Below are 288,358 nucleotides of genomic sequence, written 5' to 3' on the forward strand. Positions count from 1 at the left end.
TGTTACGAGCTAAAGGGGACCGTGGATGCTCCAAATGGGACTTGAACTGAATAAGTCAGAAATCCAATGCTATAGAGGGGGTATAACAGGGTTAAACCTGTGATGGCTTGCTCTCCCATGGCTGCCGTTAAAAGGTCATCTTCTATGGCTTCTGTTTTTCTCATATTGGTAGTGCCCAGCAGAGCACTAAATGTGTACAAACCAGATTAGAATGAAATTATTGCTGCATTCTGAACATAGGAACGTGGAATTAAGTTAGCTTGTTCAGATCAGCAATGTGTGCCCTGTATGCACCTTTCTGGAATACAGAAATTATTTATCACAGCCGTCCAGATGCAAAATTGTGGGCAGTTATGTAAAAGCCTCACCAATTACAAGCAAAATATACTTTGTTTTAAATGTTATTTTATCTTCGCCCCTTCTCACAAATGAATGCATTGCCGATGTATGTTACACAGAGATTACATAATGTTCCTCTTTTATACTCATAATGAAACAATCGGGCCCCATATTTTAGACTGAAGCCAACGATGGATGCCTGCACATTCCCTAGAAATATCACAACGGGATAATATTTCTAAAATTCGCCTGGCCGGTTATTTTTATCAGCAGGAGGCCATACCTACGTGGGTTTTACTAGAATCATTAAAATGCATCAGGGCGCTTTAGTTGGTCCAGCTGCTACCTTGCTTTAATTCTCGTCTGTGTGAGCCACTTAACGAGAAATACAGGACCACATTTTAATAAAATCTAAGTGAAAACAAAAACACTAATCACAGTTGGTTTTGTTTATTCTCTTCTGAGCCACCAGTTTGTCTGACTGTGTGAATGTTGGGATGCGCTTACTGCCTACAAGCCAGATCTTACCTGCACCACTACAAACACATGGACCCAAGGAATAGTGATCCCAATGGGAGCCTTACCATTACATCCCTTGGGCTCCAGCAGTGATCCCCAACCACAAGCTTGTAAGCAACATGTTGTTCACCAATCCATTGAATTATTGTTGAATGTGGCTCAAGGGTAAACAAGGATGGGGACCCCCGGGGCTACAGCATGCAAGATGCTTTGCTTTTATTAGCAGTTCTGTCCTGACTGGGCAGTAACTGTTAACTACAAATATATCTTATTAGGGCAGGACTGGGCCAGTGAGACATTAGCAAAAAAAAAACAGGTGGGACTTGCCAACCCAGACCCACTCCCAGCTTGACACTATAGGTACTGCTGCATCTGCATGTGGAGGACTACATGGCAGCCCTAGTGGGTCCTGGACCCCCCCAGTCTGACCTTGTATCTAATTGTTTTTCATGGGGCAAGTAGTCTAGTATGGGAATTCTAGTCAATGATTACTTTCAGGTGCTTTGACCACCACATTTTTAGCTGGCCAAAAACTAGGTGCCAAAGCCATTGAAACTGCCCCATGGCTGAGGCTTGTGCTGAAACAAATTAGTTGGTTTAAATGGGCAGCATGGTGTCTCAGTGAGTAGTCCTTCTGTCTACCAGTGCTGAGTTTAATTATCTAAAGGGACTTTGTATGTTTTCTAAGTATCTGGTGGGTTTTATCTGGGATCTCCGGTTTCTCCCACACTCCAAAAACATACAGACAAGTGGCTACTCATAAAACCTACCATTGTGAATGTGATAGGGACCTTTGATTGTAAGCTCCACTGGGACAGGGACTAATGGGAATGATAAACAATCTCTGTAAATAGCAGATAATAGAAAAAAAAATGCTTCTATTCTTCTTTAATGATGAAAGTTTATGTTCTTGGAGTGATATAAAGACCAGGACTGCAGCGTGCTTCCCCAATGTGACTGCACGCTGTATTTCACAGTAAAGTACTGTTATATGTCAGCTTCATTCTGAACCAAATCGCCTTTTGATATATTGTTTGTGACTTTTTCATGGAAAAATCCATAATGTGCTAATTGTTTTACTGCGCAAGTCCTTTGTTTAAACCTGGAAAGACTTAAGTATCCTTCTGTGAACCTAGGTTAAGTGGTTTCTGTGGTTTAACCCTTGCAAACCTCTTGGCCTGGGTGGTTTAAATACCGTTATATGATTTGACAGTCTCCACTGTTTTGAATGAAAAGTGTAAACTGAGAGTTGCAGAGTATCAAAAATATGTGTAATGAATGTCCAGAGGTTTAATTAATTATTAATCTGCATTAATAACTGGGAAATATGCAGCAGAACCAGTGCACTTTAAAGTAAAAACTGGTAGACCCCATGGTGCCAGATGTGTCAATGAAAGCTCTCTGTATGTATGTAACACTATGGATGCAGTAGCATAACTACAAAGGAAGCAGATCCCTGTAGGTCCTGGCCTGGGTGTGCTTCCTCTGTGGGGGGGGCTATAGGTGACCAACCAATTTGCTGGGGGGTGGGCAAAGTCATGTCACTGTGTAAAGGAGCCCATGCACTAAAAGATCTGCTTGTATGGCAAGGTCACCAAATAAGTGGATCTTTCCCTGATGTTCCCACCTTGAGATGGGTAATATTAGATTGATCCAATCATTTGGCCAGAAGGCCAAACAATCGAAGGATGTAGGCTGTCGGGGGAAACAGCCGCATTAACAATCTGAAATGCTCCTCACCCCAATGGGATTTTTTAACCTGCCTGATTACCATTTGGTGGATATTCAGGTAGATATTGGGTGGGTAGGTCTGTCTGAGGACCCCATACACAAGAGATTAGCTGCTGACGTATGTATGTCTATATGTCAGGAAGCGCACCCTCAATTGCATTCATTTGGACACATCTTACACTGGAATTGTGGGTAAAAAACAGAGCGAACTTGCACGAGTGTTCATTAATAAACCCTTATATTTCTTATAAGACTACTAAAATCCTCTTCTGCAGAACAATATCTCAGAACTATCTTCATTGCAAAAATCTGCCTGTTTCCTAAGTCTCCGGAGATCTCCAGCACATTGTCCTCATTCACCTATCCCTTCACAGGTACATGTTGATATATTTTGCAGAAACTATTCATAGCTCCCAGACTCAGCTTATTTTGACCCTTATCTCCTGGAACAAACATTGCTAATAAATCCTATTTACTTGCACCACACAAGCTGCCATTTCTGTGTTGCAATCATTTGTCAGTAACTAGGGAAGCAACAGAAAGAAAACAAGGTATTAATTAGCCATGTGCTAAGCTGCATTCCTAGGTGTATTTGCAGTTAGAAGGCTCAAGCTAATCTGAATTCCTTTTGGGATAACAGAGGCTACATAAATATATAGGTTTAAAAGCAAAGCAGCACAACCTCAGTTATTTGCATTTTGTAACACATTACACTGGCCTGAACCTCTAAACATATTTAGAACAATTTTACCAGGTGACTTTAGCCATTAGTCTATCAAAACTATCCCAAACTTGGCACAACAAATTAAGGATTAACTCTTTGATCTGTACCTTTGCTGTGTTCTAGAATGGACCTCAATGGCTCTCGTTGCAACAACTACAAAATGAAGGGCAGAGACCTGTATTTGCCTGATTAATACATTGCTGCCTGTGTTTAGCAGCACTGTATTCATTAAGGGTGAGAGAGGAAGGAATGTAGCTGTCCCAACTCCCAGCCCTAACTTCCACATCATTTAGGGGCATATTTATTATGCTGTGCAAAAAACGGCGAGAAATTTGCCACACATCGCCAGGCTTCGCCCGTGTAAAAACGGCATAAAACCGGCATAAAATTGGCGTAATTTTTTACACCGGAACTTATGGAAAATAACGGCGTAATATCGTTTCCATTTATTTTACACAGCTTTTTAAATACGCCCCCATGACTCTCACTTTTGAGGTGCAGAGCTAGACCATGGATCCAAGTCATTTCATGGAGTTACTGTAGATCTCAAATACAAGTGCTTCCTAAATGAACACTAAGGGGCATGCTTTTGTCCCCAGTAGTTCACTTGCATTTGTGTTAGGGTGTCTGTAATGGCCCTCAAAATGTACCAATAGGAACACACACACAGGCTACTTAGATCACAACTGCTACATCCCAATATCCTTGGAAAATTAGAGATACTTTATATGATATAAATCTGTTGTTTTCATTCTGGGGATATTGTTTTTCTTTAACTGGCTTGTTTTCATGTCATTTCATGAATTCTGTTTATCATATTTATCATAACGTGTAAAATGTCACACTGTATTGCCACACTGCTGAACAATCTTCCCCCATGCTTCACCACCCCATTTTAGTCCCACCATTGAGCCTATATCATTTGTGTGACAATATATAGTAACATAGCCAGAAACCAAGATGGGGCTTCAGTTTTTGGGGGTTGCTGTTTGACAGAAAGAAAGCAAAGAGCCACGTGACAAGCTAAAGTGATTGCGACTCCACATCTCCACACCTAAGAAGGAAAACTTACTACGGTTTAACCTTTTCAAAATGAAGTGCAAACATTACTCCACATTATTTAAGAGCGCACATTGCTGTCAGGCAGAAATAAAATTTGAATAGATCCTTAACAGCAATAGAAGAAAAAACATGTTCTACATCCCACTCTGCCATTTTGCATGAATCTATTACACTCCCAGTCACTAAGGAAAACTACAAGGGTCTGAGAAGCTGAAAGTGGAGGGATAATATTTTAGAAATGATAATAAAAAAAAATTATTTATTAGACAAGCACAATGGAGAGTGTGGTCATTCAGTAAAATTATCTCGCCACACCGCCAAACAGCACAATAACGCAACATTTTTACACTTTTGCTAATAAGTTAAAATGGAATAACTAACTTAAAGAAGAAAAAAGGTTAAACTATTAAGGGGTGTCTATAGGCTGGGCACCCCCATTGAAGCAAAACCTTGTAGTCTGGGCCATTTTCCATTACAATTGCACTTGCCAGGGTAATTTCTTTTAGCTGCGACACTGCCATATTTATTGCATTTGTCAAAAGTACTAGGGTGGAAAATGGATCAAACATCGTGCCCTTGACACCCCCCCCCCCCCCCCCACTATTTTATCCTTTAGTTCTCTTTCAAGCCAGAACTAGAAAATGTACAATGGTAATGCCTCTCACATTTATAATGCATAGTGCATATTCAACATTGTGGGTATCCACTAGCCTATCATGACATCAGATATAAAAAAGGTACACCCTAAAGAGCTGCTCAAGGCAGTGGCTACCTTGCTTTGTAGACACTCACCAGCACACCCAACCTTTCCAAAAGATAAATCTTGGTGCTTGGTCTGCTGGATAAACAGCCTCCCAATACTGAGATTTAATATAGGCAAGGATCAGCACAATTTATTTAGTGAAAAGCAATTTTTCAGGGGCATATCCCTTTGTCATGCAGGAGTTCTCTCCTCATGAAATTGCTCTGCTGTGCTGATTCTTGCCTATATTGACCAATAAGTGCTGCTCTCTGGCCTTGTACACAGGGAATTTCTGCCCTGAATGAACATTGCTTCTGGCTGCACTTTACCTGCAGTATTTCAAGTTTTTTAATCAGAAACTGAAGGGGCCTTGATATTATGAAATCGGTAGGTGCAAGTGCTTAATGTAAGCTGCTCTAATGGCACACTAAGTACCAAACAGGGCAGTGTAGTGGTGCAATGGTTAGCACTGCTGTCTTGCAACACTGAAAGTGATGTATCTACTGTAGACGCAGACCAGGGGCTGTAGGGGCCCTGGGGGTACAGGGGGCCCGGCATGGTTCTGTTTCTTCATTAGTTTCCTGAAATTTTATGCAGGTAGTTGTGGGTAACCTGTGACAGGAAAAGAACTACAGGTCACCCGTGATCCCCACCCATGCTAAATTGCAGAGGGGGTCCCGGAACTTATTTCTCACAGGGATGCCTGAACCCCCAAAGTTACACTAGAGGTCCTAGAATACTGCAAGGATTATTGTTTGTTTGTATTTTGTCCCCACGCTTCTGTAGATTTCCTCCAGTTTCCTCTTGCACTCCAAAATCATACAGGCAGCTTAGTGGCTCCTGATAAAACTGACCACAGTATGAATGTTATAGGGACCTTAGACGGTAAGCCAAAATGTCCCTAGTTATATTTAGAAGGAAGAATAAAAATAACATAAGTACCTTTTATAAGGACATATTTTTTGTGTGCATTATATATAATTAGTGATGAGCGAATCTGTTCCGTTTCGCCGAAAAATTCGTGAATCTTTCAAAAGATCCGGGAAATGGCGAAAAATTCGTGAAACGGCGAAAATGCGTGACAAAAAAAATTGACACCCGCAACTATTCTTTTGTCGCCTGCGGCTATTTTTTTTCGTGCGGCTATTATTTTGTCGCCCAAGGCTATTCTTTTGTCGCCCGCGGCTATTATTTTGTACCGCGGCTATTATTTCGTTGTGCGGCTATTCTTTTGACGCCCACAACTTTTTTGACGCTCATGACTATTCTTTTTTGATGCCGGCGACAATTTTTGGACGTGCGCCGAATTTTTCCACTGCAAATTTTTTCATCTGTTTCATGAAACAATCCACCAATGGCGAAACGCGGAAATTCGCCGCAAATCCATGCCTGGCGAAACATTTCACCCATCACTATATATAATCTATTTTTATCTCTTTTTTTGTTTTTCTTTCCAAAGGATTTACTCGTTCAGAACAAGAGGGCATTGAAATGCTTTGCCCTATAATGGGTTAATGACTCCAATAGAAAGAATATAAAATATGCATTGGTTCTGTGACTGGCACTGAAATGTGCAATGTGATAATGCTTTGATGCTTTGATGCTTTGCACTATTCTACAATTAAAGGTCAGTATGAGGGGGGACTCTGCTCCCCAGCTACCCAGCAGAAACAAGTGCAGCTCACTAAAATAAAGCAGTTATAAAGAAAATGCTGCTATTAGGGCCCTACAGATATTTATAAAATGCAGGGCTTGAAGAGCTTTTAGGTGCCTACTTCACATGCTCCACATATTCCAGAAGAAGGGACCTTGTAGCACTCACTTGTGTCATTAATCTACTGGAATCCCTGCCAGTGCTGAGATTTAAGGAGCAATTAAAGTCCTTGCACCGTATAATGATATCAGCATGTTTATGTACTTCCAGACATCCAGAATTAATATTTTTTTGCTAATGGGAATAGACTATGTTCTATCCATGTCCGGCATTGTCTTCTGCACTCGATGGATACAGTATGTGCGGTATAGTATTTGTACATGTGTGCTTTATAGAACTAATTAGTATGAAAGTCAGGTCCCCTTTAGGAGGCAGAGGCAGAGGAACTTTGAGATTAGAATGTGCTCAAGTGTGTCAAAGGAGTACAATCTAGTGGTTTCCAGGGGCCTCTTAGCATTCAAGAATCTTTTCAGTTACCTACTCATCTTCTCTCTCCCCTCTTCCCCATCATACTGCTCTCTCTTCTCTGTTTCTTCTTCCTCCCTTTATCCCCATTTCTCTCTAACATTTATTTTAGTTTCCTTCACCTTCTACTCTACACTTCCATTCTTCAACCTTGATATTTCTTTGCCTCTATTTTCCTTTCATCCCCTTCAGTTTTGTTTTGTCATTTCTTGTTTTCTCTCCCTCATCCTCTTACATTCTGTTATTTTTTCACTGTGTCTTTTTCTTTTCCTTTCCCCCATTTCCCCTTTCCATTCTTCTTTCTTACCCACCATTAATCTCTTTGTAATACTTTCTAAAAAAATTCTTTCTATTTCTATCTCCTATTACCCCCTATATTTTCTTCGCAGCTACCATGTTGGCTATATTGCTGCTGAAATTGATGTAGCTTTGGAATACCAAGAATGCTAATACATAAAAATGGAAATCATTAAGTGTCTAGAGGAACATATGGTACAGATGGACATACAGATGGTACATGCACATTTGTGGTGTAGTGTAATTAATGCATGATATGCTGTTAGTTCAGGATACTTTGCACTGTTGAACAGGAATGCTGGGAACCCACCAGGACACCATAGACACCCCTCTTTCACCAATTTTCTCCTATTTTCTTTCAATCCATTCTTCTCTTTCTCCTTCTATCTTCCTCATCACCTTCTATTTCACCTTTTCCATCCGTTTTTGTTCTAATCTGCACTTCACTTTCTCTTTTCAGTTACCCCTATCTCCTTCTCAGAAATGAGTTGCAGTTAAGCTGGGGTGACAGACGGTTGGATGCAGAGTAGAAGGAATTTCAACTTGGTTCAGTTTTATTGTAACTATTTGTCCTCAAGTATAGCCACAATGTAATAATGGCTTATATGTTTGCTTAGGTTCTGTATAATTCTGTCATTTGAATTCCTTATTGTTTCCATTTTAAGTGTGATAGCACACATGGATAGAAAGTTGGTGGGTAACACAATTGGACTATATATCAGCGTAAGGGCTTAGTAATTAAAGCTCAACTGTAGAAACGTGGGGTCCAGGTGCACATGCCCCAAACCTCCAGCCCCAGGAGATAAACCATACTTAGAATATATGGCAGGTACTTACACATCCCTTGGACAGGCATAAGTAAATTGAAAAAGCATATCAGATACAGAAAGCCTTATGACTATGACTAAGTGCACTATAGCAGAAATGCACAAGGCCTTAAACACAATTAGCTCAATCAAACATACAAAATCATCAGTGTACATTTACACCCCACTTTACACATTTGTTAACATCATTTGCTTAATGCATCTCTTTTCCCTTAAAGACTGATTGCAATTTTCCCCCATTGCTTGTCATGGGAACCGCATAAAAAACCAAAGTATCTTTAGATGATGATATTTTCAGGGACATCCCATTGGCAGCACTGGGAAAGGTGGGACTGGGGAAGATATCAGGCATCTTGATTCTATGTTTTGAGCCTAACATGATCACACAGTTTAGACTACACTGCAAACTTGCATTTGAAAGTGCTTATATATCAGTGATTGATTTTAATGTTTAATGGTTTGACTTTAATGTTACCTGTGATACAAAGGACAGACCTCAGCGCTAACTGCAAAGGAGTCACATACAGGTATGGGAACTGTTATCCAGAATATTCAGAATCTGGGGTTTTCCAGATAAGGGGTCTTTTCGTAATATATAAGGATTAAATATATCTTAGTTCGTATCAAGTACAAGGTACTATTTTATTATTACAGAGAAAAATAATTATTTGATTAAAATAGACTCTATGGGAGATGGCCTTCTTGTAATTTGGAGCTTTTGGGGTTTCTGGATAAAGGATCCCATACCTGTACTTGAATAACTGTAACAGGTGTTACTTACCACTCCCCAGTGCTGTATCTACTACATGAGCCTATGCCTGAGGGTGCAGCCCACAAGTACCTATATGCTCAATAGTAAAATATAAATCTCCAAAAAAATCTCTCTTAAAAAAATCTCCTAGCCTGCCATTGAATATTTATTGCTAAATATGATGGCAGACCTGAGGCCGGGGCCCCTGCTTCGCCAGCTATTGCCTCCGATTGGCTGTCTGTGCACAAATTGTGGAAGAAGGGGAAGGCTGAGGACCAGAGTTTAGGTCCGCACTGGATCTATATACAGTCCTGCCCTTACTGCTGCATACAGAGATAGGAACAACTCTTTGTACTCCTGTATTCCAGTAGAGTTTACTTCACAGTGGTCTGTGTGTCCCACAAGGAGCAAAAAGCATGGAGCTTTTCTTGCCCTGCTGTGAAAGATGAGCCCTAAAATAGGGATTAGGGAAAGTAGATAAGGTGCAGACATTTTAAAATAATACTTAAAAAAAATGACCTCACATGTAAAAATATGTTCTTGTTGCTCCAGTGAGTAACCCTAGCAACCAGACAGTGCAGTAAATGCTAGAGAATAGCAGAACTAAAAGGGAAATCATTTACAAACCACAAGAAATAAAAATAATAATTACCCCTGTGTACAACACAGTCAAATGTTATATAAATAGACCGTTTCCAGTTGCGGTTCCTCGCAGCGCAGCTCATATCGCATTAGTGTTGCATCGTTAGACCTAGATTGCACTTGTAAAAACATTGTGCTTCCTACCCTAACTCTGATACGCTGCACAGAAAGACACTGCCGGGTAGCTACGGAGGTTGCCAGGCAGGGCCCCAGGGCTCAATTTTCAAAGATGTTTAAAAAAAACAAAAAAAAAAACAGGTCAAATGTCATTTATGGCTGTCTACACACCAAGGATGAAGGATGATATGCCACAAAATTAAGACCTCAGCGCTCCATAAAAAAACGTTTTTCGGCAGCTAAGGATAGTAATTCATCAAATTTTGATGCGTATAAATCCTTTTCTGTTTTGCGTTACTGGACCTTTAAGAGAAGGTAACTAGGGCTAAAGAGGCGAGCAGCATGCAGGGGGAACCACAGACATATATTGCTTTGTCCCAATATGTAGATAGAGCTAAAATATAGCACACAGGTTTTGATGCACTAGCTTCTCACTGGCCAATGGGCAGATGTTACTGGCTACAATTTGATGTATTATTAAAGTATATAACTCATTTACTAACATTGGGCAAATTAGCCCCAGTGCAGTAACCCATAGGAGAGATCTACTTTCATATTTCTATGTACGTGCAGTAGAGGGGTTGAAGCTGAATATGGCTTCCCTGTCAAAGGCCTGTACTACACTATCCTCTTAATAGGGTTACCACCCTAAATTTGTAATACTGTACCAACAAATCCCTCCCTTCCCTGACCCGCAGTGCTAAAGGATTACTCCTAATAAGTACAGACCCACCTATACCCCCCCCATTTCCCCGCCCTGCAACATCATTGCCCTCCACATGTTACACCCCTGCTTACTCTCCGACCCTAAGGCCAGTATTATAAGAAAAAAAATTGACAACCCTACTTCTTAACAGTGCAATGCAGAATACGGTGCCTGCCTGAATATATTAGAAGAAGAGCAAATGGGCATTTTTCCCAAAATTAAACCTGATCTTAGGCTGAACCCCTGGCCACCACTGCTCCAAGCCTCCCCAAGGACCCAGTCCCATAGTTTGGGAACAGCTGTCATAATGTAACATCATGTGTGACCTGAACCAAGATGGGGGCAGAACAACACGCATGCCTTTGTGCTAGGCATGATCATGACTGAGCCGTGTTCCTTTTCCTATTACTCTTCTGTGAATAGATGATTTCAGCAAAATACTGAGAGGAAAATAATTGAGAATTTCCTCAGCCTTTTCTCGTTCTGACCTTGGTATGTAGAGACTAAAACAGTTGATACGGGGAAATAATCAGAATGATGAATATCTCACGGTGATGGTCGAAGCCAGATGGTGCTCAACTATGTTCTTTGATAGGTCCCAAACAGATCAGGTATTAATCTTAAGGACCCAGAAAGGGCAACAACACATCATTTCGACCTACACACTTGTACTCCAACAGCAATTAACGAAATTCTTGGCTTATGGCTAGTGATTAGCTCAGCTCAGGCCTATTCCAGGCAGCTGGATCCTTATTAACAGGTCCCCCTCTTCCTTTTGTGGTTTCTCTACCTGTCTGTGGCTTCTTGCTGCTGATGTTTCAGCTCTGGCTCCATATTGTGCTACAGTCACGCTTGGAATACATTTAACAGGAGCAGGGAGGTCACCTTAATTATTAAAGTCCTACATAGCCTCCCTGCCCCCCTGGCTCTGCTGCTCTGACAAAACGTTACAAATGGCAAAGCTTACTTCATGGGGTACAAACAGAGGTGGCCACCTGTGCCCCAACTCCTTGGGCCTCACAGCTGCAGCTGAAAGGAAAAGTAAAGTATAGAAAACTTATTGCTCCCCACCGATTCACCTCTTTTGAGTTGTGGCAGAAGGTGTGCAGGTTATGTATAATACTAAGACAAGATTTTTTTATTGGAAAAAAAAATATTGGCGGAGAGATTGTTTTATTTTTGATAAATACACTCCTAAAAATAGAGAGCTGTGAAATTCCCTTCTAACAACCAAAGGCAAACTTTATTATATGCCTCAATCTCCTAATTACTGGACCAAATTTGACTTATTTTTCAGCCTGGCCAGAAAATTGCCTACTCCTCCAGGTCTAATAGATTAATACATAACCTGTGTATTTGTTTTCCCATCCTCAGCTGTGAAGCTATACTGTCAACGTGCAAATGTGAATACTTCTTACACCTCTAATGAATATTTCAGTAGGAACCAACACTCTCCTACTTCTGCTTCTAAATCCCCCCCAGTCGCTTGATTTCTTGAGAAAACAGCTTTTTTTTACCCTTAGTCACATCTTTAAGCAAAAATGTGTTTAACAGTCAACAAAAATGCTATATACCAGGGCAAACACTCTACTTACTGATTTATATTTTCTCCTGATGCTTACAATCACAGGCGCTCCCAGCCTTATAGCCTCATGTATTTCTTATTACAGTGAAAAAAAAAGGAAGCGGACACAGGTCTCATGTTTAAACTCTGGGCAAATTTGCAAATGGGCAGCAATCCATTGCAACAGGGCAGTATTTGTATATAGGTACACGAGGGTCTGTACCTAGGGTGGCAGCCTTAGAGGGGTTGCCCCAGGCCCGGATTTGTGGCGAGGCCACAAAGGCCCGGGCCTAGGGCGGCACAAATTAGGGCGGCATGCCGCCCTGCTGCAACGAAATTTTGACATTTTGCTCCCATACGGAGCAATGGGGATTTCTCCCCACTGCTCTGTATGAGAGTTAAATGTCTGCGCATGCGCGCTTGCGTCGACGCGGCGCAGCACGGGGGGAGGGGGGTTTGTTCGCACATGCGCAGGGGGCGCGAATGGGGGGTGGCCTAGGGGCGGCTGAATTTGAAATCCGGCGCTGTGTGGCCCTCGGGTGCCTATATAATCCACAAAGTTTCAAAAATGGAAAAAATAAAACCCTTCCCAGCCACTGCAAGATCTACCAATGGAAATCCTGCTGCGGAGCTGGGGGCGTGTGGGGTCTTGTATATTTGCCTCCCATGATGTCACTTCTGCCTTCTGGGGGGCATACTTAGGTCCGGTGCCTAGGGTGGTTGAAAGCAAACATTTGGTTGGTTGCCATAGGTTACAGCCCAAGCTTATAAATAAGCCCTAAGGACTGATCTGTGGGCACTAGTTTTCCAGGACACTTATGGGGCCCCAGTACGGGACATGAATGTAAATGATATAAATGTATTGGGCTGGCAGTAACACAATAAGCAAAAACTGAACCTTTTCCTTCAAATCAGTACTAATATTTTTGACAAGTACTAGACAGGAATAGGGGGCACTCCGGGATTTCAGGTATAAAAGATTTTTGCAGAAGTTCACAAAAAATATAGTAAAATCAAAGTATATTTATTTAAAGCTAACACATGTAACAGCAGGCCTGCTGTTACATGTGTTAGCTTTAAATAAATATACTTTGATTTTACTATATTTTTTGTGAACTTCTGCAAAAATCTTTTATACCTGAAATCCCGGAGTGCCTGCCTATTGATGTTTTCGGTGTATCCATGATGATTCCCTCTGGCTGAAGGTCTGGGGCATGAGCACCTGGGCCCAACTGCACTATGGGTGAGATTTGATTCATACCCCCTTTCTTATGAGGCAATAATGTATCCCCCTTTTTTTCGTTACTAGACAGGAATAACTGGTTTAATGATATCAGATATAAGTTTTTACGAGCAGCAGATATACAGAATATTTCGTTGATTTATCTGCTCCACTGAATTAATTTTAAAGAGATACATATTTCTCGCAATCCCTTTGCACTTAGAGCTGTCGGTTTTGAAGTCATTTTCTGCAAATTTTGCAGAGGAGTCCATTCTCACTTATTCCCCCCATAGAGTTCAGACTCGTTACAGAGTCATTATAATGACCAATTATGGATTGAGAAAGCAAGAAATGTTTTGTATGGATTTTCTTGCTGAGTAAAACAAGCTCTTCCCTATGTCAGAGAGATATGTATTGGAAAAAGCAAAACAGCAATCTGCATTTTCCATGTTTAAAGATGACTACTAAGGAATGGCCAATTATTATTAACTTTTCAACTGGTCCTCATTTTTTGTTCTGTATAGAGTTATTTGCCTTCTTGTGACTCTTTCCAACTTTCAGGTGGGGGTCACTGACCCCAGCAGCAAGAAAACCTATTACTATCTAAACCTATTACTTTCTTTCTATGCAGACCATCTCCTATTCATATTCCATTCTCTCATTCAAGCCACTGCTTGATTGCTAGGGTAATTTAGACCCTAGCAACCAGATAGGTGCTGACTTTCCAAACTGGATAGTTGAACAAATAAATAATTTATAAACCACCAGGTAATAAATAATTAAAAATGAAGATCAGTTTGAATGTGTCTCATAATATCACTCTCTACATTATACTAAAAGTTTATTTTGAGGTGAACGACCCTTTAAAGGGCTCATGTATGTCTGAAAGTGCAATTTCAAGCACAATCTTCTGCATAAGTCAGTGACCCCAAAAACCAGATAGAATTTGAAATTGCATGCTGGGGAGAAAGGCAGAATAGTTCAGCGATTCCAAAAAAACAAACAAAAAGAATGTTTTTTTACCCACAATTCTGTGTTTTTCCTATTGCAGTTCAGGAGTCATTATTTCTGGTGCTCTGGTTTAAAATGATGTCTGCACGTGATTCTTTATGCTGGGCTAATAAGCACAAGCTCAAGGGTTCCTCAGTGTCAATAGGCGGGATGGGTGCACCATACAAGGAGCGGCATTAGACAAAAGTACCTTTAATGAATGGCTTCAATTTGTGCAACAACTGCATCAACCTTTGCGCAACTGCCCTATAATAATGTGACCAGATCACCTGAACATTCAGGGACACATCTAATAAATACATGCTGCAGGGCAATAGTGACGGCATTCAAATTAAACTGCAATTAGTTCAGCCCTGCTAGCTGGAGCTTCTATGCATGTCCCTAAATTTTCAAGTGATCTGGTCACTCCACCCTATAATGTTACTTCCAGGTACCTTATTATCTGTGGTTTTATCTTGAATAATTGAAATGGAAGTATGGTCTTAAATGTAACTGTGTACATTAACTCCTACATACCCTGCAGGCCCAGACTGGCAATCTGTGGATTCTAGCAAATGCCAGAGGGGCTGCTATAAGATGCCATAGGCAGTCACTGTTTAGTGAGCTGGTGGGGGCTGTTTAGGCCTCAGCTTTCTTGAAATGCCAGGGTCTATTTTGAATCCCAGTCCAGGACCTGATACCCGGTGACATGTAAGGAGCTATGTGCTCAAGCTGTACATCTGTACATAGTGAGTGCAAGCTATGCTGAATTCCCACATTTATTCTGTGTCTGATTTGTATGTAAAACCTCTTATCAAGGACATGTACTCTTACTAAAGTTTCCAATAAATACTGCACATAAAACTGACTTCTACATTCAGCAAATAAAGTAATTCCACCATGTTTAGAAATGAAAAACCCCACAGAAATGAATGGAATGTTTTCATTTGCTGCCACTCTGACTCTCTCTATTTCTCGCATAATTATTTAATATCCATCCATCTATAGAAAGAGCCTCATACCTGGGTACAAATGCAATGCAGACTTAGAATCTTACCTTTAACAGAGATTTGAGCAGCTATTACAGCATCTTTTCCCCCTCTTTTCATCTCTGTAGAAACAGCTTTGGTGATGGGGTTAGACTATAGGAGGCCAATTGAACACACATTTTAACAAATGCATTCACTTGTTGGTCTTTGATACTTGGGAACCATGTTGCTTAGTGTAGAGTCCTGCAGCGGGTCGGGTGGGTGTGGGTTACACACAAGAAATGCGGGTACCCTACAGGTGGTTGGTGGAATTTTCGGATGCAGGTATAGATGCGGGTGGTCAGGGGGTTGTGGCTAAATCAGTTGCTGTCTTTGTAGTGGGTCCAAGCAGGTAAAAATGCAGGTTGAGGGTCTGGATTGCAGACTGCGGGTTCAGGTTGGGTTTTAAAAATTGGTTTTGCCTGGTAGCTTAGGTAAGCCTCAGTAACTTATTATCATATGAGAATCCAATTTCAAAGGTAGTGCAGAGCACAAGTGCAGTAACTAGTAGCAGCCAGTCAGAAGTTGGCATTAATCAGCCCAGTGTAGTTAGATCAGTAAATGCAAATATCTGACTGGTTGTTTCTAGAGTTACAGAACTGGTCAGAAATGTGAGCCAATAACCTGCTTGCACTGGGCCCCCTAGGGCCCTTTAGAGAACCCTGCATCCAGAACCTACTTTCACAGCAATTAGATGAAGACTGTGCCAAATGGAGGATGTATAGGCTTATGATGAAAATAAGAAAGGGCTGATAGGAATAGTTCAAGACATTGGGATCTTCCAAAATTCCAGCAAAATGGCCTGGACCACCCCTGAGCAAGACAATTATTTATTCACAAAAAAAATTATTGGTAAATACATGTTTACTCATTCTGGCAAGGTGCAAAGTGTCATGTTTTTGCACTTAGTGCCATGTACATGTGGATAGGTGGCACTTGCAAAGGGCAGGGGCTTACCTTGGAATAGCCTCAAATTGTGCATCATTCTGTGCAAGACTGGAGCATCAGTATATGCCCCCCTTCATGCTCAATGACTTGAACCTGCTCAATTGGCAAATGAGGCAGATCGTTACCTTTTCAATTAAAGCCACTAGTCAATGTGGCACAGACACTACTATCTGCAGTAGACAGTGCTGTCTTTAGTGGTGCCGCAGCCTGGGGGTAAAGTAACATCCCTTGATGGCCTTCAGCTATCCATAGTTCCTGGGAATTTCAGCTCAATAACCGGTGGAAACTCAGGGTCAGGGTGTAACTACAGAGGAAGCAGACTCTGCGGTTGCAGAAGGGCTCAGGAGTATAGAGGGCCCAGTAAGGCTCTAGTTAATGAGTAATTTCAATATATCTTAGTAGAATGCTCAATTTGGGCCCAAAATCGAATTTGCTGTTTGACCCAATAACAACGAGTTACACTGTGGTTTAGGATTACACTGTCTCAATACAAAATCTTAGCATCACCATTTTACCATATTAAAAGCACTATCCCACATTTGCCTTTCTGCCCAGAAATGAGATAAATATATGGGACATAACTGATTTTTTTTTTTTTTACTTCTACGCAGATCTACCACACCCCATGGCCTGTGTTGGCTTCTTCTGCTTAGAACTTCCTAAAGACATAACTGGCAGCTGAAATTCTCAGCCCGAGTCCAATAGCTGTCATGGAATATACTCACTAAGAGTTGTGGCAGGAGCATGCAGCAGAGGCAGATGGGTCATAGATAGATAGTGCTGGTGTGAGAGTACAAAGTGAAGCCTGGGCAGAAGTGGGGCAAGCCTAGCATAGGAAGGGCAGAAACCTGAATTCACTTTGGCATCTATCCTTCTCCAATAGGAGCAGGCACAGATCCGCTTGACTGGAACTCTCAGTCAGTAACAAAGCACAGAAAGAGAGAGAGAGAGAGAACAGGAGAGGGAGAGAAACACCTTAAGAGGCAGCAGCAACATCACATGGCAGCTGAGAGCAGCCTGCTCTGGGAATAAGATGGTATTTTTGAACTCTGCAAGCAAAAAGCGCTTTCATAAATTTTATATGGGAGGCGTTTTATGAGAGAGGGGAGGAAGACAGGAGAAAGAGAGAAAGGGAGAGAAAGGGAAGGAGAGAGGCAGAGGAAAAGAGAGTAAAAAGGGAGGATAGAGAGAAGCCAAAGAAGAGCCAGAGTGAAAGAATAGTACATAAAGGGGACGCTAGGTAGGAAGAAACAGTGAGAGAGGTGTAGAGGGAGGAAAAGAGGAGAGGGGGTGGAGAGAGAGAGGGAGGGAGATAGAAGAGAGAAAGAGAGAGCCTGACATCCTCACATTGAGAGAGGCTGGGGAACAGAGAAGAGTCTATTCTTATCTCTGACTGTCTCTGGCAGTCTCTTGGACCTGGCACATCTCCCTGGTGACAAGGGGGGCTCCATGACTCTCCTTAGGCTCCATTCCCCCAGCAGTAGGGGGGTGGAGAGGTGTCAACTGATCTCAGCCAAAAAAGGGGGCGTCTTCCCCCCCTAAATAGCTTGGGGAGCTAGAGACAGAGAGAAGTGGGAGAGGCAGAGAAAGAGAGAGACTGGATACTGAGAGACAGAGCCGGGTCCCTGATTGATGCTCCAGGAGCCGGGGAAGGAGCGCTGGGACCCCCAACCTTCTCATTCCAACAGCACTCATTGGAGGAGAGTGATCCAGAGGAACCGGTACAGCACTGCCCACATTACTGCTGCCGATCCCGGGATTGAGTCTTTCTACGGGACACTTGGGCAGAGGAGAGCGCTGGGTAGGACTCCGGGGTCTATCGCTTCCCTGTCGGATTAATACACTGTAACCCGCGGAGTTGCCCCCAGGACCAACAGTGCCTCCCGGATGCGCACAGGTGGCACCATGCAGCTCTCAGGTAGGACCCAGTGCGGAACCCGGTGCGGAACCCGGTGCGGAACCGCTCACCTGGATGTTGCGCAGGAGTTTAGGAACGCATAACAGAAATACCTAGCCCCTAACCGTAACTTCCAGCTTCGCTAGACTCTCTAGCCGAGCATGCCGGGAAGTGTAGTTTGGCAAGTGCTGAAATTCCAATTTTGCGCTCTATCGCGCTGTGCTGCTCATACTAAATTCTATATAGACATACATAGGAATTCTCATCGATTTTCATAAAAAGCAGGCAAGGATTGTGTGGTCCCTGGGCCATAGGGAAAGGTTATATGGGGATGATTAACCCCCCATGTACCGGCAGCCAAATACGAGCGCACTGACATTCTCTGACTTACTGCCCCCTGCACAGCAGCCAAAGAGTTCATTACTACAGGGTCAGTGTCCTTCCCTTGTCTGGGAGCTTTCTGCCCTAATATTCTCTACTCTGTGGGCACTACGGACACTATTGGCTCTTGGATAGAAAGATAATGGATTGATGGATATTAGGAAGCTATATAATAGGCAGACAGACAGATAATTGCTAGATAGATAGGCATATTGATAAGATGCAGGCAGATCAATAGCAGGTAGATATATAATTGGCAGACAAATACTAGGACAATAAAGCATGTCTGTTTGTGTCCATCTTCTGCTTAGACCTACATTGCATCTAATTGAATTCATCCGTTTAACATGAAGAGGAACCTTGTGGTGCTAAAAATCTCTCATTCTAGATAGGAACATGTATGGACAGAGACAGACAAATAGATGATAGGTAGAGGATAGATCTATAGATAGATAGATTTATTTTGTTATGAGACTTCTCTTTTCGGTGCTTGACAATGTGTAAACATGAATGTGTTAGATACAGCAGAGCTAACACTTCTCTTCTATGTGATATAATGTGGATTGGATCTGTAGCCATCTCTATATAAGGCTCCCTGTGCCATTTATTTTATTTTTGTACTCAATTTTTATTCCCAAGTCACTTTGGTGCTGGGATGGGCAACCTGCAGTACTCCAGGTGTTGTTAAACAGCCCTTAGCACCCCTAGACATGTAGGAAATAGGAGCCACAGCAAGCTCCGAAGGGCCAGAGCTGCTTTAGTGGCTGTTTTAGTGAAACCTGAGCTCCATCTCTCCCAGAACCCCCACCTTGCTGCCCCTGAACCCCTGTCTCTGCCTGTTGCCCTAGCTGTGTTTTTGTTGCCCTATGTTTATTTATAGCGGCCATGCCTTTGCAGTGAGGGAGGGACTGCCAGTAGATAACATCCTGTGTGTAGAACTCTACCTGTTTGTGTGGCATCACCTGGCTGCCTAGCACTGAGCCCCTGCCCGCTGCTGCCGCTTGCTATTCATATGTGTTCCACTCTTGCCTCTCGGCAAACACAAACTGAACATGTCAGCTGTTATTTCTAACTAAAGCCCAAGCAATTTAAGTGCTACTTCTGCGCCGCTAGCACATACTTATTGAAACCCACATACTTTCCATCCACCTCAGCCCATTGCCAGGGAAATAGGTAACAGCCTATGTACAGCTTCTCTCCAAGCAAATATATTATTCCTTTGCTCAACGTGTCATGTGCCTTTAATGTGACTATGTAAGATATTCGTATAATTCGCTTGTTTGCACTGCAGCTGGAATTCATGTATATTTTATGCAGAACAATTCGTATTTCCTAAGCGTTGATACGTTTGCCCTGATCCTGGCTTTCTAATGACTTCTGAATGTGCCAAATAAGCTGGTACCCAGTAAACTTCAGCAGCAAGTTGGTGCCGCCAGGCAGGTTGGGTTTAGTTGGCCCGGATGGGGGGTGAGAGGATTAGGCATAAACACATTATCATTGTAAAGAAAAGTCAAATAGGAGAAAACAGATGGTGATGTAATTCCCTAAGGGAGAGGAAACATTACAGATTAGCATGGATCACATCAGCAGGTTATTAAAGGTGTAAGAAACACACTGCTTCTTTGAAGAAAAGGATCGGGGAGTGGTGAGGAGCAAGCGTCTCCTGAAGACATCCCACTCAGACCTGTCTGTGGCAAAGAGCAGCCAGTTTAACCTTTCCTATTCCAGACACATATGCCTAATCCTCAATGAATGTATTCACAGGGGGTCTACATGAAAAGGGAAGGTTTCTTTTTGGGGGGGTCTGACCTCAGAAATTGCCTGACTATAAAAGTCTTGGTGTTGGTCAGGTCAGAGCTGCTAATGCAGAATAACGCAGGACTTCTTTTGTTTTATGCCATTATAATGATTTAATTCATTATTTACCAGACACATCGATAATAGGCTTATGGGTAGATAATTATTTTAAGGAATTATGCTGAATTGGGGCTTTGCCCCTGTTTGTTAAGGTCCGGAGTAAATCAGTACGTGCCATTATTCCTAACAGTGCCCTTCCTAAAGGAGAATCATGCAGCACCCTGAGAAGTTAGGGGCACAGGCGGGTTTGCTGGTAGGTTTGTGCAGAGCACGACTGCAGGGTGGCTTTGTCTGGGTTGTGTCTCCATGGCTTTCTGTGAGGTGCTGCCTGTACACGCATTCACCGCCCAGGAACAGGTGTTTCCCCTTTGCTCTGGATGAAATTGTTGTGAAGGCAGAACCTTATAATAGGTTGGTGGAAAAAAAGTCTAGAATTCTCTTGGGGAACACAAGGATCCAGCAGCCTAATATAAAGTGCGAAGGAGCGAGATTCTCTCAACATTTGTTATGCAAGGACTTGGGCCCCCATAATGCACATTCTGTATAGTAATCTATACGTTACTTAGAAAGTGCATCAATGTACAGTAAAGGAAGAGTGTGCATTCTCAGCTCCATACTGACATTTTACTTTCCATGCCTACAGCAAGCCTCTACCTCTCACTGATGCTCTCTCTTTTCATTGTCCTTGGAGAGTGTTCAAGGGCGTTAGGCAAATGAACCCTTGAAAGGTTCTATTGATGTGGACTTGGATACTATAATGCAAGTTAACATGTTCTACTCGTGGCCCAGGCAGCAGCTCCCTTTTTTCTAATGCCCCATATGATGAATCTGTGCAGCCAGTGTGTTTTGGTCATGTAACCAATGTCTTTAGTACTCACAACTGCTGTGATTATTGGAATACCTGTCAACTAATCCATGCAGAGCTCCTAGGAGGTTTTAAATGGAGCCCCTTTTTTTCCTTTTGCTGACCAGTTATTGGCTTTTGTACAACACCTATACACATGTTGGGCTGTAGATCTATAACAGCTATTGTCTCCTTTTCTAGGTATGAAGAGGCAGGTGTGTATTGTGCTGAGTGTACAGCAAGTGCAACAAGCCCTCGAGTAGCTGGGAATCAGCTGTGTGTAGTCTGCTCTTGTCATTGTACCCATATTACCCATAAAGCTCCAAACTACAGGAAGGATCTCCCATAGATTCTATTTTAATCAATTACAATTTTTATAAATATGTAATAAAAAAACAGTACCTTGTACTTGACCCTAGTTAAGCTGCATGAATCCATATTGGCAGCAAAACAATCCAATTGGGTTTATTTAATGTTTAAATTATTTTAAGTAGGCTTAAGGTATGGTGATCCAATATATGGAAAGATCCCTTATCAGGAAAACCCAAGCTACCAAGTATTCTTCATAATAATTTCTGTATCTATAAATATCTTTATAATATAGAGTCCTTTCTATCTGATGCTTCCAGAAACACTTATATATCTGCCCCCACTATCTATGATTTGACACACATCTTTAAACTGAGTTACGTATTATTTTTTTAGGGGTTTTTTTTGGGTTCCTTTATTCTCTAGTTACCCAGCAATGACTTTAAGCTTTGGGAGTGGTAAAAAGTCAGAAGTTCCTTTTTAATGAGGGATTTTTTGTACATTTACTGTAAGTTGTTAAATGGCTGAATCAAGCCAAATCACGGCAACGTACAATAATTTCTATGTACCCCATTATAGGAGGTTATATGCATTTGTTCCAAGTATGCAGCAGCAGTAACTGCATTTCTGCATTGGGTGCTGGGAGGCAGTGCTTCCCTATCTGTCCCTTATCATTTATTTTTTAGAGCTGCCTTTTGTCCAAGCTGATGTATTATTGCCTTTATAATAATGTTTTCCTGAGGTACAGCTCGAGAGATGAAGCATAAATAATACTCAGAGAGTGTGGGAGAGCGTGGGAGAAAGTGAACATTTGGCTTTGTAGGAACAAATCTTAATTATTTTCATGTAGTCCAGGGACAGGAATAGAGAATTTGATGTGTGGTTGTTGGGAGCTTCTTAGGAACATCTCACCATTGGCCACAGAGATATCAAAAATTATGTCTCACAGTGGCAGGGGTGCAATTTGGCCACCCTTCACATTGATCTTAGTTCTTTTCCCTTAGCCAAGAGCTTATCACTGATTGGTTGCTATGGGTTAGTGCTCAGGTGCAGATTTTCCCAGTCTTGGACCATGAGCCCTGATTTCTTTAAAATCAGATTCCTAGCTCTTTAGCACCACTCTCACTACCACCTTCCCTACTATACCCACTAATCCACAGCCACAGTCCTTTCCCAGAGGCTATAAACCCCAGTGCTACTATAGGGACCAAAGTCTCGCTACTATACCTGTTATCCCACAGCCACAGTCCCTTCCCAGAGACTATTATCCCCCCCACTGCTACTATAGGCACCATCTCTCCCTACTATACCTGCTATCCCAAAGCCACAGTCCCTTCCCAGAGGCTATTATCCCCCCACTGCTACTATAGGCACCATCTCTCCCTACTATACCTGCTATCCCACAGCCCCAGTCCCTTCCCAGAGGCTATTATCCCCCCACTGCTACTATAGGCACCATCTCTCCCTACTATACCTGCTATCCCACAGCCACAGTCCCTTCCCAGAGGCTATTATCCCCACTACTACTATAGGCACCATCTCTCCCTACTATACCTGCTATCCCACAGCCACAGTCCCTTCCCAGAGGCTATTATCCCCCCCCCCCACTGCTACTATAGGCACCATCTCTCCCTACTATACCTGCTATCCCACAGCCACAGTCCCTTCCCAGAGGCTATTATCCCCCCCCCCCACTGCTACTATAGGCACCATCTCTCCCTACTATACCTGCTATCCCACAGCCACAGTCCCTTCCCAGAGGCTATTATCCCCCCCCCCCCACTGCTACTATAGGCACCATCTCTCCCTACTATACCTGCTATCCCACAGCCAGAGTCCCTTCCCAGAGGCTATTATCCCACTGCTACTATAGGCACAATCTCTCCCTACTATACCTGCTATCCCACAGCCACAGTCCCTTCCCAGAGGCTATTATCCCCCCACTGCTACTATAGGCACCATCTCTCCCTACTATCCCTGCTATCTCACAGCCACAGTCCCTTCCCAGAGGCTATTATCCCCCCACTGCTACTATAGGCACCATCTCTCCCTACTATACCTGCTATCCCACAGACACAGTTCCTTCCCAGAGGCTATCATCCCCCCCTGCTACTATAGGCACCATCTCTCCCTACTATACCTGCTATCCCACAGCCCCAGTCCCTTCCCAGAGGCTATTATCCCACTGCTACTATAGGCACCATCTCTCCCTACTATACCTGCTATCCCACAGCCACAGTCCCTTCCCAGAGGCTATTATCCCCACTGCTACTATAGGCACCATCTCTCCCTACTATATCTGCTATCCCACAGCAACAGTCCCTTCCCAGAGGCTATTATAGCTAGCTAGAAGATTACCACCTTAAGGATCCAAATACAAAAATACCAGTACCTTGTAGCTACACTGGTAGTTTCCATGGAATTGTTGATTGCATGTACAAGCTAATCCAACTGCTTGCATGCATGCCCTACAAATTGCAGCCAATACCACCTACTGAAGTTGGAATGTGATTTATTAGTGTGCATTAGCATCCTATCTGGCCAGTTAGAACAAAATTGTCATATTCTGATCTGATAGATCTAATCAAATGCAACTGCACGTTCACTAATGAAATCTGATAGAAGTCGGTGGACGCAAGGAATCAGATCCGCTTTGCCATTCAAATAGTTGACAGCAATAGCTCTGTTGATGTGAGCTACATTTGTAGAAAAAAAAAAAACTGCAGTCACAGAATACTGGCCATTTATCTGAAAAAACCTGTACTATTTATAGAAATGTATCAGTAAATTTTCCTTATTTGCTTTTAGCTGTAAATCTGGGGATAAACCTGTGCAGCTGCACTATACATCCTGGGGGGCGGACAAAGCAGTCACAGAGCCGTTGTGTGCCTGTAATTGAGTAATTTACATTCCCCCCTAAATCTGTTAAAAAATACACAAAGCCAGAGAGAGTAAATCAATCTGGGCCAGTTTCTAGTAATGCAGTAACTCTCTGTGGTGCCTGCTGGGACCGACTTGCCTCGGGCTGGTTTACCCCTATTGGCCCCTTCCCCAATAGAATTGGGTTAATGAGGATAAGAGATGCTGGGCTGGGATTAGAGAAGGGGGGCACTATCGGTGCAGGAATGGGGAGCCCTTACTATGAACTCTGGCTCTTAAACCTTGGGCTGTCAGGGGATGCTGGAAGTTGTATTTAACATATATAATAGCCAAGGTATCCTTTTAAGGCTGCTTGTTCATTCTTTTCATTCCCTGATAAAGATCCCCTCCTCCTTCTATATACTAAAAATAAAAACAATTTAGTTCTGAGGGTGCGTTGGATACAGAAACTTTGTGAGGCATTAGAGACTTGCATGACAAAAGCCAACGTGAGGCCTCTGGGCAAATTCTAAGTCTTAAAGTTGTATCTAGTTAAGCACTGAGTGCCAGCCGGGCTTTGTTAAGTGGCAGCATTATTAATTATTTAAAATCTTGTAGCTGTCTTTCATTAGGATTTATCTGTACATCAACCACAAAATCAGTCAAACACACTCATTTATAAGTTAATGCAAGCTCTGAATAATTCAGTGAGAGTTAGATCAGGGCTGGGTTGCACTCTCTCTCGCCACACTGTCTCTCCTCAGGGTTTAATGGTTCCCAGTAAATGGTGTGCATGTGAGGAGGGGGAATTCTGCTTGAGATATTGCTGCGGTTCCAGGCTTCGTTGGACCGGGACACTAGTTATGATGCTAGAAATGAGTTGGCAAACAGAGCAGAGTTGAAGCAGCAAAATTCAGAAAACACAAAGTGCAGAGGAGATAGGGCTGGTGCAGAATCCAGGGGGGTAATGAAATAGAGAACAAGAGCAAAAGGAAGGGGATGAATTTGAGAAGTGTGCATATATGAGTGGGGCAAATAAATAAGAAAGCGGACAAGGGTATATTTAGTGGTTTCAGGACCCAAACAAAAACAAAAACATTTCCTTTCCCAGAGGCAATTAACCTACTGTTACTATAATCACCATCTCTCCCTACTATACCTGCTATCCCACAGCCCCAGTCCCTTCCCAGTGGCTATTATCCCCCCACTGCTACTATAGGCACCATCTCTCCCTACTATACCTGCTACCCCACAGCCACAGTCCCTTCCCAGAGGCTATTATCCCACTGCTACTATAGGCACCATCTCTCCCTACTATACCTGCTATCCCACAGCCACAGTCCCTTCCCAGAGGCTATTATCCCACTGCTACTATAAGCACCATCTCTCCCTACTATACCTGCTATCCCACAGCCACAGTCCCTTCCCAGAGGCTATTATCCCACTGCTACTATAAGCACAATCTCTCCCTACTATACCTGCTATCCCACAGCCACAGTCCCTTCCCAGAGGCTATTATCCCACTGCTACTATAGGCACAATCTCTCCCTACTATACCTGCTATCCCACAGCCACAGTCCCTTCCCAGAGGCTATTATCCCACTGCTACTATAAGCACCATCTCTCCCTACTATACCTGCTATCCCACAGCCACAGTCCCTTCCCAGAGGCTATTATCCCCACAGGTACCATCTCTCTCAAACCTACAAACCATTAATTGAAATGGCTTAGTTGGAATCAAACTCCTGTGCTACATGGCAGTAATTAAGCCACTCAGTACTTCAGATCATCTTCCCTGTATGGGGCTTCAGAGTATCTACTTCCAAAATGGTAATGCCATGACATCAGGGCAGAGCTGAGACCATTTCTGAGAACAGAATAGTTTAACAACACCTGCAAACTCTCTTAGCTCTGTACATGAAGTTTTGTTGGAGAGGTAGAGGCAGGAAATTGCTGTTCAGGAACAGTTAGAGAGCAACAGGTTGCGGGTGCCTATGATAAAGAAGAAGGAAGAACCCAGAGAGTAGGAGAGGGACAGGGAAACAGCTGCTTATGAGAATGAGATAGCGAGAGAAACAAATTATAACCCAAGAAAAACTAAAGCGATAAACACTAGAAAAAAACAGAGCCAATCATATAAATAAAATAAAGAGAGAACGAGATAATGAAGAGAAGCAATTGTACAGACAGAGGGAATGAATCAGGCGAGAAATAGGGGAATGACTGAAAATGAAGACTAACGAGATACAGACAATAAACACAAAAACTATAATTGTGAAATATTAACTCATTGTGGCTCTTGCTTACTGATACCTGCAGCCGACAAGCATTTAGCAACCTCGCTGGCACAATGACACGAGTCTAGACTGTTCTATTGTGCAACGGGTCAGTTACATCGAAATATTTTGTAGGGGAAAGCTATCAATGTGCATTACATTTCCTATGAGAAACGGCACAGTATTTACTGTTTAACAGCAAGAGATCAATCTAAATGTTATGGGAAATGAGAGCCTAGCACAAGACCACAGTATTAATAGCGAAGTATTGGCTTTTCTCTGAAAACAAGTAGTTTGTAGGGCTTCCTCTCTTGATGAAGAAAAGGGGTCTGCAATTTCTGGGAAGCATTTCTTTGAAATGTTGCTGCTTTTCAAATATTAGTGGTGACTGTTGCTCAGCGTTATCTAGGGGCAGTGTTGTACTGCTGTCTACAAGCAAGAGGTGAAAAGTGGTACTGCAAGTGGCACAGTGAAAACAACTATACATAGGGTTTAATCTTCTTCTAGATAAGTGATCCCAACCTTTTTTACTCGGAAGCACACTAAGATGTAAAAAGTAGGGGTGAGCCATACAAGCATGGAAACAGTTCTTTGGGGATGCCAAATAAGTTCTGTGATTGGCTGTTTGGTAGCCCCATGTGGACTGCTGGACTGCAGGAGTAAGCAGGAGTACTCCAAGCGCTGCTTGGAGTAAAACTGTCTCTGTGCTTCCAAAACTTGCCTCCAAGCCAGAAATGTAAAAATGGGCACCTACTTTGAGGCCACTGGGAGCAACATCAGGGGGTGGTGAGCAACATCTACAAGCCACTGGTTGGGGATCACTGTTCTTGATAGACTAGGACATAAAAGCAGGGGTGTCACTTTGGATCCCCTTTCCACTTAGGGAGCCGGTTCTTATTGGACTGCTCCCCCTATGGTTATGCTACTGACTACAAAGTTAATTTATCATATATATTGTGATGCTTTATTTTGGGATCTGTTCGCATTAGATGGACCCAGAGAAATCATTGTGAATCAATTTGTTTGCAAAGTGTTAATTTGTTAAATATTGATAAATTAACCCCTATGTAGGAATGATTTTAGACACAAATCTCAACATTTCAGTAATGTGGCCACCGGCCAATGATTGGATCAACCCCAATTAGCCCAGTGTGGGTTAACTCAGTCATTGGCTTGGGGCTCCTATCTCCTACCTAATCTCCCCCGATTACTGAATACTGGGCGTTTTAGTTGTACAACACTAGCTATGTGTCCCCGATCTAAGTTCAAAATGTAGGTTATAATTAGAGAAAGAGAGGGAGACAGTTATATCACTGGTATGAAAATAGCAAATCCAGAACTGATTTCAGCAGTTAGGGAAAAACAAGATGTGAAACTGCAGTGGGCGAATGTAAGCCTGAACTGGGAAATTACAGAATCAGGAGAAAGAAGAGTAAGTGCTTTAGCACAAAGGATTGTTTATGGTCTAATGAATGATCACTTTATCTTGTAAATTACTGTTCATCTAATGATATCTTGAATTAAACTGTCCCTTTCAATTAAGCACACAAGGTGTGTGTTCATGCAAGCTCTCGCCCAGACACTGGAAGGCCGGCTTTCTTGCTTTTTAATTTACCACAAGTTAATTTTGGGCTGTGTATCTATAACAGTGCCAGCCTTAGAAGGCTATATTGTAATGTCCAATAATAGACATTTGTATGATATATGCTAGGGTGGTCTAAATTCTGTTCTTTCCCAGTAGTTTGACTATAAAATAATCAGACAGTCAGTGACTTTTGGGTGGATGCTGGTAGCAAAAGGTCAACTAAAGCTGCAGGTTGGTCAGCACTGATATAAAATGCCTGGCAACCCCCTCCAGTCTCATAGTATGGTTACCCATTGTGTTCTGGACCCTTTCAATCAGTCCTCTAAGCTTTAGTCCAGGCCTGGCCTGGCAATCTATGGATTCTGGCAAATGCCAGAGGGGTTGCTGTAAGATGCCATAGGCAGTCACTATTTATTTGGCTGATGGGGGGCTATGTACCTGAACTGGCAGGGTCTATTGTGAAGCCAAATCCAGACTTTTCCCAGTCCCTTCAGGCAAAGGCAAATTGCCTTCTGACGTGTACCCACTTGGAGAAGTAATTGGTCACTTTTTCTCCATACTGGTGCACTGGAGGTCTTAGTGGTACAGAGTAGATCTGTGTTCTGAGTTGTTGCAGATCATTTTGTGCATGAACATCACTGGGCCCTAGATTAAAAAAAAAACTTGGAAATACTTGGATATAGGAGCTGTGGTTCTGGGCAGCCAAAGACAAAACTGAAGACTGCAATTCCCTGGTTTCTATTACCAGGTCAAAGCATCATGGACACAGCCAAGAAATGATTTTTAGTAGGATAATAATTGTTACTTGCCCTACAAATCCTCTGCCTTCTCTTGATTTTCAGATTGGGAGGCCAGCATCAATAAACCAGTTCTCTGTACTAAAAATATCAGTGCAATAACATACCTAGATATCATTGTCCAAGATAACCCTGGGGTAGAGCAGTCTGTCTCATTATGAACCTGGGTCGGGACTCAAGTTAACAGCATCCTTGTTAGGACTGGGTTACCAAGGGAAAGTGTTACCTTATTGCCAATAAAAGAGATGGCTATGGCCAGATTTAGCTGGGGGTTTTGGGGTCAGTTTGGCTGCTTGTTGTGCTTTGTTTAAAAAAAAAATCCTGTTTCTGATATGAAACTAAAGAGCTGCAAATTGAGACAGAGCTTGGAGAGGGAAATATCTGCCTGTTGCACAGCATTGGGAAAACAGCGTCAGGAAGGGATTTGGAGCTGGTTCAGTTCTCATTAACAAAAGTGATCTTGTTGTTCCACCAAATCCTTGTTGTTCGCTTGGACACCCACACCATGCAGCAACCCACAGGCACAGCAAATGTTGCTACACGTGGCTCAGTACATGGGATACAGCTGACAATCAGCTACACAAGTAATGATAAACAGATTAAAGGCCAGTTTATATCTAAGGGTACATCATCTTAAAGCTGGGAAACCAGCTCTGAAATGCCGAATTACATAGGATTAGGACTCTAACAGGAAGGAAGTGTCTGCATTTCTAACCTTTAGGAGAACTCAGGGGATAGAACATTGGATGTGCTCTTGATTTTAATCAACTGGGGATTTACTTCTCGTGTTTTGTTTTATAGCAGTGTACAATCTCTTGATCGGGAAGTGGGGTGAGTAATGGGAAAAGCTTTCCCCCAACTCTCTGGACAATAGGAGCTACCTTTATCATAATGTCTTTACTAGACTCCTTATAGTTTTGTGTTCTAAATGCACAAATGGTACATTATTTGCTACACACAAGTACAGTCCCTCTTTAAAAATTTCAGACAAAATTAACATGAGTTTAAAGAGAAACTATACCTGCTTTATGTCGGCAGTGATCTTAACAAATGGGCTTTTCACTAATCTCTATAATTAATAACTAGGTCTGGTCAAGGACACCTGCAGTTGGCTTGATATTAATATTTTTTTATGTGGATGTTGAAAATGAAAATCCACCTTTATTCTATGGGCACTGTGCAAATGGTGGCATTTGACAGGGATGATGTCTATGGAGCGGTCAGTCAGTATGGCAGCTTCCTGGGCTACTGTGATAAGGAGAGAAGCCATTTACGCAAGTCAATACAAAATCATTTTTTGTTAGTTTTCAAGATAATAGTTTTTAAATGAATATAATGAAACTGACATAGCGCCATCTGCTGGTCAGTACTGCTGACTGACCTGACTGTCACGGTAAAATGAAGGAAGAAGAGGAAAGTCTTTGTTGCTCTGCTTAAAAAGAAAAAAACATCAAACAGCTCTTCCAAATTCTCTTCCAAGCAGAGCAACATTAGAAGTCTTTGCTCTTTTTCTTCTGAAAGTCTCTCACAACTGTCAGGCTGTGCAGCAGCACTAACCAAAAGATGGCGCTGTTGTGTCAATTTCATCACGTTAGTTTAAAAACTAGTAATATCTTGAAAACTAGAACAAAGATACTTAACATAAATAAGAGCACTATGAGCAGTTTGATGGGACTTTGTTTTGACATTTTATTCGAGTTTTTCTGGACAGGCGCCAGAGAACAGCAACTGCCAAAAATAGCTTTTATTATTGTTATTATTATTATCATCACATATTTATAAAGCACCAACACATTCCACAGAGCTGTACAATGGAAAGATGTGTAAATCAAACACACAAAGCACATAGAGATAAAGAGGGCCTGGTCATTAGAGCTTTTGTTTTTCTTAAAGTGGCCTTACACTGAAAGATCTGCTCATTTGGCAAAGTCACTGTGAGGTGGGTGAGACTGAATTAATCCCGAGGGCCATATGATCGAAACACATTCATGGGATATATTCTGTTCTGGGGTGAGGACTATATCAATGAGCCAATATAATCCTCTTCCTGACAGGATTTTTAAACCTGCCCAATCGGCAAGTGGCCAATCTCCATTTACATATAAGTTTGGGGGGGCTTGTCTGAGGGACCCATACTTGACTTGGTCCGTAGGCAGCTTTCATCAGCCTGTAAATGGCCACCTTTCCACTAAAGAAAACCCAGCTACTTAGTTGGTGAGGCTTGCTACAATGGAAATAGTGAAACCAATATGCCCTGACAAAAAGCAGCAACATATCACAGTAATATTAGGAAATATAAATGCATTTTGTGTAGAAGACGTAGCAGTCTTAACAGTTAGGAAATTTGACCAATTTACAATGTGTGTGGATGTACTGTATATACATATATATAGTCAAGCTGTGTGTCTCCACTCTAAACCAGTTTAACAGATGGGTGCTGAAGTCAAACTATGTAAATACCTATAAACAGGACCAGCACACCTTTCACAGCAATTCTTCTATTTATTCATTCACCGTGCGTTCCAATGTTCCAGGCCCTCCTGGGACCTTTATCAAGGACCCAGGTCCCAGGAGGGACCCGAAACGTTATAATGCATGGTGAATGAATAAATAGAAGAATTGCTGTGAAATGGTGTGCTGGTCCTGTTTATAGGTATATATATATATATATATATATATATAGGCCTGATACATTTTTAAAATGACTTAAGTAAAGAATCTTGATTTTTATTTTTAAAGGTTCCTGGAGTGCACCTTTTTTTTCCTGATTTTTTGGATAACCTTGCATAATCTTGTAGCACCCAAGTCATTCGGTCTGTGCTGAAAGCTTATGGATTGTATGTATATATATATATATATATATATATATATATATACAGTATGTATGTGTGAGTGTATTTGTATGCATTGATAAGTAGAGCCAAATTTAGTTGCACATTTATCCCTTCCATTGGCACGGCCTAGCTCTTAGCAGTGTCACTTGTGAGATGATGATGGATAAGCTGCACCATAGCAGTGGTGAAATGTATACAGTTGAAGGTGGAATCATTCTGTTACACATTACACCATGTTTATTCAATTAAATGGTTATTTTTGTTTATTGTATAGTGTAGCACATATTACTACAATTGTCTGTCATTAATACAGTGTTGGCAAATTTTTACAGCACATTTTTGAGATTGTCCAGTGGAGATTGCAATCTAAAGTCTTTCAGTCTTCACTAGAAGCCAACTAACCTGCCAGTATGTTTTTTAGTGTAAGGTAGATAAACAGTGTAAACAGAGGAACACACACATTCATGGAGAGAACATAAAAATTCCTTGCAGATAATGCCCAATCCCACTTATTATAAAGATTATTTAGGTATAAAAAGTACAGATTTAGAAAGAACATTCCTTGTATATCATATATACTCAGCACGGATATTGAAGTATTTTCCCTTAAGAAAGCATTGGTCTGGAAACCAAAGGTGCAATGGGGCAGAGCCTTGGTCAGGGTTCTATTTAGGTCCAGTGTGATCTGGTGGTGGCTGGAGAGGTTTTATTTATTTATTTTTAATTTACTGAATATATAGGCACTCAAGGGCAGCACCCCGAGCTGCCACCCTAGGCACAGGCCCCCAAGTACCTATATATAAATATGGCCCTGCCCATGGTACAGTCTTTGCCTGGGTATTGGCCTATGGTAGCATAAAGTCACACTGATTCACTGTACTCCAATCATGTTTATCTGCTTCTTTGTATTCCAAAATTTAATTCTCATGCCATTTTTTGACTTTTGTCATATATGTGTCAGTAGCCTTTTGTTTACTCATTTGAGGGATAAAAGCAGGGATATAATGTATAACATGGAACTCCTGATGATGTTACAACTCTGTAATCAATTTGGGATTTATGTACTTTATTTACATGAGGTAACAAGTTAAATGTCAATTAGAATCAGATTGTATGGATATATGCTTCAGAAACAGACAGAGAGATAGAAAGATATTAGATAGACATATGGAAGTAGGGAGATGACATATGGAGAACAGAGCCAAAATTGACATTTGTCCAATTAGATTATAGGAACAAAACTCCCCTCAATAACTAATTGTATATTTTCCATAATCCAAGATTATAAGTTAAAAATGTCTGTCATTATTGTAAATATAGAAAAGTAAAATGTTCTAAATTACCATTCAAGCTCTTGGCTTACAAACACCACTGAGTTAATAATGTAAGTACCTAGGGGCTTCACAGCCGCATACAAGATGGCATCATTAGAAACCTTGAATGATTTTGTGTCAGAAAAACAATGGCAGAAAAAAAACCTGTTCCTGAGGAAGCTCCTGTTAGATTTTACCTGTGTGAGACCTGTCATTGGAAGGAACAGTGACTTGACACCTGTGGAGCTACCATGGGTCATAGTGATGCTGAGTAACTATACAAAGCAAGGCAAAGCTCACAGCACAGGAATGGGGGTTTGGGATTGGGTAGGTAATGATAGGCTACTTTTTCCAGGAAATTCTTAACTATATACGTATAGATGACAGGTGGCCTATTATAGGGAAGGCCGAAACTCCTCATGTCTTCATTATTTCTCCTTGACACTGACAGACTGAGGGGATATTGGACAACATGCTGTCAGCGATGCTGAAGTCACAACACTGTAACATGTGCCTTGACTCTCTGAGTCACAAAGACAGCACTGTGCTATTTTGAACATGTCATATGGGCTGCTTCTTAGTTTGTTGTTGAATTTTCAATTATCTTCCATTGAATCCTGGACTTTTACTATAGATTAGGGGACAGCCGGTAATGAATGGCAAATCCAAGAATGTGGAGGCAATGTAAAAATATATAATGATTTCTGCTGGAACATTTCCTGCTTCCCCTACAGACAGAGAAACACATTAGACGTGAATAAATGTGATTCCCTATCTGTAGGGTTCAGTAAGTCAAACTTCTGACCAATCTGACATCTGCAGTTCCTCTCTGATGAACACCTAGTAGGACAGATTGATTCCCCCCGCCGTCCTCGAAACCCCAGTTAAAAATAGATCTTAGACGCTGGTAAAATGGAGTGTCTCGATGTTCCTGGAGCTCTTTAATATCTGTAGATGACCTGTGACAGGCAGCTCTAATGTAAAGAACAACGAAGAATATCTGGAATACAAAGTAGGTTGACTTATCCAGATTAGAGGGCTGGGAGTATGAAAGAGATGGGAAGCAAATAGAAGGCAGATGAGTCTGTGACTGCTGCTTATTTATGTCCACCCTTTATGGGAATGTGACCTAATTTATCACCGCTAATCATGATTGATCTCCAGTGTCATGTGAGCCTCAACTATGACATTCAGATTGTTTTTAATGGTTAATTTATCTTAGAAGAAAATTGGGAAGGCCCCTCCTTTCATCGCCGCAGGGCCAGTCACAAATCAATACAAAGGCGGACGTGGAAGAGAGAAAAATCACATTTTTATAGTTTCAGTACTGTATCCCTTAACTTGGTCATTGTTTAGTTTGTAGTAATACTGATCTTTGGGTGCAGCTGCTACTCCCTGGTGTAAGGTTGTTAGTACGCAGTTTATTGAAATTCAAGGTACTTTTTATGCCAAATTCTAGAATCCTAATGCGCATTATACAGAGTCACAAACAAGAGTCAATTACACAAGTCACAAACAAGTCAACGTTTTATGATCATTATTTGATCATGTTCACAGTGGACCATATATCCACTTAACATCATGTGACAAACCATTGTACCAGTTTTGTCACCTAACCGCCCCTTTCAGAGCAGCGGATTTCTTATTCTTCCCCCTTTGTCCATAATCCTTGGATTCGAGTGCCCTGGAATGAGCAATCCAGCCAATTTTGTATTGCAAATGAGTTCTATACCGTGAATAATGGCAGCAGAATGCAGTGCTCCTTTTGATACATCTTATTGAACATAGGCCTTTTATTTCCAGAGCACTTTACAGTTCTAACTTCAAAGGCATTAATGCCGCCACCTCTGGGGTAGAACTAACAACTTTTCTTTTTGCCTTTCTCTTTGGTCGGCAAAGGATTTTCTCTTGAACTGAAAGAGTTGGTGGTGTTATCAAGAAGAAATTAAAGATCTCTGAGCTTATGTCGAGCAGAATAAAGTGTTTTTTTTTAGTGCCGAGCAGTATTAGACATAAGATAATGATAAATAAAAGTATTCGAAAGGTAAATTAGAAGCTAAACATTTAAATCGTTACTGAATTTGCAAAGTCTTCACATGAGGCCGGCGTGTGTAAGCATTTTATATTATTGTTTTATTTAGTGCTCATTTATCTAATTATTCTCTAATGAATATGTAGGCAGCCATGTTCTTTTGTCCGCGGCCTCTGTTCCCTTATTCATGTTTATTCAAGTTTCTAATGCAGCACAGCCAGGTATTGATGCCAAGTAACACAGACCCCTAGCATTTAGGAACACAGCCCGTGATGATTCTAATCACAAGTTTGCAAAGTAGGTAATGGCTCTGCGGGGTGGAAATACTGACTCTAAAAACAAGTTTTGGAATTCTAGCCAAAACTGCACCACACCTGTCTGAGGGAATGGTTTTACCAACACAAGTTTGTTTTCTGTACATAGCACAGGAGCTATTTGCTACAATGGTGGAAAAGGGCCCAAGGTAAGTATGCTATGTCACAAAATATGGAACATACTTTTTGATTTAGGGATGTTGTGAGATAACAAAATGTGGAATTCAACCACATAGGAACAAATACTGTATGTTTGTCGCCATATTGTTTCCTGATACATGGAATGGCTTCACATGGTCCACAGGTCTCCTCGAGCCGGTTGTAGATCAGAGGAGGTTGTGTAAGAGCAAGGTTAAAGCTCTCCTCTTTTTGGCAACCAACAGCACACAAGATTTCTGGAATAGAGCAGTTAAAGCAAAAGGTCATCAGATCTTTTGATTTGTTGCTTTAACCGCTTTGCACTATTTGGGTTCTATTGGTTGCTATAGGTTAAAGGGGTTGTCCACTTTTAAATTAACTTCTAATATGATGTAGACAGTGATATTCTGAGGCAGTTTGCAATTGCGCTTCATGTTTTATTTTTTTTTATGATTTTCAAGTTATTTAGCTTTTTGTTCAGTAGCTTTCCAGTTTGTATTTCAGCAGCATTGTAATTGCAGTGGTTTGAATCAGAAACTGGAATAAATATAGGAGGGGGACTGAATAGAAGAATAAGTAATAAAAAGTAACAATAACATTGTAGCCTCACAGACCAATAGTTTTTTGCCTGCTGTAGTCAGTGACCCCCTTTGAAAGATTTTCCATCCTTCAAAGGGGGTCACTGACCACAGCAGGCAAAAAACTAGAAAATGAAGGCAAATAACTCAAAAACTATAAAGAACACATACTGAAAAACAATTGCAAAGTTGCTAGGAATAGGACATTCTATAACATACTAAAAGTTACCTTAAAGGTGAACCAACCCTTTACAGGCATGTTTGTGAATCATGCGTTAGTATTATTTCTATGCGAGAATTAACTCAATGCAAGGTAAATAACGCATTGCGATAGTGTGTTTTTTTGGGCAATGACTCTGATGAATCTGGACTTAATTATCGCATGCTTTTTAATGCAAAAAAGCCTTTGATTATCGACCTTTAGGGAATCAGCCATAGTGTCATGATTTTTATGGTGTACTTTTTCTTTCTAAATTATACTATTTACATAGCAAATCATTCACTCTATCATTTAAAATTTTATTCTTGAACCAACAAATGTATTTTAGCTGTAATATTGGTGTGTAGGCACCATCTCAGTGCATTGTGCCTGAGTCTGAGCTTTCAGAAGGAGCCAGCGCTACACATTAGAACTACTTTCAACCTATTGCTTCTCCTACTCCCATGTAACTGGAGGAGTCCCAAGCCGGACATGGATTTCTTACTATTGAGTGCTATTCTGATACCTACTGGGAGCTGCTATCTTGCTCCCTTCCCATTGTTCTGCTGATTGGCTGCTGGGGGTGAGGGGTGGGGTTAATATCACTACAACTTGCAGCACAGCAGTAAAGTGCGACTGAAAATTATCAGAGCACAAGTCACATGGCTGTGGCACCCTGGGAATTGAAGGACATGGCTAGCCCCATGTGAAATGTCAAAATTAAATATAAAAAAATCTGTTTAAAAAATCGATTTCAATGCAGGATTCTGCTGGAGAAGCTCTAGTAACTGATGCACACAAGTGCAACATATCTAAGTGATCATTCTGTTGCACCATAAGATGGATATTTGTTCAAGTAAGCTACATGGGAATGGGCAAATGTTATCGATCAGCCCTCTGACCAATTGGTAGGATCTGCTGATAGGTAGGCATATGCAGGGTCTCAGTTTCCAGGTTGGACAGTGGCCTTATACCTGTGCCAAATTGGCCAAAGTTTGTACCAGAGGTAAATTAGTCACAGATTTTAGGGCCCAGACATGAATAATGATGCTCATGTTGTTCAGTGCATGAAAGATATTTGCAAGTGCAGCCAACATTCATAAAATGGGACAAACCTGCCCACATTTCTGCTTAAACCTGTTAAATATAACATTCCCGAATCTAAGTGTCAGTCCCAACATGCTTTAGTTCTAAATTCACTTGCTCCTTGCATTTGCTTTATACCCGCAGACAGATAGCTGACTGGAGGGCTGTGCAGTAAAGACCTTTGTTATAGATTATTCAAATGGCACACATGCCAACCAGAGACAAAGCATCTCTAAAAAATCCCTGCAAGGCAAAACAACCTCTTCGTGTCGTCTATTCTAAGAGGGACTGGATAATGAGAGTGTTTGGTGCCACATGCACTGTGACCTGTGGACTCTCATTCTCAGGAGAGCAGAACAATATGGGCTGGTTCTCTCTTATTTGTTTCCTACAACAGTTTTTCCCTTCTATCTGAGCAGCCAGCACATTAGAATTTCAAAGGCCCTTGTGAGAGCAGAGCTGGGACAGCAGCCGTGCAGCTGCCTCACATCTCCTGCGATCTGCTTTTAATAATTGAGAATAATATATATGTGTTTCTAGCTCCTACTTTTTTTTTCCTTGGCCTGTGCTGCTTGTCAGCTCCCAGTGACTGCTCTCTGATCATTCTGCACACACGCTCCGAAGCACATGGAACCTTAAGCCTAAGCTAAGACCATTAGATCCCTGAAAGTAGGTCTCCAAGAGACAGGGTAGGTGTAAGATGGATGGGGGAAGAACAACAGAAATGTTCATTTTAAGAGGAAAAAAAGGACAAAATGACTATATATAAATGAGTATATAGCTATAACTTGCATTGAATTTGTATTTTTCACATTTGTTTGCAGACAGGGGTCCTATACATATAAATATACAGTATATGTATGTGTGTGTATAAATGGCGTTGTTACCTTTCGCATCTGGGTATAGCGGCTGGGGCATAGTTGGGGCAATGTGCAGAGCAATGACATGATTGGGTGGAGCAATGAAGACAGTAGGGTGCATTCTGAGAGATGCAAGAGGTAAAGAATTAGCAGGAATTGGGTCGAATCAGGTACAAGTACATTTTCAGTAAAAATTGGATACTGATATAAATACATACATATATATAGGAGTATAAACTAACAACACCTAGAACTATTAAGGTCCTGACTATTGCATTGTCTCAATAAATGCGTGCATGCATCTCCAAGCTTGTGGGAATTGTGGGCCCCTACAAAGAATCTGCTGTGGGACCCAATAAATTCTGGTTACATCACTCACTACATAAATAAGAACCCAAGATGACAGATTTTATTTTCCAATTATCTAAATGTTGGGCATCCATTTAACTTCCCTTCAGCTTTTGTTAAACTGCAGCTCTCAGAAGCCTTTGGAGCATTAGATGTTTTCAAACTACAACTCACAGCCAAGTGACATCTAAAAGGGCTGCTCATACTAAATTCAGTAGCACGTTTCCCAGTTGGCCGCCAATGACTATTTTAGCGTGTTAATCCCTGCGGTGCTTTGGGGTCGAAGAGTGTAAATGGCATTAGTGTGGCTGGGTATATTGTATGCATGTGACTGTTTGCCCAGTGGCTCTCTGCCCACTAAAAGGACACCCTGAGCTCTATGTAATTAGATCAGCATTGCCAATTCTGCTTCAAATTCTGGCAATCTCCTGGCTTCTGCAGGCAAGGCAAAGTATGAATATTCACTGCTCAAGGCTAAGCAATAATCACAGTTTCAAAACCAGTACATAAGTGGTGGTGAGCCTGCCAGCCACCCTATTTTAATCCAGCACGCAGCAGAGAAGTGCAGGCTTCATTAAAAAAAAAATGCACAGTCGCTGGGCAAAGCAGCCTCATAGAAGCCAGGGACGATCCTCGCATTTGTAATGCAGCTGCCAAGGGGCTTGTGGTTAACCCTTCCAGGGCCACTGCCTGCATTTTGTTCGACAGCCGTTGCTTGTCTCTCTGCAGAATTCCATTTCTGGGACTTTGATCTTTCTAGAAGGCTTCCGTTCTTCTAGATCTCACATGAGACATATTAACTGCTGACTGAGATATTATGCCAGCGTTACGGCGGGGTGGTCAATAACATTTCCAGCTGTGATTTATTTCCACCCTTGCCGTGTCCCATAACGTGGCAATGACCCTCCGAGGGCAGCCGTTGCCTTTTCTTGTTTTTATAGGGGCCCTTTATATCGCTTATAAAAAATATGTTTTTTTGAGCATCAAGCTTGATGGCTTGTGTCCTATGTGTTTATGTACAGCAAAAGAAACAAATGCACGGTGACAATTTGTCACTGAAGCCTCCTGTTATGGAGAATGCCATACCCAGCTCCCACCGGCAGCTGAGACTCAACAGTCTATTAATAGCACGGTTCAGTTTGTATCTTATTTTCTGGCAATCCTGGTTCCTAAATAGATGTGAACAAGTCTTGTGCACGTGCCTCCTTCCAGGCGCTCGCTGAGCTGCTGTGTCCCTGTTTTCCTTATCTCCCTCTACCTGCCCGAATGGTTATGTAAGAGGGACACAAAGGTCTTCATTTAGATTCCAGCTCTTCCTTAAGCTGACCATGTGTCTCTAAAGCACAGAGGCATTGTTCCACAAATCTCCATTCCTCTTTGCAGAGCTAAGCAATAGGCACAGAAGAGAGACGGCAAATTAGAGTAGAAAGCCTTATGTTTTGTGCCTTTTGACTTGGGAAAAAATGGCCTGGCTTCTGATTTGTGAAGAATGTAAAATAAAAAGGGGTTGAGACAGATGTCCTCTTTATAAGAACTTTCCTGCAGATTGTGTTATTGCTTATCTCATAGCTTCACAATGAAAAGGGTCAGGGGCATAACAATAGACAGCGGCTGCTGCAGGGCCCAATGGGGTTTTTGATTAATTCACAATATCACTATATCTTAGTGAAAACTGTTCCAAGGTTTGGAGCGCCCTAGAAAGATCCCTGTAACTTCTAGTTACATAACTGCAAAGGATACATCCACAAATGTGTGACAATATTGGCAATAAACTCACACAGTTATGTCCATTTACTCCCCCTGATCTGCTCACATTCAACAGAAAATCTTGCCCCTTAAGGATTGGCAATTCAGGACTGTTGTGCCTAAATGGGCCATTAGAAAGTATGCATCCAAACAGGGTAGAAGGCAAGACATCTTCTAGCTGGGTTATAAAAAAAATGATTCATTGCCTTCAGTCATATCCAATGTGGACCCTCAAGTTGTTGTTGAGGGTTCCAACACCCAAATACCACCAACAGTCTCAATATCCCTGCTGTAAAGTGCGGGTGCATTAACAAGAATAGAAACTGCTGCAGGTCACTTAAAGCTCAGGTCATAGTATAAAGCTGGACATACTGTACACTTTAAGATCCACTCATTTGGCTGAACCAAATCAGCATGAACTGATCATTTGATCCCTGAGCCTGATTGCCTGACAGTTAGCACCAAGAATATGACTTGTGATGATCAGTAGCAGAAAACCGGGGCTTAAGATACCATTTTATACTTAATGGGAACTGCACCCATGCACAAGAAGCACAAAGCATCAAGGAGCTGCCCCATGGGTTTGATTTTGCCCTGCAACAAAGATTACGAAAGGGCAGTTATAACTCAAAGAGAAAAAAGCTGAATTAAATCACAGTGAACAAAACAAATATGCCAAAAGGATAAGATGGAAAACTGAATCTGTTTGAAGAGACAAGTGATTTGTAGTGACAGCAACTTTCATTAACCAGTCAGGAGTTGATTTTCATAAGAGAGGATTAGAATATTCCGGGAGAAGTTATCCTCGCGTATATGCTACAGTGATACAAAGATGCCAGGCGGTGATAGTCCTGTGAATTGAACATTGCAGAACACCGTGATGGGAATATATCATATAGAGACAGCTCAGTGAACACAATTTGCTGTAGTTTAGACGGGAGGAAAGACAATTTTATTAGAAAAAAATAGGAAACAATGATAAGTTTATATTTCAACAACGTTAACAGAGGGTGATATTTTAGGGGAATACATTTCTGAAAGCAATTTAGTCATTAAAGAGTGCCAACAGGGTAATAAGATACTTTCTACATACTGTATGTGAACAATAGTTCCTGGCAATGAATGTCATCGGCTGTGTTGTGAACATGGATTAGAAAGGCCCTGCTGGGTATTAGAATACTAACATAATTCAACTTTAGTTTTTGCATTGTTCTATTTATATTGCTGCTGTTTTGGATTATTTCATTGAGTAAGATGGAGAACTCCCAAGAGTTCTGTGTTGTGTTGGTATCAACAGGCTGTGTTCTAAAGGAGACCTGTACTTGTATACTTACATGGTATTTAATGAATTATGGGGCAAGCTAAGCCTCCCTAAGACTTTATTACTCTGTGGAGAAAAAGAACCCCAGAAAGCAAAGTCTATTAGACCTAATAAGAAAGATCTTCTAAACAGAATAGAATCAATTCACTACAAGACCAACAACTGCCACCTTAGTGTCATCATAGAATGAATTGTAAATGCAGTTAATAATCTCTCTACATAGTGTAAAGTTCACTGTATAACAGGTTCAGTATACAGAGACAACATGGTTTAGCAGTTATTCCTTCTTCAAGCCTATGAAGCAGAGATACATACATAGCATTTAAGACTTGTGTGGATGTGCCCAGACTGACACAAGGGTTTGCGATAGTGACCAAAGTTAACCTGCATCAATGACACATTCATTCCAATATCATCCACATTTGATACCAAATAAAGAAATGTACAGGTTATTTGGGCTATTAAGGGAAGCTGAATCTTTCATGCCATTTCTGGCCAATACTAAGTGGTGTAATAATAGAGGAATCAGATTTTGCAGTTGCAGGTGGGCCCAGACCTGCTTCCTCTATTGTTACATATAAATCCCCACTCACTGTTGGCTCTTAGGTAGGAGAGAGGATGGGGAATGCGGATTAAGGCTAATGTTAGTCCCACAGATCGTTTTAGTCGCTCGCAATGATCTCTGCTACGACACGTGACTAATCGCTCCGAAATGCCTTTCCACCGGCAACAAAGGCAATCACAGGTGAAAAGGCCAACACATCACTTTGGACTTCTGTAGTTGCGCAAAGTTTTCTCTTGCAGGCAACTTTGCGCAACTTCAGAAAACCGAAGTGACATGTAGGATAGAAAAAATCTAACCTCTGTGTGGGACATCAACCTTATAGGCAAGGGAAAAAGGAAAAAGGGAGCCAGGTAGGGTTTGTTACTCTACATATTACAGTTGGCGTACTTGTCCCAAATGAGCAAAAAACAATAGAAATTTGGACATATAAATGCTAAAATCCAATGGTATTTTCAAGCCAGCCTGATCTATATATAGCAGAGACATGGACAGATCAGTCCGCAGTGCCCATACAGGGACCAATAAGCTGCTGACAATATGAAGCTGTTATGCCCAGCTTAATTATAACCACTGATTTACATATCTCTAAGACAAAATTAAAGGCTTGTTGATCTAAGTAAAATCTATGTAGCTGCCTTTGTAAGGGAACTGTGTAACTATAAGATCAATACTGTGATACTGGTGGGGATGTTTTATATTAATAAAAGACACTGCCCTAAGCAAGCCCCCTCACCTGCCCCCTACACTGCCAATTGGCACATGAGCAATACAGTCTTCCTCCCCTCAGCTCTGCCACCAGAATTTGCATCAGGATTCTGCCAGTGGGCTGGGGTGTGACAAAATTAGAAAATCCCATGGGCAAGCCTTCTGGGGCTGCCGCTCTAGACATGGGCCCTTGGATGCCAATATATAAATTATGACTCTGGGACTTAACATGTTTTGTTGAAAGCCTCACATGGGTTTCCTTTGGGTAATTCAGTTTCCTCCCACTCTTCTGCAACATTAATGCAGTTTGCTGATGGAACTTGTTGGTGAGTCTGTAGGATCCAGTGAGACAAGGACTTAAATGAATGATAAACGATTCCTGTAAAGGCCTGCATAATACTATAAATCGGGCAAATATAAATAAAGGATAGTGATGAGTGAATCTGTTCCGTTTCACTTTGCCTTAAAATTCTCAAATCTTTGAAGAGGTTCGCGGAACAGCGGAAAAACTAAAATCTTGCATGTGAAAAAAAAGCTTCTTTTCAATGCTGGCGACAATTATTTGCGCATTTTCCCGCACGTTTTGTGAAATAATCCACCAATGCCGAAACACAGCAATTCGCCACAAATCCATCCTGCCAAAATATTTCGCCCATCACATAATCTTACATTTTTGCCTTATTTTACATTTTCCTGGATTTCAGAACATTTTTTCTGGTCCCCTGGAAAATGTAAAATGGGGGTTCTACTGTAATGTAAGGGTTAACGGATAATTTTTGACATTTAATGGTTTTCCTTCACCCTTTAATCCAAGGTAAAGGAATAATAAAGCATAATTTATATCCCTTGCTATAATTAAATATATTCAGTCAGCTTTCCTCATAGATTAAAAACCCTCAGTGTTAATCCAAAAGCCCTCTGTACCATTGGCCAGAGTAATATATATATATATATATATATGAGCAGTTGGGCTTTAAAACTGATACAGTGAGGGCCTGCATTTTCTAGGCTATTTTTAGGAATGCCCTAGTGAGTAAAGAGTCTCAGGGAATTGCAATTTATCTCTGTAAACCCTGTCCAACTTAAGGAAAAATTGCTGGCGCGGCAGAATTTCTCTGAATGCAAGCAGGGCTAGTATCCCTGTGGTTTAAGGCTGCCACCACCAGCGTCTCAAGTAAAAGACATTGTTGAAACAGTTTTTATTTTTAACTTGAAGGAGGTCGCTTATTTCTTTAGAAACAGATAAGCTTCGTGGAAGGAGCCCCTGAGCCGTCGGCTTCTTTTGTAAGGGCAATAAGTCATTTGTATTCTGTCACAAACGGTATCGCTACAAAATATGCAGGCTCTTTATTAAATCATAAAAATATATCAGTTCATTGGAACACTGATGTTAATAAAAGTGTAGCAGACACTTATGAAGGCATATTCCTTTATGTGTCTCATTACATATGTATGTGGTCAGTCTGTAAATGCGCAGTAGATTAAAACAGTACTTTAAATGGTTTTTCCGGCCCCAATTAGTTCCATTCACTATTCATGACCGAATAGAAAGCGCTGGAGGAAGACTAGACAAGATATATTGGTTTGTACTAGAAAGCAGTGACTTGGGGGCAGTGCACTCCAGGAGTTCCAATGGCCTTGATCCTATAAGGGAAATCCCTGGCGATCGAAGGGCCACAGTGGTGTTGGGACTTCAAGTGCAACATAATCTAGGCAGTGGCAGATTGACCGTCCTTATAATGTATCATATGATGTTGACTATGGCACAAGGAGAGAGTTTTATATGAGAGTATTTTGCACTCTCTGCACTAAGCTCCCCTGGTTGGCATCTGCCATTGTCATTGGCTCTCCATAATGAATAGGGATTCATTTTAATTGAATTTCCTTACTTTTCTTGATTATAAGTAGTGACTGATGTATGTATGTATAATTCTAATAAATCACCAATGAATATGCAGCTCTATGTAATTTTACAATACAAAAAAGTACAGGAAGGACAAGCAATATAATACATAATAAATAAGTACAAATATGCAGACATTACCCCCCATATGTAATAAAAGGCACTAAATTTGCCCAGGTGCTGTGACCATTAGAAACCAATAAAATGCTTCTAAACAGGTGACCAATACATGCTATCTGCTGTAGCAAACTTTGCACTTTTTATTACATAACCCAAGTGCCATTTGCTAAAAGACACAATAGGAAGGAGGACCCTACCCGATAGACAGGGCCATTTTAATAAATAGGTACAAGGGGCAATTGCCCAGGGCCCACCATGAAACCTTTAAACTGCTATAACTTTTGACTGAACTACTGTAGAAATGGCAGACCCCTGGTTTTAATTAGCTGGAAGAGCTCAACATATCTGTTCACTTTAATTTTCTATTAACAAATGCTCCTTAGGGATTTTTAAAAAAAATATATATTTACAGATATTTGTGATTATGAATTATGTTCCTGCAATGCTGTTGGTTCAGGACAGCGCGCCTGGTCTCATGTCTCCAGCTACTAACTATAGGCTACTTCTTTATTTCCTGCCTTAACAGATTAAAGTTCTCCTGCTTGAGAGTAGTCCTTTTACAAATATATTGGGGTATCTGTGGGGCCACACAAATAGGATCTCTGCCATGGGCCCACTAGTACCTTAATGTGGCCCTGCCCATAGACCTTACAATCTATGCAACATCGGTTGTTATCCCCTGAACTCAAAATTGTAAGCTGTCTGCCTCTTTTTTCTCCCTCAAACAAATTAAGCTGGAGAGCCTCACTATGTGATGTTTGTTGTTAGTCTAAAATGCCAACTAAATGCCAGCACAGTAGAATGGGTAAAGGGCAAATTGCTGCTATTGGGATTGCTTGCTTGCACCCTATTAAATTAAACCTACCCAGACATCAGAAATTGATTCCCAGAAGTTGCCAGTCAGCTAGGGTCATATCCAATAAATAAAGTTGTGTGTGTTTTTCTAGAAGTCTGTCATTCAGGTTTTCATGGAAAGATTTACTGCATAGAATCCTCCCATCTTGGCGATGCAGAGAACATCCATGGAGCCCCCACAAGTTTCAGATAAAAGCAATCACATTCAAGAAGTGATCTTTTTTGATGCTGAGTGCACACTTACCCATGGAACACAGAAAAGAACATCCAATAACAGGAAGAGTACAAAGGAAGGCATACAGAATGTTCATTGCAATAATACCTTTATTAGATGAGACTTATATACTGCACAGGGCTGAAATGGAGAAATAGTTGACTTGTTATTTGGGTGAAGGGGACTCGATGCTATGCTGTAATAATCTTGTAATACTATAACACAGTACAGGTATGGGACCTGTTATCCGGAATGCCTGGGGCCTGCAGTTTTCTGGATAAGGGGTCTTTCCATTACTTGGATCTCCATAGCTTACCGTAAGTCTGTAAATGTAAACATTAAATAAACTCAAAAGGGTTGTTTTTCTTCTAATAAGGATTAATTATATCTTATTTAGGATCAAGTACAATAGAAAAAGGAAAAAAAATGTTTAAATTTAGATTATTTGATCAAAATGGAGTCTAACGGATATGGCCTTCCTGTAATTTGGAACTTTCTGAATAATTGGATCCCATACCCGTATAACCATGCTACATATGATTCTCAGGCTTCATAATGAAGTGTGCTGTCCTCTCCCATTGAAATTACACAGACAGAGCAGGTTGCATAGGCAAAGCATAGAAACAACCTTGACTTTATCCATGGGGCCATTAATGAGAGACCCTCTAGGAGAGATGCCCCTCCCACAGCACTGACGTATGACTGGGAAATCCTGGGAATGCTGCAGTTTCCTCCAGGCTATTTGGGAAGGTAGCTAGTTAAAAGCAATCCCACAATCGCAGTCACCTGTGATCATCTTTTCTCTTGAAAAGTAACCAACACAAAACATTCCAAATAAATCTACAGAAAATACACAGAAAAAAAGTTCTTTCTCACTTCCTATCACACAGAGAGTGTTTCTCTAAACAAGCTGTTCAATAGCCAGCAATAACTTTTCCAATGGACAAAGACTGTATAAGAAAAGCTTCTTGAGATTAAATCCATGATGCCAAGAATCAGCTGAGAGCACAAAAAAGCATGTCCAGAGTTGCAGTCGCAAATGATTTAGTGCGAGCATGGAAAGAAAAGGACCCAGAAAGGACAGTGAGATAGTGGCGTCTATTTATCAAGGAGACTCTATTAAAGCCAAGCAGCGTGTGGGTGATTAACTATCCTGTCCTACTGCGCCTGCGTCCTAACTGAAAGTCCTACTGTCTTGTTAAGCTCTAGGTAAGATGTGGCTGTAGGAGACCTACAGTTTAACCCGAGGAAAGACATTGCAATGTAATGATAGCAACAGATAAAGTGATATACTCATCCTTTATGTACTAGTACTATAGTTCATACTTCTCTAAGGCCCAATCTTTTCCAGAAAGCCAGACACAGAGGAGATAAGCTCTTTGAAAATTGAATGTATTTGTTCCACAGACACAAGGTCTTGCACTCTCTACAATAACAGTCATTTAAAGGTTTTGCCTTCAATACAAGAAGTGTCCAGCCAGTGACCAGAAGCCAGATTATGGGCCTCAGACTGGACACCTTCAGTTTATTGAGTTTTTTAAGCACACAGGGTCGGATTGGGGTGTACAGGGCCCACCAGAGCTTCTGCCTCAGGGACCCCTGCATCCCCCAATGGCCCCGCTGCTTTAACACCCCCCCCCCCGCAGTGGCCCCCACCACCCATCCGACCCCCTCCCCTGAGTGCACATAAGGTAAAATTACCTGCAGTGCATAGGGGGGGGAGACCGGGGATTGGATCTGGCCCATAGGGTTTTTTCCCAGTGCCCCAGGGGTCCGGTCCACCCTGATAGCAGACATTAATGTACTTACAGGTAAAGGATCTGGAAACCTGTTATCCAGAAAGGGCATCTCCTATAGACTGTGTTTTAATTAAATAATTCGAATGATTAAAAATGATTTCCCTTTTCTCTGTAATCAAAAAACAGTACCTTGTACTTAGATATATTTAAAGGTGTGGCTCACCTTTATGTTAACTTTTAGTAAGTTATAGAATGTTCTATTCATAGCAACTTTGCATTTGGCCCTGTTCTATTTATATTTCAGTCAATCATTTAAACCATTGCCTGATTGCTAGGGTAAACAGGACCCTAGCAACCAGATAGCTGCTGAAATTCCAAACTGAAGAACCGATGAACAAAAAGCTAAATAACTAAAAAACCTCAAAAAATTAATTGCAAATTATCTCTGAATATCAGTGTCTACATCATATTAAAAGTTTATTTAAACGTGAACAACCTCTTAAATCCTTATTGGAAACTACACAATCCTATTGGGTTTATTTAATGCTTTAATTACAGAAAGATGCATTAAGCAGAAAACCCCAGGTCCCAAGCGTTCCGGATAACAAGTCCCATAAATGAATGTAGTGTCATCTATAATACAGTTAATTTACATTCTTTTTCCGCTTGCATAGAGGTCCTTGTTATGGAGGTAGATGTGTGATGTGTGCCAGGTTATTTTTTCTCTGCTAAAAATGATAAGTCAGCTAATGCTTTATATCACATTTTTATGGATGTATTGCTGTATTTGCATATCTACACCAGCATGGAGAGATCTGAAGTCTTATGAAGTCTTATGGTGGCCACGTTATGATCTTTCCTGCAACCAGTGGTCACATGGTCATACATAAGTAGCTCTATATAAGTAAAAACATACATACTGTACATACATACATACAAATACGCTGCATGGGCCAAGCAGTGCTTCCTGGTGCAGTCACAACTGTCAGATTTTTAAAGAGCAGCAGAAGTCTTGGCCTGTGGATAAGCCCCCTGTGGCACTAGTTTTAGGGCAATAACACACGGAGAGATTAGTCGATGTTAGTCTCCTTTGGTTTTCTGAATTCTCACAAAATTGCCCCACAAAGAAACTTCAGGTGACTTTGGAAAGCTGAAGTAACACATATGTTTTCCTACTGGCAATTTACATTGTCGCCAGTAGGAAAGCATTCAGAGATTAGTCGCCACTGCTAGAGGAGATTCATCTTTTTGTGTGTCATCGCCCTTATGGTACAGTTATAGTACAGGCAAGGGGGCAAGTACAGTGGGTGCACCTTACAGAGATCCAGAAAAGCAAATCCAGGTCTCAGTGAGTTTATCATCTAAATAGATTATAAATAAAGCAAAAGGGGCATATCTAAGTAAATTCAGCAGATTTTTATAGAGCTGAATGGGGGGGGGGGGCAATGGTACACAAGGTAAACACAAGCAGATGCAGGAGCAAGACCATGAAAACCTGAATATTATTCAGAGTAGCATATAATTGAAACAGAATGCTATGCTGTTACTTAAGGACAACCTTTATGTGCAATTAAGCCTGCAATAAACATGGGGGGATTGTAATTAAAAAACAAATTGCACAAATGAGAATAAAAGTTTGCATTTTATAATGTAATATTCTTTATTAGACTGTTATTGCCAGCTTGGTGGCATGCTGCCCCTAAAGTTCTGCCACCCTAGGCCTTGCCACAAACCCTTGCATCCTACAGTCCTACAGAACAACCAGGTCATACAAGTGCCCGGTATGATTGTAGCATACTTACCTATGGGTTAAAGGGTTGGATACTTATGGGTACCCTGACTGAACATTTTGATGGTGCAATAGAGGTTAAACAAGAAGATGGAGAAAGCGGCTAGAGCAAAGTGATGTCTGAATAGAGAGGGAGGGTGAGGAAGAGGTAGCAGAGGGTGTTTTGGGAGTTCTGTTGCAGAGGAATACTCAGGAGGGAGGAGGAGACGCCCAGGGAGTTTGGGCTAGTACTGCGATAGCAGTTTATATCAGGAGGTGTTTTTATTTCAGTGATGTGATGAGATGCAGCTTTTAATGAAGCAGAGAATGTAAGAGCCTTTAAATAACCCAGTTATGTCAGAGACAGCAACTTTAGCTGGAGTGAGATAAATAATTACAGAGGTCTGTAGGGGTTGGAAGGAGAGGGGGTAGGTCCAACTGCGCACAAACACACACCATACAGTCTGATACATCCACGGTAGGGGAAAACAGCACCGATGGAACACAAAGGCAAAGGCAGTGTTTCCATTCATTCTATAATAGCAGTACAGGTATATGTGTACCACATGCTTTTGATGCATTGATGCTCATCCATGTATGGTGCAGTTTCATTGATTTAGGCTCTTTAGCTTTATTCCTGGCTGTTCTCCTCCTTGCTTTCCCCTCCTGTATCCACGCTAACCCCAAGCTAAAACAGCGCAGCAGTGTACCTGGCCGACATCTTCTTTGCAGCTGAACAGTCTTCGGGTCTCCCTGCCGATAAGGACCCTGCTTGCACATGGGCAGTTTAAACAGCTTTTACTGCTACCTCCAACTGCGCATGTGCAAGCAGGGTCCTTATCCGAAGACTGTTCAGTTGCAAAGAAGATGTCGGCGAGGTACACTGCTGCGCTACTCTGTTTTAGCTTGGGGTTAGTGATAGGGAAAGTGCAATAAGGGAGAGTTTAGGGTAGTCAAGGCAGTGATTAGTTTAAGGGGGCTTTTATAGGCCGGGGGGGGGGGGGATAGTTCTCCTTTAATTCTTCCAAAAAAATATTACAAAATGAAATAAACCCAACAGGATAGTTTTGCAACCAATAAGGTATAATTATATCTTAGTTGGGATCAAGTACAAGGTACTGTTTTATTATTACAGAGAAAAAGTAAAATTCATTATTTGCTTAAAATAGAGTATATGGCCTTCCTGTAATTAAGAGCTTTTTGGATAATGGGTTTCTGGATAATGGATCCCATACCTGCACAAGCCAAAGACACAGGGAGATTAGGGAGTTAGATGCACAGTAGTCTGTTAAAGAGTGCAGTTGGTGGTGTTTTAAAAGATACAGTATTTATCAAAGATTGCAATAATTGGCTTTTGGTCGCTTACGACAACAAGACTGCAGCCAAAAAGAATAGAGGTGAAAATTACGTCTCCCCCAAACGACTGCACAAGCTTTCCTTACTGCCTGCCTATAGTGTATAGTGTATAAGGCAGAGCTTAAGGCCTCGAGTGCATAGGAAATTGCGTAAACGTAACCAGTTTTAGAAACGTGAGTAAGAATTGCTCCTAGGCACACTGGTCTGGCATCTATGATGATCTCTGTAGGTTTCAGAGGATCAATATAAAACATAAAACTGTCAAGTTAGTCTTCAGTGCATCTAAGGAATTTTGATGCTCAGTGGTCCATAACCATAAAACATCTTTTTTGGGTTCTGACACAGTAGCAAGATCAGGTATAAAATACCCACAGTATGCTACAATGCCCAGGAAACTATGGATTTCAGTGATGTTCTGGCTTCATGGCTACTATCTGAGGGTCAGCTGATACTTCATAGTCAGGGTCAGGATATAGCCTTGTAATCTCTAAACTACTTGTTCTAGTTGCATATCGTGTTCCTGTTGAGAGGTACCTCATAAAAGGATATTATCTCTTATACTGAGGGCACCAGGTATCCCAGATAGTTTTTCCTTATTAACATTTTGAAAAATTGTCATAACCGATAAAATGCCAAAATTTTGTGCCTTAAATCTCCAAAATCCCACGTGTGTGCTAAACATTGTCATGTCATATTTTGACTCCATTTAGACATCACTTGTAGGTGTGATGTGTTTTAGTTTGCATGTTGCATATCGATTTTATCAGGCTGTTTTGGCTTAGATTGGTAAGACCTAGTGAGTTGGGTCTTCATCTCATTCGATCAAGTCAAATATTTACAGTATCAACCAGCATGCAAACATTGGTAACGATGGTATCCAGGCCGGACTGGCAATCTGTGGATTCTGGCATATGCCAGAGGGGCTGCTGTAAGATGCCATAGGCAGTCCCTGTTTATTGGGCTGGTGGGGGCTGTTTGGGTCTCTGTGTATTTGAAATGCCAGGGCAATGTGTAATTTCACCAGCAGACCCTTTTTCCAGTGCTTGAATAAGGTTTGGATGTTTATGCACTATGGCAGGAACATGGGATTCATTTAATACTGGTTACTTGTGTCGCAAGATCTAAGGCCACGTCACTGCTGCAGCTGAGAAGCCCATAAATGAATTATCTTTAAATGTCCATTTTAACTGAAATTGGCTACATATAGGCAAGGCATGTAACGAGCCACAAGGAAATCTTTCCAGCTCAACCTGTTGCTTCACCTAAGACTGGTTGTGCAGTGCCCACTCTCTTTCCTGGAGATGCTAAAACAGGTTCAGGTAGATATGTTTGGAGTGAATCTGCATACTCTTGCAAAATGTTTGTGCTTTCCACAATTATGGCAGGTTACCCCTTTTGCTGGTTGCCCCTTTTCAACCAGATCCATGGTGCTGGGCCAGTGTGCATTCACATTGTTGTTGGAGTTTAGGCCTGAGTACTTACATTAAATAGCTTGGGGGTGGTTTATCATGATAGCTTGTCCTTGGTGTTGTATCATATAATTTGCCCCTCTGGAGGCCCAGGCCCCTTAAACAAACCCAGGCCCCTGCCAGCAAGCAATTTCCACCTGTGTGTGTTCCTGTGCAGGTATGGGAAGATGTGTGGGAATGCCAAGCTGCCATTTTTCTTTAAAGCAAGAGTGCTTAGAAGTAGCAGTGTTATTGTTTGCAGAAGATAACCGCTGTACAAGTGGCCCAGTCACCGGCAGTTACTTTATCAGCCTCAAACACATGTTGGCTCACAGTGGATGCCATGAATAACCAGCAGTGTCCCATTTTTATTGTCAGAGCTAGTATTCCACTTATGTCTGCAGTCACTGCTGCAACATTACAGACTTCTCTAGTTATCTGATTCACGCGCTCTGAAAGAAACAAACAATAGATAGAGATCTTTATCCAAGGAACTGGTGACCAGGCTGATAGAAAAATGCTGAAAAAATAAACTAACAAGTATAAAAACAGATGAAGATCATATTAATCTGGATATATGTTCAGCCAGTTTTCCTGAAATACATAACCCCGCCATTTCAGATACACAAAGGGTCATTTGCTTATTTTTCACCTCAGGAAGGGGGTTGATCTCCTAAAGTTTGTTTTTTGTTTCTGGATCCACTTTCCTGGCTTTACATATGTTTATTAGGAAACCCATTGGCCCAGTAATGGTGAACCCAGTCTGCATTTAGGAATCCAATCAGCATACTGCCCTGGTTGTGCCTGAAAACTCAGTAGGTGAGGCTCAGTTTTTAGGGTATTCCATGTAAATGGAAACTTAAGGAGTGATTGTGGGGTTCCTTCCCAGAATTCCTTATGCTTTGCAATAAATGCTGCAGGTGCCTAAAAAGAATTCTATGTGTCTTTTACCTTTTTTCTATGGTCAGTGGATAGAGGAGTTGTGCAAAATGAGCAAAGGTGGTCATAAACAGGCCAATCAAAGTTGCCAACTAGGTCCCTCCAGACTGAGTTGGCAACTTATTGGCCAGTGTATTGGGTTCACTGATGGGCCTGCCCACTAATATCAATTGGACAGGTTTGAATATCCTATTAGATGAGCAAATCAGCATACTAAGGTTCTCCATTGGCCCCACTGAGTTATATGATTGGCATGTGGGTGGACAAATCAGGCCCAGATCCGCTAGTTTGGTGCCATTGTAATAAGTAAGGGGGGCCCAATCCTGGTGGGTCCTGCCATCTGCTCACAAACCAGCCACCCATACTCAACTTTTTTTCTCTTAGAAAATTCTAAACAAAGATGGCCCTGCACTCCGCTGTGGGGAACATGGCCATGTTTAATTTTTTAACCAGAGGTGTGGCCTAATTAAAGTTTATTGATTAGCGGTGTGGTTGAATGTAGTCACAGTCATTTCCTAATCAGATTATTATCCATTCAGTTGCCAGCCGTTCCGTCATCTGCAAATCCCTCTGTACAAACAATGGATGAAAAATAGGTGGGAAGCTCAAAATTACTTTTTACAAATCAGGAGCCAACATTTTCTAAGCAGGCGAAGCTGTTCCCATTCCAAGCATATGTTTGCTGATGGTAGTCTAGATTGATTAGGGCTTGACATTGATGTGTACGCACAGTGATAATGTTCTAAGCTTGCCCTCGAGGCAAAATTAAACATACAAATACCCGGGAAACTGTCCAAAGAACAGCCCTGACACTTGCAAAATCATGTACCTTGAAACACCCTTTATCACACTGCCAGTATTATTATACAAATGCTGCTGTGTCTATTGGAGAGCTTCTCTACAGACTGCAATAACCAAGGCCTGTGTGTTCAGCTTATTACCCGCCATGCTATGATGCTGCAGTGTTTGAAAAACCCCTCAGCTTATGCAAGCAGTGTGGCACCTCCTACCTACATGTATAACTGTAGGTATATAGAAAACAGCCATTTTTGCGCACACTTAGCATGCCTATCTAAGTGAGACAAACAGAATATAATAAAAATATGAAGCCATATACTTTTAAAGAGTAATTCACTTTAAATAAATTTAGTATGATATTTGACAATATGAATTATTGACAGTTAATCAATTGATTATTAAAAATATGCACTTGGTCTTTAACTTTTATTTTTTTATGTACTTTTTAGTTACTTAGCTTTTTGATCAGCAAATCTCCCACCTGGCATTTTTGCAAGTAATCTGGTTGCTAGGGCCTTATTTACTTTAGCAACCAGGCGGCTGGTTTAACGAGATACAAGAATATAAATAGGAGAGGGCCTGCACAGAAAGATATTTAATAAAAAGTCATAGTGGCAGAGCAATATTTTTTTGGCTGCCAGGGTCAGTGACCCCCATTTGAAAGCTGGAAAGAGTCAGAAGAGGAAGGCAAATCATTAGTTTGGTCACACTAAATGCATTCCCTACATCAGTGTATGGATTGAGGATGTGTTCAGTATAGTATAGTATAGACATTCTGTTGTTGTACTGCTACTCCTTGTGTGCTACCGAGAACCAAAGGACTGAGAGAGTTCCACAAAGAGGCTCATTAGAGTAGAATGGTAGCTATTAAAACTATTCCACTTGCTCGTGTTTAATAAGAAGCATCAATACCACCTACTGTGAATTAGAAATGGGAATCTAAGAGGAAGGTATAGTCAGATAGTATAGCTATGGATGTGAATGGTATCCATGTATTGGATAAGTACACAAGGCTGATATATCTGGATATGTCAATCCAGCAGAGGTTTAGACTGTGCACCCCCACCCCCTATGGTCAGGCCCCTGTGATGTATGAAAACATGGGTGCAGTGGTCTTCGAAAACCCAAGATGTGGTTCTAAATTTTACTTCCAGATATACCCCTGATTGTCCTTCATTCTCTGTCCTCTCAATCATTTAGGAGCTGACCTAGAGTCTGTGTAAAAATTCACTTTGGAAAATAAGAGAGAGATGGAGTTACCATAAATATGAATACAATTGATAAAGATACAACTGATACATGTCTTGGGATCCACACAAGAATGGGGGTGCAAAGCCCAGAGAGGCATCCATTTATATATGATTAACCAACTAGCATCAGTATCCTGTTCTATAAATAAAATGGGAAAGGGCATTCATTCTAAAAACATGTGGCTCTCAGGTTTGATAAGAAAGTGGTACCAATATACAGCCCTACTGTGCAAGTCCCATAAGTACACAATATCCGTAGGAATAAAGCAACATCAATATATCTTAGCGTGAGCCTAATGAGGAGAGAAATCCTAATCATTCCCACCATATATATTACAGTATATAATGAGTGTACGTGGTACTTGTATGTGTAGGCAGGCGCGGCACCCATAAAACATGCGACTGAAATGAATCAAAGTGGCGTTAATATCAATAGCAATAATTTAGCTCTAACGTGGTTCATACTCATTCATTTCTGAATATCAATGACAGACATTAATCTAGTGATAACTATCAATTAGTGACCCAAATGGCATTACGTAAAAATTAACTGCCTCAGTTTGGAGCGATGATTCATCTAATTGCGCATACTTGTACTTACATATCTGCTAGAGAGGATTACTTGATTTACGTGAGTTTGAGAATCAAAAGAAAAGATGGAGGCAGAAGGCAAATGTATCTCTCCCCGTGTCACAGGAGCAGGCAGGAGCAGCGAGGATGGCAGAGCCTCTGTCTCCAATGGCTGACTGCTCTATAGTGGCATGACCCCAAGATGCACAGTATTGAATGTTAATGTTGAGTTTTATTCCAGATTTTTACATATTATGGCTAAAAACACATTTAGAAAATATCCAATCTGATTCATTTTTTATTCACAGGGGAAGAAAACACCAAAGTTGACCTCCATTCATATTTCATTTAGGTTGAGAACCGGTGACTTTCCAAAGCTGATTTACTAACATAGATACGAAATTGCACTAATGCACTTGCCAAAACTAGCCGTAGGCATGCACTTCATTCTAATGTAAATTAGAAAATGAAAACAAAGACCTGGTTGGTTGCTATGGGCAACTGAAGATGCAGTTTAGCACCCATGGTAGTAAATTACCCTCAATTAGCACTGCAACTTATTATTAAGTATTAAGTGTATTATTTCACATGCCCTGTATGTAAAGGTTGCCATATACTGGTCCATACTTGTCGCTATGTGAATGACCAGCCCACGGACAGTATGACATATACCATGCGAGTGGCCGTAATGATGCACCCTAAGATGGGCAACATGGCACACAGGCTGGTAAAATTTTTATGCATGGCAAAAAAATTGGTTGGATTTGCCGGGCCAATATTTTGTCGATTTTGCCTGCCCAACATACATGTACCAAAAACCATGCAAAATGTTTTCCTCTCTATATGTATGGCCAGGTAAACAGCAAAGTGCATTATTATTATCAGTTCTGCACTGAACTGTTCAAAGATCTTTAATTTTTTGGTGTTATATTTAAAGCTTTGTGCCTGTAAGGACCCAATGGTTCTCCTGATGCACCCCCTGCAATTACATTCCATGGCCAAAGAGACATATGCTGTAGAATTCTTCTAACCTGATGTTTTGTCCGCCCACCACACTCTCCTGGGATGAGCACTCTTTTATCTCTCTCTCTTTGTATATATAGCTATAACCCAAACATCATGCTACAGCTGCCAGGATTATCCTGGTCTCTAATTTTCCCTGTGCCTCTTTCAGCCCTGGGGAGGCACCTTGCACACAAGTAAACACCTATCTTAGGCCTATTTCTGATAGCAGAGCCTCCAGCCCAGACACAGGTGCAGACACAAGAGTGGTGCCACTGACAGGGTAACAAACATGTTTATTCTGTCTCAGTGTAATCATTCTCAGCTCCAGGCCACAGGGCACAGAAGCAGACTGTATATTAAACACAAAGGGTATATTGGTGTTTACAGAAAGGACTAGGTTTCTCATCAGTGACTCCACTTCTGGGAAAGAATTGCAAAATAGAACCTCCTCCAGTAGGGATCTCTCACATCCTCCTCTCAGGCTATTGCTGAACTCTGTCAGAGAGCTGTCTTTCATTAGTACAAGTCAAATTTTGTGTAATTTCACAGAATCATAAACATTTCCATACCTCATAGTCAATGATGACACTTTATAGATTTTCTGGCCAAGGTTGCTTGGCTCAGGTCATTGGCTGAAGACAATAGTTGGCATAGTTGTAGCCCTGGCAAGTGTCAGTGCAGGCAAAAGGCAAAGAGTAGCCAGCTAAATGGTAACAACTGTGGTCATAAAAGGCAAACTAAGATTGGACAAGGGTTTAACCAGCCAGAGAAGACTCCTATACAAAAGATCAAACCCCAAACCTACCCTACTATCCTTAAGGGTTGCCACCTGGCCTGTATTTGACCTACCCAGTGAATTATCATGTCAGCAACGGTATTGCAAATGTACTAGCATTGTACTTGCCGGTAAATTTGTGATGCCTTATAAATCCCTCTTTTCTCTGTCCCTCTCTGCTACTGATCACCCTATACAACCATGGGCCACCCTCTGTTCAGCCTATAACCCTGTCCATTTCGCACCCATTTCCTGGCCCCATCCACCATTCCAGCACCCAACCTGCCAATTTCCACACCCCTACATCTTAGCCCACCCCAAAATGACAACATAGGCCGCCTCCAACCCAAAGATCAGTATTACTGACTCAAAAAAAAAGTGGCAACCTACTATCCTTGCATTGTATATCTTACATCTGCTACATTGCTTGATGCCCAGCTTTCGGACCTCTGATCTAAATGGCTACTTTGAAAAGAAGGTCAATAAGCACTTTGTAGCTCCCATAATACAAAGAAATGGACGCAGTATGGAGAGCCTGATTTGTGTTCGGCAGAAGAATCCATGCGCATCAGCTATTTATGATGATCTGTTTGGCTTTTGATAACACCATAAATACTGTACTTTAGAAAGCTTGGAAAAAAAAACAATAATCTCACTGTAAATTCCAGTGATACCAATAAAAGGAGGCATTCATAAATCTAAACAGATTTGCTTGCTGTTTTACTGCAAGGATATAGACCTGTTGCATAGACCATAATAGTTGTAATTCTAAATGAAAGCAATTTCGGTAGTAAACAACCAATACAGAATATTTGGAGAAGTTGAAAAAGTACTGAAGGGAAGATACATTAACCTTAGCCCCCCCCCCCGGTGCCTTCCGGTATCCATTCTAAAGGCTGATTCCCAAAGGAGTGATACACACCTGCTTCACAGTGGATATAAGGTTGGGAATCTAACATGAATATTTGGATGCTGTAGAGACCTGAAAGGCTTTATAAATCATCCAAAGGTATCTCAGTCAGTACAAGGGCGACATTTTGGATATTTCCATCCTGCAAAGGATGTAGAAAGAGTTATTTGGAGGCATAAGACACGCTAGATTACCAGCTTTACAGGGGTAAACACAGTGATTAAAACGCCTATCATTGCTGACAGCTGCTCCCATTATTGTGTAATAATGGATATCCATGTTCTTTTCTAGCTTCTATGTACAAAAGGTAGAGTGGTCCCCATCATTATTCCACACGTGTGCAGCCGAAAAGCAGTTCAAAACAGCATGATCACCATTGCTTTCCAGCAAAAAAAGGCAACTCAAAATACCTGTTGTGCTATTGGCTTGTCCACACTACCAATTTTTATTGCACATGCACCAGGGCACAATTATGCCCACAAAGGCTGATTTGCAAGTGCCAGACTATAAAATGGGTGCAGAATTGCACACACTTTAATACTATTTGCACTCAGACACATATTGTACCCCTGCGTGCCATAAATGGTTCAGCCTGCCACACACTAATGGTATTATTGCTACATACACATCAGAAGTGAAGCCATTCTGCTATTAATTAAAAAAGAAAATTTGCAACGTAGTGTCAGCATTATTAAATCATGAACATGTTGTTTTGCTTGCATTGTGGGGAAAAACCATGCCAATTTGTGTGCTCAGAAATAAGCCCAATGGTCAGACTGCCTGGGTGGGTATAGTGCAGTTTGTCTGCCCTGCAATCATACAATACACACCCCTTTGTGTAAAAGTTTGCAAAACCTTGAAATTTCACCAAAAATGAATTCACATTTTTTGCTCTACAATAGCATATACATTACTAGACATTGCTAGTTTTCCAGGTGCCCTCAGCCATGTGACTTGTGCTTTGATATCACTCCCCCCTATTCCCCCCCCACCAGCAGCCTCTCATCAGGACAATGTAAAGGTAAGGGCTCTGGCACACGGGGAGATTACATTGTCGCCGGTGAGATGGCACACACGGCGGCGCGATTTCGGGAAATCGACGAAAAAGCCTCGCGAAGCAACTTCGGCAATTTCCCAAAATCTCGCCGTTGCGTGTGCCATCCCACCGGCGACTTACATTGTCGCCGGTGGGATGGCAACTGCCGGCAACTCGGGGAGATTAGTCGCCCGCGAACAGGGAGTTTTGACGCGGGCGACTAATCTCCCCGTGTGCCAGAGCCCTAACAAGAGAACAGCTCTCTGACACCTGCATTGCTAAAAGTGCTCCCATGTCCCACCTAGTGGTAGATATGAGAATAAAAGTCAATAATAAAAAATACAAGTCTGACCATGACTCCTCCAGTTACAATGAGTAGAAGAAACAATAGCTTATCCGAAAGCAGTTGTATTGTGAAGTGCTGGCTCTTTCTGAAAGCACAGGATCAGGCACAACGACATGTGATGGCTGCCTACACACGATATTAAAATAATACTAAAACAGTATTCATTGGTTCGAAAATACAATTTTAAATGGTATAAAGAATTATTTGCAGCATACAGTGTAATATAGTAGAATAAACGCATGCACACCAGTAAAGCAATACCTATGTATTATAAAGCAGTTCTGTGCACTTATATTTTCTTAGCAGTTCTGAATGCTGGCATGCCATATCAGTTACATCTGGATAGGGCTTATGGTACCACAGTGGGGAGACACATTCATCATGTATATGCTACATTATCAGTTGTCTAGACAAGACCGGTGTTTGCATTTCTATGTAAAACACCCACATATATTATTCCCTTTCTCTCAGCTGTGTACTGTGCACTCACCTCTGCTGATAAATAGGCTTTTAACTGAAAGTCATTAGAAAGCGATTAAAAATAAGCCAAGAATCTCTTTGCCTGGATTGGAAAGTTGGAAAGAATATAAAGACTTGAAAGTTTACTGACTAATCCAGGTTATTTTATTAAAGACTTACTCACAGGCTGTGTGACATGTTTGATTAACCCCCCTCACACCTTTCTGGGAATAAAGTCATCTTTGTTGGCAAACTGAGATAGTTTAGACTTGCTTGTGCCTTTCATGTGATAAATAAAGACATGAAAGATTGATACAGTAGCAGTTAATATGAGCTAGTGTGAATTTCCCCCAGTATATCAAGGCAAACTAGTTAACCATAAGCTCTGAGAGTTTGGTTTGTAGACCATGAGCCTGCAAGGAACACTGAAGAGTTTACCTGCTGGAGCATAGCTGGAGAATAATGAAGGTTTAGGTCCCAAAAAGAGACCAAATGCCATATATACTACAGGTATAGGACCCGTTATCCAGAATGCTCGGGCCAAGGGTATTCTGGATAAGGGGTCTTTCTGTAATTTGGATCTCCATACCTTAAGTCTACTAAAAAATCAATAAACCATTAATTAAACCCAATAAGATTTTTTGCACCCAATAAGAATTACTTATATCTTAGTTGAGATCAATTACAAGGTACTGTCTTATTACTACAAAGAAAAAGGAAATCAGTTTTAAAATTCTGAATTTGATTAAAATGGAGTCTATGGGAGACAGGCTTTCCGTAATTTGGAGCTTTCTGAATAATGGGTTTCTGGATAAGGGATCCCATACCTGTATAAGGATATGCCAAGACAAAAATAAAACATAAGACAAAAGCACAATGAAATAAATATTAAAGTATATGCAAGAAAAAGTAGAACAAAAGATTTGATTTTATATGCACCAACCTTGTTTAAAGTGCAAAGATATATATAGGGACCTGGGGTTTTCCAGATAAGGGGTCTTTCTGTAATTTAGTTCTCTCTACAGGTAAAGGACCTATTATCCAGAATGCTTGGGACCAAGGGTATTCCAGATAAGGGGTATTTCTGTAATTTGGATCTCCATACCTTAAGTCTACTAAAAAATTTATAAAACATTAATTAAACCCAATAGGATTGTTTTGCCTCCAATAAGAATTATTTATATCTTAGTTGGGATCAATTACAAGGTACTGTTTTATGATTACAGAGAAAAAGCAAATTAGTTTTAAAATGGAGTCTATGGGAGACAGGCTTTCCGTAATTCGGAGATTTCTGGATAATGGGTTTCTGGATAAGGGATCCCACACATGTACCATAAGTCTACTATGAAATCATTGAACCATTAAATAAGCCCAATAGCACTGTTTTGCCTCCAATAAGGCTCAATTATATCTTAGTTGGGATCAAGTACAGGTACTGTTTTATTATTACAGAGAAAAGGGAATCATTTAACCATTAAATAAACCCAATAGGGCTGTTCTGCCCCCAATAAGGGGTAATTATATCTTAGTTGGGATCAAGTACAAGGTACTGTTTTATTATTACAGAGAAAAGGGAATCATTTAACCATTAAATAAACCCAATAGGGCTGTTCTGCCCCCAATAAGGGGTAATTATATCTTAGTTGGGATCAAGTACAAGGTACTGTTTTATTATTACAGAGAGAAAAGAAATAATGTTCAAAGTTGGAATTATTTGATAAAAATTGAATCTATGGGAGATGGCCTTCCTGAAAGTTTGAGCTTTCTGCATAATAGGCTTCTGGATAATGGATTCTATACCTGTATATACACTGTTCTATGTACACATTGTACAATAATTTTGCTCTTTTGTAGCTTGGACCTGGGTTGTCTGTTTTAGACATCAATCAGACTTGCTGAGGGGGGAAATGACATTGGCATCTTGGCAGTGCAGAAATCGCTCCTGGTGTGGATTTAGCAAATCAACCCGAGAGCTTAGTCTGTTCATACAGAGTTAAGCACTCCTCCAGGGAGAGTTTGCTTAATATTATATAAACACGTGTTTTTGTCCATAACCCGTCTGTAGAACGCAGCCTGCCCCACTTGTGGCCGAAGAGTAAATAGCACAACTTAATATTTTCTTTATATCTTACACTCATACAAACCATGTCTATTATTGATTATTGAGGGTCAGCCTTCAAGTTAAATATACAGACTTACTCAATGATACACATAGCTGTATGTACAATAAGGATATACTGTATTAGTCTGTCTGGGTTGTTCATTACTCTGCCTGGGTGTTAAAAAAGTGAACCTTACATGTATTTTCATGTCTTTACCTCCTTAAAGGGGGGATTCACCTTTAGGTTAGCTGTATGTATGCTATAGAATGGCCTATGCTTAGCAACTTTTAAATGATTTTTTATTTTTTATAGTTTTTTTTAAATTATTTGTCTTCCTCTTCTGACTTTTTCTGGTTTCCAAATGGGGGTCACTGACCCTGGTTGCCAAAAAACTATTCCACTGTTAGACTACAATTTTATTGTTATTGGTTTTTTTGTTACTTGTCTGTCTGTTTAGGCCCTCCTCTATACATATTCCTGTCTTGCTTTCACGCCACTGTCTGGTTGCTAGATTAAGTTGGACCCTAGCAACCAGATAGCTGCTTAAATTCCAAACTGGAGAGCTGCAAAAAAAAAAGGCTAAATAATTCAAACACCACAAATAATTAAAAAAAAATTTTGCAATTGCAAATTGTCTCAGAATTGTATTTTCTCCATCATGCTAAAAGTTAATTTAAAGGTAGGAGCCCCACTACCCTGCCTATTGTGCTAGCAATTTTTGGATTGGCCATATGGATGTGGATGGATATCAGGATCCATTTGTAATTGGCTTGCTGGATAACTGGTATTTTGCAGAGTAGCCAAGACATACTTAATGCAAGTATGAAGGTGGGGCTAGTGAGGACATATTTGTAGAAAACAGATTTATTTCAATCCAAATATATAAAGGCTTTTCTCTGGCCAGTTTTCTTTCCTAGGATCACTGCTATTTTATCTAAGCGCTGATTAATTCTGGCCCCTGTAACGCTTATTGCATACTATTTCCAAGTCTGCTCTGAATGTAGAAATTCCATATATGTCTATTGGGGACACTTTCTAGGGTGGGTGGACAAGTTGACTACCGGCTCGCTGCAGATTAATGGCTCCCGGGGCGGTAATACTATTAAAGGAACTATGCCCTGGTCCCCATGGAGCCAGTAACAATTTAACTTGACATCATTACTTCTAAATCCTTTGTCAAAACCCTCCCTCGAGGTGGTCTGAACAATGTCTTATGATAACACATATATAGCTGCCCATCTATGTAGATAATCTTCTACAAGATTTGCTGAACTGATACAACAAGCTGGAGGGTGATGAAGAACGGATATTGCCGGTATCTCCCACAAGGTCACATTCATACATGGTAGTCTCTTATTTTTAGAACCTGTCTCATTCGCCAAGATAATAATGTAGCACAATGCTGCCATAAGGCAAATACGTGGGCCTGATTCAAAGAAGCAACAGACAAAATGCTGTCTCCTGTCTCTCACTGAGGTTCCGTCTCTCATTCTGTGATACCAGCGGTCTCTTCTCTGTGCGGTAGGATTAGCTTGCTACAAAAGCAGTCCCCCGAAGCATTAATTGTCTCCCTTACAAAGGACACTTTTGTTCTGCAGACTGTCTGACTCAAATAGGGGCTACTTAGTTATACTTTGTAGAATGGACAGATAAAGTAAAGTGATTTAGGGAGTATTATAAAAATACCTCAAAGTCAAAGGGGCTTTTAATTATTCTCTTTAAACAGAAGTTTGCACCTAGGGGTGGTTATTACAAGGTATAACACACCCCAAATCTGGAAGACTGGGAACTGGAAGTATTGGGAACTATATATCCCAGCATCCTCTGGCCACTTTAATTTATATCTTTCATGAGATTGTAAGAGCTGTGAGTTAGTTGACTTTTCAGAAGGATACAAGTTGCTACTACATAAAAGAGCATTTTGTAATTTACATGCAAATACATTTTGTACAGTTTTAGGTGGTATTTGCTTTTTGATCTTGAAAAAGCAATGCAGTGAGCAACGCAAAGTATCTCCTGGGATTTCAAAATATTTGGGAAACCAACTTCCCGACAAAGGGAGGGAGTGACTGCTTAAAGCCTTGATAGTGATTGGTGGGTGATTTAAAAATGAGATGAGCTTCCCTTTGCAGTATATGTGTGTGTGTGGCCTCTGTTTCATATTCTGATGGATAGTGATGAGTGAATTTGCTGTGAATTTCTGTATTTCGCCATTGGCGATTTTATCATGAAACTGGTGCAAAAATTTGCTGCAACAAATATTCCTGTAGTGAGGAAAAAGGTCACAGTCCCTTGCAAATAAGTCATGGTCATGTCAAAAATGTTGCAGCTGCATCAAAAAAGTTGTGGTCTCGTCAGAAAAAGTCACGCCTGTCAAAAAGTCGTGAAGTAGCTACATTTTGCAAATTATTCGCCATTTTGCGAGTTCAACTAGCACTGTTGCCACAGTGTGAGAGGTGCAGCTATTTTGTGAAAAAAACTTTTTGCTAGGTTTTTATCCCCATATGTAATAAAAGCCACTAAGTTTGCCCAGTAGCAGTAACCCATAGCAACCAATAATACATTTGCTATTAAACAGGTTACTAGTAAATGCTTCCTTCTGATTGGTTGCTATAGTGTGTGAGCAGTGCATGGTCTTTAGATTAGTCTAGCTCTCTGTGGATCTTTTGTGTGGAAGCAATCAGTGGTTAGACTACTATAAAGCTGGCCATACATTGAACAAAAACGAAATCAAAAACCAATCATATGCCCACCTTATGTGGGCTTTATAGGGTTGATCTTAATATATCACTCTCTTGTCTTTAAATTACTATAGCTCTCTTTGGCATGTTCATGGTCCTTAGATCAGCGTTTTTCAACCACTGTTCCGCGGCACACTAGTGTGCCGCGAGATGTTGCCTGGTGTGCCATAGGCAGGGCCGCAATTTTTACTTTAAAAAAAAAATCCGGGCCCTGTCATTGGTTGCGCCCCGTGTGTACGGGTGACGTCAGTACGCACGGGGCGCAACGTTATAAAAGGGCCTGTGTGCGGTCGCGTGTAGGCAGAAGTGCAGAGGCGGCGCGCGTGAGGGGAAGATGCTGCTGAAGCCGCCGAAGAGTAAAATGCTGCTGGGCACCAATGTATTAGGGGGGGCCACGGGGCACACTGACTTATGGGGGCACTGCTGCTGGGCACCAATGTACTAGGGGGGCTGGCTCTTGGCACCAATGTACTGGGGGGCACTGCTGCTGGGCACCAATGTACTAGGGGGGCACTGCTCTTGGCACCAATGTACTAGGGGGCAACTGCTCTTGGCACCAATGTACTAGGGGGGCACTGCTCTTGGCACCAATGTACTAGGGGGGCACTGCTGCTGGGCACCAATGTTACTAGGGGGGCACTGCTCTTGGCACTAATGTACTAGGGGGGCACTGCTGCTGGGCACCAATGTACTAGGGGGGCACTGCTCTTGGCACCAATGTACTAGGGGGGCACTGCTGCTGGGCACCAATGTACTAGGGGGCACTGCTCTTGGCACCAATGTACTAGGGGGGCACTGCTGCTGGGCACCAATGTACTAGGGGGGCACTGCTCTTGGCACCAATGTACTAGGGGGGCACTGCTGCTGGGCACCAGTGTACTAGGGGGGCACTGCTGCTGGGCACAGAGTTAAATTTTTTAACATTTTCTAATGGTGGTGTGCCTCGTGATTTTTTTCATGAAACAAGTGTGCCTTTGCCCAAAAAAGGTTGAAAAACACTGCCTTAGATTACTATAACTCTCTGAATCTTTTAGTGGGGGAGCTGTCCATGGTCCTTAGATTCCTGTAACTCTCTGGTTCTTTTAGTGGGGGAGCTGCCCGTGGTCCTTAGATTCCTATAACTCTCTGGTTCTTTAGTGGGGGAGCTGCCCGTGGTCCTTAGATTCCTATAACTCTCTGGTTCTTTTAGTGGGGAGCTGTCCATGGTCCTTATTCTGGTTCTTTTAGTGGGGGAGCTGCCCATGGTCCTTAGATTCCTATAACTCTCTGGTTCTTTTAGTGGGGGAGCTGTCCATGCTCCTTATTCTGGTTCTTTTAGTGGGGGAGCTGCCCGTGGTCCTTAGATTCCTATAACTCTCTGGTTCTTTTAGTGGGGGAGCTGCCCATGGTCCTTAGATTCCTATAACTCTCTGGTTCTTTTAGTGGGGGAGCTGCCCATGGTCCTTAGATTCCTATAACTCTCTGGTTCTTTTAGTGGGCAGAGCTGTTCACGGTCCTTTTAGTAAACTTATGGTGTGGAGATCCAAATTATGGGACAATTCTTTTTCTGGAAAGCCCCAGGTCCCATGAATTCTGGATAACATGTCCCATACCTGTAATTACTCATATGTGCTGACCATTTGTGCTTCCTGTTTATTCTTATGGAGGTTATCAAAATGGGATATTTTCCTTAGTCCTAAACCCTATTGGATAGTGCTCTATATCACCCCTTTAACTCTAGGCATACTTCAAGGGCCTATTAATGCCAGTCTCCTCACATCATGGTCAGTGCTTTGCATAATTGTACATAACTAGGCAGTATTACAGTAGTGCACTGGGTACATCACACGTAGGACACCACGGTAGGTGCTGTGCAGAAGCCAATGTAATGCAGCCTTCGTAACTGAGCCCTCACATTTCCAAATAATAAACTAAAGCTGTGAAACCAGTCTCTGCAAAGGAGCACAAACAAGTGAGTTCCCAGGGTAGGCTTACATCTGATTTGTATTGTATTTCCTTTTTTAGCATTGTTAAGTTGTCTAATGGCAAACCACTTTTCCCCCTTTAGTTTATCTAATGAGATCTGCTAATTGTGATAAGCTCCTGAGTATAAGCCAGCTTTAATTCATTTACACACCCACAGAATCCCAGCCAGCATGAGCTAATGCAGATGAAATTGAGATAGATTGTGCCTGGAAAAATACACAAATAGGCAAGAAAATGTTTCTCAGCACTTCCTAAGTGATTCAGAACAGCTGAATGAGGGTAGGAGGGCCTATCTAGTTAATAAGCAGGTAAGATATACAGACTACGGATGAGCGAGGACAGGTTTGCGTCCCATGGCGGATCCCCCTCTGAGTTTCTAACAAAGATGTCTGACTTGCCACATTGTCAGAGGTTAGTGTTTGTCAGTGAGAGCTCTCTGTGGGCAGCTCAGCAGTGTGCTCTGAATTTATCTGATCGCAGTGTAACATTTCATAGCCAACAATTCTATTACCATTGATTGTCTGTGAGAGAAGCATTAGACAAACATGAGGTCATCCGGAGCGCAGAGACAAAGTATAACTGGCACTTGAGTGGAAAAAACAAGTCTTACATGAGCCTTGGGCCACGTTTACATGGGTGAGTTATTAGAGCAGATTTTGTTGGACCCAAGCAATAGCAAATTGAGTGGAAAAAATGACATTTTATACTTAATGCAATACTGTTTTTTTCTGTATGCCCAATTCACCTAGTTTGCGAGCTATTAAATTACTTTTTTGTTCATTTTACATTTTTCTTACTATAATCGGTTAAATCTAGTAGGTGGCAATGGATACAACTTAAATAAGCTGAGAAAAGAGAGTGATTGAATTGCTGCACTGCTCACTGGGTAAGGTGGTTATGTACAGCCTGTAGCATTCCTGCAGCTCTTAAACTCCCAGTGCCAGGGAAGCAGCAGGAAGCCTTGAGCCCTTTGGCTGCCCACACACCACAAGCTGTTGCACTTATATTCCTCATCTGGAAGATGTAAAGGTGCCTCTCATAACCCATTCATTCATTTTTATCCTATAGCAGAGCAGCTTACCCATTCATTCATTTTTATCCTATAGCAGAGAAGCTTATTCTATATGGGCATACTTATACCCTACAAAAGAATAACGTACGTCATTGTGCTGCTGTCACTGTTAATGATGGTCGATGTACATGGCCTAGGCCTCAGGGGTTCCACCTGCTCATCTCACAATGTTCTCTTTCCAGGCGACTGTGGAGCTTTCAATAAACTGAGAATTTAGTACATATTCTAGGTACTGAATATTCTAGTTACTGCTGAAACTGTATTTGTTTTTGATGGTTAAGTGGCTTTGCAGAACAGAGGGGCTTCATAATTCACATTTTTGGTGTGCCCCCCATCCCTTGTGTGTCCAAAGACAGATACAGGATGAGAGGAAAATACAGCTAAAACAGAAAACTTTCCATTATATTAATATGCACTTCCCCTTTAAATTCTGGTGTAGAGAAAAATAAAATGAATGTACCGAGCTGCCACCAAAATAGGTAAAGTGATATTTATAAAGTCATGTCTGCTGTCTGCCCTTTATTAAATACTAATGCTAAATCTGTTCTTCTGTGAGCGAAAATGTTGAACATAACTTTACAGAATTTAATCTCTGAGAAATCACATCAAATGATTTCCAGGCAGTTGTCTGAATTTATTTTCTCCGCACACCTCTGTTCTTGCTGTGCCTGCTGGACCTGCTTTAATCCTTTCAGTTTCTGGCGGTTTTGCTGAAGGTGCCCCTCTCCTCACAACATAACGGAAGATTGCATTAAAGGACAAGTGACCACTACTTTTCGTTCTGCTCTTTCCCATGTGATCTCGTGCCATCTCCATAACTTACTGCACTGGCAGAATAAAAATGAAATGCCCTTTGTTTTGCAGTTCTGTTTCAGAGACCAGCACCAGTTTTTATTTTGTTTGGGCTTTGACGGCTAATTATGAGCTTAACCTTGCAATCTGCTCTACATTCCTCTAACTGTGCCATAAAGGGATACAATCTTTTTGGGAAATATTAGACATTTTATGCACCCCAATTAGCTCTGGGCAGTTTGTCCTTGCTATAAGCTGGTTTTATACATATTATACTTGTCTGGAATTGGTTTCTCTGCCTTGCAACATTTCCTTGCTTTAACTATTTCATTACATTTTCCTTTGCAAGCTCAGATTTACTAAATGGATCATTTACATAGTGGAAGGCACACATGTTGGGGCACTTAAACGAGTTACCCCCTCATAGCACCTGTGTCTACCCGTACAATGCAAAGTGCACTCAGTGTTTTATTGTTCTTTAGTTGGAGGAGACGTCAAGGACAGGACTCCTTTTTTATGTAGGCTAAAGGCACCACCTTTTTGTGGGCCTATCTATTTTACAAAAATCAGGGCCGGAACTAGGGGTAGGCAGAAGAGACAGCTGCCTAGGGTGCAACGATTGGGGGGCGCCAGGCAGGAGCCTCTCCCACCTACCCGTAATCTGCGCTCCTTTGTCATTGCCCCTGGCGCTTGTCATTACGCGGTGAGGGCAATGATCCATTGCATCGCACCCCCAAAGTGCACCTTGCCAAAGCAAACGCAAGGGGGCAGACCAGGTTGCCTAGGGTGCACAGTTGGCTTGGCCCGTCTCTGACAAAAATATAAAAAAAAAATTCATATTTCAAGCATCAAATAAACCGTATAGGACTGTTTTGTCAATGATAAGGATTCATGCAGCTTAGCTACCATAAAGTACAAGGTACTTTTTTTATTATTATTACAGAGAAATTTTTTAAAAATGAGAATTATTTGATTCAAATGGAGTCAATGAGAGATGGCCTTCCCATAATATAGAGCTTTCTGGATTATGGGTTTCTGGATAGCAGATCCCATACCTGTATTTCAAATATTTTTCTGTCTATCCCTAATAATGTGATCCAAATACGACAGTAGAAGCTCTTTTTTCTTTCCTGCTGTCCTTTCCTATACGTGTTTTGAACATGGTGGATGGAGTGGACAATACATGGATGAGCATCATGTAAAGTGGATGTTGATTGGTGGGGTGTTTTGTAGGATATGTATGGGGGTTATGTAATAAATGGCACTAAGTTGCCAAGAAGCAGTAACACATAGCAACCAATCAGCAGGTTTACTGGTCACCTGTTGAAAAACAAAAATCTTATTGGTTTTTATGGGTTACTGCTCTTAGGCAAACGTAGTGCCTTTTATTACATGTGGGGGTTATTCTCAACTGTATTTTATACATATAGGCATGTATGTATGTACCCTTTAAATCTAAGGGGTACATTTCACCCCAACTTGGCTTGGGTTTGAATTATGGGTATTAGGGTTCTTTTGATGGAGTCCTACACATAGAAAGAAATATGAGAATAGAAGAATATGAAGAAATATGAAGCAAGGAATCCACCACTGTTACATTTGGATGGTTATTGAGTGCTGTGATGTATTTATCTTTTATGTGAGCCCTAAATTACACTTATTGGTGATCACTAAACCCTAAACTATAACCCCTGTTCATTTTTGACACAAAATACCCATTGGCAAGGTATAAACTGACAATTGATTTCTCCTTGGGCTGGTTCCTACTAATTATTTTAAATAAGAAATCCAACCGCATCCTTCATGATTCCAGGTCCGATTTCCAGAGAAAATAACCGGTAGGCACAGATGCTGATGATAATATGATACTTGCAAGAGACAGACAGTTATGTGAGAGAAGAGGAGGAAGCCATTCCTATTATTCATACACAACTGCCGGCTGTTAGATCTAATGAACTCTACAGCCCCATAATTTTATAATTGATGTGTGACAGTTGTTCGGCCCTGTGGGATATGTTGGCACTTTAAAAATTATTAATAGCAATTATATTCAGGGACGTTAATCCGATCGTATTATTGTTCTAGGATTGTAGCGATCGGTCATTTTGTACTGAATATTTAGCACAAATTAATTTTACGGAATTGGCTGTATATGTATATTTAATCACCGCGGCCTGAGATATACGGCAGGCGAGATTGGATAAAATATAAAATAATTGGTTTAAAAGTATTGGCAGGTACAAGTGCAGGGGATACTAAGCTGCCATACAGGAGAGAGTTAGCCATCTGTGAAGGAAGATCTAATATACAACTGTTGCCTCCTAACAGTGTAACATGTGGATATACCCCAGTATATAAAAAACTGAATTAGTGCAAAAGGGTGGTGAATTAATTCCTATAGTACCATAGCACTATTGCCTGCGGGCTACTGAAAGCAAAGGACCACAGAAGTCTATGGAGCAATAGGAAATAGCCTAAGGTGGCATAATGTCTGGTAGGCAGATCATATGCTTGTATGACTCCCAAGCTTTACAATTGTAATAAAACAGGGTGCTTAAGGACACATTGTGACACAATCTGTTCTTTCCTGTTTGGCCAAATGTATTTAGCCTATTTATACTACACTTGTTTCCATAGTGTGAACTTGCCCTTTTCTTTAAGATGTAGTTCATGTAGAATCCTTATACTGAGGCCCTGTTCCCAATAGATTTCCAACTTAGCTCATAATAGAATGAGTTGCTGCAAGGGTCTTTGGGTAAGCGCTTCCTTCAGTGAGAAAAAGCTGGTGGCAGCAGCGCATACAGTAAGCCATGTTTATACTAGGGATTTAGCATATAATGGTGTTCTTTTAGTTCTTGCAGTCAGTTTGGGTAACTAGAACATGACCCACGCATCCACCTACACTTGCTCACACCTTACTCACCAATAAAAACTGCGTGACGATATCATTGTTGGAAATGATAATGGCCACAGCTTTATTTATAAATACAAACAGTGCAAATAGATTAAATACAAACTTGTAACATATTTAGTCATAACAATACATCAATAATAAGTGCAAAACATTAACGAACCGGAAACACTGACCCCGAGACCCTTGCCAGTCTGCCCTTCCACAACCACCCTGAGCCATGCTATCCTCCAGCCGCCAAATCCCTAGCTCAGAGGATAACCGCCGCCACTCCGGGACCTATCCGGTCCCCTCTCTCAATTAGCCATGTTCAGTACCCACCCAGCGCTTTATAGCGCACCTTTCTTATTCCATCCACCAATGGTCACCCACCTTAGGGGTTAGACCATCCACTCTACCTGATCTGGCATACCAGAACAAGCTTCCCTCCCCGGCAGACTGACAAGGACCCGCCAAAGCTGTGACAACTACCATGACGCCGTTCGTCCGCGTCAGTATCCTGTTTCTCCCCCCCTTTCTAGCTAAAAACTGTGTACCCCTAACCCTCCAGGCCACATGAGTGACAACTAGAAACATTAAGTAACCCAATAGAACCAACCCCCAGCTAAGGGAGGGTGGGTGGGGACCTTTCCTCTGCTGCTATCTTCCAAGATGGTGGATAGCCAGCCCTAACTGCTCTCCTATATACCCTCTCCTCCCCCTTTCTTTCCCCCCCCCTTTTGCCTTGAACTGACCTATCCCCGCTAGTGATGCAGGGCTGGGTCATGCAGCCCCTCCTCCGACTTTGCTGCTCCAGGGCTAACACTCCTTTGATCTGCAAATGAAGGAGCTGGAAGGAGCTATAATTTGAGCAATTTGAGAAGCACAAGCACTATCTCCCAGCTTGGGCTTTAACACCTCAATAACATGGTGTCACATAAGAGACTGGGATCTAGTCTCCTAATTTGGATCTCCTCTTAAGCTGCCCATTGATTTCTGGGTTACTTCACTCTGTAAATAGTAAGATATGATCAACATGTTCATGTGGGTGGAGAAAAAGTGTCCATAAGGGCATTAGATCCCTCAAGGCCATCAGTCTGTAGTATATACTGTATATATAGCAGTATAAACCATAGTGTTAGGTGAGTTCTACCACCAATTATACATAAAGGCACCAGTTAACACAGAGATACACATATGATATGTGGGCTGGGGTGGGTGATGCAGGGATTGGTACAGCTGCTCAGTTCTGAGTTCATTAATATGTGGAAGTAAGATCTGCAGTCATCACAGGCAAAAGACACATCAAAGTAATACTTCCATTTCCAATGCAGCGAGTTACTATAAATGATAGATAGGTGGTGACATCTTGTACATTCTGACTTGGTAAGGGCAGTCACAAAGTCAGACTACTGTACGTACATTATTTTACACTGCTGAAACTACAATGTGCTCCAGTGTCTGAATCCTTGAGGAATGATTAGGCACAGACAGGTAAATATGGCAGTTCCTGCTCAAATACAGATTAATGCAAATACACAGGGAAACATGCACAATATTCTTCTGTTCATTCAGTTCTGTTAAGGCCTCTCCATGTTACAGCACTGTAAATAATAAAATTGCTTTCAGGTGGAGAATCATTGATCCTGCCAGAGTATTGTTTATCAGTGTACTCTGTTTTAATACCTTCCTGGAAGCTCTGCTGTAAATAAGGTTACCAGACCTCCCCCTTAATATTGCTCTTCACACACTGTAGTGCTGTATAATTACTTTTTTTTTTAAATAGATGTCTCACATTAAAGGGAAATGTGGTCCCATTAGTTAGAATTATGGTTGCTAAACCCTTTATTGCCAGACACCTACAACATCATACATAGATATATATGGGATAGTCTAGTACAACATTCTGGGTTTAACCTGTTAATGGACTAAACATACCCTTCTGGGTATATTGGCACAATGGGGGAAATTTATTGAGCATGGCAATATAGTTTTGGCACATATGTACATAATTATAATATATGTATAACATATGCAAGCACCATAATGCATACAATTTCCCATGGGTTATTTCCCTACTGAAGGCTGATAAAAGCTAAACGAGCATTGTTAATGCATTGTTGAATTTATGATAAAATGCACGGCTATTCTGAAATTGGTGTACCACATGCCAGGAAATAGGCAGTATTTGTAAAGGACATAGTTGTGCACTTTCACATCCTTCACTGTGTGAGGTCATTTGGAATGCTATCAAGCGCCCATAGGCACAACACCCAGAGTGATTTCCATGTTTTATGTTTGGTTTAGACGGGTATTCAGTAGATATAGGTTGGCTAGCTGAGGATGCTGGTAGATATAGGTTGGCTGGCTGAGCAAGCTGGTAGATGTAGGTTGGTTGGCTGAGGATGCTGGTAGATGTAGGTTGGCTGGCTGAGGATGCTGGTAGATGTAGGTTGGCTGGCTGAGGATGCTGATAGCTGTAGGTTGGCTGGCTGAGGATGTTGGTAGATGTAGGTTGGCTGGCTGAGGATGCTGGTAGCTGTAGGTTGACTGGCTGCTGATGCTGGTAGCTGAATGTTGGCTGGCTGAGGATGCTGGTAGATATAGGTTGGCTGGCTGAGCATGCTGGTAGATGTAGGTTGGCTGGCTGAGGATGCTGGTAGCTGTAGGTTGGCTGGCTGAGGATGCTGGTAGATGTAGGTTGGCTGGCTGAGGATGCTGGTAGATGTAGGTTGGCTGGCTGAGGATGCTGGTAGATGTAGGTTGGCTGGCTGAGGATGCTGGTAGATGTAGGTTGGCTGGCTGAGGATGCTGGTAGATGTAGGTTGGCTGGCTGAGGATGCTGGTAGATGTAGGTTGGCTGGCTGAGGATGTTGGTAGATTAGACACTTGTGCCCTGCAGCATAAACTCTCCTTATACTGTACACAGTGCTCTTCATAAAACTGGGGGAAGAAGTGAAACTCTGCAGTTATCATGTTCTTATTAGAAGGTTTATCTTGATATGAAATTCCAAGTTAAAACAGCTCCCTGCATAAGCCATGTTACATCTGTATGTGTGAGCATTCTGACGTTAGAATAAAAGAGGCGACTGTATTAAGGTTTTGGTAACATTGTTCTGGCTTCCTCTAGAAGTTGTCCTTTCCTATAGATAAGCTGTGGTTAATGTAGAAAGGCACGACTGCCTCTACAAGTAACATATTAATCATACTCCTCTTAGCATCAACGTATCCAGGTATTTCTTCTATGATAAATAGCAGCTCCGCCATGCAGGCGTCTCCAGCTCTGGGCAAGAGTAGTTGGCACTGTCCTGCCTGGTTCAGCACTTGCAGCACAGGAGGTTGTACAAGAAAATCATCATGAAGGTTATGAACCTTTTTATCTATTATTTATTTATTTTTTGTTTGTAAGTTCATTTTAGTGCAGTTTCCTTTTTTTTTATTTGTTTTTATCGTTAAAAAGCACTTTGCTGTGCCAGGCAGATTATACTTTGCAGACTACTGGGCACTCGTTAAATTGTGGTTCACAAGTTTTTATTAATTGCCTGGGAGTCATTAAGGTAGCGGGGAGTGCGCCAGCGTCTCTCTAAGTGTATGATGTAATATCCAGTGGCATCAACATTACACTACAGAGAGCCATGCAAATAATAATATAAAAGGGACACTGGCGTCAAACAATATCATTTGTGCTGGGAAGTAAGTAGTGTATAATGCAGTAAAAAAAAACCCCTCAAATTTAGCTTCAATAGGTAACTGTATTCATATGGTTAAAGAGTAAGTTCACCTTCACTACAAAAACACTTTTTCATGGCAGTTTGGAAAGTAAGTTGTGAAGAAGAAAAGTAGTTTATAAATGCTGGGCCGGTGCTTCTTTTTGCTAAAAACTGCCTGGGGTATTTCCCCCATCCCTCATCTTCTTTGGACTCTTCTGTCTTCTTTGGACTCTTCTGGCAGGCACATATGCAGTAAAGTGAAAGCCACGGGGGGGGGGGGGGGCCCTGTGTGGAGTTGCAGGAATTTAGTGCCAGGGAGCGGCTCCATAGTGGAAAGGCAATAAATCAGAGATGCAGGGTCCATGCTCTGATGCCCCACTCATGTCCCCTTCTTCCATTCACTACTTTTTAGAAGATGACTTATCATAGTGTTTGCAGAAGCCAAGGAATGGCTGAGAAAAGCGTCATCTTTCTGTGGGAGGTAATTGCTCACAAATTGTAACTGGCTGTATCCTGAGATGTGTCTTGGTCAGCAAATTGCAGCTCAAATGACGCTCTCCTAATGATATTGGCATTTTAAGTTGTTACAAATGGGCAGAGTGTGAGGAAATGAACTGAACAAGGCAATAGGTGGAAGCTGAGTTGTACATAAGGCAGCTGGCAGAATAGCTGCACTGATCACACAATAAGGAGCGGGATAGGAGATATAGACTGGTCGGGCGAGTAGCATGGTGTATTTAATGTGGAGTGGGACAGAGGATAAATAGAAGTGAGGCCCCAAAATTAACATACTGTATTTGAAAAAAAATGTATATCAGGATATCCCACCTGAAGAAGCAGCTTCAGTCCTTATTAGCATTCTCCGTCATAGTAATGAGAGGGTTCACCTGAAAACTGCAGAACCTGTGGGTTTACTCATAGGTTGGACAGGTTGAGGCTAAGAAGGCAAGCCCTGGGTGCAGGTTCACTAAAGTGTAGCGTTGCCACCCGGCTGGTATTTGGCTGGTCCAGCTGATAAATCACCAACTAGGGCTGGGGCCGGAATCATAAATTTACCGGCAATGTAACTGCTGGTAAATTTGTAATACCCTATAAATCCCTCCCTTCCCTGACCCTCTCTACTGCCAGATTCCCTCTTATAAGGATAGTTTCACCTAGGCCCACCTATTCCCTGACCAGTCTACCCAATTCCCCACCCATCACCTCCTACTCCCCCATACAGAGGCCAGTATTACATTACACAAAAGTGGCAATCCTAGTTTAAATAGGGCCTTTGGTGCTGTAGTTCTGACCCTACCCCTATGGTCGAGTTTACATTAAAAAACATCTGACCTGCTCATGACAGGCGCATCGTTGGGACTTGCCCCACCTCTTAACAACTTACCACAAAACAACCGCAACAATCCAATAACTGGCCCAACGCCATTAGCGCTGCCAGCTGCCATCCTAGCCCAAAACAACCTACTCCTCAACAAATTCACTTCCTGATACACCTCCTTACCCCTGAGGTGCCAGGCATGCCAACCACCAATAACCGTGTAACCATTGGTTCCCGGACTCAACCATCCCACCATCAAAACTGCAATACCAACTCACCTGTATAGGGAGGGAGGGTGGGCGTTTTTCTGTATTGCCTAAAATGGAACAGGACGCGGGAAACTCCAATCCACCTATTTATACCCTTTTGCCTGCCACATTCAAAACAGCCAATCCCTTGCTACCTGGGAGTGGCTTAAGCTCTGTCATGCCCCTTGGTTCCCTACACTTCAATAGGGTCACTGGTCACTTGACTACACTGAGCATATTTTGATTAGAAAATGCATGTTTAGAGGGGCAGATTTATCAAAGTGTGAATTAAGAGCTCACCTCAGTAAAATGTCGCCACTCACTATAAAAATCCCATATGAATTAACAGAAAGTGGGTGAATTTTTCAGTGGGTAACGCTAATCTCACACTTTAATAAATCTATTCCCAAGTGTGTAAGGCTCATTTATCAACATTGTGCAAATTTGCTCTTGGGCAGTAACCCTTAGCAACCAATCAGTGCCTTTTTTCAGCCAGTTGCAGCTACGACAATGAATGCAACGGGTTACTTGGTTGCCATGGGTTACTGCCCACAGGCAAATTTGCCCAGTGTTGACAAATGACCCCAAGTTTCTAGGCAATGTTTATATGAGGAACAAGTATCATGAAACATATGTTTTTGAAAAAAAAACTTTAAATCATTGTTGCTTAAATCCTGCAACTGGAGTGTTGGAAATTAGAGTTCTTTTTACGTTGAACTGCCGCTTTAAGAGCTATACTGTATGTGTTACATGCCAGTATCAGTTCATATCCCACAAGCAGTGGCCGGGCTACGACTGGGAAGCAGCAATCTAGCAATGTTTGTGTCTCTGGGGCCCTTCTGCGTCTCTTCCTTCCCAGTCCTGCAGACGCTGCTCATCTCCTGGGCTCACAGGGGGGCACAGGGAAGCTCTGGGATCTTCTGAAATGAAAGATAAAGCTATCAGCTCCTGCAGGGATATTGATTTTTATATTTTTTACATTATCACACAAAGAAATTTATGGCAGACTTTAAATTGTAGCTTTTGACAAAGACATTTCACAGAGTCTGGAAGGATGCTGACATTCCTACAGGCAGCTGCTCGCTGACTGCTGATTGGGTGGGCGCAGCAAATAATTGAGCACAATGATACCTTTGTTGGTCAACTATTGTATCAAAATGGTGGCTTTCAGGGTTTCGTCAGACCCTTTTTCTATTCATGCCCAAAGGTGGAATATTGACAAAAATACCATTTTCTACCCTGTAATTTACCCTTTTCTAACCTGCACAAGTTACAGAGGAGCAAGAAAGAACAATAGAATATCTGTCACAATTGATATATTTATGGTGAGCCAAGTGACAACCATCAAAAACAAACATGATCAGTCAGCTCTGCCCTATACTTCAAGACCACTGTGAAAGGGGGAGGTAAGGGCACTAAGCCAATACCCCTTGCTCTTATAACACAATATACAAATACAGCAATCTGTTGCTTATAATGCCTTGGTGTACCCCATGTCTATCTTGATGGGACTGTTATCCACTGGCCCCACTAGGAGCACATTAGTGTCTGACCTTCGGTGGAATTGACATTGCTGGACCAGTAGGACCAGTGAGTTATTGGGGTTAATCATTTCTGTTTTCTCATGAATGATCATTCCTTGACTAATTCCAGTAGAATAAATGAACAATCTTGGTAATGTCCCATCTGTCATGGCCAGGCCCAGGCTGTTCACCTCTCAAACTACTCCAGAGCCAGACCAGGCCCGGACTGGTAATCTGTGAATTCTGGATGCTGTAAGATGCCATAGAAGTCACTATTTATTGGGCCTGTGGGGGCTGTTTGGGTCTCTGTGTACTGGAAATGCCAGGGCCTACTTTAATTCCAAGTCCAGGCCTGAGACAGACATCTGGGACATATTACATCAAGGACCTGTGGATCTATGGGACTGAGTTCAACAACAGCTGGGTGTCCTTAGCCCCAGGTTCTGAATCTACCATGCTCTCTGGCTATCTCCTGGCTGGAGAGGTTTGTATTTTCTGGGGAAGGAATCCAGTGACATTTCATTTGCAACAATTCTCTGTTGATTACTACAAAATGCGAGTGGCTTATAATGTGGCCGTGCAAGTTGAGAGATGTAATTAAGATACACAGTAAAGGAGACATAAGAAAATGAAAGGGCAGGGGAGGAACTTAGAGTTAACCTGTTCTTGCTATCTGGAGATAGATGTATAGGCATCATGCTTCCCGGTGCATATTAACCAACGCCTTGATGAAAGTTTCAGTGAATGCACGGTGTGTGATCATTACCTATAGGCACGTAGACTAAGTGTAGTTTTAATGCCATATGATGCTTGACTAGATTATTGCTCCGCGTCGTTCTCTGTGTGATTCTTGTTTAATGCACCAGTTGAGGAGCAGGTATTTGCATACCAATTTGAGCTTGCTAAATAGAGCATGCAGTGTGTTTAAATGTATGCACATGTTCCTGTTTATGATGCTTTGTCTATAAATAGCAATATTTCTCTATACTATTCCCGAGCTCTGGGACTTGCTGGTACTTATTGCATATTGCACTATATTGCACACATCTTGGATGTCTAACCTGTGCTCCCCTCCCAGCTGTTGTCAAATTACAGCTCCCAGAATCCCCCAATAGCCTTCAGCTGTTCAGGATTAAAAGAGGATTGAGAATATTTAGTTTGAGGAGGCTAATTACAGGCTGTTGTCTCTGGGAGCTTTTTATTATCTACATATATATATATATAGCAGGTAATTTATTTTTGGAGAACGTTAAAACTGGCACAAATTTACCAGCGGCTACAGGCTACTAAAATTGTAATACTGGCCCTGGCCCAGGCTAACCGTGATGGGAGATGCCAGGGGATAAGGTGGTTGTAGGCCCAGTTTGAGTTTGCACCCAGATAAGACTGCAGATGATCTTAAAGGGGTTGTTTAATTAATATTTAGCATGACATAGACATTGATATTCTGTGACAAATAGCAACTGGCTTTTTATCTTTTGTTTTTTTGGTCATTTAGCTTTTTTGTTCCGCAGTTCTCCAGTTTGGAATTTCAGCAGGTGTCTGGTTGCTAGGGCCTAGCAACCAGGCAGTGGTTGGAAAGAGAGACTGGTATATGACTGGGAGAGGGACTAAATAGGAAGATAAGGAATGAAAACTAACAATAATGATAGAATGGTAGCCTCACAGAGCAATAGTTTTTTGGCTGCTGGGGTCAGTGACCCATATTTGAAAGCTGGAAAAGTGTAGAAGAGAAAGGCAAATAATTAAAAAACTCTAAAAAAATATAATAAAGATCAATTGCAATGTTGCTTGGAATAGGGCATTCTATATCATACTAAAGGTGAACCACCCCTTTTAATTAACTAGCTAAATGATATATTTTTCTATTCAGCAGAGGAAGTTAGAAGTAATGGTCTCCCTGCACATTATTTGCCCCAGTCACTGCAAGGCATAGGAAAAGATGCCTTAAAAGATACTCCATCCTATTTCACACCTTCTCACTCAACACCAATGTATGTGCAGTATTGTGAAGTTAAGAGGTGGCCAAAACTCTGCACTATCATTACCTCGGCATACCAGCTACATGTATGTTCTGATTGTTCTTACTGTGGTAGCCCAGTATAAGCAATGATCAAGGTCACCTTCCCGGACAGTCAGAACAGTTGTCAAGTTCAAACTGCAGTTAGACGATTAATGGATTTAATTGGGTTAGGTTCATGGCCGCCTTCTGAATTTTTTTTCACACCTCCTTGACACTCCATTACAGTGAAGGTACCAGCATGTTGTCTTCCACTGGTACTCCATAAAAGACAGATCCATCTCTAGATCTTTATAGGTGAATGTTGTAGGGTGTGATGCCCTTTCTTCCCTACTGCAGCTTAATGCCTATAGCTTTGATTGACTATGATGGATTATATTGATATTTCAGCACCAACTGCATTTACATCTTGATATTGTACTTTGCCTTCTCTCCATTTAACCTTCTCCAAGCCTCCACAATGCGCAATCTGCTCAGTCATAATTGGCTATGACGTGAGTTCAAAGTTTGTCCTGCTGTTTTGATGTATGCAATCAAAGCCCCTTTGTTCTACAGAAATTTGATTAGTGAATTCACAGATTTATAGAAAAACTTTAGCTGCAATTCAACATGAACAGCAGGAGGTTTTGTCACTTAACTTCGATTGTTTTAGCGTGGTCTTTTAAGGGTATCCCAAACCAACACATACGTAGCTCTACTCCATTTAACACCCCGTGATGAATTCCACTTCTCATATAGCAAGAATTTCCCTACTTCAGGCAAAAGGGCGCAGTTATTTTGATTGATTTACCAGCAAGCCAACAGGGATATTAATAAGCTTAACAATTGGCCTGTTAGGAACACTAGAAGACTAAATACCAGCTATGGGCAAAACCAGGTCTGGACTGGGGTTTAAAATAGGCCCTGGCATTTCAATTACACAAAAACCCACACAGCCCCACTCAGGCCCAATAAATAATGACTGTTTATGACCAACTAGGCAAGGGATACAGCACAATCGCACAGGAGGGGGGTAGATATGTCTATGAGATCTTACAACAGCCCCTCTGGAATTTGGCAGAATTCATAGATTGCCAGTCTGGGTTTGGGCAAAACCAGAGTTGGACAAATGGAGGTTGTAGTGGATAAAGTAGGTCAATAACGTCTGTCAGTCTGCAATTGCCCATAGCCGATATGCACTATACAATTGTGGCTTCTCATTAGAAGAAGCATCCCTTTTGTCCTTTCCCACGCAGATGGAAGAAATATTTTTTTGCAAGAGCATTTGATTCATTATGCTGCACCTCTCACTCTTCCTCTTGCGATATATCTAAAAGCCCAAGCCTGTTGCTTTCTGTCTCGGCAAATAATAAATCATCCCTATACACAGGAGTCGCATTCATTCGGTGACACAGGCTGATGCCACTCTGTAAATGTATTGAATTATCATCCTGTAAATTTGTGAATACAATACCAGCCTGGCTCACACAGATACAAGTGCGGTAAAAGCCCCGAAATGCACGCACACACACATTCCAGCGGAAACATACACAGTCGCTTGTTGAAGAGCCATTAAAATGCAGTGGCAGGGTTCTTAATAGCGGAAAAGGCCAACTATGCTAAACAAAGCAGCATGGTGTTCTCAAGGTTTTTATTTTAAAGGTTATAGAGAGACAAGATACTGTGTAGGTAGGCAGGGAAATATAAATATAACTTGTACTCTGTTTTCTATGAGTTATATTATCAATCCCATACTTGAAATGATCTTAACTATTGCTGGTTCCATGCACAGATTATAACTGCCTGTATCTATCTATCTATCTATCTATCTATCTATCATCTATCTATCTATCATCTATCTATCTATCTATCTATCATCTATCTATCCATCTATCTATCTATCTATCTATCTATCTATCTATCTATCATCTATCCATCTATCCATCTATCCATCTATCTATCTCAGTCTTGCCACGACAATTATTATAGTGTGCCTTATTAGTTTACAGGTTGACTCCACCCTTAGCACTCCAATATAGTGTTTAGCAAAGGGGTGGGTCTCCCTCTTTGGCTGCCTCTGGTGTCCAGGTGGAAGGTCCACTGAGCCTGGGATCAACAGGGCCCCAGTAAAGCCAATCCTACCCTAGAGTACCCATCAATACTCTAGAGAAGTTGGGGGTACAGAGACCCCATGAATGAGGAACAGCTAGACAGTTACACTCCATAGAGCACTTTCTAGGAAAGTAAGGTAGTTAGGAAAAGGAAGCAGGAGCAGTTTCTTGCTCCAACCAGGAGGTTAGCTGGAAGTACCCTTCCATACAGGCACTGTTGCCTTAGCTAAGGGCCACAGTTAAGACACAGGATACAGGCTAGTACCTAAACCCTGATCCATAGCTGATTGGGATCCTAATACAGCTAAGGTATTCATCCTGAGGACTGAGGTATCTATCCAGACTGCCCTCCATAGTGGTGCCGTGCTGACCAGGTGTCTTTACCCTGACCAGGGTCTTTTACCTCGAAAGAGGTGGGATAAACCGGTGGGCATCCTCTCTTGTTGTCCTCAGAGTGTGTTACTGCTAATTCCTTGATGTGAGTATGATCTAACCCTGTGTACTAATTTGTCTTGGATAAATAAACCCAGTTGCATTGTTTCATCAGCAAAAATCAGCACAGTGAGTTGTAGTTGCGCTACACCCCGGGATATTTCCACTTAGCAAAAGCCCATCTGAGGCATTGAGTCTTATGTACTCCATGCTCTAAACCTATTCTAGCTGACGCTGCTGTTTTTACAGCCAAAAAGGGGTTACACTACTAAAGGAAGACAGGAAAAAGAAAGAGACAGGAAAGTGCCAGAGAAGCCTAGAGACTCCCAGTCTGTTTTTTACCACAAGCAGCTGAAAACATAGGAAGAATCTGAGAACACATTTCTTAATTACATCTCTGCCTTTCCGATCCCGAGCTGCTACACAGAACACCATGATTTATTGTGTTTAGCAACTGCTCTGAGGTGCCAGGGCCAGGTATGGGAACAGCTGCCACTCTATCACAACAGCCGGCTGAGCATGCTATCTGACAGCACTGCTGGATTCGACAAGACAGTGAGGCTTAGAGAGTGCCACCGGCATCGCGCTGTGCCGACAGCAAAGTCACACCGAATACTCACTCTGGACCATCTATCTCAAAAAGAGAGGCAACAAATACACATTTTTCTATTAGTTCTTCACAGCTTCAGTCTTCATCAGGGTGCTTCCCGGAGGACGCCGGGCTAAGCTTTTGTATCAGCATTGGCAGGTTTGTAACACAGTGCTCTTCTATTGCGCCCTGTGGGCCGGCACATTTAGGTACCAAGAGGGTAAAAATACTTGCACGCCTGCTCGGCTGTAGTTAATTGCTACTATTTCTGAGCGCACTCACACAGAATAACACATACGCCTTTTCTCCAGGTGGCAGTAGATTGAATTTCTGTTACTTTTCTTGTCTCTTTTTCACACCCACATTAAGAGTTATAATTAATAAATGGTGACTTCATGTTGCATGGATGAACACATTACAGTAGCGAATATGGGAAGGTTTAGAGACACTTCACAATCCTTCAGCTTAAACCAAGGGCCAGAATGTGTGACAGCAGTCACATCAGCTTGAGTCATTTTGGAACTTAGCCCCACAGAATTGCTGTGTTATTTTCTATATTAGTTGGGGGAGATTTTCTCTTGACCGCAAAGCTGCAAATAGGCCCAGATCAGAGTGTATCTAAAGGGGTGCTGGGGTTGTCCTTAGTGACTGTGTTGCCTACAGTCAGTTGATCTTCCTGCAGAACTCCATATATTTAGCACTTGACCCATTTGCAAGAGGATGGCAGCAGGCATGTATACATGTGTTTCCATACAGCTGCTTGTGTCTCATACAGTACGTTACAGCACCCTAGTGTCCTATGTATTATATCACAGCTCCTTATATGTATTATATCACAGTGCCCCTTACAAAACATCACAAATATCAAAGGTCCTACTAGTGTCTAGTGCAATATGTGGATCACAGCCTGGATTACTTGGGTTACCCCCTCTTCAGGCATTAGGTCTCATTTATGTCTGCAAGTGCAGTGGGCAAGTTGCACGTTTTCCTGCTGTGAGTTGCATCTAAAACCACTTTCAAGGTTCTTGCATCAAAATGTGCTCTTTAGCACTTCTGTATAGTTGCGCTTGGCACTGGTCAGTCCTTCCTGTCTTGTGTTCCAATTCGGGCGCTGTTGCACCTATTGACGCAGGAGAATCCTGAAGCTACTGCCTATTCTGGACCAGGGTTAGCTCCAGGGTTCCCTCAATGCCCTCTGTCAGTAGGCTCAGTACACTTACGGCGAAAGGATAGGGCGCATATTTCACTTGCCTGCTGAGAGCAGAAAGGATGCCAGACAGACTTAGAAAATATTCAGAGCAACTGACCCCCAATTTGCGTTGAAGTCAAATGAACGAACGAACTGTGATAGGTGCAGTACAATCTGCGTCAAGATAATTGTCGATTTGTGTCCTCAATTATGCTGGAATTGTGGGAAAAAACTATGTATTGTGGGGAAAAACCATGGAGATTGCGCTCGTAATTGTACTTTGCATACTGCATCTAGGTAAATGAATAGGCCCTATAGTCTCCACATTCTTAAACATCCTTAATCCACTTACTGGAGGGAACAAAACAGAGAAAAAACTCCACAGAACAAGAACAAGCCCAAAGAACTGCATCACTTTGATAGAGACCCTACATTTTATATTGTGATTGGCTGAAGGTTGGTTCCTGATCAGCCCTTGATTACAGAGAGCGGAACAAAGCTGGAAAGCCCTACAATAGATGCCCAAACCTCCAATGAAATGCACTTAAAAATGATAGATTCCTTTCAAACAAAAGGACGATCAATGCACAGTTTCTCTTTTATGTCACCCCTTGTAATAGAATCCTGCTATCCTAGGGTAGGCTTCGAATGAAGGTCCTGCATCTTCAAAGCCCATCTCCCAACCAATAATAATGACTGGATGAAACCGCTGAAGAATAAATGGCACATATTGAGAAATGGCAGGCAGGATATAAGTAAATTGATACTGCTCCAATTCACTTAATAATGTTGGCTGGAAGCCTGCTTTACAGAGAAGAGGGACCAGGCATGGGGGGACCACCTGCACCAGCCTTTTCCCTTTACAACAGGAGGACTCACAGCAGGGGGTGAATGCGAGCGCTTTTGTTCTGAGCTCATAGAGATCCCTCTCAAAGAGAATATTCTGCAACTTGTTATTTATAAAATGAAAAAATGGAATTAATTTGCAAACTGAAAGGTTAATTTAATGCACATATTTAACGTAAGCCATATTGATTGATCTGATGTTGAATCCAGCTGTTGAGTCCCCATGATCTAACTTACATGGATCCACAGATGCCTTAAGTTTTAACAGAGATTTTTGTACCTATGGGGAAAATACAAAGAAAAACACATATAGCAAAGGTCTTTTAGATCAGCTGTTACTGTAAGTCATCAAGTGTAATCGATTATACCTATGTATATTTCATACCCTATTCTGTGCCTGGGCTTGGTCTCCCTTCTGCATTCTATCTCACGTATTCTGTGATTAACAGACCTGTAAAGAAGGACGGTCACAAATATGTGCAAGGCATTATGGGAAGCTGGCATTATGGCTGGAGGAGGGCCAACTACATCTACATTGTTTCAATGGTACATGTAGCCAGGACCAGCAGTTTCAATGCAAAGGACAGACAGATACTGCTTTACTAGCAATAACATAAACTTGTAGCTTTATAAAGCTTCACGAATGGCACCATAATAACATTTGCATCTTCCAACTTTTAATTAGAAATTAAAAAAAAAAGCGATATTGCCAGCTACAATTCCAACCTGGAAACCTTTGCACGTTCTTTATTTTGTATTCCTCAGCACTGGATTGTATTCCCGCCATGAAGACACTTGTTTGGCCTGAGCCTTCCTGGAAGCTTGGTGTGTGTGTGGGCATAAAAACTAATGAAACATATTTTTATTGCATATTACATGTGCATCGTCAATTTAACGTAAAATCCAAAAGGATATAAACGCTAATATTGTTATTACTTCTAAATCACTGCAATAAAGGCTTTGACACAAACAATTTCCCTTTTACGCAGTTTGTTGTTGCCGTCACGCCGCTGCTAGAGAAGCCGCACAGACTCCCTGGTTACATTACTGCTGCCCCTCTGAGCTAGAAATATTAGGACGCACAGCTTACACTCATAGCTGCATTTAGGACTTCCTTCCTTTTCTCTTCATGCTGCTTGCAAGAGACCAAAGGGCTCATTTACAGTACACAACGCAATTCTTCTTGTATCTTACCCGCAATGCAGTGTTTATTCCCATAATTCCAGCTCAAGCCTGGACTGGAAATCTGTGGATTCTGGCAAATGCCTGAGGGGCTGCTGTAAGATGCCATAGACAGTCACTGTTTATTGGGCTGGGGGGGCTGTTTGGGCCTTTGTGTACTTGAAATGCCAGGGGCTATTTTGAATCCCAGTCCAGGGCCAGCTTTATTTTCAAAATCCTTTTGGTGTAATTTCTGTGTTTGGCATCAAATGGCATCAAAATAACATTGTGACCAAATTTTTAGGCACATTTTTGTTGCACATTTTGGTGCAAGTACGCAGTGGGACCCTGGGCTGTCACAGCTCTAGGGTTCCCCTTCAATTGGTGTTCCACATGCGTTTCATTTGAACAGAACTGTGGGCACATTGGTGCCTGGCATCATAACAAGTAATCACAAGGAGCATCTTTTGATGCGAATACCTTTAATAAATTGCATCATTTCACGCAGTTTAAGCAATGCTGCAACTTGTGTTTAGTAACTGAGCCCTAAAGTCTGAGGCCAGTATGTGTGGCTGCTGAGTTGGATAAGTCGCTGGTTAAGGTATTCCGTCTAGACTATGAGGTGGTACCTGAGTTGGACCTTATTAAGAAGGGTGTCTATTTTAGGGGGACAGAAAGCAACCAATGCATACCTACTAATAAGCGCATGTACCCCCCCCCCCCTTCAGTGTTGAGAAGTAACAAACCCCTATCATTATTAAATCTGACTGCTTAGGGCAAGAGCTAAGGGAAGCCTTTGGTTAGAACTAAATTACATAAGACTTAATGTCCCCATACACGGGCCGATTATAGCTGCCGATATCGGTCCCTTGGACCGATTTGGCACCTTATCGGCCCATGTAGGGACAGAACCGAGGGGCCTGGCCGACCGATATCTGGCCTGAAATTAGTCAGATATCGATCAGCCAGGTTAGAAAATCCAGTCGGATCGGGGACCGCATCGGCTCGTTGATGCGGTCCCCGAACCGACTGCCCCATTGCCGTGTGCAGAATTCGATCGTTTGGCCCCAGGGCCAAACGATTGAATTCGCCTACATGCCTCCCCGATATCGCCACCCGTAGGTGGGGATATCGGGTGAAGATCCGCTCGCTTGGCGACATCGTCAAGCGAGCGGATCTGCCCGTGTATGGCCAGCTTTAAATGGGGTATTATCCCTAAAGCTTAGAATTTTGCGTAATGATCGCATTGTATGTCTAAGCAACTTTTCAATATACTACAATTACACATTTTCAATGGCTGCAAATTAAAGCAGTGTCTGTCCCTTTATCTTCTCTGCACTGGTGGTCCTGACTTTTGAAATAGTGTAGCAGAAGCCAACTGACTGACACACCTTTGAAGAATCTGCTGCATTGTTCCAAGGGGAAAGTTGCTTTGAATGAACTTTTCTTTCATTATGTAAAATGTTCTATTTATTACATCCTACTTGTCTTTAGTACATATGGCCACCCTGGCACCAAGGCAGTACATACAATAATTGCAGTCATCCTAAGGGAAGAAATGGCCAGTTGATATCTAACTCATTCTTGCTTTGCAGCTGCTGTTTCCTATGAAAAGGGGCTTGAAATGGAGCTTTCAAGACGAGGGCCGCGTTCCCTGTAAATGAATGCACAGCATGTACAATTGAGAAAGAAAGAGGAACAGATGTCATGTTATCATCCCAAGTGTTCAAAATGTTATATTCTCTAAAAAAACACAAATTGAAAAATCCCAGGGTTCTAGATATCAAAGCTTCCAAGCTACAAACCCCCCTCACAAAACAATTCCCCCCCTTTTATCAAGGGATAAAAACACAAGTCCTGTCGTTCCATTAAGGATTTTATTGTTGGATAAATGTGCGCTGCTTTTCTAACCCCTAATTGTAGCTTTGAAGCCAAGAAGTTTTGATAAATAGGCACTCAGGTCTTCTTTGAGTCATATTTGTAAAAGCTTTTTGCCTAGGTATACTCAAAATATCGACCGCCAATTAACCCCTGCAGTGCGGCCGAACAAGCTGCCATGGCTTAAAAGGGTTAACCTTTTGTGAAAATTGCCTCTCGGACTGGGCCACGCTCCCCGCAATTATGTTTCATTATACTCTGACATTTCCAAACACTTACTGGTTACGGTGTGAAATTATTTCGCTGTATTTTATAGCGGGTGGGGGTGTAAAATATAAATGAGGCTTGTCATGTATTGCCGCTGACGTCCTGCAGAGAGAGCTTGCCGAGAAGAAGCTTATACAAGAGAGAGAACTTGATTATTGCACAAAATTAGTCTGCGAAATGGTTTCTTGTACAATATATTAGCTACATGCCAGCCTGTTGGCTTGTGCCTACTGGTACCGTCAGCGCCAGTTAAGGGATGGCAGTATTGTAAAGTAATAGGAAATCTCCGGAATCTTCTGGGATATGTGATATTGCTGTAGAGATAAAGGGAAAAAAACATTTCCGCAGCAGTTAGTGAATGCAAATGTTAATATTCTCTCCTGCTAGGAAATCTGAATAATTGGCTGTACAGGGCATTTATGACTGCAGCTTAATTATGTTTTTTTTTACATTAGGATTCATAAAGTGTTCTAGAAGACCTTTCAGGTTACTTACCCTTTTGATTTAACCCCAGAGCAGCAGCAAAACAAGCAAAGTCTCACTTGTGGCTATACCATAGGAGCGTTCATTGTACTGGCACAGGGAAGGTTACAGGGAAGCTTTAGATCTGCAAGTGGCAGCAGTGATCAAACAACACGACGGCCAGTAGTCCTTAGGGAGATTCACTGGGCAGTCATTAATAGGACAAGGGGCACAGATGCAAAGGACCTTAGTAAGCCATAGAACTCAGTCAGAGGTGTCATTATTTTAACTGCCCTGGAACTGTAATCGCTAACTACTTGTTATGGGTTGCTGGAACCATGGCACTTTGTCCATGTTACTCTATAACCCCCTCTGTACAGCCTAGTCCAAACCTGTGTACACAGCTGTTTTAAAGGGTTAATTCACATTTAAGTTAACTTTTAACATAATATATATTGCCTAGCAACGTTTCAATTGCTCTTCAACTTTTACAGTTTTTTAATTATTTGCAATTTTTTTCTGACTCTTTCCAGCATTTAAATGGGTGGCACTGACCCTTGCAGTCAAAAAAACTTTTGTTATTGTTGCTTTTTATTACTTATCATTCTATTAAGGCCCTCTCTTATTTATATATTAGTCTCTCATTCAAACTACTGTCTGGTTGCTTGGGAAATTCAGAGCCCAGCAACCAGCAGAAGATCTGAAGATCTAAGGAGGCTCCTTAGCCAAATATTCAGCTAGATCACCTTCAAAATACCCCTCATTTGTTTTGTTTGCAGCTGTTTGTATCCCCCATTGCCCTATGGGCTGCCCTGGAAAGATCTATATTAAGCTGCATGTATTGCTTGGCCCCCATGACCTCTAGCAGCATTGGCAATAGTGGGAGCAGTGCTATATTGTACGAACCCAAGTCCCTCTACAGCAGCACAGGAGGCAGATACATCCTCTACACACAATAAATGTATCTTTGGCCTTTTCCATTCACAAGTTGGGGGGGTTGCCCACTGGCTTAGAGCTGACGGCTCCTGCTTACGCACAAAACAGAAAATACAATCTGACGAGAAACACTGGGCACCAGCCTTTTAGATTATTCTGCTCAGCAGGGCTCTTCTTACAAACTGCACCATGAACTGAATGTTAATGCTGTCATTTTATTTTCTGCATATTGCCATTGCACTGTGGTGTGGAATATATTGACACTATACACCAAAATGATAAAAATGCATTTAATTGCGTGCGTCGTGTCCATTGTCACATACTTCTTCTTTCTTAGCTACCCCATATTCAGCACTGGCCCTGGATGTAATATAAATTAGTATCATTTATTGTTGGATTCATGGAAGCACACTGCCGACAAACACGCAGGAGGGATAATACATACTGTACTATAAGCCAAGATCTTCAGATCTTCTGCGTACAGAGCTCCAGCTGGAATGTTGTGCAGGAAATGTGCCCGTCATTGGCAAACTCCCATCAAAATCTGAGTGAAGAAATAAAAGACATATACAGTATATATTTGCACAGAGAAAGGGAGACAAAGAAAGGGAAAAGAACACATTCTGCATTCACATTTTTGGTATTAAGCGCTACACTAGCGTATAAACCAAATACTCCAAACTATATGAAAATAATATTCATAATGGGTCAATCTGCAGCTAAGGGCCTCATTTGTAAATATCAAGGCAGCTTTGTTGACATAAAATTCATCTAAATGACATAATTTCATGCCAGCCTGTGATATACAAGGTTCTATGTAACTATACTATATGGCAGCAGTTCCCAAACTGTGAGCAGAGGCAAAAGGTTCCGACTGAAGGTCATTTAGGGTAAGATTTGGGGATAATGCCTATTGGCTCCTCTATAAACCCCTGACAGCTCAGCAGCAAAGTTTATCAAGATGAGATTTGGACATTTCAAATCTACTTCCTTAGTATTTATCAATTATTGATAAATAATATGATAATAATGATAATAATGATACAGCATTCTTTCCTATATCTGTAATAAACGAGGGGTTGGTCCTACCCAATGTTCCCTCTAATTTCTTCTTGGCTGTGTGCACAAGAAAACAGTTGTGCGCAGTTAGAAATCATCTTTTGGCTTTGTGCGCACCACAATTTATTGTGTGCATTGGTTTCAAAATTTGTGTGCACGCCCACAAGAGCACAGATTAGAGTGAACATTGGTTCTCCCTTTGCTGCTGTATCAACCGGTTCTCTTCTGGGAAGGCTTTCAGTTAGATGTGTTGGTTGGTTGTTTGTTGGTGGACTTGGTGAGGTTGGGTACTGTTGTTGGGAATCAGGCTGTGCTTACAGTCTGTGGCTAAATTCATCCCACATATGTCCAGTTGGCTTGAGGCTAGTAGGACAAGGCCAAAAAGGCCGGGGCCTAGGGCGGCACAAGTGGAGGCACGCCGCCCAGCCGCACATGAAGTTACTTACACACGGAGCACTGCGGTCTAGGTGCATGTCCCTTGTGCTCCAGGTGTAAGTCAAATGATGCACATGCACACGATCCTAGGGGTGGGCAGGTAAAGGCTGCTGGCCTCTGGGCTCTCGGTGCAGAAATCCTGCCCTGGAGGCTAGGACTTTGTATAAACCAGTCAGGTTCTTCCACTTCCACTCCCATATTAGTCAACCCATTATGTAGGAACCTCACATTTTTCATAGGTGCATTATTGTACAGAAACAGAAATGGGCCTTCCCTAACATTTTGACATAAAGTAGAAAGCATGGAATTGTCAAGAATAGAAGCCCATCAATTGAACCAAAGGACCAAGCCCAGACCATTATTTCTCCTGCACCAAACTTCACTGAGGGCATTATGCATTCAGGCCGGTAGTGTTGTCCTAGCAAACCCAGACCCTACCATCACAATGCCACATGATGAAATGCTATTTATCACGCCACAGAACGTGTTTCGATTGCTCTAACATTAGGCACACGGCGATCACCATAAAACCTCCAAAAAGTTGTTGCACTGATATTGCTTGGTAATCCCATGAAGTGAGTGATCCCAACTGAGAATATGTCAGTTTTAGAAGTGTCCACGTACTTTTGGCCACATAAGGTATTTGTGCAAGGCCCTTGGAATGGAGAATTTCCTTTATACAATAGAGTTTACACTTTCTACATCATCAGTTTTAACAATCTTTAAAGGGGTTGTTCACCTTTGAAGTAACATTTAATATGATGTATCAGACGACCTGAATATAAAAATAAGTAATAAAAGGTAACATAGAGCAATAGTTTTTTTACTGCCAGGGTCAGTGACCCCCATTTGAAGGTTGAATAGAGTCTGAAGAAGACGGCAAATAATTAAAAAAACTATAAAAAATAAATAATGACGACCAATTGAAAAGTTGCTCAGAATAGCCCATTATATATCATTCCTAAAGTTAATCTAAAGGTGAACCACCGTTTAATGGTAAACTTAATGTGCCATTGTGTATGCCATTAAGTATCTAGGAGAACACATAAGGTGGCCAAACACTTAGCAATAATGATCTTTCGTGTGACCATTGATCGCATTAAAGATCGTTTCAACCCTCCCCTGACGTTCAGGGCTGAATCATCAGATATGGAGTTGGAAACAATAGAAATTCTACCTCCACCTGCCGATTCAGTCCTAAACGTAGATTTTGCTCGGGTGCCTTCAATGGTGCCCAATCAAAATCTTTTAACCTGGCCGATTGACAAGACAACCGATATCCACAACCTTTGCAATATCGGTTGCCTCTTTAAGCCACCATACACGCACCGAATATCGTACGATACAAGGTTTCGTACGATAATATTAGTGTGTGTATGGCCGGCTATAGGTATTTCTCCCATATCTTTTACTAACCAGGCCCCACAGCCACTGCTTCAGACCATCCTAGGGTGGGGGGCACTCTTACAGTCTGGAAATCACTGCTCCAGGGTGTCGAACATCATGCTAACCACATATCCACTGCTTTGCCTGACTTTAAGGAGCTCAGGGTTAGTCCCACAGTTTGGCAGCCTTTGCCCTGGATGGTTATTTAGTTCAGGTTTTCTGTTACAAAAACCCCTAAGTGCGATATGCAGGCAAATACACAACAAAATAATGATTTCCAAAAAGCCCCAATAATTGTTGGCCCCGTTTATTCTTCGCTCTGCCAGGTTTTTTAATACCACTTATCACTAATCCAGATGGTAAAAAATACCTTAAAGGGGTCTGGGAAAAAAAGATGTTTTAAATGACAGTCTTAAATTATGGCTAGCTGCTCACAAGCACTGTTTGACACTTCAGAGAATAAATCACTTGCTGTCTCGCTCGCAGACAGGCTTTTTCGGGGGGAAAAAAGTTACAAAAATGTTAAATGTCAATATTTTACTCCATTAGGAAAACCAGAAATGTTAGAGACATGTGTCAAAAAGAAGGGAGGAATGATAAGAAAAACACTGACGGAAGGAAAAAACGAAATGGTATTATTAGCAACATTATGTGTTCTGAAATGCGCTTTTCATTGAACAGGCACCTAGACAGCTACAAGCAGAGAATGATGCCCCGCAGCACTCAGCTCTCGGGGCTGAATGGAACCTGTTTTATGTACCAAGTAAAAAACATTTAGAGATATGTGCTGGAAACAAAAATGTTACGGAAGTGCTGCATTTAAAAATAACAAATATATAGTTGGGGGGACCAGAAGTGTAGGGGATCTGCTATGCTCTAATATCAGGATATAGTTCCTTTTTGCAGCCAAGGTAAATACCCAGTAAACAGAAGCTTTCTGCTGCCCAAGCCCTCTTTCAGCATTACTTAAATTACATACAGTAGGTTTCATGTACTTTCCAGTATTTTATCTTCATTCCTTGCTGTAAATGAAATAATGCAGTTTTTTTCTTTTTGTTTTCAAGATATTAGCATTTGTTTAAAAGAAGTACCCTCTGCTTTTCTGTCTAGGGTTCAGGCTACAGGCTACACAAAACAAAAGTATTTGATGCAGGAAATGTCACTTGCTGCTTCTCTGCTCAAGTCTGTCTTGCAGTCACTTCCTGCACCAGTAAATTAAGCATTTAGGACTTGTTTATACTGCCCCATACAGTGTGCAAAGTCCAAAAAAGGGTGCAATCAGACTTTTTTTTGCACTTTGCACACTGCGTGGGGCATTGGAAAAAAGCACAAAAACCTGCAGTATGTCCCATGGATCAATCACTGATTGTGTTTGCACGCAAGGTGCAAGTACTCTGTAAGTGAGCAGTAAGGGGTGCACCCTTGTGTCCCTTAGCATACCTCACAACTGTCCCGATTTTTGGGGGACAGTCCCTCTTTTGACAGCTCAACCCTCAGTCCCAGATTCTTACTGAAAAGTCCCTCATTTCCCCTGATCTCCTGAACTGAAGCTAAAAAAGATACAAATTTAATTAAATAAGTAGCTTTTGGCAGAGAGTCCAGAAATCTTAACGAGTGTCACCTGCACTTAGATACACTGTTTCTCACATTTAATTAAATAAGTGGGCTTTTGGCAGAGAGCCCAGAAAGGTAAAAATCCCCCCCTACAATTGTAACTAATAAGCTAAACAGGTCTTTTGGGGAAACCGAGACTCGTAGCTTAAAGAGCAACTTCACCTGCATTAGCAAAACTCTAATAACACATAAAACAGGACCCCAAAACCCCCAGAAATGTGTTCAAACTTTAAATAACCTGCCAAATTTAGTCAAATGGGAGTGGTATTTAGGGGGTGTGGTTGAAAAAAAAATGGGCATGGCCAAAAAATTTGACATTTATTTTGTCCCTCTTTCCGTTTTTAAAATGTTGGGAGCTATGCCTTAGTGCTTCTACACTTGTGCCCCCGGGGTAAGTGAATGACCCATTTTGTCTTTAAAGGACATGTAAAGTCTATTTCATTGGGGTGCCCTGATTAGGCACCCACAGTGAAATAGATCCCTAGGTTTGCCATCCCCCAGTGACATAGACTTTACATGTCTTTTAAATCTTACCCTGCTTGAACTGAATAGCACAGGGTGCTCCTGGAACACATGCTTGATATTAGCTAATATTGTGAATTCTAAACTAAACAAATAACTCATTAATGTAAATTTTACAGGAAAGCTCTCTGGTTTTACCTTGTTATGTGCGTGGGTATATGTCCCCTTTACCACTTTTTTCACAGGAGTATTTAGTAAACTACCTTAACCCTCTTTTTCACTGTGGATTAGATATATATGTATCTAACATTCCACAGGTCCAATCTGGGGTTTAAAATAGCCCCTGGCATTTCAAGTACACAGAGGCCCAAACAGCCCCTCACAGGTCCAATAAATAGTGATGTCTATGGCAGTGCTGTCCAACTGGCACCCCTCGACCCCCCTCTATGTGCCCCCCCCCCACCTGTCTGGCTGATTTGATGGCTTACCTTTGTGTAAACTTTAAATGATATCAGTACTGAAATTAACTGGCTCCCTGCATGGTTCACACCTAAAATTCAGGCTGTAATTGTATTCTATTGTTTAAATATGTTGTCCCCTGTACTGTTGAAACCTTTTAATCTCTGCATTGTTCATCCACTGCATTGTTCACACCTCAGGCTCATACTGTAAGCACCCACATTGTTTCCCTCTTCACACCACAAACAGACTGTAGGGCAGACAGAGCATGGCACACACAGGCAGCACAGGGCAAGTAGAATATGGCACAGGCAGGGTAGGTCAGGCAATGTTTGGCACACACAGGCAGCATAGGGCAAACAGAGTACTGACTGTGTGTGCCATACTCTGCCTGCCCTATGCTGCCTGTGTGTGACATACTCTGCCTGCCTTATGCTGCCTGTGGGAGGTGAACCTGGCAGGGTTTTTTCTGGGAGTTTGTTAGCAGTTGGAAATAACAATTAAATAGTCACTAAGGTATGTAATTATGTGCTGGAGGTTGCTGTGCTATCCACAGGGGAGGAGGAGGCATATGGATTTAAGGGTTTGTCTTAATATGACATAATATCATTTTTCCACATATGAATGATGGTTGATATCCCCACAGTGAGCACCAAGCATTTAGGTTATTGCTGCGCTACCACCATTAATGTAGGTGTGGTCTTAAAAGCTCTTGTGATAACATGGGTGTGGTTTGACATGGGTGAGGTTTAAAAAGGTGGAGTGGTAAAAACTGGCTTCCATTAGCGGCCCTCCACTATGAAAGCTATAGAAATTCTGGCCCTCGGCACCATAGAAGTTGGACAGCACTGGTCAATGGTATCTTACAGCAGCCCCTCTGGTATTTGCCAGAATCCAAAGATTGCCAATCCAAGCTTGGGTCCAGAAGTTATTGGAAGAAGCATAGAATTTATTTTATTATAGTTTTGTAACTGGGTTCCCATTTTTTACCCTGGCAACCGACTGACTCATAGTGCCAATCACTGACAAACAGCATGTGTTGAGACAAGAAAAAAATGTTAGGCAGTGGGATTATAATACAGTTGGCTGCACACAGGAAAAAATGTTTAGTTCCTGTTATACAGTAAGAAACTTTAACATGTTACTCTCTATCTGAGCTGGGTGCTTGCAGAATAGTGAGGTTAACAGATACCATATAAGTCTCACGCTTTCAGAGAAAGTTGTATTCTACTCTGAAACCATAAGCACTAAAGTTAATGCTCTGGAGTCACCTAGTACACTAACCCCATACTGTCTCTTCTCGGTGGAGCACCGTGCTGCTACCCTGTTTATTTGGCACTCCTAGAGCATGCTATGGTGCTGATAATAACTACAGGTATCAAATACATTATCCAGAAAGGCCATCTCCCATAGACTCCTTTATAAGCAAATAATTCAAATTTTTAACAATTATTTCCCTTTTCTCTTTAATAATAAAACAGTACCTTGTACTTGATGGTAACTAAGCTGCATGAATCCATATTGGTGGCAAAACAATCCTATTTGGGTTAATTAATGTTTAAATGATTTTTGAGTAGACTTAAGATATGGAGATCCAAATTACGGAAAGATCCCTTATCCAGAAAATCCCAGATCCCAAACATTCTGGATAACAGGGCCCATACCTGTACAAAACTTTGTTTACATGCGTTTCCCTAACTTCCACTAAGGTGCCCGCTATCATTTATGGTCTTGGCTTCTCCTCACTGAGGCCTTCAGTCCCAGGCTCTCCAGCAGTATCCACACTCCGCATCGAGGGTAGTATAAAGAAAAAGAATTATTGGATCCCTCTCTTCTCCTCAAAGTATAACAGTAGTAAAGATGTCTTAATAAGCGGTGGTATGTTGTATGTACCTATAACTTCCTGCTGCTGAGCTCTGATCTCTTTATATTATTACTATATTGTTCGAGTTATAATGTTTTTTCCCATGCTGTAGGCACTTACCTGTCCAAATGAAGTGTCTGTAGCAAAACCATAATGCCCTTCACTCAAAGTTAACTTTTTAGTTCTAAGCACATTTATGCTCAGCTAATGATTTTCGGGCTCTGATCCTCTCATACAACTCCTTCTCGCTTTCTTCTTCAAAGGAAAGCTTTGCAAGCCATTGATGGAGAGCTCCACCTTGCCTCTCATTTCTAACTCATATATTTCCCTTTAAAACATCTCTCTTTACTAAAGCTCGTCCTCAAACCTCTATACAGACATGAAACTGCCATTGCTGTAGAATCAACAATATAAGCATAAATTGCAACTGTAAACTAAGTGAAGTGATGGGGTCTCATTTCCAAAGTAAGCTTACCCTTAAGGGATTCTTTTACAACGGCATATACAAAATGCCTTCAGTTAATAGCACTTCTCAAGCAGAATCTTGCATTGAAATCCGATTTTTAAAAGATTTTTTTTTCATATTTTTGAGATTTGACATGGGGCTAGACATATTCTCAGTTCCCAGGTGCCCTCAGCCATGTGACCTGTGTTCTGATAAACTTCAGTTACACTTTACTGCTGCGCTGCAAGTTAGAGTAATATCACCCCCTCCTTTTCCCCCACCAGCAGCCGATCAGCAGAACAATGGGAAGGGAGCAAGATAGCAGTTCCCAGTAGGTATCAGAATAGCATTCAATAGTAAAAATCCAAGTCCGGCTTGGGACTCCTCCAGTTACATGGGAGTAGGAGAAACAATAGGTTACCTGAAAGCAGTTCTAATGTGTAGCGCTGGCTCCTTCTGAAAGCTCAGACACTGAGATGGTGCCTACACATCAATATTACAATTAATAAAATACGTTTATTGGTTTAAGAATAGGATTTTAAATTGTAGAATATATTGTTTGCTATGGACACGTTATGATTTCCCTAAAGTTTCCCTTTAATTTACCAACACATGGTTGTTCCTCTCACACCAATTCCATATTGATTGAAAAATTGGTGTATATGCTAATGATACTTACATTTTCCTGCCATAAGATCAACCTCTTTGTGTTCTTTACAGTTGACGGGACAGAAAGCACTTTCTCCTGTCAGAGCTTAAGGTCCCCATACACCTTAAAATCCGCTTGCTTGGCGATGTTGCCAAGCGAGCAAATCTTCTCCCGATATCCCCCACCTATGGGTGGGCAATATCGGGAGAATTCAGGCTAATTCGATCGTTTGGCCCTGGGGTCAAAGGTCAAAGGGAATCGGTCTAAGGCACCGATATCGGCAGCTAGAATTGGCCTGTGTATGGGGACCTTTAGTCCCACACATATGCATTGCACAATACACACAGAAAAAACCCCAGAAAATATAGAATAACAAGTCTTAAGCTGGCCACACACATGGCGATTTTCGTTCCAACCCTCCACTGATGTTCAGGGCTGAATCGTCAAATATGAAGGAATCAATAGAATTTCTACCTTCTTCTTCCGATTCAGCCCTGAAGGTGGATTTTGCTCAGGTGCCCGATCGGCAAGTCGGACGATATCCATAGCCTTCTGCGATATCACCTCACCTCACCGCGTTGCCATACACGCACCAAATATTGTACGAAACAAGGTTTTGTACGATATTATCAGTGTGTGTATGGCCAGCTTTAGGTTAGTGTTCTTAAAGTTTTGTACCCCTTTATATATTCCATTCTGGGGTTCTTTGCTAATATTTCTATTACAGTGCAAACTATAAGGAATATTTGGTGACAGCTCCAGAAGTCAGGCAGGGAAGAATAAGACATCTCACACTGGCAGCAAAATCATATTAATTCATGATAATCACACATGATGGGCCATTAGAATACAAGCTCCATTGGTCTGTACGGCACTGTGAAATGTTTTGTATTGAAGGATAACAGCAGTGGAATACCTCTTAAACTTTTTTAAAATACATATTGAGAAATATATATGTAGATATATTCTTAATCTCTGAGCTAAATAAAATGACCTTTTTAGCATCATTTTGTGTATACTTTAAATATAGGGCACTAATATATCCTGAAATGTGCTTATCTTGTTTATTTATCTATAGCAAGATCACTTTGGCGTTGCTGCCAAGCAATATTGGTGCTAGCTTAATTTTCTTTTAAGTACATATTCAAGATGTAGGATGACTAACTCTCCATTTTCCAAATTGCTTGCTTATTCCAGTCCATCAGCGTGCCAATGACTCATGCTAGCCTTTCAGTGTATACTGTATAATATATATTGTAATGTTCAGGGCCCAGATGCTAACAGGCATGCAAGCAAGGGCTCAACAACGTACACATTAATTATATCCTATCCCAAAGATTTGCTATGTATTTGCTTTAAAAGGGCAGAATACCCCCTAGTGCAACGAATAGGGCAATAGGGCTGAACTTACTTTTTGTTATTTATTTTTTTGTTGTTGTTTGTTATTTATTAAACTAACCATGGCAAAAAGGGACACTGAATCTATTCCACATTTGGTTCTTGCAGGGTAGATAATTATATTACAAGAATAAAGCCCTCTCCCATCACCCTTTGTTGTGGCTGTTGTGTTAACAGGAATCCATTATGCAGGGGAATTATCTGTGCACTGGGAATCTAATCATCTAACTTGGAAGGAGCAGCTGCAGTTTCCCTATTTGTCCTGTTTAGCGCTAGAAAAAACAAAAAACATAGATTTTTTATAATTAAAACAGTAGGCTAAATGTATGTTAAGCACAAGCCCTATTCATTGCACTCATGTTGCACAACAGGTATCTAGACCTTGTCTGAGAACTACATGGTGGGCAAGGCAAATACTTCTTCTCTGACCTGCCATAAAACTGGCAATGGAGGGTAGAACTTGAAATTTCAGATTATTGTGTAATAGTTCCTACTTTCACAAGAACGGGGACATGTGCACCTGGGCCTCATATTAAACTTGGTAAGCTTCTACTTTTCATGGCTGTACTATGAGGTACTAGTTGAGGCCATGAGGTACTACAGTAGTTGCTGTCCACTTGGCTATGGTCGGCAAACAGCATATTGATGGACTGTAGCTGAGGCCCTTGTTGTTGTGGTAGCTGTCCACTTGACTATGGAAGTCATGCAGTGTGCCGTGGGAATAGTCCATGACACTATTATGCTTTCTTGTTGTTGCTGTGGTTGCTGCCCATTGCCCTGTGGGTATTAGTGACCCTTAAGCTATGCTTACATTACTGTAGCTGCTCATGGTTCCTGCTTTGCAAAGATTCACAGTGGTGCGTTCCATCATCTGTTATAAAAAGAAGCTGGATGGTTTGGTTAGCAGCAGGAGTATTAGTAATTATCTGTCTTTCAGCTCCAGACACTGAGCAAGAGATCTCTAGGGCATTGTGTTTCTCCTGAGGGGTGACAGATTCGCTGATGTTTACCTGAGCGGAGAGGCTCCTGCAGGGAGGGCCCACATGGAACACCTGTATGTGACAGCTTATATAATGACACCAGGGGAGGGGGAAATGTATGAGGAGAGATACCAGAAGGGAAGACATGAGACTTAAGGAGCCGAGTAGTTATTTGGGTGTGACAGTTATGTAACAAGGACAAAACATAAAAGAGAAAAGGAGAGAGAATGCCAGAGGGGAAACCATAGTGTCATATGGCAGCCTGTGTTATGAGCCTAACTATCCAGGGACATGGAATGTGAGAGGAAATGTTAAGCAAATCTAGATTTATACATTTATCTGTGCCCAGGTCATTATATAGGGATAAAGAGCTACAAAATATAGAAGGAACATTTGGACTGGGCTGTTGTCCTAAGCTTTCTGCTTTTATGGTTTATGGCTTTGTGGGTAAAGGAGGATTTTTCCTATAAAAAGCCTATAAATAGACATTTTCCAAATAAACCCAGGCTGCTGTGTGTTTCAGTCTCAGGATGTCTATAATATTGTTCTAATGATACAGATAGAAAATGCCTCATTGGATAAAAGCAATATGGCAGCTCCATAAAGCTGCGCCTTTCTGTCTTATGCACAGAGGCCTTTCTTTTCATTCATGTTAGGTCAAAATAAAGTAAAAATATAACCAATTTTAAGACAAATAATGACTTAGAACTGAAATTATGTTATATAAAGGAACTGAGTTTTAAAAAGACACACCCATTAAAGTCAACCAATACCTTTTGCCCCATCTGTATTTTTCTACAATTTGCCCAGAAGGGAAAAATCCAAATCCCTTTCTGAGTGCAAAAGACCAATCTCTTATGGACTACAGGCTTCACTAATGCATCTGGCACACACATCACAGCCTCTCACCCACTGAGGCAACTGAGGCATGTGTTGCATGCTCTGTGTGTAAAAATATCACCTTTCACTGCTATGTCATGTCATATTAAGAAAAAAAAAAAAATATTTGAGACGTGTGCACTATGTGTGCCAAATGCATCAATATAATCAGTAAATTAGATGACAATTTATGTCACAGGGAGCAACAGTCAGTGTCATATGTGTAGGAAAATGGATCTATACATCTACATCTACTACATATAAACATGGTTTACAGCAGTATCCATCTACGTTTGGCCTAGTTTGCAGCATCTCTCGGGCCAAGAGGTAAATTTGCTGGCTAACTGGGTGGCTATCCACAGGATCTGTCAAATTTTTATGACACATTTCCCTTCTCCTTATGACTTGCCTGCAGCGGGTCAGTGATCAGTTTTGCCATTAACAAGCTCTCTGTTTCCTTATAAACACATAAAAGGGAAAAAACGCCTAATGAAAAGTGTGCACTAAATAAATTCATTACCATCATGCGTGGGAGCATTTATTAAAACTAATGAGACAATGTGTACACCATGATCCGTGATTTCATTATATTTCGCCTTACATGCTACGTAGAATATATGAGCATCACCGAATCTTATATACATGACTTATTAAGATTATATTCCGTAATGCGCAGTAATTAATGCAATTAATTAAACGTAATGTAGGGAATGTTTTTCCTAGCACTTTGTTTGTATGATTACACAGCGATTGCCTGATTAGTTATTCACAAAGCAGTTTTGCTTTATTGGGGAACTTTTCACACTTATAATAAGTTGTTTTACAAAAAGATTAAATAGTGTATGTGGGGCGCAGAGCTTTTAAAGGGAAAGCGCAAAGGTACAGCAGTCATGGGTTGGTTCCTTTCGGTGCAGTAGAGTGTACAGGCTATAGTGCAGGAAGCATTCTAAACATCACTGCAGTCTCATTTGTTCTGGTGACAGTCACAGGCAGTCTCAAGGTAGTTGGGTCATGTCACATTATTATCACTGCGAAGTGAAGAAATCCAGCATTGTTGCTGTCACAAAGGAACATTGTGCAACCAATGTGTCAATATTAATGCAGTTGCTCACACTTCAGTCTGTTTGACATAATTTCGGTTAGATGGTGCGAGAGTGACTCGTGTGACCAAGTCATTCAACGCAAGTGCCCTGCTCCTATTGACACACAGTGCTGAGGGAACCCTGGAGCTACCGCCTGGTCTAGAGGTGGTAAATGTGCTTGATTCAGAAAGGGAAGCAGAAAGGACTAAGTGGCGCCAACCACAACAATATGGAAGTGCAAAGAGTGCATTTTAATGCAAATACGCATAACTGACTGCAGGGAAATTTGTGCAAATGCAACTGTGGTATTGTGTGGAAATAAGCCCTTTTGTGTGAAATGGTAGGAAAACCTATTGCTGATAAAAGTCAAGCTGGTAGTTAAACAGCACCGATTTCAGTAGATTACCCGTATTTCCTTTATTGCCTTGAGCCTCCCTGTTATATACCTCTTGTCCTGGTTTCTATATATATATATATTTATATATATTCCATATATTTATTCTGTTCTGCCCTATGTTTCTAACATTATACCAATACAGAAGATACACAGATCTGACAGCCATAGTGTGATATCCAATTGTACATTTTCCAGCATTCTAAATGCTGTTGTTCACAAACAAAATGAGCACTAGCAAAGTTTCAGATCCCTTTTTCGGCGATTTCCCGAAATCGCCTCGCCGCGTCTGCCATCCCGCCGGCGACTTACATGTTCGCCGGTGGGATGGCAGAGGGAAGGCAACTCGGGGAGATTAGTCGCCCGCGAGCAGGGAGTTTTGCCGCGGGCGACTAATCTCCCCGTGTACCAGAGCCCTTAAAGCTGTGGTAGCTTTTGACTGTTTCTTAGCCAGTGGTGAGGCAGATCAAAAGAGATCCAAAGGGTATTATCATGATCATGGGCCTTAGGCAGGGTGTATCGCCTTCTGTACCTGGTATCGGTTTTGCTGCTTTCCTTTCATTCTGTAATAACAAGAAAGTGCCTTGTGTTTTATACTTTACCTAGCAGTCATGCTGATGATGAATATTCCATACCTTTACTTGCACGCCTGGCTATTACAATTACTATTATTAATATTATAACTATATATTGGTGGGCAGGAGTCCAACGGAAGCTTAATTAAACTAAACAGACCAAATAAGCACCAACCCAAAGATCATTCTTAAGCCCATTTCAAGATGAAACTGAACTGTATAAAGGCACCTAAATAAACATATTGTTATAAAAAACTCCTTGTCATCTGCCCTCTGGTTTACTCTAGGGGATAAACATGCAGATATCACGTGTAACTAGAATATGCCATTTCTCATTGAAAAATTCCTATTCCCACGTGAGGGGTTAAAGAGACACATCTGAATGCACAAATATGCAGCCTATTCCGTATATCGTGTGGGCTTATATTTAGCATTTCTACTCTTGCCACTTTTCTCTCTCTTTGTGCGCACTGCATTAAGGTCAAGGAAAAAACCATTAAGTATTAAGATGTTTTCAATATGTTTGCTACTAGATGTCGGCAGACATTAGGCAAACACAGGTTGAAAAATATGTAAACCGTCCTCCTGAATTTCCTTAGACCTAATGTGTGGGGCTGTCAGTAAGGGGCCAAGAGGGATTGTGCTGTAAGTGGCACTTTATATAAGCACTGCGCGGTGAAATGTTTCACATTGGGACGTTGTATCATACTCTTTCCTTATGCCTTGGAGGAGGTGGCAAGAATTCCAAGAATAAGCAAACTGATTACTCTTTGGTTCAGCAACAGCAGTTTTGTTTGCCCTTTGGTTCCTAATGTAGTTTTTATTCACAAATCCACTTGCCTCCATCACTTGAGCTCACTTTTGCTTTGCTGCTGTGTTTTACCCTTAGAGTTGCCACCTGCAATTTTACAAATGTTATTATTAGTGAAAAAATTATAAAAATAGGCCAGTATTTTTTTTTTCAAAAAAGGGGGCAACCCTTTTTACCCAAGGAAGATTTTTTGACTTTAATAATATTAGTTTGCTTCAAATTGTATGGCTTAAAACACACTGTAAAGTGTACAGTGTTGGACAGGAGTGTCCTGGGCCCACCAGGGCTGCCACCTTACAGGGCCAACACCCTCAGCCCCTTTGCCAACTCCCTGCCCCCAGCCCACTGCATAACTCCTCTCTTCTCTTGGGCCCACAGATCCTGGCCAACAGGAGGATGTTGGGGCCTACAGACACTGGGCAGAAAGGAGAGAAGTGGCAGTGTATCAATGAGGGCCAGGGCTCCTCCCAGTGCGCTGCAGGCCCAGTCCATCCCTGAAACTGTATATGACAAACAGTGAGAGATGGCCACTGGTGTAGGTGTATTCTTTTCCCTTGAAGCAACCATAGGTACCAAATGTCATTAATTTTGATCACCATAGCTTAGTTGGACAATTATGGTTGGCCAGTCTCTTTCTCGTCTGTCTGAATCTACCAGTCAACTAAAAGCTAAGCAACCGTAGCTGCAATGGCATCATATTCGATTAGTGAAGTCACACACTGTGACATTAGCTCTCAGCTTGAGCTTCTTTTATTTAGACTAATTATAGCCAACAACTAGTAGGAAGTAATGGAACCTACTGTGGACAAATGGAATAACTTGTTTACATGTAGCCCGTGGTAACCTAAGCTTAACAACAACAAGCTTATCAATGTGTTGTCTTATTCGTTTGGTCACATGGAGGTTTCTTTTGTTATTACTCCACATATGCCCTTTACCACCATTGTGATTTCAGTCTTAAAGATAATACTTATACAGGTATTAAAACTGTTATTCAGAATGCTTGGGACATGGAGGTTTTTGGATAAGGGATCTTTCTTTCATTTGGATCTCTACTCCTCAAAAATTATTCAACCAATAATTAAACCCAATAGGTTTGTTTTGCTTCCTATAAAGACATATTATATCTTAGTTGGAATCAAGTACAAGCTTCTGTTTTACTATTACAGAGAAAAAGGAAATCCTTTTTAAAAACTAGAATTTTAGAACTTTTTTTATTAGAATGGAGTCTATGGGAGACAACCTTCCGGTAATCCGTAACTTTCTGGATAACGGGTTTGCGGATAACAGATCCTATACCTGTAATTACGTGTTTAATAAATATATAGTTTGAACTTAAGGGGTTGTGGAATTATCAGATTCCTAACGTCAAGCCTGATGTGCCCCTTTACCCTCCCCCTGATATCGCAATAAAACAACTTAGTTGGGGAGAGAAGGCCACAGTTGTTTATTGTAAATTATTTAATATAAATCAGCAATTATATATATATATATATATATTTATATATATAATTATATAAACAACCATAACTTGTATTAAACTGTTTGTAAATCCAACCATTAAACAGCAGTCAAATTACTTATACCTCCAAAGAGGTCTGACCCTGAGTCCAGGCCCAGAGCCTGGGTCCTGTCTACTATCCAAGTCCCATTCTGTATTATCCATCTTCCCGAGGACCCCGGGGGAGGGGGTTGTCCTCCTAACTTAGTCATACCCTTCTTCACTATCATTTTATTTGGGTCATTGGGCTCCCTTCCACAGTACAAAAACATACAGGTAGGTTTATTGGCTTCTGGTTAGTGAGTAGTGTGGGTGAATGTGATAAAATTGTAAATTTAACATAATATATATTCTTATATCGTTCTGTGTTCAGACAGAATACCTTTCTGTGTATACATTTTACATAAATTTGGAAGATTCTTGTTTTTTTTCTTAAATAAATCCTTCCTTTGTTCCCATTTCATCCTTTCCATGCTGTGCTGAAGCTTTAGAAGTGAATAGAGACATGGATATATGGATAGATACAGACTTTATATACTTATTTCACCTTATTTTTTCACAATTTATACTTTATGCTGCTTGAGTTGAAGTTTTTTCAGTTATATCTATATGTATATCCAGTGATGGCAACTAATCGCCAAGCTGAAAAGTCGCACACACTACATTTCGCACACAGTGACTTGAATATATTTGAACAGAGGTATTGTGATTTTTAGTTGCTGCATTTGCATGTTTTAAAATTTGTTGTGATTAATTGCTCTGCCTGTCTTCCCCCTTAGTGTGATGTAGACAGTGATATTCTGGGACAATTTGCAATTGGTCCTCATGTTTAAATTTTTTTTTGGTTTTACAGGTGTCAAGCTTTTGCTCAGCATTCAGCAGCTGTCTGGTTGCTAGGGTTCTTACTTTACCTAGCAACCAGGCAATGGTTTGAATGAGAGACTGGACTATGAGTAGGAGAAGGAAAAAATTTGTTGATAAGTAAGAAAGGGTAACAGCAACAGAGCAACAGAGCAACAGAGCAACAGAGCAATAGTTTTTTTGGTTAGCCAGGGCCAGTCACCCCCAGTTGAAAGCTGGAAAGAGGCAAAAAAAGTAAGGCAAATAACTCAAAAACCATGAAAAAGAAAACACACTAAAAGGTACCTGAAAGGTCAATCACCCCTTTATTGTGGATTCAGTTTATTAGCTATTAAGGAAGGGCCCAAATCACAGATAAAACCCAGAAAGTCACAGGTCCCAAAGGTTCTGGATAAAAGAGCCTATGCCTGTGGTACAATAACAGCTGGCAACAAGTGCCACCGTGTATTTGGAAGCTTCATTTCCAAAGAACAGGGAAAAACACAGACAGACACACATATGCATGGAACAAATGTCTCAGTAGCAAGACAAGGCTATCCATTTATAAAGCAGCTAGTAGCTAAAGATTTAGCAAAGAAACCTGTCGTTCTTTGGGTGTTATGCTCAATTTGCTCTGCTGGACATGATGATACCTATTTGTTGATGCACTTTGCGTATTTGCTAAAATGCATGGATTTAGAGCTCGTTAGAAGCTGCAAATGAAGCCTAATACATAACCAATATGCTCATACCGAAATCATATTAGTTGGATCAATCCCTTCTGTAGGGAAGACGTGATTTCGGTTCATAGAAGAGAACAAGGGAGCACTGAGTATAGTTCGGGAAAGGGATAGCCAACAATTCCAGACTAAAAATAGGCCCTGGCAATTCAAGTACACAAAAAGTCCCTCATAGGCCCAATAAATAGTGACTGGCTATGGCATCTTGCAGCAGCCCCTCTGGCATTTGCCAGAACCTACAGATTGCCAGTCTGGGCCTGGTAGCCAACCATGGTGGAAGTATAGTTTCCATATTCTCAGCTGGTACAGGGCTGCTGAGGGCTGTAGTGGAAGAGTTGTAGGTCTCCCGGATTCCTGCCCTTGTTATTGGGAGCGTTGAGTATATAAGGCGCCAGTGTGGGAAATGGGGTGAAGAATACAACAGAAGTAGTTCTCCACTTAATTCATCTGAGCCATTAAAATCCTATAAAATAGGTTAGCTACAATAAACATCAATAATATAAACTGATCTAATGCGCAAAGTCACTGACAATTAACCTCATATCGGCTACTTTAACCCGTGGCAGTCCCGAAAACGAGAACGCTTTAGGAGCACGGTGTTTCACATTGGAGCGCTGATCGAACTACAGTACAAAAATAGTTGTACGCCAGTGATTGAATTTAAGAGCACTCAGCACAATCCTATATAGCTGGAGGCAATGCTATTTGTCTACATTTTTTATGTCTCTTATTTGTATCTGCAATGAGAACAAATAGATTTTATTTCTAAAATACACGGCTCATAAAATGCAGTAATTAGTACTACTGGGGTATCAGATTTGCTAAGCCTTTTAATGTCTAGTCTTTTTTTTACCTACAAAAGGAAAATTAACCCTGACATTTCTTGGGCATCTTGCCATTCCAATTTCTAAATGCCCCACTGTAAATAAGACAAGGTTGCCCAAGATGATTGTCATGTACTTTTGAACAGACACTGGTGTTTTTCTCCCCAAATGTATGGCATTTATGGGGTTATGTAATAAAAGGCACTAATTTTGCCCAGGAGCAGTAACCCAGAGTAACCAATATGATGTTTGCTTTTAAACAGGAGACTGGTAAATGCTACTTGCTGATTGGTTGCTATGAGTTACAGCTCCTGGGCAAACTTATTGAGTTTTATTATATATGGTGGTTATTGTTATAAAGATAGAAGTCAAATAACTGTAGTCCTTAGAGAATAGCTTCAATAAATGGGTAAAAGGGACATTTCCCCAGGACCAACTAGCTGGAAAAGCCATATAAATACTAGGCAGTTGCTATTTTACGGTACTTCACTGCACACAGCATGGCACCCACTATATACAGAGCTTGATTCTCCTCCCTTATCTTCTCTGAGCACCGGCAGACCAGGCAGAGTTAATACATTATGAGGCCTATTATTATCCTTTATTTATGTAGCACCAACATAATGTGCTGCAATTTCCAGAGAATGCTTAATCATTCACATCATTTGCTGCCCAAATGGATCTTACATTGCGGTTAATTTACCACAGGCACCAGCACACAAACATCAGGGTCAGTTTCATCATTAGCCAGTTAGCCTAGCAATCTGTTTTTATGAGAACACACTGATTTTAATGGTGTCCCAGGTTTAGTCAAACCAAAGAACAGTGTGATACTAACTGTATCTGCCAGTGGGAATTTCTAGCGCAGAGTCTGATTATATGGAAATCTCCCCAGTTGTTTTTTGTGTATGTATATTAATATATGCACTATAAACATATGTAGTTCTTTGGGCATATAAAACTTAGCATACACCGCACATGCCATTGTTCGGCAAGGTCACAAAATGAGCACAAATTTGGCCAGTTTGGCAACCACCATATTTGGCTAAATTGGGATGATCTGATCATTTGGCTCATGGGTCAACATTAAGCTCATAATACAGAGACACAAACCTGATTGTATTATAAACTAGATGTGTCTTACCCACACCCACATCCTGCCCACAGCCACACGCCAATCTTGCCCAGACCATGCTACCAACCACTGTCCCTGTTTCGACAGGATTTAGGGTTTTTTCAATGGTGGTGGGTAAGTAAAATTAGATTTAAAATTATGACAGCGGGTGACAGGAGTGTTACTGTGGGTTACTGGGTATGAATGAGGAAAATGAGTAGGGCTTGGGTGACTCTACAAACATTAGGATGATTTGATATCTGATAGTGGGGTGCCTAGGGAGACCTCACCCCAGGGAGTGGCTCACACCAATGTAGTCCTTGCCCAATGGGATTTTTGAACCGGTCTGATATCTGTCTAATTTTTGACCAGATATTAATGCAGCAATCCATAAAAATGGTTCCATACATGGGCTAATAAGCTGGTGACTGTTGGCCCATGTATGACTTTATTAAGGGATTAAGGACCGGTGGGGTTTTTGCCCTGGGCTCACCTGTTCCTGAAAGGAGCACTGATCTGTTCCAAACATCTGTCCCTATAGCCTGAAACACATGCCCTGCCAACTCAGACATCCCATGATACTGTGTAATCGAATGAGTGAAGGCAAACTATCACCTGGATGTGAGGAACAGCTCATATGAATGATTCCTTCTATCTCGGCGACAGATTTGGCGTAGCTGTAAATAATATTTTCCTTTGTCTTGGGTAACACAGCTTAATATCTTGGTAAGAGAAGAATCATTATTGCACACTGCACATCTGAACACTAACACATTCAGGCTCCAGTGGCCTGATAGTATGTATACCATCTCAGAGATTTATTTGAGATTTTTGTCAGATACAGTATATTGTGTGTAGCCTTCCCTAGCTCTGATATTGTCAGGCGCGGGACAGCGTATCCGCCATCTCTCAAGATCAAATAATACTGCCTAGGAGATTGCAGTTTACACCCCAGTTGCATCTTTTGTAATAGAAGTAATGGCTTTGGCATTTCCTGCATTATGATATTTCATGATCCTTTAAATGCTACGGAACCAGCATACAAATGTTTTGTGCTTGTGAAAAGATGAAAGTCAGAGCATTATCTCAGGAGATCCCTTTAGTTTCCCCCCTCCAGCCCACCCCGCCAACATCACTGGATTTCTTGGGTTTTCCCAGAAAAAAAAGCTACATAGGCACATTCCTAATAAGCTCAGGGTCACAGCAGCCATTGCTGCCAGGGCCGGCCGCTGATGCTATCATAGATTAATACAGCACAGCCTATAAAAAGGCAAAGCTAATTCATTATTTATAAGAAATATATTCCACTCTTCGTATGAGAACAAGAGGCAGAAAGAAAGAAAACAGAACAACATCAATAACAAGATAATTCCAACTGTGGGGACATAACTAGGCACTCTTTAATATTCTTTATTAAGCCTTCGTTAAGAAATGCCTGATTTATACTCAATTACATATTAATTGTTGGGGAATAGGCGGCAAGGGCTTCGTCATGCAGCGTTTGCTAGATGCAATATGACTGGCCATATAGAAGGAAAATAGAGCAGATGTAGGGATCCAGAGGGAAGGCAAATTGGCATGGGGGCCCAACCCTGGGCTTTTGCAATATGGAAACGAGGATAATGTGAACCAAGCTCTATCTCAGATTAATATATCAGGTTCATCCTTCTTGAAAATATCACATGCTGTATGCAGTCAGGTCCTGCAGTGGGGCGTACACAATGAATCCATGTGACGTGTTAACGCTATCAAAGGCCTAACGCTTTGGCCCATTTATTCGCTGTGCTGTTGCTGAGCAAAATAAAGTAGGCTTAACTCTACTGCACACCATGTAGAAAATGAATATTTCCAACAGCCTAACCTATTGCACCTGTTTTTTATGCATACATGGGACAAATTTCCTTTATAAAAAACAGGCATATCTTCACCATGGAGTTTGAGCATGAATGAGTCCCTTGGGCAAACATTGCTGTGTTATAGTGCACATGTGGATGCAGGAGAGTGCCTCAGCATAGGCAAAATGATATACAGAATTGCTTTGTATAAATCTAGTATCAATACCCTTGGTAGAGAATGCAGGCAGCTTTAGTACACAGGTTTTGGTGGCCATTCCATATTGCAACCTTGACCTCCTGTAGTGCTTTTAATAGCAATTCATAGAGCTATCTTTTGTTAGGGTGACTCCTCCATTAAACAATCCCTTGCTTAATTGTAAACATTACTCAAATATACCTTGCCATGACTGAATAACACCACCTCCCTCAATATTCAAACCTGCCCCTATCTAGGTATTTAACTTGGCTGCTGGGGGTCTTTGTATTCCTTCCTCTCAATCAACTTGGAGAGGATTGTGGAGGCTAAGCTTCGCAATACGTTGGTGATTTATAAATATGTGTTAGTACTAATTAAATTAATAACTAATAATTACAATACATGGGCAGATTTGAGCTGCCAATTCAGCCCCTTTAGACTGGGTCAGCAGCTTATCTGCCCCATGTATAGGGCCCACTGACTGGGTTGCCACCAAAAATAAATCTTACTCGCTGGTGGTTGGGTTGGCATGAAAAGGGGTTAGACTGTCACTTTATAGCGGCAGAAAAATTATGTAAAAGGGGCAGGCCATGATGCATAGACAGAAGGAGGGTTGTTTATGTAGCAGATTGTGGAAGAAAAGGGTAAACTTAAGGGTATTAGAAACTTACTCTCAGATTTTAAATGCTGTCTGTTTTACTGTCAAGTAAAATACCAACCGGGTGGCAAAAATACCAACTGATGAGCCTGCCCAACTGGCTGACAATCCTATGGGATTTTTAGAAGCGTATTTATCAATGGATGAAAGTTAGAATTCACCATTTGATAAATAAGCTTGATGCATCCCTTGTCCGATGGGTCTCTGTAGGCCCCAATGGATCATCAGTGGCTCTAGGGTCAGCAATAAGATCAACCTGATTTAAGCTGGCCATACACACACCGATAATATCATACGAAACCTCGTTTCGTACGATATTCGGTGCGTGTATGGCATGTTGGCGAGTCGACCGATATCGCAGGAAGCTGCTGAAATCGGTCGACTTGCCGATCGGCCAGGTTAGAAAATTTTGATCGCCATAGAAGGCGCCTGACCAAAATCTGCTGTCAGGGCTGAATCGGCAGAAGGAGGTAGAAATCCTATTGTTTCTACCTCCTTATCTGCTGTTTCAGCCCTGAACGGTGTGTGGCGGATCTGACGATGTTTCGTGCGAACGATGGTCGCACAAAACATCATCAGATCGCCACGTGTGTGGCCACCTTTAGCCCAGGATGTGGATGACCAGATCTGGCCATGTTGGAGATTAAAAGACTAGAGGAAGGCAACTGCTTCAAGCATATCCAAAATAGGGGGGACTGGAGGAAGAATTATCTGCATCCTTTTAGTAGCAAGCACTGAGCATTTTGTGGTCTACTGCAGTTACAATAAAAGCCATAATACAATACAGTTGTTAATGATAAAAACAAAGTTCATATTTTTACTATATACCCCCAGTTTGTAATGCATTTCCAATGAAGCATAGGTAGACTTCCCCTTTGTGGATGGAATTCTTTGCCTGCTACTTGACACACTGGGCAGGCCACACGGTCTTTGCGAATCCCACTCCGTGGAACCATTGGGCCGCCTCTATGCTGAGACATAAATATAGCTGCGCGTTCCCACATTTAATGAATCACCCACATAACAATGGCTCTCGGTATTTGCTCAGAGCCTGCTGATTCTACAAATTGCTGTAATTATTACCATTCTTATTTGTTTTTAAGGAGACATAATATCCCAAAGTGCAGTATAAAGGAAATTGAAAGCTTGTAGCACAGCGATAAAATGCTCTGGGCAATAAATATACCAACAAAATTCCATCTGTATTTGCTCACATTTGTCACTTAGGGACAGTGGCAAATGGCAACACCGTAAAAGCTTATAGCAGGTACAGTCACTTTGCACCGGAGCCATTGTGTTAATTTGTTTTCTGCTACCCCTGGGACAGGAGGCAAAATATATAAAAATAAATAAGCGACTTAACAACCACAGTCTTCTTTACGTATATATTAAAAAATATAGGAAGCTCGGCTAGGTATATAGAGATCATGCATTATACATAGCTCCAGGGTAAGTAAATTGCGCTAAATCAAATAAAAGGCAAGAACTGGGTGAAACACACTTAAACCATGCAAGTTGCCACCTTAAAAGGAAGACAGGATATAATTATAGGCAGTGTACTGTATATCTTCTATTTATGAGGAGATTGCAGCAGTAACAGAAAAGTCTCCCTCAACCACAGAACTAGCAGCATCCAGAGTATAGTATAAACTGAGAAGGATCATTTTGTGTGCATTATAATGCCAATGGGATTTTTATGGGCACAAATTGTTTTGAATCTTAAATACTTCAAAGGCCTCATTTACTAATAACAAAATGTACAGGTAGTATTTTTACCCACAATGCTGTGGCCACTATGCAATGATGCTCAGGTTGTGGTGCTGGGGATGCAAATAGCTAAAATGTATGCACGTCGTCAGAAATGCCATTAGCATGTGATCCGTTAGGTACAAGTTAGCGTATAGGCACGGTACTCATAAGGATCCCTGGAAGGATAACCTCCTCAAGGCATGTGTCAATTCCAGGGCTCCTTTGAGTCCATGGGCCCTGTATTTAATACAGATATCGATATATCAAGGCAGGCAGAGCCAGCATAATGATGCAAGGGACAAGTTGCCAGCAGCATGTGTAGATAAATGTACCTTGTTAAATAGTGTTTAAATGCATGCAATTTGTGCATTATACATGCGTTTGTGTTGGTAAATGAGCCCTGTAATCTTTGTCAACCTGAAATGATACAGTGCAAGGCAGGGAAGTCAAAGCAGTGTAAGTCACAAGACATCCCCTGTATTATAGGTGGGGAATAATGGATGTAGATAATATAGTTGGGTGCCAGAGCAGGCAATTCTGGGCGTCTCTCAGGCAGGATCTGTTGTGCAGCAGATAGAGGAATAATGTATGTTTCCCTGCAAGTCTTTCACAGACAGAACAATAGCACACGTGTGAAAGTTTCATTCAATACCATCCAAACATGGTTCAGCGGGTTCCTTCAGATGTGTTGTAGGTGATTAGTTGGGTGAATGGGATGGAAGCCCCAATGGGAGGTGAGCAGAAGTGCACATTGCGCCTGCTACACACTCATTTATTCTTTTCTGCTTTGGTATATGAATTCATCTTGTAGCTGCTATATCTTTCTTTCTTTTTTGATTGTATTACATTTTTCTATGCCATCATCAGCATAGTGTAACAGGGCAAATCTACATCTGTCTTATTTTATTACTGCTTTATTACATTATTATTATTTTATTACCACTTTATTGCTAATCATTTATTACACAATCATTGTGACAGGCGTGCCTGAATGTTTATTTATTTTAACAAAACCTACATTTTTTTCATATGCGCATTCAGTTATTCTACAATAATTTTATTATAAACCACTTGCACCCCCCAATAACTGGAACATATTTGCATGCACGCGTTTGCCTGGCTGTGTAGGGATGTACCAAGTGAAAAGAGACAGGAGTGACTGTGATAATACACTGTAAGGTCAAGCCTTTCAGCGTGTGAGTACATAGCATTGTCCCCATTGTTTGATAATGCCGTAATTAATTCAGCAGCACACTGGATAGATTTCTTGTCACGCTACGTGCAATAGACAACTCACAGTAAATGTGTTCATGAGCCAAACAGTTACGAGAGGTTTGATAAGGGACTAATGACTGCACAAACCTTTTTCTTTAATTAAAGGATTAAGAGGCCAAGTTATGCCCTTTAAATACAGACAAACAAGCAGATATGAGGGACATGAATAAGAGGAGGACTGGGATTATCATATTCTGGATTAATATTCCTGGAGATTCTACCCATAAAACATGTTGCAGACTAAAGCCATTGCCCCAAACACAAGTGATCTGTGCCTAAGGAATTAGGGGAGCAATTTTGTACCCCTTTACAGATGCATCCAATGGAAAATGAGTCTGAATGTTTCTAGCTCTGTAAATTGAAGCATTTATTACCCATCCACTTAGATTGTAAGCTTTATTGGACAGGAAGCTATCATCATGATCTCTAGGTGCTTGGAGTCCGGAAAGGGGTACAGGTAGAACTGCAGGGCAGGTTTCCCCAGCCAAGAATTGGTTTGGTACAAACTTTCATGGCACACTTTGATCTCTAGTCAGCAGACCCCAATCTACTGTGAAATCCACTGCAGGAAAATAAAAATAGTTTCCCCCTGGCAATAAAGACCTAGGCTGGTTAATGTGTCTGTCGGGGATGCTTTCCAGGATTTTGTGCTGCTGGTTCCCCTTTCCTCCCCGGCTGCTCTCAAATGTTCCACATAATGCATGCACTTTGTTTTATTTACCTCTGTCTCAGTGCTCCTACCTGTGTTCTGTGCTTCTCAGGGCAGACGTTCTACTTATCTGCTCATCTAATGCACTTAGGCCTTTATTGATAGACTCGTCTTCTTATTAACCCCTTTAATGGCCAGGAGAAATCAAAAGCCTCTTTCATACGTACACTACAATGTAAAACAGAGATGGCCGAGGATGTTTTAATAAGGAGAGGTAAGCATTTTTTAGTGAAATCCAAATACAGTGTTAAGGCAATCAGAGCCACTCAGGGGATGCAAACGCAATTATCTATTAAGCTTTACATTCAGCCGACCTGGCTTGGCTGTCAGTCAGCAATACGTATAAATACACTTAAAGTCTCTTACATTCAAATATGCTGGAGTGAACAAAATGCCGCCGAATCAGCTAAGAGAAGCAATTTACTTTTTTAAAGGGAAAGTACAGGGAAAACCATTCTGTAGCAGGTGCTATATATATATATATATATATATATAAATGTCTATTTTTATGGACAGTTCTTACATTATGTAGGTTCATCTATGCTTTTTTTTAAAAAAAAAAAATCCATTTGTCAGTGTAATGTCTCTTTGAACCATCCCTATATTTGTCTAGACTTTTGCATTTTGACACTAATTGACTCCCATTAACTGTGATCTAATTAACAAGGTCCAGCAAAAATTCCACCCATGGTTCACCTTCTGTCAAGGGGTCAGCAGGGAAAAGGGGCTGGATTATGAAATAAGGGGTGGGTTGGAGCAGTAAGGGGTGGAGCCATCATGTATTGGGTATGGATGTGCAGGAAATTGGATGAGTAGGCTGGGTTATAGTAGCCTCAGGAGGGGTAGAGGGGGAACAGTGAGATGGTATTGTGGGAGCTAGGGACAGAATTAGGCTGGACTGGCAATCGGTAGATTCTAGCAAATGCCAGAGGGGCTGCTGTAAGGGCAGTGGCACACTGGGAAATTAGTCCCTGTAGTAAGCAAAGCGAAGCCCACTGGGGATCAGCCCAAAAATGACTGCTTTTGCTATTTTGAATCCAGACCTGAACAGAATGCCAAGGGATTATAAATTTAGCAACAAGAATATTACATTGTAATACTTGCCCTGGCCATGGCTGGTATTTTACTGGCTAGGCCAGTGAGAAGTCAGCTAGTTGGTAACCCTATTCATGTCCTTAACACCTCATTTGCTGCACTGGATATGAGCACTCCTGCTTGCTCTACTGTAAGAGACATGGTGGGCGATGTAAAATCAGAGGGACTTCAAGTCTTAGAAAACATCACTTCAACCTTGAATAAGATGAGGGAGGGGTTGACTGACTGCCAGCCTAATGGGGTGCTTAGGCAAATGGTTCCTGGGAATCAGATTCAGATTATCATTGTTACCTTTCATGTGTAAAAAAACATACATACACCATTATTTCTGACTGTTCCAAGTGTTTTTTTGCACCTTTTTTTTACAACAAAAAGAACTCAAAAGGGGGGCGGGATTATTTTCCCCTGTAAATGTGTCATTTCTTTTTTGCCATTAAGACCATTCTTTCTGGAGTTGTGTAAGTCTCGCTCTAAAAAGGTTATTCTTTAACATCACAGGGGATGAAATTTAATGTCGCCTTAAAACATTGGGCATAAGTCTAAGCACAGTAGATAACGGCTACTCAGCAGGAAGTTGTAAGAGCACGAGACATTTTCTACAGCCCCCACATATAAAAAGCTGTATTTATTTAACAGTTTCCTTTGCTGAAAGTCTTTCTTGTTTTTTTCAAACCTTGTCTAGCGCTCAAGCAGTTATAATACTAAAAGCATGCCAGTGGGAAGGAGCCATGGGTAAAGCTGGCCGCACAGCAAACTATTCAAGCATTTTAGTTATTTTCTGATCTGTGGGTGGCGCCACTAACTCTCATGTCATTGTGTGAAATGCGTTTTCTGAAACAGGTCGGTTTAAGGCGACATAAGGACATCTGGGGGAGGATTCATTAACTTAACTGGCAGTAGAGGACTTAAACTTATATGGATTTCTTGTGGCAGGGGCAGAGCGACCATTTATGACCTGAGTAGCAGTGCACTGCAACCCAAGCACTGTAAAAAGTAATTTTACAATTATTTACTGCAAGAAAGGGGCCCAAAAATATTTCTGATCCAAGGCCCCCAGTGTCTTTTTTGGCAATTCTGTACATGGTGTTTACTAGTGCCTTACCGTATTGCTAGCCTTACAGACTGAAAAAGATTCACTTGCCATCTGAATGCTATAGGGCCTTTATACACAGTGGCATAACTTATGGGGTGGGCTGGCGGGGTCCAACCTTCCCACAAAGCCCACAGAGTCCTCCACAAAGAATCTAATAATAATGTGATGAGCTTAGCATTGTAACGTGTAAAGTAGAAAAGGGGCTGTGGGAGGACAGGGGGTTTCAAATTTAGCATCCATGCCCATAGGGACTTAGCTGTGCTACTTCTTAGACATGGGCATTTGTTACTGAATAGCCCTCAAATTAGGGTTGCCACCTGTCTGGTCTACAGAAGTCTGAAAATTGGGCAGACTGATTGAGGCTATATTTGGCTGCCGTGTCATAGCCCTGCCATCAAATGCCATTGTCCCTATATGTCATTGGCCTGGCCCCCAACATTGCCCGATTTTATCTCCATTCAGGGTCCTAGTGTGCTCCCTTTGTTATGGTCCCCAGAGAGAAGACTTGGGCCAGTTAATGTCTGTGTTCACATGTGATAAATGAACAAAATAGCCACAGAACAGGATTGCAGCTAGAAATGCCTGTGTATAAGGGCCCTTAAGGAAATCAGGCTGCATTTTGGGGGATGGATGTGCACCTATGGCAGCCACAAGAAGCAGGGGATGTAAAATAGGAATCTATATACTGGGGTGACTTTTGTATGTGTGTGAATTATGTGTGTGGGTTATGAGTGTGTAGCAGCCTCTGCTGCAAGAACATTTAGCAATAAAATGTCTGATCATTACTAATTCATTTCCCTCTCCTTTCAATACCATGCCGATGTGGATGAGCACACTGCCATCAGCGGATGCAATCTCGTGTTGCACAGACGCCTTATTGAAAAGGGCTTTTGTGTCTCCTTTTTCATTTTCTCTGCCCCCACAAACCCTTTTTCTCACCAGAAGACAATAAAGGGGAGGTTTTGATCTCAGGGTTTAAATCTAAGGTGCTGATTTACCAGAAAGATGTAAGGAAGATTCCCAGGGGAAGTACGGCAGCTCTGTGCGGCTTCTCCTTTTCTACGCTTTTTATTTGAGTGAGGCGCACAAACTGAGTTGGGCTCTCCGCTTCCTACAGGAGTGCTTGGTGCAGTGGCCCTCTGGGATGGGGCCCTGGTCTGGAGTGGAAAACTAACCCCCTTGTGTTTTTTAATGTGTTGATTCTGGGACATTTTCTTTTTATATTCTCTTTATCCGGCACATGTAGAAATACTGCAGTGGATAAATACGGTGTGTTTTCATTGCATCCAAAGCTTGACAAATGCATAGTACAACATAGGGAGAAACTGATTTTAAAAGTTTCTTTATTACTATTGGTCAGGGCAGGAGTTTAGTCCAGAGTTGGCTGTCTGTATCACCTGCTATTGGGCATGACTGATGTTGCTAATGTGGCACCACTAGATACCATCAGGCCTTATATGTAGCTTCGAACCTTGCCACAGAAGTTACTAGTCTGTTGGCCAAAAAAAGTCCCCACTTGCTATAAAATAGTACTGGGCAATTATGTTTGGACACGTGTTCTTTCTGCCTTTTTAATAAAGATGTAGAACAGTGCAGAACAGTAACATTGAAAGTAATTAATACATCCTTGTTTCTTAGCACAATTGTAGAAGGAAGTGAAGGTTGTTATACATATTACCAATCCAAGTTAAACTCCTTCTTTTGTAATGAACCCCTTCTTATCTGTAAGCCTGGTACAGTGGTATAATTTGGACACTTCAACTTGCTACCTGACTAACCTGCACTTGTACCTCTCATAGCATGGGACTAAGTGGGAAAAGCAATGTTGTAATAGATGGCCTTTTTTAATCCAACTGTGGGGTTGACTCCCTCTATAGTAATGCCATTACAAAAAATGGGAAAGGTGGGGCTCATTTATAGAGAGCCTATAATCTCTTTTTAAACAGACTGAGGTATCTAGAGGAAACTCAGGAAGCAGGACAACAGATAGAAATCATGGGGCTCCCTATAGCTAATATATATATCAGTAAATATTGCCCTTTTACATCCTTTCCCTTGATCCACCATTTAGTGATGGGCTGTGTGCTCCCTCAGAGATCACATAACCAGAAATAATGCAGCTCTAACTGGAAGCAGTGTGGAAGCAAAAGACGGAACTCTGTCCATTAATTGGCTGATGGGGCCTAGAATGTATGTGTGTGCACTGTGAATCCTATGATCCCAGGAGGCGGCTCTTAATTCTTAAAATGGCAATTTTCTATTTAGGATTATCCAATAGTACATACTACTAAAAAAAGTACATTTTTATAAAAATGGTTTATTTAGATGAAGCAGGGTTTTACATATGAGCTTGTTTATGCAATATAGTTTTATAGAGACCTACATTGTTTGGGGGTATAGTTTTCCTTTTAAAAGAAGAGGAAAAGCATTGCAAGCCCCCTACAGCAGAGATGGTGACCCTATCAGGAAAAACAAGACTTATATTGTTGTTATAATGCTCATTAAGCACAGGGACAGGCATCCTGCTGCCCTCCAGGTGCTACAGAACTACAACAATCAGGGAAATGTATGAGTTATAGATTAACAACCGGTTTTTACTGTCCTCGGTCATTGTGTTGTACAAGGTATACACATGTGACTGCTACCAGTGCTGATTGGTCCTATTGTCTACTTACTGGATAAACTGTCACATTATTTCCCATTGTGCTGTACAATTGTGCTACCTTAGCGCCACGCAGCAAGCAAGCAATGGTGTAAAAATAGGCCTCTCTATATTCAAAATTGCAATAAATTTCAGGGAGCATAGTTTAGAAAAATACCGATAGATCATATCACAGCCAGTTCTCAGCCATTAGGTTCTTCGAGTGGACAGTTCACTGTGTTTCAGATGATTGAAATTCCATTCACCTGAAGACTTTTTTTCCCCGGTACTGAAAATTGAAAATTAGATTACTGCAATATCCTAACATTCTCAGCGCTGCGTGCCCCAGAAGCACGGCTCACATATAGAACCTGCTGCCCTTTCAACCCGCGTGCGCCTGAGTTCCAGCATGGAGCATTGCTCGGTTCTAGCCATTTTGTGATGTTAAAGGACCACTAAACATTTTCTTGCTGAATTCTACATTCTGTGAGGAAGAAGGTACAGTATGTTTGGATAATCTTACTGTATCTCTCCCTACAGACCAGAAGGAAACCTGTTATGGAGGGTTTTACCGGCTTCCTGGTGTGGCTGCTGACTGCAGCCTCTCTGTGCATTGCTGCACCCTTTTCTGATTCCTAGTTAACATAAAAGGAGGGCTATGGTAGGTGATAATGATGCTTGTGGCTAGCCATCTTTGGAAACACTGACTTCTCAGGCAGGGCTAAAATGACATCTTATTTGTTCTTTTTAAAGGAGTGTATTTTCATTTAAAAGGTAATATATATGAGCCCAATAGCTTATGCTGAAAATCAATTCTGCCCTAGGCCCTAGTGCTCTAGCCTCTGCTGCATATCCCTAGTCCCTGTCTGGCCCCTTATCTCACAGCCTTATAGGCTTGCAGCTAGAGGTAGACAGGGGTTTGTTTATTCAGAGGCCTTCTCGGTGGACTAGCAGTTTGTTTTGCTTGTGCTCATAAGGATCAGGAGGAAGAATGTAATTTTATTTTAAGTTTAGTATTTAGTGTTTAGTGCAGGAAATAAAATAAAACATATATATTTCCTAATTGAAACAACAGGCAAAACTATGTTTAAGAGACATGGGGGTCATTTATCAACACTGGGCAAATTTGCCCATGGGCAGTAACCTATGGCAACCAATCAAATTGTTGCATTCTTTGTTCTACATGCAACTGGCTGAAAAAAAGGCAATCACTGATTGGTTGCTATGGGTTACTGCCCATGGGTAAATTTGCCCAGTGTTAATAAATGAGCCCCATGGTGTTTTGCATCTGGCCGATTGAGGCATCAATTAATGAGATTCCTGTCCTGATTTCCTAATTCAAAAAACCAGGCTGGCATTTTTGACCCCTACAGCCCTTCTTAAAATCAGGCTGTCCAGGTCAGACAGTTGGGAACCCTTTGTTCAACACTAGCCCCTATTTACTGAACTAATGTTGGGGTATACTGCCCCTTTAATGATATCTGAACTTAGTGCCTTAAAAGTAATCAACTGAATGAAGGTGTTTTTACCTTTAACTAATATGTTACATTGTCCTTAGTACCTGTGTACAGCACATAAACATATTAAATGTGTTTGGTTCCGATAGGTATTCTTTAAGTTTAATGCACAGCTGCAAATTGGAATGTTCAACGTTACCTCGTAGGTCTAATCTGTCCTGTGCCTCGGGCATGAGAAGTGGATAGCAAGCTCTTGAGGGAAGTGATTTGACCTGAACAAGAAAATCATTGTATTCTGGAGGCAGTGCCCACTCTTTTTTGAATCAAAGCATGTTTGAGTCTGGGAAAGCTCATACATACATTCACAATGCGTAAATTTATTGATCCAAATGTGCAGCGGAATTTATAGAATTTCTCTTGCTACAGACATTTACGTGTTGAAATGGCGCGTGATTGCCATGGCAATAAGACCCTTCAGTGTCTGTTTAATCAGATCACTGAATTGTAAAAAGACAGGCAAAAGCCGCACCTTTCCCTTTCAGGATCTCCAGGGCTAATTAGGATGAAGAAGGAGGGTGGAGAGGGCTAAGAATATATTGATTTCTGCATGATCCCCCATAAGAAGGGGAGGGATGTGTTGTTTCATTGTACTCACAGAGGCCCTCCGAGACACCTTTATATTTCCTGGAAATTCTCCGAAAAGATTACTCTGTGTGGTACTGAGGCAGTTGCAATTTATAGGGGATGAAAATCTAAAATTTATCAGGCATTAAAGGTCAACTTTCAAAAGGAAAAAAGACACTGTAAAAAAAAAATCACAGCTTAAAGTGCCACCACCTCAATAAATAGATATTGTAGGTTTTGTGCATTCCAAACATAAAATGTTACAACATGAAAGCAAATTCAATTCTAAAGTCAGTCTAGTCAGAACTAGAGGTTTAGGGAATGCAAAGGACAGGCAGATACTGGTTTCAAATGCAATTACCTTCACAAATAGCTTTCAAATCACTGAGCATCTGTATATCTGTATATAGATAGATATAAATAGATAAGTTGCTTAGAACAGAATTTGCCTTCATTTGGCAAAATTTTTAGGTTCTCCTTTACTGAGTAATAAATTCCCTTTTTAATTTAAACACAAGCAAGTTAAATAATCTCAAGCCTCCAGTGTAAGAATGAATAAACACTGAGGGAAATGGGATCTACGTTCCCTATGAAAATACATGACATGGAGTCGGGGGATAGCTACCAAGACAGAAGGACAGGGATCCACTGGAGGTCAGGTAGAGTTTCAATACATGTGAATCTTATATTTTGTAACATTGGAAATCCTATTAAAAATTATGTGGAACCCAGAAACTTCCAGTGTTAGCACAGTATTATCATTATTTCAATGTTAAGTTAACCATACATGGGTCAAAAAAAGTTGCAGACTTGGCCCTTCCAGACCAAGTTGGCAGCTATTGGGTGTGCCTGTGCCCTGTCCAATAGTTATCTGTCCAGAAATTAGCCAGCTATCTATAGGATCAGTTAGAAAAGCCTGTTGTATGAGGACTTCATAGGCCTCTACTAGATCAGCACCATTAGGTGTATTGCATAGGCATGTACCATGACCTAGATCAACAAAGATCAATATATCCACTGCCAGTAGTTATAATCTCTTCATAATGTGGAATGGATCCAGCACTTTTATCTTTCTGTAACATTTAGTTAAATCTGAAAAATCTAAAAATGAAGTTAAGTGAAGTTTACTGCATGGCACTATATGTTTTGGACCACATAGATCTTTTCTCCAGGGGGCCTTATTTCCATACAAAGATGTGCTCTTTTGCCAACATCTCCAATCAAGCAGATCTTCCAGTGTAGGTTCAACTTAAGGCAACAAAGCCACTCGAATATCACTTACTTACTTTTATATTCTTGAACCACCAAATGTATTTTTTGTTAGTTGTAATATTGGTGTGTAGGCGCCATCTCAGTGCATTGTGTCTGAGCTTTCAGAAGGAGCCAATGCTACACATTAGAACTGCTTTCAGATACCCTATTGTTTCTCCTACTCCCATGTAACTGGAGGAGTCCCAAGCCAGACTTGGATTTCTTACTATTGAGTGCTATTCTGATATCTACTGGGAGCTGCTATCTTGCTCCCTTCCCATTGGTCTGCTGATCGGCTGCTGGGAGGAGGGTAATATTACTCCGACTTGCAGCTCAGCAGTAAAGTGTGACTGAAGTTTATCAGAGCACAGGTTGTGGCACCCTGGGAAATAAAGAATATGGCTAGCCCCATGTGAAATTTCAAAATTAAATACAAAAAAATCTGTTTGCTCTTTTGAAAAACAAATCTCAATTCCCGTTTCTGCTGGAGAAGCTCTATTAACTATTAAAATAAACATGTTTTCCCATGATAGTATTCCTTTAATGCTATATTTTGATCTACTGACTTATTTCATGTTGTGGTTCCACAGATGGGTTTCTCATTCTCTAAAAAAATGAGAATCTTCTCTTTGGTGACAGCGCATTCAGTGCCTTCCAGCACTCTGGTTAAGCCATTAATCAGGGGTCCTATATTGCCTTTATACATCACAGACATCCTTCCTGTTATGGTCTACAACATGTTTCAGGGTTTATGATGAAGACGTATGATCTATTTATTAAGCCTGCAAGTCCAGCTTTAGGTTATATTTACAGTCTGCATGTATGAGTGAATGATGGGGACAGCTAGGTGGTTTGTTCTTTGTATTTGATTATGGCACTTAGGGATGCAATAGGTTTATTATATTTTTTTGTGTTAAAACACAAATTCCTATAAACTTATTAACATTAATATGCAACCATTTACAATACATCTAGGCATACATATAGAATTACATGGGCAATTAGATAGTAGTTTGCAACAACTAAGAACATATTGTCGGCCTCATAGTAAGTTGCATTGTGCATGGTAATGTGCATTTCAAGTTGCACAGTAAAACAGTAAAACAGGAGCAGACATATTAATTCTCCCATATAGCACCCAACCCACTAGTGGTCACAATAGAATTCATCTTTCAGTCTCACTAGTGAATAATTGTGTGTTTAATTTTTGTAGTTTGAGGCAAGGGGATTTGTTTTCTTTCCCTAAAGATACTGGAATGGCACAATGAAATAGGCTCCATATAGATTCCAGAAACAAGGAGTGATCAATAGTAATGGCAAATTGTTTTGGCAGGCAGGGATCCACAGCGACTTTTTTGTCTCAGCAACTTTTTTGTCTCTGAGAATTTTGACTTCAATACGTTTTTGGACAGATTGGGACTGATTTGCTCATCACTAGTGATCAATACATTCTCGGACTTATCAATCACTACCCACTGTAATAACTGTACAATGTAGCTAGTACATGATGATCACTAGAAAGTTGAGCGATATTCTGAAATTGCTCCAGATTCTATGCAAGAAATATAACGCAAGCGTGAATATTCAACATATTCACAACAAACACAATTCATTCCGAGAGTGGGGCAGGTAAAGTTCCTGCTTTGGCCAAAAGTTTTGTTTTTGTTTTTGTGGGGAACAGGGTAAAAACAAGAGACAGAGCCAAAAGAATGGTGGAAAGGCCACATCTCTCTGATCTCATTTCAACTACTAAGATTTACTCCCAAATATGCAATTTCATTTTTCATCATCTTCAATAGAAAGATCATACATATATAAAGATAGGGGTTCCCAGAAGCACTCAGCGTTCTTTCACTACAAGCAGTTTGTTAATAAAGGTTCATCCTTAGGAGGACTAACACATAGAATCAGGGATCCCCAACTTTAGTTACTCGTGTGCCACATTCAGATGTAAAAAGTGTTGGTGAGCCACCAAAGCTTGCCTCTAAGCTAGAAATTTAAAAATGACACCTACTCTGAGGCCACTGGGAGCAATATCAAAGGGGGAGGTGAGCAACATGTTTCTCCCTTGCTACTGGTTGGTGATCACTGCATAAAAATGAGCCACTGTTTCCTGCACAATGAGTCTAGTTTGGCAAACTGTACAGCATTTAAAAGAATGGACATAACCCCATATAGCTTTTATAAGCTTGGCTTTTATCTACTCTTCTTGTCAGTAAGTGAAATATCTTTCGTAGCCAAATTGCACATAATGTGAGACTTAAAGCCAATTCCCAACAATGAGATCCATAAAGGAGCTTACAATAGTACTGGCGAAATTAGTATCATATCTCTTATTGGATCAACAGGAAAACTCTGTCCTACTGCTCGTGTTGAATGTTTTTGATCATTTTATGGTGGTCCGTCTATCAGGGTTATTGATTGCAAATTGTGCTAACGCCATGAAGCCTGACAATTATTCAATATTGTCTCTTTTACCGTGCAAATCAAACCTAATAAACTTTCGGCAGCTCTTGGTTCATTTGATACACTGAACAAAGCATCTCAGCGAACAGCTTTGGCGGAAATGCAGAATTTGATAAATATAACGCAGCATGTAGTTCAATAAATGATTGCCATAAACTCCATTTAATACTCACACTGTCCTGTTCAGCAATTCATACAAAATCTATATTTCTCTTTCCTTACAGGAAAATTTGCCATTCATGTATTAGGAAATTCTACAACTATTTTTCTTTCTTGTAAACCTAGAAGTTATTTTTGATGTCCAAAGTAAAAACCAACCAATCAAGGTCGCACTGGGCCACTGGATAAAAAAACGGTGGGCCCCAGCCCTAGTGGGCCGCCGCGGCCCACACCCGATGCCTGTTGCCGCTTCACCGGCTGCCAGTGTCCTCCCCTGATGCGTTTCACTTATGCGCGCTCAGAGGAGGACGTCGGAAGGGGGTTCCTGCCGGGGGGGTTAGGGGGGCGTGCCCGGCAGGGGGCACCTTAGGGGGCGGTAGCCCCGGTGGGCCCTGCACCCCCCACCCCCAGTCCAACCCTGCAACCAATATCAAAATAATAAAAAATTAAGAATTTGCTGTACACTTTGTGATATTTAGCTACAAAATCCCTATCTACTGAAAAAAAAAATAAGCAGAGAGATAAACTGCTGGCAAAGGCTTCTTAATGTAGGCAGCCAGGAGTTAAAGGCAAAGTTATGTAAACTTACATTATTAAATAAGACATTAGCATTTATAGTACAAGTTATCCGGAAAACTCTAATATTTAAATATTTAAAATTGATTTCCTTTTACTCTGTAATAATAAAACAGTGCCATGTAAAATACAATGGTGCGATATAAATAATAATACAGGTATAGGATCTATTATCCAGAATGTTTGGGGCCTGGCATTTTCAGGATCTCCATAAATCTTTTAAAAATCACTTAAACATTAAATAAACCCAATAAGATTGTTTTCCACCAATATGAATTCACACGGCTTAGTTATTATAATGTATAAGCTGCTGGTTTAGTATTACAGGGAAAAAGGAAATCATTCTTAAATACTGGAATTAGTGTTTTATGGATAATGGGTTCTATAAATGATAATGTCTTATTGAATAATGTAAGTTTATGTAACTCTGTCAAAATACAAGAGAACATTCAGGTCTGGATCTTAAATGCCTACCTTATGAAGCCTGGGCTGGCCTTCCTCATACACCAAATCCAAGTCTGGGGACAGTCCAGTTTAGACAGGGCATGATGGAGGGATGACACTTCAGTGAGAATTATACTTGTCTGCTTTGATGTAGCTGATGCCTCCGTGTGGTTCCAGCGTGAGTACATTTGGTCCCTTTTTTGCTTGACTGTTCTCCAGGAAACTGGGAGTAGAAGCAACATATAGGGGCGTATTTATTATACTGTGTAAAACTAATTCGCCGAAAAAACGGAGTAAAAAGCTGTGTAAAATAAATGGAAAAGATCGCCATCTGAACGCCGGATATTACGCCATTATTTTCCATAGGTTCCAGTGGAAGAAAAAACGCGTAAAACAATAACGCCGATTTTACGCTGTTTTTATGCCATTTTTACACGGCGAAGCCTGGCGATGTGTGGCGAATTTTCTTTTTACACAGCATAATAAATATGCCCCATACAGTACATACTGAGGTATCATTGAAGAAGTATTGGGTAAAGCAGTTCAGATGATGGACAGGAAAGGGGTGTCAGCTTGCAGGGAAGTGGAAAGGTGGAAGAGAGCAAGAAATTCTACTGACAGAAGACAATTCATTGTACTATTCTGATAAATGTATGCATAACTATCTATAGGCCTTAAAAAATGGTAACATTATATGCTCCAAAGCTTATTATACCGCCAGCATGCTGAGATACTTATAGATGAGCAGTAGTATGACAGCCCCTTGTGTGCTGATAGTCGCTATCTCCCATTATTTAGCATTCTAGTGGAATAGAATGCTTGTGTTGTGTATGGTAATGACACTTTAAGGACAACTAAATGGTTGATAAACCACTCATCTGTCTATTTTGCCTTTAAACTGTACTATTGTGTACTATTGCTTCTGTGTTTTCTGGTTAGAGATTATACAAGCAAACAAGAGCTAGTGCTTTAATAATTCCCTTTATCCTACAGAATGTGCATTAAGAAGAGTGGTGTGTTTCTTGCTAGTGTTTTAGCTCTTGAGTTCAGAAAGCTTCCATGTGTGGGTGGCTGGGGGGGGGGAGAAGAAAAATAAAGCATCTGTGACTGGTACAATCTAACACTTCAGAGCAGTATCACTCAGCTTGTGGCTGGGGAGACACATGTCGCAGTTAAAGGTGCTAAGGGGTGCACTTTTAATTCGCCAAACATTCAAGACAGCACAGAATGGAACATCTAATCCACTTAAACGATCCTCTTAAAACAAAAGAACATTGGGATGGAGATTTCTCCGGCTCTGATCATCGCCTAAGTGGTTCTCTTTCAGTTACACAGATTAAACAAGATTGCTTTAAAGGACAGAAAATATCAGTCAAGTTGTAGTGAACCTCTCCAGAGGAGCAGTGAACAAATCCAGACAATTAAAACATGACAACGGTGTGACCCCACTTCTCCTTCTATATTAATGCCCAGGCACCGTCCTTGTGTTCACCTAATGCAACCAGTGCAACGGATGAGGGTTTCTAAGTAATATTTTGTTGTTGCTTCAAATCACCTGGAAGCGTATGCATCCGACCTACCTGTAATTATAATTTAGCTGCAGATGAGTAACCAATGATCAGATCTGGAACTGCTGCTTCTCCGTGGAACATTTACACACTGAAGGGGAAATATCCACACATCGTTCATATAGTTCTTTTCCCTTTCTTTATAATATCTGATCAGGGTAACTTAAATGACCCTTAAGTTGCCCCATCTACTTGGACCCATGTTTTTACTCTACTGATTGTAAACTGACATATTCAATAGTAGGGCTAACTGTAAAGTATTGGTCTTACGCCCTAGCTTAATAGCATCAAAAACACTTTTTCCATTGGGTATGCCCTTTATGCCAGTCACTCCTTGAATATTTATCTCCTGGCAGCCCAAATTATAATATCCCCTAATCCTCTGGCAAAGGTGTGACAGTACTTTATGGAGCCCTAGGGTAGACAGGATTAAAATGCTTTTGATGGCCTGAGCAAGTTAATTAAATTAATAAAGAAGGTATAGGATCCCTTATCTGAATACCTGGTATCCAGAAAGATACAAATTATGGAAAGGCGATTTACTCTGGAATCCTTTTTAAAGAAGAACATTAGATAGAGTTACCAAGGGATTCCAAGTGCTTAAACACCTACAGTGATTTTAGTGGCTTACCTTCTAGCCCCAGCAACTGCTCATCTTCTAGGGTAGTGATCCTGTGTTGTCACTTTGTGCTGTTTCTGGACACCCTCAAAACAGGGCATGTGCGCTTACCAAAATAATGTAAGATCTGTACTGCAACTTTACTCACCCAGGGTGGCCCAGGGGGAGCCTGGAACATGGAACAAAATGTTGTGTCAATGTAACACTTGCAGGGAAATTACTCTAGGCTGGTGTATTTTTTAGGAATGGGAGCACTGCCCAACATAAGAGGAAAGCAAATAGAACAGCTTGCTACTATCCAGTATGGAGATCCAAATTATGACAAGACCCCTTATCTGGAAAACCCCAGGTCCCGAACATTCTGGATAACAGGGTCCATACCTGTATTTGGTTTTTTTTTACTCTGTTTTTCATCAGATTTGCAGTCAGGAAAGGTGTTTGCCCGGTTGTTACATCTTTTGCCCGGTTATTGCATCTTTAGCTCAGACAGTACATTAAATTAAATATCAAAGTTACTGAAACCGTTGCTGCACCTACAGTACAAGCTGCACTCACTGATAAAGTCACACAACATTTAGATTTTTGGTACACAGGAGAGGAATTCGTGTTCAGTTTTCATGGTGAATTACACCTAACATTTTATTTGACTTTTTTGTTCTGCTGCTGTCCCCCTTGGCATTCAAGCTGCTACGGCGTTAGTAGGTTCACTGGCCCATTCTCCTATAATGAAGCTGTGGTTTGAGTTTAGCTCTTAAATATAGGTAATAGGCTTGAATTGAATATAAAAAAAAAAAATAATCATAACAGTAGGAATCTATTCTTGCAACTTACCCTAGCAATCAGCATTTTAAATTCAACCATATATTTGTACACCATGTCAGTTCCCCATGAAGGACTTTATTTGTTGTTTGCTGATCCGTGGGTTATAACTCTGTTCTTCCTATACAAATGTAACAAAGACCTGGGATGATGAGACCCATCATTTCACCTGGGACACAGTCAGTGTCAGAATGACTTTTGCAGGTTACCAGAATTAGATTTCTTTAAATAGATTCAGTGTGTATGTGCAACTGGAATAGCCAAGGTGTTTACTCCTTTTCAAATTAAGCATGAAACTCAAATTCCTTCTTTTATTAACAAATCATATATTGCTTTCCCTGCCTCTATGCATTAGGCATAGAGGCAGGGCAGACAATTACTTTCACTTTACATTTAGCACTCACTTTCCCACTCCCTTCTCATCTAATTGTGTAGCCTGTGCATAGTCATTTGTATTAGGTCCCCCATTCTGGGGCATACACAAGATTTTGGGGTAATGCAAAGCTTGCCTTAATAACAGTGCCCATACAATGGTGCCTGTCTGCTTCCTGTGATTGTGTTATTCCAAGACTAAGGGAAACAAGATTTATATAATTTAAAGTGAAGTTTATTTTACTTTGCAATCACAATAGAAAAGAATTTGGAATTATTTCTTAGGGTTACAGGGCCCCTTCAACATTATGATAAGCTGAGCATATCTTCGCTTTAACAATGGCCACTTTTTAAAAAGAATAACTGCCCATGAACTGATTGGATCTCCTTAGCTATACATTAATTTAATTTTTTAAATATTTTTGTTTCCGCTAGGCATATCGGTAAATCATACCGCTAGGCAAACTGTGTTTGTTGATGTCATGTTTCCAATAGAACTGTACCCGCTGATATATATATACTGAATATAAAAACTGAGAACGTACCATGAGAGAAATGAGCATACAAGTAGGAATCCTGCACAGATAGAGGTGTGCAGATAAAGGAATGGTTCTTCTGGCAGAAACACTGACAAAAATTATCTTAAAATATTTTACATGTGTAAGTAAACATTTAAATATTAAAGAAGCTTTAGATGTTCTTTACTGTAGAGGTTTTTGATGCATGGTGAGCAATATAGTGCAGAATCCTACTGTCCATAATTGAAACACATGCATCAATAATGTTATGAGTGGATAGGGCATAGTAACCATGTTAAAAATAGTACATGTAGTATAATACATACAGGATTTGGCCTAGTTGTCACATAAGAATGAGATGAGTTAACACAAGCCATTGGGGATGCTTACACACATTATTCATGGTTCTTGCAGCATACTGCAACCCTTGCCTGAATGTCATAAAAGTCACACATTTCTCATGTTCTTATATAACATTATATTTTTTGTAAGTCATTTTGTTCTGACTGTTTTTAGAATCTGCAAATCATTTTTTTTTATCTTGAAATTGTAGCCGATGTGATGAAGGATTCATTACAGACAAATCAAATATGTGCAAATCTCAGTCTGTCTCAGATACAGGTATGGGACCTGTTATTATGGGACCTGTTATTATGGGACCTCTTATTCAGAATGTTTGGGACCTTCTAGATAAGGCATCGTTCCGTAATGTGGATCTCCATATTAAACTCAATAGGATTATTTTGCTGTCAATAAGGATTAATTATTACTTAGTTGTAATCAAGTACAAGGTACTGTTTTATTATTACAGAGAAAAGGGAATCATTTAACCATTAAATAAACCCAATAGGACTGTTCTGCCCCCAATAAGGGGTAATTATATCTTAGTTGGGATCAAGTACAGGTACTGTTTTATTATTACAGAGAAAAGGGAATCATTTAACCATTAAATAAACCCAATAGGGCTGTTCTGCCCCCAATAAGGGGTAATTATATCTTAGTTGGGATCAAGTACAGGTACTGTTTTATTATTACAGAGAAAAGGGAATCATTTAACCATTAAACAAACCCAATAGGGCTGTTCTGCCCCCAATAAGGATTAATTATATCTTAGTTGTAATCAAGTACAAGGTACTGGGAGATGGCCTTCCCCTTATTCAGAGCTTTTTAGATAAAAGGTTTCCGGATAACAAAAATAAATAAATAAATATATATATATATATATATAACACTTTATTTAGCCTTCATGCCTATTGGGACTATGTGGCACATTACAAAGACTGGTTGCCTGTTTTTGTGAGGAGCATGCTATTAGCACGGTGTTGCTCTGATGTCTTGGGTCACTTTGTGAGGGAAAAATGTTTCCGTGGGACAGCTGGCTTCCACGTGTTTGAGGATTTTATAAGAGAACATACAAGACATTATTTCAGTGCCTAGAGGAAGCCTTCAACAGAGCCCCAAATATGTATTGAAGCTTTTAGATCCAATTAAATATAAAGGCATATTAACCTTAAGCAAAAGATTGCCCTTCAAGTAGAAAAAGCCATGCTTAGGAAAGGTTAAATAATTAATAACAGTGTTTCTTATAAATTCTCTGGTTCTTCTCTAGAGACTGAAGGGAGCAGCTTTGTCTTTTCTGGTTTGTTTTGGGGCTAGACAACCCTTGTTTCCTGGGGCGTTGCAATTAATGTCACTAGACTGTACTTCCTGCGCTTGCAGATCAATCAAAGGTCATGGTGTCTATGGGGAGATTGTCAGCTGTGACAGATACATTTATTGACACGGTTCTCCATGTTCTTTTACAAGCTTGCATTTGATAGGCTGGCAAATTTCAGTAGGACCTGCTGTAACCTGTCGCAGAGTCATTTTAAGATGGTGGTGCTTAAATAGTTGGCACAGAGCTAAGGTGAATAATACATGCACAGCAGGATGGTAATTTAGTTTAAAACTGTGGGAAAAATGTTGCCTCGGAGCAAAAATAAAAATATGGTTGATGGTCTGTAAGAGCGTTTGTAATTATTTAGCTTAATGTAATGTATTAGTAGCAGTAAAAGTATTACCAACATCTTTCTGTATGCAAGATTCATTATGGGGTTCTTCTTCTATACATATACATTCCCACACCAAGTCAAGTTATATATGTACATTTAGTACATTGGTTCTAGTTTTATACATACATTGGCATGCAAGCTGAGTTGCAATAAACCTCATTGCTGAGAACCTAGCTCTATCTCCATGCAACATATTTTAACCAGGCCATGTTAATTAGGGCAATTTTTTGATAATAAAAATAAAAATATAGTTTTTTAGGCATTTTGAAGAATGTTGATACATTTTGCTAGGGTATCCAACTGGCTGTTTTCCAGATATTGCTGAACTACAACTCCTGTTTAACTTTCAGGGGAGGATGGAAGTTGTAGCTCAACAACAGCTGGAGAACTGCAGGTTGGAGATTACTGGCATACACGTCATGTTGACTTGAATGTTTTAAATTTGTGACTAATGTTTCCATCTGCTCTTCTTTTTCAACAGGATGTCACCTGGATCTGTTCTTGGTACTTTTTGGACTCCAGATCCCTTTGATCTCATTATGTCCTGTCAATTGTGTATGTTACCCCACTCCTATGACTGTCAGCTGCCAGGCTCACAACTTTGGAGCCATACCAGAAGGGATTCCAGAAAACAGCGAAAGAATATTTTTGCAAAATAACCAGATAACCATGCTTCACAGAGGGGATTTTGGTCCTTCCTTGGTAACCCTTTGGCTTTATTCTAATAACATCACCTTCATAGACCCTGCCACATTTGAAGGATTTGATAACCTTGAAGAGCTGGATCTGGGAGACAATCGTTACTTAAGGGCTTTAGCAGCAGACACATTCCAAGGTTTGTCTAGACTTCACGCCTTGCACCTGTATAAATGTGGACTCAGCTCTTTGCCTAGTGGAATATTTAGTGGCCTCCACAGCTTGCAGTTCCTTTATTTGCAGGATAACTACATAGAGTTTCTACAAGATGACATATTTATAGATTTGGTTAACCTAAGTTACCTTTTTCTGCATGGCAACAAACTCTGGAGTCTCCATCAAAATACATTCAGGGGCCTTGTTAACCTGGACCGTCTTCTCCTACATCAAAATCAGCTGCAGTGGGTTCACAGGACTGCATTCCATGACCTCAAGCGACTTACCATGCTTTTCCTGTTTAACAATAGCTTAACTGAACTGCAAGGGGAGTGTTTGGCCCACCTATCGGCGTTAGAGTTTCTAAGGCTCAATGGTAACCCTTGGGACTGTGGTTGTAAAGCAAGATCTCTCTGGGAATGGTTACGAGGTTTTCGAGGTTCTAGTTCAAATGTTATTTGTGAATCCCCTGATCATTTGGCAGGCATGGACCTTAAAGTGTTGAAAACAGAAGACTTCATGCATTGTTCAGGCTCAGAATCTCTTCACCAGATTAAGACTCACACATTTAGCACCACACACCGTATAGCACACAAAGGCCATCACTCTCATCATTCCTCCAAAGAGAAGGGGAAGGAACTTGATGTTGGCCTGCACCAAAATGAGCCTGCAGCCCCTCCAGATCCTCGACCAGGTTCTAGAAAGCCAGGGAAAAACTGTACCAGTCACAAGAATAGGAATCGCATTTCAAAACCTGTGTCTGTAAAAAGCATGAATGATCTTCAGGATTATGCTCCTGATTATCATCATAAATTTAACTTCGGCACTTTGCCCACTGCCTCCACTAAGAGGAAGACTAAATGTACAAGGAGGACGCCGGTCAGGATACCAAGTGGAGTACAACAGGCAGCAGGCAATGATAGTGATGGGGTCAGGGTGTCTCTGCTGTTATTCCTCCTTGTGTTGGCTGTCATAGTACGCTGATTTCTTTTTTGTGGGAGGACATGGAGCCACTGCCACCACTTTCCAAAGGACCAGCATTTCTTTTTGTTATTCTTATTTGTTGTAAATGGAAGATCTGACATGGAGAATGAATTGAATGGCTTTTGGTGGTTTCCTGCTTGTATCTGTGGATTATAATCCTGAACTGGGTGCAACAGCAGTTGAGGGAAGCATTGTAATAAGCCTACTACATGCAGCCCCAACTTTGCATGTACTAAGGGCAACAACCTATCATATTTTACAAAAAAACATTCCTGTTAACACATGGACATGCAAAATGGGGCATTCTTACAGATAATGACTACATCAAATATTTTGACTCTGTTTAGAGAGGGAACATACCTACAAAAAAGTAAATATGCTATTACTAATACGGCCTCCTACACACACCTGAGACATTGTGTAAGCGTTCCCACCAGAGATACTCTCCTGGTTCTTCTGACCTATCCAGAAATTGCTGGTCTTTGGGTCAATGCTGCTCAGAAGACAATCTACAATCCCTGAAAAACTCAGGCATATTTATCTTTATATAGCAGGGCTCAGCTGCCTTGCTACCAAAGGAAGGTTGCAAACATACAATAGGACTTGTTCAAATTAAATATGGAAGATTTTCCTACAGGCAGCCTCTTTATTTTGTATCTGTATTCACATAGTTATTTACAGCCACAACCCTTTTTCATTCTCTTCCAACTATTCATAATGGCGTCTTTATTGTTTCTATGGCTATACCTAAAAACCATGACTTTGGAAAGAGAAAACTTGTGCTGTCTATTTTATAGCAAATAGACATTATTGGCTTCAAGCTTTGCAAACTTTGGTACCCTGCTTATTTACTGAGTGATGTAATAATAATATTAATAATGATAATAATACAGTCACAGGAGTAAGACTAGAACAGTCCCATGAACAACCAGGGAGAACTTCAGATCATACACAACTCCACATTTCCAGGAAATATCACTAGCATTTGATAATAGTATACAGGGGCATCAGAGTACAGTACAGGTCAAAGATATAAAGTATGATCAGAATTGTTAGATGTTTGTGATACACAGCCATAGAGCTCGATTATCTATCAGGGAGCAGAGACTGAATGGGAATAGTCTTCACAACTGGGAGCGGAAGAGAATGCTCCCGACAGTGTTAGTGTAGTGCAATCCCTATAGCTGGTCTAAAGGTATTCACATTGTAGGATTAAGCCTCACACAGTGACCATAGGGAGGTAATCCAACAAGTTCTAAGGTTCGTAATCCATGGGTTTCTCCCAAATCAATTATATTATAATTGAAAAATACACTCTCTGGGAAGAAATGATTTATGCCCATTGGGAAATTGAGATATATTTATTTTAACCATAACTGAAAAATATATTATAGAATGTTCTGACAGGAAATGGATTGCTAGAGCGTGTGCTAAATTCATATCCGTTATCTTTTCCAAAATGGAAGGAAGCTTAAGGCAACAACGAATATCTGGGCTGCCTCAGCCGTATGCCCAGTACTGGCAGCCCCGGGGATTGTCAAGGATTTTATCCAGTTTTACATAGACCAAACATTTGTCTTACTCTTACGCTTCTCCCTCAATATAAGAAAAAAAAAATCACCATTTTCCATCAAAACAAGATATATACATAAATATATTTTTGCGTTGGAGCAAAACTGGAGTAAATATCATGACAGGCCTTCCCTGCTGCAGTAAACAGTAGCAGTGTTAATCAGATATAGATAGGAGTTCTGGTAAGTGTTGCACACAATCAAATGTTATTTCCTTGTCGCAGAAATTGTGTGAACAAAAGAGAACACTGAAATAACCTAAAATAAAAAAATAGCCTTGGGTATATAAAAAAATCTCTGCTTGTTTTTTTTTTCTCTGTAACGTGGTAAGACGTGACATAAAATCAGTTTTCCATTCATTTTCTTATATTGTTGTTTAATGTATAGGATCCGTATGCACTCATTGTTCTGTCTTATTACCATATTCTGATATACTGACCAGAGTGTATTACAGTAAGAGGCCTAATAGCCCTTTACAATGATTCCATGATGTGATGTATTGCATCTATTGAGTCTCAGTGTGTCTATTATCCAATCAAAGAGGCAAACAAATGACAGGCAAATTGGATTTTTACTTCTATTTACTGGTGCTCTAAACAGGGAAAAGTTCAAAGCTGAGCTCTGTGTGGAACATACTCCTGCACATTCAGAGCCAGAGATGTTAAACTGATAAGTTCTGTACCTCGCTAATCGGCTACGGCAAAACAATAACCTGCAGGAATCATGTGGAGCAAATTGCTTCTGTGACAATAAACTGTGACAGGTAAGACTTCACCCACACCAAGAGAATAAAACCCAGCTGCTTATTTGTATTTAAGAAAAAGAAACTATTATATACAGATGTCACATACCAAGACTATAGTGTGTTTGTATATTAGGCATGTACCAGATTCATGATTCCATTTGGGATAAATTCAAAACTCAGCACTTTTTGCATGATTGGTATTTAAAGAGATCCTTGTTGTTCAGTTGAACCAAAACAGAAATTATAATGTCATGTGAAGTTTAACTAGAAAAGAGGTTCCAACTGTACATTGGAGGTTGGGTTCACACAACTACACAGTAACATTTAATAGGGATACCAAGGCAATGTGTGATAAACAGTAGGGCTAGATGAACAAAAAAAGAAAAAGTATAAATCATCTATAAATCCATTCTCACAACAGTTTTCTGGTTAATCTAGCAATTAAAAAGCCAAGAATGCTGAAAGAACCTAAGACTTTCCTTCGGCATGGTCATGTGCAGGGTCTCCTGCCAGGCAACTACAAGATGAAAGCTGGTGGCTGGAAGCAATGCCAGTTGGGAAGCAAGTATAAAAGACTGTAAAGTTCACCTAGGTCAGATATATTTACATGTGAGGAGATCAATGATGCCTCAGAGGTATCTGTGGGGTACTAGGGATAACAGTCACTGCTGCTCTAGGCACTGCTGGTCAGTACCTCATACTTATATATCCATTGTATAAAAGAAGGCATTGATTCAAGGAAAAAAAGCATAATTGTGCCTCTTATAGATCAATATTATGATTTGTATATACAGTGCTGGTTTGGATGTCTATAAAAAGGATGTTACTTGACAAGAAATCTACAAATAAATTAGGAGTAGTTATATACCAATGGCAGGAGAGCTTCTCTCTTACAAAAAATAATAAAAGAATAAGAGGCCACCAATTTAGACTGGAGAAAAGGCACTTTCATGTGTTGCCACACAAATAGTTTTTCATGGTGAAGGCGGTGAAGCAGTGGAATGTTGTGTTGTGAATAAGACTTCCTTAATGACTTTCAAAGGGGGGGTATTTTCTTGGCCATGAAAAACATCCAGGGCTACAACAAAATATAAACCAACTCCATAAAGATAGAACTGACCCTGGGATAAAAAGTAATGCCTAGTTCCTGTATCCTCTAATCCAGGGGTGTCCAGACATTTTCCTGTGACGATCAACTTTTGGCTCCTCCCCGCGTACGCATGTGATGCAGTGTACGTACGCCAACCCAATAAATGCGTGGAACCGCCTCGCATTTTCCATCTTCGACGCGGTCCACCAGAAATCTACAGGGGATCGACTGGTGGACCATGATCGACGTTTTAGCCACCCCTGCTCTAATCAGTTCCCCATCCAGGTCTGATTACTTCTCCACCAGGACCTAGGGTAACTCCAGGTGCCCACCCTCTAAATCCATACCCAACTTATGAGTCTAAACACCTCTTGATAACTGTGACACCATCCATCATCTTCATGAAGCCATTATTGAAAGGGAGGAATGGTGCCCAACTGTGCTGGATGCACTGTGAAGGGGACTAACTGCTGATGCAAGCTTCGCTACAATTAGTTAAAAGTTATTTAAACAGTGATGGGGAAAAAAGGTTGTTCCTTGTAACTCTAAAGCCATATTCTCTAAGCTGCCACTATGGGAAACATAACATTCACTATACTTCACTTCTGAATGACTATGTAATGTCACCCATTCTTGCACCGAAACAATGTTCTTGCTGCGCTGAGATAAAAATGAGCACCCCTTTGATTCCACATCTGTTCTGTAAAATCACAGGCCTCTCAGTTCATGCTGATATTTTTCTTAAAGAATAGAATAGTCTTTTATATTGGTTATTTTCATGAACATAAGATGGGTCTGAAGCATCTGCACAAAGAGTAGACTTCTTGCTAGAACAGTAAGCAGTCATTCAACGCCCACCCTGTCTGTCCTTGAGAAAGCTACTTCATCTTTGGGCCATGACTAGTGATGTAACAACTAAAAATTATGAGCACCAGCTATTCACAGCATTTTCATTGTTCAGTACAAAAAGCCTAAACAGCTACAGGTCTACAGAGACACATTGTCTTAGCAGCTGAATGAATGCAATCTATGTGGTGAGTTATTTTTAGTCTCTTTCTGTTAGGTAAATACTTGTAAGTATCTGGCAAAAGTCTGACACAGTAAGTAAAGCAGTAGCACATTTTTTTTTATACCTTTGTATCAAGAAGACATGAAATAACAATTTTAATCAGTTTTTAGAGCAATGGGACCCATCATGACTAGCTAAAATTATAGAGGTTATATACAGAGCATTTTATGGCAGCTCAAAGGGAAGCAAGTAATGGTTGGTCAGTTACATTTCATTAAAGAAGTCATTATCTGAAAAAATATTATCTAACAAATTCACAATATGATTGCAGAATTGGAAAATGTCCAATCAGCTGCTAGCAACCAATGAGAAGAAAGAATATATGTGGACTATTGTTCAGTATATATAGACATTTAAAATTTCCTGCTTCTGCATCTTTACACAGGCAGGTTATAGTCTAGTCCTGGGATCCCTAATCTTTTTAACTCATGAGCCACACTCAGATGTAAAATATGTTGGTGAGCCACATAAACATGAAAACAGTTCTTTGGGGGATACCAAATAAGGGCTGTGATTGGCTATTTGGTAGCCCCATGAGGACTGCTGTCCTGTAGGAGGCTCTGCTTGGAGTAAAACTGTGTCTCTGTGCTTCCAAAACTTGTCTCCAAGCCAGAAATGTAAAAATGGCACCTACTTTGAGGCCCCTGGGGGCAACACCAAAGGGAGTGGCAGCAACATGTTGCTCATGGCTGGGGATAACTGGTCTAGTCTAATAATGGAGCATAGGATCATGTAATATCTCTCAATAACTATTATGGAGACAAAGGAGGAGTCTGATATAAAGTTGTGTTAAAGGCACATAAGGGCCATAGCTTACCCTTTCAGAACCCTGCTGCACTCCATGGCAAGCCATATGCCCAATGCTGCCCCCATCCCATCTCCAAAAAGTCCAATGGATCTATAGCACTGCACTCTACTGTAAACCTGGAGAGAAATCTCCTTCATGTCTGAAGAGTCGGAGATTTCTACAAAGATGGAGAATGGACAATGAAGACATTGCACATAGTGATCAGGTAGTCAAAGCAGTTACAGAGGTTTTCAGAAGCCACGTGCCTTAACTCCTCCAGGCAGTACTGTACTTCCTCCTCAACTGTACTTCCTCCTCAATAGCTTGCCTGGCAACGTATGACAGAAGTACATTGCTCTGACTGGAGAACATCCTTGCTCTGTGACTTTGATGATTGTCATGAGCATTTGTAGCCTTTCCTGGATCATTTATATATTGCTTCAGAGAAGGCAAAGCACTCGGAGCAAAACCTAATCTGTAGAAATGTTCCAGCTCTGATGGAGTAATCATGTGTGGTTTGATGTCTATAAAACAAGGCAAGTGAAAGAAAGACTAATATGCACTTTACTATTGCTAGGTATTAGAGCTTGTTATCCAGAAAACTCTGAATTATGGAAAGGCTATCTCCTATAAAGTCCATTTAAAGCAAATAAGATCTAACATAATACATAAGGTAGTGCCTGTGTCCACAGCACACAGATTTTTAGGAGTACATTTATCTAGGGGGATATTGCCACTAATGCATTTTTATAATTTGTAGGGTTATAAAGGAATAGCAGAATCTAGGGCAGCTTACTGTTGAACAGACGCCACAGGTGAATACTCAGTACAAGGATACCACTGGAAGATGGTTAATGTAAGACCAATACTGATCTATGAATATCACTTGGGCATTGGACTTAAGTGACATGAAACCAGTGTTTCCTTTCTATTCTAATCTGCAATACAGAAAAATGTTCTTGGCCAGGCCCAGCCTGGCAATCTGGAGATTGCGGCAAATGCCTAAAGAGCTGCTGCCATAGGCAGTCTCTATTTATTGGGCTGATGGTGGGATGTTTGGGCCTCTGTGTACTTGAAATGCCAGGGTCTATTTTGAATCTCAGTCCGGACCTGCTCTTGCCCTAAAATACACAGAAATGTAGCTAGTGAAAATGAATGTTTTTCCCTCAACCATCTAAAACATGAAATAAAAACACAGACAAGTGAAAGAAAGACTAATATGTAAAGGAAGACTGGAAAGATCCATAGACAGGCTTGTAATTTACAGTTGGAATATGCTCTATTTGAATCCCCACTCTACTATTGCTCCAGAGCTGTACCCCCATCCCTCTACTTCTCATCCCTAGCAAAATGCATTGATCTGTTACCTTGAAAGCCTCAGAACACATACAAGGTAATACATGATCAGAGCAGATTAGTTCAGCATGACATGATGTATTCTTAATAATGTGCAGTATTTTTGGATAAAATCTCTTAAAATTTCCTATGACCGATGTAAGGCTTTCTGATCTACCAATTCTAGCTGAGAGCTTACATCAGCTTTACTCCATCCAGTCTCTTGGTACAAATAAAAACACTCTGAATGGTGCAGTATAGCCTCAGAACAGGTGGGTGGATGTAACTTGGATTAGGTTGTTTAGTCATCTCATATTTTGTCATGAAGCTGGCATCCATATAACATAAACGATACTCCACGACTGTCTGACCCACTCTCAGTAGAGTTCTTGAAGGCCACATCTATTGCTTAAATGGATGTCACTTAGGTAAGTGGCACTGATTATATCCCATCTGACATGGCATTTCAACAGAAACCTTCTGCTGTTTTCATCAAGTTGCTCCTACCAATGAGAACATTAAAGAGTATCTTGCAGTATCTGAACAACGTTAAAGAAAATAACACATTATAAGTGTGCACTCTCCTTATCTTCATTAGCCCTTCAACATAGTTGATCCAGAGGCGGGCCAAGCCAACCCGGCACCCTAGGCAACCCGGTCGGCCAACTCCGCCCACCTACGCGCCCCCCCCCCGAACGGCACATGCGCGGGGGGGGGGGGGCGGTGCGATTAATGACAAGCGGCGGAGGCAATGACAAAGTAGCACTAGGGGTAGGCAGGAGAGGCTCCTGCCTGGCGCCCCTCAATCGTTGCGCCCTAGGCAGCTGCCTCTTCTGCCTACCCCTAGTTCCGGCCCTGAATTGATCTATTACAGGCCCTATAGTTTTCATAATAAGAGTGGAATGTGCATCTATAAATTTATATCTATAATATGGAGAGGCCGTACAGTATTGGATACAGCAGCACCTGCTGCTAATGTATCTATGTATACATGCAAATATGATAATAATGATGATTATTATTATTAATAATATAGGTATGAGAGCTTGTTATCCAGAAAACTCTGAATTATGATCCAGAGGCATTTATGGGCTTATGAGGGACCCTGTAATAGCAGAATCTAGGGCAGCTTACTGTTGAACAGACGCCACAGGTGAATACTCAGTACAAGGATACCATAGGAAGATGGTTAATGTAAGACCAATACTGATCTATGAATACCATTTGGGCATTGGACTCAAGTGTCATGCAGCTAGTGTTTCCTTGCTATTCTAATCTGCAATACAGAAAAATGCAGCAAAAATGTCACGCGTCGCAAAAAAATTGTCGCCCACGGCTATTCTTTTGTCGCGCAGCTATTCTTTTGTCACCCGCAACTATTCTTTTGTCACCCGTGGCTATTCTTTTGTCACCCACGGCAATTCTTTCATCACCCGCGGCTATTCTTTCGTTGCGCGGATATTCTTTCTTCGCCCCCGGCTATTCTCAATTTTTGGACCTGGGCGAATTTTTCCTGCGGCAAATTTTTCCATCTGTTCGCCGCGAATCCATGCCTGGTGAAACATTTCGCCCATCACTATCATAGCATTCTGGTTTAATAGGCACACATAAGCATTTGCAAGCAGTAAAGCTTTGGAATGCAAGAGAAAAAAAGAAACTATATTTTGCTTGGTTCTAAAAACACACTTTCATTGTAAAATAAAGAATGAAAAACCATGAGTGCTTCTGTGGATAAATAATTTAAGGACAAGATTGTTCTGTTTGTAAACCAGTGTAGAGAAAACATACCAAGGAGGATCAGCAAAAAAGAAAAAAATATCAAGAGAGAATTTGCTTTTATAGAGAGAATACTGTAACACAGGCATAAGTGTTTTTTTGACATGCTGATAAAACTTGACTTTCATTTGCTGTTTCTCACCAAATGGTGAATAAGATTGTCCCCTGCAATATCTACTTCCTATTCAGGTGGATGTGTAGCTAAACATTCAGAAAGTGAGGAGGCTAAATGAGAAAAAAGGCTAAAAAGTCTAAAAAGAGTATATACTATGCTGGCTCAGATATTCTGCAACCCTATATGAGTAGTAATCCAGGCCTTCAACGTTGTCCACAGGAGCTCCCATATTTTAGGAGTCGGTGACTCTGCACATGCTCAGTGTGCTCTAGGCTCCTGTTAAGAATCGTACCTTTGGAATAGTCAGAAAAAAATCAGCATAAAGCTGATTCGACAGGATGGGCTATCAATCAGTTCTGATGCAGAATGCACTGGTTTACATGTTGTTAGATCATCTAAATCTGAATTATTTACTTATCAGCCTTGTGTTTTTATATTTTGTATATACTGTATATTGTGTTGGTTCCTAAACTCAGGTAACAGACAGCAAAAGGAAGATGAGGAGCTACTGTGAGTATGTTCCAGAGGCACAGAGACTGACACTTCACTGCAAAAGGCCTGGGGTGGATTGGGGATGGTACAGAAGCTAAAGATATAAAGCATAGGATTCATTACCTAATTTTACATTTAGATTTAGTTCTCCTTTAAACAAATGCTCCTATTTTGTTCCTGATGCTGTTACACTACCTGTCTGATCCCCCATGTTCTTCTATGAGGGGGCGGCCATATTTGTGCAGCAGTAGGCCGTTAGCATTAGAAACTATAACTGACAGGTTGTAAAGGGACAGTCAGGTTGGCAAAACAGTCAGGTTTAGGAATTTCAAGTAACAATTATGTACAAAAGCAGCCTTTTATCAATGGAAAATAAGCAATGTCAATAATTTAGAAAAGTATTTTTTCATGTCAGTGTCACTTTAAGGAGTTTTTTTACCCATCAATAGTGTATACATTGCCCTACCTTTTAAGAGAAGCTTCCATGTTGCAAATTTCTTCTAAATATGGTGCCTGGAAGGCTTCTTAGAGAGACAAGGAGAGGGCTGGGTTAGGCTTTGATCTGATTGGTTAATGGTAATAGCAAGGGATGCATAATAATAATGTTGCAGTGTTTTTTGCAGCACAAAAACACATGACGATTCAGCCCTACTGGTTAGAAATAGTTATCTTATCATGCAAACATCACACAATGCATGTTATATACAGTGTATACATATCCATCATAGCAAAGAGGGTACTCACCAAAATAGTTATAGCTCAATACAATCATCAGGAAAACACAGCACTCATGAAACTACACTTAAAACTACCCTTAAGAGGGAAAAAATGTCATGTTGGATCAAGGTTTTGGTCTTGATAATGGCTGGGGTGTAGCATGAAACATTGATCCAGCATAAGATTTTTCCCATTCTATAAGTGCTGTATACCTGTACAGGTATATAGGTTTATTCTGTTCTTATTTTGGTTAAAGTTTTTTTCTAATTAAAAATATATATATATATACATGTGTCAGACCTATTTCTGCTTATTAAAAAGGACTGTTATATTTCTTTTGTTAAAAAGTTATTCTGCTGGAAGTTCTGCCGCTCTGCGGGTTCTGGTGCAGCTCTATAGGGAAAAAATCCACTGCCTGAAACTGGTACAATGCGGCACTAAACATGTACTTTCCAATAACTCTTATTATTCAGGAATAGCAGGCAAGTATTTGTTGATAAGAGGTGGTAAAAACCAGGTATTTTTTCCTTTATCCAATGTAAATATATGGAAACTTTGATTTATGTTACAGCATGCCCTTTAACCTCAAAGCAAAGTGTATTTTTTTAGAGTTATTATCTCTAGAAATACAATTTTCCTCTCCCTCCTGCAGTTGCTTATTTCCCTTTGCTTTGCATGTTTTATTCCAACAAATAAATCACAGCCCCGGTTTGATTTCTGGGGTTGAGGTGTCAGTTCTGAAGGATACAGTCTTCCCAGTGAGATCATTTCACTTGCAGATTTAATAAAACGTGAAAACAGCCAGAGGCATCAGAAAAAGAGATGTGACGGAGGAAAAAGAGACCCCATCAGAAAGAAGGAGGGGGGTAAAAAAGCCTCTACCTGTCAGGAAAGGGAGGACTCAGGCTGTGAAGTAAATGAAAATGCTGGTAGCTATTTTTATGGATGCCAACCACTTATTGGTGAGATGCTTTCTGGAGTTGCCAGACCCCAGAGGGTTATAGCAATGTTTATGGCAGGGGCTAGGGTATTATTCTTGTGTTTGTGGATATGCCTCTGTAATCTGTCCACAGCTGTCCCTGTGGCAACAGAACCACCCCAGCCAACTGTTGCTACCCCAGGACAGGAGGAAGGAAGGAGTGATCTTCTGTCCCTTGACCCCCTTCCTTCCTCCCACCCTTACTGCTGACTCCTTCAGTTCTGAACTTTGGAAATATTGCTTGCATTATGGTTTTAGGTCTGGTTATATGTAAAAAAAAATATTTTGGAACTTTTCAAGGGAAATTAATCGAGATTAAACTGTGTGGCTGTGATGTTGATTGGGGGTATGGCAATGTGGGAGTGGCCAAAATGGGCGTGATATATACACATTTTGCATGGGGCGCTGCACGCCGCAGGCCCCTTCCTGTCCCTGGATTTCAATGGAACTGAATATACATGTACTAAAAACCATAATAAATGAATGTGCCCCTTGCCCCACATGCAATTCCTAACGCCTATAGCCAGATTTGTTTGGTAAATTTTTAATCCTTGAATAAAAGATGATTAAGTGATAATAATCTGCTTTACTGTAAATCTGCGTTACTGTGGACCTATGCATAGGGAACTATTTCCAAGTAGGTTGCATGTTCCATTTAGAAAAAGAGAGTGCATAATGCTCCGTTTGTAGATTTTCCAAAGTAAGGGTGCATTAGAGTCAACTTTGTTTATACTAGGAAGGCATGTACCCAATAAACGTACCCAATAAATGATAAATATATTAGGAGACTTCCATTAAGCAGTGCGTAGTGTGTATAATGGCTTATAGTTTTGTTTATGGGTAAGATCTGTCTAACGTTCTAGTGATCTGTGGTTTTAGAAGGTAAAGATCAGAGGTGCATCAAGGATTGAGGATACAGAGACTTCATATCAAACTCAGATACTGAGGTGTGACTGGTTCATAGCTGTCAACCAACACCATGTCATGACGGAGATAATGATTCAGTACTGTGTCTTTGAAGATTCTCAATCATCCAGGTCATCATACACAGAATTAGGCCTAAAACAATTGGTCTTTTCTGCACAGCCTAGAAACACACCAACTTTGCACCATCCTTCCCAGTGTTGCCCTTCTTTTATGTCGAATAAATAAAACAGAGCAGAGGTAATGAGAAACTCTTCCTCAGTTATGTGATGTATAACACTCCTGGGGTCTTTTATCAACACTGGGCAAATTTGCCCATGGGTGGTATGCCAAGGCAACCAATGAACTTGTTGCATTCAATCTTCTTTATGCAGATGGCTGAATCACTGATTGGTTGCCCACAGGCTAATATGCCAAGTGTTGATAAATGAGCCCCAGTGTCTCTTCTCCATCACATATCCAGGCTGGCCCACCTAGTAGATGGGACGTTTACTGTTTGTCTGATGGCTATGATAGAGAATGGCTATTTTTTATTTACATTTTAAGACAATGATGAGGTTTTGGTGCTTTCTGCAGAGAAGGAATCAGTTCCTATTTTAATGCATCACAGCATATCTGCATATAATATTAAATACACATGCTAAGCTATTGTTTGTGCATGTCCTATTTATAAATGGAGTGTATTTTACCTTTATGAAGCATGATAATAAATGTCTGCAAAGCCTTCCTTTCAAATCACCCATCAGTGACAGCAGAGAGCTGCACTGTATAAATTTTAAAAATTGCCTTTTATGTTTGCTACTTTAAAATATACAGATTCCACTTATCCAGAAAACGTGTTGTAAAAGACAATGTAGCATTTTCAACTGCAGAATTTATCAATGCAAATAAAAGGTTTCCCATTAACTGTCTGAAAAAAGATCCTGTTGAAGAACCTGAATACAGCCTTATTAAAACATGCTCAGCCCTATCACGGCTGTTTAAAGGGAAAACTGTGGGGATATTGTAAGTTGGCTCTAGGGGTGCATACTAGAGAGATGTTTGCAGCTATTTGTGCTTTCCAAATATAACCTGGGGTGAACAAAGGCTCTTGAATATTGGAGCACAATAATAAAATTCAGCACCAGTACCAAGGTTGTTAAGTGAACAGAACTGGCATAACGTCCATATAACGTAACAATGTTAAATACAATAGTGGCAATTTAATATAGGTCCATAGTGTTATGCAGAGAGTACTTTTGCTTAGGGCCTGGCTGTGCTTTGCAACTAGGTTGGACTGCACAGGGCAGCATGGGTAGGTACAGGCCAGCCATGTCCTTGCCAATTGCTGTAGGTAGATAGTGTAAGTACAGGGTCCATTGTGGCCTGAATCTGTCACTAATCCATAACTTGGACATCTGAATGAAGAGCAAGCTAGGGGACAAGTAGGTGGTAGATTGTGCCCAGTTTATTTTGCACTTTTAACCAGTGCTGGAACAAGGGGTAGGCAGAAAAGGCACATGCCTAGAGAGCACCCCTTCTGCCTTGCTTCCACCCCTGGGGTGTGGGGTTTGGAGCAGGGGCTTGCGCCCAAGGCAAGTACCGCTTGTCCTGGGTTCAATTTGCAAACCACAGCAGCAAGCCCACTCCCACTTGCACTTTTTGGAACTTAAAGCAAAGCAGGACAGGAGCAGAGTCTATTTAGCAAAATTTGGGGTTTCTTTGCACCCCCTGGCAGCTGCACCATAGGCGGCTGTCTATCCTTCCTTCCCCTAGTTCAAGCCCTGTTGTGGATGATAGCCTTGGACACCCCCAGCCTTGAACCCAGTACTGCTTTGTCCACTGCCTTTCAGATGTAAATGAACCCTAATATCTGCTGCAAAAGGTAATATAAAATTGCTAGCTGCTTGTAATAAATTTGGCATGCAAAAATGTTTGAAAATGTTGCATCAAGTTTAGGCCTTATATTAGTCACAAGAAGACAATAAAATATTTTTTTCAGGTTGCGTCTGTTTATTTTTGGAAACTACATGTTCCTAAATCTGTCTAAGGGATTGAGATGAAGTTACAGTTTGCTCTGACAAAGTAGAAACACGCTATCAAAACACTTGAAGGTTGCTGCCACAAAGAGTTGAAAGGATTTTTATAGATTACACTGGCTTTGTAAGGGTGAACTTGGTCGACCTGGAAAACAGAGTCAACTGCGTGCTGCTAAAGATCTCTAAAATTTTTAGAAGGAAAGCTTCTATTATGGTTGTACCACAGAAGCCATGATCCACAGAACCAAAACCTTTATAACCCAAAATCAGAACAAAGCCTTTCTGTCAGATAGAATGAAAACAATTAGGTGTTAATTAAATGTATTTCAGTTATCCTTTGGGTTTGTGTTGCCTAGAATATGATATCAGTGAAAGGAAGACCCAATCTAATTACTATTACAAATCTGTGGTTGGTTTTGAAAACACAAGGAGACAAATGTATCCTTAAATTAATCTCTTTCATTACTGGAGCTTTAAAACCAATAACTACACTAACTACACACTGTATGACAGCACCTATGTATTAAGTATCAATGACTAGTGATGAGCGAATATGTCCCGTTTTGATTTTGATGAAAAATATGTGAAACTTCTAAAAAATTCACGAGAGGGTGGAAAATTCACAAAAGCGCCCTGAGGAGAAGCCGCGGAGTACCAAGAAGTGGGGAGCCTGAAGACTGGGTAACCCGGAGTGTAACCATAAACCATGGAACTGATGTTAGAGGCCATGATGATCAGAGTGATAAGTGAAAGGAACTTTAATAAACGTAGTGAAGTGAAAACAAGTAACAGTGCACTCTATGGATATACAGACTTGGAAAGCTGAAAACAGCAGGCAGAGACACAATTTAAATCAGACCAAAGGTCAGGGCTGGCAGCAATCAAACGAAGTCGAGGACAGGCCAAGGTCAGAACCGGGGAACCAGAGAACAGGAGAAGGAAGGGCACCGGAGAAAGGAACAGGGCAGAGAGCACAGGAACAGGGAACACAGCGGCAGGGTCACAGGAACAGCTTAATGACCAAGCAAGGGGCAATGGTCAGGGAAAGGCTTATAAAGGGTCATGATTAGAAGAGGGGAAGCACATGAGGATAATGAGGTGGGTGGAGGAAAGGGTGCAGACAGAATACCAGAAGAGAGACAAGAGCATCAGCCCAAAATGCCTCCAGTGGCTCAGGAGGTAAATGCATGTTGCAAGAAACACATCAAGCAGTGTTCAAACCCTGACACACACGCAACATTTTTTTATATGACCGCAAATTTCCTGTGGTGAAATTATGCAGCCAGTTCATGAAAAAAAATTGCCAATGGCAAAATGTGGAATTTAGCTGCTAATCCATGCCTGGCAAAAAAATTTGCTCATCACTATCAATGACCCTTAGGTGGGGCTGAAACTAGTAGGGAGGCTCAAAGCAGTGGGCAGGGGGCTCATTTTACAGGTCAATAAGGGTGAGAATTGGGGGGAATTGGCATTTGCTTTCCTAGATACCCTTGAAAGGCTAGTTTGAATATACGTTGGGTGAATTTTGGGTGAATATGTATTTGCAATGTTTTTGCTCATTTGTACTCATTTTGTAAGCTAAAGGGAACCCTGACCAAGGTTTGGACCTTCCATGGGGACCCTGGCAACAGGTTAGACCTTCAAGAGGGGCTTGAACCAAACAAAAAGTTTGACAACCACTGCTTTACAACAATGAATTTTGCAGTTCTTAGAATTATTTGTATAGCAACATATGGTCAATCCCCAACTCTGTCTCCCACTTTCTCTCTCATACACAACATGGGGGGGGACCTGATACTTTTAAAAATCTTGTCAGTTTAGCTGGAAATATGTCATGTTTTACTCACGTCTCCAAAATAATTAAAAACTTCACCACCCACTTGTATTAAAGTAGCTCCAAAAGGACTTCTCCACATCAGATCTGGTGTGATCCCATTATCTCCTCTGGATGACGAGCGTCTGTGTGGCAAAATGAGATCACTGATTTATTACATAAAGGGAACAATCTGGTCAAAGTCATTCAAATAATGGACAATTTACTACTTACATTAATACTTCAACAATGCTTCACTTCTCTACAATTTTATTGGAAATCAATGAATCAATCAATTTATCTGGAATATTTATTAATACGTTAACATTAAAGGGAAATGACGTGAGGCAACTAGTTAATCAGTACTTAGGCACTCTCTGTCTCTCTATTTTTACATGTTTTGATATAAAATCCATTAAATTAAAGAGCTAAAATCATTAAGCTGACCCCACTTATGTTACAGACATCTGAGCAAATAATAAAAAAAGGAATGCACTCCATTAACCAATGTTCACGTACATCAGTCAGTAATGAAGCTTCCACTCGTATCCTATAAATTGCTATTGTTGATTCTAGACAATGTAAATATACAAACATATACCAGAGAGCTCTGCAGATTGTCCTCACAATCATTTTACATTTAATTTCAGTCCCGCCTCTGCCACTATGCATAATATCCCCAGAAAGGCACGAACCATTAACTAATTTACAATATTTATGAGTAGTACTTTCCTATTCAAATGAACAGATGTTAATGCACCACTATTTCTAGAGCAGTTTTGCCATATTGAAAACCGTTAATATAATTAGATGTTGGTACTCTGAGTAATAGCGATGGGCTGTTGGACAAATCTACATATTACATGCTTATGTACTGTTTAATTGAGCATCTTCTTTCAGGGGATGAGGATCCATATAAGTCCTCAAAACGATAAAAAACAAACAAAAAGAAAGAAAAGGGTCTTCACGGTCATTTGTCTGCTAGAGGAAGCTGGTCTCTCAGAGGAAAGTATGTGAATATTTGTTGTATTCATTTTCAATTGTGAGTCTGTTAAAAGAAAAAAACATTTTTGAACTTATTTTTTTCTCCATATTTATAAAAATCAGTCAGATTTCAGAAAAGCTGGATCCCGTAAAATTGCATGAAAAACTCAATCACAGCAAAAATGGCATTGTTACATTGTTAAAGGAGAAGGAAAGGCTAAGTCACTTGGGGGTGCCAAAATGTTAGGTACCCCCAAGTGACTTAGATCGCTTACCTTTTACCCCGGGCTGGAGCCCCTGTTCGGAGAGAACAGCACCAGCCCGGGGTAGCAGCGAGCGCTTCCTACTTCCTATTAGCTTGCGCGCGCAGTAGAGTGAAAAGCCGAACTTAAAACAAAGTCGGCTTTTTACTCTACTGCGCATGCGCCGGCCGACAGATTTTCGCCGGCAGAAGAGAAAGGAAGGAGGAAGCGCTTCTTACAGGTACCCCGGGCTGGTGCGTTTTTCTCCGAACAGGGGCTCCAGCCCGGGGTACAAGGTAAGCGATCTAAGTCACTTCGGGGTGCCTAACATTTTGGCACCCCAAGTGACTTAGCCTTTCCTTCTCCTTTAAAAACAGCTTGATATAAATCAGGGCCGGAACTAGGGGTAGGCAGAAGAAGCAGCTGCCTAGAGCACAACGATTGGGGGGCGCCAGGCAGTCTCTCCTGCCTACCCCTAGTCCGTGCTCTTTACTTATTGCCCCCGCCGCTTGTCCTTACGCGGTGGGGGCAATGATCCATCAAATCGCAACGCGAACCTCGCCCCCCCGCGTTCAACTGCGCATGCGCGTCGAAGGGGGGGGTGTGAATGAGGAAGGTGCAGGGGCGAGGTGGCCGACTGGGTTGCCTAGGGCGCCTGGACGGCTTGGCCCGCCCCTGATATAAATGTACACTTGACTTCTCCAAGTTTCAGTTTCCAACATTTAGGGACAGATTTATCAAAATGTAAGTTTAGAGCTTAATTCCTAAAATCTCACCCACGTTCTATTCAATCCTATGGGATTTTTAGAAGTGTATTCACTTTAAAAAATCCCATAGGATTAAATACACTTCTAAAAATCCCATAGGGATGAATAGAACGTTGGTAAGATTTTATTCATTAGGTTTTAAATTCACATTTTCATAAATCTGCCCCTTAGCATCTACATTTTTGACAATTTTTTTTCGATTGTTGAATCTCAAAAATTCCAGTTCAGAAAACTCAAATTCAAAAAAATTTGACCTTGTTTTTTTTCCCTGAGATTTTCTGAAATTGCAGAGAAAAAGGAAAGGAATTTTAATAAATTTGCCACTTGACATCCAAAAAGGTTTTTTATTATTAGATGTTATTTTAAGCAGTATAACAGCTCTCTTAGTAAAGTCACATTGCAGTGGGTATAAACCTAAGATTGTTGGAATTACTTGTTTTTTATAAAAATAAACCCAAAGAAACATACAAACATTTGTGCTTTACATTTAGTAATATGAATTTACAATACCAAAGAACTTGCTACTGAAGGCCAGAATGAGAGAGTTATTTTCATATAAACTTTAGGGACTCTACAAACATGCAATCCACATACCTTTGGCAGGAACTGAAACAAAATATAGTCCCCAGCATATTGTGTTATTCTGGAACATTCTGGAATTTTTGATAAACCTGAAATACTGTATCAATCATGTCCAAGGACAATACCATAGCCCCCAGCATTCCTCAAAGAAAGGAAAAACCTCACCTTGAGCGGCAAAAGATGGGATTTAACAGCAAAGTGCCCACAAGGACAGAGGAAATAAACAGATTAGAAAATCACATGTGCTCCCTTGGAGATCGATCCTAGAAGCAGTGGTAGCAATGTGGCCTTGAAATCCTTCCTAAAGTAATGAAGAATCTTTATTTTTGTTTAGAACAAGGGTATTCCATCTGCACCCTTTTAGCTGCTGAAATAAACATCAGAGAACTTGCTGGGAATTACAAATGAAATTTATTGATGAGGGAAGAAGCCCAAAAATTCACAAAACTGTGAAAAATTAGCAAAAGTCAGTGGGTATTTTTTCTCAAGCCAATTGCTCTGAAGTCAGTGCTTTTTTGCTCTCTCCAAATGCAAAACAATAGGAAAATTTGCAGAACAGCGAAAAAATCCACAAAACACAGTTGTTGCAAGCGTCTTTTTTTTGTCACGTCCGTGCCTATTTTTAACGCCACCGTGCCCATTTTAAAGTGACTGCGAATTTCTCCACAGTGGAGATGCTAAATGCTGTAAAGTAAGTGGCCAGGTTTTCTGCACAGTCTAAATTAATTGAAGTGAATAGGCATTTTTCTCGTCACTTTTTTGTCATTTTTTGGGGGCAAAAATGTTCACAGTGATTTTTTACCACTTTTTTTGAAAAAGAATTGCATATAGCAAAGCGTCGAATTTCACCAGGAATCTATGCCTGGCAAAAAATGCATTTATTACTACAAAAAAATAAAAAAAACAAATGTTTACATTTTTTTTCTTGAATTGGCTACTGGGGGCCCAGTTGACACTAACTGATCTGCAGTTTCAGTATGTGTTCATGAAAAATATCTCAAACGTAAATTCTAGCCGCACTATGGAATTGGACCTCCTCCCATAGGCACTGTACAGATCACTGTTGTTTTGAACACAGACACCACACATTGATAGGGATATTGAAAGTTATATGTTGGATTTCACTGCTTTAGATGTTTTATTTTCACAGCAGGTCCCTGCAGAGCTTACAAAATAATCCTTGGGTTATTGCCTAATGTCACAGTCATCTGATAAGAGAATTATCAGCTTCTGGTTCCTTGGTGCTAAGCACAGTGCCCTTATTACATAAGCCTCTTGCTTCCCAAGCAATGTAGGGCTTGCTGCAAACACACATTCACTTAGACAACATATAATATTAAGTGAATTTCTTGCCAGCACTATTAGAAACCTAGGGAGGGCTAAATAAGAATAAAATATGCCTCAGACTAAGCCGTAGTTAAAATAGGGGGAAAATGTATACCCCAAAGCTTCCAGCATTTGGATGACACAGTAGGGAGCTCCCTAGGTACTCACAAGGTGTCTTCTTATACTACACAGCTTTCCTATGCACTTAAAGTAACTTCGTAATCACCCTTGACTAGATTCTCAGTTGGAGAAAGATGGAGCTGTAGCTCCTGGCCCCATAGTTAAAACAGGTCCTCTTTTAGGGCATTTCGAGTGACTAGAAGCTCTTTCCAGATGTCCCATTTCATTTTGTTTCTAGTAATACACTGATATACCATACAGTGCATTACATTCAGCGTGGTGGTACTTTTCAAACAAGTAATGACTTATGGGTGGGTATTAGTGATGAGCAAATCTGTCCCGTTTTGCTTTGCCATAAATTTCACGAAACACCAAGGAAATTCACGAAACGGCGGAAAATTAGTGAAACGCATTTGCTGCATGATTTTTTTTGTCCCCTGCGTCTTTTTTTGTCGCCCGTGCTTTTTACGCGTCCGCGCTCAAATTCGGTGTGCACGGTCCCAAATTCGTTGCGCCCATGCCCAGTTTGACGCGACCTTGACCAATCTGACGCGTGACGAAATTTTTTTTACGTGCAACAAATTTTTCTGCGGCAAATTTTCATGTTTTGCGGAACAATTTGCCAATAGCTAAGTGCTAATACCCTTTTACAAGTGCCTGGTTTATGCATCTCTTTGATCTGATCAGGGCGTGGCCAAACAGAGGGAGAGTGTGGACAGATATTATACAGCATGGATGTGTCTTGTTTGTTCAATCAATTTTTTTAACTGCTCATTGGTTTTCTGTGTCTAGATCTGGGAGTATTCCGACCTGCAATCTCTGTATCTTTGCTCTTAACAACACAATGGCAAGTCCTACCATCTGAGAACCAAGCATGTGGTAGAACTAGACATCTCCAAACCCCCAAATCCCAAGTCCATAACAGATTACTAACAAGTATGCTACCAAAAAATAATTTTCAAATTTGAAATTAGATTTCTAAAAAAGGCAAACATAGGCCAAGTGAACTTTGTACATCCCTTGACTACTGAAGGTCATTGGAAAGAGCAGGTGTTTTACACTATGGCGTTCAACAAAATGATGGGGTTACTCACGGAACTGCAGACATTTTGATGCCTTCTGAGTCTGCAACCTATTCAAAGAGCTACACAAGGCTTTTTAATGTACTAAATAAATGTTGTAAATAGCAGAAGGGTATCACACTCTGCCTGGAACATTGTCCTTCTCAATAAATGCAGGGATGGGAGAATTTCTTTTTTAATAACTTTAAGAGGTACCAGGAAAAATGGTATATTACAGGTAAAGACCCAACATGCACTTGATGGCTGCTTTATGGATTCGTTTAACGGTTTTTCTTTCTAGAGATGATGACCTGATTGGATGCAGTTTGCTTATTCTTTACTGTCCAAATGTGCTAATGCCTACTTTTAAAAGCATTAACAGGAATATGACATTTTCTCTTGTGGCCTGTACTGGCTTTGAATATGATATATATTCTTTTATTCCACTCATTCTCCCTCTTTCATTCTAGCAATACAATAGTGACTGTATGAGGGCATAAGCATGGCATTTAAAGAGAGAAACTGATAGCCCTTTAAGGAAGAATAGAAGTGCTCTTACGCATGTCTGTACTGTCTTCTGATCATGCTACAGCACTCACTGTCTAGAGCTGTGGGAAAGGGGCCATTGTTATTCTTTAATTCAGGGATCCCCAACCTTTTTGACCTGTGAGCCACATTTAAATGTAAATTGAGTTGGGGAGCAACAAAAGCATTTAAAAAGTTCCTGGGGTGCCAAATAAGGGCTGTGATTGGCTATTTGGTAAGCCCTATGTCAACTGGCAGCTTATAGAAGGCTCTGTTTGGCAATACACCGGGTTTATATACAACCAAAACTTGACACCAAGCCCAGAATTAAAAAAACAAGCACCTCCTTTAGGGCCACTGGGAGCAACATCCAAAGGGTTGGTGAGCAACATGTTAGTCCCGAGCCGCTGGTTGGGGATCTCTGCTTTAATTCATATCCCACAGTGATTTACATAGATTATACATCTTTTACATTAGTTCCTGGACTGGGGGGGGTTGAATTTTGGTTGTAAGTTGTAATTATTTTCCGGCATGTCGGTCTGAGTTATGTTAATTCTTTCTTGTAAAGTTTTTAATAAAAACACATAAAAACCCAATGAACCTTACAGTCCAGGGTCCCTGTTGCACAGTGCAACAACACTACACTTGCATTTGTAACTCCCCTCTCTAGATGTTTATAAAGTACATTCTCGGCACTTAAGGATTTCACTTATGTCGAATACAAAATGGTCTGACAGTGCAGTTTTATATTTGTTTGCTATTGTTTATATCATAATGTATTATAGTTTTGAAATATGTCTACCCATTTTGTGTTACCTAAGCCCATCATCCCCTTGAACTCTCCTTGAAGCCTCATTTAGGCCTGGAAATTGTCCCACAGCACTGCACTTAGGGTGACCTCTGTGCCGGCACCAGCTGCCTGCTCCATCACGGTTATATAGAAATATAAAAACACACTTCCTGCTGGCTTCATGAGGAGCTGTTTTCTCCTCGCGTCCTGCGTATGGTGGTTCTAATTTGAAATGTCTTTTTAATCGTAGCAGGAGTCCTAATTAGTGTTTGTGGTAATCTTTCAAGTGAGGCTGTAGCTGTATAGTATTTTTCTACTCAAGGAATTCACAGCCGTTCTAGAGAAGCCTTATAGAGGATGAGATTATGGATGAAGAACAGCAGGCTCAGCCCTTAATGTGTCACAAGCTGCCAAAGAATCACCTACCTCTGTCTCCTGATAATATACAAACAGGTGTTACCTAGATAAGTAGCATTTTTAAAAGCAAATGGTTTGTTTTTTAATGTTAAAGGGAAATTTTGCCCAGAATCCCCAATGAGGAGATGACTTTCTGGAGCTGACTCCCTGCTGCTCTTGATCTCGTAGCTATTAAAAGTCCCTTTGCGATGAAATTCTGACTTCTGCGGGTGTCGTTCTTTCTCTCATCAACCTCAGCTTTATGTGTAAAGAAACATTATTCCATGTTTGTATTGTGAATATTTGATGCAGGGGAGAGTTCACTTGATGCGACCATTAGGTGCTTGTAAATGGGGGTTCCTAGAGGAAGTAAAGTTAAAGTTTTATATTTATGTTTTCCCATGCAGTCAGGAATCTGCATTAAGAAACGCATAAGACAAGGTCAGCCATGTCAACCCACCCTCATGTTTAGACCAGTGGCTCCTGAGCAACTTGTTGATGTTGCTCCCAGTGGCCCTAAAGTAGGTGCCTATTTTTACATTTCTGGCTTGGAGACAAGTTTTGGAAGCACATTTACTCCAAACAAAGCCTCCTGCAGGCTAGCAGTCCACATGGGGCTACCAAATAGCCAATCACAGTCCTTATTCCCCCAAAGAACCTTTTTCATGCTTGTGTGGCTCACCAACACTTTTTACATCTGAGTGTGGCTCATGAGTAAAAAAAGTCAGTGATCCCTGTTTTAGACAGTCCAGCCACCTGGTGTCAGAATTTGTACCCTAATTTTAATTACCCACACTCACTGAAAATCATTGAAACACACCCTAAATCCTCTGGTGCTTGGCTAACCAGCTTTTAGTACAGCCATTTTGGCATCTCTGTTGCCTTTGCTGGTCCTGAATGCAATTCCCATTTTGGCACTGGAGATGCTACAGTCCTTCATTGTATTGGAAAGAGATCCACCAGGAGAGCCAATATAAAAGAAAATCAACCACCGTTGTCCTTTATGACCACATCATTGACCATATTTATTTTTACCCAGAATGCAGCATTTATGCTATAATTCAAGCGTAATTGCAGCCCAGAATTGTTGGAACTAGGATTGTGTCATTTCTAGCACTTGCCATTCATATGATCCTTGTGTGTGATTGAACTTATTGATGCTGCCCACAGCTGAAACCTTGGAATCACTGCCACATTCATGGGTTTCCCTTCACTGATACATATATGTGCATGTGGTTTATCAGAGAAGACTGGGCAAGCATGTTGGCCCTTGGAAATATGCTGAAGTATGAGGAGCGTGTTTGGACACAAGTACTAATGAATAGCATTGATACATTGAATAATTGCAGTCATCTTAGTGCAAATTAGAGATGTAGCGAACTGTTCGCCAGCGAACTAATTCGCGCGAACATCGGGTGTTCGCGAGTTCGCAAACTTTTCGCGTATGTTCGCAATTTGTGTTCGCGTGGCGTTTTTCCGCTGCGTTTTTTCTCGGCCTAAAAATGCCGCACAAGCCACACATGGCGTTTTTCAGCGAATCCCGTTTCCATGGTGCTAATAGTGCGAAATAGCAAAAAATGCAGCGTATTTCCGCTAGGTCTGCCAGCTGCCTTTGCGGTTTTACGCAACGCTGTGTCAGATACATTTTTGCCCTTGATCTCCCTCCTGCATGCCACTGTCCAGGCCGTGGCACCCTTTAAACAACTTTAAAATCAGTTTTCTGGCCAGAAATGGCTTTTTTAGGTTTTAAAGTTCGCCTTTCCATTGAATTCCATGGGGTTCGCGAATATTCGCACTTTTTGGCACTTTTTTTTGAGGTTCGCTACATCCCTAGTGCAAATGAGCCCGTAAATGAGCCCTTAAGATACTGTATATGTACTGTATATGTACTTACAGAAAACAATGTGATCATCTTTTTAGCTTGCTAGGGGTATATGTACAAAAAGGGGGGTCATAACAACCTAATAGCTTGTTTCAATATCTCAATCAGTTAAAAGTAGACCAGATCCTCATCATGAATATGTCTATTGAATGTTGGAGTACATGAGCAGTATGGGTAACCATGAAAGTAAGGAAGCAAGTTGCAATAATATATAACTCGGTGTTGCTGGTCTTTTTTTGGATATTTAAATCATTTACCTTGCACCCGAAGTAAGAGCTGAAGCAGAGTGCCACCATACTATATATATGTATGTATATATATATATATATATATATATATATATATATATATATATATATTGATAATGGGTGAGTGCAGAGGATCTTTTGTCTCTATCTGTATGATTTTTGTGTATGTATGTATTCCAACAGAACACCAGCAGCTTGCTGGAACAATTTAACACAACACACAACTACAAAACAAGTAATTTAACTGTAAATCTGCTATCTTTCACTCCCAGAGGCAACCAGTATTACAGTTACTGACAACAGGGCTACTGATTCACTCTAGAAGCAGGTATGGGATATCTAGATACAAGCTCCATATCTTTTTGAAGCATCTCAGAGAAATACCATAGGCTATTCTGTGACTTCCCAGAATACCTTGTTTCTTTATTTGTAATTCTCTAGCCTGTACACAGCTAGAAGCCTCAAGCCAGAGCCAAAGGCCAAGCAAAGTGGCGCTTGCAGCTTTTACTCACACTAGTAATTGGTAAAAATTCCCACAATGAACGGGTGATACTCAGCTAGGCAATGTGTTAGCTAAAGGACAATGTGACTGTGTAAATGTATTAGCTTGCAAAAGGCAGAACCCCAGCTTTACTGTAGCATCTAGTTTTTAGAAATACAAGATTTTTTACAAATTCACCATATAGCACCAGAGCAGCCCCCATTCAGGTCTTCTCAGTTATATCCCTCCCTTCTAATAATACAAGAACATTTAATCAAATGCAGTGTAAAAGTACACGGAAACTCAATATATTATGTGCAATTTACCATATTTTAGTATCCGTGTCACAGATATGGTTTACACTCCATGCTGCCATCACCTGTGCATCATGGTACCATTTTTAATTATTGATACAATCCAATTATTAAATACAAAAAATAAAAATCCCCCCTCCAACAGAAGGATGCATATGATTACCACAGAGGTGTTAGTATCTTTCAGATCTGTTTTAATAGACATCATTAGTGAATTCCTTTCTATACTAAATGCGGGCTCGGATTTCTAAAGATATAATAGCAGCTCTCTCTCTCTGGTTACAGAATGTCAAGAGGTCTCGAGGGAGGGTTTGAGCCCAGTGTAAACAAATCAGCAGAGAATTTCTATACTGAGGATGTGTGTGTGGCTCCCATGTCACTGCACCTCTATCCCACACTGGTCCAGTCAGAGCTTTATCCATAGGGAACACAGGTATGGCATCCGTTATCTGGAAACCCATTATCCAGAAAGCTCCAAATTACATGAAGGCCATCTCCCACAGAGCCCATTTCAAGCAAATAATTATTTTTTTTTTTCCTCGGTAATAATAAAACAGTAATGCCCAACCAGTGGCTCACATGTTGCTCACCACTCCCTTTGGTGTTGCTCCCAGTGGCCTCAAAGCAGGTGCCCATTTTTACATTTCTGACTTGTAGACAAGTTTTGGAAGCACAGAGACACAGTTTTACTCCAAGCAGAGCCTCCTGCAGGCCAGCAGTCAAATGGAGCTACCAAATAGCCAATCACAGTGCTTATTTGGCATCCTCAAGGATTTTCATGCCTGTGTGGCTCACCAACACTTTTCACATGTGGCTCACAATTAAAAAAGGTTGGGGATCCCTGCTCTAGACAAATGCCGCCAGTAGCCCCCTAGACTTGATGGCTATGTTGACTCTATTTCTGGAAAATGTACACTAATTTTCTACTGCTTCTGTTGCTTATATTTTCTCAGTGAGTCGAGAAACTTAAAAGCTTTGATATTTAACTCCCGAAATCTGCAGGCGCCTTTCTAGCTCTGGGTAAGTCTGTGCCACTAAACGTGTTGTGTGCGCATTCCAGTGAACAATAGAATAAGCCGGCAGTTCTGTACACAGGCGATAAGACACAATGTAAGACACTTCTAATGCTCGGCTAGATTGTATAAATAGGCATTAGGTGTCTAATGCACATCCCTGAGTGGCTTACTTTGCTTATGAAGTGGCTCATCATGGCCTTATTGCTTACATAAATCTTTTCATTTTACATTTTCTTTTATTGCCTAGTTTTGTTTGGTGCTTTTGCAGAATGTGAAATACAGAATGTGGAATATTCAGCTGGAAGCCGGATCCCGTCGTTGAATCCATTAGAATGCACTCCTAATGCACGCTGGAGGACCAATCAAACCAGGGCAAAGTCACTCTACTCCTCATAGAAACAGAAATTCTAATCACTCAAAAGAATGTGACACTGATCAACTAAAATAAAAAGAAGTGAAAGGAAGATAAGAGGCACTTTTTTTGGAGGAATCTGTACATCTCCGGGGAGAAAGAAACAGCAGAGGAGAGGTGATTACAGAGCATGTAAATCAGCTGAGCCATGGAAGTACGGGGCACGGATTTAGCAGACCTCCTGCAGAATCACTAGCGTGTGCTGTATAAATCCAAGGCGTGCTGAGTAGGGCTGCTCCATGTTTAATGTGCCATAATATATACACTAGCAATGGAATCATGGGTGGAAATTAACTAGTAGGGTGAAAGGCAGTGCCCCTCGCTTTTCTTTTTAACAGTTGCTGTAAATACTAGAATTTAGTGGATTCTTTAATATATTGCTTTATTCACACTGACCCTGCTGATTTCCAGCTTGCACTCATCCAGATGTTTGTTTATTTACTACTCACAGTTACTGCATAAAGCAACGAGTTCTGTGCATGACGCCTGCTTTTCACTGCTGAGGTTATTGGCAATCCCAAGTACAAAAGACATTTGGTAAATACTAAGAACTGGCTTTGCATCTCTTTCTTAAATGAGCTACAAAATGTGCCATAACATTGGCAATCCTAAATATTGCTTTTGCTTAGCTTCCCAGTTTTCTGAATTGCAAACAAGGTCAAGATCAGTGAACAAACGTAATAATCCAGCGCTTGGAGGTACAAAGGGATTTATATAGACCCATAATGGCCAGATTATAGACACAGTGTGGGTTCACACTAAGGCAGGAGACAGGGAAAATAGCAGTAGCAGGTGTCTATATGGAAAATTGGAACCAGTGAAACCCAAAAGCCTCCAGTGGCTCAGTAGGATACTACACCTCCTGAATGCCATGTAGACCAGGGTTCCAGACCTGACAAAAAGATCTGCTGATGCATGTGCAGTAGAGTGAAAAAGCTAGCTTTTTTTGTTAAAGTTCGGCTTTTCACTCTACTGCACGTGAGCACCTAGTGTAAATAAGGAAGGACAGGAAGAGCATTGCTTGCTAATATTTGGCACCTCCCAGTGATTGAACTTTCCCTCTGCTTTAAGAAACTGGTGATGATGGTTACTGACATATGTAGGCATGTATCTGCAGTATAGATGGATCCTACATAATGCTTAGTATCAGTACAGTAGGCTCTATGCACTGCCAATTACTATGTCCATATGTTCAGGGAGGGCATGTGTACACTTTCTAGCTTCCTGCATTCTTGTTCCCTACATCTTTCTTGAGGCTAGGTCAGTATCTTGACTCAGGCCACCGCTAAAACTGTTTCAATGCAGACAAAATACAAAGCAAGCACCAAGATATACCAAGATATATACGCTATAACGTGCAACCAGCTATATCATGCTGGGAATGCTTTACCAACAGCATTTGGTTAACCTACTGGAACAATGAGAAACTTGTTGGACTGAGGGTGTTTGAGTTTAGCCTCCAGCAGCATGGTGATATTAAATCACCAATACATTAAATTCAACAGGGAAATAAACCATATTTTCAAAATATGAACATATGAATTTTCAGTACATCCTATGGTTCTGCATTCACCCAATCAACAAGATTTAGGCAGGTGTTTGGTTGAGACTCATATACTTGTATAACCAACTATAGGTGACAGTAGTTAGAGATCCAATATGAAACCTCAAGAAAGCAGTGGTGCACAGATGCAAAGTAGAAGAGGGATAGCCAATGACAACCTTGTATCCACACAAGCAAATACAGGCTTCAGTTCCCTATCAGGTCTGCCTGGTTCCTATTCTACAGTACAGTGCACTAAGTGCTGCCGGCCCCCCGGTCTAGCCTGGGAAAGGAGGCAGCAGGAAGTGGAACAAATGGGCAAGACTTGTAGGGTTTTTTGGTAAATTTCCAATAAATCAGCCTACACTTTCAGCCGAACACTTTCCTTATATTTAGAGGAGTATAATGCATATTCTTGCTTTTTACAAAACCTGTATATTTCCAGGGAATGCTGAAACCATGTGGTTACCTTGCATGCTGCATCCCAAGTTCATTATAGATTCCATTCCAAAAGACTTTGTAAATGGAACAATACTAATGCAATTTATCCTGTACAGCTCCCCCTAAAGGGCAGTGCCCTGCATTTTTATGAGTCGTGGGCAGGGTACAGCTGACCCCACAAACAAGAGTCCTACAGCAAGCATCTAAAGGACATAGATTAATGTATGAAACTGTTATATAAAGAGTCCTGTACACAATATGAAACCACTCTCAGTGCCACCCCTTTCTGCATAGTGGAGTAGGCCCCAGGAACTGAGCTTGATATTGGTAACTACTGCAGTCAGTATTTGATTCCAGTTAGACATTACAGCTTTTGTCTGCATGAAAGTAAATATGGACATATACTATAAATTCATTTTTGGAGCATGGGAAATGCAGAGCTAAAGGTTACAATAAGCATTCATTTTTAAAGCCAACACAGCACGAGTGGGGCTGGACCTGCTGGGCCTCTCAGCCATTGTTAACTGCTTCCCCTGCTGCCCCGATGTTTATTTTCTTATCTGAGCTCCTGTATGTACTGTTAATTACCTTTGTGAAATACGTTAAGCATTTACAGCTCTATATGAATTAATATATACTTAGTATTTGTGCGGCGTGTGACTCTATGGGAATGAATAGTTAATCACTAGGCAGAGTTGTTTTCTGCTAAGTGAAGGCCCCTTTTCCTTTTGTCTCCCTCCAAACCAGTAGACTTTGACCATTTTATCAGTAAGCGTGCAGTTCCTAAAATGCAGAACACAACAATGGTTTGGTTTCTTTGTTCTCTTTAATGGTGTGTCTCATTATTTCTGTTCCAAATTATGTTTCCCTTTTAAACCTTGGCATTTTGTTTCTTTTGTTCTTTTATAGAAATCTTGATGTTGAGTTATATAAATAACTGCTAAGTATGGTGTTCACTGGGTGAAAGTGATTGCTGAAATACTGTATGTGAACGTTTTATAAAGTTTTGTGTAAATTAAAATTGAGGCTGGGTGTGACTCGTTACTTTTCCTCAGTTGTACACATTATAATTGTGACTTACTGTATTTGCCCTGTGGTTTCCTTTTCCTCTTCAAAATTATGCTGTGGCACTAACCTGCTGTATTTGGGTAAGGGCAGGGGAACACAAAGTGAGTTGTCCACCTCGGCCTGTGTTTTCCATCTTCATTTATAGTGTCGGCCTGTGCGTAGCTACACAGAGCAGATTTTAGCACGAAAATGCAGTTTTCTGTGCCGCTGTCTGTTCTGTGTAGCTCCACACAGATGCCACGTGTGCGAATGGAGCTACGAGAAGGAGCACACAACAGCAGATCCGCTTTCCTCTGCCTGGGTAACAAAATGCACCATTGACACCACAGGGTACTAACCCTTACTGGCCCCCTAGTTGGAGCCTCTGACTGCTCAACTAACTACCCTGACCCTGCCTCTCACACCCAGACTGAGCTATTACACAATCTATCCTGGCACTTACTTCACCTACTGGAGCCTACCTCTGTTCCAGGCCCTCTAGCACCATACCATTCCCTACATTAAGTGGGCAGAGCAAAAGAAACCAAGAAACCAATAAAAAAACTTTCCTTTATATAGATTAGAGGAAACCTGAAACCTTCTGGCCAAATACTATACAGCCAATGGACCTGCTCCCCCTCCCAATGTTAACTAACAAAGGTATCTGTCTAAGAACCCTCCTGGGTTGGTAAAGTTGGTAAAACAGCAAATGACTGGCCCAAGATGAGGCACAAACAAAGGGGCCCTACCAACAGTGGTTTACAAGGACCTAGCTAATGCTGACCCTATTACTGTGGCCTGGACTGGCCAAGTGCCACCGGAGTACTGACACCTCTTTCTCTCTCCCTCCTATCTCCCACCAACTACAGGGAGGGGTACAACTATCTTACATTAGCTGGTCTAAGTATATTGTGCTGAGCACCTTGGGCACTTCTTTGAGGGAGAAACCCTCAGGCCCTAGGCATCATTGATTATCCTTGATATTAGCCAAAGAGACTGGGACACACTGCTTTATGTAGACTTCCCAGGGCAAAGCTTTCCCTTCCAATCTACAGTGAGGGACCAACTCATGCCAGAACATTAACCTACACTATAAACAGCATTGTCCTTGTTTCTAACTTTAAATACACATACACACTCAACCACTCTCACAAACACATTCCTTATGCTACTTTCCAACTCTTGGACATTCACTTTCACTGTGATGAACACCCCTCCAAGAAAAACTCAAGTCACTCCTGTTCAGCCCATTTCTTCTATCTTTAGTTGGACTATAACCCCCAATATCCAATTAAAAGCCAAGGACTATTTGGGATCTCGGGTGTTGTTGTTTAATAACAGCTGGGGGGCTGCTGGTTGGATTGTTAATGATGGTGGGCACATTATCTCCCCCTATCAAGAAGGGTATATGGAACAACATGACCCCCCCCTTAAATATTTCTTTATATAGAGCCAATGTAACTAAGCAGAGCAGCTGATGTAATAGGATGAAGGAAAAAAAGCTAAAAAATTAGGATAAAATATGTAAAATATTATGCTGAACTGTATTCCATGATTACTTTAATGACATGGCAAAAAGCACATTAAAATACAGCATGATTGATTCGCTTTAGCACGCCAGCCTGTAGCCCCGGCTCTCAAAGAGAAACCATATCTTTAGCCAAGTTCTGCAAACGCCCTTGCAGCCTGTGTTTTAAAAGCGCACGATTCCCCATGGTGATGATGAAATGAAGCTAATTGATCATTTCTGACCTGCTTTCACCACCCCCAGCTCCTGCAGCCACTGGAAACCAAGTCAAATCACTCCATTAACAAGCTTAGTTATTCACTTTTTATTTATTTTCTTTCATGGCTTCCTTCCAAAGAAATAACTGGTTCCACAAGAACAAAATCTACGTTTTTTTTAATTATACTTTTTTTTTTTTTTGCATTTATTAAAAACTTTAAATAATATAGATAAAATCAGTACAGGGAAATGGGAAATATTAATGCACGCGGTAAATGCCAGCTTTTCCTCCTGTACAGTAAAATGACATCTTAAGGAAAGACAATCATCAGATTAAAATGATTAAGAGACTGTGTATGAGCAAAGTAGTGCCTAATGCGATTGCATGGCTGCAGGATTTCCTGGGTACTTATGTGTATCTACTTCCTTTCAGGTCATACAACACCAGTTAGGGCTTGCTTTATGCCAGGGATTGTCGATACACACTAATGATCAGATGCAAATGCCGTATGTAGCAAAGTAATGTATTCTATAGGTCTCATTTACTAATCCTACAGAGTGTAAGTGCAAGAACCCTATTAACGGTTGTTAAAGGGACAGAATATGCCTAAAAACACTGTTGCTAAAAATAAACACAATAAATAGGACTTGTGTTAGAATTACATTCTGCATATTTTTTGCCATTATAAACACTAATTAAAAACTGGGGCTATTTTCACTATTTTTCCTAAAAAATATTCCTATAAACACTAAACTTAACCCCCCATTTAACTTTGAACAAACAAACCCCTCCCTTCTCTAAGCAGCAGCCTTTGAGCAGCTCTTTATCAGGGGCTTCTCAATGGGCTGGTATTTAGATTTGTCAGCTCCTTTGAAGTTCGTCGGGATCAGGAAGTGACAGGAAATGCAAAAGCAAAACTGGCTCTATAGTCTTGTTTAGTAACCATATATATCTCTTATTTAAAATAATAGGCAAAAAGTATGTTTAGCACAAGCCCTATTCATTCAGCTCATGTTGAGAAGGGGTGTATACTGTCTCTTTAAATAAAGGGCGTACTAGCATCTTGGGCCCTTTAGCACGTCATAGTTTGCACAAATGAATGAGGCTCAAACTAGGGCCCTTCTTACGTGCAACCCTAGATCACACCTCATAAACACATTGCTGGTGAATTAAGGCAACACTGTATTAATTAATGATGAACACATTTTTTCACCAGGCATGGATTCATGGCCAAATGCCACATTTCACCATTGGCTAGTTTTTCGTGAAACTGCAGCAAAAATTTGGTGCAAAAAAAATGTGCCAAGAGAAAATGCCAAATGACTATTTTGGAGAAAAAAGTCATGGGCATTAAAAAAGTTGCGCATGTAAAATCATAAAAAATTGCACATGTGAAAAAAAGTTGCACAAAAGGAGTGAGAAAAAACACACACTGACTTTAAGGGCAGGGGTAGATTAGTCAGGGGAGATTAGTCGCCCAGCCTCTCAAGGCAATTTGAGGCGACTGTGGGACATCACAGCAGAGCGTATGCCATTCCACTGGCGATATACATTCTAGCCGGTGGGATGTCATTGCAGGGAGATTAGTTGTCTGGGACAAAGAAGTTTTGTCACTGACTGACTAATCTCCCCGTGTGTCCCAAGGCTGAAGACACACGGAGCTACTAGTTGCAGCTACTTTTTCAGAGCTACTAAGCGCCAGAAAATACCCTGCCATAGACAATACTGAGAATTGCCTCTGCTAAAAAACACACAGAGACAATTATAAGTAAATTATCAGCATTGTCTACTTTAGTAGCCACAACAAGTCGCTGCTAGTAGTAGCTCCATGTGTCTTCACCCTAATGCATTTGGAGTGAGAAAAAACACCCATTTATTCAGGTTCGGACTGGGCCACCGGGACACCGGGAAAAATCCCGGTAGGCCCCGGCAGCCCAGACCTGACTCTTTCCTGTGCTCCCCCTGCCCGACCGCTCCTCCCCTGACGCGTTAAATTTACACGCTCGGGGGAGGACGTCGTCAGGTGGGGGGCCCTATGAGGAGGGATGGGGGGGCCCTGTAAGGGGGGATGGGGGGGGCCCTGCGGGCGGGGGGGGCGGCGCCTGCAGGGCCCCTGGGGCGGGAGACCCGGTGGGCCCTTCACCCCCCAGTCCGACCCTGCATTTACTTATTTGGAGTATGAAAAAAAGGACGCATTTCACAATTTTTTTTAGCAGTTTTGCCACTATTTTGGCAACGCAAAACAGGACCGATAAGCTCATCACTAGTATTAATAGAAAACGGGTACAGTATTCTGAAGCTCAAAGACCAATGGGTATAGGTCCTCCATGCAGGGCAGGTGAGCAAAGTGCAAGAAACACAATGCTTTGTACTTGGCACCCTCCTCTGTCATTATTAAATGAGCCCTTTTATGCAAAATGCTTGTTTACGCCAACTGATTTCTGCATAAAGAAGTCTGAGTGTGATTTAGCGGTGAGAGGGAAAGAGATATGAAAATACTGTTAAAAAAAGACACATGAATCTAAATCTCTAGAGTGACTGAAAATAACACAGTGCCGGTGAAATAATGCGTGAGAAAAATAAAATGGATTTTTAAAAATGAGGTAAATGCTGTTCTGTATAATAATCACTTTACCCAATTTACCCCCAATTCAGAGCGTGCGTGTTAGTGAGTATTCCCCTGTTTACCGACTGGAATAAAATCTCATTAAAAAAAAAAAAAGAAGAAGAAACCAGAATTCTTATTCTGCAGGAAACAAAGAACTTCAGAGGAAAGTAAACATCTGTAATGCCAGATTAAAAAATAGCCACATATAAAACTTTATGCCTTATCTTTATTATTTATGCCATCCTTGGGCTGTGCCGTAAATACAGAAATACTTTTCTCTCACATATCTAAAAAATATCAAAGTTATGACTGCAGAGTTGCTAAAGTATTTCATTCCGGTGGTGTTTGTACAGAAGGCCTTGGTATGCCGAGAAAATATACACCCCTGCTATCTGGCATTGCAACCATCCATTATATTATATTACTATATCCAACTATATATTTAATGCTTGCTTTATGGGGTTGTGTTTTCCAATCATTAGACACAAATGATAACACCCCCCTTATTATTTGGGTAAATATAAAGAGCACACATTATATGTGTAAATTTAACACTGTAATGACAGGAATTCCTATACATTGATTCCAGTTAATACAAAGAGTAATCATTTGTGTTTTGTTTGTGATTGGACCCTGTCAGGTGTGCATAGACTTCATTGTTGATTGTTTACATCATTATCACTGCAAGGTCCCTACAGCCCAGCGTAGAACAAATAGACAGGGGTTCATTTACTTACCATGAGCGCAGTGTACAAAGTGCAATTTCTGATGCAATTGCCAGGTTTCTTTTACCTACAATGAAGTCTGGATAGTGTCACTACTAGCTAAATGACATGTGCATCCGATGCTTTAGGCTAATGTCCCATGGAAAGATTAGTCTGCAGTTTTTAAAAAGCGAGCTCCAAATACTGTAATATTTGGTGTGGTGCTAGAAATATTCTAGCCATGCCCACAGCCATGTGAATGTGATAAAATTGAGTCTCTCTTTACTGCTGTGCTGCAGGTTGGAGTGATGACAACTAGTGATGAGCGAATTTTTTCACCAGGCATGGATTCGCAGCGAATTTCCGCATTTCGCCATTGGCAAATTGTTTCGCGAAACTTCCATGAAAATTCGCTGCGGAAAAATTTGTTGCGTGTAATTTTTTTTTTTGTCGCGCGTCAAATCGCCCATGGTCGCGTCAAATCGAGCGCGGTTGCATAAATAAAATGCGGGTGACAAAAAAATTGACACGGGTGACAAAAAAATTGCACAACGAATGCGTTTTGCAAATTTTTCGCCGTTTTGCAAATTTTATGGCGAAGTGAAACAGGACAGATTTGCTCATCACTAATGACAACCCCCACCCACTTTTCCCCCATGCACCCTGTCAGCAGAACAATGGGACAGTAACAAGATAACGGCTCCCCAGCTCCTGTGTTGCTACAAATGCTCTCCAGTGGTAGGTATGAGAATAGAACTCAATATTAAAAGACCCAAGTCTGGCCATAACTAGTGATGATCTAATCCAGGGATCCACAACCTTTTATACCATGAGCCACATTTAAATGGAAAAAGTGTTGGGGAGCAACACAAGTATGGAAAAGGTTCCTAGGGGTAGAAATAAGAGCTTTAATTGGCTACTTAATAGTCCCTATGTGGACTGGCAGCCTACAGAAGGCTCTGTTTGGCATTATACTTGGTTTTTATGCAACCAAAACTTGCCTCCTTACCAGAAATTCAAAAATAAGCACCTGCTTTGAGGCCACTGGCAGCAACATCCAAGGGGTTTTTTGGTATCAATATGTTACTCCCGAGCCACTGGTTGGGGAACACTGATCTAATCTGTCCTGTTTTGCTCAACAATTTATTTGGATGTGCGCAACCATTTCATTTGTTTTGGTAGAGTGAATTATTTTCTATATAAACAGTGTAATTGTAACCCATTAAAGTCATGACAGAATCCCTTTAACAACATCATTATTAACCCTCCAGAGGTGATGCTAACCCCGCTCTGATAATGCTAGCTGCAACTTGCACGCAATTCACAAAAATGTGCATTCGAAATAATGAACGGTTTGGCACATCATGTGCAATTGGTGTGGAAGTAACTATACAGGAATTCTAGGTAAAAGTGCTGCATTGTGGGAAAACATACTGATGACACTTTCTATACTGCGCTGTGTGAGTAAATTAGCCATTTTTCTTTTCTGATAACAATATTCCTTTAAATTGATCATGCACATCATAAATAATAATATGCAAATATCACCTTTTTGTATCTATGCTAATAGTTCTATTATGGCAGCCTTGCAGCACCATCATTTTAACTCATGAAGGCTTTTTAATATGATTACGTGATTTACATGAATATGCTGTATAGCTCCCCATTATTGCAATAATCTAGACTTGGTTTGATTTATATGATATGCTGTAGCTCACTTGTGGTACTGTGTGTCTGCAGAAACTGACTTACCCAATCTCCAAAAAGGCCAGAAAATCATAGAAATAAACTTTAACTCAACATCATATTATCCATACTGAATACAGGGAATACAGGGTTATGGGAGATAGCTCTCAGTACAAGTGAGGGAATACAGGGTTATGGGAGATAGCTCTCAGTACAAGTGAGGGAATACAGGGGTAGGGGGGATAGCTCTCAGTACAAGTGAGGGAATACAGGGGTAGGGGAGATAGCTCTCAGTACAAGTGAGGGAATACAGGGGTAGGGGAGATAGCTCTCAGTACAAGTGAGGGAATACAGGGGTAGGGAAGATAGCTCTCAGTACAAGTGAGGGAATACAGGGGTATGGGAGATAGCTCTCAGTACAAGTGAGGGAATACAGGGGTATGGGGGATAGCTCTTAGTACAAATGAGGGAATACAGGGTTATGGGAGATAGCTCTCAGTACAAGTGAGGGAATACAGGGTTATGGGAGATAGCTCTTAGTACAAGTGAGGGAATACAGGGTTATGGGAGATAGCTATTAGTACAAGTGAGGGAATACAGGGTTATGGGAGATAGCTCTCAGTACAAGTGAGGGAATACAGGGTTATGGGAGATAGCTCTTAGTACAAGTGAGGGAATACAGGGTTATGGGAGATAGCTATTAGTACAAGTGAGGGAATACAGGGTTATGGGAGATAGCTCTCAGTACAAGTGAGGGAATACAGGGGTATGGGAGATAGCTCTCAGTACAAGTGAGGGAATACAGGGGTATGGGAGATAGCTCTCAGTACAAGTGAGGGAATACAGGGGTATGGGAGATAGCTCTCAGTACAAGTGAGGGAATACAGGGGTAGGGGGGATAGCTCTCAGTACAAGTGAGGGAATACAGGGTTATGGGAGATAGCTCTCAGTATAAGTGAGGGAATACAGGGTTATGGGAGATAGCTCTCAGTACAAGTGAGGGAATACAGGGTTATGGGAGATAGCTCTTAGACTAGATTTCTGATGGCGGCCCTGCTCTTAGTACAAGTTGATCCAGGGACTGGTCCTATTGCCATCTTGGGTTCAGGAAGGAATTGTTTTCCCCCTTTGAGGCAAATTTGAAAGACTTCAAATTGAGTTTTTTGCCTTCCTCTGGATCAACTAGCAGTTAGGAAGGTTATATATAGGCATTAAGATTGAATGTGATGTAAAGGCAGGTAAAGGCTGGACTTAGTATGTTACGATAAATTGTGTGTTCAGCAGTGCTGTATTCATGGTGGACCCACTGGGAGAGGCACGTAGGCATTTGTTGCCTCCCCTTTTTTCTACCCATCTCCTGACTTGCCTTTCATTTAGACATGAATAGGAGCCCTGCCTTTACTGTCAGTAGGTAAGTACAAGGTTGCCTTGTACCCACCAGCACTTCACTCCAATGTTTAGTCTGGCACAGGTATGCCGTGACTGTAAGTGCTTTCTCTAGATTTACTAAGGGGAACAATTTTGCTCTCTTTTATTGCTTCCAGGACATAAATGAATGGGCCGGTTCTTACTTCAGGCAGCATAAGCTCAAGGCTCTCAAAAAAGCCCTGAACTTGGGAATAACTATAAATGGGGTAAAGTATTGACAGAATTGTGGCTTACTGAATATCATATACAACACATATCCTCTTGACAAAGGCAACAGAAGCTATGGCATGATTATTCCCAAGAGTGCTGAATGAAAAGGACAATAAGCCCGGGTAAAGTGACCCTAGTAAGTTCTGCGGAAGCCTGCTTTAATGAATGCACTTTATACAATACTTTGTAGGTTATGCTGTTCTGAACTGTGTACTAAATCCTTTCCATATACATTATGTTCCCCCAAGAGAAGAGCATACGTTCCTCTGCACACCTGTGCTACCGTACATTTGGAGGTATAAACCAGCTCTACGCAGGCAAAACTTTAATTAGAGTTTAGCTTTAATTAATTTAGCTTTAATTTGTGCTTTATGATATGACCTGAAATTACAGAGAGATTCAGTAACTGGCATTGTATCTCAGGGATCACTGATCCTATTATTTCTATATAGTCATTACAGCTAACTCATATGAGTGGGGGGGCAAAATACCGTAGGGGCATCTAAAATAAGGACAAGCGTTAGTGACTAGATTTAATGCAAGTTTAACAATTCCAAATGTGGAAGACAGACTGAATAGAATTTGCTGCCAGTGACAACCATCCCTGGGAAGGAACCTAGCAGTCATAAATTCACATGACTTAAGGTATGCAAGCAATTCAGTAAAGCACTGGGGAGAGCAGAGAGAATATTAGTTTGCATAGATTAGGGGCTGGAATCAGAGAGAGAACTTCATAAAGACTTTATCAGTGCAGCAGCAGACTCTGCAAAATCCCTTAACTCACAGGGTCCCAAGCCCCATCTGGCAACAGTGTTCCCGGCTATTGGAGGACGTATTAATACAGGCATGGGACCTGTTATCCAGAATGCTCGGTACCTGGGGTTTTTTGGATAAGGGGTCTTTCTATAATTTAGATCCCCATACCGTAAGTCAGCTCAGAATCATTAAAACAATAAATAAACCCAATAGGATTGTTTTGCCATCTATAAGGATTAATTATATCTTAGTTGGGGTTAAGTACAAGGCACTGTTTTACTATTACAGAGAAAAGGGAAATTATTTTTAACCATGAATTATTTAATTAAAATCAACTCTATGGGATAGTGGGTTTCTAGATAAGAAGAAAAAATTTTCTAGATAAGAGAAAAAATAAAAAGATTGCAACTGCAAACATACAATGAAAGACTTCAAGACAATCCTAGAAAGAGTGAAAAGTGAAAAGTGGTGAGATGACAAAAACTGGGACATAAAGTTCAAATAGGAAATATTTTTTAAGAATTTGAGTTGGATCTTTACGAAAAGTTGGGTTTTATACATTAGCTCTGTGTATGGTACTGAATGCATGCGTTGAGAAAATTGCCCTCTGCACCACAAGGCAGTCAGTGTCTGTCACTTAGATGAGAAAATGGAACATTACTATCCTGATGGGTGAAACTAATCAGAAAGGGCCTGGGAAATGCACACTTACAGCCTGTAGTTTGTTCAGCCAGGGAATGGCCTGATTGCCAGATTAGAGTTATTAGTTTTTTTTACTCTTTTGGGGCAAATTGGTAATTGCTCCTGATTTTTTTTCTGTCATGTTGCATTTTGGGTTCTAATGTGAATTTGATTGACTTCTATCTTTTCTCAACAACAGGATCCCAGTTAGTATTTTTCACATAGCATCAACCTATGCTGTAGAGTAATACATTAGGAAACATTTAACCTGTTTGTATGTATTTGAAGTGTGGGAGGAAACTGGAGTATGAGTAGGAAACCTATGCAGCCATAGGGTGAACATACAAACTCAGTAGCACATTCAGCACAGCAGAGGTAATACTATGTGCACACAACTGATAAATGGTACACAAACATAATGGAGCCTCATATGTACAGAAGTCACAAGAGAACTAATAATGCAAACAGTACTTAAAAGTAAAATGAAAGCTGAAGTTGAATTTTATGAGATTTAGCTTTGAATGCATAATGAAAAATGGGCCTGACCCATGTAAGTGTTAGTATTGGCACAATGTAATATAATACTTTGAAATGAAGCACCAGGCTCATAAAGAAGAATCTCTAATGCCCAATTTATGTGTGACCAGCTGTCATCCTACTTTCACCTACCTGCCTGCCTTCGTTTACCTGCCTGCCTACATTTACCTGCCTTCTCACACTCACATCAGGGATGTCAACCAACCCCGTGTCATGAGGGAGATAATGATCCAGTCCTGTTTTTTATGCCTGAATTCCTTTTCACATTTAATGACAACATGAAATAAGGTCTCATAAAGGCCTGGAGTGGATCATTATGTCCCTCCTGACACGTGGTTGGTTGACAGCTCTGTCACATGCTTGCCACTGTAAACTTGACTGCACAGTGCATGATGAAACTTAGGTATGGAATAGATTGTACAGGTATGGGATCCCTTATCCGGAAACCCATTATCCAGAAAGCTCCGAATTACTGAAAGCCCGTCTCCCATAGACCCAATTTAATCAAATAATTCAGAATTTTAAAACTAATTTCCTTTTTCTTTGTAATAATAAAACAGAACCTTGTAATTGATCCCAACTAACATATAAATCATCCTTATTGGATGCAAAACAATCCTATTGGCTTTAATTAATGTTTTATTAATTTTTTAGTGGACTTAAGGTATGGAGTTCCAAATTACGGAAAGACCCCTTATCCGGAATACCCTTGGTCCCGAGCATTCTGGATAATGGGTCCTATACCTGTATTATGAAAGCTGAGAGGTTCCATAAAGATTTAGGTTTATTTAAACACTGATACATAAGGATGAGTTAATCAATAACCTGCATTTTATTACAAAACTCAGCGTTAGTTTTAAGAAGCAAAGAGCTATTCATTTTCACTACAGTATCAAATTGGAGGCAATTCTTTGCCTACAAAGCGCCATATATTATTATAAGACCCATGTGTTCTAAGTAATGCATTTTACACTTACAGAAATAAGCTCATAATTGCTGTGCTGGCTTCCCAGACAGGAGACTTTGATATACAAGCCCTCCATGTGCTAATTAAAACAATACTTTGAATCATCAGAAGCAAATTGCCTAGATCAGTGAAGTGCCAGTGAATGCATGAGTTCTGCCAAATGAACCAGATACCCATCAACTACTGCTAAATGGGATAAAAATGCAGGGTTTCTTACCTGGCAAACAGCTCCAGATCAGCTGCCTGATACTAATCCCTGATGATCTTCCTTCATATATTTTTCTTATGATAGAATACCAGCAGAGAAGCAAATTGGAATGCATTGCCATGTGTTCTTGTACTGGATTGTCATGCATGTGTATATAATATATTCAGTGGCATATGCTCCACAAAACCTTTAGTCAGCTCTAATCCTAATATGTCACTAGCAGACATGATTTTAAGGACATAGCTTATCCTGACAATAGACTAGTCAATGAGTGACTCAGTTTGCATGATCTACATATGTGTTGTTGCTAAAAATGTGCCACTAAATTGATCTATTCAGACAGTGCTGAGCGATAGTGTTGAATGTACAGTTCTATGTCTCTGGGTTTATACTAATAAACAGCAGAAAGCAGAGACAGCAACGGGCTGAGGCAGTGATAGGGTAATGGCCAAATTAGGAACCCTAAGATTTGTAGAAGTTAAAGAAGAAAAAGAAACAGGTCGTGAAAATGAAGCATCCTAAAATGTATTTCTGCATTTCTGTATAATAAAGTTATCCATACATTCAATCAAGCGTATTTTTCAAAGATTTGTATAAACCTTTTGCATCCAAAAGTTTCATTTCTGATCTCCCACCAGTCCTGCCAGCATACTTTGCCACACAAACAGGCATTATGACTTCTGTGCCGGGAGAACTCCCAGTACCACTTTAGAGAAGGGCTGCCACATTAGACAAAATTAAAAGGTATTTTATATTCACAGGGCTTGTGTAAGTTGTATTTTATCTAAAAACGCTATGTACATACAGACAGTGTAGGAGTTACTGTTCATGACTTGGAGTAACACTTAGCTATTCCATCAAAAAACCAGGTAGACACAAGAGCCATTGCCCCCCTAGGTGGAATTAGAAACCTTGGTTGGGGGAACCCAGTTTCAAAGCAAGTTAAGGACTAGTGATGAGCGAATCTGTTCTGTTTCGCTTCGCCGAAAAATTTGCGAATCTTTCAAAAGATCCGCGAAACCGCGAAAAATTCGCGAAACAGCAAAAATGTCGTGCGACAAACCAAAAATTGTCGCCCGCGGCTATTATTTTGTCGCGTGGCTATTGTTTCGTCGCCCGTGGCTATTGTTTTGTCGCCCGCGGCTATTATTTTGTCGCACGGCTATTGTTTCGTCGACCGCGGCTATTATTTTGTCGCGCGGCTATTGTTCCGTCGCCCGCGGCTATTATTTAGTCGCCCGCGGCTATTATTTTGTCGTGCGGCTATTGTTTTGTCGCCCGCGGCTATTATTTTGTCGCGCGGCTATTATTTCGTCACCCGCGGCTATTATTTTGTCGCGCTGCTATTGTTTTGTCGCCCGCGGCTATTATTTTGTCGCGCGGCTATTGTTCCGTCGCCGGCGACAATTTTTGGACGTGCAGCGAATTTTTCCGGGGCTAAATTTTTCATCCGTTTCGCGAAACAATCCGCCAATGGTGAAACGCGGAAATTCGCCGCGAATCCATGCCTGGCGAAACTTTTCGCCCATCACTATTAAGGACATATTTAGCAGATTTAGGAACAAAGTCTATTTCCAGAGCTAAATACTCCTGAAAGCCCATCTTGGAGGTCATTTAGAGCAAGACTAGATGTAAACACTTCTTTGATGCCCCAGAAATATTATGGAGGAATAGCTGGTTCAGCGATATATTAAAATTATTTATAAACTTTTAATGAACAAAAGTGGGCCATGGACTAAACATTTCTCTCTCTCAGAAACTTGTTTAAACAGTGGTAAAATATTGATTCAGACCCTTATCCAGACAACAATATTGCAATCTTCTATAAGCTGGTTGGCTGATCAATCCTTTACAATCATCCACCCCCATGCCTTTGTTAGTTTGCAATACAAAATTCACCATATAGGAATGTTACTTTGCTTTTTATCAATGACTGAGCTGTTGTGATCTAGGGGGAAAAATCAGGAAAACCTCAGACACTGAGACTTCACTTTGTTAAAACTCTACAAGAAGTACATACTCTAGAAGCCCTTTCTAATTGTACAAGTTCTCTGACGCACATGTATTTCCCTCCAGAAAGTGCGGGTAATTGCCATAACTGTAGCTTTCAGCATTCTAGAAGGGGGTCATGATACAATCATTTACTCGTCTGGAGAAAATGTGAAAGGGGTTTGTAAGCAATCAGTGGGTACCTGTGGTCCATAATAGTTCAATACAAATTAAAGCAGTAGCAGCCTAGACAACTGACCATGTAGAGTACACTAATGTTTTGAAGGAAGACATATTTTGTCCCCTGGGAGCTGATTGGATAGTACAGAGAAAGGAGACAGATCACAGCCATAGTTCAACAAAGAGTGTCATCCATATTCCCATATACAAAATCAAGCGATGAATCAAGTCAGGCTCCTGGAGGTCAACTGATAACAGATGTTGATGAGATGAAAATGCATAAAAAAGACATATTTAAAACATTTCTTCCTTGCGTCTTATATTAATCTCCCTTTAGCAAAAATTTAAAAGATGAAATGAGAAAAATATTTTTTTTATTGTCACCAGATTTTGGTACTTTTGAGCTTCTGAGAAAAGGGGCTATACGATCACGTGCCTCCAAAGATGCTGGGAAGTTATACACAAGCCCTGTTGCTCTGGCTGCTGATTTGGGTTCCTTACCATTTGCCAAGCCAAGCATACCCTTGTTACCTAAAAAACTGTTTTTTAGTAAATATCTCTGCATTGTGCTTGTGTTGTCGCTGAGTGTCTAATGCCCTGGTGACTGATATGTTCAGACAAGGGACAGTTCTTATTCAGTCTTGTTAATGATAATCAATATGGATAGGCTTTACGGTTAATTGGAGTTCCTATGGTTACACGAAAAGTCTAATATGCAAGAAAAACAAATCGTCTGTCAAGTTCTTTTAAATGTGATCTGGCAATTTACCTCTAAGAAACTCTGCCTTCAACCATGAAATACCCCAGTTCAGAGCCAATATCCTAGACCCTTGCTAAAAGTCTCAATTCACTGTTAGTGGAATAGAGAGGAAATTCCCTTTTTTCCAAGAATGGAAAAACAAAGAGGATGATAGTGGGCTTCTGCTATAGACAGAATTTATAGATATTTCACTTAGCAGATCATATTTTTCCCAGGAAATAAACATTTCTATTAAGAGAGCTTCAGTTAGCTTTGCATCAATGGAACAAAAATGGTCCTTTTATTGTAAAGGTGAGACCTCTCTCTTATATTACTAAGTGCCAAGGCATCAAGGTTTTCTTTCTAATCAGTTCTAGCTGAGGGTTCATTCTGACTCCTGCCAGTGAGGTATAACAACAGCTCTTCAGAGTGCCGTGTTCTTTAATGGTTTTATAATTAGGTTTAGCATTTTATGAAAGGAAAAAAAAGTCTGAAATATACAGATGGCGGTGTCATTTATTTTTATCTGTGTTTATTTTTACAAGCAGAGAAAGTGCAACAAAAAGCTCAGACGAAACACAAGCATTGGCCATTGCACCTGCCTTCCTGATGCTGTTATGTGCGCCAATTACAGAGGAACGCCAAGGTGTTTAATGAACTCACTTGCTGAATACAACCACAAAAGAGCAATAAAACACTGTCAGGAGATGTATTGCCCCAAAAATGCCAATAAAAATGTTATTGCTTAAATTTAATTTTTTTGCAAATTACATATTTAATTATGCAAAAATGTAAAATGGTGTAAATTTAGTGGAGATATAAATAAAGGGCAACAAAGGGAAAATAAAAGATTAATGAATGCTTTGGAATTCTGATTGTGTCTATGCCTTGTTTCATATACAGAGTCTCCATACATGTTCCTCATTCCCTAGAGCAGGGGTCCCCAAGTGTTTTTACTTGTGAGCCACACTCAGATGTAAAAAGTGTTGGGCACAATGGTACAAAATGGGAGCAACATCAAGTGGCATGGTAAGTAACATGTTGCTCACAAGCCACTGGTTAGGAGCCCTAAAATATTTATAAAATACAAGGTTCCCATGCAGGAGTATTATGCAAGATAATTTAAAAGGAAACAATGCAGGAACTACATACATTTATATGTGTAATATGCAGGGCCGGATTTATAAGCCGGGCGCCCCGAGGCCACCCCCTGTCCGTCGGCGTCCCCGCCCCCCCCGCACGTGCGCATGCACAACCGGCGCACGCACCACCCCTCCCGCGCATGCGCACAGTCGCAATCGCGCAGGCTTTTCAGTCGCATACAGAGCAGTGGGGGAGAGGTCCCAATTGCTCCGTATACGGCAAAAAACTTTAATATTTTGGTGCGGCGGGGTGGCATGCCGCCCCCCAATTTGTGCCGCCCTAGGCCCGGGCCTTTGTGGCCTTTCCACAAATCCGGGCCTGGTAATATGATACTTAGGGGGTGCAGCCACAAGTTAAGTCCTTTAAAAATGGATTCAGTTGAAAGCGCATATCGATACATTTCATAGAGGTTATTGCATCCAAACATACACCTTAACCTCCATAGGGTTACCAAAGCATCCAGTCTGCCTACCCTGATGAATGATGCAACTGCACTTACTGACACTAGGGAACCCTGGAACTGCCATCACCCTGGACCTGGAGTTAACTCAAAGGTTCCTACAGAGAGTGGAGTCAACAGGCAACCAGACTTGATCCCAGTAAACCAGATGCAAACACCATTTTGAACATGAGATTCAGAAGTGATGCAACCACCACTATGAAAACAGGGCGCCTTATTTGCTTCAAAACTAAAGCTTAATTGCATCTTTCTTGAGACTCTGGAAGCCAGGAGTGGGCCAAGCTGACCGGGCAACCCGATTGGCCACCTTGCCGCTGCACCACCCCCCCCACTTCCGTCTTGGTGGGGGGGGGTCAAGGATACATGGACATGGGGTAGGCAGGAGAGGTACCTACCTGGCACCCCCTTATCGTTGTGCCCTAGGCAGGTGCCTCTTCTGCCTACCCTTAGTTCTGACCCTGGAGGAAGCAATAATGCTGGAATTATAGGGGGAAATTCTGTATTATGAGTAAAATACTTTGCAGTTATATTTTTTTATCTAACTATGTGTGCCATATTACACATGTACAGGTATTGGATCCCTTATCCGGAAACCCCTTATCCAGAATGTTCGGAATTACGGAAAGGCCATCTCCCATAGACTCCATTATAAGCAAATCATTCTAATTTTTTAAATTGGTTTCCTTTTTATCTGTAATAATAAAACAGTCCCTTGTACTTGATCCCAACTAAGATATAATTAATCCTTTTTGGAGGCAAATCAAGCTCATTGGGTTTATTCAATACTTAATTTTTAGCAGACTTAAATTGTGAAGATCCAATGGAAAGATCCCTTATCCAGAAAACCCCAGATCCCGAGCATTCTGGATAACAGGTCCCATACCTGTACAGCATGTGTGTTGCTTTGCTGGTTTGTGAATTTAATGGAGATGAAAGGCAACACTTCATAGAAATGAAGAAGCTCATGATGATTAGGACATGACTTACTGTATTGGACAGAAGTGAAAATAACCAGGGAGCTAAATTTGTAGTTATACAGTAACTGATGGCATCTGCCACAGATCTGCCCCCCTAGAACTCTGGATCCCAGACTTATTTGAATTATAGCCCAACAGAGGCAACACCAGTAATCCCAGGAGAATTCCTATGCCTGCAAGCAGAAACCAAGCGAGTTACACACCCCATTGGGAAACAGTATTTTGCACTGCCTGGTCTAACAAGATGAGGCAAAATATTGTTTTCCTATTGTATCCCTAACTCATTGTCAGAAGTGGAATAAAGCAATTGCATTATTAAAGTAAATTTACGAAAATGAAATATGTGATTGTGTGAACAGGCTTTTAGCTTCTATGAACAATCTTTATGTGATTACTTTTATTATACCTACTTAAATGCAACCTTAAGAAATATAGAGGCTTAAATTAACAGTGTATAAAAAAAAATCATCCATATGGGTAAGGAACAAAGCGAAACCTTTTAGTCAGGATGTTAGTTAGACGCCATTCTTTCCGGCCACCCACCATCACAGCTAATACCCTTTTGTATTTGCAGTATTTTTAAATTAGCAACAGAAAATAATTCACCATATGCAAAAAATAAGAAAATGTCAGGTGAATTACCTCTTGTAATGTATGTGATGAAGGGGTTTGCAGCTTGACTGAAAATTGCAAGTGACAGCAGTTGGAAGTGACAGCTGTGCTGTGAAGAAATAAAAAAACACCTCTTAATCTGACATGCTCAGCAATACACTGGCACCACGGAAAGGTGGAAATCTGAGCGATAACTGTTATATTCAGTGTTTATATAATGTAATAAAACAATGTTATATTAGCATGTCACTGATGCTGATTTCACGTGTAACTTGAGATAGCAGAGCACCATTGCCCTACTACTTCCATTGTAAATTCCTCACCATGTCTAACTTAACCTTCACCTATCAACTGGCCCTTATCAAGGTTTCTTGTAAACCAAAGAAGGCCAATTGGGGCCTGCAGATATTGTTGGACTCCTGGGAGGTGCAGCTCAATAACATCTGGCATGCACTTGAATTGTGATGATGCCTTAATATGCTATTACATATAACCTAAGCTAGCAGCGCACACTTACCCTACTCCTTCTGTTGTAAATTCCTCTCCATGTGTAACGTAACCATCATCTATACAACTGGCCTGTATCAATGTTTTTTGTAAACCAAAGATGGCCAGTTGGGGCCTACAGATTGTTGGACTCCTGAGAGGTACAGCTCAATAGCATCTGGCATGCACTTGAATTGTGATGATGCCAGTTTACAAGGTACATAAAGTAACATTGGAACTGTTCCACAATACCTAGAGACAAAGTGCAATTTCAGACTCGAATTGCCATGTTTTTTTTCCCATAATCCAGCATTTTCCCCACAATTACAGCATAATTACAGCCATGCTCCTAGTTGGATCTGCAGCAAACGTATGCAATTGTTCATACATTTTGATGAGATTGGGGTGCAAGTTGTGGGTTGTATCCCTTCCAGAGCATGCATCAAAACTTGCATCTGGTTCACTGGGCACAAGTCTGATCTGCCTGTTGGCACAACAAGGTGGGAGTGCACGAGCAGGTTTGGACACAAACACATAAATGAATTGCAGTAATATGCACTCTACAGTGTGTGTATTGTAGAGCACCGGCAATTGCATGTGCAATTCATTTAATTTGATCAAGTTCAAGATACCAAGTTCTGGAAATGTGCTGCCCTATCAAACCCTGCATGTTTAAAGGAATCAAAACCTGGGGTGGGGTAGATGGAATGCATTGAATGTGTGAGACGCTATAAATGAGCCTTATCCATGTAATAAATTCAACTAAGACACTTTGTCAAGGACAATTCGACCCATCCGTCCTAGCCTCCTCATGACTTGGGCAGGTGATGATGTTGCTGGTGTAGAAAGGGCAGCTTGTTAAATAAAAAATGATGCTTGGCTAATAAAGCTACATGCTCTTCCTGTAACTTGAACCACTTTTCCAGCAGGTGGCTTTTTGCCTGGGACAAGGTTCTCCTTTTACATCATGTCTTCTGCATTGTGTGCAAAGAGCTTGTAATGCCTTTTAATCAAAGGAAAGAAAAATATATTTCAGCTTATCACTGTGCCATTTTTAGTCTGCCCAGTCCTGCATTAAGTTTCATTTAAGTCATTCATATTTCCAAAATGTACTGCTCATTTGTATAGGGCAATGTTCCCCAACCAGTGGCTCAGGGGCAACATGTTGCTCACCAACCCCTTGGATGTTGCTCTCAGTGCCCCCTAACCAGGTAGTTATTTTTGAATTCCTGACTTGGGGGCAAGTTTTGGTTGAATAAAAACAAGATTTACTACCAAATAAAGCCCCCTGTAAGCTGATAGTGTGCATAGAGGCTACCTAATAGCCAATCACAGCCCTTATTTGGCTCCTCCATGAACTTTTATGGTGCTTGTGTTGCTCTCCAAGTCTTTTTACATCTGACTGTGGCTCACAAGTAAGAAAGGTCTGGGACACCTGGACTAGGGAATAGTACTCACCACTACAAATATTATTAAGCTACAGATGGAGCACATTTAAATCAGATGTTTGTTTTTGTTTTTTCCTTATGTCTCACTATGTCACTTCATTTAATTAATTATTAATTAGCACACCTTTTTCATTTATATGAATGCTGTAAAAATGTTTGCTCTTTCTGTATATGTGTTGCAGTATATGTTCCCAAAATATACCTCCTTTTAAGGCAGTGGTTCTCAACCTTCCTAATGCTGCAACCCTTTAATACAGTTTCCCATGTTGTGGTGACCCCCAACCATAAAATTATTCCTAAGACCATTGGAAATGTGTGTTTTCCGATGTTCTTAGGCGACCCCTGTTAAAGGGTCTTTCGACCCCCAAAGGCGTCCCGACCCACAGGCTGAGGACCACTGTTGCAGTTGCATCAGAAAAGCCATGGTCATGTCGAAAAAAGGTTGCAGTTGTGTCAAAAAGTTGTGTGGTAGCTGCAAGACTTTTCTGCAGGGGGGCCCGACGGGACCAAATTACGTCGCTGATAAGGTTGATGAACTTAATGGACATGTCTTTTTTTCAACCTAAATTACTAAGTTATTATGTTTTTATGTTGCAAACAGACAAGAAATTGGTAAAGAAGTTGCATTAATGCCATCAAATAATATAATTAGAAAACTGACATTAAAAAAATATTTTTTATACAAAAGAGTTTTTACATAAAAACGTTTGTAGAAACAGCAGATCTTTTATCTTCGAACATTCCCAGTTTCATTATCCATAGCCTACCAAATCTCTCACACATCCCAGGCCCATTAAACAGATATAATATGAAACCTACCATTGTCAGAATGATATGCAGTTTATTGCAAATATGCGCTGTCCTTCATAATCCAGTTTGATCTTGAAGACTATGGACATATGTTTTGGCTCAAAGACACGCAATAGTAGGAGGATCTTTTATCATCCAGGGCTTCCCATGTTAAGTAATGTTCATCCATGTGTATTTAGGTGGGTATTAAGGACTAAGGGGCAAATTCATCAATGTGTAAAATTAGAGCTCACCACAGAAAAAAACACCCACTCTTTGTTTATTCCTATTCAGTGTTCTCCATTCCTGGCTCTTTCCAAATATGCTCCAGGGCTAAAGCTGTGCATGGGGAATACTATATAAAGGAGGACCCAAAAGAAGTCCAGGTTTAGTGCCCAGAATAGAAAAGTGTCACCAGAGATTATAAAGGATTCTCTGCATTCGGTTACTGTAAAGACTGTCCAGGAAATCTGGTGTTCCTGCTAAGCTCAACCAGGATTTAGGCCTGGACTTCCATCATTATATACTAAGAATTGAAGTGACCAACACCACTGACGAGAGTATTAGTACTGGCTGTGAATGCCATTGAGCCTGAACTTGAGGGCATGTGAGTATGTAGGGGAACTAGCACAATTACCAGCATGTGGCCCCTGCTTTATGGGATTAGCACATAATATTCAAGGAGAGGTATGTTGGGGAAGGTAGATCAACCTGGTGTATAACATTTTTAGGAAGGCATTTTGTGCCAGAACCTGAACTATGCATTTAAATATCCTATTGCAGTCATGTGTGGACTAAGGTTTTGTGTTACGCAACCAGTTAGCCTGTGCCTTTTTAGTTAGACTTCTATGTATCCACTTCTGCAGGTTTTGTTCTGATCATATTTTATTATTTTACCTTTGTGCTTTTATTTATTTCCTAGTTGGACTTTTTTCAATACTGCTGGGGGTTCCCAAGTTTGAAGATCACCAGCCAATTGATGCTTTGTATGTTCTGGAGCCTATTGCCAGCTTATAAAGGTATGCCAGGAATGGCACTATTTCATATGCAATATTGGCAAAGGCTCCCAATGGATGCCAGTACTGTGCAGAAATGCGTAGTCACATATGGGCACCTTGAAGTTAGAAGGCCTTGAACATGGTCTATTTCTGAGCAGCCTCTGCTAAGGGAAAGAGCAGCACCTGGATGTCTGTAAAGTGAAATTACCTGCCAAAGATTTCTTTAGGTCAAATCTGAAGTAGCATGCCCCAGGCAGGCTAAGTCTTATTATACCTTCCCTCTACTTTTTGTTAGATTAGATTCATCTGTGAAAGTATTCTAAATTCCAACAATGAAATACCTTAATGAATCCTTCACCTTAGGGTAATGTCACACCAGGGCCATGTGTAATCATTTGTCACCATGGAAATATAGTAGTAATTAAGCAACATGTATAGCATTAGCCAAACCCTACGTATTATTAAAGAAATCTAACAATGTCACTGGAATTTTTACTGTTCATATAATAGAGAAGTAATGGACATTCAGGACTGGTTTCTAGGGTGAAGAAGAGATCATTCTGGCTGCTGGGGGATTCTTGGAGTCCAACAACATCTGAAGTGGGCTCCAGGTTAACACTGTTGTTTTATATCATTGCTATCCCTCCCCATCATTTCTGCACTGCCAGTGTCACATTTGTCCCTAGCTCCAGCCTTGCTCTTAGAAACAACATTTGTATTATTTCTGCCTAATAGCTTTAAGGGCTAAGCAATCCCCATTCACTTTAGCACTGGAACTTTAGGAATTGAAACAGCAGGATGCTTTTATACCAGAATCATATGGGTGTTGTTCATAGAGTTAATTGTTTATCCTCTGGCTCCTCTCCAGTTATTGAGCTTTGTATCATCTTGTTATGATGCACTCAAAGGGTAATATCTGGAATGGGTCCAAGCACACTGTAGGGCTGCATAAACTCATCACTTATGCCTGGTATCATCTGAGGTTCTGGATGCGAAGGTGGATGAGCAAAATAGAGAGCGCCCACTATCCTCTGGGAAGTCATTTGGCACAGACACAAGTACATTACTCAGGGCTTCATTATCTATGGTAAGATGGGTGGTTTGTAGTGCAGAGCTAAGCAAAAATGGATTTACTTATTTTTCAAAACTGAGATTGTTAATATGTTCATGTAATGAGGGATCTGTTTTCTGCCACTTTGGCTACAAGTTATTGGTATGGCAGCGTGCCCAAGTTACACAATTAATAATACATGATAACTACTGTATAACAAAATGTAGTATTAAAAGGTACATTCCTTAACGCTTAGAGTTTTTTAAAATTACTTTTTTCATTTGGTTTTTCCATAGGTGGTTGTGCGTTTGAGTGTCAAACTCAATTACATAAGGGGGCTGAAATCTAACACACAGGCCAAGTCACAGGCCGACTGTGCCTGACCGTGCAGCACCACTGGGACTGGAATGGCGCTGTCAGGCGATCAGTGCTGCACGTTCAGGCACAGTCACCACCGGACACATAAAACAGCCAGGTGGGCCGGATTTGTGTGGTTAAACAGTGACTCCCTGTTTAGTCTATAATGAAGCATGAAATGTGTAAGGCTATGGAGTTTTTGTCTTAAATACTGTGTTTTTTCTTTTCAGCTCTATTTTTAAGGTAGCTTGTGTGGATCTATGAGTGCCCATCATTTTTTTTTTAACTTTTACAGATTTCCATTCCATTGGCTGGGGCTGGTGCACCTGGGCCACACTTTGTGGATTGTGCATTTCAACATTAAAGGAGAAGGAAAGGTAAAAGCTAAGTAAGCTTTATCAGAAAGGTCTATGTAAATACGGCCATATGCACTCACAGAAAAACTGCACTGAGTCCTCTATCAAAAGAAACACAGGATTTCTTGTCTCCTTTTTTGTAAACATGTTCTTAGGGTATCTGACTTCTCCTCTCTCCCCTCTCCTGCTCCCCCCTCCTATAAGAATTCATAAAACTCACTCCCCCTACCCTTAGGAATGTATGATCTGAGCTATAATTGCTACAGCTGCAGCAGAAAGCTATGAAGATCAAGCTAAAATGGCAGCTGCAATCTTAAACATAAAGAGAAGCTTCTGAGGCTCTTTAGTCAGGTGTTGTAAAGCTTTCTGCAGAATACATATAACGTTCTAGGTGGCACTAATGTGGTGAATCTATTGGCCGTAAAATGCAAAAATGACTTTCCTTCTCCTTCTCCTGCTACTTTGGAAAAAGGCTTAGCATTCAACCTGGTGCCCTCAAAGGTCCCATTTGCAGGATAGAAGATAATAAAACCACACAATGATGTGCAGGACAGATCATTGGAAGAGTTACTGTATAGCACTTGATAGGGCCAACAGTGGATCTAATGCTTCATCATGTGGAGCTATCAAGTGATACTACTCAGACAAATATATCTGTGCCCCAGGCTCAGACTGGCAGTCTGTGGATTCCAGCAAATGCCAGATGCCATAGACAGTTACTATTTATTGGACCTGTTTGGTCTCTGTATTTTTAAAATGCCAGAGCTTATTTTAATCTTAGTCTGGATCTGTGCTTCACTCAAATGTTTTAAGATTCCAGGATCAACCCAGTGCAGCCCCTGGCAATGTTTTGCATTTTCTTCTATGTTGTACATGAACCGTTGACCTACCTGCTTTTCTGGTGATATGAAATGCCTAAACTATCATGTTAAACAAAGAGCAGGGTTGTTTTCTTTTGCAAATTAGCCCTTAAGTCTAGCCACACCAATCCCATCATCTCTATAATATTGCTTCCATAAACGTTCATGTAATTGTATGCCTCTGTATTGCGGCTCTATAAATTGATTGCAATAAAAATAATAATAGCCTACTATAACGGATCAGGACATTGTTATTGATTAGATATTTACAAAATGCAAAGTCACTTGAGAATGTATTGATAAAGGCTTGACATTGTATGTTTTATATTATCTGCACTTATTATATTACAGCAGCACAAAATAAAGCGATTCTTAGCAAGAATCTGGTATTTCACCACAAAATCTAAAATGACAAACCGTTCTTTATTGACCTGAAATGTATTAAGAAAATACTTTGTCTGATAATAACAGTCAAAGTTGTGCTTTGCTGACACCTTAAAATGAGATTCACACAGCTTAGGCTGAGAAACTCATAAAATACTGGCCAATTTAATAACTGCAGTTAAACAGAAGTATGGGCACTGTGTACAGTGCGGTGGAGCGGGCAGCATAGATGAATGTTCTTGGGAAATTCATATATTCTAACCAGTAATGTATGAGCACCCGTAAATAACTCCGCCTCTGAGTCCTGGTGACTTTTTATAAACCAATTGACCTTACTGGTGGTATATAAGTCATCAGAACATTTCAATGTCATCACAGGTCCACTATTTATAGGTGTTCATTCATTATCCTGTGGCACAGCTCCTCAAAAACTTGCTGTGTTTATCATTACAAGGAAGAAATGAAGTCAAAGGAAAACTAGTAATGGCAGTGAAGGACTAAACCCCCTCCGTGGGCCGGTATAAATGTATTAAGTGAAGAAAGAAAATAGTTCAATTATTTGTCTTTGTTCTGTTTAGGTGACCCTAGAAAAGTCATTTACCCCTTTTTAATATAAGGGCTCAGTCTCATAATAAAGTTACGTTCACACTTATTACTGTAAATCTAACAAGTAATAAAATGTGAAGAATAAAAAAAGATTCACTGCATAAGCCATTTCCATGCTGTACTCTGTACTGTAGTCTTTCACCTTGGCTTTTATCTTTGAGAGTAAACTATCTCATTGCATGATCGGCAGTTAAATATAAAGGCTGTATAGTCATATAGTCCAGACTGATTGAAGATAAGTGAAGGTAGAGGCTTAAAATTGGATGTTGTAGGTCACTTTAAATTAACTGTACCCTAGGCACTGCTGTACAGAGAACGTTAAGACCTAAACTTTCCTCCTGGTCTTAAGTTTTAGAGACTCCAAGTTCCAAGTTCATGGTGCTAATTAGAGCTTACCTATCAGCAAATACACTGAATGCCTATGCTGACAAGGCCAAGATCAAGGACAAAGTCAGCTGTACAAAGGTTAAACAAGGAACCCGTGTGGGGTTTCAGTGTAAAAGTATGGATCTTCACTCTCAAAGACAGCTGTACCTTTTGACTGGTACCTCAGTCCTGTAACTAAGATGCATAACATGCATTCTGTAAGCAAATTGTTGCATGAATGAATGTGACTTCCATGCTAAAGGTCCATCTGTGGCATAATTAGACATTACTGCTTGGAGAAGATTACCTGCTAGCATGTCAATCAGGACCTCTGTAACTATGAAGGCAGGAGATGTGTAGTGTGACTTCCTCCACTGTTACCCATGTTAACCAGAAACTACATACATTTACCACTTCACCTTCAGGTTCACCATTGAACTTGTACAATCAGATAGTTGGCTAACAAGCAGAAGACATAGAGAGAGAGAGAGTGAACCAGGGGATTTCATTGTGAAAGGTATCTCTTCTTGAACAAGTAGAATCTATAGGGATGTAATAAATGAGGCTTGACTTGCCCCATGATATTTTCTGCTGTTTTTCATTCCAAATCAGTAAATGAAAGATGGAGGTACAGAGGCATTTTATAGAATTCCACCTAAAAGTAGGAAGTAAACTACATTTGTCAGTTTAAAGCTAAATGCCCTATCCCATTTCCATTCTGTCATCATTTCCGATTCTAAAGGAAAGTGATAAATGATTCTAGATTTCCTCTCTTTAGACCTATCTATATGTTGGGGTAACAGCTGTTTTGGCCATGAAGCTGCTGAATATGTGTACCCTAAGCATATGTTAAAGAACCAATGCCAGCCATTATACATTCTCTTTAATTCTAGCACCAGAGCAACACAATCAGTTAAAAGGATCCAATATATAAAATATCTTCCATTCTTTAAGGGCAAGAAAACATTTTTAAACATTTCAAAGAATAAGGGATGTTCCGAGCGATTCTTTTACCTAGCAGCACATTAGCTACAGCTCCTCTGTTAAGATAAAGAATTGAAATGTGCACAAATACGAAAAAAATATGTATATTGTATCCAGGACTTTAAAAGGTTTTCTCTCTAATATATGTGGAAGCTGTTATATTGTAATGAATAAAATATCTAACCTCTACCCAAAGATCTCCTTATTTAGGACTCTGCATAAAATTCCCCCCTAGGATACAAATATCAGTATAAATATAAAGCTCTTGTTAAAGATAAGAAGGTTCTTTGTATTTTGCTTCCTCTTGTGTGAAAGATACAGTGCAGCCATCATTACCGTATACCAACAAGCACAAGGTGCTTTTCATGTTTTTCTAAATAAATACATTTAACGTGCTAGTTACCCGGCATTGAAGTCAATCAGAAGTGGCAGTTTAATTGACACATGGAAGCCGGGAACATGCAAACAGGTTTGTTTGTTTTTTTATTAGAGAATTATCCGGTTTCCATCCTGTCACTCAAGAGGGGTTTTATGTTATTTATTTATTGTTTAATCCAACACAAATTCTTTTCATGCCATTTAGAAGGCACTTATGACTTTATGGCAAACAATACAAATAAGAGGAGTGTTTCCTTTGTGTAGATGCACTAGTGTTTTTCTCGTAAATCTAATTTCGTTTGTGAAACGCTATTGATTAAACATGTTTTATTCCCCACAGGACTCACGCTGGTGCTCAGTGAGGAGATAACGGTGTCACATTTACAATAAATATTGAACCTTTATTTGAAAGTGTAGAGAAGCAGTGAAACTTGCATGGCTGCCTTCCCTAGCTGCTCCTGTAGATCTATGATCCCTGCGTCTCTAAATCTACTGGTAACCATTAATATAAAAGACAAGTCAACATAAAGACTATAATATACCATGATCAAGGCTGTTTTTCTTGGATTAGGAAGACCTTAGGGATCATTTAATAAAGCTCTTGACACAAGTTCAAGAGCACAAAGGGATGCAAAGTTGCAATCAGACCTGAATTGGGATTCAAAATAGGCTCTGGCATTTTAGGTACATAGAGGCCCATACAGCCCCCATTAGCTCAATAAATAGTGACTGTCTATGGCAGTGATCCCCAACCGGTACCTCGTGAGCAACATGGTGCTCCCCAACCCCTTGGATGTTGCTCCCCTTGGCCTTAAAGCAGGTGCTTGTTTTTTAATTTCTGGTAAGGAGGCAGTTTTGGTTGTATAAAAACCAAGTATAATGCCACACAGAGCCTTTTGTAGGCTGCCAGTCCACATAGGGGCTATGAAGTAGCCAATTATAACTCTTATTGGCACCCCAAAGAACCATTTTCATGCTTGTGTTGCTCCCCAACACTTTTTCCATTTAAATGTGTCTCAGGGGTATAAAAGGTTGGGGATCCCTGGTCTATGGCATCTTATAGCAGCCCCTCAGGCATTTGCCAGATTGCACAGATTGCCAGTGTAAGCCTGGTTGCAGTATAAGTAAAGGGGTGTGTATCAGGCGACAAAGAGATAAAAAGACTCATTTACGACCTTAGCAGGAGTGCAAAAAGGGTGCAAAGTTGTCCTGTATTGCACTTCTGCATAGGGCCAATTTGTCTGTCCTGCCTCTCCTGATAAGTTGTGTGGGTAATTCCAAGGTTCCCACAGTGGGTTGCAACCACTGACGCTGTATTCTTACAAGTATGAGATCTGTTATGTGGAAACCCATTATCCAGAAAGCTCCTAATTATGTAAAGGCAATCTCCCGTAGACTCCATTTTAATCAAATAATTTCAGTATCTAAAAATGATTTCCTTTTTCTCTGTAATAATAAAACAATACCTTGTACTTGTTCTCAACTAAGATATAATGAATCCTTATTGAAGGCAAAACTATCCTATTGGGTTTATTTATTGTTTAAGTGATTTTTCAGTAGATTAAGGTATGGAGATCCATTCATATTGCTGTGGTTCTGCAAAGACACTGGAATTTTTGAAAAAAAAATACTGTACTGTGGAAAGAAAAACTTCATCCAAATTAGAATCTAAATAGAATGTGCTTAAAGTGTCACTGTCACCCCTGTGCCCTACTGCACATACTATCAGCCCATTCTTCCTACATACTGTACAATTGCTGCTCCACCATAAAGGACTGCTCTGATTGCATTCAACGGAAAATGCAATCCATCGCTAATGAATGAAGCTCGGCCACTTGCAATTAATAGACGATTCCCTGAATTTTTAGATAATTTGGTAAAATGCAGGGATATTTTATAATGAGTTAATTACTCTTACTGTCAGGTGATCATGGGACCTCTAGTTACAGATCTGGTGCAGGGCCTCTCCATATAAACATTTGCACTTTGGGAAGATACGACCACAACGTGACCAGTTGTTGCCCAGATACATCAGTACTTGCGGAAATATTTTGCTAGGCGTCTGTACACATTTCACTGGCTCCTAAAAGAGCTTTCATCACTCAATTTAGTAATGGTTGGAAATAGTCATTCCACTGGGTTAGCATGCTCAATTGCATTAGCCACTTCTGACACAAGTGTTCATTTAGGATGAGAAAAGAGGCAGTTACATGAAATGATCTAATTTTAAGCAGAATCAACATGACAAGAAAGTCGACGTGCGGCAGAATACAGCGAGACGTAAAATCATTATCACAGAGGAATAATAAATACGGCGTAACAAGGATCTCCGTTTTGCTGATTAATAGGAATATATCTCTTCAGATCACCCTTTATGTGGACAGTCCCTCACTGGAACTAGCGACAGGTGCATATTTGTAATGTGGCTTTACCATTAGACGGTACAAGTCCTAATTATACATACTTTACTCTGCGCAAATGAGGAATCATAAAAAGTAGATTTTTTTCACCCTTATTATTCTAATTTATCACATTGCATCATAAAGTCTGATGAGTATTACTGTTCCATCTGCTTATAATTATGTTCCATTTTGTGCCTTTTCCAACTGCCATCACTACTTTAATATAAATACAAGCTAATTAGTTCTTCTCTAATGTTATAGACAAGCACTCTAAGAGAAGTGGCACACGGAGTGTCTTGATTGCTGTTATTTGTATGAGTGATCAGAACTCTTGCTGCTGCAGGTTACTTCTCATTGGTTGTTCCAGAACCACACTGGTTACTTCTCATTGGTTGTACCAGACCCACACCGGTACATTTTCTAAAAGCAGCAGGTAAAGAGCTATATGTGAAGCTTCGGACCAATACTTGTTCTGCCTTTTGTTAGTTTAAGTCCAATCCCATTTCAGAGACAGCTGCACAGTGCATCTGGTGCTAAGCCAACAAGTGCTTCGGAATCTCCGCTGCCTCACAGACTCACGTGTAATTTAAGAGGAGTTGTCTGGAGCCTTCACGGTAGCACCATATCGAAAGGCAGACACTCTTGTAGAGTTGTACATGTTGTACAACTGGAAATAAATATTGCTCATTTTGCAAATGTGTTCTGGGCTCTGTACCCACCATCATACGTGATTTAGTTGCCCATGATAGATCTTTGCTAAGGCAGATGACTAATCTCTCTGAAATGCCTTTCCACTGGCAACAAAGGCAGTCACCAGTGGAAAGGCCTCAATGCATTACTTCAGTTTCCCAAAGATGCGTGAATTTTCCTCCCGCAGGCAAATTTGCTCTCCTTTGTTGCCAGTGGAAAGGCATTTCAGAGCAATTAGTCCACCGTGGTACCAGAGATCTATTGCAGGCAGCTCTGTGGGACATTAGCCTTAACCGGAAAAGATTGTTGTTGAGACCTGTTACTCTGACGCATTCATGAAATGCAGTGTGCAAAGTGCAATTTTGGATGCAAGGTGCCATGTTTTTACCCATTATGCAGTGTTCTTCCCATAATTCTGGAATATTTGCAGCCTCCCTGTGAGTTGTGTCTACCACAACAAAACAATCCCAACTGCACTTGTGTTTTGATTCAAACTGGGTGCAATTTACCTCTAACAGGCTCAGAGTGGGGGGTTGCATAGCTTTGGTAGCATCTGTTTGTATCTATTTTGCTGGGAACAAGTCTAGTGTACTTACTGGCACAACACCCAATGGGAATCATGGAGCTACCACTAGGTCTAGGGTAACAGTTTCCCAGTACAGTTGCACATTATTCATCAGAAGAGACAGAATGAACGCATTGGTGAACATGAGGAAAAGCAGGAGTGTGTTTGGATGTAAGTACCTTAATGAAATAAGCCAATTTGTGCTCTCCATTGATTCCATCATAGATCCCTCTTAATTGTAAATACATTCGTAAATGACTCCAGTGTTTTGCTGTTTTATAACAGCATTTTCCTGGCAGCAAGTTGTTTTCTGTGGTCCATAGAACATTCAAATTAGTTGGTCATGGAAGACTGTTGACATTATGAAGAACCATATAAATATAAAAGCAGAAAAATAGTAAAATAATATTATCAGGACTCGGGGTCCTGCATGGGCCCTAGTGCAAAGAGTCTGTATGTTCTTGCCATGCTCGAAAAATTTACAAGTAGTTTCACTGGTCCCTTAGGAAATGGACCTCATGTATATGTGTTGTGTCAGTGTAATACTTACCCTAGATTGTAAGCTTCACTGGAGGAACAATATAAGTGCTACATATATTGGCACTATCTATATAAAAGATAATTAATATCCCTTATCTGCGATCAGACTGGCTACATCTTTGAAATGCACACTGTGTCGGGCAGAATTCATTGTATGACAGAACTGAATTTGCTAGCCGTCTTGTGAATCCTTTCTTTATTTGTTGCCATGTAGCCTCTGTTGCAAGTGTCACAGCATACACATTGCTGGAAAGAAATAAAATGCATATCTGTACCACCGCTTCTGCTCCAAAGGTTTGATCCCACCACAATAAATCAAATCAAAGTCTATGAAATGGAATCGATTAAAATGGTATTCAGGAAAAGTCACATCTATTTTTATCCATAAACCCAGCATTTGTTGAAGGGAAGGTATCGCCAACGATCATGTGTTTTGTGTCAGAACTCTTTCTTACAAGAAAAAATTGCTTTAAAACATCACAGCAATATGGCACAAAAATGCTGCCCTCAATGGTTAACAATGCGACTTTGGATGTGTAGCATCTCCCCTCTGGCTACAGAGCAGTATTAGTCATTATGGTTGTCACCTTTCTCTCTTCTGAACTCAAGGGCAGGGGGCTGGGCAGTGAGGTCATGGGCGGGTGGGTGACATCAGGGGGGCAGGCAAGTAATGTCAGGGGATGCTGCATCATCCAAAGGGAATCTAGATTTCCTAATTTGACTTAGACAGTCCTTGAATTTGACTTAGACATTCCTTGCAAAAACTGAGAATAGCAATTATAAACATTATGAACATGTTTTGCTGCGGCCTGGCAGAAGGTTGCACCAATGTTACAGTGGAAGAATTTTTGCCTACATTTTGTTACCCTGTATATTTTTGCCAGTTGAGGTGCCACTCATTTTCCCAGCTGACTGTGACCAACACTTAACATTTCCTTCCTCTCTCCTGCAAAGCCACCCACCATGTATTTAAATTTGGTGGGATCAGAGAAATGGCTGAGGCCAAATGTATGGCCATAGATAAGCTGGAGATTCCAAGGAGGCCGTTCACAGAAAAAAAATGTGCCCAGTGTAAATGGGAGAGCAAGAGCTAATAGATTCCTCAAACAAACATATTATCTGGACTGTAAAGAAGGAAAGGAAGGAAAGGACATAGATGTTCCCACTGCTCACTGTCAGAATCCACTGTATTACTTGTGGTCCTACACAGCTTGTACAGCATTAATGTGACAATCAGAACACACAGGAAAGCACAGCAGCCTACATAGAATTTGTTCTGAAAGTGTCTTTTTGGAATCTGCAACTCTGGTTGCCGCGATATCTCTATATTCCCTTCAGTACAAACAGTAAAAGTAGTAGGCCATAAAACAGTGCCTTTTAGACTTTATTAAGTTACATTTGAACAATAAATCCAGTGCTCCTGCTGGTGTGCCCTTGGTGTCCCAGTCTGACACTGATGCCACGTTCCCATATCCTACACCCCAAATTTACAAACAGACAAGTGCTGGGGTGGAAAGGTTGCAGCTTTGACTTATTAACACTGTGCAATAGAATAACATAACAAAGATTATCCTAAACCAAAGAAACTGTGTATCTTTATCATTTCAGAATAGCATTATGAACATGTGTACATCTATTAGCCACTGAAAGCTGCATCTAATGACAGTTACAATGGTTTACTGCACCTAACTTTAGCGCCTTGAACACCTACTGTGCCTCCTTGTCTAGGACCAATTCCTCATAAACCCATGTGTACCCTAACATTATTCCCCTTGGTATCAAGTATGGCAGCTGCATCATACCACCATGCTGTAAATGGTTTTCTCCTACACTCTTTACTTTCACTTTTTCCCTCCACTTATAACAGTTGCCAGGAAGCCATGATGCTGCTGGTTCACCCCTCACCTTTGCAGAAGGTAAGAGAATCCATCCCTTCCTTTTCTATTTTCCTACCCAAACTTCAAAACTCACAAACCACATACACTTTTCTGATGGTCCAATACATCACTCACGCCTGCCCCCCTCTGCTCCACCTGTCCCAGGCTTACTTCTTAGCTCCTCTTTCTTGTTGATGAGTGACTGGGATGATGAAGCTCCAATCTGTCAATGCAGTAGTTCTGTATTCAGCACAGAACTCAGTTGTCTCTTGGTAGAAAGCCTAATGATTACTGTCTGAAAAGATATTTGCTGTGTGACATGTGACAGACAAAGATGGCATGGAATTTGGCCTCCCTTTCATGTGTTAACACGTTATATTTTACGGTGGCCACGTGTCTGAGTACTCAAGCATGTCATATAGAACACTGCACAGTGTGCACGGTTATGGACCATCAATGTTTTCATTTTCATACATTTAAAGAGGCACTGTACACCTGTATTATTGTTCAAAAACATGTGCACAATAAATAGGACTTGTTTGAAATATGTATTTGGTTTATTTTAATTAAAAATCCTATTCGTTTGCTATTTCATGTTTTTTTTTTGTTATTCCCTGAACTGCCCTTGATCCCCTGCACTCCTCCTAATCAGGGTAATAATGAGTTCTGTATAAACAAACTTTTCCTTCCCTAAGACAGAGCCATTCATTTTAGAGAGGTCTTATCCTTGGACTGTTATTTGTTTTACTTCCTTTGGCTAAATAAGTAACGTGATATAACCAGGAAGTGGCTTTTTCTTCTCTTCAAACAGGTTTTATTTATTATAGAAACATAATCACAATGGCTGAATTGCAGAGATCCACATATATGCAGTAAAGTCACTTTTGCAAGCAGATGGCAATTATGAGGTAGCTGCTGTCAAACATACCCATGTCTTATCATGTTTCTAACAGCACCCCCTAACCATATATGTCAGTTGCATACATGGCAAGGTAAACCTTATTGGGCCTAACCTGACATGTATAGTATCTCATCACTACAGGTTTCCTGACCAAACATAGGAAAGTCCTTCAAAGGTCACACTTTGGATTAGTTGGTGCCACTTAATTCACTTACCCCAAAGGGTTGAATGTTCTCTCTCAGTAATTGTTCCCCTAGGTTTGATACTTACCCAAGGTTATCTCATACAAGTAAGAAGATATCTGAAATGGCATGGTATGAAATGCTCCACCAGGGAAGTCCAAAAGATAGGAGTGGTGTTTCAGAAAGCAAAATACTAGGATCTTAGTATGGATATAAATATTATTCAAAGATGCCAGTGGAGTCCCTGAGCAGGATATAAACTAATTTGAGATCCAGACCACAGTCCTCCATGTTTTAAGGTGGCCACTGGGTCTATACTGTGTAAGTGTCTCTCTCAGAAACAGCCTAAATAATTCTGAAAAGAATGTTATAAAATTGGTATTATGACTAAGTTGTGCCTAATGTATTGTAAAATGTATAGATTTTTATCTGTGTTTAGCCAGCACTCCAAATGTAACTAAAACAGTACCTTACTGAGGTATGTCTGTAATGTGATGTTGGAATAGAAATCTATGAATGGATCTCTGTGACAATATGCAAGCCTGTTTGTAAGCCACAATATTTTTGTGTATGAAGATGTTTATGCAGATTTACACAAGGCCTTGTAACTTTGCACAATAGATATAGATGTTTATCTTAATCAGAAAGGAAGGGACCAAAGACAGAAATGTGTGTTACTAGATAAAAAAGACCTTGGGCTGATCAGTAAATACGAGAATGAACTTAGAAATCAAGCTATTAAGCAGCGTAAAAACAGGATGTGTTTCACAAGGCTGAAAATAACGATTAGCCTCAGAATGCAGTCTCTGTTATGTACCCGCCTGTAAGCACTGAGAGGCCAAAGCCAAAACATATAAACATGATATAAACTGTGTCCTTATACAAGTCAGCATCAGTGCATGCAATAGATTTCCATTCTTACTGTAAAGATGCTTTAAATAAAAGGTCCCCTGATATTCCATAAAGTAAGCAGATAGATACCTAGATTGATAGATGATAGATAGATAGATAGATAGATATATAGATAGATACCTAGATAGATAGATATATAGATAGATAGATAGATACCTAGATAGATAGATAGATAGATAGATAGATAGATAGATAGATAGATAGATAGATAGATAGATAGATAGATAGATAGATAGATGATAGATACCTAAATAGATAGATGATAGATAGATAGATACCTAGATAGATAGATAGATGACAGATAGATAGATAGATAGATAGATACCTAGATAGATAGATAGATAGATGATAGATAGATAGATAGATAGATAGATAGATAGATAGATAGATACCTAGATAGATAGATAGATGATAGATAGATAGATAGATAGATAGATAGATAGATAGATAGATACCTAGATAGATAGATAGATAGATAGATAGATAGATAGATAGATAGATTGGTACACTGGCGAAAGTACACTTCTCTGCCCCCACCCTGCAAAAAAATATTGAGGGCTCACACAAGAGCCCTTGGGGTGGGGGGATGTCTGTATAGCAAACCAATGGCCAGCCCCCCTTCCTTCTGCAGGGTTTGCTTCCTCTATCGTTACATCAATGGATAGATAGAAGATAGATAGGCAGACAGACAGACAGACAGAAGCAAGATAGGTAGTTGATAAGTAGATAATTATACTTACACAGCATACATATGGCAGATGGCATAGATATCTTTGGCAGGATAACACTGTAAAAACAAATATCTGCTCAGACTCCATATGTACAGCTACTCAAACTAACCTGGTGTTGCTTTAAAAAGCACTGGAGATAAAATAGTTAATCTTCCAAACAAGCTGAAAAATACCTCTATAACAACTTTAAATATTTTAAGTATTTAAAACATCCTACCTGGATCTGATTCCGAGACATGAACTTATCAGTGCAAAATCTTTGCTACGAGCAGACAGTTGGGATCCTAGTTACTAAATTACCCTACAAAGAGTGTTACCTTGGTAATGTAATAAAAGGTGTAACTTTTGTGCACTTAGTAAATAGGTGCACTACCTGCTAATTACCTGTTGGCTTCAGACCTGCTTACTTGGGGAACAGCATTCCTTTATACTTTGCTGCTCACCAGGATTGGATAGAATGAACTAAACTCCTCTGGACTTGATACTGTACGCAGTTGTTCCAGCTCTGAACCTGCCCTCACTGGTAGTCCTTACCAGGCAGTGTCTCCAGATATGAGAGACAGATGATGATGTTTAACCAGTGGATTGTTTTTGTACAGATGTATAGACAGAAGGTTGTACAGGAGCAATAGACAGTCAGGGTACACTCCCTCTTCCTTAAGAGACCCTCTCTCCACGAGATATTAGCAGTACTACACGCCAGATGATTCCCTTTAGGGGTTCCCTCCGGTACTTCTCGCCAGAAGCCCCTCTCTAGGGCACTTCCCGGTACTTCTCGCCAAGCGGACACCCCCTCAGCAGACCTCACCCCGGTACTTCCACTTAGATATCCCTGGATTAGGCAAATCTCCTACACTTAGCACTTTATACCCTGACTCCAGCTATGAATGCTGGTGGATCTTAATCCATTAAACCTCCTGTCGGGGCCACGCTGCCCAACTAGATAACCTGTCTCCCACTCCTAGAGTGGTCTATAACAACTCTCTAACTGTCTAATGCTGACCTGTGGTGTACCTCTTATCCAAGAGGGGTCCCAGGCTGAAAGACCTGCAGGCACATGGCTGCACAGCCTTATATACTGTGTGCACCCTGTGGCCTAACTATTGAACTGCAGGGAAGCTGACTCCCTGTTAACCCTTATAGTGCCAACCACCCAAGGTGTTCCACTACTAAAGTGTTACCCTCCCTGGGGCCTATCCTGGGGGCAACCACCCTAGGGGACCCATTTTCTGGGGAACCCTACACTTTTGCTACTTTTTAGTAACCCATAGCAAGAGTAGGTAGCATTTAATGGCCGCCTGGTTGAAAGCAAACATCTGATTACTCTGTGTTATATTTACTCTTTTATTAGATTATCCTGTTCATAAAGATGATGATGACAAAAAGGGAAAAGCTTCTTCCTACCATAACCTGCAATTAAAGAAATTTATTTAGTTCTGTTCCTCTAATCTAAAGGGGTGACCTCTGGTGCGCTAGTTGTTTTTATGGAAAAAAAAAAACCTCCCCTATCTGCCTATAATCCCCTCTAATGTAATTGTACAGAGTAATCATGTCCCCTCGCAAGCGCCTCTTTTCCAGAGAAAACAACCCCAACCTCGACAGTCTAACCTCATAGTTTAAATCTTCCATCCGCTTTACCAGTTTAGTTGCAGTCTCTGCACTCTCTCCAGCTCATTAATATCCCTCTTAAGGACTGGAGCCCAAAACCGCACTGCATACTCAAGGTGAGGCCTTACCAGGGACCTATAAAGAGGCAAAACTATGTTTTCATCCCTTGACTCAATTCCCTTGTTTATGCAAGACTATATTTGCTTTCCATTCTGCTGCCCAGTTTTCCAAATTAAACAAATCGCTCTGCAAAGCAGCAGCATCCTGCATGGAACTTATAGTTTTGCACAATTTAGTGCCGTCAGCAAAAATAGAAACAGTACTGTCTATGCCCACCTCCAGGTCATTAATAAACAAGATAAAAAGCAAAGGACCAAGGACTGACCCCTGCGGTACTCCACTAACCACACTGGTCCAATTAGAAAATGTTCCATTTACCACCACTCTTTGTACTCTATCCTTCAGCCAGTTCTCTATCCAATTACAAATATTATGTTCCAGGCCAATATTCCTCAATTTTATCATTAACTTTCTGTGGGTCATACAGGGGTGGGGGCCCTGTGGGGAGGTGTGTGAAGGCCGCGGCGGGGGCCATTGGGGGATGCAGGGTCCATTGGGGTTTTTGAGGTAGAAACCCCGATGGACCCCGCACCCCCCAGTCCGACCCTGCACAGTGTCCTTAAGCCTGACTAATAGAAGTGACTTGACTGTGACATTAGCAGGAATTCAGTTTGGCATTATACAGGTATGGTATTTGTTATCTGGAAACATGATATCCAGAAAGTTCCAAATTACAGAAAGGCCATCTCCCATAGACTCTATTATCTTATTTTTTGAGCCCAATAATGAATCCTTATTTAAGGCATAAAAGTCCTATTGAGTTTATGTAATGTTTAAATGATTTTTCAGCAGACAAAGTATGAAGATCTTGGAAAGACCCCTTACCGAGAAAAGCCCAGACCCTATGCATTCTAGATAACAGGTCCCATACCTATATTATAATCTCTGCAAATCCACCAGTGACCCAAACATGCTAGAGGCGGGCATTTTCTTTCTTATCTGGATATGTGAGACAAGCTTAATACACCTGAGGGGAACAACCATCTGTCCTTTCTATTAACATGCTACCTGACTGCCAGTCCCAAATGTAGCTGCCGACATACAGATAATGATTATGACCCATAGAATAGCAGTTTCCCATGACTGATGAGAGCATGAAAGACAGACAATGTAAAATGCTTTTGTTACAATTCATATTATGAGCTTTTTATTACCAGCACTCCAGAGGGGTTTCTGCAACTCATCATAAATTTAAAAAGGATTAATAATAATACTTTTTTTTAACCCCTGTTATGCTTTACACTTCATACTCCTATCACCGGCACCCCCAGGTAACCCCCTCCCACTGCTACTCCGTAGTAGTACCACCCCCTACTCCGCTACCCGCTATAATTGTCTGAGTAGATCGGGCTCCCTTTAATCTATTAAACCGGGTCCTCCGTATTCCGATTGGTTGCGCCCCATGAGTACGCGTGACGTCAGCACGCACGGGGCACAACCTTATAAAAGAGTAGCTGCCAGCCGGGGGACAGACGAAGAGCCGGGGGAGCCGCAGGAAGCAGGGGGACGCTGGAGAGGATGCTGCGGAGGAGCTGAAGAATGTTGGAGGATACTGGGGGGGAGCTGGAGGATGCTGGGAGGGAGCTGGAGGATACTAGGGGGGAGCTGGAGGATGCTGGGAGGGAGCTGGAGGATACTAGGGGGGATCTGGAGGATGCTGGGAGGGAGCTGAGGATGCTGGGGGGTGCTGGAGGACGCTGGGAGGGAGCAATGTTATAGGGGGTCCCTGCCCTGGCACCAATGCAAAATGTAACCTGGCTACCAATGTTTTAGGGGGCCCTGGCTACAAATATTTTAGGGGGCCCTGGCTACCAATGTCTGTGTGTCCTTTGTACTGATGGGAGGGGCCATTGGGGGACAGAGCGTAGGAGGAAGAGGGGGGGTCCAGAAAATTTTGTTGTGAGGGGCCCCGTGATTTCTGATGGCGGCCCTGACAGGGGGGGTGGGAGCTGTTTGAGGTAAAAGAGAATGCCCCTTCACATCCTTCCTCCTTTAACCCCATGTGTCTCCACCCTTTCCTAACAGGCAACCCAACAAACTACAACCCCCATAATTCCTAACTCCCCCAGTACCCTCCTTTCTAGCCCTGCCATTCCCCAGTTCCTGGCTCACTTCCCTAGGGCATTCTTTCCTTTTGCTTGCTATCTAAAAAAAAATAGATACAAATCTCGACATCATTTGAATAAACTGAATTCTAATGCAAGTGAGCCCGAGTAGAAGTAGAAGTCATTTTGGGCTTTAAATCTCACTTTGACAAATGCTAATTTCCGAGCGTGTCCTCAGACATCAATACCCTCCACAAATAATTGTCCTTCCACACCCTGCTGATTTCACTGCTATTGTTTTTATTTTCCCTACGCACTGTGAAATATTAGTGCTGCACTGATTTTTCAAATTACGCATGCTATGGTTTTCACATATGCATATTTAACATTTAAAGCTTGTATAAATTTGATTAATGATTATGTTTCTTTCGCTTGTGCTTCACCGCCTAACATCAGTTATGACATCGGAGCAAACAAATTGAAATTCTAAACCGGCAACAGAATGTGTTTAGATATTCTGCATTCATAGAAACATGTCGAAAGGGCAACCTGGCATCTGTGTAGAGCGGCTACACATGTATGAACTAAATTCATCAGCCTGCGTGTTAAAACAGCAGTGTTGTAATGATGCGCCATACGGGTATATCCTGTTTCTCTTCCGACTTTCTTGCACTGACATCAAAATACTGTTTTTTTGTGCATATTTTTGAAATGGGCTGACCACAAAGTGAAAGAAATATTATTCTTTTAAACTTGAACAACAGAATTGGACTTTTTTGTAACTTTGCTTGGAGGAATCTCCAAAATACTGGGTGTTGTAAACCAGCCAACCAGTTACATTGGAGAAGTATTTTGAAAATATAATATATATTTTTTTTTCCATAGAAAATAATAGGCATTTGCCTTGCCCTTGGCAAAAAGTTACTGTTTGGTTATTGTAGCCCCCAATGCTGTCAAGGTCACCAAATGAGGGGATCTTTCCCTGATATGCCCACCTTGGCTTTGTAAATGTACAGCTCAGTTATAGTCTATTGCTTACTATATGCTGAGGGTTTGCTCTATGGTAATTGTGGATGGAGGGTTTGAAGCCCAAGGGCAGTGACTGACAAGTGTTTATTTCACATAGTGGTTCTAATACTATATTCAGTTTCTTCGAGCATTTAGTTATCAGGTAGCAGTAGTTATGTCGCTTCGATATAAGAGACTTGTATCCATTAAAAAAAGCCTGTATTAAATTGTTTCAAGGCAATTGCTTAATGGTTGCTATGGGTTACTGCACGTGGATAAATTTGCCACTGTAAGTAAAGGTGCACTAGAGTTACTACAAAGCTGCGTGGTGGGCAATGGAGTAACAATATAACATACCCAATCAATAAGTAAATCAATGCAATCGCTCTCCATACAATCAAACTATAACAGCAGTGATCACCAACCAGTGGCTCGTGACATTTTTTACATTTAAATGTTGCTCACGGGTAAAAAATGTTCGGGACCCCTGATTTACAGGGCAGGGGGAACAGTGCAATATATAGGTGCACTCTACCATGTTTTTTTTGCACATTGTGCCTGCATTGTAACCTACTCGGTACAAACAATATAATACTTTTGCAGGAAGAAGAAGACAATAAACCAGTGGAATTGTCACCTGATACCACACTTGATATTAGAAAACCTCACATCATAACCACAGATTGGCCTGCAAACACATATGTATAAATATATAAGGGGATCATATAATAATCTCTCTAATGCTTTATTTACCCGCAGGTCCTTCCAACGGACACAAGGGCATTAGAGATGAGCTAATTTTTTGCCAGGCATGGATCAGCAGCAAAATTTTCAGCATCAGCAAATTTTTCCACAAAACTGCTGCAAATATTTTCTATGAAAAAATTTGCTGAGACAAAAAAATATCCAGGACATTTGGAGTAAGAAAAATGTTGCCCACTTTAAAATTTGTTGCATGCAAAAAAAAGTTACCTATTGATGTCCATGTGTTTCACTAATTTTTTGCCATTTTACAAATTTTTCAACATTTTCGCAAATTTGTCTGCAAAGTGAAACGGGGCATCACTCATCACTAAAGGGCATCCATTCTGATTAGAAGAAAGGAGGTTCCATCTAAATATTTGGAAATGTTTTTTTACAGTGAGAGCTGTGAAGTTGTGGAATTCCCTCCCCGAATCAGTTGTGCTGGCTGATACATTATATAGCTTTAAGAAGGGGCTGGATGGATTCTTAGCAAGTGAGGGAATACAGGGTTATGGGAGATAGCTCTCAGTACAAGTGAGGGAATACAGGGTTATGGGAGATAGCTCTCAGTACAAGTGAGGGAATACAGGGTTATGGGAGATAGCTCTCAGTACAAGTGAGGGAATACAGGGTTATGGGAGATAGCTCTTAGTACTAGTGAGGGAATACAGGGGTATGGGAGATAGCTCTCAGTACAAGTGAGGGAATACAGGGTTATGGGAGATAGCTCTTAGTACTAGTGAGGGAATACAGGGGTATGGGAGATAGCTCTCAGTACAAGTGAGGGAATACAGGGGTATGGGAGATAGCTCTCAGTACAAGTGAGGGAATACAGGGTTATGGGAGATAGCTCTCATTACAAGTGAGGGAATACAGGGGTATGGGAGATAGCTCTCAGTACAAATGAGGGAATACAGGGGTATGGGAGATAGCTCTCAGTACAAGTGAGGGAATACAGGGGTATGGGAGATAGCTCTCAGTACAAATGAGGGAATACAGGGGTATGGGAGATAGCTCTCAGTACAAGTGAGGGAATACAGGGGTAGGGGGGATAGCTCTCAGTACAAGTGAGGGAATACAGGGTTATGGGAGATAGCTCTCAGTACAAGTTGATCCAGGGACTGGTCCGATTGCCATCTTGGAGTCAGGAAGGAATTTTCCCCCCTCTGTGGCAAACTAGGAGTTAGGCAGGTTTTATACAGACATTAAAGTTTAAACTTGATTGACTATGTTACTGTGCTGATACAGTAACTGCATTTTGATTATGCCCATGGACCTGTGAGATAAAGCTTACCAAGGAGGCCTTTGTACAGGTGTCCATAAATCTCTGGATTTAGATGATGGCAATTTTTTGACATTTAGGGGCATTTACAGGGAGATACGACAGCACTCACACCCCTGAGCAGGTCCTTGATTAGTGATGAGCAAATTTTTTCGCCAGGCATGGATTTGCAGCAAATTTCCGCATTTCAACATTTCAATCCACAGCTGAAAAATTTGTCGCGTGACAAATTGGTAGTGGTCGTGTCAAACTGGGCGCAGTCACGGCAAAAAAAAGCGTGGGCGACAAAAAATTAGACGCAGCAACAAAAAATAGATGCGGGCGACAAAAAATAGCCGCGGGCGTTAAAAAAGACACAGGTGACAAAAAAAAGCGCGACAAATGCGTTTCGTGAATTTTTCGCCATTTCGCAGATTTTCTTGCTGTTTTGCGCATTTTATGGCGAAGCGAAACGCGACAGATTCGCTCATCACTAGAGACCATATAAAACTGGTTGAGAGATCTAATTTGTCACCAGATGAGCCACAGTCTTCTAATTCCACCAATACTTTAGTGATTTATATTTTCAATACTCATAATACTTATAATACAGCATTACAATTCTGAGAGAGAGAAAACGAAATAAAAGGGATTCATTCACCCCATGGAAGGAGATAGCCCAGTTTAGTAAAGTCCAGTATCTCCCATTGTCTAGTTATCTCTTTTTTTATTCCACCTGGCTGAAAGCCAACCATGAATTCAGTTGTAATCAAAAAGCAATATCGGGGTGGCTAATCCATATCACTAATGCTGAACACTGATCTTTGACTTGTACAATTATTACTATGAATTCATCAACCTCAGATATCTTTTAATTGCAATTTTACTTATCCCTGCTAATTGCAACATGGTTTTTCTCAATGAAGGTACATAGCAAACTTTGCCTACCCACACATGTTAATACAGATTTATTAAAGTGCATAGCAAGCCAATTTTTAATTAAATGCTTAGCAAACCATTCTGTTGTTTGCTTCACATTTCTTGCATGCCGCTGGGAGCTATAATACAGGTCCACCATTTTTTTTAAAAGGAAACTAACAGCCCATCTGGGCCCCTTATCCTTTTGAACCAGATGCAGGTGAAACACTGGATTTTCTTTTATTAATGTGACAAGAACAAAAACAAACCAGGTTTTAGTTTCAACAAACCACAATGGAGCAATTCTTACCTAATAAAGAAGTGAGGACAGAGGACTCTGCCTGTACCATCTTCCAATGCAGGGGATTCTGCTGGACTGCCCATCTTATGATTTTCTGTTTGAAAATTCAAAATGCATGATTAGTACAAAATACATGCTCAGTTGGCCACATGAAGGATAGATGTTGAATATATTTAATTTAGTTTTTTAATGAAAATGTTCCTTGGTCTTTAAGGTGCGAAAATAGTCAGGGTTCTTAAGGAGTTACAAATCAAATGGAGAGTAGTCATCCATTTATTTATGTGCTTCTAGTCTGCAGCCAAGGATAAATCAGATGTGTCATTACATTAAAAATGAAATTAGTTTAAATTATAATTGTTAAACTGATAAATAAAACACCACATGGTCATAAAATGTAATTGAAATGCGCTGGTAATTTATATTTACATCTCATTGTTTATACCTATTAAGAGAAGCCTAAACCATGAATAGAATTTACAGGAACTGGTAAAGGAAACATTAGAAACAACATTGTAACCCTTTCTTGGCACATTCACTTATATATGGGCTGTATTTTCAGGAGATGTGTGTTCTTCAAAGAATATTGATACTGGGAACTGGGAACAGCGCAGTGCCTCCACCTAGTGGACACTGAGGAACACACCTCTAGGGGATTTCCACTAGGAAATAATCACACACAGCTTTTGCAGAAATGTTAAACTTTATATAACTGTTGGAGTTGGAAGTTAACACTTTATGTATAACTGATTTTCCTGCTCTGAGGAACCCATGTAGTTTATCCACAGCTGGCACCGACAGTCTCTATAGATGCCCAATCCCCACTTGGATCCGGATAAACCACAACCCTTAGGTTAGTTCAGTCCCTTCCCCAAGAGCTCTTTAGTCCCCCCAGGTAGCGCTACCTGCCCCAGAGTACCTTCCCTGTATAAAGGTGGCTGCTCCCACGTTGCAGGCAAACAAGCAATACCTGTTCACAGCAGGGGACACACACAAGAGATACCACAGAGGACTGATTCCTTCCTGGCAGCCCAGCAGACTTTTTCCTTTCAAGTCTAACACACAATATGGCTGCTCACACTGTATCTCTTTCAACAACAGCAGGGGCTCCCTTTATAAGCTGCTGGGCCCGCCCCTAGATTTTTGGCTCCAAAGCTTAGGCACACCTCTCCCAGACGTGCACTGGGGCAGCCAGCCAACCGGATCCCTCCCCAGGCTGTAGCTAGGCTGGATGAGATCACAGACTGAGAAACAGGGGACAGGGTTCTCTGATCCCCTACATTCTCCCCTTGGAAAAACCGGCAACGGCCTCGCTTGCCGTACCTCCTTACACTCAGAAACAGTACAACACTCCACAGGGTTCTCCACAGCGGTCTCCCTTTGACTCAACCCCTCATCTCCTTCAGGGGAGTCACTTTTAGATATGGAAGGCTCATAGTAGGATTTCTGTACTGTTGGGCCTTTGTAAGTCTTACAGTTCCGGGCCTGATGACCCATCACATGGCACTTGTAACATTTCCCTGGAAGTCTCTTACGCCACCGGCGTACTTTACACAGTGCAGACTGGACCTGAACCTCATCAGGAACAGGGCAGTTTGGCTGTATGTGGCCTATCCTGCCACACCGGTAGCACGTTGGAGGTTTCCTCGTCTCAGTTGGGGTTTTGGCTCTCTCAGACAGTTGAGCTTTAAACTCTTCCAACTCTTTGCGAAGTCTCTTATTTTCCTCCAACAGTTTTGTATCAGCAGGGGACTTCTCTGTATGCCCTTGGGTGGAACTCCTCCTCACCCTCACATAGGCATCAGCCTCCTCCCGCCGAACTCTCTCCATCAGAGCAACATAGCCAGGGGTTAGTGTATCCTGGTAGTAAGCTCTAATTGTCACGGCAACAGGGTCACTATTTAAAGTCCCTCTCCTCATTTGGCGAATCCTCAGGGAATCCATTTCAGAGCTTTGGATTACCCCACGACTCACCAGCAGTCTCAGGCCTTGCTCCACCCGCACCAGATAGGCAGACAGGGCTTCCTTCTCCTTCTGGAAGGTAGAGTGGAAGTTGTGGAGCATCTCTGTAGTACTTGCTACAGGGCCAAACGTCACCTCTAGGACTTCTATCAGGTCGCCTGAAGTAGCATCAGGGTGACTAACTAGGTAGGATTTTACCACATCCACAGCAGGGCAGCGAAGGCTCTCAAGGATCTTCCTTCTCATGGTTGCCTCAGGGCCGGTCCAATCTCTCACGGACACCACAGTGGAGTCTCTCCAACTCTCAAATGAGTCCTCACCCGAGGGTACCGGATCTGCACCTGAAAACACTTTAAGTCTTTTAAAATTACCATTCCAGGCCAGCTGAGTCAGTTGGTCAGTCAGTAGTCCCAGCGCACTCACAATATCAGGGGTATCCAGCTGGCCTCCCGAGCTAGGCCGACTCCCCTTGGAGACCACGCTCTCACTGGATGGACATTGCTTTACTTGACTCTGTTCAGCTGGCGAATCAAACAGTCTCTTACTGGGCAGCACACCTCCCGGTGCTGTAACTGCAAACTGGGAAACAAGGGTGTCAACATGGGTAGTTAAATCATCTGCGTCATCAGACAGATCTGGCAGAACAACCTTCCATGGCCCTTCATCTCCCGCATCAATATCAGGGGGAACCCTCTCACGGTCTATCTCTCTGGGGCTGTCTATAAGGACATTCAGCAGAACCCCGGCAGAATCTCGCCGTGACGCAGCCACCCTTGGGCGGAAAAATATGGGCTCCCCATCAAGGATTTCATAAATAGAATCTTCTTTTACTCTTGGCATCATGGGCCCCACAACAGCAACCTTCCGGGGGTTAAGTCCCAAAGCATTGCACCACTGGCGAACAGTTTGTGGGGTTTCATGTGCAGCCATGCTTTCATCCAACATTCCCAGCTTCCCAATAGAATCTCAGCAGTGCCTCCAAAATGTAACCCTTTCTTGGCACATTCACTTATATATGGGCTGTATTTTCAGGAGATGTGTGTTCTTCAAAGAATATTGATACTGGGAACTGGGAACAGCGCAGTGCCTCCACCTAGTGGACACTGAGGAACACACCTCTAGGGGATTTCCACTAGGAAATAATCACACACAGCTTTTGCAGAAATGTTAAACTTTATATAACTGTTGGAGTTGGAAGTTAACACTTTATGTATAACTGATTTTCCTGCTCTGAGGAACCCATGTAGTTTATCCACAGCTGGCACCGACAGTCTCTATAGATGCCCAATCCCCACTTGGATCCGGATAAACCACAACCCTTAGGTTAGTTCAGTCCCTTCCCCAAGAGCTCTTTAGTCCCCCCAGGTAGCGCTACCTGCCCCAGAGTACCTTCCCTGTATAAAGGTGGCTGCTCCCACGTTGCAGGCAAACAAGCAATACCTGTTCACAGCAGGGGACACACACAAGAGATACCACAGAGGACTGATTCCTTCCTGGCAGCCCAGCAGACTTTTTCCTTTCAAGTCTAACACACAATATGGCTGCTCACACTGTATCTCTTTCAACTCTGGCAAACAACAGCAGGGGCTCCCTTTATAAGCTGCTGGGCCCGCCCCTAGATTTTTGGCTCCAAAGCTTAGGCACACCTCTCCCAGACGTGCACTGGGGCAGCCAGCCAACCGGATCCCTCCCCAGGCTGTAGCTAGGCTGGATGAGATCACAGACTGAGAAACAGGGGACAGGGTTCTCTGATCCCCTACAACATGTAACCCTTTGTCAGCACCTAAAGGGGAAGTAAAGCTTAAAAAATAATACGGGCAAAAATGCTCCCTTTTACTTACTCTACCAGCCACTCTTTAACAGTAATGATCCTTACCTGCTAAGTTGTCCACAGCAGAACTCGATGTCTTGATCTTTTTAGGCTGCCTTTAATGTTTTGGGTTGCTATTGCGAAGCAAAGTTTGCGCTGGGAGTCATTAAAACATTTGCAGAGAGAAAAGAAACTATTAAATATAATATATTAATAAATATAAATAAAAAACTATAAACTGTATATTATCTGAGGGTTCTAAGATCAGGGAACTGTTTGCAACTTAAAGTATGTCTTGTACATTAATAGAAAAGAAGATGGGGAGCTACTACTGGAAGTATCTTCAGAGATTCCTGATCTTCACTGGCTTAGGTTGGCACAGGAGCACATAAAGTACACGATTTCTGGCCTAATCTTTCAACTGAGCATTAGTCCTACATCAACGTTAGGGTAGAGTTAAGATTTCTGGCCTCTGTATATGTGGCATGCAGACAGTGGTACAGTTTATTAGAACATGGTGATCCACCCCAGCCCCTCCAGCAAAGTAGGAACTACAACCAAAACAATGCTCCTAAATGATGGAAGCAGTGCGGCAGCCGTAAAATAGCCAGGATCCTGCAGGATTATGGAGAATGCTTCAGTTTCTTAGTGGAACCTATTGTCCTAGATAACTACAGGAATGAATCCCAAGTTAAGGAGCAGAAGCTTTATCCTGAGATACTGCTGGGATAGCTCAGGGCTGCAAACATGCTTATCCACTAATATGATGGACCATCTCCAACTTCTGTGGTACTGAGGGACGGAATTTTTCTGGCCTACATGGTGGAGGGCCAATTATGGAAGTCAGTTTTGACCACTCACATCTTTTTAAACTGCACCTACTTCAAACCACACCCATGTTATCACAAAAAGCAAAACCCTGAAAGGTTTGTGCTCACTGTATGGATATTACTCTTCATTCTTATGTGATGGAATTATATTATGTCATATTAAGTTATACACTAAAATCCATATTGCCTCCTCCTCCTCCCCTGTGTTAGGCACAGCAACCCCCAGCCCATAATTACAGAACTTAGGGACCATATATAATGACTATTTCTAAATGCTAACAAACTCCCAGAACAAACCCCTGCCACAGGGAGCATAGAGCAGGCAGAGTATGGCACACACAGGCAGCATAGGGCAGGCAGAGTATGGCACACACAGGCAGGGTAGGGCAGGGAGAGTACGGCACACAGGCAGCATAAGGCAGGCAGTGCATACAGAAACACAGTGCTGACACTGCTTCTACAGTCTGTCTGAGGTGTGAACAGGTGGACAAAGTGGCCACTTACAGTCTGAGTCTGAGGTGTAAACAGTGCAGTGGTTGAACAGTACAGCGGATTACATGTTTAAACAATACAGACGCCACACAGAGGAGGTATGGCCCACGGGCCACCAGTTGGATGGCACTGCTCCAGGCTATTTGCCTGTTTTTTGGGAGGTGTAGTTCAGCTGTATTTATTCTAGATAAGGCAGATTATGCATTTAAACATTTTGTGAGGTTTCCAGACTTGTTGGCTTACTTCTGTTATTGTTGGGTCAGCTTTTGATATTGATAGTTTTCTTGTGTAGGTGTTGCTTTCAGCTTGCCATATGCTGCCAGATCCTCTCATTTGGTACAGTCACCAAACAAGCAGATCGGAGCCCAAATTGGGCACCCACATACTTTGCTCAAAACCTTAAGCTAGACCCAATGAGCCACGAAACCAATTCCCTGATATAGCCCATTAGATAAATACTTGATTAATGCCGGTAGGTGGCAGGCTGAAAAGTCTTGGTCAATTAATTGGTACCTTAAACCATCAGGGCTCATGATTTAGGTTTACCAGCAAACTATTTCATGTTTTTATAAAGAGTCAAAATACCTAGGGGCCGATTCACTAAAGGTTGATACAACGATCGCTATTTATGTCACTAAAAGGACACGTGTCATAATAAAGACGCAATGTTCTTTGCGTTATTTAACTCACGATGACCGATTTTACGCAATATTTTAACGCATGCACGATAATTTCCGCTGCGTGCGAAAAATCACACGCCATATTATCACAAGCTATTACGCAGGTAGCAGTTACTTTCTGAAAACTACTGTTCTGAAAATAACAGATGGAATCCTGCCCCCAGAAACACATGCTGCAATAGCCAAACTCTTCAACCTAGCCCTGAGTGTCGGCCACTTCCCCCAGGCATGGAACCAAGGCCTCATAACCCCCATCTACAAAAGTGGGGACCAGTACGACCCAGCCAATTGTGGGCAGCACCCTGGGAAAAATTTTCAGCAGTATTCTGAACAGGCAAATCCTCACCTTCCTAACCCAGCACAATGTCCTCAGCCAAAGCCAAGCAGGGTTCCTGCCAAACCACCGCACCACAGACCACATCTACACCCTGCACAGCCTCATCAGAGATCATGTTCACAGTACAAAACAAGAAAAAATATTTGCCTGTTTTGTGGACTTTAAAAAGGCCTTTGACTCAGTATGGCACCCCGGCCTATTCCTGAGACTATTGGAGATTGGGATAGGGGGGAAGACATATGACGTCATAAAGAGCGCATATACTGGGAACCAATGCAGCATCAAGGTGAATGGGAAGAGAAGCGAGTGGTTTCGGCAGGGCCGAGGGGTCAGACTCTCTTTAACATATACAGTATATTAATGAACTGGCAGCAGCTTTAGATTCCTCCCCAGCACCAGGACTGAGCCTACATGACACTGAGTGAAGTTCCTGCTGTATGCCGATGATCTCCTACTGGTGTCTCCAACAGAGAGCAGCCTACAGGCCAAGCTGGCAGTGCTGGAGAAGTACAGTACAACATGGGCACTACCCATCAACCCAAACAAAACAAAAGTCATGGTTTTCCAGAAGAACAGCAAACAAAGCCAAACACCCTCCTTCCTACTAAACAACCGCGCACACTAACAGGTATACGTACCTTGGCCTTGAAATCAGCCAATCAGGAAGCTTTAAATCAGCAGTAGCTGCTCTAAAAGACAAGGCATGCAGAACCTTCTATGCCATCAGGAGACACCTGTACCACCTTAAACCCCCAGTAAGAGTCTGGCTTAAAATGTTCGACAGTGTCATCTCCCCGATCCTTCTCTACGGCAGCTAAGTGTGGGGTCTGATCATCTACCCAGACCAACCCAAATCGGACTCTAGCCCAAAAGAAATATTCCATCTGGAATTCTGCAAGCACCTCCTCCAGGTCCACTGCAGCACCCCAAACAGTGCCTGTCGGGCTGAGCTGGGCAGATTCCCCCTACTGATTGCCATACAGAAGAGGGCGCTCTCATACTGGGCACACCTACACAACAGCAACCCCATGACCTACCATCATAAAGCCTTGTTGCACAATGAGACCCAGGGAAAGCCTTGAGCCCTGAAACAACTCATCAGTACCCTGCCCACCCAAGCCTCCCACCCACAGACAAAAGGGCAAGTAACACAAACAATAAACCAGTCTAAAGAGCAATATGTCTGTGATTGGAGGGAAGAGATAGCAAACTCCCAGAAGCTTACTATCTACCAATCACTAGGGAGGGAATACAGACTGGCCCCATACCTGGAAAGGCTACAGAACCCCAAAAACAGACCATTGGAGAGAGTCAGTTAGAGGAGAGAGCAGTGATAGAGGGAGGCAGGGAGAGAGACTGTTGGAGTGAGACAGAGGAGAAAGCAGTGATAGAGACGCATAGATAGATCATTGGAGAGAGATTGAGGAAAGAGCAGTGATAGAGACTATTAGAGAGAGACAGAAGAGAGAGCAGTTATAGAAGCAGAGAGAGACCATTGGAGAGGGTCAGTTAGAGGAGAGAACACTGATAGAGACATAGAGAATGCAAAAAACTCAAAAATCGATGGAGACTATTATTTTTAAGAAAAGGAAGCTAGAGGAGACTTCAAAAGGAGGAGAGGACAGAAGCACGGACAGCTCTGAATCTTGCAATAAGAAGATAAAATATGAGAGTGAGCAGCAAGTGACCCGTGGCCCTGTTTCTTTAAAAGACCCTTGGAACAGCTTTGTCAACATAGCGGAAGCCCTGCAAATCTTCTGTGAATTTGGAGAAGACGGTTACCAATTTAATAAGGGCAAGGAAGAGAATTATACCCCCGGAAATTTCCTGGAAAAACAACCAGACATCAGTGAGACCTCTTGGAGCGCAGTGACCACCCAGATGATTAATATTCACAGGAAGTATGGATTTGGCTTTGAGCCCCTGTGCCTAAGTATCAACATGCTGCAAAGATTTCTGGATTGCACCCCTATAAAAATTGCTGCCTTAAAGGCAGTTGGCGCTACCTGTCTCTATGTGGCCTGCAAAGTAGTTGAGATGCATCCACCCAAAAAACAAACATTTCTAAAGACATTCAGTAAAACCAGACTAACACCCACATTATTGTATTGTCTAGAGAAATGAATTCTGCAGAAGCTACATTATCGTCTGTGGGCACAACCATCCACTCTTTTCTTGAATATTATTCTCTTCAGAGAATGTCAAGGAAGAAGAATTCACATGCCCACCTCACCAGGGAAGTAAAGACCCTTCTAGCTGCTAAATCAGTCGCTGCATTGAGCATGACCAGCTATGAAGTTTATGCCTACAACCATCCCTTATGGCCCAGAGCTGTATAGAAGCAGCAGACCTACTAATGCAGGAGTGCATAGAGAAGACTGCCCATTTAACGTCTTTAAAAAAGGACTTCTTGTACCAACTGATGCCAGGTGTGTTTAAGAGACTTACCCCGCAGCAAGAAGAAAGGGAGTAGAAGGGGTAAGTATGGTACGTATAGTTAAACAACACACTAGTATACTTCTAACTCTTTAGGGAGCTATTACTAAACACTAGGCGGGACTAGTAGGTCTATAAGGCACCTTTAATGCACTAGGGGGATGTTGCATTCCTTTTTATTCCACACGTCTGACAGCAGATGCCGGGGTCTGCTGTCTGCTCAGGGAAACCATTGGAATAGAGAGGAATTCACCTAGTGGCGTAAAGGCAATCTTGGGGCAGGACTTGATTCAGACGTTACTAACTTTTAGGTTTCATACATATGGGCAACTTTAAAGTAGTAGGTGGATGCTCTGTTTCTGTTTACATCGGTGTGACTGCTGATGCTGGGGTCTGTGGTCTGACCAGAGAGCATTCACCTTCCACCAGCAGTGCCCCCCCTCCATTTAAATATGGTTTTATACACAGGAGCCTTTGAACCACTGGGTAGAGACTGCATTCCTTTTCACTCCATCCCTCAGACTGCAGAAGCCGGGGTCTGTAGACTTCCTGGGGTCGGAATGGAACGGAATGTAGAATTCACCTAGCAGATTATGCTGCCATTTCCCATGCTCTGCTTCCTTTAAATAAATATGGCACATTAATCCTGGTAGTAATTCTGATTGCCGTTAAGGAGTCAGGAAGGAATTTTTCCCTCTAGTGAAGCAGATTGGCCCAAAGCTTCTCAGTGGTTTTTTTTGCCTTCCTCAGGATAAATATGTTCAATAAAGCTCTGTCTTCCACAGATTTAACACAAAACTGATGTATGTGTCTTTATTCTGGCTTTTGAGGCACTGAGATGGTAGAGGACCTTCACACGGTTGGTATAACATATACAGAGAGGCCTAAATATCGGCCTAACCAAGTTTCTTTGGTAATAATGAAGTGTTATAACCATGTAAATATTACTAAGGGCAGGTCAGACTGTAACAGGTCTGCCCAAAAGGTATCTGAACAATCAGAGGTGTGTGTTAGCCACCTCTGTCACCCTGAGATGGGCGAAGTAATGCCATCAGTAGTGCGGAGAGAGCAAATGCATTTTCTGCACTACTATATTTTTATTTTTACTATATTTTTTCTATAATTTATCAGGAACAGCTTTTTCTGCCTCTTCTAACCTGCGGGCACTGCCACCTTAGGCAAGTACTCCACTATCCTCATGGCCAGAGTGCCCCTGATCTTAGGCTGATGGCTATTAGATCCCAACTTTACCTACAGACATTCTAGTGTAACAGTGTTTCCTTCCAAGTAGAGGTAACCCATGTGGTTATCCCTGGTTTCCTTGAACAAATAACATTAAAGGTCACAAAGAATCATCTAATAAGGTGATGATACAAATCATATTAACATTCAGGTTGGTGAATGCGACTGCTCATCAGATGCCATCGCTCAGAAGGCAAAGTCTAACGTGGCTTACTAGAAGAAACCAGTATGAAGGCTTGAGCAATGCTTTATAACATAAGAAATATATATATATCATAGAAATGTGCTGCTGTACACAGTTAATTATACGCAAATGCATAATGATTCCAAAGCAAAGAAACGTGCCAAAAAACTGACAAAATTAAAAAAAAAACAAAAAAGGAAAACACAAATGAATAGTTTTGTTTGAGAACACAGCTTTGGGCATAAATAACATTGTGACTGTTTTATGTAAAATATACCAATTGAAGAGTCCATGTATGTACAAATGGAATAGAAATAGAAGGAATCCAGATGGAGATTATGAACCATGTTATGCCTGGTGGTGCAGTAAATAATCCTATTCACGTTAAAAATTCCTATTCATTGAAAATTGTATACAAAAGCCCAACGGATTGGATAGTCAAGAAGACCCGAATATTGCAATATTTTCCTGACAAACACCAATACACCCCAATTAAACGGAACATTTTAGCTAGCGTTATGGTCAAGGCCGGCGGCAGCTCATCATCTCTCTGCATTTATTCCAATTTCCCAATTTGAATACCTGGAATATTTCAGAACAAACGTGGATGTTACCACTTGTGTAATTATGTCAAGTCTTTGTCTTGTAGACAGGCATTTTCTGTTAAACTATTTGTACTCTTTGTATCACAAGACCAAACATGAATACATTAGCTCACTTTCATTTATATAATACTATCTATGATTGTTTTTACTCATGCATAAAAAACATTTTTATAGCTTTTTCCTTGAAATCAATTGTGATAAAATGTAATTAAAAAAGAAAAAAGTTTCAAATGTCTCCTCTAGGTGGTAGTTTACCTTTAAGTTAATTTTTAGTATGTTATAGAATGGCCAATAGTGATGAGCAAATCTGTCTCATTTTGCTTGTGAAAATTTCTTTTGAAAGATTTGCAAAACGCTAAAAAATGTCCGAACACCGACAAAGTTGCGTGCAAAAAAAAAGTTTGTTGTGCGAAAATTCTTTTGACATGCGAGACAATTCTTTTGATGAGACAATTTTTGCCCATTTCGCAAAAAAATCCACCAATGGTGAAACACGAAAATTCGCTGAGAATCCATGCCTGGTGATTTTTTTAGCCCATTTCTTAGCAACTTTTCAATTGGTCTTCATTTTTTATTTTGTATAGTTGTATATTTGTTTTCATATTTTCATAATACTTCATATTCATAATAATATGCCTTCTTCTGACTCTTGTGAGCTTTTTAAATGGGGGTCACTGACCCCGGCAGCCAAAAAACTATTGCAATTTGTTATTGTTCTTTTTTATAACTTATCTTTCTTTTTAGGCCCTCTTCTATTCATATTCCAATCTCATATTCAAACCTCTGTCTGGTTGCTAGGGTAATATAGACCCTATTAACTAGATAAGTTATTCCAAACAGGAGAGCTAAAAAATTCAAAACCCACAAATTTTAAAAATGAAGACCAATTGCAAATTGTCTCCTAATATCACCTCCCATATCATAGTAATAGTTAATTTTAAGGTGACCAATGGTGATGAGCGAATCTGTCCCATTTCGCTTAGCAGAAAAATTTGTAATGGCGAAAAGATGAGTGAAACGGCAAAAATGTTGTGCATCATAAAAAAATTGCTGTGCATCAATTTTTTTGCCATGGGCGACATTTTTTCAACACAGGCGACAAAATTTGCTGTGAAAAAATGTGCTGTGCAGCAAGAAATTGACGCGCCACATTTTTTGCTGTTTCACTCATTTTTTCCCCAGTTTGAATTTTTTGGGAAAGCAAAATAGGACAGATTCGCTAATTGCTATTGGTCACCTTAAAAACTTTTACTATGCACATTTCGCACAAAAATCTGCCAATGGTGGAAATCCATGCCCGCCAAATTATTTCACCCATCACTAGTGACCAACCCTGTCTTGTCTTGTATAAAAAAAGGGCATTGACTCAAGGGATGAAAACATAATTTTGCCCCTTTATAGGTCCCTGGTAAGGCCTCACCTTGAGTATGCAGTGCAGTTTTGGGCTCCAGTCCTTAAGAAGGATATTAATGAGCTGGAGAGAGTGCAGAGACTGCAACTAAACTGGTAAAAGGGATGGAAGGGTTAAACTATGAGGTGAGACTGTCGAGGTTGGGGTTGTTTTCTCTGGAAAAGAGGCGCTTGCGAGGGGACATGATTACTCTGTACAAGTACATTAGAGGGGATTATAGGCAGATGGGGGGGTTATTTTTTCCCATAAAAACAATCAGCGCACCAGAGGCCCCCCCCTTTAGATTAGAGGAACAGAACTTTCATTTGAAGCAGCGTAGGGGGGTTTCTCACGGTGAGGGCAGTGAGGTTGGGGAATGCCCTTCCTAGTGATGTTGTGAAGGCAGATTCTGTTAATGCCTATAAGAGGGGCCTGGATGAGTTTTTGAACAAGCATAGTATCCAAGGCTATTGTGGGACTAATATCTACAGTTAGTATTGATGTTGGTATATAGGGTTTATGTATGTGAGTGTATAGATTGGTAAGTATAGGTGTGTGTGCTGGGTTTACTTGGAAGGGTTGAACTTGATGGTCTTTTTTCAACCCAATGTATGTAACTATGTAACCCCTTTGAGTGCAATCCAAAATCTGAATTCTTTTCATTCAAATCATCCAATGTATCTTTATGGTGGTACAAGAGTCATATTCTCATCTTGTATGCATAGGTGGTTAGATATTGATTCTGTTTTTGCAGTATCAATAATATATAAACATTTAACAATAGCATTTAGAATATGTATGGGCAAGCAACATTTCTGAACTCTGCCATAGACTTAATTCAGAAAGAGAAAAGATGAAATGTTTCAGCAATGAATTTTTAACTAACCGTGAATCTTTCAGCAAGATCAGATAGGTATCAAGCTATAAAATGAATCACTTGGTGGCTCCGAAACACCTGAATTCACCTGAAAAAGCGCCTATAAATAAAAAACGGGAAACTTAAATCAGTTAAATTCCTGTAATGAATGATTTGGTTGTGTTACAAGACTCCCTGTGAGCTGTTGTTTTACAATCTGTTACAGGTCTGACAGAGTGATAACATATTGTTAAACAGCTTTCTTTTTTTATTCCAGGTATTGTGATAATTAATAGAAAATTAATATTCCAATTATGTATATGTACTAAATTCTCACATTCTGGGCTAAACACCTAAAAAAATATAGTTTGCTTGAAAATTAAATGTTTTAATTATAATTAAACATTATAAAGTTAACGCTGTTATCTAAATAAGACTATGGTCCCATGGTGTAGTGCATGTATTATGATGATTTATATACAGGTAATTCAGTTATCAGTTGAGTGTTTGAAGGTATGATTATATTAACCTTCACACCTACGGCTTTATGTTAATATTCCCCAAATGGCAGTCATGGAAACTGTTAAACATGGGATTTGATTGGTGATATGTAGTGATGATAAGTAGTGATGGGTAAAATAATCAGGCACAGATTTGCGGCAAATTTCCGTGTTTCGCCATTGATGGATTTTCTTTGCGGAAAAAAAATTCACCGCAAAAAATTGGGCGTGCAATAAATAATTGTCTCCCGCGTCAAAAATCTGTCACCCGCATCAAAAAAAAAAAATAGACGCGCACCATTTTCACCGTTTCATGAAATTGACATAAATTGACAGATTCACTCATCACTAGTGATATGCCAGTGGTTGATAATGCATTCTAGGATCTGAGCCATAAAGCATGACACAAATGCTGATCTGTGATACGAAGGCAATAGATAAATCCAGAACTAGCAAGGAAACCATTTGCCCTGCATGCAGAGGAAATACTATATATTGCTTTCAGTTAGAGGAAACTTGGGGGCAGATTTACTAGAACTCTAACATTTCTCATATTTTTCAAAATGTGACTAATCTCATTTCCACGAATGTCTGACATTTACAAAAGAAATCAAAACTAAAAAAGCCCAAGCGGTAAAAATGTTTTCAAATTGTTGCACAAAAACCAGGGTAAAAAAACCTGAAACCTCTCCAGTTTTGAGGCAAAAGAAGGGACGTCTGCCATTGACTTCTACATGATCTCGGCAAGTTTTAGCTGACATATTTTAGCTGTTTGGACACATAGCAAATCTCTAAAAAGTTTCAACTTTTTTCAGCAACTTAAACATCTGAATTTGAAAAAAAATAAAAATAAATCTTATGGTTAGTAAATAGCCCACTTGGAGCCACTGCAGTAAGCAAAGAGACCTGCATTGGCCCCAAAGAATACAGAGCTAACTGCGTGATATACTCCTAGGCATCCCGCTCCTGTCCCCTAGCCCTTGCATCATTCAGATACGCAAGTTAGGAAGCAGCAGAGGCCACTGACCATAATAGATACCTGTTGCAAGTGGTAAGGATAGGGCTGCCCGTGCCCCCTGTGCCCAACTTGGGTCTAATTTCTTTTTATCTGGCACAAGGTTCAAACCACAGCCAGACCAGAGGAAGAACTGCTTGTAGAACAGGCACTAATGGGTGCACTCTTGTGGCCCACAGTACTCTGCACTTCTTTCCCGGGATAATGGTAACTGACCCCCGCTGTCTTTTATCTGTTAAAAAAAACACACACACATACATAAAAAATAATGTATGTATCAATAGAAAACAACCTCGTTTGCATGAAAAACATTCGTCTTTTTGACACATACAAGAACCATTAACATACGGCATGGAAATAAACATAAAAATACTCATGGAAAATTGCATACATATTCAAGTAGTAGGCTCACTAGTTTTAAATTCGCTCCAACATTAGCAATGAGTGAACTCCAGCGTGTATTAGTCCAAAATTATGCGCCCAGGTGGCAAGACTAAATACACAAGAAATAACATTTTGCATATGAAGCCCTCTTTATAACTGAGAATAAGGGGCTATGGGGATTTATGGCTGTCACGTGTATTACGGCTCTGTTAAATCTTAATTCAAGTTGTAGACCTCTATCCAGGAGACTGCTGTAGCAGAGCGATATGCATGCCAGTACAACATTATGGTGTGCTTTTATTCTTTTTTAAGCAAAAACCAGGGAAGTAATGGTCTCTAGATACATCAACTACTGTCCTCTTCAGCTTCCCCATACATTTTGTATCATTTCTGTAAAAAAACTAATAAGTGCTTTTAACAAGAATTAAAGCCTAACAAAGGAGCAGGCTAAAAATACAGCACGTTATGTTTTGGGTGTCTTTTAGTGATGAGCCAAATTTTTCAGCAGGCATTGATTCACGGCAAAATTCCATGTTTTGCCATTTGCAAATTCCTTTCCAAAACGGCAGAAATGCTGCAGTGAAAATGCAAAAACACAGCACAAAAAACACGCAAAAAGCCATCTATTGACTTCAATGTATTTTGTGCAGAAAAAATGCTGGGGAAAAAAGCCCATTAACTTCAATGCATTTTGTGCATGAAAAAAAGTCCTTTGACTCCAACGTGTTTCATAAACTTTTGCCGTTTCACATTTTTCTGTGGTTTCAGAAAGCAAAACAGAAGAGATTTGCTTATCACCAGTGTCTTTACTTTTTCTTTAATTTACTTTTCTTTTTCTTTCTTTCTTTTCTTTCTTTCTGCTGATCCACAGCACAGCTGCTGTCGGGTTACCTAAGCATAGGGACTGACAATATACAATAACAATAAAGGTCACAATACAAGGCCATTTAGTAATTAATTTAGATTCAGGTTTCATGGCAGCTCAGAAACCAGTGCATTTTGCATCACAATTTATGCCCAGAGCATACAGTGTCACTGATGCTCAAAAGATAGCCTAACAAGATCGAAGATAGTGAACCTATGTGGACATCTTGAAAGGTCTTGATCATTATTATAATAATAGGGCTGTTAAACCTTTGCACCGGAAAAAAATGTCAGTTTGCTATATACTGTAAAATACCATATTTCTAGCCATATCCATTTTTAAACTTTAGTTCTTCTTTAAAAATGCTACAGATACTAGGCAAAAAGTCTTCACATCTTGAAATTCAAAGAGGAAATATGCATATAAGACTAATAAATAAAGCTTGCACTCTGCCTATAGTTTTAATAATAAATAAAAAATATTAAAAATGTATTTGCACTAAACAGTGCTGAACACTGGATCTAAAGAATGGTTCCATCTTGTGCTCGATCCTTGCTCTTTGGTTCTTTTAAGCAATGATGGAGGGTGTTTAATCCAAGTGTTAAACCCCTCATATAATAAATTCCTTCTTCTACTTTATAAGCCTGAGTCTTAAGCAGCAATAAAGGGAAATGAGAAGGTTATTATACAGAGCTGTTTATCTATTCATACTTTCCAGGCTGCTGGGGGAGAAGCAGGAGATAGGAAGGGTTAAAACACACAGAACAAGCCACACAAAGATAATTAAACATGCATGTTTCCAATCAAATGAAATGTCTACACGTTTCTACATAATCCCAGGTTTTTTGGATCATGTTATGGAGGAATCACAGTTTCTAAGCGTTAAATATATGGCCGCCTTCCAATATCTCTACCTGTTGCCATTAAACATGTAGCATTTGAGAAAGACAAAATCAGTAGTGCTTTCTGGAACTGCATTAAAACTAACACTAATAAATGTAAAATAAAACTATATTAGTGTAACAACTGAGCAAGACCTGTCATATTTAATTTACACAATGTAAGGAGAAATGAAGACGTACTATGAGATTTTTTGAGATTAGGTCAAGGTGACCGCAAACATTGCTGTATAGGGATCAGTAATGCATATGGTCCATAGCAGCCAAGTTGGCATTAAAGGGGGCACTGAACTGTTGTTGCTGTACGTTTTAGTCCAAGGTTAAGTTCGTCTTTAGACCCAAGGTTTCATGTACAGATGTAAATTAAGCAATTTTACAATTTACCTCAATTTCTTAAAAAGTTTTATTCATTGCTATTATTATATATTACTAAGTAATTGTCTTGGTCTGTCTTGATCTGACACCCTTTTATAACATTCCTCAATCCTAAATTCAAATAAGTGTCCTTCCCCACTTTTAGTTATGATATGCAACTAGTTTCACTCTTACTGGAGTTCATTAGGGCAGAAGTAGAAGTAGACCCATAAGAAATGCATTTTACTGGAGGAGGTACTCTCCTCATATGTATGCAAAGTGGAAGGAATTCTGGGAAGGAAACCCAGGACCACTCCAAAAATGACCAATTACATAGAATACCCTAAAGTCAAAAGCTCACACACTGGGTTTTAAAGCACAGCCATTGAAAGATACTGATTCCCAGATACTCAAGACAAATACAGATTTGGTGGTTTCATATACTCATATTATTTACATAAAGTAGAACTGTCTGACCTGTGGCCCAAAGTTGTTGTTTATCTACAAATCCTATAGTAAAGTCAGGTGATCCCAGTGGAGCCAATAAAAGGGCAACCATTTGGGGGTTTTAACCTCGAAAGCAATTAAGTTGCAGGTAAAGCTCAGTCCCTTTGTTACATGTATATTGAAGCAGTAAAATTCTTAATGAATCAGATAAAAGTGAGTGTAGGACTGGCCAGACCAGGGATGACTCTGATGTAGTTGGTCAGGTTAAAGTATATTGCAATATATGGACAAACAATCCCTGTTTTGCTTAAAGGGGAGGGTATTGCTTAGTAGCTTAATGCACAGAATGTCTTAATGTTCTATATATTGATATATATATATCATATATATATTGTTGCTGTCTATATGAATTTTCTGGTCACAGCTTCATTGCACCCCCACGTAATGGTTTAAAATGTAGTGGGGAGCAGAAATGTTTACATCTAACTATAAATACACTCAAAGAGTAAGTCACTAAGTATTACCCGATTCATTTAGTCCTCTGTGATTTATGATTTAGCCATGTCCATTGTAAAGAGAGGTAGAACCAGCCGTATATCTGTGCTGCTAACGAATGCACAAGTGTAGCTATGTATGCATGCATATTAATTAGTTGATTAAAGGGGATCTGTATTAGCAATGGCTGCCTTCTTAGCGAGCTGTAATGAAGATAAATGTACAAGAAGAAGATATTGCATCTCCCCATTGAGATTACCCATTTATGTTCATGTCAGACCCTTATCAGACCTTAGTATCTCTCTTTTACCCAAGAAGAATATTCATTCCTTGTCATCGTTACACTTTTCCCTTCTTTCACTCTTCCCAGTCATCAGCCTGTGAATGAGCTGCCACCGTATGACACTTACTTTGGTCATTCTGCCCAAGCTGCAAAATAAGTTGACTTTTCCACTGCAAGAATGATGTGTATTGACTAAATATTTGTAGGTCACTTGCATGTCTGGAATCTTTAATCTCAGCACGAAAGGCCTCACTCTTCTGCCACATGGCAAAGGCTTTTTTTAAAATAGGTTTGTCAGCTCTCCCTCACTTGGACTGATTCTCACTAATTGGAAGGTACTGTCAGTCATCTATCTATGTAGTAAAAAAATGATTTCACTGAAGAAGATGCGCTGATTTGTGCTTCTAGTTTTTAGGTCTCTTATTCCCAGTGTTAATGGTGTCAGAGTCTTCAGTGGGGTTTGTCTAATTGCTGTCAGATTTCACTTTCTTGCTAATCTGGGTCTCTGGGACTTGGCAGCTCTTAAGATTCGGGATATTTTAGGGAATAGAAATGCAGGAATTGGTTAATGGAACAGACAATAAAAATACACTGTTCTCATGCAGTACTAACAATCTAATTTGTTGTGCCAGGGGCAGAAGGAAGTGACCTAGCAGACCTCTCAAGGTGACACAAAAGGATTATGAAAATAGAAGAATGAAAATGAATCGGCCGTGTTCCGCATTACACGACAGAACATTTCTTTGTAGATTCTTCTCTAGCGGGAGGTCACCAGAAACTGAACCCGGCACGTGAAGTTAATATGCCTCCCTGCCAGTGTCTGGCTGTAATAATGCAGAAGGGAAATACTAGGCAGTTTCTAAAGAGCCTCTGACCAATCCCATCATTAATAGAAAATAAAAATCATGCTAGCCCATTCATCACTACCTATCCCTTTCCCACACACAGGTGCAGACTTACTTTAGTCCTGCCCTAAGCAAAACAGCCACCTTCTGACAAACCCAAAACATTGTGCAGTGCCAATAAATGGGGCTACCCCGCTATGCTGCTTATAGGAGTCTAAAGAAGTCTATTTCAGTAAAGGGTGCCAAAATGTTAGCCACCCCCAGTGAAATAGATTTAGGAGAAAAATGCACTGGCCCATAAAAAAGCTACCTAAGCACTGTGCCGGCATCTATTATCCTTGGCGCTTGGCGAGGTAAGGTAAATAAAACACCAGCGCAGTGCTTGTACAGGCCAATGCAGTTTTCTCCTAAAAAGAGCACCAACCTGGGAAAAAACAAAGCAATCTATTTCACTTGGGCGGGGGGTGTGTTAATCTTTTGGCATCCCCCCAGTGAAATAAAGTTTACATTCACTGTAAAATGTATAATAAAGCAATAGAAGTATTATTGAATCAGATAAAAGTGAATCAGGACTGGCCAGACCAGGGATGAGTTTGACATAGTTGGCCAGCTTGAATATATTGCAATATATGAACAAATAATCCCTGTTGTGTTTAAGGGAGAGGACATTTCTTGGTAGCTTAATGCACAGAATGTCATTTTGTCTTATATATATTGATAATGGGTAAGTGCAGAGGATCTCTTTTGTTTGTATATATATGTATATCTTTTCAGATTCTGTAAATAGACCAAATAAATACATTTGCTGTTAGCCTGGCATGAACTTCACCTCATTCCAGGGATTCTGATGAGCAGCAAATAGAAGTTAAGATTGTGAAATATTGCTGTGTATTATAAATACATGAGAAGCCACTAACCCGCAATGACAAACCATGCGTCATAACAACAATTTTCACACTATTTTGTCCCAATAAATAGACACTGAGGAAAGCCATTTATCAAAAGCCACTCGCTGCAACACAAGGGCGCTTCTGCGCCAAAAGCTTGCAAGATCAATCAGGAAAATTCCATTGGTTTCAAGGGAACGGATTTTATTTTCTAAAACTAGACTTGATTTTGCAACTGGACTCTTTGACGACTCGCGTCCATACACCGTATGGCCTTGGCAGCTGTGCCGACAAATAACTAAAACTGTGAAAAACATGCAGCCATAGGAACAAAGATCTAACAGGAGCCGCAGAAACAACACTTCCATCACTGATTCATTAGTGTCATTAGCAGAATAGCTGAGCAGGGATCTGGTACAAAAGGAGACATAAACCACCCTAGTTTTGCAAACCTCACAGGCTAATATCTGTCCTCTTTGCTGTTTCACAGACCTCAAGCCTTTGGGATTTAGCAGCGGAGATGTACTGGATATGTCCAGTCACAGAGCTCCCTCCTGGCAATCACTCAAACAGGCTCTGATGATAAAACAATTTTGTTTCTCTGCTCCGATCCCCATTTTCATTAAAATTAAAGCCAAGGAAAATCCTCAAAAGATTCTTGTAATGTGTTTCCAATTCGCAGAGGCAGAGAGAAGTGGAGAGCAGGTGAATGACTTTGAGTAGTGAGCTGGGGGCAGGGGGCGGAAGGCACAAGGCAGGCAGGGTAGGTCACGGTTGTCAAAGAAGAGCGCCAGTGTAAGGAATCTGTATATCATAGGTTGTAAAAAATGGGAGGAAGGTGACAGGAGCAGATAGATTTGAACAACTTCTTCTGCTGCTTTTTCTTTTTTTACTTTTTTTTCATCTTTTAGCTAGTCATAAAAATAAAAAACTAATAAAACAGTCGAGTAGTCCCACAAGAGAGTAAGAGAGCAAAAATATATATATGCAGGCAGATAGGTAAGAGCTAGTGTGTATAAATATAAATAGAGAGAATGTTGAATGAGGAATAAATGCGGAGAGACATCCGCTCCGGAGATACCGAGAAAGATAGAGGGTGAGAGGGGATACATTTCTCTATTATTATGCATGCATGGAGCAGTGATATATATATTTACATGAGTATATTGAGAGGGGCCGAGACAGAGAGAGAGATAGAGAAGGGTGTGCGTATGCATGTAAATAGAAGAGAGAGAGAGAGAAGGCGGCTGTTTCGCCCGCCCCACAAGCAACATTAGAAATGTCCATTCTAGCACTTAATTAACGTGTTTGTCATTGTTACTGTGCTTGTTTTTCATTATCTTCTAGATGGGAGAGACCTTGGATACGAGCCACACTCTGAGCGCTGCTTTGTGCTTGACTCCCAAAGCGTTTTTGCTTGTCTTTGGGAGGACGAGGGAAGAATAGGGTTTTTTGTTTATTTAATTTTTTTCCCTTTGTGAATTTATCTTTGACAAAATTCAAGTGAGTCATGAACACATTCAGCCTGTAACAGAAAAAAAAATCCACACACCGACCTTTATTTAAAGTATCATTGTATTCTGCGTTACGGGGAAACAATAGCTAAAATCCAAGCTATGTGAGCTGAAAAAAATATAAAAAAAGTATTCTGTATATGTGTTTCCATGGCTACTCAGAACTCACGTGGCAATGGTCACTAGTGGGTTAATTACCCTGGCACGCCCAAGATATAAGAAGGCGAATCAACAGAGTCATCCCACCTGACCCTTTTAAGGACCTTGCACAAAGAATAGGAAATGAATGAACCACTCACTATTGGTTTCTTGGTTTCACTGAAACATATGGTTCTGTAGTAGAAAATAAACCCAAGGTTCTAATCATCTCCATTTTGCCATTGTTCCACAGCTGAACCTTTCTAAATGCTTGTGGCTATTGACAGTCAGATTGACAGTTTCACAAACAGAACATGTTTAGATTGATAGATAGATAGATAGATAGATAGATAGATAGATAGATAGATAGATGATGGCTTGATAGATAGGTAGATAGATAGATAATAGATAGATTGATTGATAGATAATAGATAGATAGATAGATGATAGATAGATAGATAGATAGATAGATAGATAGATAGATAGATAATAGATAGATTGATTGATAGATAATAGATAGATTGATAGATAGATAGATAGATGATAGATAGATGATAGATAGATGGATAGATAGATAGATAGATAGATAGATAGATAGATAGATAGATAGATAGGCCACACCATATTGTATGCAACTGCTACCAGCTCCTTTTTCTGTAGAGAGAGCACAGTAACCCTACCATTCCCTTCCCTTTGGTTTCTTTACCTCTGTGCATTCCACCCTAAACTCATAAATCATTTTGCACTATGTAGACCCTTTTTCTGTTTATATCTACTGAAATATATAGAATCAATTAGTTGCATGTTTGCTGATTGTTTTACTGTTAACAAAACCCTGGCTTTAGAAGAATTTGGATACTTGTTTTCACCCACAAAGAATTTCTCTCTGCTACAGCAGATTCTCTCTATCTTAACCTTACCATACATCTGGCCAAGGTATGTTCCTACAGGTCCCTGCAAGTGCATTTAACTAAGGCATTAGCCTTTCTTTGCCAGAATGTTAGAAGATGGAGCTCCATTCACCTCTGATTTGGGCATGCTCTTTAGTGGGTCTACCCTGGTGTCACCAAAGCAATTGCCCACATAGTTACCAAATCTATGTGGGCAATTGCCCTGTAAGTTGATTTTTTTGAATGTCCTTTGCTTGAATGTCTTTTGCCTTGAACTGCCATTGGTTTTCGACTGTCAATGATTTGGTCTCAAGGTGGTACAGTCACAGAGTCCGGATGGAGAAATGTGAAACCTCAATTTAAATCATTAAATATTCAGATTCTTAACACTTCATCTGCAACCCCAACTGTGTTGCACGAAGCACACAGTATGGTAGTAGTAGTGAAAACTACAATGAAAATTAAAGGACACCCTGTTTTAGACCCTAACAGCAGTAAGGACAGGGCTTGTCTGAACCCTCTGATGCAACACTGTGTACCTTGTGTCAGATATTTTATACAGGCAATTGGGCAGTATAAATTATTTAGGCACAAGTCCATTGCCTGTATTTACACAGACCACCATGGGAACAGTGTAGTGTAGTATTGTGTGCAGTAGCTCCAGGATTTACTGCATCAATAAATGTACTTGTCTGGGATTCCCAAGTGGAGATGGAAAGAAGGCGGCAGCACCAAGCAAGTGGTTCCTTTAGATTCAAGTATACTGCATCATTGCAGGCATTGGGAGCAATTCAATTAAAAGCTTGTTTAAACATGGCCCTCTTTATCTTGTATTGGTTGTTTTTCTATGTCATTCTGTATGTTCAGTGAATACACCCATCCATCGTACAGCTATGCAGAATATGTTAGCACTTTATAAATATGTGACAATAACAATAAACATTAATAAATTCAATTTTTCATGCAACAACTGTGATTAACAAAGATGAACAGGCACAGCTTGGGAATAATTGGCACTTCTAAGTGGTGCCAATCTGTCAACACCAACATGTGTCTTAGAAAGAGAATTTTCCATTCCTTACAGACAGAAAGCACTCAAATAACTAAAATCCTAACCAAGGTAAACCTAGATATATATATAGTATTGGTATGGGATCCATTATCTGGGAAAATGTTATCTAGAAAGGTCAAATTACAGAAAGTCCATCTTCCACAGACTCTATTTTAATCAAATACTTTCAAATATTTCTTTGTCTGTAACAATTCCTTGTATTTGATCCCAACGAAGATATAATTAATCTTTATTGGAGGCAAAACAATCCTATTGAATTTAATTAATGTTTAAATGATTTTTAAGTACACTTAAGGCATGCAGATCTAAAATACGGAAAGATCTCGTATCCGGAAAACTCCCAGATTCCAAGCACTATACCTGTACTTGAATTTAAAAATGACTATGTCTGATTTTCGGTTTCAGTAAATACTGTAGCACTAGCGTTTGGCTTTTTTCTTCCTTTTAAACCTATCCTATCTAAAATTATATTATTTGTGGGGACTAAGATGCCAATGCTGATTTTAATACCTAGACATATCCGTAACTCGACAGACTCTGTCAAAGGCATATCTTTTCTCAGACACATCTGCATATTAGACCCGTCCTAGGAGAATCCACAACCTTATATTTCATTAGCTCTGCCAGGATTTACTTATCAGTGGAACATGAATCGAGATTGTCCCTTAGGAACAGATTGTGACTTGAAAATGCAAGAGTCTATAAAGATATGGTCTGTCAGGGATTAGAGGAAATAAGGACGTCTGCCCCATTAATCCTCCTGTTCCGAGGATTTGTTTAAAGAAAAATATGTTTTGCATGGTTTGCAGATGATCTTTTGAGTGAGCTCTGTCTACTCATAACTTATAAACACCAAGACACAAGCAGAGCTGCATTTGCAACACTTTAGAGAGCAGGGAGAATAGAATGGTAGTGATTGTTTATATAGCACATTGTCAAGAGCTCTACAAGTGCACTGCATCTTCTTATGGTTTGTTGCTGTTGACAGCAGCTGCCTCCGGCTCAGACAGAAACAAAGGTGATAAAAGTCATCGGAAAAATAACTTCACCTTCTGGAGGACATATTATTGCAAATTTGTGGCTAGTGGGTGATTTTCTGATGAGCCGCTCAATCAAATGTTGACCAACAGGTATAAAATCTGCACACCCTAAACAGCCAGCCCATAATTCTTATAAGTGGAAACAAAACAAGCGAGGAGCCGCTGTCCATAACAGAATCCGAAAACAAATTATACTCACCATTATACAGAGGGTTTATGTAGCTGTTTTGAACTTGATAAAGTGCACAGGCTGAGGACTTTCTAAATATTATGGTTTATATACCTGAGAAATGTTATTATCCCAGAACCAGAGCCTAAAAGCAGCCTACCTAATACAGCAACTTAGAAAATACAGGCTAGATTTAAGAAATCTTAATGGAAAACTATAGCCCCAACATTTAACCAACAGTAGTATAGTGTATACCATGTTAAATGGTATATTAAAGAATATATATATATATATATATATTACTCTTTTACATCTTTTCCCATGAAACACCATTTTTTGTGCTGTTTGCTCCCTCAGAGATCCCCTGACAGGAAATAATGTCTGTAGCAGGAAGAGGTGTGGGAGTAAAAGACAGAATTCTGTCCATTAATTGACTGATGTGACCTAACAAATGTGATATGAATGTATATGAATGAAATATGGAAGGTTGAGGAGCCAGCCTTCCTAAATTGCCCCAGCCCCTCTTCTATGGCTTACAGATTTGCCCTTTATATACCTCCAATGCATTTCTTGGCACAATACATGTGGTAAATAGCCATGTGAATATTTGTAGTATTACATTTACATTTCAGGATCACATTAAACTTGTCATTTACAACCACCAGCTCAGTATGCATAATACAATTTTAGATTGAATGCCTTATGTTTTTTACCCACAATGCAATGTCGGTCAGCAAATTTTTTGCCGTTTCGCACATTTTCTGGTCATTTGGCAAATTTTCGTCGAAGCGAAAAGGGACAGGTTTGCTCATCACTATTTGTAGTTGTAAAGTCCCTCTTCTCACCCCTTGGGCACAAGTGAGAATAACTAATTTCTAGGATTCTCATAACTATAGTTAGTGACTTACTAGAGAAATAAGTATACAACACTGGCACCTTATGGCACAGACAAAACAAGTTAAAGGTTAAAAACAAGTATAAGTTTAAAAACAAGTACAAATTCACTGTAAAATGGTTGCTGCTCTACAACATGGGCCAATATATAACCGGTGTAGTCAACCTTCCATATTCCATAAGGTAAACCTGGAAGCCTCTAGCCAACATGGAGGGAGTGTACTACTTACTCTTACCCTACGTTCTAGACGTGTTATCAAAGTGTGCTGGAGTCTGTTACACACGGAAGACCATGTGCTTTTACGCCTATTTTCATTTGTACTGCTAAACACATGGGGTGTTTAAGAATAAAGCACAGATTGCTCTATCAGGTTTCATGATGAAGAGTGGCATTTTATTCTTTGAAATTCCTAAAGGTTTCCCAACCATGCTGGACAGTAATAGTTACATATAACTGAGCACATTGATGCACATTTTGTATACCCGTATGCTACATGGTGGCTCCTGGAGGCATGCCAGGGCTGGGTCAGCTTGCTGCCCTTATTTATATGTAGAGTAACTCCTCGCGGCAGTGCTGCCGATAGAAAACAATCTACAGCATCAAAGTGTGAATTAAAACACATGTGCTGATGCATACTCTATATATGATTAGCATTCCTGCCATTGAACAGGCTACAAAGCACTTGCTAAGAATGACAAATTGGACAGCTATTAAGGGCTATCTGTTGGCTAAATCTGCAGTGGTGCATTTTATCACGTATCTTTACTAATTTAACTGACCTGGGGTTAAAGGATTACTCTGATCTGCCCCTAGACACCACCTGATTGTGACTAGTGTCTTTTAAGGAGACAAATGGCATATGTGAAAACCCGGATAATCTTGTTGGCAATAATGAATAATATATTGTGTAGGTTTTACTTTGTCAAAATTACCATCTTTAAATATGGCCCCTATATTGGAGCTCCCTATAAATGTGTTATGATCCCTATCCATGTTTAAAATGAGGGGTGAATGTGTTCTAATGGTCCCTGCCAGAAGCACAGTAGTAGGAAGGTAGATGCCGGCTCCCCTGCACAGCCTGGGAAAGGGGGCAGCATGAAGTGGAATAGATGGGTGAGACTAGTCAGCACTGGATTTAAAAACTAGGATTGCAGACGCCACCCCTGGTCGGCTTCCAAACCACACAACACAGAAACCCCTTATATAACTATCACTGTAATCTTTTTCTTCAAAAACTATGAATAAATACCATTTTATATGCTGAAATTCAGCGGCAAAACAGTTCTTCATTTCTGCATTAGTTGAAATCCTGGGAGGGGAGGAGGTACTAAACATTGATGTTACAAATTGTATCAACTTCCCTACAGCTTACGGACAGCATAGAGGAACTACATGCTTTAATTTGTATCCACATTGGCGAGTCGTTGAACATGGTGTGGTTATTTAGTGGGTTACATAGTTACATAGGGTTGAAAAAAGATGAAGAGTCCATCAAGTTCAACCCATCCAAGTAAACCCATCACACACAACCCACAACTACCAATCTATACACTCACATACATAAACTATATATACAACCACTAATACTAACTGTAGATATTAGTATCACAATAGCCTTGGATACTTTGCTTGTTCAAGAACTCATCCAGGCCCCTCTTATAGGCATTAACAGAATCTGCCATTACCACATCTCTAGGAAGGACATTCCACAACCTCACTGCCCTCACCGTGATAAACCCCCTACGCTGCTTCAAATGGAAGCTCCGTTCCTCTAATCTAAAGGGGTGACCTCTGGTGCGTTGATCGTTTTTATGGGAAAAAAGAACCTCCCCCATCATGTCCCCTCGCAAGCGCCTCTTTTCCAGAGAAAACAACCCCAACTTTGACAGTCTAACCTCATAGTTAAAATCTTACATCCCCTTTACCAGTTTAGTTGCAGTATCTGCACTCTCTCCAGCTCATTAATATCCTTCTTAAGGACTGGAGCCCAAAACTGCACTGCATACTCAAGGTGAGGCCTTACCAGGGACCTATAAAGGGGCAAAATCATGTTCTCATCCCTTGAGTCAATGCCCTTTTTTATACAAGACAGCACTTTATTTGCTTTAGTAGCCACAGAATGACACTGCCTGGCATTAGACAACTTGTTATCTACAAAAACCCCTAGATCCTTCTCTATTAAGGATACCCCCAACACACTACCATTCAGTAGATAGTTCGCGTTTATATTATTTCTACCAAAATGTATAACTTTGCACTTATCAACATTGAACCTCATTTTCCAGTTTGCTGCCCAGTTTTCCAATTTTTTCAAATCGCTCTGCAAAGCGGCAGCATCCTGCATGGAACTTATAGTTTTGCACAATTTAGTGTCATCAGCAAAAATAGAAACAGTACTGTCTATGCCCTCCTCCAGGTCGTTAATAAACAAGTTAAAAAGCAAAGGACCAAGGACTGACCCCTGCGGTACTCCACTAACCACACTGGCCCAATTAGAAAATGTTCCATTTACCACCACTCTTTGTAATCTATCCTTCAGCCAGTTCTCTATCCAATTACAAATATTATGTTCTAGGCCAATATTCCTTAATTTGATCATTAACCTTCTGTGAGGTACTGTATCAAACGCTTTAGCAAAGTCCAAGAAGATGACATCAACTGCCATTCCAGCATCAAGGTTCCTGATCACCTCTTCATAAAAGACGACTAAATTAGTCTGGCAAGATCTGTTACGCATAAAACCATGCTGGTATAAACTTATAGTATTGTGAACTGCAATGTATTCAAGTACCCTATCCCTTATTACCCCTTCCAAAAGTTTTCCTACTACTGATGTCAGACTAACAGGCCTATAGTTTTCAGGATGAAAACGGGATCCTTTTTTAAATAACGGCACCACATTAGCAATCCGCCAGTCTCTCGGCACCATGCCAGACCTCAACGAATCCTGAAAAATTAAGTGAAGAGGTTTGGCAATCACAGCGCTCAGCTCATTTAATACCCTGGGATGAATCCCATCAGGTCCTGCAATGATGCCAGAATGTTCAGAAAACATTTCACTGTGGGTAAACAGCTTGAAGGTTAGCTTCAGTGTCTGCACTTTGTACATTGCTTGAGTTCATAAAAGAGCACATGAATTTCTTATCGACAGGAAACGTTTATAATGCAAGCTTTCAAGACAAACTATTTGTTTTCTTGGAGTGAGAGCTAAAGTATTTAAAACATTTACACAGACAGCTAAAATATGTGTTAGGTTTCATAACCTTCCCTTTCATCTGTGCAATGCATTGTAGCTGTCTGTACAAATGTATAAGATGCATAATAATAATATATAGCTAACATAGCATAAAGAGGAATCAACTAAGTGATCTAGGAAGTATATACTATAAACTTACTTGGTGATCCAACCAAGGATTCACCTTGACCTATAATTATTCCTATTTCTATAGCTAACATGGCAGCACAGTTACTAAAGGAGCAAGTAAATATGCACTGAAATAGCACACATTATACTGTATAGATCAGTGATCCCCAACCTTTCTTTCTCGTGAGCCACAATCAAATGTAAAAATACTTGGAGAGCAACACAAGCATAGTTCTTGGAGGTGCCAAATAAGGGCTAAGATTGGCTATTAGGCAGCCTTTATGCACCCTATCAGCTTACAGGGGGCTTTATTTGGTAGTAAATCTTGTTATTATTCAACCAAAACTTCCCACCAAGTCAGGAATTCAAAAATAACTCCCTGGTTTGGGGGCACTGAGAGCAACACCCAAGGGGTTGGGGAGCAACATGTTGCTCACGAGCCACTGGTTGGGGATCACTGCTATAGATGATATGTTTGTTTTTTAAATTGTCAAGGGGCACCCAATGAAATATTCTGCGGGGGGCAACCGGTCTTGGCCAGTTGGATGGAAACAGGGTCGGACTGGGCCCCTGGGGCACTGGGAAAAAACCCAGTGGGCTCCAGCTCTGGTGGGACCCGATGGCCCAGGTCTGATCCCCATAGGGCACTCCACCGATCCTCTCCCTGAGGCAGAAGCCACAATGGGATCTGCACCCCCAGTCCGACTCTGAATGGAAATAAAAACCAGTAAGAGTAGCATAAAGTGCTCTTTGCGCTTATGGAATCAGAATCTGGTGGCTATTTTGACCACACCCTTCTAAATGTTTTTAGTGTGGTCCTGCTTTTTAAAAAGCATGTTGCCAGGTCCTCAGTAATTGCAACCTATGCTATAGTTAGCAAATTTGAAATCTGGGGATAAATATGGAAGTGTAGTTCCTTGTTGACCACTCCTCCTTTAACTATACCCACTTCCATTAAAAGTCATATGATTTTTCCTATGTCCTGTTTGCCACAAGAAGCTGCAGATAATGGAATTTTATCTCTAATACCGGAAACAAATTAGTAAAACAGCAAACCTATATTCTGTCATCCAATGGTAACTACCCACAACTAAATGTTGTATTGGTGCTCTTTGTGACCCAAATAATATAAATAGCAGTATAAATGCAGCACAAACTTACTTAAAACTAGCAGCATAAAAGCAGTGACTGCTTCATGATAAAAGCCTCGTTATTACAAGACTATAATACTTTAAACTAAAACAGGCATCAAAGAAGGCACTCTAGAGAAATCAATGTTTAAACATAACAAATGTAGTATTCTGACTTACTAGAGTATACATATGAAAATAGCGGAAGCTCCTGGGGCATAACTCGTGACCACTAAGGTAGGGAGTGGGTGGAAAATGTTATCTTTCCCTTCACTTAAAAGATTATAGTGTGTTAATAAGAATATACAAACTTTTGTTTATGAACCTTGGCAGACTACCAACTTACCCAATACTCACCCACTTCTGAGTGCCACCTCCCTCAGCCATCTGTTAAAAATAAGGAGGGATGAAGGGGCCTCATACATCATTGCTGCTGGACAACTTATAAACTGGCAGAGAATGTACATTAATAGGGAGTACAATCACTTGTCCCTGAATAAATTTTAGGAGACCAGTAAAAAAAAGAATTGCTTCTAATAGGAGCAATGGCAAAAGTAAAAAGACTAAAAGATGGAGATGATTGGATGGAGGCAACCAGTAGCATTAAGGTGGCCATACATAGGGCGATTTCAGCTGCCGATATTGGTCCTTTAGACCGATTCAGTTGGGGCAGCTCCCTGACCATCCGGCCTGAAATGGGCAAGATCTCGATTGGGCAGGTTTGATATTTCTGTTGGATTGGGGAACGATTTGGCTTGTTGATGCGGTTCCCAATCCGGCGGCACCTATGCCTGCCATTTTAATTCGATCATTTGCCCCTAGGGTGGGCATATAGGGAGAAGATCCGCTCACTTAGCGACCTCGCCAAACAAGCAGATCTTACGTGGTAGTGAGATAATCCCCAGAATAAATTCCTGGCTCACCCAATTAAGCCCAGTAGCCTATTTTATATATAACATTCATCAAAAATGTTGTCTCATGCATGTGGCATAGCACTTAATGGGAGCCTTTTGGGAGAAGAGTAGTGATGAGTGAAATTTTTCAGCAGACACGGATTCGCCAAAGAAAATTGCCACATGTGCAAAAAAACTGCTGTGCACTTTGCAAGTTTTGTAAATCGTGACATTTTGTGACTTTCTTCAGTTTCGCAAATGGGAAAGATTTGCTCATCACTAGAGAAGAGTTTTTAAATTGATTTTAAAAGAAAAGGGATGACAGCCCTTTTGCTTTTGAATTATTTCTTTTGATGGAAAAACATACATTTTATAGACTAACTTTATTTGCACCTATATGACCTGTCCCAGCACTTTTTAGCTTCAAGTTTGTTCCAAAAAGACCAGCTGCAAATAAAGTTAGTCTATAAAATGTATGTTTTTCCATCAAAAGAAATAATTCAAAAGCAAAAGGGCTGTCATCCCATCATATCTAATTACCTTGTGTCATCATGAAATGAATGTAGATAATCCATGTAATGACTTATTCCATGACATCACAACAGAGTGTAACCAAATTGCAAGAGAACAGCACATTGTATTTCGATTGCCCTAAAATGCATGGTAATAGACAGCTTGGTGTGTAGAAACTGGGGCAAAAACAAATTTAATGCAAGACATGCTGCCCTAGAATAAAATATTAAATACATACACTGTCCTATGCTGGTTAAATACGATGAGAAATTCTTTTTCTTTTAAGTTTTCTTTCGCCTTAAATTAAAAGCAAGTATATTTAGAACAATGCAACAGATATTGTATCTTGTGATAAGTCAGAGGCCAAAGCGTCTTCAACATCCCACTGTAATTATTCTCATATTAACACTTATAAATGAGGTTACATTATAGGGCAAATGTATTTCCCACCTTCCCTAAGTGGTTTGGTTTAATATATCTCTCTGTTCTGTCTTAATAATGTTCTTTAAGCTTAAACTAAAGCTAAAAATCACATAGCGGTGCTATAAAACAGCATGCTAATATATCAGGAGCAACAAAGGCAAACGCCCCCACTTAGAGAAATGGTTACATCTTTTTTTTTTATATATATTGTGAAAAGGAACTTAACAGATCCATCTAGGGATGGGCTTCCAGGTAGCAGTTCTCCAGGCTCCAACAAATTAATCACCAGTCCAACCTGAAAAAATCAAAGTGAACAACTAGCAAAACAGCATGGATTTATTTGGGCAAAGCATTTTACAAAGCAATGGAAGAGATGGGTGTTTAAACATGCATCAGCCTATCATTTCCAACTGCTTGGTTGGCTTATGAACCATTCTGGTATCATTATGATGAGATTGTCCCCTATATTTCTATTAATAATTTCCACCAATGATCTGCTGCCCCATGAAATTTTGAAAATATAGAAAGCTAAAAGCAATATAGACTTCAATCATTAGAACTAGGAGTTTCTCATTTTGGACTTTACATAGAACATAGGGCAGCTATTTATAATAAGTCATTCAATATCAATATGCAAGAAGTTGATTTTTGGAAGATAATATCCAGCTAGTGATAAGTGAATTTTCTCGCCAGACATGGACTTGCTACAACATTCTTCATTTTGCCATTGATGAATTTTTGGCACGAAACTGCAAACATGCAAAAATTAGGCGCAACAAAAATCCGCGGATGTGTAAAAAAGTTGCAGTCACTAGTGATGAGTGAATCTGTCCTATTTCATGTAAATGCCACGCATAAAAAAAAAGAAGTGCGTCATTTTTTGACACAGGCGACAAAAAAATTGCGCAAAATACGATAAAGTCGCGATGGCAACGAAAAAATCACGCAAAAACCGAAAAAGTCGCAAAATTTTCGTTTCCAATCCGATTTTTTCCCATTCGGGATTCGGATTCGTGGATTAGTAAATGTGCCCCTAAGGGTCATGAGCTGCTTATTGAGGGTTCCCAGCTATCAGATTTGAGGCTAAGGAATTTTTCTGCAAAAAACACGCTGCAACCGTATAAAATTGTGTATATGGAAGAATAATCTCCCATTGGCCCAAGTCAAGAAATAACATCAATATTAGTCAGTTATTGTTTTGCACCTGATCGACAACATGAAGAATTTAAGAGCCCATAGGCCAAGAGCCCATAGTCACGTATGTAACTAATAATTATGGCAAATAGTGCTCATAGCATTACCTACTCAATATGGTATAATCTATTATGCACCCCTGCAGCACAATATATGCTTTGCTTCTTTACTAAATAGCTTTTTTGAAGAGACATTTATTTAAGAAGCACACATATTTTCCACTGCAGGGGTACTTTATAGATCCCATCATCAATATTAACAACATTAAAAGAAAATGCACAAATGAATTAGTTCTAATGGCATTGTCTATAAAGACAAGTCCAGTGGATGGAGTCTCACCTACTGAATACAGTAATGGCCATAAGTAAGTTGATATGCATTAGGAGGGAGGGGCTGGAGAACTGGGTCTGTCCCTTTGGTATGGTTGATTTCTTTGTATTTTGAATACATTTGTTATTGTTTTGTGCACCAAATAAACATTTCATGTGTGATACTGCCCACCATCTGTATTATTCAATAGATGATTATCATGCCTGTTTCCACTGAAATGCTGCCATATGTTGTGCCATGTAAACTGTCTGATGAGATTGAGTGAATGAAAATCTCTTCCGCCCATGACGTATATTACTTGGAGTAGGCATATTATATCTATTGTCAGAATTCCAGAAATAGCAGAAGTGCTAATACTTTTCAAAAGTGAGATCCAGGGTAACGTTAAGCAGGTTTTTACCTGTGTTTTATTTATAGTAGGTTATTTTTTAAACCAAGGCACTTTTACATAGAATATGCAACACACAACTTCATTCAACAAAGGCACTTTTACATAGAATATGCAACACACAACTTCATTCAACAAGAACAGTCCAATCCACCGGCAGTCTCTGTATATAGGAATCCTGCTTTTAGATAGTGCCTCAGCCACTGTTAGATAAAATGAATTCAGGAATATTACAGATATTTAACTCACATTGTGTTATCTTTTCTCTTCAGATTTCTTGAAACTGCACAAAATCATCCATCAAATCCTGGTTCCTATTCCTGAACAGAGAGCTTGCTTCTAGGCCAACCCCTTTATTGCAGGAGATGACTAATTAATGTCAGCACCTGCACTGGCCTTGCAGCCTGAGTGAACACAGCCCCTGCTATTATTGACATCTGCTATGCCTCACAGAGAATTCTACAGCTGGCCATATACGCACCGGTATTATCATATGAAACCTCGTTTCGTATGTTATTCGGGGCATGTATGGCAAATCGATGAGGTGACCAATAATAGCAAAGGCTGCGGATGGAACCAAAGATTTTGATCGGGCGCCCAAGCAAAATCTACGTTTAGGGCTGAATTGGCAACTGAAGGTAGAATCCCTATTGTTTCTACCTCAATAAATGACGATTCAGCCCTAGACGTCAATGGGGGAAACGAACAATCTGTCCTGTAACCAATGGTCGCAGAAAAGATCTTAATTGCTATGTGTATGCCCAGCTTTAGAAACATCCTTTCAGGGCCTTTTAATATCTGTATGCCTGTTTAAATAACCACCCATAGGGTTTTTTTCTATTGTTTCTCCAACTTTTTTAAGTAACACAAGAGTTTAATTTTTTAAGATGCCAGCATTTATTCTTAACAAGATTAACACCTTATATAGTTCTCTTATTTACTACAATGTCCTATGGTGAAAAGTAAAGAAATGGGTATAATTCTGTGTCGATGCATTGGGGCAGATTTACTTAAACTCTAACATTTCTCGTTTTGTTAATTTAAAAAATTCTAATAAATTCACTTCCACAAATGTCTTACATTTACTAAAAATTCTGAACCGAAAAAGTCAGCGGGAGAAAAAGTCGCAGAAAAGTGCAACTTTTTCAAATTGTTGCCCTGAAAATTCAACTTTTTTGAATTGGCGCACAAAAAAACCTGAAATCTGAAACCTCAAAAGTTTTAAAGCAAAAGAAGGATCTTGCAGTAAAGGGAAGGGACATCTGCCTTTGACTTCTACATGATCTCAGCAACTTTGACCTGGTGAATAGTTGGATTCAGGTTTTTACTTCTTCTTTAATGCTTAGCTTGAATCTTGCTATACCTGTAGTGTATAAGCCTTAGTGCCAACTATTGCGAATGATAAGCAGACTGCAGCATTACAGGTGCAAGGAAGCTCTGTATGCAACTTGTGTCTATGAACATTCAATGGAGATCTGCTTCATTTTTTTCAAATCCATTTTGGAAAATAAATAGGAGAAAAGAATCAAAATTACATACAGTTTTACACTTTTCCATAAAATGAAGTACCAAATAGAGAGCTCCATTGTTATGCTGCCTTCTATTGGTGACTGTCTGTCCCACAATACATTACTTAGCGTAGACTGTCAGCTCTTTCAGGCATGGATTATCTGCTTGCTTTTCTTTTATGTCTAGGGCTCTTATCCCTGTATTCTACTCTGAATGCTAACACTGCAAAGCTCTACGTGCGTGGGCTGCCCTATCTGTAATTAAATAAATAAGACAATAATTATTCATGCTATAACTGGAATAATGAAATAACTTTATACAAAGTGGAGTCAAGCGCCACTGAGGAATGAAAAGCAAAAATAATATTGAAATTATTTCCCTGACAGAGGAAACATTTTTTTCCAGTTTCATAGACTGAGTTCCATAATGATGATGTAAGCTCATGTGCTAAGAAACGCTGCATGTGTTTGCTTATGGCATATCTTATTTTTAAGGGAATGACAATTAAAAATAATTTATTACAAAAGCAGATACCTCTGTCGATGGCTAGAACCTGCTTGCGCTGGTGGATATCATGAATGCGCCACCGTATCAGTGAGGCCTATAACTCTGAGCAGGATTCAAATGTCCCCAAGGTTTAAACAACCTGGATATAACCCACTTTATAGGGTGTCTCATCAAAATCCTAGGCTGCGAGTGCACCCAGTTGCATCCCTGAAATTAGAGCCTGTTCATCACTTGGGTGACGCTCGCACAAGTGAAATTCCCAGGTGTAAGTTCCCTGTTGTGTCAGTAACCATTCTCACACAGAGCAGCTGGAGAAAAATTACAGTTTACATCTTTTTGGCATAATTTAGTCATCAACCTTGCACATTTCCCCGAACACATAATCCTTATACAGTTATCTCAGCTGCTCACTTGTGAACGAACCAGGCTGAGCGCTTTCTCTTTGAGGGGCATATGGATCCCTGGCTTTTATCAAGTCTTTAATTGTTGGTGAATGCATAGTCTGTATGCCTTGTATTATTGCCTGTTCTTGTCAATTCTACTTAAGGGTAATGGGCGAGCAGAATAAAGGCGCAACCTACTGAATAACGTGCTGATGCATAAACGATCTAACGTGGCCTTCATGTGCTCGGTAACAAGGACGGGAAACAGAAATCACTAAACCATCAATTAGATGGAAGAGGCTGCAAGGAGATGGCCCCTATTTAATGAGCACCATCGAGCATTACAGAAAATCTATCCCCAAAGCGCATCTGTGTGGTTAGGTTAATCTATACAGTACCAATCTAAATATAGACAAATTCCAGACAGGAAATAAAGAGGGATTGACATTTGCTGCTCAGGGGATTTATACAAATGAACTAAGAGGAGGTACCCAGGGAAGTGTTATGATTTACCGAGAATGAATGCAGGTAGCAGTGACCGCAAAGGGATGAGTTTGGGAGATACCAGGTTACAACAGACTATTCTGTTAGAGCTTCATTTCGGAGCACAGGGACCTGCAGCTGCCCTAAGGATTAAAGTGCTGACTGCGTTTTTCAGTCCTATATTCACGAGGGTTGGGAGGTATGTAGGTAACCCGTCCCCTTATTATACATCATTGAGACACACAAGTTAAGCAATGGGAGAGGACACAGATGTATGGACACCTTTTCAAATAAATATTTTCTTTCTTTGTCTTTGTATGATCTACTCCCATGACCCTCCTTCTGCGCTAAAGAAACCAGCACAATGTCCTTTTGATTCTTTTAAATTCATTGCAAATCGGAACTGAATTATAATCCACTGTGGCACTAATATAAATTTAGCATTGCCCAACTTTATAGGGGTCATTTATGACTGGCAGTGCAGTTGTGGTGGTGCAGTATTTGAGTTGTGCATAAATAGCAAAACCTGGTACTTGCACCTCTGTATAGTTGTGATTAGAGGTCACCAGTTCCTGCCTCCCTGTTTAGCGCAGTTGCACTTATTGACTCAGAGGAACCCTGGAGCAACCTCAACCTCTGGCCCATAGGGTATCCAAAGTTCCCTCAGAGCCATACGAGACTTGCGTCCAATTTGCAATGAAGTAAGAGCAATTGGGCTAATAGATAATAGGTTATAGAGAAAAAAAACATGCCAATTGAGCTCAGTTTTACTTTGCTCACTGCACTTGCAGGAAAGCAGGAGTTAACAGAGCCCATTCTTCTCTATGTGACCTTTACCCACCGCATTGTACTTGACTGCCAAATGCAGGTAAGACCATCAAGAAACTTTGGATTGCTTACTAGCTATTGGCTTGGTAGAGTAAAAGAGCAGTAGTGAACACACTGGAACTTTACAGCATCATTAAAAGGATGTTATACTGACTGATTATGGATTCTGAAAATAAAATGAGCTGTTTGGGTGTTCCTGCTGACAAAAAGTGTGAATATACCCATGCCTGATAGATGGTTGGCACAAATGTTATTTCTCGGCAAAGGCAAGCTCAGCACCATTATTCATGATAGCTTAGCCACAGGGGAAACTGTTGCACTGAAGTCTATAAAATATCTCAGTTTTCCTTTTTCAGAGTAACCAGAGCAACTGCAGGAATATCAAAAAGCCATTTGGGCATTTTGATTCTAATTGAATTTTAAGACCCCCAGAATGAGTGATTTTATATGATTATAGCCTAAATATGTGCTTGAACTCATTTCTGGGAGACAATGACATTTACACAAGCAATCTGTGGATTCTGGCAAATGCCAGAGAAGCTCTGTGTAGTTAAAATGCCAAGGTCTATTTTAAATCCCATTCCAGACCTGCATATACATTGCACATGCAGGAGAAGGAAAGGTAAAAACTAAGTAAGCTTTATCAGAAAGGTCTATGTAAATACAGCCATAAGCACTCACAGAAATGCTGCACTGAGTCCTCTATCAAAAGAAACAAAGGATTTCTTGTCTCCTTTTTTGGATACATGTTTTTAGGGTATCAGACTTCTTCTCTTTTAGGGCTCCTTCAGGTTTGGGGAATGAGTCTGCTCAGTTCTCTCCTCTTTCCCTCTTCCCCTCCCTTTTCCCGCTCTCCCCTCCCATAAGAATGCATAAGAACTCACTTCCCCCTCACTTAGGAATGTGTGATCTGAGCTTACAACAGCTAGACTGTAGCAGGAAGCTACCAAGACCAAGGTTCAGTCAGAGGGAGCTTCTAGGGCTCTTTACTCAGCTATAGTAAAGCTTTCTGCTGAATAAATATAGCAATCGAAGTGGCACTAATGTGGCAAATCTATTGGCAGTAAAATGCCAAAATGACTTTCTTTCTCCAAACCTGAAGGAGCCCTAAAAGAGAGGAATTTTGATACCCTAAGAACATGTTCCCAAAAAAGGAGACAAGAAATCCTGTGTTTCTTTTGATAGAGGACTCAGTGCTGCTTTCATGTGAGTGTTTATGGGTATATTTACATGGACCTTTCTGATAAAGCTTACTTAGTTTTTACTTTTTTTTCTCTTTAAAGGTGTTGTTCTCCTTTTAATGAACTTTTGGCATGATATAGTGATATTCTGAGACAATCTGCAGTATGTCTTAATTTTTTATAATTAGTGGTTTTTGAGTTATTTAGCTTTTTATTGAACAGCTCTCCTGTTCAGAATTTTAGCAGCTATCTGGTTGCTCGTGTCCATTACCCTAGCAACCAGACATAGATTTGAAGAATGAGAGGCTGAAATATTAATAGGAGGGGGCCTAAATAGAAAAACAAGTAATAAAAAGTAGCAATAACATTAAAATTGTACCCTTACACAGCATTTGGTTTTTTATATTTTGGGTCAGTAACCCCTATTGGAAATCTGGAAGAAGTCAGAAGTTGAAGGCAAATAATTTAAAACCTATAAAAAAAGAAAGCCCAATTGAAAAATTGCTTACAATAAGCCATTCTAAAACATTCTAAAAGTTATCAACGCCTTTAGGCTGATGCCACACCAGGCGTAGGGCTGATTTTTTCGGCAAGCGGAAAAACGCTTGCCGAAAATTCAGCCCTACGCCTGCTACTTGTGCCTGCACCCGAATGAATGGGATACGCTCAGGTGCAGGCACATGTAGCCGATATACGCATGAAAACGCGAGACTTTGCATTCTCACGCGTTTTCGTGGGTATATCGGCTACATGTGCCTGCACCCGAGCGTATCCCATTCATTCAGGTGCAGGCACAAGTAGCAGGCGTAGGGCTGAATTTTCGGCAAGTGTTTTTCCGCTTGCCGAAAAAATCAGCCCTATGCCTGGTGTGGCATCAGCCTTAAAGTGTACAGAATGGCTCAACTGTGTGTAGCACAGCTTCTACTGATCATAGCAATTATCAGCTGCACAAAAGCAAAGGGTTTTCGCTCATTGTTTTTCCCTGTTATAAGCCTAAAAAACAAGGTCTTTCTGCTTTAATATACTTTAGCCTAGACTGTAATTTCCCATAAAATGCAAGGTAACATTTGTAAAAAAAAAAAAAAACCCTCATTGTGCATTTGTTACATTCAGTCGAATCCAAAGGGATGGAGTGGATGTCACTGTTTGGCTCATCAGTCTGTGTACATTAACTTTCTATTAAGCTCCTGTCAATTTGCTCTCCCCCTACCGTCTCTAGTGAAGTTCATTCAAAGCAACAGAATTACAAGACCTTGGCCATCTTATTAGCCGAACCAGATATAACCAAAACTGATGCCAGTTCCCATTCACCACTTCGGAACCTCTTAACTGCTAAAAAACAAAATGCCATATTCAACTGGCACTCAGCAGCTGTTAATATTGCTGCCAGTTTGTTGTCAACATGATGCTCAAGGGAATGGAAGCATCTGTGTCTTGGTCAGAAGCTATTACATAGACAGGATCTGAAGTGCAGATCTATTTACGGTAACATGCAACCCAACACAGAAAGCTCTGCTGTTATTGTGAATCATTTTTTAGTTTGTGATTCATGAGATGACAAGGGAGAAAATCTCATACAATACAAAGAGAACATGTTCACTCAAGAAGGGAAAGTGAATTACTGCTGTGTATTGGTCTCCGTGAGTCCTATAAATGCTTGTCATTCAGTTCGGAGCTGTTACACTTCCCACACTGACAACTCACTCTTCTGGGTATGGTGCCAGTGAGTCAGTAGACACTAATGTGCCCAGCTTTTTCTATTGTACCACCAACTGCTATAACTAGGGGTTGCAAATGAGACTACAGGCACTAGATAGACTCCCAGAATGCACTAGATCTTTCATTCTGAGATAACCAACCAAAGGTTCATCTTTCAGCACCCTGGAATTTTGTATCTAACCATTCCATTTTTCTAGGAAGTCAGAAAAAAAAATTCATGAAGACCTTTGTGAAAATATCCATACTGTATGTAGTTACTGAGCAGAATGGAATGTAATTATTATTTATGTGTTCTACTAAAGAGTTTCCCCTTCTATTCTGCTTTCTGAATGGCTATAAGTAATTCATACTCAAACAAAGACCAAAGATCTCGGAATTAGAAATGAGCACCTTCATTTTCAGATGTTCACGATACCCCATTATCCAGTGTGGTATAAATGCCAAAAAGAGATTACTGGTTACTAGTTGAGAATACCCAATAATGCTTCATTTACGCCATAAAATAGGTTCATACTATCAGCGTGAATAGTGTGACACTACCAATCAGGAATTCAAAAATTTGCAATAGTGAAATAAATGTACGTAGCAGCACTTGGAATAGCTTAGATTGGGTGAGACTTCAAGTAAATTAAAAAAAAAAGACTTTGGACTGATACATCAAAACTGAAGTTTTTTTCACAATTCGAGAAAAAATGCAGCAAAAAAAAGACAAATGTGAATATACTCGAGAATATTCTTAAGAGCCACAGATAAAAAAAAAAAGTTGGCACAAAAAAACTCGGCAAATGAAAGCTGGTGAGGTACAATAGAAGTTAATAAGAATTATCTCTAGCAACTTTATTTATTTATTTTCCAATTATTAAAGGAAAACTATACCTTCAAACAATGTAGGTGTATGTGAGGGGATAGTGGTGACCATGACCTTCTCTGTCATTTCAAAGACTTGGAAATATTAAGAGGTAAATGTATAATTTTTCTCTTTCACTTTGTTTACTAGCCTCAGTTAAGGTGTTACTCCAATATAACTGCTCAGTCTTCAGTTTGAGTGCAAGCTTGGCTATAGTTAAAATGAAGGCAGGGTATTTTCTATCATAAAAATGGTTGCTCGACATCAGCAATGGGTATTAAAGACGGTCCTTCAAAATGCTCAGAAATCCAAATGCCATGAAAAGAAATGCTGAGAGGTAGCTTGGCAGGTGAATTGTAATGGATTTATCTACAACAGAATTGCAAAACTGAATCAAATGGCCCTAGAAATTAAAGCTAATATCCAGGAGAATATTTGTTTCCTTTTGAAATGTTTCATTTGAGATCAAGGATGGACGCTGTATAATTTGCTGATTTCTTATTTTGCACGGGGTAAATTACAAATAGGATAATAAATGGAGCATCTTAGACATGCAAATCTAAACGAGGCACATCCAGCAACGAGAAACCTCCAGCGTTCTTGCACATGATATACATTAGCCCTAGAATTACATCCAGAGGAGATTGATAAAACGAGACTTTGTCATCTCAAGAGAACCATCAATTGATGCATCTGATGAATACAAAGCAGTTATAGCACAAATGGCACCCTGCTGAGCAATATTAGTCTCATGTGGCACAAAGGGAATCCTGATAGTAAGACTCAGACAAACTGAAGATGTCACTGATACTTTGGGACCAATTATTTATGCAGCAAAAGTGCCCCTATAAACAGAGTTCACGGAAGCCTATTTTTCAAAATCTCCTGCAAACATCCCAGTTGTTAAAAGTAAAAAAAAGAAACAAAAAAGAACCAAATCTATTAAGATTAGAGATCCCTCTGGAATGTCACTGCTAAATTCAGCATTGGATAGACGCATACATTTTGTTTCTGTTACAATTACGGTTCCACTTGGCTCTGCTTATCATTGTGCTGGGAACGTAGTCTCAGGCTCCAGGTTGGTTTTTACCCCACCCACTTTAAAGGGGATCTAAACCCAAAAATCAAATGATGTAAACTTACTTTGCATTCTAAGCACTTTTAGAATTAACATTCTGTTTTTAGCGGTTTCTGAGATAATTGCATTCTTGTACTGATAACACCAGTCTTTGGCTCAACTGAAAGTCAATAACCCAAGGGTTAATTAAACAGAAGAAGTGCATAGAAAGTGTTCCCCAGTAGGATGCGTCAATAGTAGTGATAAGGGAAACTGCCCTACTTGCCCTTGCTAAACGGAAACATTTTGCTGAATGTTTTCTAAATGCATAGGAGTCAATAGGTATTGTTTCTTGCAACAAATGCATTGGAGTCAATTGGAGTTTTTACTTGCAACAAATTAATAGGAGCCAGTGGGTTTTTTCTCTCTCAGTTTTTCTTGCTCCAAATTGAAGTGCTTTTCTTGGACTTAATGTATTAGGGTTAAGGAGCATTTATTTCATGTTTTTGCTTGCACTAAATACAATATTTACATGATTTTCTTTTTCCAGGGAAACAAAGTACATGACAAAAATGTTGCCACAAAAATGCAAATTTTGCTGTGAATCTTTATCAGGCTAAAAAAAATACACTTGTCTCTACTCTAGTCAATGGAAATAGGACATTGCTCTATAAGAATCACAAATTAATGCAATTTTAATGCCTCAGGGGGCAAGTAACACAATCCCTACTCTGAAGGTGAAATTAGAACCCAATTGTGCGGCTACACGTAACGTTTCTTAGGGCATCCCTGACTGCTCCAAGCCACACCTCCCAGCACTACTGATATTACAGTTGGCTAATCACTAGGACTGGTGATGATATTATAGCGGGCAATGAAATTATTGGATATGGTTAGATATTATCTGAGCCATTACACTACTTTTTAGTATAATAAACTGCTGGCTAGCATTGGGTTAATGCTTCTGCTGTGTTAGTTCAGGTGAAGTAGTCAGATACACACTGGAACTTTTGGTATATTTATTAGAACATGGCAGGTAGATCTGGCCTGCTCCATGCTTGCTCTCAGCTTAACAGGAAGCACAAACCAGGAACAGGAATATCATCATCAAGCAATGGCAAAACAGCAAGAATGCCATTAACCAACATGTCTACACAAGCAGTTTACTACATTCCTCCCTTTTTAGCAAAAAGTAGATCTTAACAATATAGATATATCTTATATATATATAATAACCAACAGTTAGAACTCAGTTCTAAACATTTTAAGCGGAAATGTCCAAGTTAACAATAACACAGTGGCATTATAAGTCCAGTCTCTCAGGAGGCTTGCGTGCTCATATCGGATACCTCCGTTCACCCTCAGAGGCTGTAGCACTGGTTGGGTTAGATGGATTGTTGGCATCTGGTAATTCCTGTGAGGGCGCTACAGGTACTTGAAAGTCAGTTGTAGAAAATGAAGGAGGTACGGGTGACACACTCTTATCTGGAACCAGATGCTCCACATAGACATGAATGTGAGGGTTACCAAATTGCACCTCGTACGTCTGGGGACCCCCTTCTATGACAAATGGTCCCTGGAGACCAAAGGCGCCCTGAGTGGCGGAAGTCTCAAACCAAGACTTTATCACCTGGGTAAAAGTCTTTGTTTCTTTGTCTGGAGCTGTTATGTGCTCTGACTTGTTGCTTCTGATGTTTTTCCACTGTATCAGCTAAAGAGGGTTTAAGCAAATCCAACCTGCTTTGGAGGGGCCTCTTTAAAAACAGTTCCGCTGGGGTACTTTCAGTGACTGAATGTGGAGTATTCCTATAATTAAACAGTTTAAGTCTCAACTTTCCTGTAGTGCGAGCGGACTCACTGGCTACTGAGTGTTTCATCCAAGCTTTTTTAAATGTCTGAACAGCCCATGATCCTGAGAACGTCTATATACAATATCATAGTCATATGCAAATAGGAGTAGTGCCCACCGTTGCATTCGAAGTGCTGCCAATGTTGGAATTGGTGAATTTGGCCCAAGAATGGCCAGAAGTGGTTTATGATCAGTGACCAGTGAAAACTTCCTTCCCTAAAGATATTTTTGAAATTTTTTAATACTTAGTGGCTCCCACTCTATTTGAGCATAGTTGCGCTCTGTTTGTGTTAGGGTTCTAGATGCAAAAGCAATTGGATGTTCTTCTCCATTAGGCAGTATATGTGATATAACTGCTCCAACTCCATAGGGTGAGGCATCACATGCTAATCTGAGGGGCTTACTAGGGTCATAGTGTGCTAGCCACTTGCTGTTGGTTAGTCTTTGCTTTGCATCCTGAAATGCTTTTTTCACACTCGGCTGACCAAGCCCACTTGGTATCTTTCTGCAAAAGTTCATGTAAGGGTTGCAATAATGTTGACAGATTTGGAAGGAATCGTCCATAGTAATTTAGCAGTTCTAAGAAGGAGCGTAGTTCAGACACATTTGAAGGTGAAGCTGCATTAACAATAGCAGATAACTCTGTTTCTGTTGGGTGAAGACCTTGTGCATCTATGCGGTATCCTAAGTATTCTACAGACTCCTGGAGAAAGTGACACTTGGACAATTTTACTCTCACCCCAGATGCTTTTAATTTTGATAACACCTTATCTAACAGTGCCAAGTGCTCTTCAACAGATGAACCTGTAATTAAAATGTCATCCAGAAAACAGACCACATGATCGATTCCTTGAAAATTCTGATCCATTGCATGCTGAAAGATTGCTGGTGCTGTAGATACTCCAAATGGTAAGCGCTGTTATTGGAACAACCCCTTGTGTGTGTTAATGGTAAGAAATGGCTTTGAATCCGGGTCCAGCTCTAGCTGTTGATAGGCATTTGATAAATCAATTTTGCTAAAGTATTTACCTCCAGCAAGTGTAGCAAACAAGTCCTCTACATTTGGTAGTGGGTAGGGTTCTGGTTCAATACAGCGATTGACAGTGACCTTGTAGTCACCACAAAGTCTAATAGTTATGTCCTTTTTGGGGACCACTACAATTGGGGCAGCCCAGCTGCTGTATTTGACACGTGACACAATACCATAATGTTCCATTCTTTCTAGTTCTTTCTCCACAGGTTCTTTAAGGGCATAAGGCAAGGGATGTGGCATATGAAAAATGGGCTTTGCATCTGAATTTACAGTGATAGTTGCCTTTAGCCCCTTTATACTGCCAAACTGAGAGAGTCATGTTTACTCAGGACCTGTTCCATATTTTTGTGAAAGGCAGCTTCAGTTTGTTTGATAGTAAATATTTTAGCCCAATTCAGCTTTAGGTGCTTCAACCAATTTCTGCCCAAAAGGGTGGGCCTGTCGCACTTCACAACCACTTAAGGCAATGTAAATGACTTCATATGTGACTGGCACTAGAATCTCTCCAAGTACTGGAATCTTCTCTCCAGCATAAGAAGTGAGATGTAAAAGTGAGTTCTGCAGTGCAATTCCACCTAAACAGTTCTAAACAAACTCTGATATTAGTGATACAGATGCACCTGTGTCAAATAACATTTACTGGATGCCCATCAATTTCCAGCTTAATATGAATGCCATCATTTCCCCCATGCGTAGTACTGACTGTATTCCTGCCTGTCACAATTAGTCACATATTACTCTGATATTAGTGATACAGATGCACCTGTGTCAAGTAACATGTTTACTGAATGCCCATCAATTTCCAGCTTAATATGAATGCCATCATCTCCCCCATGCGTAGTATTGACTGTATTCAAGTCTGTGCAGTCACTTTCCTGGCTGTCACAATTAGTCACATATTGCGCCCTGGGCCTGCCTGGTTTGCTTCTGCAGACACGAGCAATGTGGCCTAACTTTCCAAAATTTCTACAGGTTTCTGATTTATATCTGCAGTTCAGTTGCTGATGCAGGCCCCCACAGCGGTAGCAGGGTTTGACTCTTTGTGTATGAAATGCTTGCTCACCTGTAACTGACACTGTAGGTGGCTGTGGTGAATTTGGTGAAATGGGGATATCTGTAGATACAACTATTTTGCTCTTTGAATTGCTGAGAGTCACTTCTGGTTAATTCTATGGCCAAGGCAATGTTACAAGCAGACTTGAAAGTGAGATCTGTTGCATTTAGCAGCTTATGCAGGTAGAACTCATCATGGAGGCCACATACAAACTTATCTCGCAAAGCCTGATCCAGGAATATACCAAATTCACAGGAGGCAGATAGCTGTTTTAAATCCAAAATATAATAATATATAATATAGTCTGAAAGGCTTTCCCCCATGTTGTGATTTCTCCCATAAAATCTAAAGCGTTCGGCAATGATGATAGACTGGGGTTTATAATGCTGAGAGAGGTTCTCTGTAATTCTCTCATATGACAATTCAGTGGCCTTTGCAGGAGCTATAAGAGTTTTAAGGAAACTGTAGGTTTTTGCTGGCAGTGTAGCTAGTAAAATATATGCTTTCTTTTCCTGACTAACATCATTTGCAGACAGCCATCTCTCAAATCTTTCCAAATAAGACTCAAATTCTTCAGCAGATTCTGGGACTTTCCCAATGGCAGACATTGTAGCAAGTTACTCAGTGTGCAGAGAAGGAATCATGCAGCCTGTGCAGCCTGTTTGCTCTGCAGCTGAGTCTGTTTCTGAGTCCAAATACACAAATCCTTGTCGTCACTGTAATAAACTGCTGGCTAGCAGTGGGTTAATGCTTCTGCTGTGTTAGTTCAGGTGAAGTAGTCAGATACACACTGGAACTTTTAGTATATTTATTAGAACATGGCAGGTAGATCTGGCCTGCTCCATGCTTGCTCTCAGCTTAACAGGAAGCACAAAACAGGAACAGGAATATCATCATCAAGCAATGGCAAAACAGCAAGAATGCCATTAACCAAAATGTCTACACAAGCAGGTTACTACATTTAGGGGCTGATTTACTAAGACACGATTCCGAATTGGAAAAATTCCGATTGGAAACGAACATTTTGCGACTTTTTCGTATTTTTTGCGATTTTTTTCGGCGTCTTTACGATTTTTGCGTAAAAACGCGAGTTTTTCGTAGCCATTACGAAAGTTGCGCAAAGTCGCGATTTTTTCGTAGCGTTAAAACTTGCGCGAAACGTCGCGCCTTTTAAGCTTTAACGCTACGAAAAAGGCGCGACTTTGCGCGCAAGTTTTAACGCTACGAAAAAATCGCGACTTTGCGCAACTTTCGTAATGGCTACGAAAAACTCGCGTTTTTATGCAAAAATCGTAAAGACGCCGAAAAACTCGCGTTTTTACGCAAAATTCGTAAAGACGCCGAAAAAAAACGCAAAATTACCGATCATTACGAAAAAAACGCAATCGGACGCATTCGGCCCGTTCGTGGGTTAGTAAATCTGCCCCTTAGTATAACATATGTAGGGAACTGGTAAATTATGCCTTTTCCCACTCTGTGGTCCCCTAGTTCTCTAGACAGCTATAAGGGTCCTTAATGTAATGGGAAGTAAATTCCTTGTTCCTGGGTCATAGCATGACCCCTTGTGCATTTCCACAGTTTGGCCATAAGGTGGCACTGTGTATATAAAAGGCTGAGCAGCCATGAGGCAAAAAGGCCATTTTGTGGAGCTCTCTCCATGAGAGGAGAGCTCTACTCTGAATAGGTAGCTTTAGAAAGAATAGGCAGTTCCTGTTATAGGTCACACTAGGTGTGATAGATAGGCAGGGCTATTTAGTGAGCCGCATTTGCTCCAACCAGGATTGTAGAGGCATTATAAGCCAGGTATAATACTGCCCAGAGTAGGGTAACAGTGTACAGACCTAGGGCTAGATAGTGATCACCCAGGTTCCACTGGAAGCATATACCTGAAAGCTGGGAGTGCCCTGCAGCTAAAGGATTATTGTGACTATTCCTTGTAAGTACTGCCTATTCTGTGAGTTGCTACTACCTACCTATTCTGTGCTGTAATTACTCCTAAGTGGCTGTGTAAATAAACAGTTCATGGTTTCAATGTTAAGAACCACTGGCGCCCATTTATTGAGAAATACAACACATATCTACCTGGCCTCCATACAAAGCGAGGGCTCACCCCTGAAGGATACAGTCTCACCCTGGGTAAAATATGGTGTAGCTTGTGGTAATAGAAGGGCTAATTTACTATAAGCTTACACATATTTTTGTTGTTTTAGAGTATTCTCATTTGACAAAGCAACATATTGCTGGCTGTGTGAGAAACTTTATTGCAATTCATTGTGCTGTGGGAGTCCTTGAGATAGAAGTATTGCTACAGGAGGGTACTTGTAATTCTTTGAAACTGGTCTATTTAATGACTCAAGTGGAATTTTTGGAATGGAGTCAATTTTATTCAATGAATAGCCAGTAAGGAGTTTGGGCAGGGTAGGAGTTAGTTGGAATATAGTTAGTTTGTATCCTGGAATTGTTATAAATCAAATGTTTTTGATGTCATAATGCCATTATTCAAAAACATGCTTAAAGATAAACATTTGAATACGGTATATTTGTTAACCAAATATATTACAGGTATAGGACCCGTTATCCAGAATGCTCGGGACCAAGGGTATTCCGGATAAGGGGTCTTTCCATAATTTAGATCTCCATACCTTAAGTCTACTAAAAAATCAATAAACCATTAATTAAACCCAATAGGATTGTTTTGCATCCAAAAAGAATTATTTATATCTTAGTTGTGATCAAGTACAAGGTACTATTTTATTATTACAGAGAAAAAGGAAATCAGTTTTAAAATTCAGAATTATTTGATTAAAATGGAGTCTATGGGAGACAGGCTTTCTGTAATTCGGAGCTTTCTGGATAATGGGTTTCCGGATAAGGGATCCTGTACCTGTACTGATAAATACATTCTGTTTGTTGTACCTGAATGGCTGCTGGGAGGTGGGTGATATCAATCCAACTTGCAGCTCAGCAGTGTGACTGAAGTTTATCAGAGCACAGGTCACATGGCTGTGGCGCCCTGGGAAATGAAGAATATGGCTAGCCCCATTGATGTGTATTCCTTTAAAGAATTTACACAGTAAGTGTAAAATGCTACTTAAGGCATACCACCCAACATTTGAAAAATGTAAATAGGGACAAAAAGAAATGCCTCGCTTAGCACAGCGACATTTTTTGACCACTCCCATTTTTGCAACCACACCCCCTAAATACCATTCCTATTTTACAAAATTTGGCAGGTTTTTTAAAGTTTGAACATATTTTGGGGGGTTTTGGGGTTGTTTTATGTGTTATTACAGTTCCCCCAAGAGACCTAGTTAGCTTATTAGTTACACTTGTATTTAAGTGCAGGTGTAGCTTGTTAACATTTCTGGGCTCTCTGCCAAAAGCTACTTTTTTAATTAAGTTTGAGAAACATTGTATTTTTTTTAGAGTTCAGTGCCGGAGATCAAAGGGAAATGAGGGACTTTTCAGAAAAAATCCAGGACCTATGCTTAAGGGCACTGACACACGTGAAGGTTAGTCGTCCACGATAAGTCTTCAGTACCACGGGCTAATGTGAATCGCCGGTGGGATGGCATCCGTGTCGCTTCAGTTTTCCGAAGTTGCCTGAAGTTTCCTTGTTTCCTTGTACCCAAGGTACCAAAGGTTTATCACGGGTGCCATTCCCTTGTGCCAGTGCCCTTAGAACTGTTGGTTGTGTCACTGAACGTGTTTATTATATGTGCATGTCTCCCAGTGTGAGCCATGTCTGATATTTCTATAATCCAAACACTGCAGCTCAGTTGTTGTTTCTCACTTCTAAATAAAAAGCACGCACTGAATATATCAGCTATCTCTCCCTGCTGTTCTCATTAATTATACTAACCATGGTGTATTTTAGCTGCCGATATGTGTAGTGTTGCAATTTGAATATGCATATACCTGAGCACCGTTTGGGATTTGCCTTTCATTTTTGGTAAATTGTTTTTCAGTTTATAAAGTTGCCTGCCTGATTGCCTTTTGCAAATTTATTACAGTCCCTGAAATTATTATGCCTTCCCAAATGCATGATTTCTATTCCACATTACCTCCCCTACCTTTTTATTTAGCCCTAGTGGTGGTGTTTCTTTTACACTTTTTACCCAGGGGGATATTGCAACTAAACAAGTGTTGTTTTTCAATATTATAAACATTAACTGTTTGCCAAATGGGTTTCTGTAGAAAAAGGAGCACAACATGATTCCATAGAATAGGAAGAAGAGTTGTATTCCACCTAGTCCACTATTAACTAATTGGGCAATGGGTTGCTGGGGGGTCTATTGGGATCCCTGGGCAGGAAATCTATAAGGCCCTGGGGATTTGACAGCTGGGACTGACATACGGAACAGCTGTGTGTATTAATAAAATGCTGGCTTTGGGTACTTACAGGTATCAGATCTGTTATCCAGAATGCTTGGGGCCCTTTATGGAATAAGAAAATTATTGGAGTCTATGGGAGATGGGCATCCTTCAATTTGGTGCTTTATAGGTAACAGGTTTCTAGATACAGAATACCATCGGTATACTTGCATTATAATGTGCACCTTGAACTTCTGTATATTTGCACTCACAGCTGCGGCCTTCCTGTTCCGAATCAAACTCTGCTGGTCCTGTAAATGCAGAGGAACCCTGGGTAAGCCAGTAGCTCCAGGGTCCCTGCGGTGCCCTTTTTGCAGGAACAGAGCATTTTAAAAAAATAGGGCCAAGGCTATAATTTGGTTGGGTACCACCCTACGCACCCAACGCACCCAACCTAAATACCCCCATTGGCAGAGGTAATGTCTCGTACAACGTGCGCATTATGTCACTTCTGCATGTGCCCACATAGCCTTCCAACTTGTCACCAATTTTCTAGGTTACTCTCCAGCAATGGCTGGGGGGATTTGATATTAAAAAAAAAAAAAATCTTTTATATAATGATTTATAAATATGTACCTGGATAGGGCACACATTTCACTAGCATGCTGAACGCTAGAAATTACACCAACCAGACTTCAAAACTTTGCTCACTGCATTTGCAGATGCAAATGAATTAGACACATTTAAACTGTCTACTAAACACATTTAAATAGTAAATATACCAAATAGAAACGTTTTTTTTTTTAGTAACCATCACTACTAGTTTATTACAGAAACAAAGGAAACAAAATAATACAAAAAAAAATTACATTTGTTTTATTTGCTTACAAAGGACTATAGGAAATGGGCTTCCCATAATTTAGAGCTTCCTTTATGTTTTCAAACAAGGGATCCCATATCTGTTTTCATTAGGGATTAAATCAGGCCCAGATTGGTGGCGAGGCCACAAAGGCCCAGTTCTAGGGCGGCATAAATTTAGGGGCGTGCCGCCCAAGCCGACCTGAAATTTTGCTCACATGCAGAGCAATGGGGACCTCTCACTATTAATCCATGGAAGCGCGAACACGCATGTGCGGAAGGGGGGGGTGTGAATTGGGACGGCCTCGGAGCTCACTACCAGCAAATCTGGCGCCGCTTAAAATACCTCAGAAGATAAGGAAGCTGTCAGCCCCTACTACCCACCCCCCAAAAAAGAAATAACATAAGAGGAATAAAATGGAAAAAGCAAGATTTAAATTGCCATTTTAACACACCTTAACAAAAATAAACAGCTATTTCAGTCCTCTTTCCTTCCCTATTAATAACACTGGCATCAAGAATCATTTTACTGGCCAGGCCAGTAAAATACCGTCCAGGTGGCGACCATATGCACGGCCTGGAGAACAGGCCTGGGGCGGACTGATCATTCTTTAGATATTTTATGCATTTTAAAGGTGTTGATTAAGAGCATTAAAACTCCATCTGGTGTGATCACTGATAGCAAAAGGCAGCTGGACCGGCACTGAAGCAATTTCTCCAACACTGGAGGGCTGCCAATGACTGGCTGCAATTTTATGATCACTTTGGAAACATATTCAACGTGTAATGGGGATTTAAATATGGTTGGGATCATATAATGAGGTATCCCCCAGGCATCCTCGCGTCTCGTGCTCTTCTCCTGATCACAGGCTCCCAATAAAAATGCTGTTTATCAGCTGCAGGGAGCCTGGCCGAATTGTACCGAATGCAGCCAGCCTATTCTAGCGCGGGGAGACTCCGACACACTAAATTGTCCCTGCTACAAAGGATAGATTATTTATCAAACACGGGAAAAAAGGATGCTAGAAGCTAAAAACATGTAATTAGCTTATTTTTTGCTCACTGTTTATCATGTAATTCACTGATATAATTTCCATATTTTTGCATGTTCTGGTAAATCCAAAATATTCTTTGCTCTTTGCTATGGGCTTTTTTTTATCACTTGTTTCTTTGCAAGGGCAAAGCATAAAGCAGCCTTGTTTCCTTTCATCCATTCAAAGAACTGCAATTTGTCTCTGATAGGCCTTGGAACAAGCTGCAATTTGATTGTGAAAGGGAATATCCTCTCCCAAACATTTGTATGTATAATGCGCCGCTTAGGGACTTTAGAAAATGAACTGGAATCTTGTTTTGGAGGAGGGGGGTAAATTCTTTAACACCACTGCCCTTGTCAGACATCCCATTAGCTTTGCACTGTCAAGGATGCTGGGAGTTATTTTCATACTAGCTGAGGCACTGGCTGGCTAGACACACTGAAGAGGCAATCAACCCTTAATGTTTCCAAATTAGTTAAATGCTGACATGGGTTGTGGTTTTTGGGAGATACCAGAAGTCCCACATTGTTGACCATTTGTAGTGTCAGAAAAATGTTATGAATGTTATGAGCATCGGCAGGTTTCAACAGAGGGTGCATGGGGCAGGCAGGGGATTGTGTAAGGTAACCCACATATTTTGACTTAAACATTAACCCATATGTTTACTTCATTTAAAGTACACTAGAATAGTAAAAGTACTAAGTGGTTGCTATGGGTTACTACTTAGTGCTTTTCATTGACATGTGCTAGTTATTCCTGAGGGTGCTCCATTTCGTCAGACCCACAAAAAACAGTAAGGGAGTAAATGATTTAGAAGATCTGCATGGGCTCACTTAGCTAACACTGGTTTATACATGTACAGGATGAGTGCTGAATGTGTTGAATCATGGCAAAAAAACTATATATGAATAGGGGTGAGTTGATGTATGAAGTGCATGTTCTTCACCACATGAAGAATTAATAAACAGTGGGAAAGCTGAATTCAGTATGGCACCAGGAGATGATAATGGGCAGTAATGAATGTAACTGGATAATATACTTGAACAAATTTTTGAATTGACACTTAAGAACCAAATGAAATGGACAGGCCGATGGAACATGTAGGTGGGCTGATTGTTGGAGGCAGGTGACGGATAAACTAGCATTAAGGGAAAACAAAATGAGATACTTTACAATTACAATTACATTAATTGACTTCTTACAGTCCCCCAATAGCCATTTTGCAGCACATCATAATAAAGGTAGACACACACACACACAACATTTATCACCAAACTGCTGGACTCTGTGGGACTCTTAAGAGGCATCCGTGACAGAGCAGAATGATTAGAATTCAGTCTATCTGATTTTAAATCTGGTTATCCTCCCATCAGCTTGGGTGGGAAGAACATATGAGAAGATATCAGCTAACCCAAAAGTGACAGGGCCTTAACCTTCCAATCCCATTGGATTCAGTATGCTCAGCCCTGAGAAGGCTGATAATCCAAGTGTGTGCAGCAAAATTAAAGTGTTTAAGGGGCCTTGGATACACCATAACGTTACCCTTTATCACTTATTGCCTCTAAATTTTAAACAATTGGAATGCATTCCAGCCATTAGGGGAGGAAAGCCTTTTCAGTCAGTCACCTTGGGTCTAAGGGAGTGTGTATCAAGATTCAGAAACCTCTCTTCTATCTCCCAAGTTTATAAAAGTGCTTCATTGGTTATATGCATTTAGGAAGCCATGGTAACATGCACGAAAGCCAATGCAGTATTTTCAAGGACATTTCATAGGCAAAAAGCTTAGAGCACAGCACCCAGAGAAAATGGCAGATAGGCTATAAATATTTGAGTTCTGTGGGCACATTTTGCCCAGTATGTAAGCTTGGCTGTACACAAACCAGTAGGTTGCTGTGCTTTCTTACTCTTTGGCCCAAGGGAAAAGCAGTCAGACTTTGCCCTCAAGTCCCTCAGTTCTCGATGGGATCTGTGCAAAAGTCCTCAGCTGCAATCCACCTACACATACATATTTATGAAATAGCTACTGAAGACAAGCAACTTCTCAGAGCAAAGCCATTTATCCATTTCTTACATCCCTACATACTGTAGAGAAGGCTGGTATATAGCTTAAAGAACAGTGAAAAAAAAAAGCATGGTAGTGTCCAGTCTTATTTCCATATAATAAGATTCATAGTCTTCTTCCTAAGCTTCTTCTTTAGGTCAGAACCTACCCGTCACTCATGCTGAATATAGAAAATAGATCTGCATAAATATACATTCAATTGTGTGGGTTGTTACTACTTATACATGCCCTGGTTGGCCTTAACATATCTATTTCATTTGAACTGCATTTGAAGCCAAGATGTTTTAATGGTTTGCTTCAAGGTGCAGAATTATATGGGTTATTACTTCCAATGCCATGATAAAGGATCCCTTTTATGTTTTGCCTTTGTGAGGAACTCTTTATTGAACCTTCAGTGAGATAAGGCCAGAAACAGCAAGGAACTTTTATTAGAAGTATTATCCCAAGTCATCACTCAGTATGTAACTTCTGCAGTATAAATGAAACCTAGAACTACAGTGCAATTTATTATGTGAAACAGCATTTTGTTACAGAGATAATAATGTCAGGATGTTCATACATTGAGGGAGCCTACAGCAAATTGCATATGGAGTTTTTCACAGCAGTTGGTGCAATTGTTCTGCACAGTTTACACTTTCTAAATACCTATTGGCAAGTTTGGCCCAGCCTCCTGCACAGAATTCATATACAGTTGGATAAAGCGTATATTGAGCTTTAACTAAATAGTGATATTCATAGTACTACGTTAAACATTGTGACCACTCACCATTGTATTTTTGTCTTGTATAAAAATATTTTATGGATAATGGTTATATAATGCTATTTTGGCCTCCCCTGGCTGCTCTTAGTAGAGTACACATTAAATCTTTGTTTTTTTTGAGGTGGGCATTAGTTACTAGGGTAGGCTTTTTTTTTCGTCATTAGTGGTTCTTAAAGAAATGAATAAATATTTATTTGACTGAGATGTGATCTTACAGATGGCACACAGTTACTGAATCTCTTGTAATACTTCAAGATGACAAATGGCAGACAAAATATTAGATACAGGAAGCAGTTGTATTCAGACAGGGATTACTGTCTGGATTAAAAATGACATAGTCCTCCAATATTATAATATATTTTTATTCTACCCTGAGCTTCTCCAATTGAGTATCTGCATTGATAAATCACGCCTAGTTACCAACCCTTCTGTTTTTCCAGATAGAATGTTAGACAGTTCTGTTCATTATCCTAGTCTATCTTTAGAGTAAACTAAATGAACTGTCTAACCTACCACTGTCTCCCAGCTACTTACTGAGGAAAATCTACGATCTTGTCTCTACTAAGGCCCCCTTTTTTGTCAGGTTCCCATAATTGTCCACTCTACTCCATGAGTGGAGTCCAAAGAAGCAAAACATGGATAGCCCCCTAGATTTAATACTAATAAGGGAACACAACATAACATCCATGTACCAAACACAGGGCTGGGCTACACTAGGTGGGGGACAGCTCCTCCCATCAATACCTGAAACAAGCCCAGCCTACACTCTAGGGACCTATTCCTTGGTCAAAAAACCCTAAACCCTTACATAAATATAGCAAATAAAGATAAGACTGATGCAGTAATGGTCACACAATATTGCTTATTTTGCATCCATTTTTAATCATTTTACAAATCATTTTTTAGCCAAATACTGCTCTTGTTGGATTATTCTGACCAATTGCATTTTGTTTCACAGACCACCTTGGGATCTCACCAGGTAAAAAGGATCAATTTACTGATCATAGGCAGATTTTCTATAAGGCTAGGGGAGACTAAGCCTCCTCACCAGGGAGTTCAGAACCTCACCAACTCTGAACTTTTGCTGTGGATTTCATCCCACTCCCACAGGTACTATACTGTATATGGTCTATAGGCTGAATCACTAGCTGAAATTAAATCATTTTATGCCATCTATAATGTCCCTATCACCCTTGCTCCAGTCCTAAATTAACTCATTTTTGTCATTGTTTTGTTCATTTCTAGATAATTACAGTGGAGCCCTCATGAGACTGCATAGCTGGGAAAAAAACAATGTTGTGTATCAGTGCCAGTGTGAGGGCCTGAATATCTGCCATCAGTACCCACTGCATCTCACTGTATATAATGTGCTGGTTTTCAAAATACAGACTGCATTTGACTGTATATAATGTACCTGGGATGTCAGTACCCACTGCCTGTGTCTCTATAAAACCAACTAAAACACATTTAAGCTAACTGATCACAAACACAAATTGACGAGGAACCCCTCACAGAAGTGCATGTATGAATACTCTTACATTCTAAACATTTTAGGGTGAAAAAAACACTCCCACCCGCACTTTTGCGCAGTATCCCTGGGAGTCAGTGGGAACCGCAGGAGGTAGTTGGGAGGTTCATTTTTCATGCCAGCAGCGAATCCACTAAGTTTTACATTAGCTTTAGGTCAGTCTATGTATGGCCCATCTTTAGCTTTCCCAAACAAAAATGTCACCCTCCACCTATGTTGCTGATGCTCAAATTGTAAGTTGTACTGAGGTTGCTCAGGGAAAGTAAGTTCTTCAGAATTGACTACAGTGTCCCCTATACCTGCAACTACTGAGTAATGGATCTTGCATAAAACACATTATATGAATGAAACCTTAATGAGTGCACAACCACTCGGAGAGACTAAATTTAAATAAGTACTTCCACTTAGCAACAGTGTGAGCTGACTTTACCCTGTTCAAGAACAGCCTTCTAGTCCCCTTCCTTTACATTGAATGAATCAGGCTCCAGTGGCATGCAGCGCATGTAATTTTGTTTGAAAAAAATAACCGGGATGCCATTAGTCAAGTGCTTTTGACAAATGCAGGCAAAATTTCCAGCCTAATTATGTGACTTTTACTTTTAGCTCTATTTCTCACGCTTGATAAATATGCCCCATAGTTACCACCTTCAGAGAGGAGTTTAAATGCTGTCTTTGCTCCTAAAAAGGTCTTTTCAGAAGGCAATGCATCTGAAAAGAACAGTGGGGAATCAATGGGCCATCAGTTCTTTTAGTATTCACCTCTTGCGGCAAAAAGACATTTCTTCTGTACATGGGGTGAAATATAAGTCTTAATCACTTGTAAGCAATGAAATGCAGACTCACGTGTATTAACCCGCAGCAGTTCGGAAAGAGATGCCAGTGTTTCAGCCATCAAATATATTATTCTCCCAACTGAAAACAATCCGCATTCAAGAGAAATAATTCATGTGATGCTTTATCCTTTTATTCTGCAGATCAATCAGAATAGGAACATACAAAACAATGGCTATTTAAAGAATCGTTTATGTATTCACATGATGTTATTTTAATGGGAAGAATCTGTTATCAGGGGGAAAACTGTCTCTCATTATGTTCCTTATATGAAACTATAAGCATTATCCAGAAATCCATAATCCAGAAAGCTCCAAAATATGGTAAGTCACCAATACCATTTCTAAGTGTGTCTATTTTAAATTAATACTTGCTATTCTTCATTTCTGGCTGATTAGCCTTTCATTGTAATATTAAGGCAATGCCTAATACCTTGCATTACCCAACCTAGCATAAATCCAAACTAATTGCAAAAGAATCCTATTGGGATTATTTTTTAAGTTTAAAAGTTCTTCAGGGGGGCATGGCTCTCCATGTTATGAAAAATCCATTTTCATATCTCTCTTTGCTGAAAGCTGTTATGAGAGTGTTTTATTCCAACCCTTTGCTTGGGTCTCTGACTTATGTGTTTTGATCTGAACACAAAAGAGAAAAAAAGGACTGTTTATTTACCCATAAAAGAGATACCCCTCCTTAATAATTACACCCTCTGTTCTTATTCTAATAATTAAGTTAAAGAAAAAAACCTTATTTGCTATACACATTGCAACAGCAGCTTGGGTCTTGGGGCCTCATCACAGGCACAAATACACAGAAGGGCAAAAATATTGTATCATTAAATAGATTCTATTACTTTGAACTATGTTTTCTTTAAGACATTTGAGCTTTCCTCAAGCAGAATCCTGTAAAGAAATCCCTTTTCACAGAAGTAAATAGATTTTTTTATATTAAATATTGACATTTGACATGAGGCAAGCCATTTTATTGCTTTTCCAAGTGCTCTCAGCCATGTGCTCAGTGAGAGGCTGAGGATATTGACACACCAAATTCATTAAACACAGAGAAAGACAATGCGAACAGTGAGAGGCAGTAAGTCGTGACACCCTGCTTTGCTGGCTCCCATGCTCCCACTAGTGGTAGATATGAGAAAAGCACCCAGACAGGAGATGAAGGAACAAAAGCTGAGTCACCGAGGACTGGGAGATAAGGATTGAATAGGTGAGGCAATAGATGTCCGAAAAGCAACTTGCATTGTGCTGTGCTGCCTGTTTCTGAAAGCATAGAGTCAGGCATAATGAGCTGAGATGGCTGCACACACCATTATTAACTCCCCAAAAAAATACATTTATTGGTCGAGAATAACATTTTAAATGGTAGAATGAATTATTTGTAATGTGCAAATGTAGTAATTTAGTATTAATAACTACACCACAAAAAGCATTACAAAACACCAAATAAAGGCATTTAGATACTGAATATATAGGCAGACCCACCATAAGTAATAAGGAGACCCAAACTAAGTAAGCAGTGGGCTCACCCTTGGGGACCTACAAATTATTAGCCCACCAGTTACCTAGGAATTCTGGATGGTAAACCCTGCTACCAAACTGGGCCCCAATGAAAAAAATTGCCCCTTGCATGCATGAATAAAAAAAAAACTCACCAGCACTCCCTGGCTCCTCCAAAATATGTTTCACTTGGTGCACAGTATCATGAGGGATCGGCACCCTCCAGTCCAAGTCAAAATATACAGATGCTGGCACAACAAGGCAATTATAAGCAGGGAGAACCCTGCACGTTTATTTAGTGCAACGCAGTAACGTTTCAGGGTGAACCCCTTCATCAGACCTCTCGTCTGACGAAAGGGTTCACCCCGAAACATTACTGTGTTGCTCTAAATTAACACACAGGGTTATCCCTGATTCTTATTGCCTTGTTGTGCCAGCATAGGTGTATTTTCCCTTCCATGCACGGCCATGCCCCTTATCCATTCAGCCACATCTCAATAATGCTAAAACTCCACCTAGAATGCATCGAGACCTCACACTATATTGCAACCTGCCAATCTCACCTTTCTAGTTTGGGACTTACCTTAACCATTGGGCTTCTGACTGCACAACCCCATGTACAATTCTGATACAGTGTTTGGCAATAGGAAAAGAGGGGCAGTCAGAACTGTGTGGGTTTGAGCACTACTGCATATGCACTCCCTCTCCTTCATTTTATATATACTGTATATATATATACTGTATGCTAATGGCTTCATAGTCCAAGATGGTGCAATGGCCCTAGCAAAGTAAGCCTACAATTATCTCCTGTTTTGCTGCATGCTTTCTGAATACCTAATGTATCCATTCATGTTATTTCACATTTGGTGGCTGCCTGACCTTTTATTTTCCGTTAATAAGAAATTAATTGTCTCTCTGGTTTTCTGAATTCTGCTGTTAGCAAAAGTAAATGACAACAACTCTAATGATACATCTGTTCCTGTCAATGTATTCTTGGGCTGAGGAAGGATTTTATGTAAATGGAACAAAAACACAAATTTACATCTAGTTTTTGGAGCTCTAAAGAACCACCAAAAATTAACATTAGGAGATGTCAGACTTTTTCGACTGATGCAATAGCTGTAAAAAAAGATCCTATTTTCAAGCAATCCTCCCTCAAGGGAACTTCTCCCAAAGGTCTGAAACCATTTCTAGTGGGCTGAATCCCATTTCAAAAATCTTTTTTTAGAGCTTTCTTTCTTAGGGTAAAAGGGTTTATTCCAATTGTCTTGCTACAAGAATGTTAAAGACAACGACCTTTAGAAATTCCATTACAGTTTGTTATAGTGCAAACTGGGAGCGGGAAGCCACTGCACTGACCCAGAGAGAAAAGTGTCTTTTTTTTAAAAAAAAAGAAAAATGGGAGGTCCCCAAATTCAGCCTAAGAAATAATTCTTAGATGGAAAGCCAAGTACATCAGCTGTTGTTATTTAATACTAGTTACATTATACATATTTTGGACACAGTTGGGCAGTTAGCATTAGAACTTGTAGATCACCTTGTCAGATCAACTCCCCCTTGCTCCCACTCGTATTAATGAAGACAAATCTGCAGATAAACAGGGTGTGCTAGTACTGTGCCAGTATCTTTGGCTGAACATCTATAGGAGGATAAATCAAATATACAACAAGGGTGTATTATAGATTTAAATGAATTGCTGCTGTGGTTCTCAGAGAGTCATGTGTCATTTTCAAGAGAATGCCTCAAATAGGAATGGCAGGGAATTTTAGGGACCCCTAACTTTTAGGGAGCCTCTGGACCCTATTCTCAATATTTGTTTTTCTGATAATAAGTTCTTGAAGCTGCTATCATTAACAGTCTTGGCAGCCATTAATATGTATAATAATGCTTAATACAATTCCAGTTATTTGAAACTACTGGTCCTTAATTCTGAGCCCTAGCAGCTTAAATAAATATGTACATTAAAGGAGAAGGAAAGGCAAAAACTAAGTAAGCTTTATCAGAAAGGTCTATGTAAATACAGCCATAAGCACTTAAAGTAATGTTGCACTGAGTCCTCTATCAAAAGAAACACAGGATTTCTTGTCTCTTTTTTTGTAAACATGATGTTCCAGTGTCTGACTTTCTCTCTCACGAACATCCTTAATTCCTGTGGTCAGAGTCTGCGCAGTTCTCTCTCCCCTCTTCTGCTCCCCCTCCCACTAGAATGCTAAGAACTCCCTCCCCCTCCCTTAGAAATGTGTAATCTTAGCTATAACAGCTAGACTGTAGGAAGCTACTTAAAATGGCAACTGCTATCTTCAGGGAGAAAGCTTCTGAAGCGGTTTACTCAGGTATGTTAATGGTTTCTGCAGAATAAATATATTGTTCTAGGTGGCACTAATGTGGCAAATCCATTGACAGTAAAATGCCAAAATGACTTTCCTTCTCCTTAAATACTGATTATAGATATGTCCAGTTATGGTACCATTGTGGCATTCCTTTGTTCCTTTAAAGCTAGGTCAGTAGGGTCAAATCCACTAGTGTCCTTCCAATATACACACAGGATTAAGGAACCATTATACTTACAGTAGTAGAGCTGTCATCCAACCCCATGTCATCAGGAAGATAATGATCCATGCCAAGCCTTTACAAGACTTTATTTCATGTTATCATTTAGTGTTAACAGGAATTCAGGCCTTGAAAGCCAGGACTAGATCATTATTTCCCTTACGACAAGGGGTTGGCTAACAGCTCTGCAGTAGGAAGTGCCATCTCTCATTTCATTAATAAGTATTGCATCTCCTTTGCAATAAAAAAAATGTATAAAAAGTGTTGCTATTTCTACATGGTGAAACTGAAATGTATGCAAATCATTTTGAATGAAATTCTGCAATGTGCACTTTAATGACGTCTGAATTGCTTGGTTTAAAATTTTATACTGAGGAGCAGAGGGGTAAATCAAAGAAAAATGTGTCTTTGTCCCAAACATTGTGGAGGTTACTGTATATAGATGCAGCAGTTCTGCAATCAGAACCTTTCCATTTCCATGTTCCCTGCTATGCTAATGGTTTCATTTCTTGCTTTATTTAAAATTACATGTCTGCTCAGAAATTGATCTTTATTGAGACTATTGATAGGTACACTGAAGGTATGCTGGTCATGTATTCCTTCAGACTTTCAGACTTCTTTACATGTTTGCTTTGAGATACACATAGGTATTTTATCTTTATTCAGTTGTGCCTGTTTGCACAACAGATACAGCCTTATAAACATGGGGCAGATGGGTGCCCATAGAGCAGCTGCAGAAATACACGTAGCAGGTACATTTTCTTCTTGAGCTGATGTACAGAATGGCTGCTGGAACAGTGCTGAATTGGTTAAGTCTCCTGGCTCAGAAGGGCTAGTTCAGTTAATGAGACGCAGCAGTTCTCATTAACTAGCTTTATAATTGGAGCTGCCCTGTGTATGCTGAGTATATTATAGAAGAATATAGGCTGCACTTCTTTCCATAGAAATAATTGTTGTTTTATGTCGTGAGGAGGCAAAGGGCCTAGAGTGTGCAGGGATTTTCTTTGCCATTATTTCTGTGGAATTCGGTGGAATTACCCCCATTCTCTCCAGGGAATAACACATTTCTGTAAGAATTCAACTTGGTTCATATATTTCATAAGAATTTCTCATAGAATGTTGTATGTTATGTGCTAGCTTCAATGGGAAATCTATGTTTTTCTGTGCTGGATTAAACCATCTCAGAAGGATTGTGTGTTGTACCTGCAAGGAATGAAATTAAGTACTCTTCTGCTTTAACCCAAAGCCAGAGTCTTAGCAACTAAGCAGTAGTTTCATATATATTTATTTTGTCGTATAGGGATCTGCAATGCATGTGTGTTTCTTAATGCTGGTTACACAAGGGCAAGTAACTGGGCTGACATCTGTGTCTGTTCTATCTGTAGCCCACTTTATAAATAGATGTGGCACTACCTGCTGATATGTCACTATACTTGGCGCTTTCAGGAGTCCTGAGCCCCGCTTACTTTGGGGAACAGCTATTTCTTTATACTTTGGCGTGCCTCCACCCAGGATAGGGATAGAATGAAATATAACTCCCCTCCTGAGAACTTAATGCTGTACTGCGATGTGGGGACTCCCAGCACTCCTGGTACCTTGCCCCCTCCCTGGGGTAGTTGCTTACCCGGCAGTGTGGATCCTCCGTGTATGCAGAGACAGAACACTGGATGGATGTTTAACCAGTGGAACTTATTTATTGTCACAGATGTATCAGACAGGCAGGTTACACACAGGAGCAATGTTACAGTCAGGGTATACTCCCTCTTCCTTAAGAGACCCTCTCTCCACGAGATATTAGCAGTACTACACGCCAGATGATTCCCTTTAGGGGTTCCCTCCGGTACTTCTCGCCAGAAGCCCCTCTCTAGGGCACTTCCCGGTACTTCTCGCCAAGCGGACACCCCCTACGAGACCTCACCCCGGTACTTCCACTTAGATACCCCTGGGTTAGGCAAATCTCCTACCCTTAGCACTTTACTCCCTGACTCCAGCTATGAGTGCTGGTGGATCTTAATCCAGTAATTCTCCTGTCGGGGCCACGCTGCCCAGCTAGATAACCTGCCTACCACCCCTAGAGCGGTCTAACACAATTACTCACTGTCTAACTCTGACCTGTTGTTAACCTATTCTCCAAGAGGGGTCCCAGGCTGAAAGACCTGCAGGCACATGGCTGCACAGCCTTATATACTGTGTGCACCTTGTGGCCTAACTATTGAACTGCAGGGAAGCTAACTCCCTGTTAACCCTTATAGTGCCAACCACCCAAGGTGTCCCACTACTAAAGTACTACCCTCCCTTGGGGTCTATCCTGGGGCAACCATCCTAGGGGACCCAAATTTTGGGGAACCCTACATATCCAAACAAGATTATTTCCGAATCTGCTAGGAGTTGACTTGATTAGACATTTTGGTAAATGTATTCAATAATTCTGCATAGACATCTATACTTCTATGGTGAAGTATTCATTTGCAACATGGAATTATTTTCCAAATTTAGCAATGGCCAAAGCTGCTGTCCACCTTGCCTCCACCTTGTGCCCACTCAGGCACAATAGAAATTTTGTTGAAATCTTTCCATTTTGAGAACTTTATCAGGGAAGCAAAATGGTTTTCAGTCATCACTAATTGTAAATTTGGCTCAATATGCAGTGTGTTCTGCTTAAAGGTGCTAGGGAACCAGGTACTGTACACGTATCTTTGATCCCACGGTTCCATTGATCCTGCTTTGTGTTTGCAAAATTGCACAGAAGTGATAGATGTGTAAGAGAGAGCATTTATTCCCTACTGGCATCATAATATGAGCTTGCCTTGGTTGTTAATAAAAAGGCTTTATAACAAGCCAAGTCTTCCAAGTCATTCCTTGCAGCACCCACCTTCGCCTGCAGACTGTAGAAAGGTGTGAAGTGTTCTGTGCTAATTCCAACCAGTGATTTGGTCTGTTCTCACTTATATTCCATCAAACTTTTATTAGTCTGAAAGAAGACTCAAGGAAGCGGTTGGATCTGGGGAGTTACAGTAATTCAAAATGCTGTGATCCTGGGGCATGAAGGTCGGAATTGAAAACAGATTATTATACAGAACAGGAGGTGACTGCGGCACAGTCTAAACTGCAAAGTAACTGCTGCCTTGTTCTTACACAGCCTGTGGGATGAGATGTCCACAAGATCTGTGGGTCATTACAAAAGGTCATCATAGTTTCAAAGCCTGAAAGAATAATTCCCCAGCTCATTACTGCTGAAAATAGATGAAACGACTCTTCCGCCATCACCTAACGAGAAAAGACGATATGGGCCGGGGGCTATGTTTATGCAATAATCATTATCCGAGAGAATTATGGTATTATCCATTTCCTGTTGCTTCAAATAAAAGGTGGTGGTATTAGTTCTAGGATATAGTGAGCTCAGCTCTTAAACAAGCAGCATATAGCAGTTCATTCCAGGTGTGAATGGAAAAAGAGATGCTGTAAAGAAGATCCAGAGGCCAAAGGAAATAAGTGTTGTGTAAAGTGATAGTTATTAGTTGGAAGTGTTAACTCTTGGGTGATAGACTGGACACCCTTCAAGGGAAAGATCATCAAAGCAAACAATACAGGCACCGCTTTTCCTTTAATGTGAAAGTCTATACAGAAGCAATTATTTCAGATAACACAATTTACTGAAGCTACAGGAAAAAAAATATAAGTAATTTTGATTACAACTGAAGTCCTTCATTTTTTACGTATTGAGTTAAGACTCTACAAATTGTGTTATTTCCACTCGGCCATTTCTTTTTTTTTTTTCCAGCCAGTGGAAATCCTATAACCTGTGGAGTAAGTTTGTCATCTGGCAGTTGTACATCCAATTATCAGGCAGGCAGCCGTATTTCTATTGTGTCAGGAGGGATCTGGCCGGCAACCATTGCTGCCAGGGCTGCTGTGAAGGCAACATAAAGCATCTTTGTAACAGGTAGCTCTCTCCTTCTCCTCAGGCTGCTTTTTGATAAGGTTGTAAGGCATGAGCAGAATGAGAAAGTGGTGTTGCAGATGAATCGCACAAGTGCTTTCATGTTTCATTCAGAATGCAAGGTCTCTTACTAGGCTTTTCAGCTAGACCCAATTAAGCTGGCTAAAAATGTATTACATTTACTAATGTTCCTGTATTATCTTTATATGTGTTGGCTCTCTGCTAACGTATCAGTACATTCCATGGATTATAACTAGCACCAGAACATCTATAAAAACAAATTGGAAATGGTATCAAAGAACAGTGAGAAGATTCTTCAAAAAATTCTCGAAAGGGAAGATGCTACCCGTTAGAATAATAGCATTGGACTCTGCTGTCTAATAACAACTGTGCATAAGGCTAATAGGACAAAAAACCAGGAACCTTAATACGTTGAACAGTTGTTATTGCTGAGAACTGACCCAATAAGTGTACTATGTTATTCTACAAAACTCCTATTGTACTTCTTTCTTAAAAAAAATGTATTATATTTATCAGTCAATAGGATCAGCATTACAAATCACTACAGTATATTATCAGTAACACTGATTAAGCTCACCTTGCTCCTAGCTGCTAATTCATATGTTGCTACTCCCCACATTATGCCACCCAGGCCTTCTGCCCAAGCTTGTACTGTCAGCTTCATAAATGTAAAAAGGGCAGATACATAGGGGAAGATATTCTTTAAAATATCTGAATTTTATTTTTTATCATTTCTAAAATGAGTCAGAACACCATACAGTATACAGGTGTGGGACCTGTTATCCAGAATGCTCAGGACCTGGGGTTGTCCAGATAAGGGGTCTTTCTGTAATACGGATCTCCTACCTTAAGTTTGCTCAAGACATTATTTAAACAGTAATTAAACCCAATAGGATTGTTTTACCTCCAATAAGGATTAATTATATCTTACTTGGGATCAAGTACAAGGTACTGGTTTATTATTACAGAGAAAAAGAAAACCATTTTTAAAAACATAAATTATTTGATTAAAATGGAGCCTATGGGAGATGGCCTTTCCATAATTCAGAACTTTCTGGTTAATGGGTTTCTGTATAAGGGGTCCAATACCTGTACAGCATTGACAGGGTATACCTTATTACCAGACATGTTTTGTGCCTCTGCATGTATTATACATATAGGAATGGGATCTATTATTCAGAATACTCAGGGAGCTTTCTGCAATTTGAATCGCCATACCTTAAGTAAAAAAAAAATGTAAACATTACATAAACCTAATAGGATTGTTTTGCCTCCAATAAGGATTAATTATTTTTATTTTTATTTTAGGACAAGTTACTGTTTGATTATTACAGAGAAACAGGAAATATCTGAATTATTTGCTTATAATGGAGTCTATGGTAGAAAGCCTTTTAGGACTTTTTGGATAACCAATCCCATATCTGTGTGTATATATATATAAAAAAAAGATAAAGAAAGAAATGACAGCACTCAGTTACAGTGCTGGAGGGAAGCACATACTGCTTTCACTTCAAACAAACAATAACTAGTTGCAGTGGCCAGCTGTGCGGCTTTAGGATCAAGCTCAGGTTTTTCAGGAGCATTATAAACAAACGTGGTGGAACTTTTATTCCTATTAAGTGGCTTTTTCACCAATATTTCCAGGGTTGAGATGGTGAAATACAATCGAAAATAAATGACTAAAACATGAAAATATTATGCCAGGCGAGAGAAAGTGGAAAAGGTGAAGATACTGATATATTTTTTTAAATATATGTTAAAGGATACGTAAACCTCAAAAAATAAATTTGGTTAGGGTGCTTTTCTAAGCACTTTTGAAATTTACATTTTTCTGCTCCATTTAAAGATATTAAGCTGTTTATTAAAATCTAATCTATTGGTTAAAAAAACAGCAGCACCTGCTGCTCAGTTCCTCTATATTTTCAGAGAGAGGTGTGCTCTGCTCAGGAAAGAGATGAGAAACCTCAGATGCATGGGCACATTTTCATTAAGGCTTGAGGAGGCAAGACCTCCCCAAACATGCCTGAGACATCCAAAAAAAAAGTAAAAACAAAAAACCACTAGTACAGCTACTTTTTGACGGCTACTAAACGCCAGAAAACACCCTGCCATGGACCATACTGAGAATTGCTTCTGCTAAAACACACATAGAGACAATTATCAGTAAATGATCAGCATTATCTATTTTAGTAGCCACAGCAAGGAGCTTCTAGTAGCTCCATGTGTCTTCACCCTTAGGGCCATGGTAGACGGGCCTTGAGAGGAAACTTCCGGGATTTTCGGGAAATCACAGCGCCGCATATGCCATCCCACCGGCGATTTACATTCAAGCCGGTGGGATGGCATATCGGGGAGATTAGTCGCCCCCAACAAGGGAGATTTGTCATGGGCGACTAATCTCCATGTCTACCACGGCCCTTAGATTGATCCAAGGTCAGGAACCCCAGAAGTGATTTAGTGACACTGTGATTTACAGTATTTTGAGGTGGGAACACAGAGATAAGGCAGCTCCTACAAGCAGCTCTTGGTGTATATTGACTGATACTGAAGACTAGCGGTCTGCAGCCTAGTTGGTTCTTTGATAACTGATTCCCAAAAGGGTCAGTGCCCCTGTGCACGAGTTCATGCACTTTCAATAAATCCGTCACATCAAGGCTCCCTTTAAATTCTGTGAGATAGCTGTCTGTTAGGAATAGTACTTGGGTTGTCAGTATGACAGAGAGGGAGCCTTGATGTGAAACTGGAAGCAAAAGAGACTCCTGCACAGGACACTAAGCCTGAAAAACATATTCCAGCCTTTCTAATTTTAGCTCTGCACTGTAACTGTGGAGCTGTTATTTCCAACACAAAAGTTATGCACAAGTTACAGGGTTTAGGCTTTACATTTTGTAAATTCAGCAGTGTCTATCACACATAATATTGCACCTTTTACTCCATGGGTAATATTGCAGTTATATTATAATTGTGTCCTGATAATTTTGGCCAGATTGTGGGTGTCCTATATTGGCTTGTGAATGCTATTTTTTATTCAACTTGGCTTTTAGCCTCCGCAAACCCTTTTCTATTTTTTTCCTGAACTGAGCAACATCAGAACACTTCTCTGTTTTCCTTCTGAACCTATCTCTCTGTGACCGTACAACCAGGACTGACCAGCAAATGGCTGGTTACAAAATGTCATTATATTAGCAGTTGATAAAAAGCTTAATAGCTTTGAAACAGAGAAACAAATATGAATTGTAAAATGCTTAGAAACATACCCTGAGTGATTTTACATCTATTTTTGTAAGATTGATTAAACTGCGCATTGAAAAAAACATTTTTGATACAGTTTCTACACTTCTACTGTTGTACAACTATAGGAGTATAATTATCATGTTATGTTAATATATAATATATATATACATTTCATAGACATTTTGTGAAAAAAGTGTATTTACAATAGAAAGCAAAAGACAGCCAGACCGTTTTGATGAAAAATTCTGCCTTGGTCTCGTTTGACTCCACAGAAAACATTTCTCCACATTGCAAACACCTCACTGGCAAAGGGTTTCACATGAATCTTTTGAGTAATATTTGAGCAACATTTTCCTGTGTACAATCTTACAATTGAGCTCTTGATATGGTTGACCCATCATTGCAATGAATCATGTTTTTACAGCATTTGTGCCCTTTAAATGCTTCCTTGGTGTGGCCATCTTCCTCCTGCTGTTAGATTAAGAGGTCTTTCTCTGTGTTTAGGGGTTTGGATAAAGGCAAGGATGCTTTGTGACACTTTCATGATACAGGGTTCTAAAGGATTCTGCCCATTCACCTCCCTGTTCTTTACCTTTCCTTTGCTCAAAGGGGAGATGGATGCAGCCCATACTAGGAACTGAAATATTTACATGCAATGTAAACTATGCTGATACAGCTGTACAGTGCTGGGCAAGTTCTACGGCCGAAGACCTGAAATGCACCAATCCTGCCCCCTGTGCTGCCGGTCACTTGAAAGCCCCCTCACCCCTGTGTCATGGGTCCCTCACAAGTACCCCTACCCATGCTGCCACTGCTGCTACCACTATGCACCAATCACAAGCCACCACACGTCACTGCTCCCCCTACTGGTCACTGCCTTGCTCATTGTGTTCCCATTCTGTTGCACAACAGGCAGTTGCCTACCTCTAGTTCTGGCCCTGCAGCTTTAAAATTGAATGAAATGGAATTCTGTTAAGTCTGTACAGAAGGATTTTTGCACTTGATAAAATTTTACATACAAGTATCCCTTTGCACAAATCACAGCCGATAAATAATTGCAGGGTATGAAAATAGAAGTCCATGTACCCCACACGTAACACCTATTTTGCCACATATACTAAAAACACCAGAAACATCAGGTGCAAATGTTTTACTGAGTTTAGTGAGCACAATTAAGATGGAATTCAAGGGAAAAACAATTCTTCATAAATGAGGCATGGTTAAGCAGCTATACCTGCTGAAGATTCTCATGGAGGGTTCCATCTATTCACTGACTCAACAGTCTTATCAGACATGGCATGCAAGGAGTGCAAATCAAACGCAATAATTTATTCTAAGGATGAATTACCTCAGGAATAATTACATTTGTACAGGATGCTAAGTGATGTTTTTACATTTACCCTGAGCTGCCTTTTGCAGGATGTGAGGGTTCCTGTAGTGTCAGGTGACAATTTTGCAATATTTCATATTGACATTAATGTTTCATTCAGTATAATGGTGTTCTATAAAAGCACCCGCTGGTGTAGGCTAAAAATAGCAAATGAATGTAAGGTATAGGACTTGCTATCCAGAACGCTTGGGACCTGGGGTTTTCCAGATAAGGGATTCTGTAAGTTTGATCTCCATGCTATAACCCTAATAAAAATCATTTTAACATTAAATAAACCCAATGGGATTGTTGTGGCTCCAATAAGGATTATTTAAATCTTAATTGGGATCAAGTACAAGGTACTGTTTTATTATTACAGAGAAAAAGGAAATTTACATTTTTAAAAATGTAAATTATTCAAATACAATGGAGTCTATGGAACATGGCCTTCCCATGATTTGGAGCTTTCTAGATAACTGTTTTCCTGATATTGTGTACAGGTATGGGATCCCTTATCCGGAAACCCGTTATCCAGAAAGCTCCGATTACAGAAAGCCTGTCTCCAATAGACTCCATTTTAATCAAATAATTCAGAATTTTAAAACTGATTTCCTTTTTCTCTGTAATAATAAAACAGAACCTTGTAATTGATCCCAACTAAGATATAATTAATCTTTATTGGATGCAAAACAATCCTATTGGGTTTAATTAATGTTTTATTGATTTTTTATTAGACTAGGGGGCACATTTACTAAGCCACGAACGGGCCGAATGCGTCTGATTGCGTTTTTTTCGTAATGATCGGTATTTTGCGATTTTTTCGGAAAAATGTAGCGACTTTTTCGTTACTAATACGATATGTGCAAAAAAACGTGAGTTTTTCGTAGCCATTCCGAAAGTTGCGCAAAATCTGGTGATTTTTCGTAGCGTTAAAACTTGCGCAAAAAGTTGCGCTTTTTTCGTAGCGTTAAAACTTGCGCGAAATGTCGCACCTTTTAAGTTTTAACGCTACGAAAAAGGCGCAACTTTTCACGCAAGTTTTAACGCTACGAAAAAATCGGCAGATTTTGCGCAACTTTCGTAATGGCTACGTTTTTTCGCGCAAATCGTATTGGTAACGAAAAAGTCGTAAAGACGCAGAAAAAATCGCAAAAAATACGAAAAAGTCACAAAATGTTCGTTTTCAAATCAGAATTTTTCCAATTCGGTTCAGATTCGTGTCTTAGTAAATGTGCCCCTAGGTATGAAGTAATGATGAGTGAATCTGTCCCATTTCGCTTCACCATAAAATTCGCGAAACAGCAAGAAAAAATTTGCAAAACGCGACAATTTTTTTGTCACCTTCGTCTATTTTCTGGTGAAATGCAGAAATTTGCACTAGAAAAATCACTAGTATGGAGATCCAAATTACAGAAAGACCCCTTATCCAGAATACCCTTGGTCCCGAGCATTCTGGATAACAGGTCCTATACCTGTGTATATATATATATATATATATATATATATATATAAAATATAGAAAAAGCTGATGCACACCAGGACAAAATTCAAGATATTTTTTTATTGAATCAACGTTTTGGTCCTCACTTGGGACCTTTATCAAGATACCAAACAAACATATTAAAACCAAATTAAGGACTCACCCACCAATGTGACACACCCTGGACACACCCCCTGACAGAGATAATGTGTTAACACTATAGTGACCATAGTGATAGCAAACATCACACATTTAAATTAAGGCGATCTGCAAGAAAATAAAAATACAAAAAGGCATATATAGTATATAAATATTATATAAAAGACACCCAATAAATATAATTTAAAAAATCAACTTGTGAAATTAAAATGAAGATAATAAATAGTTAAACTTTCTACTTTCTAATTTAAATTTTACAGAGCTGGCTTATATCACCTAGGTTCTAAATATGGTGTAAAGTTACAGAATTCATTTAAGCCACAAGGGGCCACAGTGTCTAGCATTTTAATCCACTTCCTTCTGTAACAATATGCGGTCCCAGTCACCACCTCTTTTGGGTTCAGGAACCAAATCAATCCCATAAATTTTAAAGTAGGTAGTCTCCGACTCTTTTCCAAATGCCTTTTTAATTGTACCATACCAGAGCACCCTGCTCAGACCTTATGTGAAGGAAGTATGAGACACAAGAGGGCGGAGTGCAAAGCAGGGATGCACTGAATGCACCTTAATCTCATTTTGGCAATAGTGAATATTTTACAATGGCTGAACCCTGAACAAAATTCTAATTGGCATAATCAAGGGAAGCCATGAGTTTTGCTATCGCCCATAACCCTGTATCCCCTTACTTCCTATAAAGCCATCCAGCCCCTTCTTGAAGTTATATAATGTATCAGCCAGCACGACTGGTTCAGGGAAAGAATTTCACAACTTCACAGCTCTCACTGTAAAAAATCCTTTCTGAGTATTTAGACAGAACCTCCTTTCTTCTTATCAGAATGGGAGCCCTTGTGTCCGTTGGAAGGACCTACTGGTAAATAAAGAATTAGAGAGGTTATTATATGAGCCCCTTATATATTTATACATAGTTATCATATCCCCCCTTAAGCTCCTCTTCTCCAATGTAAACAACCCCAACTTGGCCAGTCTTTCTTAATAACTGAGACGATAAATGTGTCAATTTGTTAAAAACCTTCCGAAAGATATATCATAACAGTCAGGAAAGTTTTGTTAAATTATAAAATAGGTGAAACTGCTGGGAATACAGTTTCTAGTTTACAGAAAGAAAGCATTAATTAGCAAAACAATCAATTCTATAATATACCTAAGCCAGATTTTCCCCACTTCCTCCCAAACACACCCTGTGTTAATTGCTATACACAATCAGTATGCGCCATAGGCTAAAAAGGTGATAATAACGTGATATTTTGTTAAATTGACTTTTTGCTTTGTTCCTCCTTCCATGGGAGTCTACAGATTCTTTAACACAGAGGTAACAGTTTCCATAGCAAACAGGATGGCACGGCATCATTCTGTTCATTCTGCACTAACACTGTACCCATTCGTTTAATTCCATAAAACATAAACACACAAAGGATAATTAATCAGTGGGATCAAGAATACATTTTAATATGGTGTCCATGGTTCCATGCTGGAAGAAATAAGGATTACCAGCAATAAGGTGGGTAATGTTATGAAGCTTAATTTCAGTTGTTTAATGCAATGTCCTGATAACACACATTAAGGCTAGTGATGAGCGAAACTACTCCATTCCACTTTGCCAAAAAATGAACAAAACCACAAAAAAATTAGCAAAATGCATTAGAGTCAATAGGCGTTATTTCCACAAAATTTGTCCTTGTGCCAAAGGCATTGGAGTCAATGGGCGTTTATTCTTGTGCCGAATGCATTGAAGTCAACAGACATTTTTTCTTAAATGTTCTCTCACATCAAAAGCATTGAAATCAATGGGCATTTTTTCTTTATTTTTTTTCCCCACACAAAAATGCAACATTTTATCTCAGCAAAACAAAACACATGGCAAAATTTGTAGATTGATGCAGATTTTACTCACAAAAATGCCAATTTCATTGCAAATCTATACCAGGCAAAGAATTTGCCCATCCCTAGCATGGGCATATGAAATACATAACTTTTGTGAAGTGTTTACCCAAACAAAATGCTGCTTATACACATGAAGATCTATGATCAATATATGAGCAAATTGTTTCCTAAATCGCCACAAAGCTGAAAGGGCAAAATCTTAGCTCTCCGTCAATTAGGAATAGGATTTTCCAACCTTCCTGACTGGTGCTGAGTTCAGATATTAGTCATGGAGACCATTAGTCAAAAGTGACAGTGAATGTCATTCTGTGTAAGGCCAGACTATTACTCTTCTGCTCAGGTGGCCTTTTGTTACATAAGACTTTTATACATGGTTTTAGGATGTCAGGATGTAAAAGACAAGCAAATTCAGTCTATAACTTATATGTTCTAGTGTAGATTGACTTGTTGGTTGCACCAGTACAACAAATTAATTGTTGTAAAAACTTGGATTAGGGATGAGTAAAGTTTTTTTTATCCAGTACAGTTTTGCTTTTTCGCCAGTGGCAATAATATTCACAGAAACACCCTAGAATTTTTACCATGCATTTTTATATTTTGTGCAAGAAGAACATTTCATTTTATCAGCAATAAATACACCTTAACTGTAAAGTCATTAAACTTTCCCATTGACTTCAATGCATTTTGGAGAAATTTCACCAATGTTCCTGCAAAACAAAACAGGCCAGTTGTTCTCATCACTAATTTGGCGCACTGCTGAATCTAGTATAAGTTTTTTAGCGTTGGCTGGGTTCAGAAAGGTTACACTGGAAGAAACACTGTGAGTGCAGGTTAAACATTTTGTAGTAGAGTGGTTAGAAAAAAGCCAAGACCTTTGTGAATTTTGATGATTTTCTGCCATACACAAACACTTGATTCCACTGTTGGCTGCCCCTTTTGTGAATCCCTCCCTGCCTGAACTTTATATTCTTTGGATTTCCTATTTCCCTATCTGATTATTCAGTACATCAATAGGGAAGTATCTCTGCTGACAGCCTTTGCACTATTGGTTTCAAACTGTGAATAAAGCCTTAAATGTAAAGGTGGCCATACACTACAAGATCCAATCGTTTAGAGAGGTCACCAAACTAGTGGATATTTCCCCTGATATGGCTTACCTAGGGCAGCAAGACAGCATTACAATTAAAGGAATAAGAGCCTTTGGAGTAAAGATCACATCCATGAGCTGATGTGGTCCCTGATCCAACGGGAAAATCAAACCCACCCAATCATCTTTGAAATTCCAAAATGTTGATTCCCAAATGTTTTTCTTGTTATCTTTTGTTTGGAAGCATGTGAAAATGTAAACATTAGATATATCTGCAGTGATCTGTAGATCTAATGTATAATACAGTTTGCTTTGTAACTGATATGTTGTCAACAATAAATATGTGAGACATGGGTGTAAATAAAATAAGAATGCTATCTTTTGCTGCTCCCATTTGAGTGACATAACTTTGTGAGCGCCTTACTACCTGAAGGAACTGTAACCATTGGGAAAGCATCAAAATTGCCACAAGATCTAAACCAAAAAGCATTTGTCCATTGCCCCAGTCTGCCTGTATTCCATGTTGGGAATCAAACAGCAGAAAAGAGCCAAAGGTACCAAATAGCTGTACCTAAACATACAGTGCATGTCTCCACACTGGGAGAAGCTCTTTCATACTATACTGAGGTACATGCCACTGCTACTCTCTCTCATTTGTTTCATACATTGGTATGAAGGTAATGAGCTAAAAATACATATATACAACTTTATTGCAACAAGGCTAAATAAATAGACAGCCATGGCAAGGTCGAGCTAGTGGTATTTGTGATGAAGTCAGTGCTGGAAGGGACTAGATTATAGGCAACGTATTTATATCATCACTTTATATCTATCAGTCTCAAAAACACACAAAGAGAGCTTTCAAAACTGCAAGTGCTCATGCATAGGGGAAGATCAACTATCTAGAAGAAGTTTCTATATGTTAAACATATGTATATGGTCTTCTTTCCTTGTTATTGGTGATATAATGATCCAGTCCCAGCATAAGACCCATTTTGATTTTTGTGAAACAATAATATATAATGTGAAAAAAATAATCAGAACCTAGGAAAACCAAGTTCTACAAGAGCAGGAGGGGTAGGCATTGATGGAACTCACACCTGGTTATAAAAATCATGGTATTGCAGGAACATTCTTAAAGAGAAGGCATATTTGTTTGGTGCTTAAATGCACCTAATCATAGGCCTATAGCCTTAAAGCATTAAATGCGTGTGATTTGTCTTTTGCCTTCAAGCATGAAATGTGTAAGGCCTTTGCTGAAGCTCGGGTACATGTGTACCCAGACTCCATGTTTCAACTGGTGGGATTATACATATTTTTCAGCACCACCTTTTTTTGTTGGATTTATTGGTTTGATATTAAAACCTTGACTAGATCATGGTCTTCTTTTTGGCACAAAGTTGTTTCCCTCCCTACCATGTATACATAAAGGTGATGGGTCCCTATCTATGAGTCTGTAACTGCTGTTTCACATCCCCCTCTCCTTTACTATCTTGTGCTTTGCTGGCGCATTGCAGAAATCCAAGTCACTCTACCTAGAAGGTCACAGTCAGTAAAATACAGAATATTGTTTCTCTGCACAAGATAAGGAAAGTCATTTATTTTACGGCAGCTCTGCTTAACCTTCTTTTGGTGCCACTTTCACTTTAATTAAAATTCTGTCTCTCATTACGGAGTGGGAAGTCATTAGTGTTTGATTGAAATGTATATTCACCGGGCGTAAGAGGATGTACCTTTAACACGCCCTTCTGAGAGAATGTAGCAGCTAAATCCTAAAAGAAAGGGCAACAACTTTCCCCTGCTGCTTATTCTTCTTAAGTGAATACTTCAGGGACTGCTGTGCTCATTAGTTAAATACCAACACTGCCATTGAAATAACAACTGTCTAAAGAGGTAGGGAGGCTGAGATAAATAATTGCATCTTAATCCTTGTTCTCTGCAGGACTTAGTGCTGCGTGTCCGAAAATGAGTTCATGGCATTGATCTGAGCTTTGCATCTTGGCTCGGCCACCGCCTCTTCAGCAAGTGAGACCAGGGGGGAAATCTTTGTCATTTTCTAAACCAAAGCGCTAGGGATTTAAGACTTGGCCTTGTAGAGGGAGCAGGGGGATTTGGGAAGCAATAATAGAAACAAAAACACAATTCCAATCCGATACATGCTAATGGTTGTTCAAAAGGAAACAGATTACATTGGAGTAATCCCATTTTCCTGGAAACACATTTTGCTCCTTCATTAACATTCTCTGAAATGTTATTGATTTGCCTATTGCTAGTGTGTCCCTCCTTCCCTGCTAAATATTCATTTGTCCACCAAATTCCCTTCATTGCTATATTATAATAAGTGCAGGGAAGATTGGGGAGAAAGGGAATTTGTTCTTTGACCCAGCATTACAGGTCCTTTCAGAAGAAGAACATAGTGACATAATATAATGTCTAACAACTGTTAGACATGTTTAGTATATATGTCAGAGGGTATATCACCTGTGGCCCTACAGCTGTAGTTACATTGAATCTTCCAGCTTTTTACATGGTATTGGGAAGTGTAGTACAACACCAGCTTGAGGAACAAAGGATGGCTTTTCCTAACCCACCAATGGGGGAGCTAATCGTCCTGCATTGCCAGCGGCCCAGTCTTCGCTACCTCTAGCCTTGATTCAATGTTACTTTGAAACAGAACAGCCAAAGAGCGTCCATTAGGGGCCACTTTGGGAAGGTGTTCTGCAAAACATTCAAATCAAAATGATTTGAAAATGATGAAGAAAAAAATAACCCCTCAAAAAAGAGTAATAAAATGCTCAATTTAATCCCATGAGTAGAAACATAATTTTATTATTCGATACAGATACCCCCCACCCCCCGCTCCCCCATGACTGTGGTGTCTGCTTCCCTTTATTTCAAATATTTTCTCTCCTCTGGCAAACAGTTTTTCCCTCTTTAAATATACTGTCAAGTTTAAAAAATATCCGTGTTGTGCTAATATGTTGCAACAAAACCTGCAGAGAAAACTCATTTAGATCTTTCCAAACCTGCCCAGTGAGTACTGAATACCTTTCAGGCTGCAATAAGATTCTGATCAGTTATTTTCTAATGTTATTTTGTGATATGTTTCATTACTTTGCTTTTCTTTGTCAACCAGTGTCCATATTTTTATACTAAAGCAACTGAATTTAAAGGGATACCGTCACAATATAATTATCCCATTTTTAGCGTTCTCTTTAGTAATTTAATCAAGTTTTAATAGTGTTGTGTTAATTTCTGTCGCATTAGAGTTTTGGATTCATTTTAACTATCCGGGTACGTTTTAAAGTCTTGTTAAAGAAAATAAACCTTAGAGTTCTCTTCTGAGCACTGTTGCACTTTACATTATTTTTTATATCTGGCTTTCAGCTGTAGCAATTTTTTTTTAGATGTAGACTCAAAACAAATGCATCTTTTTTCTTTTCAAGATATTAGCATTTTTTTAAACTGCTAATATGACTTTAACACAACAGTGCCATCTGTTGGTGATTTCTCCCAACCAGCCTAACAAACAGGAGGAATTTTTGGAAGAAGTGAGAATTCTTATGATGTTATTCTGCTTAGAATAGAGCAGAGTTGGGAGGCCTCATTGAGAATGCCTCCCACAAGGTGCAAAGTGCAAAATAAGGCAACAATTGGGCATGTTTTTGCACTTTGCACACTGTATGGGGCATATGAAGAATGACCTTAGGCCACGATACATAGTGGTTACCCCACCTGCCCCTTATCTGCCCATAACTTGTGCATCATTTACACGTGCAAGCAGGAGCATCAGGGCCCTGTCCTTATCACTTGGTCAGAGGCCTCCTGACACTGTTCTCTGCACTGAGTCCCAGATTTTTGATGCAGGCTAAGTGCAGAGACCAACAACCCCTAGGGGCTGATTTACTAACCCATGAACGGGTCAAAATGAGTCCGATTGCGTTTTTTTCGTAAAGATC

General features: G+C 40.5%; 1 protein-coding gene across 1 annotated transcript; it reads left to right on the top strand.

The window, feature by feature from the left end:
* The first annotated feature begins 17,748 nt into the window (after positions 1 to 17,748).
* rtn4rl1 (reticulon 4 receptor-like 1) lies at positions 17,749 to 138,082 on the top strand. The gene is given in 2 exon segments (NM_001079052.1): positions 17,749 to 18,306; positions 135,122 to 138,082. Coding segments are annotated over 2 exon segments (1,368 nt in total). The 5' UTR covers positions 17,749 to 18,293; the 3' UTR covers positions 136,477 to 138,082.
* The last annotated feature ends 150,276 nt before the right edge of the window (positions 138,083 to 288,358 follow it).

Source organism: Xenopus tropicalis, chromosome 2 (assembly GCF_000004195.4).
Source record: "Xenopus tropicalis strain Nigerian chromosome 2, UCB_Xtro_10.0, whole genome shotgun sequence".
In the NCBI taxonomy this organism is placed as follows: Eukaryota; Metazoa; Chordata; class Amphibia; order Anura; family Pipidae; genus Xenopus; species Xenopus tropicalis.